Genomic DNA, 288358 nt, shown 5'->3' with positions numbered 1-288358 from the left:
TACGTGTACCGATAGAAAACCCTCATACGAATTATGAAACTCGAGATTGTATCTAATAATTTCAAATATTTTCTAGCGTATATGATGAAGATTGTAACTCAAATTTGCTTTTGTTATTTAATATTCCGCATAAGCGATATATTGGTTGAGGTATTCCCGCGGTCAAAGTGAACACAAATACTTCCCGTGGGCGAAAACATTAATTTGGTTGTGTACATTAAAAAAAAGTCCCGAAAGGCTCAACCGGTGCAGAAGACCCTTTGGACTCGATTCGCATATTGCCTTTATAAAGGTCGGAAGGGAAAAGCCATTATCATTCGGTCGTGCAGAAAAACAGAACGGTTGGTATTTTTTTTTTTTAATCAAAAAACAACGTACAGTCTGTTTTGGAATCCAAATTAAAATTGTGTATACATGTAAAATACGGTGAAAAAAAGTAACGTTAATATTTATTAATGGAAAAGTTCATTTCGGATGTAACAGTGGCGCGGCGGGAAAACTAAAAAAAATCAAGCGAATCAGGCCTATACAATATATTATAATGATAAATCCATAAAATTAATAGAATTCACCTCCACCTCGAGCCTTTTCACGGTCCGTTGATTGGCGCAGGATATTATCCTTTTGTGACGGAACGTTTCAGGAATTACTTCTTTTTTCTTTTTTCCTTTGCGATCGTAATAAACGATGAAATTAAAATAAACAAAACGTTATTATACGTATAGCCTAATACGATTTTTCGTAATTAAATAAAAAATACACAATTCATTAGGTATATTGTAGGAATGTAAAATTGTGTATAATATTGTTAAAAGATATTACAATTAAATGTATTTATCGTATCGGAAAATTATGATTGTGACTTAACAAGTAAAATGTTACTATACGCGATTTAAACTTTTATTATACATTATATTAATTATTTTAACTCGAACTTAATTTTATTTCATTAAGTGATTTTTCTATTAGTAAAATCTAACGTTTGACATTAGTAGGTATATAAATTTATGCAAATCTTTGCTACACATATTTTCTGAAACTACTCATCCGATTAAATAGGTACTGATTCCTTTTAATGAAATGAATCAGGTTTTAAGCATATCCTTGATTCTATAAATAAATGAAAAATCGAGTTATTAATATTTTAATTATCGGAAAATATGCAAACAATAATTTTTTTTTTCCATTTGCGCTACCAATTATTAATATTATTACTTGAAAATATAGTTAAGTGGATTCTGCCTAATGTAGGCACCAGTTAATATGAGCATCCACTTAATATGGGCTAAATAGTCTGGTCCCAATTCCAATGTATATACCAGAAAGATTAAAATGAATCATAAAATATGGACTTGATTTGGTTTATGTGGGAAATTTTTATTTTATCATAGTGTTAGAATATAAACAAGATATTAAGAAGGGTAGTTCATCTGATAAGCTTGAAGCGTTTGGCACTTTTATAAAACTGTTCCACACTAAACAGCTTAGACAACGAGCAATTACAATTTTTGTATATCTCCTACATCCAAAAAGTAATTTTATTTAGTATGTTATATTTAGTTATATTTATATAGTAATTTAACATTTTTTTTCAATTATATGATTTACGAGTACAAAATAAGAACTTTTTAAATATTATAATTTTTTTTTTTTTTTTATTCTAATTTCGGTTTTTATAAGCAACCGTTTAATGTAGGCAAACAAGGCTGGTCTCAGCGTGCCCACATTGAGCGAAATCTATTGTATTTTAATCAATAGCTGATGTAGTATAACACTGCAAACATTTTTCTTTGTTTTTAGTTTATACTTTATGTGTTGTTTGTTTTTGGTCTAGAATGAAAAATAAATCAAATTTGGGCCATTCACAAGAAAAAAAAAAAAAAATTTAAAAAAAAATGATGCAGTTAATTAATAGTTAAAAATAATAACATCGGACGGAACACTTATGTCGGGAATATCATCTGTACACCAAATCATATATTTATATATAATAATAATCAGAATATTATTTATCCACATTTATTATGGTAAATGTTAGCATTAGACAACCAAATTTAACATGGATGCATTTTAAATAGGTAATAAAATTCATGGGGATAATTAGTATATATATATATATTTGAAAAATGAGTTATCGGCTAATGATCAAACTATTTTATTTCATAATATACAATATTATTTTCTTTAAATAAGTTATAAAATGCATAGTATTCTTTGAAATTTTTGTTGAAATTCTTTCGATTTTCACTTTTAACTGTTACATTCACAATATTTTTCATTATTTAACTTTTAATTCGTAGTTTTCATGCTCAACTTGTTTATACTCTTATCATAAACGTAAACAGAAAACTCAAATGTATAGAGCTTGAGGTTTTTGAGGTAGACGCCAATATCAACTATTTAATTTATCCATAGCCGATAAATACTGCAATGTCACATGACATTAAGTATGTAATATAATTTATGAATGTATTTTTATTTATCTAACAATTAAAAGTATATATTTTTCTTATGTTTGGTAAATAAGTTAATATTTTTAAATTTTTTTTTAAGATAAATTAAAAGATTTATTTCGATTTTATCGTCAATTTTCTATGGCGGTGAAAATATTCAACGTTATCTAAATCAATCATTGATGAAAATTTTTATTTAAAAAATAATTTTACCTAAAATGTTGCAATTTTTTGTCCATACATTGACGTACATACACATGACGTGTAGACTCGAAATATGATGAATGATAATCCTATTGTTGAATATATACAAGGCCACGTACACATTTTAACTAAAGAAAATTTACAAATATATCGGAAAAAATCATAGACTAAAAATATGAAATAAATAGAGATACATAAAGAACTTTTATCTTAAAGAATTATTGAACGTTGATTATATAGTTAATATGAAGTATTGAAATACTACGGTTTAACTAAATCAGCCAATTCGGAACGTTTGTTCAGTCAGTAGTCAGTTCAAAACCATGTTGTGACTAAATCGTCACCTATTAACATTTATTTTATAATTCTCAAAACATAATACGTAGTTTCAAGAATTAGATAATCAATAAATGTATACTTTTATTAATAAGTTATATTTTTATATTTCTTTTTGTGTTTTATGAATCAATCGTTGTATATTTTTATTATTTTTTATATTTCAATAAAAATAAGTATATATATATTTTATTTTTTAAATTACATTAAAATCCGTTTTCTAATTATTATATTGTATATTTATTTGTTCAGATAACTTGTTATTGCTAAACTAGAACTTTTATTAAACCAAGCCCAAAGTTATAATTTTATGTTTTCGTTTATACTCTACGAACTCTATTAAGTTTTCTATGATTGTAATAATAATATAATGATTATTTATAAAAAATATTATTATATAATATGATTATTTAAAGAAACTTTTTGGATTATATGGATAATAATTGGAATAATTTTAAAAGATTTTTTTTCATTATTCATTTGATTACATTTATACATAAATATGTATTATTAAGCGAGTCTATAGGTACTACACATTCCGTTGATTTTGAACTTAAACATTAGGTTGCATAAAAAAGTTACTCTAATATAAATTAGGTATTTATAACATATGTAAAATATTTTTCTAACTATATACGCGTCCAATAGTTTCTTTTTTTTTACCATTAACAACTCTGAACTCGGTAATAAACTAATACAAATTTGTTTAAGTTGCTATCAATAATATGATACAAATTTACAGATTATATGTTTTTTCAGTCCAAACGAAATTACATATTTCCCTTTGCAATGTACCTATCATGAACGCTAAGCTGGTCTATTAATATATCACACTTTTGTAGGCTTTAAATCATAGCGATAAAGGTTTATCAAACGATTCTATATTACACGTATATGTATGTATACATGTAAAGGGTATAGCCCGTTTATAAATTTGATATATTCGGGTGTGGATGGCCTTCACTTTAGCAATCTTAATAAGCAACGAATTATAATATTATAATATCATACATGATATGTATAATATATATATATGCTGTTGTGCTCACAGTAGTGGGTGTAGTCGCTATGCCGTTGAGACAACGGCCAGCCAGTGGCGGCGGTACACAGCGGATAGTTTGATAATTTTGTCTGGACGAATAATAATAATAATGATAATACGGCGGTGTAGTGTACGCAGTAGGTATATATTATTGCAACAATTTAATAATAATAACGACGGCGGCGATGATGATGATGTTATAATTGCAACAAAAGCGGTCATGCCCTCCGGGCCCGTCGGCTCGTTAGAATATAATATACGCGCGGCAACTTTCAATCCGCTAATTTCCCTTGCGATTGCAGCAGCCGTTTTTGCCACCTTCACCGCTGATTGCCGAGCTGCTTCTGCCAAAAGGGTCGCCGACGCCCGGTTGATTACACCACAATGAGATGAACCTTTGAATAATCATAAATCCCTCTGCATCAGCCCATTCGCGTTTCATTATCTGTGTGTGTATGTGTGCTCTCATATACATATATACGTATGTATGAGCTCTGTGCATTATTAACATATGAATATTCTTCCGTCGCGCGCGGCGTTTATTAAACACGCCGACATTATCATAATATTATACGCGCACACAATAATCGCGGACGTGATGTCTGTTTCGATTCCTTCATATGTGTGAGTGTGCGTGTGCGCGTGCGAGTGTGTCTAATTAACGCACGTATAGCGATTAGCGGCCCCGCCGGGGAGGTTAGGTCTCCCTTTTTTTTACGTTATCGGCGAAAGCGCACAGTCAATCTCGCGAGCGTTCCGAGCGCTCTGCACCAGCATCCGGCTCCGTCCAGCATCTACCTATATACACACACATATATATGATATATATATTATTATTATTATTATTAAAATAATATTATGTACCCCGAATTGACAATTTGCGCTACGGTACACATGAGTTGTGCGCACGTCGTTTTAATCTACAGCACGTATTTAAGGTCTACACCCGGAATATTATTGTGGATATCGTTTGGGCGTGCACACACAATGTGTATTGCAGGGTCGTCCAAATTTTGAAATCACGCAGAGATCGCGTGGACGCACAAATGAAATACGGTTTTATTAACTATTACCTATACTAGATATATATGTATCTGAATGATTAACATAATTTACAGAAGCCATAAATAGTAATATTTTACATCAAGAAAACAATTGTTATAATTTATTTATTTCAAGTTTAGATTAAATGTGGATATCTTGTTTGGCGTAAGTACATGCTTACACATGTTTAAATATAATTAAAAAAAATAAATAAATAAATAAAATATAATGTTCAAGTATAATTTTTGTAAACGATTTCTCATATTAATTTTAGTTTATAATATAATATAGGTATTCATGTGCAGAGACTAGTAGATGTTTAAAAAATAATAATATCTAGATACAAAATAGAAATTAAAAAATATGAATTTCAAGATATAATTTTTTTAAATTCTAGAATTTTAAATACTTCATAATATATTTATTTGGCTTCCTTAGCACCAATTTCTCAGTCTCAATTACAGCTCACAATACATATCTATCAAATGCTAGCTGACATTTTCTCTTCCTTGATTCGTAAAAGAAGCTTAAATTCTTCGCTGACTTGGTCGCTCCATTTTTATTGTCTTGGTTTTGCCTAGTTTTAGCTTCCGCATTTTGACCATTGTGAATTATCCTGTAATTTCTCTCCATACATATTCTGCTTAGTTAAGTCTTTAACGATTTAGAACACTCTATTCATTGGATTCATTAAACATTTCCCTTATTTCTACGTTTGTTCTTCGTTAAAATTTATGGACCCTTTTAGGATTGAATATCCTTCTTAATATTTCTCTCTCATATGTTTTATTAGTCTTTTTTAGCTGCTTTTGTTGGTGTCTTCACCCTACATGAATATATTACAATTGGTCTGACCAAGATTTTGTATAGCTTAATTTGGAATTGTGTACACATTTATTACATAAATACACACACACATATATATATATATATATATATAAATTAAAATTGAAATTATATAATATATGATCGAATTCATAGTTTTTTTTTTTTTATCTCAATTTGCTTAATTGTATGAATTTGGTCCATTATTTTTTTAACCTTATGTGAATTGGTAAATTGTTTCAATATCGTGTTGTCTTGTATCAAGTAACATATTACTTAGAACTTGGTATGTATTATACAAAATAATATTTGGAAGTTAAATTCCCCTATATTTTTTTTACCATTCTCTCCAATAATTTATTAATATGTTACTATTTATGTACTATGTTTATACTTATTAGTTATAAAACTAAAACATAGAAAGACCAGTGCTCGATAATATATTATATCCTTATCAGAAATTCAAGTAATAAAAACAATAATTTATACTTAAATGATCTATAGGTAGATAATTATCTATGTTTAATAATAATTTTTTTTTTTTTTTTACTTTAACTTATTTTGCAACGTACACTGTATTTATTTTGTAAAAAAATTTAAAAATATATAAGATACTAATGTATCCAAGGTACTGTTCATACCTGTTATTAATGTATGTGTCCGTTACTCGGACAACGTAAAAGCATTTTAGAGATGCGTAGCAGCTTATATAATTGTAAAAGTTTCAATGACCTGCTATTACAGCGGTGCGAGACTAGGTTTTCATTTATTTTAAATTCTAATTTAAACTCGTGTATCTATTATCTACAATATAATATCATAGGATTGGATATCGTGTGTTTAAACCATGTCAACAAATATTTATACGGTTTCATGATACGTTTAATTTTCGTAGATACCATATTTTTCATTGAAGGTATAAAATATACATAATTATATAGACAAGCAGTGTGTACAAGCGAGGCGAAAAATCTATAAGTATCTTCGATGATGTTTTGTTTTCGTTCCTTGAAACATTTAGTCTAATATTATTTTTCAAATAACTTTCTATAAGTACACATTTCAAGTTGAAATCTTGTTGATCCTATTTTATTATTACTATAATATTGCATATCTCTAATCTATATTCGTGTACACATATGTGCACTATATGCAATAATAAAATCATCGTTTATATAGATGTTATCGTTTTAAATAATAATAACACATTCCATATTACCATAATTATTGAAACAAAAATAATAGTTTGAAATGTTTAAAGAGATAAAAATATACAATTTAAAATCGTATTGATACATTTACTACAGCAGTTATGATCATTATTATTTTTTATTTCAATTTATCTTAAAATTAATTTATATTAGATAAAAAGTATTTCCGTTGATAAATTTTCAATTTGAAAGTATTAAATTAGTTTTATTAAAATATGAATTTAAAATATCTTCAGTGTTAAAAAATAAAAATCGTAAGAAGGATGTATAGGAACTTAGTTGATTTAATAAATGGCGTGAAGGATGGAGTTATAATTTTATATTTTGTGTATATAATAAATTTATTTTGTTACTATCACATTTAAAATATTCCATAAATATAATTTTAGCTGGAAACTTACTGATGTAGCAACTATGGTCTTTTAATCTAGTTTTTGTTATGTAAGTTAAGTTATAACGTCATTTTATAATAACATATTTGTGTAACAGTTGTCGAGGGGAAGTTATACAACATAAAATATTACATTGAGCTTTAATAATAATTTAATCTCTTGTCTAGGAATTAACTATTAAGTCATGTACATTAAAACTTTAAAATTCTGTTTAATTAATATTTGCAGTCTGCAGACATAATAGCCGTTAACCCGTACGCGATCCAAATTTTAATACGAATATATTAAATTGATCGTATCTCATAAATATCTAAATACGTATTATTATATTATTCACTTGTCGGCTGTAGACTTAACCCCATTATGGTATTGCATACATATAATATAGCTGCGGCAGCAATGTTCGAATATAATGGTCATCGTCATCATTATCATCATTCCAGGTGTGAGATGCGAGGTGCTGTGTGGTATAAAACCCTTGTTATAAATAATATAGACGTCGAATTATACACGTGGCGGTAGACGAGGACGATGACGTGACGGACGGCTTTATTATATCCATGACGACCCTTGTATTATATTATCATTATTATTATACGATGAACGTAACCCTTTCGTATATATAATAATAATAATCGCTTGCGTAGTCGTGCCGGTCACTTAAAGCGCGATTAATTGTTGGACCCTATATTCGCATGGTTCGAAAGGGGTCTGCCGCAACAAGTGCGAGACATTGCTGCAGTGGTATAGAACCTACGTCTTTTACGGGTTGATGTGAAAATGCGTATTAATCATATTATTATTATTATATATATATATAATAATAATAATAATTACGGTCATCGAGTTTCGAAATGGTCTAAGAGAGCCATCGTAACGCGGAGCCGACGTCTACAAATGCCAATGAAAGTCGTATAATTATATATGTCTATAAAGTATAATCACTATTAAAATAAGATAATTCTATTTTTTTTTTGTAAGCCCACGGATTGCATAAACTAAAAAAAATAAATATGAATTCAACTTTTTTTTTTTAAATAAAAAGAAATATTTATTGAGTCGAGCTTTATGCTTTGAACCACTATTGTTTAGAAATCGTTTTTCTATTTACAGACTAGTTCGCGTGTCTCCAACCTGTATATTGTATAATAATATTATTAAATATTCATGTTGTCGTAATGTCTAGTGTGTAATGATGGTTTCTTTAAAATTGAGTTAAACATAAATGAAAATACATATTGGTGTTCGTAGTAATCGCATTGCATAGTGTCGATGTATAAAAGTTTATTAATGCATTCCAAAGAATACATTTTAACATCAAGCCGAATGCCAAAACGGTAAACATATAAATATTTAATACATAAACCATTTGCTAAAAAAACCAAGCAAGTATAAATTGCATACAAGTTATCCGGAGAAGTTATGAACGCTTTGGAACGCAAAGTATATGTATATAATATATATATATACATATAAATACATCGTGTGCGTTTATTAGTACTATACACCCTATCACCCCTAATTCTTCGCTTGTCGTTTATTTTTCTGTTTGGAATTTTCCAGGAACGTCGAAAATTACGTTTCGACCGTCGTACGCGACTTACACGGAAAAGATGTAGCGAATAAGATGAAAAAACGCATTAATAACCTACCCTGTGTATGGAGAGGGAGGTGTACGCGTGTGTAATGCGTATGTGTATGTATGTATGTGTGTGTGTGTATGTGTGTAGAGCAGCGATTCTGACGGTGCCGTGTAATGGAATATGCACACACACACAAACATACATTTATGTATATGGAGGTCCTGGGCCATTTGTTAGCGTTGGGCGGTCGGGTGCTGCAGAGGATGCACGTGGGGCTCGTGTGTGACCACGGAGATATATATACATAATATACATTTAAGCAGACGCGCGTTATATATACGACGGGGAGAAGACAGTGGAAATTTATCTTGCCTGCCGGGTCGGGTAAAACCGTGAAGGCGGCTGTGGCGTCGTCGATGGTCGGGTGGTGGGAAGGCGATGCGTATATATGCAAAAGGGCTCCCGGTTTAAGTGAGAATACTAAAGAGGCGCCCCGGGGACCAGATAAGCAAACGATATTGTATGAAATAAAAAAAAATAAATAAATAAAAATAAATAGAAGAAGACGGGGAAAAAAGAAGAGGGAAAACTATCTCGGTTTCTTCACCTCCACACCGTCCGCACCGTCTCCATCACCGTATCCCGGCATCCTGGATTAGTTTTGGTCCGCCATCATCCATCTATATGTATATGCACGCCACTGTCCTAGAGATGAATAGTGGTGTCCTGACGTCATTACAATGCTACACTGTCGTCCCTTTAAAATGTCATTTTGGTGTAAGCCTTTCAGACCCGTTCCCAACCACCACACACGACCACCACTACACACACCCAGATACATATACACTCGCGTGCACGCACACACGACCATTGCCACCACTATCCCGCACCATAGTCTTTTTCTCACAGCGCCATTTTCAAATGTATTTTCCGTCTTTTCTAGTGGGTTTTTTTTACCCTTATATTATATATACGAACGCACACATATATATATATATAGCTGGCCCGAAAAAATAACCCTCATTATTACGTAATATCGTTATTATAAAGATCATAAATCAATCACAAGCTTTACCGCTTAAACGGCGTGGCGGCCAGCACAACAAAGCCATATCTCCTCACCCACCTCTGCACTATACTATATATATATATATATACGACGAAGATATTATATCCACGCTACTCGCGTCTTACCACTGTTTTATTTCAAATTTCACACACACAGTTCAGACGAATGATCGACAACAGTTCTCAGTCTTCAGCATATTTTCAGTCGTCAGTGATCAGTAAATAGTAAATGTATTTGTCTTTAATAATTACATAATATTATACAAAATTGCCAGGAATATAAAATATTTAATGCTGTATATACTACATAGCAGGTATCGGTAATTTATATTCATAGATGGCTACTCGTACATTAGGAATTTAGGAAGTTTTTGGAAGCCATCGACATTGAATGCGCTTAAACGTTTTTAATTAAAAAATTAAAAAATAAAATCAAAAGTAATAAAGCGACCCATGCTATGTATGGTATATTTATTTTAGTCACTCTTATAATTTTGTCGTACAAAATTATCGCTGGCCGTCGTGCAGAAACGTATCTCGCATAGCGCCGATGCAAAATAATTGAAAGTCGAATTAATTACACGGAAGCATTGAGCACGGGGGTCGGAAGTAAAGTGCGCGTGTGCATAATATAAAATGTGTTAATGGGTTCTTTGTCTAAAATAAGTGTGCTCGAGTGTTAACGAAACGAATAAATAAACGAATTATACAATAAAAGTGGTGAAAATGATGTAGCATAAGATAACAAATAAAACGACATAAAACTAGAGGTTTAATGAATATAAAGTGTAAAGAAGGTACGGGGTTCGAAGCATATTAATGAGAGATTTTATGATATAAAAAGGAATTTGGTATGAGAAATGGTCGAAAGGAACAGTTAGGAATATGAAATTAAAAATAAACTTTCGTGTCAGGGTAAAGATATTGAAAGAGATACATTAATGGCAAAAATAAATTAAAACGAATATTATACATTATACGCAATTATTACAGCTCTTAGCAGTAAGAAAATACTGAGAAAATCTTTAAAAATATGCATCATGACAAATATTATTAAAAACAAAAATACATTTTATGATTCGTTTAAAAAAGAATACCTCTGTTCGATAGAATCTCGAGAATTATTATTTTCTATATAGGCGTTTTGGCTTTATATTATTATGTTTTATAGTCGTCGTTTTCGTGTGACATTGATAACCACTCGGTAGGTATTGATTTTTCATCATATTTTCGATAGATGCCAAAGTTCAAGACACTTCGAAACGTAAGATATAGAACGGTGTAATAACAAACAGGTATAAAAAATAATAATTGTCTTTGATAAGCACCGTTTCATCGACGGCCATGACGTCTAATTATACTGATGGTAGTAATAATAGTAGTAGTCGTCGATTGGATCGAAAAAATAAACCACTGGGCGAAAACGGTATTGGACGTAGTCGGACGTCGTACGCACTCTTGTATAATATTATCATCGTCATCGTCGGTGTTTCGTCGTCGTCATCGTCATCGTCGTCACATCGTTGGGACCGTAATAATAATTATTGCGCGATCGCCGGGCGAAACTGTTTATGATAATTTATCATACTCTACTACGCTCTCGTCGGGGATCGTTAAAATTCCCCGCGCTAACGTCGTTTTACACTGCGAATGTGTGTAATAGGATTGAGACGAGACGGTTGGGGACAGAGGGAAGAGTGAGAGAGAAGGAAAAAGAGGTAAATGGGGTGACGGACAATAATATGTGCCGACGGACACGAAATAATTGCACCACCGGGTCCGGCGCGCATGCACACACACACATATCGTATATTGCATGTACTACTCGTATGGTACATAATATTATGCGCGTTCAAAGTCGGGGTGACGATCACGCGAGCGAGGGAGCTTACGCACCGCTCAGCGTTTCATTATAATTACTATTATTATTATTATTATTATTATTATTATTATCATCGTCGTCGTCGTCGTCGTCGTCTCGTATAATATAATAATATAATCGTTAAGAATATTATTATAATACACACACACACGATTGTGCGTGTGCGAGTTATTGGAAATCTCATGTATGTGTGTGTGTGTGTATGTGAGTCTGTGCGGGCGTTTAATGGAACTGTACACATGAGGCTTTTTACGCTTATAGATCCGCATGGTTTTGGGATCGACCGGGGAGACGAGATAATACAGATGAGGACAATGCCGTCGAGCACGAAGTTAAAACGTCGGTGACCGGAGGTTAAACGGTCACGCGGACACGTCACGCATATTAGCCGATTGTTTTGCCGCCCACGGTGCTTACACACACTCACACACACACTCATACATATATATATTTATGAGAGGATGTCCGAGAACTTTATGCACACATACACAGACATATTGTATATACGCTACCGGTGCACTATGCGCACAAATTATTATACGTTTTATATGGTCACCTATACATTAAACATAGGTATTATTATTATTATTTAATCATCAAATGCTTTTGTCTTTTTTTTTACACCCTCTCACCGTTACCATCTGCACATATATGCATACCATCATCCCCGAATGGTGAATTGTGACGAAGGATAATTACAAAACCGTCCTTCATTACAGCACTATATAGTGTAATTATAATATAATATAATACACGAATCACGATATACAACGTCGCAGCATGAGTTAGAACACTCAGATGTAGATACTTCGTTAAAATACTACGGAATGACCCATAAAACGTAAGATACTCATTATTTCAACAACTTATAATTATCTTTGAAGATTTTGTGTTCACGTAATTTTAGATGGCTAATAACTTATTAAAAAAAAAAAAAAAAAAAAAGTTTTACTAATTATTATCATCGTAGTTTTTTGTCAAAAATTTTCTGGAATATTTTAAGTCTCGACGTCTGGAATAATGAATATACAATTACTTTTCAGGTTAAAATCTGTACCACTTCACTTTCTCAACTAAACTTAAATATTTTTAACACATGAACTACTAATCCATAATTAGATATTCATTTATTGAAGTATACCAAAAATAATCTGCTTTGTAGTAATAAATGAAAAATGCATGTTGTCTTTAAAAAAGTTAAGAAATTATATAGATAGTATTAAGAAGTAGCAAAAATATATTTTTATACAACGATTTAATATTATGCAAACAAAAAAAGTTCATAACTTTTGAAATAATGTGTGTCATGCGTTAAATGGATAACTTGGTATGCAATATAGTATAATATTCTAGGGTGAATCAGGCGAAATTTTATTCAACTGTTATGTATATACGATTTTGTGAAACTTTAATTAAAAATATACGAGATATTTCCAACGATATGTTATAACTTGGTAACAATAAAATCAAAAGTTCATGGTAGACATTTTGAATAATTAAAAATATAAATCTAAAAAAAATGCTTTCATTCATTTAAAACTTAACCGATTTCAAATCTTTTTTTTTATCAATAAGTAAATCTACAAAATAACTATTTTAAAATTTTTAAAAAAGTTATTTTTTTGTAGACCGTGGTAAAGGAGAGGACTAATGTATTACATTTGAAACAAAATGCACTACGTTATCTTTATCATATTTTAAATTAGAGCTATTGATTTTTCAATTAATGTTTTACATATACTTACTGTGTAGTATTAATATACTATAAATAATAAATATTACATAATTCAAAACCAAGTAAACCTTCATAGTTTTTGAAAAAGTTTTTTTTCCCGTTGAGAATTTTACTAAACTTTTTATCCATACTAACAACTGCTATTTGTCTACCACATATTTTGAAAAAATATTGGTAACAATCGAAATATCTTGAATATAGTCTTATAATTTGCACTTTAAAAACCAATGCAAAAGCGTAGCATACCGCATACTAGCCTGTTAAACATCCGAATAAATGAATTTTTATATTTTATTTATATTTCAAAATTAATTTTACTTTTTGTTTGATTATTTCACTCATGAAAAATGTAATATTATCTTAATTACTAAAAAATTATACATCATAATAGATAGATAGTAGCGAATAAAATATCACAAAATCGATAACTTTTGAATACATTTTATTTTTATTCTTCGTTATAATAATATTATGTATTAATAAAGACTAATTTATATCCAATTGATTTAGTTATTTTTTTTTTTTTTACTTTCATTTACCGCGATATTTTGTTATTAAACGTGTCGACTTTCAAAAAAATAAAAATTTAAACTAGAATATAAAGATTACTTTATACGAATAGGTATATAATTTAAATATTTGATTTAAGTTGTAACCATTGTTTTCTTTAATGTTTTAAAAAAAAAATAATTTCTTAAAAGGTGAATAAAACATCATAACATTCATAATTATATTACATAAAACCCTGTTTCTCAATAAATACGTTGTAATAATTTTTAATTTCTGAAGTATTAACATTATAATCCTTAATCAGTGATAACATTGTTGAGGACACGAATAATGCTAGAAAAATATATTTAAATCATGATTTCACAGCAAATAATATAATTTGCATACATTTATATAATATGTATACCTATTATATATACATTTTACATTTTATTTTTACGACAATGTCTACAGCTAGACCGTAGCGTTATTTTAAAAAGTTTAAATTATAAACATTGTTATTTATTTATTTTTATTTTTTCGATGAAAGAGGGAAATGTTTTAATATTCAACAAAGAAAAAATACAATTGTAAGTTGAATGCATTTGAAACCGTAAACACAAAGACAAACCATCACCACATTATGGTCAGCCAAAATGTTGCTGCCAACAAAACTACAAATCCCCTGGGCCAGCCCATAAACAGCTGAAGTAATGTTTTTTAAATGTTTGGGTGGTTGTCGTCCGGTCGGGTGCAAAAAATAAGTTTTTTTTGTTTGTTTGCATATTCGGGTTTTTGTGTGGCATAACTTCGATTCCATTGTTATTTATATTTTACCAAGTTAACTAAAGAATTCACGAGACCGAAGTTTTTGTTCAGATTTATAGTGAATTTTTTTTGCGAAATAAATACATTTAACTCGTTTTTATCCACTCTTGTATGACTTTAAAAGCGGATGTTAAGTATAAACATATATTCATTTAGTATGTGTGAGTGAGTATTTGTATATTATGTATGTGTACGTGTATGCCATATTGTATAGCTTCCCCATTGACGTTAAACAGTTTTTGCAATCGTCTAAATGGAAAAATAATTTCAATCAACTGATTTATTATTCTTGGTTTTTAAAAATGGGTGAAATTACATTGTTTTTGTTAAATATAATATATATTATAAATTATTTTAGTAAAATATATGACTACTATCCAAGTAATTAATTATTCAAAATGACTACAACAAGCGAGCAACTTTATCAATAAATATAAATTTGCATTGTAATACGAATCCATAAAATATATACACTTATAGATATTCATTTTTTACCGGAGTTTTGATAACTTTGCATGGTAAAATTTGAAAATGTGTATACAAATTGGACAAATAAAGTTAATACGATTGTAAGGTTTTAATTAAATTATTATAATTTTATAGGTATAATTATTACTATATAAATTACAGTCTGTATATACGTATATTTACACACTCAATTATCTAATACAATATTTAATTTGGATTTGGCAAGTTTGATTTTTTATCATTTACCCCAAAATGGTCAAGACATTTGATGTATGGTTGAATTTTCACAGGTTTTTTTCAGACAACGATCTGGGGAGTTTGACAAATTTCGATTGTCTAGCTGTGTATAATTTTTCTAGTCTGACAATGGTGAGCAACATTTTTTAAAAACATCCATATAAAATTATACCGTTTGAGCATTTATATGATATTACTGTTGAATACTCACTGTTTAACAGATAGATATCTATTATTAATACGCTATCTATTTTATATCTAATGGATATTACTTAAGTAGGTATCGATACTATGTGTGTCATATAGTGATATAGCGATTATTCAACCCTAATATATATATATATATATATTGTGTATAATACTATCGTATCGAAATATTCGAGTCTAATGCAGTTTTATTATATTATACCTAAAGGTGCCTACGAAGATTCGTGATCTTTTAACGACGTTATATCCGTCGTATAGGTATCGTAGACGGTTCGAGTTTCCGGCCCAGTCAACACCCCGCGGTGCAATACACCCAGTCAGACCACCGTTCATACAATATATAATAATATAATATTCACAGCATATTATAACGATTACACGACGTGCATGTATATGGTAGTTACTAGTCACTATATGTAGTCGGTATGCGTTTATCACACATATTATATTATATTGTGCGCATATAGGTACATATATATGTACCTACGTATTACGCGCGTACTAAACTTATATCGTATACTTGTATATGTTATATTACAGTGAGTGGGCGGATGAATATAATTTGTATTTTACCACCGTGTGACGACAGCGGCGGCGCATATAATAATGCCCAGCGAACGAGCCGGCGACGATGTTTATCTCTCGTTCCGTCCGTGGTCTCTCTCGCCACGAGTGAGTTCTTTTTTTTCCACACTCGCAACTCGCGTGTTTGTACACGGCCCAATGCAGTGCAATGCAGTGTAAGCGTTAGTGTGTGTTTGTGTGTGTGTGTGTGTGTGTCACTTGTCACCACATGGTCGACATTAGAACCGGAACCCAAGCCCCTTGTTTAATTGGCGGCTGTTCCTTTGTTTGTAATTCTAGGTTTTTTTTTTTTTTATCATTATTATTATTATTTAACTTTTTTTTAATTTTTTTTTCCTACCGTGTTGTAATTTATATGACACACCCCAGACCCAGCCCGTCACTCTTGGATAAACATTAAAACGTTTAAACGCTCATTGTTAAACACTATTTTGTTTTGTTTTTTTTTTTTTTTTGCTCTGTAGTTAGTTATAGGTACGCACGGTTACGAAAAAAAAAGCATTTTATTATAATAGGTAAATATTCATAATATGCGTGTGCGCGCATCGTGTACATATAGTGTATATAATATACATTACTAATATAATGTTTAGGTAATAAACTCGCGTGTGAATGTCGAAAAACGCATCTCGGGTCATATTTAGAACGATATAATAGTATACATACTAAATACGCGCGCGCATCATTTATATATATTTTATTGTATGTTAAATAAAAAGCCTCTTACGGAAACGTCCATGGTCCTTTGGACCGAAATTCTATTGGAAAAACGACGTTTCATTAAAACATTCCCTTCCGTGTCGTTGAACTCGTGAAGGCGAATTACATACCGTAATCCGTATTTTGGAGAGCGCATTTTTAAGCTCCGAATTTCGAGCGCCTTTGCTGGTCCTTATGATAATAATAGTTACCTATACCATACTATTATTATTAAATTTTACGAGTTGTTAGAGTTACAATCTCGCGTCCGTACATGCGCATTTAGTAAGTCGTCTAACGTCCTCAAGGTACCCCACATAACGATCGATTATATAAATCGTTATCTACTTATGACGTGCAGCGTCTACGTAAATATTAAAATTGTCGTTTTAACTCGATAGTTAATCGGTAATTATGTATTATAGACGACGCCACAATGGTGTGTCGTATAGGCGCACGAGTTAAGATACACCTATAAGTATGTCGTTATATTCGCGCCATAAAGCATCACACTATAAGAACGCATCATCAGTATGTTAAACTTTCTTATATTTTAATATACATATCCGTTTATGACATGCAAATTTATACGGTTTGTAGAATAACAGTTTTTGGCACCTAAATAATTCGTGTGCGATACGAAATCGTAAAAGAATTTTTGAAAAGATAATAAATACTTGTAGTTTTAAGTTGGTCATAAAATCCAAAGAAATATAAAAACGTAATGTTATGATAAACGAATCAAAAAATAACGTTAACAAAATTTAAATATTTTTAAATAATATTTTATCGATAATAACTAAATATTTTGTATATAGGTACGATTGACGTGCATAAAACACAAAGGTTAACCACTAAATAAAACGTAGGTATTCTGATTAGAGTTTCACAACAAAAGTGAAAATTTTTTTTGTTAATGTAATACGCATAATTATTTTTTGAGAGTAAGAAATAATTTAAAAATCGGTCCTAAAAATAATATTATTTAGTGTGTAAACATGGTCAAAACTGGTCACTTATACATTTTATTTAAAATGTACGTAATAGTTGAACAAAAACATTTTTCTTCGTTCAAATCGAAATTTTCAACATTTTAATATATTTTTTAATATTTTAAAATCACACGTAAATATGAAATAGTAAAAAAGTCTTTTGTATAACCTAACTCATTTTCACCACCAAAAAATAATTACAACATATTTATTTATAGCTCAAAGTTAGGTTAGGGCCCAGCATTTCTTTTAACATTACATAATATTTATCAATAAAACATGATCACGCAATTTGTGAGTTTTATAATAAAAAATATCACATTTGTTCATGATAAAAAAAAAAAATGTCCGGAATTAAGCTATTAACGTTCATGGGACCATGGTATAATTGTCTTCTGATGTAGACTGCAGCACGTGGACCATAAACCAATGTGTATAATATGTACAATAAAAATTATACGAGCTTAAAGTAAAAAAAAAAGTATATAAGAGTGTATCGTAATAATTCGTAATGACAAAAGCCTTGCCGCAACAACGTCTAATTTCGTTTTTTAAACAGATTAAAATCGCACCGAAATTTAACGAACCGCTGCGGTCGGAATACTTGAAAGAAGCACGAGACAAGCACGAAAAACGAATGTCGTGGGAATATTGTATTTTTTTTTTTTTTTTTTTTTAATACGTGATAAGCTTGTTAACGTTTTAATTTGTGAACCTGTGTTGTTGTTTGTTGTTGTTTTCTTTATTATCTATTATAATTTTTTTTTAATTCTCGTAAATGAAATTATTATACAACGCGAACATTACTAAAAAATACAAAACAACCGATAGGCGGACACGTCTCTAAGGAATTATACTATGGTCGAAATTCCTGGAAAGTTTTTCCAACTCAGATTAGTCATAATTCTTTGATTCTTCGTTTCTTTTCGCCCGTAGTTGTATAATGCACGTGTGTTTGTATCTGATACTTTAAAAGTTTGCCTGAGAACCCGAACAATAGACGAGACAAATAAGAACTGAATTTCTCGATCAGAAGAATGATAAGTCACGGGAATACGTTCAAATTGACACCGATTGGCGATTTCTATTGGCTATTGTTGGGTTTTTTCGAATTGTTATACGGATGCAAACTGTAACACAAAAAAGTAAATTGATTGCTTAAAAATTATTCAATACAAAGACGCAAAGTTTCAAAACAAAAGTATTAAGTTTGTTCAAACTTGTACAAAATAAAAAAAAAACATTGTATATTGTTGTAAAATGTAACATAATATAAAATTATTATGTAGTAAATATTTACCTACCATTTTACCAAAAACTTCTAAATTATTCAAATAAAGTTTATTCAATGATTTTTGGCAACGAAAAATGGGCTCAATTATTATTTTTGTCAAATTTAATGGTTAGTTCAGGAAAATATACCAATATATGTACCTACTTGATATTATTCGCTGAAATTAAATAAGTATCAAAAAAAAAAAAACTAAGTAATTACATAAAATAGCTGACGTACCTATACGGAATAATAAAATGTATTATGTTACACTATAAATTATTATTACTATTATTATTCATTACAGTGAATATTTTGTCTGCATACAGAGATTAGATTTTTACGCAACTCAGATTATATTTTATTTCAATAATAAAATAACACAATATTAATTTTACTACTAGATTATCATTATTATTTGTGTAAAATGTTACACGTTGGACCATGTTTTTACTTTAGAAAGGTCTAACTTAAGATTCCTAGCACTTAATTTTATAACTTGAATAAACAAACAAAAATTAAGAGGTAAAATAAGAACTTTTACATAAATTGAATTTCCGACAAAATCAATTATGTTTTTTTTTATGTAACCCAAAAACAATTAACCGCAATAAAAATAAATGCGATATTTTCAAAAAAAAAAAAAAATTATATCATCTTACTATAATACTAAAAGTAAAAATAAATTATTTTAATAGCTATACATATCAAATAAATATATCACTTCGTACTATAGGCTGAATTTTTCTACTCAAAATCTTTTTTCGTATACAATGATATACGATTTTAATTGAATTCAATTTAAACTCACCTATAATAATAATCCGCTCGACACCTAATGTACAGCAGAACAGTACTTACTTATCTACCTTTTTTTATTTTTATTTTTTAAATGTTAGGTAGGCTTAAGATACTTTAAAATTATATAAAACATTAAAAAAAAGCTATTAGTTTTTAAATTCAGTTAAGATATTGAAATTCCAGAGCCCAGAGGTTACAAAAATCTAATAAATGGAAAAGTTAATTTTAAAGTAAAACGATATGTTCAAATATACTATATTAAGTTAGCCTTTTAAATAACTAACAAAATTATCTTTTTCATGCATTTTTGAAAATGCATTAAAATACATTTGTAATATATCTAGTGAAACGTCTGTTTAAAAATATAACCACAAACTGGAGGCGAGCAAAAGATTTATCATCAAATGTCTAATATTTTTTTTCCAAAAATACGTGTTTTAGGTTAGATATAATATGAAACAAGTTACCTTTTACATTTTTTTTTGGAATCTGGCATGATTAATTTTACTCTTAAAATTAGCTTATAATTATATTCACATTAAATGATTCATATATTTACTTATATAATAAATTCAATACAAGCTATTTTTATAAATTTAATACAGTTATATGAGTATTATTGTCTTGTTTAGTTTATTATTATTTATAAGCTAAAATTACAATATGTTATTAAATAATAATTACCATTTAGGAAACGGATTAATAAGCATTTTTGTAACATGCTAAAAAAATTATAAGGAAAAACATTATTCAAATTATAATTATAATTGTAATTATAATGTATTCTGTGATTTTTAAATTGTATTATTTTATATATTTTTTTTTTTACCTAGCACATATTTTAAAAGTTGATGCTGTTTTTGTATTATGTAAATATATAATTTAATTTTTACATTTATCAGTTATTACTCATCAAATCATTCATGTAATAACTTTTTAAACAAATTATATGGGTTAGTTTTATTCTGTCAACTTCTAATTTTTATTTTTTTATGCAATTGTTTTTGTACTTATTAATTAAAATAAATATAAATATTTTATAAAATATATCATTTAAATAATTCATTAAATGGTCTACATTCATTTTTAGTATATTTTGATAGTCATACTCTCAAGTCTCAGTTAATATTTTTTAACTATTACGCATTGGTATTGGTATAACTATTTAGAGAAATATACAATATTATACTTGCAGATTTATACTTGTATGCTGCATATAATCTTGTTATTCATAATAAGTAATGAGTAATGACTTATGTAACAAATCTTCAATGGAGAATTATTTAAAAACTACTTAATAAATAATGTAAGAATTCATATTACTATTATGATTATCCAAACGTTATAATTTTAGCCGATAACTAAAATTATTTAATTAATGTTTTTGTAATCGATTATATTTGTGATTTGATTATGTGATCATGTTTAATCATATATTTTAGTTATCTATTTGATAACTCATTACTTATTATCTTATTAAAAAGTGGCAATTGACCACAGTAAAATTATTTACCAATATTTAAAATTCCGGAAATCGGCTTACTGTGACCGTTTTTCCATTCTGTCCATAAATTGTGATGCAGAGTACTTAGGTATACAATTCTCTTGACGCGTAAAACGATTTATTTTTTCAGAATCATCATCATGTCATTATATTTGCTGCTAATACTTAAGTTGGTTATATCTATCTATCTATATATATATTACGCAGTATAAAATGGTATGTTTTATCGACGGCATCAAGTCGTTAGGGACGCTCTGCTACTGCGATGTCAATTATTTTGTTAATCATACTAAAATCAAGAAATTTCTAGACAGTGTAAGCTCCCCATGTCGGTCCGCAGTAGATACCTACCCGATGTGGGGGAGTGTACCCGGCCGAAGAGTTCTTAGAAACTGAGGGCGAGGACTGCTCTGATTGTAGACCGTCGTTTGGTTTTATTTCGATTCCAATATACGTAAGCAGACGAGAAGAAGAAATCTGGCCGACGGCGGTGATTAACATTTGCAGGCGAAACGGCCAATTTCGCTGAGTCTTTCGCCCCGCACAAACAATGACTGTGAGGATAAACGTCTGTGCGGGCACCACAGTAGACAATAGCGTTTTGGGGTTTTTTTTTTTTTAATTTACCCTACGGAAGTTTTTTTCTTCTCTTTTTCCATGCACCACCCCACGACGAATGCTTAACGTTTTTTAAACGGTTGTTTTTCAGCTGTATATTGGTAGTTGTAGTAGTAGTTGTTGTTGTTGTTGTAGTAATAATGATATAGTAATATTGGTAGGTAGTGGTAATCTCGCCAAGACCGACCAGGCGATTTTCCCCTTCGTGTCCGCCCTTATTCAAGCTATTATATATATACAGATAATTCTCTCTGAACAAAACAACGTGACATCTGAAATCCTTTAATTACTCCGCTGACTTCCTCAGACCGATATGAGTGGGTGGACGGGTGGTTTAACACCGAAACGACGGCTCATTGTTTAATTTTTATCTTGGCCGATAGCGAAAAAAGGGAGAAAAACATGTTTATACGTAAGTTTTAAACTCAGCTCATCAATATTCATTTTGCACGAATAAGACTTGTCGTCTTATTAAATCGACTCGTTGCGTTTTTTTCCGTCCGCGATGATAATATGTATTTATATAAGCCATTTGCCAGAAAAAAATAAAAACCTATATCGACGTTAATTAATCTTCATTCGTGCCGAATAAATTTCGATTAGTAGCTCGAAAAACGTATAACACCGGAAGTGGACGGATGGAATTAAAACGATAAAATATTATAATACTTTTTTTTACACCGTCATTATATTACACTCGTCATTTATAACATTATAATTAATAGCCCATATACATTTATATCATATATTATACATAGATATATTAGTGGACCACTGTTCGACGTCATACGGAGGAAAATATTTTGTATTTCATCTGATCGTGTAGTTTCGACAACTGTTCCGTCTAATGTAATAAGTAATAACATTTTAAAATACGTTACAACTAAAGTGTACATGTGTTTTGGTCACTATATCATTACTGTATATTTGTGTTTGTTTTATTTTTATATTTTAGTTTATTATGGTGTCTATTGTCTACAAGATATATACCACAACTTGAGTCTGGATAAATTATAATAAACAAACAATTCAGATTAAATTTAATCTATTTGTGATTATTATTTTTTTTAAATATTAGCTTACCGACGAATAATTTTTATAACTATAGATCTATAATTTATTTATATATTATAATCAAAAACATACATTGAAACTAATACCAGTTTAATATCAGTGTACTGTATACCTTATAACTTAGATATACTTGATAGTTATAACTTATAAAGGAAATCGATTACGGTTAGCGTTCAATAAAAACATTTAGCTATCCTTGATAAATCCTTAATTATAATAATATTACATAATTCATGAATAAATATGATCATTCGTTTTTATGTTATACAACAACTGTCTCATCTCGTAATCTAGTGTTAGACCAATCATTTTATTTTTACTTATATTTTTTCGAAGCCATTTTGCAAGTATCTGCTAAATATTTTATTTCAGAATCAATTATAAAAATTAACATTTTCATCAACTTTTTACTGAATTTTAGCAGAAAATAAGACAGACCATTAGACCATCTTGAACTGTAATTATAATATATTCTATAGTGTAATATTATGTACATGAACATATATACAATGGTCACGCGAAAAGTTCATTGTTACACTGGTAGGTATATAAAACGACCCACGCCGTAAAAAGTTTTAATTGTGGTTTTAAAAGAAACCAAGCGTGACTTAAATACAAAATAAATATATATATAGAGTTTCTATAAAAAATGAACATTTCAAGCGATATATCAATATAATATATCTTGAGCAGACGTTAGTCTAATGTTCAATAAAATTGCGAGACAAGTGCTCGTAATACGTAGTTCGGCGCTGATCGTCGATTTCAAACGATGCTGTATCGTTACAAAAAGAGGCCGTCAATACGTATTCAGTATTTACACTATACATGCAGCCTTTATACCTATATTATAGTATCATCTTGCTTTATATTGTATCTAAAGATGTAAATTTTATTGTTAACGAATCTTCGGTAAATTATTTTCAGATCTATTCATATGATATTATTATGATATATAAATTAAATATCATCAATTTTATCATTAAAAATAACTACTGAATATAATTGATATAATATCTAGTTATCCCCCAAGTCAAAGGGAAAGACTAAAAATTTAATTTAAATTAACATACCGCTTAAAACGTATACTATTTGTATTTACCACATACATGTGAATTTGTTCTAACAGTTTAAAAAAATAATATTTTAAATTCAATAGAATTTATAATATTATATTAACAATTTAAGTTTGACATTAATTCAAATGGAGTAAAAAAAAAAAAAATAACAACCATAAATGTTGGATGTTATGAAATAAAGAGAAAAACAAACTACAAATGTTTAAGAGAAATTTTAGATTTATGAACTTAAATACAATCACACTTAAATATGGAGGAAAATACACAACTAAAAACTAATGAATATTTTCAATAGACCAATTATTGTGAATGAGATCAAATGAAGCAAATTAGAGTGGGCAAGCCACGCGTGTAGGAAACAAAATTCTTTGATATAAAGAGTGCTTTAAGAAAACCCAAGGAACAAAAGGCCGCTGAATAGGCCAAGGTAACATTAAGAGTATGGAATAAGAAAAGATTTCCTAAATGCCAAAGGAAGAAATGACGAAAACCGGGACTGGAAGGAAACAGCGAAGAATGAAGAAGAATGGAAAAAGATTTGTGATATGGTAAGATGGTTTTAAAGACCAATAAAAAAAAACAAAAACAGTTATAAATAACTTCTATATTATACAATGTTCGTACATTTAAAGTTTAATTTATTAATGAAAGACCCACATTTTCGGATAAAATAAGTTAAAATTAAAAAAAAAAGTTAGCAGCATTATAATACTTACGAAAATTTACTATAAGTTTACCTACCTAATAATGCTTGTATTGTTTGTATAAATATATATAATATGCACCGATATATCGTATGAAGCCTCAACTGCGATGTCCCGGTAGAGTGACGCTCGTCCTTGATGCCCGACTCCGGTTCGATGATGGAAATAATAATAATTAATAACAATAATAATAATAATAATAATAATAATGATATAGGTGTACGCGTAAATCGTGTACGCGGTGGGATTGATTAATTTGTGCGGTGACGTCCCGCGGGGCGTAGTCTGATTTCGGTCGCAATTAAATTAATTCCGAACAATTATTATCGTACACGTATAATATACACGTATTAACATAATACTGTTTTCATATTTTATTATTAAACAGTGCGTAGACGACGCGTTTGGCCGTTTTTTATACGCGACGACGGCGTGGGGCGTACATACACACACACACACAGAGCTCGTATCGCGTGTATACATCTCTACACACACACACACACACACACACACATATACTCACAAATACACGCATACTCATTGATTAAACATGAGTGTGTTTGGCCACCGGTGATTATATTAAAAGGATACATCCGGTTACAAGACATTATTATATGCCACCGCCGCCGCTCTGGTCTCCACGTATTTTTTTGTTTTTTTTTTTTTTTTTATCATTATGATATTGTGTACCATAATATTATTATTATATATATATAATATATTATGTATATCATACCGTGGTTACGTAGCGCGGCTTACGCAAGTCTATCGTAGGTTTCTATTTTAATTCGAATTAACGTATATTAATCGCACTTACACATAGTCCGTTTCATTAATCGTTATAACTTGTATTTGAATAATATAATATAATATCGTACATAACGAATTCAATACGATATCGGATATTGCATTTTAGATAGTATATCATGTACTTAATATTGAAGTGCGCCTTTAATTTATTAGTTGGCTGGCGTAGCGTCTCGCTTAAATTGTGGAAGTCTGTTTAATAGTAATCTCCCATATTTATAACGACTATAACCTAGCAGAGTTGGGAAAAATAATTATGGTTAACTCATGAATAATGTTTATAAGTCAATAATATTTAATTCATATATTTAAATAAGTATATTCATCGAATTGGTTTGAAATATACCCACATAATATTTTATGAGTCCATAATTCGTATAATATAATATTATAAAATATATATTACTAGTTGATAAAAATAAAGCTAAACCAAATCAACCATTGAAAGTAATTGGCTTTTTAGTTACGACTCCACTTTAATATTATTATAATATTATTAGGTTCTTCATAAGTTGTAGTTGAATTGTATTGATTTCAACATCAATAATACATCGTTTTTATCTTTTAGTAATCAAGTACGAGTATAAACTAATTCAGCGAATATATTATAATTAATTAAATAAATAGTTAAAAATTTCAAAATATAATAATATGATATTTATAAACTTGAATTACATTGTTCGCTTGATCAACACTCTGCAGATATCTTGTAAGTTGGATAATACCATACTCTGCTATAATTCTCGTTTTATCATTTACAACAACCCTGGATTTTATGACACCGTTTTGATCCTAACCAGACCGTACGTACGATATTTTATGTTACATATTTCTGTATATTTTTACATATTTGAGGTTTTAAGCATGTCATACAAGTACATTTTTCTCATCACAACAGTTTTCATATCGATAAGCTCACGGATAACCATAAAAAATTATTGCTAACAACTGTTGTACCTAGTAGGTACACGGCGTCAATAACGTATAATGTTATTAATGTCTTATTATGATATAAAATGTTGAAGCATTCATTAAACAAATTACGATTATTCTATTTTTGCGGTGTTATGGTAGATCAATTAATGTAAAGTATTATTCATATATTTTGGAGATGCATGTATGACATAAGCATAACCCCTTTATCGTATGTATTTATAGGTATACCTATATAATATAGGTACACTAGTTTAATATATTTACACTCTGACCACCGCTCTTACGGGAAACGATGTTGCATAATATAATTTCAGTACTTTGGTAGTTAATTTATTATAATATTAAATGATAATAAATTGACAACGTATATGGTTATCTTGTAGTCGTTTAAAAAACATAATAATCAAAGAGTTTTAAATACATATTATTTTGTCAGTTCTTTGTTTAAAGATTAATATTATGTATAATGTATATTGTATATACCTGCAAAATATTACGGTAAAATATACTATCTCTTGAACACATAACGTAAATAATGTAGATAAATATTATAATTAATAATTTATTAGCGGTGTAACAGCAGCGTGTGTACAATATAAATACAGCGTTTATGTATAATGATCACGAATAACAAACGTCACCTTTTTTGGCCAAAATTTACAGTTCCTGTTTCATCCAGTACAGTTTTTTTTTTATTATATGTTCTGTCATAAAACTGAATTTGGACATTTTTATATTTAACTAAATATTATTATATCCATAAAATAATTTTTAATTACCAAAATTATTTATCAAATTCCGTAAGTACAACTCCATGGAAAAAATGTACCTTTGTGAATATATATCAAAAATTAAAATTTCCAATTAGTTAAACGAACATGAATATAATCATAATACAACATTTTTATGAAAATTTTATGTGTGAAAATATAATATAATAAATATAATACAAATTTTAATATTTTTATAGTCTTTAATGTATGCTTAATCTGTTTATAAATAGTTTTTTTGAAAATAAAGATAAACCAGACTGTTACTTATTCAATAACACATTAATTTAAAAATTGTCAAATTCAGATGCCATAGTTGTAAATTTCAAAGAAAACTCTATTGGCTAGAAAGGAGACTGCCCTGAATAACGGTGTACACGCGATTTACCTCTTCGGTATTATATTGACGACGATTGTGATGTGTTATAGAGACGAAGACTCGGTAAATAATATTGCGTATAGGTACGCATTATTCGTTTTTATGAGTTTAAGTTTATAAGTATAATGTATAATTATTATTACAGCGGATGACTAATAACACGTAAAAAAAGAGTCTATTCTACTCGGTGCGCGCCCACGCTCGTTTTTCCGCTTTGTGTCGCGCGTATCTAATTACCGCTTGTACAATGTATATGTCTTTTAGTTTTATTGTTTTTTTTTCGGGGGTGGGGCCCTTTTTCGGTTTATAGTGTACCCGATAACAATCGTAATTTCTCATCCAATATCGATGTATATAATATGACTATTGTTATCGCGTATATACAGGCACACAGTAGTATTTATGTACGTATCTACATGACGGTATAGGTAATTAATTACAAGCGTGTGTAGTAGCTATTGTCGTAATAAATTAAAATAAATCGTCGTGATGATATGCTATACGCACTCACGAGCACCTCTCTATATTAATTTACCGACGTTTTTTTGAACCGTTACTGTGTGTTTGATTGACGAAGCTGGCGCGGAACTTACGGCAACGCTAAGATGACAGATTTCAATAATAGTAAACGCAGTGTTTTTGACGTTGAAAAAAAATCATCGGGCAAGTTCGCAGTGGGACTAGCCACTAACGATTACTTGAAAATATAATAAAACAAAAATATAAACGATGAAACACTTAAACGATAACTTTGCAGATATATACAATAAATTTAATTTTTAACAGATGATAAGAGTTTAAGCAAATTTAACCGCTACTATATTGAAAGCTAATTAAAGGTATATAATCGACATATATATAAGTAAGTTATGGGATCCTACGATATAAGTAGTTCAAAAATCGTTATCAACATGCATGATGAATTGTGTGATAATATCCATTCCAAAATAACTTTCAATTTTTAGCTTCACTCAAAAACTCAAGTAGTATAGAACACTATTACTAAGCTAGTTTATTATATATTATATCCATGGATAACCATTACCCTTAAGCTTGGAAGAATGTGATGCCGTCACTTTTTTTTTAAATACTATACTTGGATGGTTACTGGATTGTCCTGACACGTTGAACACTTAATCAGCTTACATGTGCGGACCTAGACAAAGAACACATCGAATTTCGTCGGGTCATAGATATTCTCTTACTAAATGCTGCAGAGTATAATACGTATATTCTAAAAATTCTATAGTAGTGTAACAAAAAAATAAAATATTTAAGTAAAATAAAACCAAATTTTTTTGTCTGTATTCTAAGTGGATGGACGTTATATATTATTTTTGTCTCCTATGACGATCCACGTCTGAGTAAACGAAACTATACAATCGAACTGCTGCATCGTGTTTAATCGACGAAGCGATTCCGTTAATCTCCGCACGACGGTGAATCGAAAGACCAAGAATTTTTGTATACCATCGTCGATGCAAAATGTCGTATGAGAAGCCAAGCTCATAATGTCCAACAGAAGCAAATCGTTTAAATATATTTAATTTACCAGAATTTAATTTCAGTTATAATAAGATTTATTTGCCTACTAAATACTTTCAAAATATGTTAATTAAGTTTTACAATAGTAGACGGATGTATTATAGCATTACAGAGTTAAATAATATGAATGATGAATATAGAATTAAATTTAAGAAGTTAAATTTTTTTTTACTATCCTTTCAAATTAAAAATAAGACATTAAGAATGAAAATAATATAATGCATTTTCATATCAATTATATTGATGGATTAAAAATGTTTTAATTTTAATATTTTTAGTCAAAGATAAAATACTAAAAATGTAAATTTAATTTATTGTCGGTTATGCAAAGCACCAATTCACAAAAATATACTACGTACAAATAGTATAAACTAAGAGATTAATTTCTTTTATATACACGCGATTTCCATTTATTAAATACTTTATTTTATCAATATATTATTATTGAATTGGGTACATAGGTACCCAATGTATATTTTAAAACGTTTCATAATGAATTACTTTGATTTGTGAAGAATAAAATTAACATATTTTATAAATATTTTAATAGTATGTTATATATTTTACAGGACTGTAGATTTATGTTCAGTTATTCAATCATATACTATTAACGCAATAATAATAATAATAAAAAAAATAAATACATTTTAACGACAAATAATTTGTAGTTAGTACTTTTAGAGTAGCAACTAACAAAAATTCCTTAAATCGTCCTAATTAATGTAATCGAATCGATATTGTTTGACAGCATAGTTTAACCATATTCTATATCATTTTATAGTATCGTTTATTCGCATAACGGTTCAACGAGACGAGGGTTGAAAGTCATAGAAATGTAATGTATTTATTTATTCATCTGAATTCCGTGTATTTTTCGATAGGTAAACATCATATTAATGTAACTTTTTTTTTCAGATAGTACCTGCCGAGAAACTTCTTTCGCATATTACTTGCTCGTTTTTATTACCTGACTCAAACTGTTGTGACGAAAAGCAATACTATTAATAATAAACTGGCACGTTTTTGTACGTACGCATAAGCATATTATATTGTATTATGTATTATAGTAGATCTTAACGCACTCCACTTGTCATCGTCATATTATTATTGTGTATACTCTACACAAGTCGTCTAGAGAAAATAAAATAAAAGGAAAAAAATTGCGAACGCGAACAATATAATATAATGGCGGTGAGTTACTTATAGGTACATCATATACTTATATACGTATATATCGCACACGATATGTGTGCAAAAAAAAACACAAGACAATCGAAACACCCACGTATTGAGCATAATATTTTAATGTTACTCCAGCGCGGCTTATAGACGTATTTTTTATATATTTTTTTTTTTATATTATTTCTTATTTCATTTTGTTTTGTTTTTTTTTTCATTATTATTATTATTATTTGTTTTTGTTTTTTTTTTTATATTTACGTACAGGTAACCTACGTAGTATATATTATATTATATGAGACACGATTCCCCCCGACAAACTCTGACCTTTGTATGCGCGCGTATGAGACTTTTTTTGCGCCAGTTCTTCATTTTACGACGACACAAGAATAAGAGATTATTGTAACACTGAATGTTATAAATATATTACGGCTGCTGTTGCAAGATACATGGGCCACGATTCTCATATACGCACACGGCTCGGAATACAAGCGTGTCTATATAAAACACAAATATATATATTATTATTATATTGTTTACCTGTTGGAGCGGTGGTAATATTACCAGTACGCGTACTGCAGCGGTCGGTCGATATTGCATACGTACCTGAGTTTAAAACGGCTTTGTATAAATTATTGCGTCTGCGACGAAAACGCGACATGAAAATCATCCGGTTAAAGGGGCAAAAAATAATAATAAATAAGTAAACTAAATAGAAAGAAAAAAATATCGATACACGATCGGGTATACACCTATAAAATGTGTATGCCTATGTGTAGGTACTATACACATACGTTGAACGTGCATTGTCGTACTATTGGCATGCAGCGTTATAATAGTATTACATAATGTGTATAGGGAATAATAAGTCTGCGTATCGGCGATGGTCGCCACGATGAAAATTAAATGTCATAATATACACCGTTTTAAGCGAGAATTATATTATGGGAACTGTAGCTATCGACGAGTTCTACACAAATTGGTTATATTTCCTTCAGACTGTTTACATTTTAAAAACGCATGGTATACAATACTCACAATGATTTATATGCTATAAACAGTATAAACATACACATGTTCACATGAGGATGTCTGTCCTCGGCGTTTGTCCCGTTGAAATTCGTAAATTATTATTGAATTTCAGATTACCTAAATTCTAAATAATAAAAAATATTGCAGTTTATACGTTTCTTACGTCAGACGATTTTTACATCATAGTTGTTAATTTATTTATATTATTTAAATTTTTTAAAATGTGTGCAAGCGTATTTAAATGTCTAGCCAAAGAGAGATGGATATAAAGGGATATGAGATAATAAAAAGTGGAAAAATTACCGTTTTGCGTTCACATCACAATAGAAATAACGTTCATACAATAATGTTTTTACTACTAAGTCCTGTTTACGGTGTAATTATTATATTCGTATTTGTAATACAGAGTTACACGTTTATGTAGTAAAGTAGTATTTATAATTTATGTGTATATGTGTGTGAGAGCGCGCGCATTCTTCCGTGCTAACGACGAACGGAATATATTTGAATACGAACGCGCGCGTTTAGACACTGTTATAAGACAGATCCTATCTAGCGCTGCGATGCTTATAAGTTATAAGTTATAATAATAAAATATTATTATGTATGATCGTATATCAAAAAAAGTAAAATAATTGCATAGTTCAACACATTTTGTATACTATTAATACACTTGACTTACTCAAATGTTGGAGAATTACAAGTAAAATATAATATTGTGTTATAACATATGTAGAAAACAACGTTATATACTATTTTTTTTTATTGTGACCCACACAGATAAGTTGTGTGCATATATCAACAGGCTATAGCGCGATCGCACGGTTGTTCGTATTTCGTTTATAACATTATTACTAGAAAAACATATTTTTCTCATTTATTAAAGTCTTTTTTATGTGAAAAATATAAAAATCTGTTAATAGAGATAAAATTAAATGAAAAACGCTACTTATAATTACAATTTTAAATATATGCTCACAATTTATATAATAATTAAATCAATTAGATACTACGTAATTAGTACGTATATTGACTAATTAGCACTCACCTTATGTATAAAATATTAAAATATATTACGTTGGTGTGTCAACTGTTTTTTTAAACATCAAAAATAAATTCGAAAAAAAGTATTAAGTTCTAGGACTGGAACCATATAAAAAAGTATCGGTTTCTTAAACGGAATTTCCTAATCCCCACATACGTAATTACTAATTAGTTAAATATTTTTACATTTTAAGTAGGTACCTTCTAATCATTTGAATAAAATTAAATCAAATAAATAACATATTCATTAATTAACTTTTATTAAATAGAACTCCATTAAAAATTAAAATATTTAATCAAAACAAAAAATAATTTAACAGTTATTGTCTATACACTCACATAATATATACATGAAATGGCACAAAATGTTTCTTTTTTTATACTAGGTAATCTAAATAAAAAAAAAAAAAAAATACGTAACAACTTCTAATACACTGTATTATTATATGATAATTCATTTACTTTTTAAATGGAAACCAATAATCTGTTTATGTACAAATTAGGATAAAAATAAAACGTTTTAAATTTATCTAATGATTTAAATAAAGTTAGATTGATTACATTACTTTATTAATAATTGTCCCTTTAATTTTTATTGAGGTATTATTTTATAAATATATATTTTATAAATTAATTGATTATCAATCTGTTGATAAAAATGTTATGATGAGTGAAGTTATAATATATTTATCATAAATTTATCACTGACCACTATATATTATTATATAGTATGATTATATTTCTGCTTGAATTTTTGTTTATAATAGTAACTTCAGCATTCTCTTATATTTTATAAATACCAACAACATATATTTATTATTTTTATTTTTTATCAGACTCATGAACGAAATATTTAATCTGTAAATTTTCGACTTTCAATGAATAGTATGACTCATTTGGAGATAAATCGATGATATCAACATTTATTCTCTGGTGAGATCTCTATACTTTTTGGAATTATGATATATATTTCTACATTTATTTAAGTATCAATAACCTATAAGGTAGTAATAAAATTTAGAATACAATATATTTAACAATAATGTTAATGATAAAATGTGTTCGGTTTTTATTATTATGAAAACTTCTAATATCCTCGGTAGTGAAATACATGAATTTATATTTTATTAATATTTAGAAATGAAATCATTAATACATAATAGACTAATAGAGATATATTGTTGGTTGGTCGGTATAGGGGTTCGTATCAGAAGTTAATTAAAAAAAAACTTTTCGGAGTTATCACGGTGAATAGGTGTAGTATATATATAAGTAATGTAATATATATCTGCCGAAGAGACTCTCGTGCTGCAAGGGGTCGTAAAAAACTCGTCTTTTTACGGGCGATCGTTTCGCCGCGACGTCGTTGGCTGAAACCAATCTTCAATCAACGAAATTGACTCGGACAATTACACGAGTATATAATATATACATGTATATTTATTGTATTGTATCGCAGCGGCAGCCGTTCACGAGAAACGCATTAAAACTTTGTCCGAACGTCGTTGGGGAGTGCGAAACAAGCAAATCGTCTTTTGGAATTATCTCTATAATGCGTACGTTATAAATAATATATGCATATTATACAGCACCTATCTTTATTATTATTGTTATTTTTTTTTTCGTGCAACAACGTAATGATTGGGTGACGAGGAGGTATTTAAATTCATACACACAGCCGCTACAGTCCAACGTTTCTTCTCGTTTGCAGCAAGGGGATCGGCGGTCTCAGCGGGTCACGTGCAGCGCGTTTACACTCTCTTTCACGCACACACACACACACACACACACATACATACATACAAAGACACTTTATAAAAGTACGTGGCTAGGTAGATATATACTGAATGCAATAATATAACATATAACCCCTTGCACGAGGGCTCGTTTGGAAACTTTCTCAGCAACCGAGTAAAAACACATATAGTTATACATACGTAAATATTATAATATGTTATTTGGGTTTATCTACGTGATATAAAAACGACTGGATGCGAAGACTAGAGTGGATACCGCTGATTTTACTTAAAAATATTGTATTTCGCACGACGCAGTATTGATCATAAATAATCGATTGGCGATCACAGAGAAAAGTTAGATAGTTTTGATGTTTTTATGTATGGTACTATTCTAATGGTCCTTATTAATGTACTATACGCTAAGCTGTACTTTATATACTACTGCATATTAGTATACGACGCTTTACAACTATACATATATATTATATATATATATATATATATATATATATTTATTTATTTAGAACATGTGATCTTAGTCTGGCGGCGTCCCTAGAATTTCACTGAAGAGAAAAAGTGAGATTCCTTTTAAAATAATAATAAAATAGGCACCTTAGGACATACAAAATCATAATATAATTAATTTGATGATTGTCAGTCATAATTTTATATTTCTTGTACGTCAATATGGAACTCACTATGTATAATACACATTTCGTCGAAAAAAATCTTTACATACCATTCATGTGACGTATTACGTCGAGAAGAATATTTTTATTTTTCTTATTATTATCTACGAGTTCATAATACACAGGCACACCGTCATATGTATAATGTATGAAAATATGTACGTATAATATTTACACTAGTTCACAGTTCGTTGTACGTCTTGATTTGTAAGCACACAGTGCATTGCGATTTGCATATCCGAATATACACGTGTTAGTGATGTGTGTGTGTGTGTACTTGGATTTGTCACGGCAAGAAAAATAACGAGAGTAGATTTCGCCTTATCTAACGATTTCCAGTCGTGCAAGAGACTTGTGGTAGTGGAGGGAGACCAAGCACTCGATATATATATATATAATATAGTATAAATAGAATGCGAAACATGTTTTATCGTCTGGACGTGGTCTATTCGCATTGAATTAGCCCAAAAATCAAGGACATATTGGTTTATTTTGTAGGAGAAGCAAAAAATAAAAAATAAAGAGAAAAGGAAAAGGAAAGAGTGGTGAAAAATGACGGCGGCAGTGAATGGCATCGGCAGAGCGGTCGGACGAGGAAATAAATGGGACCAGATACGGACCGGACAGCTCATGAATATGCGTGTACACGTACTTTACTGTACTTTGTCTGGGCATGATGATGCAGTTTTATGACATATTTTTGAGCTTTTTTTTTACTATAGCATGATCGTCTTTTGCAAAACGAAAAAATAAACACCACGGGCGACCACCGACAACGGACAGTGATTTTTTTGTAAAATATAATATTAATATTTAACATAAATACGTAGCGATTACTATGATGTCTTGTCCACCTGAAATCGTTATAATATATTAAATAATAGCGTCAGTTTAATACGGACATAATCGTATCTACGCAGAACTATAATATGTAAATATTTTATTACTCGTTTTCATATAATAGATTACCAATTGCATATTTTATTCATAAAATAAAGAAAACGATAATAGGTTTTTCCTTGTGCTGTAAAAACTATTAGTTTGATTGAAAGAAAAAATACATTCTTTCATTGTTTGTACTCGATGTTATAAACGACTTACTCTTAACACTTAAATACAATTTTGACATAATGGACTTAAACTTGAGACGTTCATCGTAGTTGAATAAAACTAACTCCTAAATTATAATTTTTTCTTCAGTTGAGATGTACACAATTTCATGTTTTTATTTATTATTTCCTCTGTCTATACCAATTTAATATGTTCATGATTTACAATACGATGAACACAATACGTATTTAAATAACCATTTATTATTGTTTTTAACTAGAATGTATTTTAATAAACACAACGAAAACACAACTAACTAAATAATTGTTGGTATAATTTGGATTATCATTTGTATAAAATGCATGTAACATGTTATCCTACGTATTTAACTCAATTACGAATTGTTTTTATACGTATTCTAAATAATATTTTATTAATTAGAACGTACTTTAATATCCAGCTATATAATAATAATATGTTTAAATCTTGAATCTCCGCTTGAGCGTAATGAAACTTAATACTAATGTGCAAATGTGTAATATAATATTGTATAGTGATAGGTGAAAGTACCTATATGTACGTAGGTTATGAGAAACTTACAGTTGATCGAACGTTTTTCTCGTTCGTTGTTCAACTAGACTAAAAATTAAAAATTATTACTATTATTATAAATTGGAGTAATTATTTTTAAAATCGTTTTGACAGAGGGTACTATTGTTAGTGTAAAGCAATTAATGTAATTGATATATATTTTTCAAATTGAATAACGCGTGTACAATTTATAATTGTCTGCATACGCGGTACCGTGGAACAGTTTCAATACACAGCAATATTGTACATATTTTATTATACATCGTTGTAGACTATCCCAGGGGGTCTTGCGTTATTAAGGGGACCTGCGATGACTGTCCGACGTTGCCTGAAATGGCTCTGACGAGGGCTAATTGGAAGACCCGTATATGACTTGAATTAAATCACGTTTACGATAGTCTTTGAATACAAACAAATGTCTCACCGTGGTGACAGTTTCGTTAATCAGTAATAAAAGTGTAATAATCCATACAACAGTAATAATAATAATTGTTTTTATTGTTATATTGTCGCTATTATCCGATTACGTCGCATTATATCATCGCACTAATGTTAGTGACATTTGTGAAGATCGTGGAATTTTAACGCCATCAATTAACGATAGTGCATTATGAGTTATATATTATTATATGTATGTATTTATACATATATGTGTATTTGTTATGACTGCTAAAAATTGACGAACACAAATTTATGTTTAATCTATCTTTTAACTGTACTATGTCTAAATAAAAATACTTGGAATTCTTAAATTAAGACTGAAAATTAAAAAAAAAAGTTTTAAAGAAGTGTTACTTACATATTTTTCTCGTTTTTATTAATTATTCTTATAGTTCTAAATCAATTAAGCTTAACAGCGAAAATATAACATAGACACATTATTATAAGTAAACATCAAAAATGAAAAACAATCAAAAATACAAATAACAGAAGACTTAATTATAACGAATAAGTATCACCATTATTATTATTTTTATTTTTTAATTCGTACAGTCATCGAATTGTATCTACTTTTAAAGAGTGGTGACATTTCTTGAAAAAGAGTAAACCGTTCATTCCTTGACAAGATAATTCATTGTTTGTATCAATCAGTTTTCGTTGAACAATGCCGAATTTGCAATATCTGTTATGTGTCACTTTACCGTTAGGACCTTTTTTGACCACCACCTCGAACACTCCCTTTTAGGTAAGTGAAAACCAGGAAATATTAGATTTGGTTTCTTAACCAATTAGTAGTTACATAATATGGCCATACGAATTTCCTTATTTTTTTTCTATACCATCTATGCAATTTTCCAGTATCATGCATCCGTAATAACTATTATTATATGTCAATAATTAATACCTATAGGTTATAGTTTTAAAATATAAACTATTTTTGTTATATTATATTTTGAACTATATAGTAATTGTTCATTTTTTTTTTTTTTTATTTTTTTTTTTTTTTTTTTTGTAGTTTACAAACTATTTTAATGTTAATTTTATTTTTTAAAGTATTTTATAAGCATATGCAAATATTAGCTTTTAAAAGATATTAAAAATAAATAAAAATATATAAAAGTACTAGAATTTACAAATTTTGTCTTTCAATAAATATTTGACAACCTAGCTAAATTGAGCAATATACTATTTACTTAATTTTTCTTATGGATTTATATCACCTACTTCATAGTTTAAAAATGTAATATTACAAATAAGTGTGATAATCCTAAAATCTATTACTTTAAAGTATTAATTTAATTGATGAATAATAAAACGCCAAATCGGTGTCTTATCATTTAAGTTGTTATGGTTCGTATGGCAGCTCCGATGAGTTTGTGTTATGAATAACGCAGTCTAAATCCTTTAGGTAGGCTAGAAATAAAATGATTATATACTATTTCCATTTATCTTCTATTTAATTATAATACGTACCAATAAATATGTAAAATAATAACTTTTAGTTTACTATTTTACTAAAATATATTTGTCCGTAAGTCCAATTATTTATTTTTCGTGATATTTACGTCGGTTTTTACATACGTATAAATTGAGTAATATTTATAAATAAAAATACAATTTAGTGTTAAAGTGTCGACGTGACTTTTCCTTTCTTTGTTTTGAGATCTATATCAATAATTTGTCAATTTTCCCAATATAAATAAAAAGTTTCCTTAATGCAATAATAATATAGCTATGTTAACCTGGCGCTCTGTATAGGCATTTTAGGTACACTACTGTAGAGAGTTAATTTTTCTGATTTATATCATAATTTTATAATAACTATGATTTATTAACAAAGCATATGTTACTCCATGTTTTTTAAAAACTGGTTGAAATTTTAAATTATCATAAATTTTTATGTAAGATTGACTTTTGTTCAAAAACAAATCTAAATCCAAGTCCACTAGGTTCAATGGATATTAAATCTTAAGTCCTTTTAATATTGTATTATATTATTTATTTTAATATTATCATTATTGATTACATTTAACGTCATAGCGTCATACTTAATATTTTTGTAAAATTTGATACGTCTATGGCGTTTAATATCTGATCACCGATTTATATTGATAACTATTAGTAAATAACATATATTATTTTCATAATAGTCAGCCACGATGTACTTAATGTTTAAAGTGAAAACAAGTAATTATTTAATTCCAATTATTAATTGAAAGTGAAACAAGTATTGTCGAAACTTTCACTTTTTTGTTCGAAATAATCACTTAGTTTACTGTATTATTTTTATTTTTTCTTAAAATGGCTGATGGGGATCACGTGCACTATTTTGTAAGTCTAAATAATCGGATTAGGACGTATAATATATTTCCCGCGCTATTGACGTATTTATATAGCATAAAATGGAAAAAAAATAAATTGAATCTCGTGTCCGTTATTACTACATAATATACGCCGAAGCTTCAAAAAGAACATAGAATTTCATTATCATTATAATATCCTTTTAAATCAAAAACTAATTAATATCACTTAACTTTATGTGTCGAAACCTTCACCTCGTGCACTTATATTCACGAGATGTCCTAGAGACGAGTTTACCTATGTATAATATATTTGAGTATAATAATTTATATAATATTATATAATGTGTGTAAGCTTCTACTTCACTTTTGAAAAGTAATTTTCCAAGATTGACGGGGGTAAACGCGATATCAATAGTATATATTATTGTACACTCATATTTCACACGAAACTGTTTTTTCATACGATTTTTTACAATTATATACAACAGTTTTGTACATTTAATATTTTACATATTTTATTTTTAAATATTTTAAATTTTAGATATTACATTTCGAAAATGTAAAAGGAGGCTGGCGATCCTTGGATGATGGTGAAGGTGAAATCATTGGTGAGTTAGTGAGGAGAGCGAGCAAAAATTAAAGCTTCTTAGTTCATAATATACTCAATATTCATATATATTAAATATTTATACAGATCATAACAGTATAATATATTAATATAGTTATTATTATGCCGTTTTATAACTATATAATACTAATAGACAATACATATCGGGACTTGTTAGAGTGTGTACCGTGATAATAGTATAATCATCACCTGCAGTACACACAATAATATCATGATATGTATATTAGTATATTATTAACTCGCGCACCCACGACAACCAGCTCTGGATTTATTACGCCCGGAATTCCGTTTTTGACATAAACAGAGTGGATGGGAGTGCAAATCCGAGAGAAAATATGTGTGATCGAGAGCAATAGCGGCGGCGGTGAACCGTATTTATAAATGGCGGTCTCAGCCGGGAATTAGCGACGTTTCCTGTACAGGATATTAAAAGCTGACCCATAGTTTTCCTATGTCATTAAAACTGCAGTGATTTAAATTTCGGGGGCCCACGCATAAATCTTGGCCAGGGATAATTTTGAACGCGAAACACGACCCGAGACCCACTACTCCTCCCTTTGTCAACGACTCGTTCCGGTCCGAGGAATGCGCATGCGCAGTGCATGGATGGCATACATTATTATTATTCCGTAGATCGTATTATATTATAAACGTATTGTTATTAAAGACCTGTCGGACCGAACGCCATTATTCACATACATTATAATATTGTGTATATGTATTACACAATATGTGTTTTAACTGAGAGGGTGAATGTGGGTAACTCCCGTGTATAAATTATATATATACCGAGGCATGCGCGTCAATTTTGCAGCATATTATATATTATACGCAGGTTTGACATTCGATTACATTAAAATATTATACTTTATCGTCTACCGAATTTTACAAATATTTAATTTAAAACCTGAAAACTTTTTAAAACACTTCTATTAAATGCACCTGATTGCCAGACAGACTATCCGTACAGATTAGATGCTAATAAAATAAGAAAAATATTCACAGAGGTGATATGTTTGATACATAATCATATTTAAAAGATATCCAACTTTTTTAAATATCAAATAATTAACGAAACTAAACGAAAAATATATTTAATATAATTAACTTAACCGAATGGTCATGGCTATAAAATATAGTAGTTATAGCTAAAATGTATATGGCTTTAAGAGTAAAGAATAAATAATATACATGAAAAACTTCACAGTTCACATCAATAAATTTATAATTAACTATGGAAAAAATTTAACTAAAAATGAATAAGTATTTAAATAACTATAATATCACGTGTGTCCAAATCCATAATTTTTTTGAACATTTAATCAAAATCATAAAATAAACAAATATTAAATCTAAAATATATAAAAACTAAAATTTTATATTTAAAATGTTAGTGTTAATAAAAGTTTATTTAATTTATTTCTTATTTAGATTAAAATTATTATACATAAAAAATCATTAAATTCGCAGCTCTGTAACTTAAATAATTACTATAACTTTTTAACGTTTTTACTTGTATAACAAAAATATAATCTATTATATATGCGTCTACGACGTTTATAAATTCAAAGACTCTTATTTTTTATCGCTTCATAAATAATCACTCAGAATACCTCTTTAAAATAATATATAAAATATATTATTTACCGATTTTAAAAGTCCAGCGATTGATTTATAATATATACAGTGTATTTTGTATTAATTATTAACGAACGTCAAGATATTTTATCGTTTGAGAATTTGCTTAACCCTAGACAAATTATTTCTTATATTAAATTTTACTTTGTAAAGTGTTTTATCATTTTTATATATTTATAGCGTATCAAGTATAGATTAAGCATATCAGTGCTGTTTCCACGGTTACACTAAGAAAATACTCTTAAATTGCAGTTTAAATATAGATTTAAAAATAAATTAATATATTAAATATAATACAAAATGTATAATTTAAGTATATTATTTATAATATATAATATAATATTATCTATTAAAAAATATTGAATGTTTTTTCAAATTTTTCAAATTATATATTTTTTATGACGAAATCTAAAGAATTTATAAACAGAACAAACAAGAGACAAAGCCATCTTGTATATTATGTATGAATAATATATAATTTTAAAATTATAAATATGCATAAAAATCATAAATTTCTAACATTTTAATTGAAAAACATTGCAAAAATACACAACGTATACTATTCTGTCTTATAATCTTATAAAAAAGTCATAACAATACTCTTCACTAAAATGTGTTATTTTTGAATGAACTATGGTATAATAAATTATTTTTGACTTTATTATTTAAATCTAGTAATATTTACTTGAAGGATTTTTATGATTTTGCGTTTTCGCGCTCTTTTATTATACGGCTGTATATTAAAAACTTTATGAAGTTAATTTTTTAGTATAACAACTTCCGAGTTCCGATCTTTTAGTGTTATACTATATAATTTTGTAAAGAGCGATGTATAAAGTTTAGAAAAACTAATAATAATAACTACTGTGAGTGTATTCTTATTACAATAACACTTGGACCTTTCGATTGTTATCCATAGTATAATATTATGATTTTCATCATTCGGTTTCAGTATAGGTATATATACAAATTGTTATGTTCTCCTATTAGTATTTTATTTATTTATTTTTTTTTTTTTTTGATTATTTTGCTTAATCCTGCAGATACAAACTGCCATGAAGCATCCCTAAAAAATCACAGGTCATTCATCCGCAAATCTACATTATGTATATTTACATGTGTGTGTATTCGGTGCGGCTCAATCTGATGTATAGTATAATAATAACAAAGCGCTCGCTGATAAGATATAGTACGTTTATTATATTATATTCACTGCGGCGCAATAATGTCGGTTTTCTTATTTTAGATCTGCAGACATGCAGTTCGCCGGGCACCGATAAATAAAAGCAGGGAAAAGAAAAAAAGAGGGAAAAATACCCGCAGATTTAGACCGGAGAGGAATACATCAAAACTTAATCATCCCTTTTTCCCCAATTGCTTTCGGTGCGTGTGTATCTGCTTAAAAAAAAATAAAAACCGAGCTCAGCGGGCCAGCGAAACCTAACCCGACCCTCTTGCCACACCTCGTCCTACCGCAGAGCCGAGCGCGGTCTGTCCTGCACCGGTCTTATCCCTGGCGCGCACTACGGTTTATATATGTGTGTACACATATATAGAGAAATGAAACGAATTTTTAACGAAACAGGAAAAAAACCACCGAACGTGCGGTGTTCGCAATTCCAAAACCTACATCCATCGTGACAAAACTTTAACTAAGTATGCATAAGACTTAGTATGTAACAATAGGTTAATAATATAAGTTAATAGCAATAAGCGCAGAGTGCATATTTAACCGATTGTCATCGTTTTCATTCGAAATCCTCGTCCTGCTCGAATCATATATTATTAAATCGGCGTGTTATGTGGACGTGGGTATGATGTTTATTTACTTATATTTTGGCATACCCACTACGAAAGATTTCAGTATCTATTAATTGTTAACCATATAACATGTATATATATATATATATATGTGTGTGTGTGTGTGTGTATGAGTATACTTACCAATTGCTGAAGTCATGGTATTACGTATGTCGTGTCGATGCCGCCACCGACTTAATTTAAAACATATAGCTGTTTGAACAAATGCAAAATTTTTATACTCAGAAAGCAATGTAAATTCGGTGCCGGGATCTCGTGTGAGACACATTCGAAAAGATTGCACTTAAGACCGGGCCGTGCTGTGCGCGCGGGCGTGAGGGTGGCTCCGGTTCAATCGGTGGGTTGGTAATGGAGGACGAGGAGGGATACGTGGACGTTTTTCAAATGGGTTATCTTTGTTAGGGGTTTGCTCAGAGATAAGGTATATGTATATAGCTAGTGAGGAGGGTGACGGTGGAGCTAGTGGCTTTGGGGATAACAAATTGGACGTAACTCGAATGCATTTACATAAGGGTTATATGTGTGTAGCTTTTTATTTTTACTTTTCCCTTTTTTTTCCCTCTTGGTCCATGACCGCACGCTAGTCATCTATCGATCAACACCTCGACACACACACACATATATATATATATATATATATATGTGTGTGTGTATGTATAAACATAAACTCCAGCGTCGAATTTATTCTTTATATTATACATACTTATATATATATATATATATATATATATCTTTTCTGACCTCAAACTGCTGACTTATTATCGACTACTCTATATTATACATTATTATATCGAAATTAGATTAAAATTAAATTCCTTAATTATTTATTATTTTTATAATCGAATCTTTTAATAATAATTTTTTTAATTTATTAAAGTTTATTACCTTCAAGATAAAAAAATTAATTTAAAAAACAAAATAGAAATAAGTTTTCTAATCATTATTTGTATTAATTAAAAACTTTATACACTTATATCGAGGAAAAAAATATAAAAACCTTAAACTAATTAGTTTAATAATAAGTTTATTGCATACTTGAAAAGCAAACAAAATGTATAAAAATGTCTTTTTTAATGACAAATGAACATAATTATTATTGTAATAACTAATTCAAGTAGTTATTAAAACTTGAGAAAATATCACAATAAAAATAATTTTATTTAAATCTATAAAGGTTAAACGCTTATTTACAAAAAAATATTGAAATAGAATGATATATTTTGTAAGCTATAAGATAATTTTCGCAAAAATAGCTATGTAATTTTGTAACTCTTTCATCTATGAGTTTATTGAACTATGGATTTAACCTTATAGACTCTTACATAATTTTAATTGTAAATGTAAATATTTCATCGTAGTTTAAGCTAAAATCGAATTTTTATTATTATTTTATAGTAATACGATACCAACTAAATAAACAAAGTTTTGACAAACAATTTTTAAAGATAATAATATTTTATGTAGCACAGTTTCACAGTATTATATTGTATAATATTTACTATGAAATTAAAAATCTAAAATATACTAATCTATTAACTGATTATTAATTCTCAGTATTACATGTTTTGTCAAATATAAGTATAATATTTACAGAATATTTGTAATATTAAGTTTTATGATATTTTTTATACATTTTAACGAATATATTAGATAATTTTCAAACGCCATATCAATTTGATATTTTATTCAAAAGATTAAAAATTTCGCATTTGAAAATATTTTGCTACCTACTTATATTGTGATATAACTACATAAACTAGGGAACGCGCTAATGAGTCTCTAATTTTAATTTAACCACCTTAAGTTTCTTTTAATTATAATTACATCTGTCTATCATGTTTAAAAATATAATTTTATTCCTTATTAAATGCTTTTTACGTAATTTGAATCTTTTTTCATGCATTTGAATTATTTTATATTAACATTGTATTATGATAAGCTGCGTTACCTATTCCTGGGAGTTCAGAAATATGTGAATTTAGTTTTTAAACGATACGAAAATTAAAAAAAAAAAATGGAAAGAAGCAATATAATACAGCAAAGTTTTGCTTACATCAATATCACAAAATAATGATATCAAAAGAAATTTAGCTAATGAAATTTACATAGAAAAATATTAAACACATTACCTTATATAGACGTAAAAAGTTTTGTTCAACAATTTATGTATTTAAATGAAATTATGTTTGAATGAAGCTTAGAAATTTGAAAATTATTGAACCCATTGATACTGAAAATTGCATACATATTTATTGAGACTTGAGAGTATTTATAGCTATGTTTTTCAACCCCTATATATTACTATAAGATGGATAACACATACGTTTTGTTATGGCTATCGAAAATTGAATATTTTTTTATTTTAATTTACATATATTATACAGGGATGTCATTGTTTATTGGTTACTGACTGTATGTTTGTAGCGTAAAGACTCATAATTCACTGATTTCATAAATTTTATTTTTTTTACAAAGTCATTAAGAAAGTTGTAGAGTATAGTGCAAGAATTTACCAAGTACTACAAACAATCCGTCACAAGCGGGTTGACCACCTCGATCGAATCAGTTCACGAAGCGAGACACATTGATTTGTCCTGCCCGTAAAAAGATACCAAATATATTTTTTTCGATGAAATTGGGTTATACAGTCTTGTATAATATTAAATATTTTTAAGCAAAATTTTTAGAATTTTTTTTTTTTTTTAAATTAATAATATGCAAATATCATGATGCTTAAAATTAAAACGTATTTACAACGTATATTTTCGGATGACATAGAGAACGGAGTTCTCTGTAGCTGTTCGAGCGTCGTATAATTTTAGTACCTACAATATTTTAATTCAAGTTAAGCCACCGACATAATATCTATATGTATACAATAAGAGCACGTATGTTCGAACGACGCGCTCAGTGGATCGGAACGTGTAAATTATACACCGGACTCGCGTGCTACAGCGACGGTGCGAGTATATTTAGTTATTATTTATTTCGTTTTCAAATTTATACCGATCGTATTATATTGTACATTATTATTTATTATTCGAGTCGGCGGCGGCGGTGGTGGTCGGACGAACCGCTCGCGAAAATCCAATTTGAATTCCGATCGCAAACGCTCACTGGGGTCCGGCGGCGCGTGATTAATCCGGACCGGGCGTTTAAAATTTAAACGTCCACGAGTTCACGCCGGCTATAAAACGATACCGAAAACTAATTCCATCAGAAACCGGGCGCTCGACGGATACTCGTCCGTGGGCGGTGGTGTCGGCGGAGGGCGGGGGGGGGGGGCGAGCACTTGTCGTGATTATTAGCCCTTTATTAAGTGAACTGTGAATATATATACGCAATACCCGTTTAAAACGGGACGCTGCGTTTCTGTCGCTTTCCATGTCGTCATAGTCCTCTCTACTATATCTGCGCCGTATCACTCGCTCTCTCTTTCTCTCCTTCTCTTCCGGAAATCGTACAGGATATTTAGTCATTTCCTATACGTTATGTGTATATAATATATATATATATATATATATATATACATGAATATATAGTGCGCGTATATACACGATTGTTTCACCACTGTGCTAATATCAAAACACGCGCAAAACTCCTCTCTTGTTGTAGATATTATTATTATTATTATTATATTATTAACAGTAGTATTATGTAATGTAGATGCGGCCGTTGCCTCGCCGAGTCGTGATTAATATGCAACCCGAACTACCGTTTCGCTGTTTTCGGGTCGATTTTTGATTTCCGGACATCCTGACCTAACCCTACGACCCTCTCCTCTGCAAAGCGCGTGCGTGCGACCACTATACCATATTACAGATATATGCAGATAATGAAGGTACCTACTTGGTTGCGCCGATTAATTATACATTTGCAGAAACGCACATAATATTATTAACTTTATTGTGTACATTCACAAAGGGACGACGTTAATATTACTCATAAAAATCGAGCACTAACGATAAACTGTAGTGCAGACGCATAGCATAATGTCATGAAACAGCTATCGTTAAAACTAACGATCATCTCTGGATGTTGCTACTGTACCTCAACCATTTACACAATAAACATTCGAAAGCTATGCGTTGAAATTTATATAATAATTATTGTTAAGATTTCACACGAAATAAAATAATACGAAATCTTTTATAATAGTTTTATGATATTTATTACTTTCATAGATCCTTATTGGATCTGAAAAAAATTTGTCAGGATACCAATTAAAATATCTTGTATATAGTTATTATTGACAACAATTAGAAAATCTTGTTTTAAACTTGATTAATGACAAAATTATATTTTTATTTTTGTTATGTTTATATTTGGTAAAAGGCTTCCAAAGGTTTGTAACCTACATTAAATTAATAAACAAAAAATAAATATGAATGTTAATTTTTAAACATATAGTAACATTATTGAAAAGATTTATAATATAATATGGTTTAGATTTATTGTATGGGAAAATGTACAGATTGTTCCAGTATTCTCTTCGTCAAGGGCTCGGTTTAGTGAAAGAGGGTTGTTAAGGATTTTGAAATTATTATTTTATACGTAGTTTGTACTGCTGCAAATGTCCTGTTACAAAACTATCCACAACCTACAATTCCGTTTGCATACAAATTTATTTCGGATTAACGAGATCTTGAAGCCTATTTCGGTTTATACGGTTATTACAATTAGAAATAATGAATTTGTTATGTACATTGTCCTTATTCTGCTAGGTACAACCGTGAACTCTATTGCAATATGATAATTATAACACGCACACAGATTTACATAAACCAACAAAATCTATGCACAAGACCTACAAAATAGCAGTATGCTGTCAAATATTCGTCACCATCATTGAGCCTGACCTAACTTACCCCCCGGAATTAATTCTAGATATTTGTTACAGTAAAATTTGTAGTAAATTCACGTCATTGCAGTAGACGAGTTGATGGTTTTCGACGTCTGTTCCGTCAGGAACAAAAAAATCTCATCAATTGCACAAGAGTATAAAACATCAGATTTACAATGCACTGCGTGGTTATCATCCCATCGGCTATTGGCTAATAGTTACTATAGTTAACTATTGTATATAAAACGAATAAATCTCAAATATACCTAATTAAGTATATTACTAAAATATCATACAGTGTTTTATAATTATATTATGAAATCGATAGATTTTAACAATTATATATATATATATACATAAATCTATCATAAGACCACAATATTATTATAATAGCTGTATATATATATATATATACATAATAATATTTTTCAACGTAATTATACGCGAGTTTCGGTTGTTTTTTTCTCGTCGCCCGTCGACCACCCTTTCAATATTGGAATTCAGAATAAAAAATGGAACAATAACAATAATTTTATTTCGAACCGTTATTATTATTTTTTTCCTTTTCCCAGTACACCCACACTTGACCCCGGGACAATGACTCGTTAAAATCCATTTCCATTGGAGCTCGCCATCATAGTCGCCAGCGTATAATAACGGCCGTCGTCCATCTTTTCCCTTTTTTCTTTCGTTTTCTTACTGTTTTTTTTTTTTTTTTGTTCATCTCAAATTAAACTTCATAAATCCGTATCGTAAACCCCCGTCTCGTCACTCCCGCCTAAGTATCCGACACTCTTTCCACCACCGCAGTCGTCCTGGTCGACGGATGTGTGTGTGAGCCATTATTATTATTATATACAGAACCAGCGGACGCGGCGGGGCATGATGGGGAAAGTGAAAACAGTTTCTCGAAGCTTTTAAGAGCTTTTTATATAAGGCTAAAACAAGTTTTTTCCTTTCCAGATATATTGGAGGGAAAACGTTCGGTTGCGTAGTGCGGCGGAGCGGAGTGAATTTTTCTTTTCTTCTACCCCTTCGACCGCGCGTTCCCTTTAATAACGCGTCCGCCGAGCCCTGCCGTGCGCGCTCATAACTATGATTGAAACCGTTTTCTTCTTCTCCTCCTCCTCCTCATCTACCTCCTCTTTCGTCTTCTCGCCAACTCAGCGCGAATACTCGCGCGCGTTTTTATTGCCAAAAAAGGTCCGACGGTCATTTATTAAACTTCGGTTCGGGGATGTAGAGCAAAAAAAAAAAAATAAAATAAAATAAAAATGTATAAAATACATACACACGCGCACACAAAACACATATTGTATTATATATATATATATAACGTATAACACGCACATATAAGGAATTGACGAAGAAACACATTATTTGACTAATGCTCGTTTCCAGATGAAATCGATTTTTTTCGATAACACTGAGAAATGTGCGCGGCCATTGATGGCACCGCCACCGCGTAGAGTACACTGGCACTGTCGAAATGCAAATAATTTAAAAAATGTGGTTTTGACAGAAAAATCGAAAAAAAAATAAAACCTTTTGACTAGTCAAACATTAGGTATATATGCTTAAAACCCACTTTATGCAGGAAAAAATCACATTTCCGATTATAGACATATACGTACAATATATTATGTGGCTGCAAAATATAAATATATAATCGAATTCCTTTTCGGTCTCATCGAATTTTACTATTTCTTTTTTGTAAGTATTATTATCAAACTCATGTTTTATTCACATCTACAATAAATCATATTAAAAGACACGGCTTTCTAATTAATATATTTAAATACGTATTTAATAATTTAAAAATAAAGTATACTTTGTATTGCTTTTTAGTGCATTTATGTCATATTTTCTTACTTAAGATATTTTAAGTTATGTTTCAAATAATTATTTCATTGTCCATTAGACTAAAAAAATTAAGAGAACATAACTATATCAAAAATTCAATTTAAGTCAAAAGTGCTATTTTCTCAAAACAATATAGGTATTTATAAATTGTTTTTCATCATACATAACGAACAGTGATATAAATAATTAATAATCGATAATTATTTGTTTTTAATCTAAATTAAAATTAAAATTATTATGTTTAAATGTACTTTTTTATTAGAGAAAAGAAAACAATCTATACACACAATTTTTATATTAAGTTAGTATGATATCAAAAATTACCGTGACCTTTATCACTAAATCACTTGATAGAGGAAATAACCTATTGGTAGTACCCAAATCTCACATATAGTTTTAAATATTATATTATTGTTTATATGCAAATAATGAAAAAATAAAATTATAAAATATAAATTGTTAATAAATTTAAAAAAATTAAAAATTTCCAAGATATAAACATAACTAAACAGATTCACATTCACTTTACATAGCTATTAAGCGTGTATTATTAATTTAGAGTGCTATTTTGTTTTTTAAAATATTTAATGATTTCCATATACCTATTAACTAAAATGTATTTTTGAAATAATATACTATACCTATCTGTCGTCTATATTGTGTATCTACACAACGTATATTTATATCTGATATAATTAAATATAGTTCGACTTGATTTCTACTACTTATATGACAATAAATACACCAGTATATATATAAAATTTTATTAAGTCGTTATTATATACATTTATAATCTATATAAGTGTAATGATTATTTATAATTTATTTAAAATTTACCACATTGAGTGATCTATGAACTATGATAATTAAATAACTATAATACAAATTACAAAGTGGCTTCAAAATAATGATAATACCTACATTTTTATAACATTAATTCTAGATATTTACATTTATACTTTGTGAAAATAGTTATTTATTATCAATACCGATAAAACTGATCGTAAAACTACAGTATACATTTATATATTTATATATAAAAGAAATATTTTATTGATACATTTAACATTCTGCGTGCAATTGTGCGATAAGACGTTTAATTTAAATACAATATAATATATATTATTGATTATGCAATCAAATTGACGTTTGGTCTTGTTTTAATATTTATTTATAGTTTTAGTATTTAACGTTTAAACACTTAAATATTTCATATAACATAATATGATTGTTGATTATAATATACATACATTTAATACGGATAAAAGGTAATATAATTTATTTATTATTATTATTACTGAATAATTATTCGAATTTAAAATTTGGGTGTCAAGTAAGATAAATGACATTGTGAAAAGAAAAAATAGATATTAAGTAGCAGGTATATACTATACAAAGTATTATTGCTTAACTATTATTGACGGTATAAATGTTCATCAAAAGTGTGTTTAATGTATTTAGTAAGTCTGGCCCACTCCTTTATATACTTATCGTACACTTATTCCATAAGTTCCCAGAAATGATCTTTAGTTAATGTACGTGGAAATAGTCATGAATATTATTGAGAAACGCTCTGCATTAGGGACGCATTTTTTATTTTTCAAAGGCTGAATCGCAGGCCTGTACGTTATCGTGAAACGTGTATAATCGAATTTATCGATTTACGTAAAACATTGATCTCGAATCAGAGGTGAAATTTAAGTGAGTCTTGCAGTTAACATCACCAATGCCAAGTAGTTTTATTTCGAACACGGACTCGAGTAAAATAAGTTATAAATAATATAATATTATTATATAGATATAAATACAATTTTTATTGCACCGAGCCAATCGCTCCGAATAGATGAAATAATAATGTAATAACAGTTGACTTGTTCAGATGTTTATTACAATAATATAAATAAGTTATAAGTATATCAGGTATATTATTATGTAATATTATATAATATTTCGATATTCGAATAGTATTACTAATAGTGCTGTCATGTGATTCATACAGTGGTCTCATGTATATGGCTTATGTACTTACATTATGTGCTTATAATATATATATATATATATATATTATATAATATTATATATTGTAGGTAATCACAGGGTGATTTATATTTATTTTGAAGAGCTTGTTAAGATATTTATGAATGATTTTAAACATAAACTCTATAATACATGGACTAGCGTATATGTTTATCGTATAATATTATTCTATTCTAAAATTAATTACAAATTATATTAATAATCAAATTAAAAAAATGTATAATCAATTGTGTTCTATCTACGTATGTTTATAATTTTCTGAAGTATAGGCTAGTGGCTTGCTAATTTATTTTCTGAAAATTAAAAACGAAATTAAAATATGTTGAACATTTTTTTCATTTAAAGACCGTAATAGAATGTATATGACGCGAAATACCTTAACATAAATACAAAAAACATATTAATATAGACTGATGAAAATGCAGATTTCACAGCATTTGTTTTTTTTTTTTTCATGACATTTTTTCAAGAAATACTCAAAACATCTCCAAATTATTTTATTTTAAATTTCCATTTTCGTTTTTTGATTTGTTATATAATATTGTGATATTGCATCTCCATTAAATTTCAGTACACATAATACAATTTGGTACAAGACAAACACTGGCACTGCAACAAACGCACCTGTTAAAATTAAATATTATTGTTATCGTATAAACCTTATTAAGTTTATTTTCAGCTATGAATATGACAATATTGTAACCAAAGATACTAATGCCTTGTTATTACTTTTTAAGGCTTGAGAAGATCTTAGAACAGTATTATAACAAAACATCGATACTTGTATTTAATAACTTTACTATGTATATTATGACATTTTAGTAAAATAAATATTTTAGCGTTGAATACTTATATCAGTTATATCTTGACATCTCTCTCTCTTTCGCTCTCTCACTTTAAATATGTATAAACTATACAGCTGGTATATATTATTGTAAAAACAACTATCCTTTATTTTATACTTCATTCTATAAATCTTTATAACAAAACTATTTCCGGCGATTCAAGTCCACGCTTTAGTTCAACCTAGCCTATTCAAGTCAACCTTTAAACCGTACGGCGTATATGACCTATATATATAATCAGCACTTAACAGACTACTCCAACCTGTGTTAATAAAATTTACTACGGCCCAGTTACGTGGTTTAGCTGTGCTATTCCTTTTCATCCATTACCACATCGTGGGTTTACTATTGTTAATTTATATAATGTATAATAATTATTATAAGTTCTCATGACATATTTACGACTTATCGTTATTATGTATGTAAACTACGACAACAAATTAATGATGATAAGCTAAGCCTCTTAATACTTGGAAGAAAAATCTTAAAAGAAATGTATGGATTCACACTAAACCGAGAGTCAGAAAGATGTTATACAAGGAAAAAAAATTAAAAACATTAAAAACTCTTTGAAAACTAAAAAAAACAAGAGTACTGAGTAAAGGATAAGTTAATACATGAGGTCTTAATCAATAAGCGAGATCAAGAATAGACTCTATCAACGAAAGCTTGATAGAGTGAATAAAAATTTGAAAAATCTAGGAACCATAGGAATTGAAGATATAGAGAATCGAGAAAGATGAAAAAACTTAATGTAAGTGGCAAAAGACCTGCACATGACCTGAAAGCTTAAAAAAATAGTATTTTAATTTACTTATATTATATACATATAATATATTAAAAAGAAAATTTTAAACGAGTAAAAAAAAATAATAACAATCAGTGGTTGAATAATTATATACCTATATACCTGATATTTTAATAATATAATTATATATCTATATATCTAAATATACTTATATTATGTGATAATAACGAATCACAAATTTGAATATTTTAATACAGCAACGCGTATTACCTATTATAACCGTATTGTCCGTATTAACTTCATATTTTAAAATGAAGATCTATTTTTTTCTAGCAAAAATAATGGGCGTATAAAAATGTTACGTAATCAACTATAAAAAAATTTAACGATCGTAAACTTTACCTACATTATGTGTTTTAAAATATAATATAATAAAATGTCAATTATATACATTATACGATGTATTATGTGAATACAAAGACTTAAAAAAAATAATATAAGATATGTATTATGTAATGTGTACTGTTGGTGAATTTTTTTTTCTCACAAAACAAAAAACAATACAGGCCTGTAAGCATACAAATAGGGCGTGGCTTTCGGGTGGCGCTTAATTAATTTCCGGGCGTATCATTAACGCGCGCAAACTCACAGCTAAATATATACGCACCGCGCCCGAGTTAATTAGAAGAAAACGTTTTTCCGTCCTTTTTTTTCTCGGTTACTTGCTCTCTCTCTTTTAATTTATTATGTATCCCCGCGCACCAATGAAAAATTCGTATAATTTCCTCCGCGTAATTTAAGCTCTTTCTTTCTCTCTTTCTCTGACTACCATCCGGGTCTCGAGAAACTTATTAAAGTTTCTCATTATTTATTAAATTCTACTTTCATCCAAATATATATATATATATATATATATATATACATTATTTTTTTTAATACACTTTTTTCTTTTTATTTCCATGCCCCCCGAGCGAAAAAATCGATCTCATTTACCCGCTACTGGCTCCTTGATGGGTGGAGGGTGCGTGGATCAGGATGCGAGATGGGTTTTCGTCCCTCGTATACTGTAATATAGAATATGCATGTGTATATATATATATAATATACATACTGCACGACACAGCATCATCAATAATAACGATGATGCTAAGCAAAACGAGAGAAAGAAAAACCAGCAGAAAAATAATATAATAATTCGCTGAAATAATTTTACGAGTGTCCGATATCATACTAGGTATCTTTTTTTTTATATTTATATTTTGTTGTACACAAAGGAATTCGCGAGACCTGAGATATACAATATAATAATATATATATTCGTATTTCACGTGATACATTTTTATTTCCGTTTCTCCCCTCATCAATCTATACAACATATATTATATACACACTCTGAGTGCACACACACATAACATTATTGTGTATGTCAAGCATACGTGTGTCTATGATGTTTTGGCTGTTTGTTTTATTTATCTTGTTTTATTTTTTTTTAGATTTATCACATTCATCAAAACGAAAAACGAATGACGGAAAGGAGTTTTTTGTACACATGCATACATGTAAATGTTTTTATAAATATACAGAGTGATACAAAATTTATATTTCAGCAATACTATCATAATAGAAAAAAAAAACGTTGATTCGAAAGTATTTTTACTTAAAAATATCTAATATAATAAGTAATTTAAAATTTTTTTACAATATTTTAAGCTATATTTCAGGGGTCAACTTTAGAAATTAAAATGAAAAGAATAGTCTCTTCTGTAACCCTAATATAAAGAATTTTTTCGGAGTATTTTGATACATGAAAACCGAAATTTGAACCTTTAGTTTATGAATTATTTATGATTTAGATGAACGGAGTAGTAGAATAACATTTTGTAGTGTATCCCCGCACCACCCCACTCCACTAATAAAAACTTTAAACTTTAAATACTTATAACTTATACATTACTTATCTTAATTTCGATTTGTATATATTTAAATACTTAAAAAATATTCTTCAAGGTTCCTTTTGAATTTCTAAAGTTGGCCCCAAAAACCCCCGTCTAAGATATTGTAAAAAATTATAAAAATGACTAATCATTTTAGATATTTCTAAATAAAAAAAAAACCTTTACTGTTATACATATTTCTCTATTATGAATATTTATACGATAAAATAGCTGTAACATGAATTTTGAATCACTCTGTATGTATATATTATATGCGCAACATACCTATGTATTTATTAGAATATATATATATATATATGTGTGTGTGTGTATAGTTTCTGCTGTGCGGCATTCGCGTCCCCGCCGCGCCACACGTGAGGGAATTGGACGCGTATAACGTTCAGTTTGATCGACGGATGAAAACCAAGTGTATATCTAATCTACATATTTGTTTTTATATCTTCGTCTCGAGTGTATAAAACATAGCAAGAAAGTGGAAGCGCAAGTTTCCGTCTCGAAGTGTCCAATATTTCGACAACGAGGGTACGGTGGCATATAATAAGATGACGTTTTCCGGTGAACGCCGTTTTGACGGTGGAAAAAAAACACCAGTAACAACGTTTATGTAAGTATATTTTATTTTCTCTTTCGCTCAAAAACGGATATAACTTACGCGTATTGTGTACTTACATGTTATCCATCTGCGCTGTATACAATGTATATAATATAATATGTATTACATATTTATACCTAGGTACATATTTAATAAAATATACTTAATAACATATGTGTCGTGAAGCGTAATGCTTCTCATCTTTTATAGTATGTATAATACATACAGAGTGGGACATAATACTGTTTTCTTGTTTTCTTGCGTTAACTGCATTGGAAAACTACGACCTACTCTGTATAAAATGACGTGTCCGATGTACCTACGCATATTTTATAATAATATGGTAATATCGTGCACCGCAAATGATTTTCGTCCAAAAACCGTAAACTAATATTATAATGTTGATATATAAAAAAATAAATATATGCTAATATTGTGTAGGTATACCTACATAAACTCCGAAGAAATTAAATTATATATAAATATTATTCGACACGAACGAATCGTTATAAAATGCATGATGCCTTTGCTAGATGGAAAACCGTCCAAATCTCGCGCAATGTATATTACCTTACAGTGATATTTGTTGTAAACATTTAGGACTGGTTAGGGAAAACGACGCATAACGACGATATAAAGCCGAATTATTTTTACGACTCGGTCGTCCTTATATAGTTATGGCATAGTGTTTGTCTAGAGAAATCAATTCAATCGGTATAGAAACGCACGCTTTTAGATACACTACATTTTAGTATGTATACATAAGCACTCAAAATATTATTATTATTATTTAATCAATCAATATGGAAAATTAAAAACAAAACATAAAACTTAAAATGTCTGTATGAAGAACAAACCATGCATAATTTATGTTTCAATTTTACTGTAATACAAATAATACGATAATTCTCTTCCAGACCATAAAGATTTGGTTGAAAATAAAACAATTTTCAACGCATTTCAATAAAATGTATATTATTAAATCAAAATCAATATTTTTCGTTTGTAATATATAAAAATTTAACTTACATACTTTAAATATTCTCATTTATCAATAATGATAGTATAATTCGAAAAAATATTTTTGCACGAGTAAGGCTGTAAACGTTTAACTTATAAATCTATAAATTACATATATATATTATAATCAAATTCTATAATTTAAACCAAACTCATAGTCTTATCATTCCTATTAGATATAATACTTAACTATTTAAGTGGACTAATAATATTATATTTCACACTTAGTTGTAGTGTATACAATACATACGCGTGGTATGTACTATGTATAGTATACCAATAATGGTACCGGTACGCGAAAGCTGCAATACGATATTGCCGGTTTTTATTGTAAACAATACATTACTATATAGAGATATTTGATCGTTGAAAGGGGAAAGCATATTATTATACCTATAAAAATTTTTTTTAATAGTAAAATCAAATTTCAGAGAAATATTTTTCCTAGTGTGTACATTATATAGTAGGTGTCATCCTATGTTTGTATCATAGGATTGCGCCACACATTTATTTTATTTTATTTATTATTGTTTAATAACTCATCGGAAGTATTTTTTTATTATTGATTTTTTTTTTTCATATTTTTATCAGCTGCAGCTTATTTTGGTCGACCGTGAATTCAGCACGTTAAAAGTTTTTCACTCTGTCGTTCGACAAAAATAAAAACCGTTTCCGCACTTCCGAGTTTACACTTTAATACCGAAAAATAATAGTAATAAAATAACCGTATATGCTGGCGCGTGCGTATGGGCATACGCGAGCATAATATTTTTTCTTTCCCTTTGGATTTTCTTCTTCTTATTCTTATTATTATTTTTTGTAAATTATAAAAAGAAATCTGCAAAGGGGTATTATTGATTAGGGGACCCGCCGGAGAGTGTGCCGGGTGTTTTTTCGCGCGCATGCTCGCGCCCGCCCATTCCGACAATGGAGATTTGTTCCCGGGCCGCCCCCGCGGCGTAGCACCTGCCGAGTATAGCAGTTTACATCTCAGAATTCTCCTCAAAGAATATTAATACATAACGTAACGTCGTAAACATCACAGACAGTTTACGCGTTTACGAATTGAAAATGAACTGTGGTACAAGAAACAAAAAACTAAAACACGACGAAACGTGATATAAAAATTGTTAAAAAATTGCGATATCGAATAAAATCGATGATAAGCAAAACTAATGATTAAATGCATTTATTTATTACACTATATATTATTGGAAACGACAATCAAGATGATTGAGAAGGGCGTTTTTTTTTTCATTTAATCTTCTTCGTAATAGCGAACCGTTTACGAAACTTGCGTAACGGCGTACGTTACCAGTTGGTTAAGGGCGTTAGACAACGTGCGAAGAACATATAAAACAATGGGCGGGAAGAGGGAAGAGAAATAAAACACGAGTAAGAAAAAGTGATGACTTCCTGCCGGAAGTAGGCGATTTGCGAATCGATCACCGCTACAAGTCTCCGATTCCGAGATGTATACACGCACACACATGCATTCATAGTATTTAACTGATAATATACGAGTCACCTATCAAACATAATTGCCACGAACGTTTGACCTAATTTCTTTCACCCCCGCTACCGAGTGTACACGAGTGCACACATTGAACATTACACGAATTATTATTACAAATAATTATTACTCTCGAACGCATTACCGTGTTATAAAATTATGTTGACCGTCGTCATTTCCTTCATTTCATTGGGGTCGCACACGAGAACCAGAATAATAAATTCTCGGCTGCCAAATGCGATCCGGCACTCGAAATCTAGTAATTTGACTGAATTAGGTTAAGTGTGGCAATTCGGTTTTTTAACTGCATAGTATACTTATAATAATTATACCGCAGATGCATGTGCAGTGAATTTCCACTGAATGCATTGCGCATTGAAGTTATGAGTGGGCCTCAACGGGGTGCAAATAAAAAACCGCGGGGTGACAATAAAACACTATAAAAGTATAATACATATTTTAATATTATTTGAGCCATAGTACCAGTATGTGTCTCTAAACACTCTTAACGACGAGATAATCGAGCATAATTATTATATATCGTTGGGCTACAAAAACTATTGTCGTTAAGATTTTAAAAACGCCTACTTATATTTATTTTGTGCACAGAGCACAGTTTTTTTCTATAGATTTGTTTCAAATTACGATTTTTTTTTTTTTTATATCACAATATAATCACTGACGTTTGCAGTAGTCGATTTATGGATAAAGTTTTTTGGATCTAAGCTCTTTCGACAATTTATAAGCTTCGACTTTGTTTTTATTAGCTATTGATACTGTGATACCAAAATATATATTATAATAAATCATGAGCAATAGACTACTTTATTTGCCACCCAAATGGTATTAGTTTTTTTTTTCTCGCAGTTCAAAAACAACTTATTGAATTGAATATTTACAAAAATAAAATATTGATCATAATAAAACAATAATAATATAATCCAATACGTAGAATATAAAAGTATATTGAGTAAAACGTTCTTCTAAAAATTATTATAGTATAATTTTTTTAGTGTAAAAAATCAATTTTCGTTACTTGGAAAAAGCTAGTTTACCAGCGAATTATTTGTTTTATGGTTACTACTGGCGCTATCTGCTGACGTTTATTAGTTACATATTAGAATAATTATCAGTGCTTTGTTCAACATCAAACGATGAGATCTCTGCTTAATATGACTTATAACATGATAAGCATAATTAAGTTTCGATAACAAAACATTTCTAATTTAAATATGTGTCTCCTCGTCTAGTCCTTGTCATGAAAAATGTATAAAATTTAATGTTACTTCACATTATACTCAACAATGAAAATTATTAATAAAATTACAATCAATTTTTTTTTATTTTAGAGTTAATTTTGATTTTAAGTCAATAACTTTAATAAGAGCAAAAATATGTATTTTTACTATTGATTATCAATCATTGATATTAACGATATTTATTCAATTATTCAGCATAGAAAAAACTAATATACTATAATAATAACTAATATTAAAAGTGTGCGGTGAAAATTTAAACTTTTTTTTATTTAAGCCAATAAAAATAATATAAGATAATATTGTAATTCATTAAAAAAAAAAAAAAAAAAATGTCAATACAAAATATATAAATGTATCTTGAGAAAAGGCAACTATACTAAAACTAATGGCTACAAAAAAAAATCGAAGTTTCAATATTTTAAGTATTATCTATCTAGTTTGTTCGTTTATAGTCTGCGGAATTTGTGTTTTTCTCAGGCGTATTATTGGGAAGTTCAAAAGGTTTATTGAAAGTACATGACACAGCTCTTATAGCTGATAATAATTTTCCGTGAAGAACAAAAGTTTGGAAACCAATGGTGTTGACTACAATAATATACCATATTATTAAACATTATATTATAATGATTATACGTATAAATAATATACTATTGTTCATTCTTTTATTCGCATAGATGTATATTATATGATTTATATGTAACCTAAACCGATTTTGTTCGTAAACATAAAAAAATATCGCATTGACGACTGACATTTACGACGTGAAAATTTATTTTTTATACTCGAACCAGATCGTTTTTTTTTTATACGCGATTCATTACGTTAGAATGAAAATTCATTAAATCTTATTTCACCTGTCGTGGTTTTTTCTATGTGATGTCATCGTTTCATTTGATGGGCCATTTTAAATTTAAAACATTAATCATTGAAACTATTCGATTAAAAACAAAAACTATGTCGCCATACACCAGGTGCGACGATAATGGGTTTTTGTTAAAAAAAAGACATACACACACACATAGATATAATATAATATACGATATATCTTAGCAAGCATGATCTATACAACGAGTTTAAAGTTTTTATCAAATTACTTTTTTTTTTTTAATCGATTTATTTCTATGTTAGGTATTTCAAAAGTATGAGAACTATGGATAGCATAGTCTTAGTGTTCTAAGTTAAATTATTTCGTATGTCAATAAATTACAATTTTATAATAGACAGTAATTTATGACGACGTACGTATCAGTAAAAAGGTGGTCCGATTTATTGAATAATTAATTTATAAAAAAAAACAATACATAAATCCTAGACTTTAGGTTGTCAAAAAAATAAATCACCGATTCTCGTAAATGACGTAATTAAATAGATATGTTTATTGTGGATAGGTACGTCATGATGTATTATTTTCTCATCCGTAGTAAGTATAACATAATTTTTAATTTAAATTGTTAGAATTTAACGTATTTTAAATTCGATAAAAAAAAAAAAATACTCAATAAAAACCATCATAAAACATTATTGTATTACTATCTATATATATATATATACGAGATGAGTTTTACTACAATAATATAGTGTTTGTGCGGTCGAACGTTATTAAATTTATTATCGCTCTTAATATTATATTGTTTTGTCATGTATTTTATATGATTTTATACGCATAATATTATAAGATGTGTAACGTATTCCTATTTAAATCTTCTGGAACGCCCCTCCCCCCGCGGCCGCAACAATCGTTGTATAATACCTAGATATATGTTTACTAAACATAAATTCCAAAACCTCCGACGTTACCGTACTCCGTCATGCAACAAGAGACCTTGTAAAACATTATTATAATAAAAAGTTACAGATTTTCGGAAAATAAATTAATTACGATTATTTCGGACGTCCTTGCGTACATAATATTATATTGTATTTCAAGGTATTTTTATAACGTGCACACGCTTATACTATATGCGGTGAGCCGTCGGTTCGCGCCGAATTTTTCGGACAATCCGGCGGCAATGAGGTCTGCACTAGCATCGGATCGTTTGTTTTTTTTTTTTTCGGTCTTTCTCCTACCACCCGTCCGCCAATTGTTCGTCACGGGCGAAAACCACACGATATTTTATTAGTTATATTATATTATATATATATATATATTATATACTTCTATACAACGTGCTGCTACACTCTTATTGTAAACGTCGTCGCTCAGTGGTTTTTTATTTTTATTTTTTTTTTGCTCGACCGACCGGCCGAATTAAAATAGTCAAATTGTCGTCGACTCTCGCTGCGTTACATCGTCAAATCGTATATATTATTATTATTATTATTGTCTTAAGCGGCGCTGCGCCGGAGTTCTTATAATAATAACAGCGACGCGATCGCACAATCGTAGTCTGGAATTAAAATTTATCGCGTCTACCTCGCGCCGCCAGTCGATTTACATAGCGGTCGGTCCAATATATATTCAATGGTCTGACTTTTTATATTATTTTTTTTCGTAATTTTTTTTTTTACCCGTATTTTTTTGTCCCATACCGGGCTGCAGACGTCAACACGAGTAGTCGTGTCGCGTTGTGGGTCGGGTCCGAGTGCTGTTGCTGCCGCTCCGGCGGTGCGTGTACTCGCTACTATCCCGATGCTGTGCAGCACACGTGTTGTCCTCCATTAGCACACAATGGGCTCGCGGAATTTTTATCATCATTATTATTATTAGACTTTTTTTTTCGGTCTCCGACACTGATACGGATTCGCATTGTCGATAGGTATGTTTTATTCGCGGCATTTCATTACGCATATATTATTATTATAATATACACAGGTATATAATACAATAATAATATTATTATTATTACAAAGTGTAGCGATATCGTATCTTATATGGTCCGGGTATCCAGGTGTCGCGTCGTGCACCGCGTGTCGCATATATACACATACCAATATGATATACTACACGATACGCACTATACAGGCGTATTATAGACAAAAGGGTTATAGATTACCACTCTCGTTATAATATCGTACACCGCTGTTATACGCGCCTATATATGTAAACACACACACATATATATGTATTTTATATATATTTAGAGAGAGAAAAAGGTACCTGATACACCTGATACTATTACGCGCGGCGTATCACGCGTACATCCAGCTAACCCACAACACATACGCGCGCGTACTGCCATCGACGGCGGCCATATTATTATTATGTGGTGTACGATAACGATGATAATAATTACGACGTTCGACTGCATAATACGGGTAGGTACCACTGCAGTGTAAGTTGTACGGATAGGTGTAGTGTGTACACGCCGCACCGGGCTACGATCTAAGATACGGCGGCGCACTGGCGGGCGTACTTATAAATTATATTACGCTCTCGCCGTCATCACTTATCTACGGTGGTCGAATTTCGATCTGAACCGCAGTTATAATAGTACCAAACAAATGAAAAGCGTGGTAATAATAATATATTATAATACTATTGTGCGGCAGCATTACACGTTCGTGTTATGATCATTGCGCGTACCATACAATATGTAATATAATATGCAGGCAGATAGGGAGGACACCGCTGTGAAATAACTACCGCAGTAGAGTCGCATCTGTTTATAGGGTTTTGGTTAACCTAAAGGTGCTAAAGTAACATTTGCACCGGGTGGCAAATTATCTATAGCTGAATCCAGTCTTAATCAAATCATACGTTATAATAATTATTTATAAATAATCGGTTTCTCTGATTTAAAATACTATGACATTTTTACAAATAATTTATTCATCTTTTTATTTTATGTAGTAATTCAAATTTAGAAATCGAATTTTAAGAAATATCAATACAATTTAAAAGTACAATTAAATATTTTCCATCATAAGATAAATTATCATTCACTTCATTTCATACGTATAACACTTATTACATCGTATTTAGAACACATTATTTCTATAAGATCGAAATAGTTTTAAGAATTATTGGTACTCTGTCTTCGTCAAATACAAGTGATGAAAGATCGTTTTCTTCCTAAATGTGTAAAAGTTATTTGAGGTCATAAAAACTTTCGAATTGGTTTTATCAAAGATAAGAAGTAGAAAAAAATTAATACATCAATTTTTCACAATTAAATCCAGAAAAAATAAATACTTAAAGCACAAATAAGTTTGATTTTTTTTTTACTAATTATAACTATAATGTTATAAACTATACCTGATAAAATTATAATTTCGTAATTCGAGATTTATTATTATTATTATTAACTTATTGAATATTACAGTTTACTTGTGTTATATTATCATTTTGATTTAAAATTGTTGTCGAAAAACTGCTCATAATAGATCTATTTATAGACATTGATGTACTTAAAAAAGTAGTTATTTTTTGGTGAGAGGGGTGAGCAGTAAAAATGGGAGCGTAAAAAAATTATTTTCTGTGTTGTGAGTGTTGTGACATAGGTCATAATCCGGCTTATTGCGGTTTAGAGAAATAATTTTATTCTTCTTCGATTGGCGCTCGTTTACGCCGCTCCCAATATCGGTTTCTGCAGAAATTGGCATTCTGCAATAGGTATTATTATTATAATTACCTTCATACAATTATGTTTTGGCGTACTCACATTATTATAATATACACTTGAAAACGAATTCACGATCGATTATTTAGCAGCGTCGAATAATACATTAATATATTCCGCCGCTAATATAAAAAGCGATTCGTATGCGGTCGTTTGTGGTGGTGGATTTTTTTGCTTTTCGAGAAGTGCATAATCGAAAACCGTAAAAAGCGTACACATTATTATATTTGCACAATTTAAAACGAACGACGGCACTCGATAAGAACTTCAGTATATTATTATGCGTACGCGTGTTAAGTCCGTGTGTGTTGTAGTTGCACACACAAACGCGAACACATATATAGGTACTTGTGTTAAAAGAATATTGGAGTTTCCCCACGCAAAAAGAAAAAAAAATACTAATACTATTATTTTGTTTGTTCATCAGCTTTATATGAACTAGGTTTTCATAATATACATTTATTATAATGCGACGCGGTTTATTATTATGTATCGTCCTGCACCGCAATACGCTTAATGAAAGTTTTCGAGACACGTCAAAAAAATAACGTACAATTTAATATACAGGACTTAATAATGATATTCGATCGAGCGAAAAAGAAATAAAATGAGAAAACATTACAAGGACCGTGTTATTATCGCGCGATTTGTCGAAAAGGACTTTGGCGTTGAGTTAAGTACCCCGGGTATTAATGTTTATATTATATAAAATATGTGTGTGTATATACAATGTACATAATAAAAATAATATACACGCGTTGTCTTGGTGACAATGTACTGTGTGTAGTTTGCTATAGGTACCTACATAAAAACCGTGCGTACCTGTATATACATGCGTCTACGGCGATGGAGTGTACAGGACATTAACGTTGTTTTTATTCTTTATACATTCTATCGATGATGAAAACGAACATCAGTGTGCGTGTGTATGTATGAATAAGTTTATCAAATCAGTATAAAATGATCAGTTGACGTCATATACGATTATACATATAGGTATATTAAAATTAATTGTTTAACGTTTGTTTATTGTATATACAATCTATTCAATATTAAATAAAATATTCCAAAAGAGATAAATGGATCTGATAATTTAGATGAAATATCATTTAAACAACCGTTTACAAGCCAAAATTTAGCCTAAATAACAGAAATAACTCCTCGTTGCGTATTATGAAAATGAAAAATTATAATTGGTACTAATCCCTTACGAACCCGTCACTGATCAAAATCAAATGCTCAAAATGTAGCTTAACTTTTCCACTTTTATAATTTTATAATTTTTATTATTGTTATAATTTCAAGCCTATAAATATAAATGTACTGATAACATATATGTTATAATATTTTGAACTTTAAATATAATTTTGTGTTTTTAATTATAGTTTATGCATATCAATCAAATAAAATAAAGATAAAAATAAATATATTAGTTACAAAATGTAAAATAAAATTTTATGTTTTGAAATAATTTGAACTATGAAAAAATAAATAATTATAGTTTTCATTTATTTTATATTATTAAACAAATGTTATAATGAAAATTAATAAATAAAAATATATAATAAAATCAAATATGCAGAAATATTTTGAGTTATTTCTCTTAAAAATGAAATAATTAGTCATTACTCATTAGTTATAATTTTTGACAATTTTCAATAAGTTAGAAATAATCACAAGCCCTTAATAAAAAAACAATACTTTACACCAGTGATACCTAATATGTGCGCCGTGATACTCTGGGGAGTTGTGGTGTCAATAAAGGAATACTATACGTAGAATATAATTTAATCTAAAAATATATCGAGAACTAAAATTTCAACGTAATAGTTATGTATTGAACTCAAAAAAAAAAAAAAAAAATACCATTGAAAAAACTTAGTTAAAAAATTAAACTACAAGTCAAAAAATTTTATTAACAATTGCATTATACTTAAATGTTTAAAACCACAAATTTTATTTTCGGTGTTGAAATATCCTTGCATTTAAATATTAATACGCCAAAAAAGCTACGTTTAAACGGTTTTAAACTATAAGTATTTGTCCGTCAGTTTATAATATATTATAAATTATTGGCTTTAAATAAGTCGATAAATCATAAAAGTAAAATAAACTATAATATTTTATAAATTTTTATTTTTTTGTCAAAACATTTCATAATATTGTTTATAGTATACAAAACATATAAAACAATACATAACTATACGAAATAATTCAACCCATCAATAAGTTTTATTCAACTGGTTATAGAAATAATAAATATATAACAATTTTGAATGTAGTACAAACTTTAATTTCAATACTGTAAGCATAAAATAATTTTTGTTTATAATATAAATATTATTTTATGTTATTAATATACTTCTGTTTTGCTTTTTATTTTTAGGTATCATATTACTTTTCTAAATATCGTTTTTAATTAAAGTTATAATTATTTACATTAATTACGTTAGCTTCTAAATGTAAAATGTTCTTAAGTATTCTATAATAATTGTAAATTTAAGCATAACATATATTTTTTTGTAGTATTATTACGAGATATAATTTCCTGACCCCCAATACAAGCTGTATTATGCTTAAGGATAAGTGGGTAAATGGATAAAAAAAAAATGTAATCTTGTATAAATAATGATATACGTAAATATTAATATTTTATTTCTGATTTAAAATTATATGTGACATTATTAACTTTAGTTCAGAATTTGAGGACCAGTATAATAAAATTTGATAGAATACAGAATAAAATAATATGGAGCACCCATTAATTTTAATAATGATTGTTTTTTTAATAGTTTATCTACATGACTTCTACATCAACACTTTAGTATATTTTTTAACAGATTTCCAAGTTTAAAACATACAACAATTAAACAAAAATCGACATGTAATCATTTCAATAAACTATACTCAGCGATCAGATGATGATACACGAAGAAACGGAATGGGAAATAATTAATTAAAATATATATTCATATATTTATCAAGTTTTTGTCTATTAAATTTTTGTCTCACTCGCTAATTTGATTAAATACGTAGCAGTTATGTCGCAGTTCCGTTCGAAATTAAAATCTGTTATCAGATTTGGCTTGGCCATCTCAATGACAGAAAGGGTGTAACGCCACTCCCGCTTCGTCATTCTTATACTTCCGGTTTTCCGTTCGTTATTGCTGTCCGACAACAACACTTCAACAACTCGGACAATGTCCATTTCGGTTAAATAATTAATAGGACGGTAATGCCAAAAATGTGTAAGACATACAATCGGCAAAAAGCAATACCTACTTTAATTTTAATTCTTTTTTTTTTTTGCCAACTCACATATTACGTTCAAAGTGTATATAAAACATACAATATTATCAATTACAAATATAATCATAAATATGTGCCCGTCTACATGACGTATCGTTTACGGTGATAGTGCCATAATGAAGCTAAAAACACTCGTGCAAAGTTCATCGTTATCGTTTTGAGCGCTATCCGACCAAAATTAATTGCATATAAATCTCACGAGTACATTAATTTTATTACATTTTTTCTCCCCGTTCATATATATTATAATATTGACCATAGAAAGTAATTGTTTTAATCATTGTAATTTGTGCGCGTCTCCGTTTATTTTTGAAATATTTTTGAGGGAGTTCCGTGTATACGAATACGAAGATTTATATGGACGGCTTTACCGTGGAGTACAATAATAATAATGATAAAAATTATTATTATTATTATTATTATTATCGTCCGACGGAAAAGGAAAAAGAAAAGCGAGCGGACCCTTTCGGCGCGCGATGTCGTCTCTCGCGCGATCTTCAAGTCATGTAAGCGTGTGTGATGTATAGGTAAACTTAACGGGCGGCGGACAACAGACAACATGTAATACGGATAGTCAGTCGCATATTCATGGGTCACGGTGAAACCTAATCCAACATGGCCGACCGAAAGCGCGAGCGCGCGCACGTGTGTGTTGCACGTACACACACGCACGCATACTTATATATATATTTATATATGTCTGTTCTGCGACCGACCGACACTACCACTACACGTCTTATTATTATTATTATTATTATTATTATTATTATTACTATTATAACGCTCGAGCGTTCATTTCTCGTACGTTTTCCCCGGGGGACGAGAGCGCGACGGCGGTGGAGGCGGACGACTATATGGCCGTGCGCGATGTGTGCGAGACAAACCCGTTGATATAATTTAATTTCTTCTCCTTTTCCTCGATCTCCCTCTCTTACTCTCTCTCTCTCTCTCACTCTCTCTCTCTCGTCCATCTACTACGCCACCCACTTTCGCCCGCCCCTCGTGTTCCGTATATATGATATTATTATATTTCTCCGCTCGTCCGAAGCGCATACGCGGGATTTGCTGGACGCGGCGGAGGAAAATATTATATACGTGGATCGAATACCGTGCGCGACTGGAGCGCGTGCGCCAACGCGCATATAATAATGCGCACACGCACACAACAATGATAGCAAAAAATATTGAAAAAAATAAATATAAGAAAAACAACGAACAAGCCCCCTCGCCTAGCCAGCATCAAATACCCCTCTGCACGTCCACATTGTGCCGCTAGAGGTTGGTCCGCACGTGAGGCGAGTGAGGAGGCACAATATTTATTATTTTTATTTTTTTTTTACACCTTAACTTTGACCAACCCCCTCCCCCTACCCTTGGCCGTCACTAAGTGTACAACCGAAAAGGCACTATTTTCCTGAAAGACGACTACCGGGCTATAACAATATAGGTTTATATAGGTATTTATAGACATATATATGTATATAGTTTAGTCACCCAAGCGCGACTGTTGTGTTATTTTTTGTTTTGTTTTTGATAACTTCCGGTACTTGTCCGATCATATTTTAGTGCGTCGCGGACGGCTGTGATGATCTGCGAATCAATAGTGTTAATTATTGTTCGCATTTGTATTGTATTCGTGGTTTTTTATATACGAAATTTAATATATATTTTTACACCCATCATTCGTCAAGTCTATCAAGACTGCCAACAATATATTCAATATTATATATTATATTATGGCAATGTACCCTGTAGAGATTGGGAGATAAAATTCCATTAATTTCAATACACGCTATTGTGTACAACTCATCGCCTGCTATTGAACGATACAGTAAGACATTGTGTCCCCAAAAATAGTTATAGAATTTCATAACCTGACTCCAGAAAATTATTCCGTTTACGTCAACGCATCTAACATATTATTTTATAAACAAACGGTTTAGAGATGAAAATTTAATATTTATTTGTATAAAAGTTACGCAATTTTACTCTTGAAAATTCACTTAACACAAAATATATTACATTAAAATCATGTTTGACTAATTACAACTTTGAACATTTATATAGTTTTATCTAAATGTGAGCAATACATTATGTATATTGTATATATTATATTAATATCATTTATCGCAATTATTTGATAACATTCTACTTTGAACATATGGAAAAATTCAAATAACTATTGAAGGGACCAAATGAAATTCCAACGAATTCTATTGTCAATAATTTGTCATCCACCTTCTTGAAAAAAAAATTATCCAATAACATATGACCGGGACTGAGAAGTGCAACTTTAAAAAAAAAACAAACAACTTTCAAACGTTAAATAATTCTACGACACTAATTTTATGTACGCCATATTTATTCTACATACTGTTACTATTTGATAAACTTTATACATATTATATTAACCGTTGTATTAATTAAATATAAATAAATATGTATATATTACAGTACTATATTTTGATTCTCCGTTAAACGATCATAGCAATAGTGTACAGTTGAAGATTTGTAATGTATAGAGTTACATTTCATATTTCTTTAGAGAAAAGAGTATTAATATATTCTTCTGGTGTTGACTTAAATCGGATATCTTCTCTTACTATAATATGTATTCAATTGATGACGGCTTGACAGTTGACAGCCATATATGTGTTTTTTATTTGTAAAAACGACATAGTATATACTCGTCTCGTTCTGAAAAAAATAACCATTTTCTTTTAAAAAATAATAGACAATAATACAATTTATAATAATATTAAAAATTATGTGCTTATATTATTTTTATTGTTTTGGATAGACTTAAAATATATGTCAGACTTAATATGCCATTTATGACTGTAGTCTGTAGTTGAAATTATTAGTTTGTGTGCAACCCATTTTAAAATTGTTATTTATTATAGTTTATCATAAGTACCAATCTAGATAAATCTAATATGCATCAGAGATGTTTCATTACTAATTTTTAACATTTATTTTTTATTTTATTTTTTTTTTAATGCTTAATCTACGATCTATATAACAAGTACAATTAGTAAATTTGATAACATAGTATAATAATGACATGGTTAACTTGAGGGAGGAAAACCGTCCATCAACAGTACCTCCTTTTACCAACATTTATATTTAAATTAAAAATATAACTGTATAATGATTCATAATAAATAATTTTATTTGATTATAATACTATTATTATGAATGCGTATTATTTTTTATCTACACAATATTTTTATTTTTGCCCTAGAACAAACGAACGCTCTGTAAGTATTTCATTCAAGCCTACTTATCGGCCACCTTTTGATCCTTAAAATCGGCTATTGGACCTTTAGATGTTGACATAGACGAGTATTTGGAAACACACCACTTGAAAAGTTCTCCGAAAATATTTCAACCCATTTTTTCCAAACCGTACTCGTTTTTAGATATAATATACACTAAATCTATTATATAATATATATACAATACACATACGCACATATAATATATATTTTTAACTTATTTCCGGTTAATTTTTATTTGCAAAAAATTGAGGATTTTAAACGTATACCGCCAATGCAATACAGCAGCAATAACTTCGTCATAAACAAAAATTTATACATAATAAAAATATATTACAAAATCACATATAGAATATTAAAAGAATCGATAAAATAAAACTACTAATATTCGATTACCGTATGGGTCGATATTTTTAACAATTTTAACTAAACCGCCGTTAGGTGATTGTACATTTAATCTATTTAAATGTATGATGTGTTAATAATATTATAGTTAGGTAACCGACAAAAAAAAAAAAAACTATATAAACAATGCAATATAAATTTGGCACACTAACTCTGAATACTTACTCTAAAAACCATGAATTGATGAAGGGGAAAAAACGGAGTTAATTCGCGGTGTTTTCATACATTTCGCAATTTGCGTAAAAGAAAATACAGTACAATTATTTACCGCCAGCGGACCATGCTATTTTTCGTTTCGCCGAACATCGCCCATCCCCTACTCCACTCGTCCAACGAAAACCACGACCGCATAAGAATATTTAGCTTTTCTTCTTTTCGATAATTCATTCTTTTTATTATTCTTTTTGATTTTTTTCTTCTTTAAAAAATGACTTGCCCGTCCTTATATTATTATAATGGGTCCTCTTCCGGTTTACACAATAGACGGGTTTGGTTTAATTAAACTATATACTATATATTCGTGTATATAAACTGCACTTGATGGGCGGGAAAAGCGTATATAAATATACAATGCGTATATTATATACACTCGGAAGAAAAATCGAAGAAAATCTACAACAACTATTACTATTTCGTCAAAGGGGTGAGAGATCAACGCCAGCATCAGTAGCAATATACTATATTATACTACGTATACTGCGGGGGGGCAAATTGTCGAGTTCTTTTGTCCTTTCCGTTTCTCTTTTCGGACCCATTTCGTTTATTCGCACTGAACGAGCCGATATTTATATACCAGTAACATCCGGTTGGTGGCGCCACTTGCCGGACACTCGCCTCGTTTCATCACTGCCACACTAGAAATTCATAATCGCCTGTAATTTGTATCTGAATAAATATAATATCGATGATGATTTGAACTTGTGCTATTTTTCTGTTTTGGCAAACAATTCGACTGACGTTGATCTGAGATTTTAATTTATTTTATCGTGGAAATACACATAAACCATTCGTATTCAAAAGCAACATATACAAATAATCATTCGTGTATAGACATGTCACTATACATATATATTACATTCTATTGAAATAATAATAAAAATAATGTAGTTTTCTATTATAATCGTGTAATTTATTATAATGTACTTATTTATAATAAAACGCACTTCTTTTTAGCGTGAGTGAGTTATCGTCTTAACGAGTATTAGATACGTTACGACAAGTTAATGGACTTGGCTCATTTAAACGCATTCTACAGAATAGAAACATCGTAATCGTATTACCAGCTGTATATTGTGTACTTATATGTATGCAGTCTTCCTATTCATGCAAAATTAATAAAATTCTGAACATTTATACATTACTATATAGTTGCATAATGGCGTAAGGCTGTAATACCGTATGAATGTTACTAAAATTGTTTAAATTCACTTGCGTGATGCATCAATAACTATATATTCACTTTAAAAGCTTACGTGCTCTATGACTTGATATTATAATAATACACCTATAGCTTACAGACATTAATTTACATTCAGTTGGTTTATACTTAAATTAAATTACTATATTATTATATTTTAATACTATTACTGCAATCATATTATACGTATACAAGTATAGAAACAACTGTTTAGAATTTTCTATTATAATATAATAATATGTACCTATAATATTGTATGCGCATGACTTAGTAAATTAAAACTACATTTACGAGCATGAAATATCGTGTGATGAAATAGTACCTTCCAAACACCGTCCAATTACACAAAATCATATTTTAAAATAGTAAATCTTAACAACTATTAAATTGTTCCAGTCTGCAAACCTGCGTGGATAGACAGATTTTCGGATAGTTAATCTTAAAATGTTTTAATTTGTATGTAAATGTGTAATTCATACTATTGGTCATTGGAAAGGTACCCTATGTGTCTTCGTAAACATACCAACTATATTTAATGATATTTAAAGCTAATTTATCAAGTTTCATTAGCGTTGTTTTAAATACTAATCATACTTGTAAATATTATGAAAAAAAAAATTGAATAATTAACCAGAAATCTCAAAAACTATGCTGGTTACAATTATACCAATACATTTTTTTGGATTTTGACGATGTTGTTTTATAGATAATAGGTAATTATAATGCCATAATATATAATTGAATATTTCTATTATCAAAGTAATAATATTAATAAGCGGCTTTTACACGCGGCGCGGCACTCGGTGGTCTTTATTCGGAAGTCGCGAACGTGGTACCAGTGGCAGTCCTAAACATCGATAAAATAACATTATATAATTGCGTGTCGTGCTAATAATCGATTCGAAATTATTTCTTTGTTTTTGTTATCATCGTTGCAATACTAAATGAAAGAATTATTAACGGAACTAAAATTCACTAATCTCTCTCTCTTACTCTCTCTCTATAAATATATGTATATATATATTTATATAATTATTACTTAGGCCTATGCGGTTTACTATGGAATTTATTGTACGCGTAGATAATGGGCGTGCGCAATAACTCACACAATGTACGCAGACGACGGTCTAATAGGTATATATTTTATAGTGGAAATGTGCAGAGCGGGGAGAGAAAACGCCTATAGTTATAAAATATATTATAATATTATATCGTCGAGAAGTTTTTTTTTTCTACGTAGGTCGCGGTGAAAACGGATATAAAACTTTTTCGTCACGGGCTATCGATGAAATTAAAATTATTCCCAATCATTATGTACACCGGGGGCTGCTTTTTATACTTTATATTATACCGTAATACGCGAGTATAGGCCCCACCCTTGTCGTTTCTTTCGTATAATATATACCTATGGCCCCACTGCACATCTGCGCCCCAAGTCGTCGAAGACAAACCTTTTGTATATCTATGTATATACATGCGCAGGCGCGCTAGCGTTTATAATCATTACACCCCGCGGACTCGGACGAGCAGTTCTTTTTTTTTGGCTCACGGTAGAGGGAGATAGATGAGCGCTGGAAGGGGTGGCGAATCGTAATTATTATTCACGTTGCGCGTGACACGAAACGAAAAAGAAAGAAGACGAGAGAACAATAAAGAATACGAAAGAAAGAAGAAGACGACTAGAGGTTCCGTACGAAAAAAAGGGTAGTGGTGGTGGTGGTTGTTACGCGCAAGTTTCGTAATAATTGTTGTCCGACGCGCGGCAGCGAAGGAGTCGTGTGGGGTAGTTTGGCGGTGGCAGCGGATGTAGGGAGGGGTATACATGAGGGCGAACAGCTATAGAGAGACAATACGACGCGATAACGAAAAAATGGGAAATAATTGACGGCGCAGCCGGGGGCGTGTGCGCCGTCGCACTTGCGCTTTTCGTCTGCCCGGCCTCTTTAGTTCGCCAGTGTCTACCGTAACGCCAGAGCGCCAGCGCGTACACCTGCAACCCCCGAAACTTTACCACTGCGCCTATCACTATTATTATTATTATTATTATTATTATTATTATTATTATTACTATTATTATTATCATTGTTATATTATTATAATTCTAGAGCAACCCATATACGTTCAATGCATATAGGTACTCACTTCGTCCATATCAACTGCAAATCGAATTTATCCCGTTGCCTTCATCTTATATTATACCCCGCGTGATGTATACGAGTATATGTAACCGGTATAGGCTCGTTCTGATCGTCGATAAATTTCCGTGGCGTTTTCTGAAATTCCTCGTCAGTTTTATACGCCGGATCGAGGGTTTACGCGATATCCGGCCCTCCGACCGGAAATAATTTATCGCCTATACACCGGTGCAATTTTGTTCCGCACCAAACTACGTATAAGACCACCCGTTCGTTTATCGTCTTATATATTATATTAAACTGAGGCGTAACTCTCGTTTATGTACACATATATATTAGGATCACGTATATTTACATATTATGGTATTTGTACTTACAGAAATGTCTATATTGCGTCTCATAATCACAAACATACTATAATTAATTAAACACAATGACTGAATAATTACTATTAATTAATCAACTAATTAATTAATTAGTTTTTAAATGTTGACATCTATTTTTTTTCAGTTGACTATGAAAATCTTCTCGAATATTAAAGAGATATTAGAATTCACGTCGTGGAGAGAATACAATTTTTAATTCACGAATTTAGTCGAACTTTAATCGATTATACAAGCACGCTGCAGCGTCTATATCCACTCGAATCATTTTATTTTCGTACTGAATATAATAATCATACAATTCTCAACGAACACGCATCACATGCATAACAATACGACACGGTATGGCAAAAATTGGCGGTGATTTTTTGCCGAACGCATATACTTCTATAATATAATATTATTATATAGTTAAGAATACGTACAGTACACGTACGATAATAATAATATGTAAACATTTTTCGATTAAAATGATCGTAAAAAAATCAAAAATCGCACGAAATGAATTCCAATCGTGCAGAGCCGTAGTATGATAATATACGGAAAAGTAATTGCAAATTTCTGTGGTCTGATGAAAAATAAACATTGGTGGGCGCACGTTTCGCTCGAAGATTCAATATATACACGCGTATGTATAATACAATAATAATATGTACGTCGAGGGTGAAAACTGAGTTGCGCACGTCGTATTGATTTTAATATTCGCTTTGAATATAGTGAAAACCCGAAATCAACAGTCCTATGAACACATTTTATGTATATGATAGTCTGACGATCAGAGTGTATATACTTCATTACATAAATATATAGAATTCCATAAGCCCTCAAATAAATGTCGACATATCTTACGGCGCGCACAGGTATTCGCGAGTATCATATTATCATCATACATGATATAAACTTATTTAAATATATATATGTGATGTATTATAACAACACCTATCGTTATTGTATATTATATTTGTATCATGTCTTTTATAGTACTTATACTATAAAAATATATTCTTTCGCGCACGTTGAACGCGTTCGTTTACGATTCAAAAATTCTAAATTACTCATATTAACAATAGCTAAATAAAGATTTAGGCGGACAATGTAATTTCAGGGACACGAGAGAAAAGTTTCATCTTTTCAACACACACAACACGATCCGCGACATTAAAAATATAAACATACGCAGCTCACCAAAATTATATGATTATGGTTAGTGTAGCGAAGCTTTATCCATAATTCAACATGAAACCTTGCAGAAGTATGTTAGTGTGAGTATAGGAAAAAATAATAATCACTCATCGTCTTCCACGACCGCCTTAGTCAAATTAATAAAACAAAACCGGAAGAAAACGTGAGAGGTATACTCAAGAAAACCACCACCTTCGTGTTATCGATCACAAAAGTTTGAATATGAGTTTATATTATGTGAGTATGTACTATATAGTGATAAATACATATTTAAATATCTCGTTATAGATATATATATATAGGTATATTACATATTGTTATATATATAATAAATATAATGATGCAAACAAGCTGAAGTACGACTCTCCCTCACTGACTCTCGCTCTGCCTCACCTCATCACCATTGTTTTCCACGGCTCTTCTTTAAGCAATACAGATTAAATCTATACATATATAATACACAGACACACGAAGGGTGCGTGCGTACGAGCAGGGACCACAGGTGCACTCACCCGTTTTGCGTATGCATATTTTAATATGCCGGTGAGCTTATAACTTAATTTACAGCTTTACCCTCGTGACAACATACAAGAAAAAACATAAACGTAAGAAATTTCATTTTATATTTTATAATATTCTATAGTTAAGTATACGCGTATATAGTGAGTACCTAATATAATATTACAACGGACGTAGAGTACAACGACATAAATTATTATTATTATTATTATTATATACTAGAATTACGATTAGATAACTTAGGACACGTCTAATCGGTTTTACGCGACTGAAGAGAATTAGATGCTGTCCTTAAGCCTAGTCACACGGACACAAATGGTTGCGTGAGAGTTCGGGGAAAAAAAGATATGTTTCAAGAATGGTATTATTATTATTTTTTTATTATATAATATGTATTTGGCGGAAATCGGAAGGAAAATCAATAGCAAAACGATTTGTAGGATAAAAAACCTATTTGTTACTGCATGGAAGTGTGTGTGTGTGTGTCTTTGTACATTTTCTCATTAAGTTTGTGTACAAAAACAGAGAAAAGTAAAGTATGTATAGGGAGTTGAGGGGAGGTGAGAAGGAGAGAGTAAATGAATGAGCATGTGTATGTGAGAAAGAGAAAGAGATAAAGAAATACAAGTGGTAGAAAACCGCGGTGGCGACCGGGTCAACAACAATAGTCTTTTTTCTCTCCACCGCGCGTCCGCGGGAACAAATGTGTTGTTTTCTTTGTCGCCTTTATTTTTCCGAACCATTAACTATTTACGTGACCAATGGCGAAAATAAACCGGAGGGCCAGTGGTCGCCGGTATAGTAACGGTGTGACGGCGGTGGTGGCGTATAGTTGTAGTCAAGGCAGATCGAAGGGGACGATTTTAGACGTGGACTGTACACACACTCGCTCACATACACACACAACACTTGTACCAAAAACCGTCGTATAGTCTCTTCCACTATTCCGCTAGGCCAGCCAAGGGATTAGATATGGTCCAGGATCGGAGGTGCGGGACAATCAACCGATTCCGACGGCTCCCCGAGGACTTTTTTTTAACAGGATCCCTTCGGTTTTTTCGCTTTTCTCTCGCGCACATTCTCATCTTCGTCTCACTCACACCCTCTCTCTCTCTCTTTTTTTTTCTCTCTTGGTGTGCGCGTGTGTGTATAAGTATCTCTCTTTCTATCTTTCTCTTTCTCTCCCCGACTATACATGTTTATATACTTTATCAGATATACCATGCATAGGACGTGTATTAGGCGTGTGGGATTTATTGGCTATACGAACGAGTAGAATTTAAACCGTTTGCCGACGAATCCACATCGATCGCATACCGCAGAGACGGACGACTGTGGAGGATGGACAAGAAGGAGAAACGAGTGGTGTGCGCTTAACCGCACGCGGTACTTTTTGTGCTCGCTAATCGCGAACAAACCCAATTTAGCCAATCGTTTAAACGTTTGTGGTGTGCGTGTGAACGCCAAAAAAAAAAAAAATAAATAAATAATAAAAAATACGACGAAATTCGTTTTGTTTGCTTTCCCATCAATTCTCAAATGTGCTCTTCTCTCGTGTATATACAGTGGCAAAGACGCCAAGCACTATTTCTTTTTTTACTGAGTAATGGGAAAAACGCTTATTTCCACCAAGGCAACTGACTTATTCTTGAACCTTGAGATATAGGTACACTCAATGAGCGCTTTCGACTTCTTGTTGTGTAGCGACAAACGTAAAACCACTGTAGTTATTTATTTTTTTTTTTTCGTACCTGTTAAAAAGATATTTTTTATTACGAGTACATTTCAAATACATAATTTAATAACTTGACTTCTATCGAGATGAAAAATTTAGCTACACTGCTTTTCTGAGTAGTTTACCTTTCTGACATCTTATCATATTTTCTTCTACGTGGTTTGTTTGTAGTAGGTATAAAAAAAAATATACAATTTGTAAAAACTAAAATAAATGATGTGCGATGATACGTTTGATACAAAAAGCCCGAGAACATGTCGTCGAACTTTTATTGTTTACTCGAAGATTAATAAAACGGTTTGGAAGTTTTGTGCAATAATATTAATTTTATATCGTTTAACTATTATATTGTATACTTTTAATAGTCGCAGTGATTCAGTTATATTGTTTAAGCTTTACTCAATATAACTTGAGTTTGAGTTTTTAATTCTAGTAAGCCACATGTTTAATATATGTAGGTACATAATGTGCATAATATTTCAAGGATACGCGATAAGATTATACAACATATTTAATCGTATTGTAACGGACCATGGATATCTGATAAGCAATAAAATATAATGCTTACGACACATATAATAATATATCCGTATACCTAAACATAAACATATACTTATGCTAACACTATAATAAAGATACAAGATTTAAAATTAAAAAGTTTTAGACCAACAGCTACTCGTACACTAAAGAATTCCAAATGACATCAATGCTCGTAAATCTTTCGTGATGGTATAATAATATAAGTGTTATGTCATAATAAAATATTTCTCAATTGAAACTTATTATTTGAAATATCTTTCCTGAAACTCTCTAGCCCGGGTTGAATTATAACTTTGAAAATCCTCATTGAAGTACCTACCAGTATTTATAACTGGTTCTCCAACCTTATTACAGTATATTTTGTATAAAAAAGTCAAATAGAAAATATGTATAAATCAAATGTCAAAAACGATTCTGGAAATAAGCAATATAGAATTGTTGACAAAAATCTGTCACACCATGCTCACACGTCTTAACACACACCCTCACACACAAATTATATATATATACAATATGGACTTTTTGTCGTAATATACAATTAATCGTTGTTGCGTGTATATAATATATGTTTGTATAAAATATTGTGTAATAGTTTTGTGGTCGTAGTTGTAATATATGTGGTGCAAAAGCCGTACAGTAATAGCCGCAATCTAGTAAATAGTATAGGTATATAACATAAAAATATAACATATGGTATGACTTTGAGCAACCACGTTATGTATATACTGAAAAAACTGAGAGTAAACAAAAAAAACGTATGTAATCCGTTTTAGCCGGTCGGATAGTTATGCTGCGGTGGCGGTGGCGTGCAGTATCTAAACGCATATATATAAATGAACACATATATGAAAACGCACACGCGTACGAGACCGAATGAGTAAAAGAAAGAGAGAGATAGAAAGAGAGAGAGAGATCCAGTAAAAAAGAAAAGACATAATATATAAAGAAAAAAGTATATATGAGAAGGGAAAATGACAAAAGTTAATGGCCGTCGGTCCCGGAGGCATATATGCAATAAACATAACACGCGCACACACGCGCGCACATACTTACACGCTTGGTTGAGGGTGCGGGGGCGAACGTTTTTTTTCCCTCTCCTCATCGTGGAGTAGGGTCTGCGCGCCGGCCGACAAGACTAAGCTGGTTCCATTAAGAAGTCAGCGGTGGCGCGGAGAGCGCCGGCAACCGGACCATTTCTCTCGATTATATGACCGTGTGCCTTCTAGAGCTTGTATCCAGTAAATCCCTTCATTTTTAAAAAGGCTCCCAGTTTTCTTAGCCTCCCCCGCCAAGCACCCTCCATTGCCGTCGCTGCTCAAAATGAGGGTAAATGAGTCCAGCAAAACGGTTAACGCGAAACCCTGGGAACTAAAAGCTTTTTACGTCACCGTGCTGAATATACTATGAGAAGCGCGTTATTCCTCTCTATACACCCTATTCCCTCTCACTCACTCTCGCTCACTTACTCTCCTTCTTGCCACTCCTTCTCCTTTTTGTTCTTCTCTCTCAATCTCTCAACTCTTTGTACAATTTTTTTTCCTACAAGATTTCCTTTACTCTACAGGTCAAAAATGGGGGTAGTTACACAGAAAACAAATGTATAAAATTCAAAATGATTTTACAGGAATTATAGGAGACAACCGAGCACACCAATAAAACCATGAATTCGTACAACTATATATACATATATATGTATGTATATTAAAGTATGCGTTTTTATGTAGTATTTAAATAATCTATACAGATAAAACTGATATATGATGATTGATAGTACCGTTCAAAATTTCTCTTAACGTTAAGGTTGACGTTGTGTTATTATCATAAGTATTCATTAAAATATGTTAACCGCTTAAAGGTGTTTTACAATGTTTCTTAGATTTTCCGTAAAACATGTTAACAACAAATTCAAAAATGTCCACATTCTTGGTTACGAGATCTCGATTAAGACATAATTTACATTATTATTTAAAATTAATTATATATTGTTATGTCTCAATTATAATTTCATCAATACTGTATTTACAGTGTTTTACTTTTAATTTTAACGACAACATTGACATAAAATTCATTCAATTTAATATAAAATATTACCTTTAAATTATGTTAATTTTATAGTAACAATAAAATAATACTATAGTATGTATTAAAATACATAAAAAGCATTGAATAAAACTTTTTATTTTTTATTATAAAATAATTTAATAAGCTGAGTTTAAATTTTTAGATCTCCTAATACCAAATGTAATTTTTTTCAGATGAGATTTTCTTATTTTTTATTTAGGATCACATCGCAATAATACCAATAAATTAATTCAATTTTTCAGATAATGGCAACTTAAAATTGTAATTTATTATCTAAGCTCTCTTTGACTTGAAACTGTCAAATTTCTTTGAATTAATAACTAAAAAAAATCATAAATGTTGAAAAAACAAAAAACATTTTTTCTTAAAAAAATCTATTAACTTGTGAAAATATCCTTGGTCAGAATAAAATATAATAAGATCGTATGGTAGTCAACGTTTTAATAGTGACAAGGGTCAGTTTATTTGTATCAATATTCTATTTGCTTCGATAGAAACGTTTTTCTCAAAATCCTTTACCTAACCTAACCTTGTATATTATATTTTAACGATATAAGTGATTTATTATTATTATAATTTATCAAAGTTTATAGCTTAATACATTTGATTATATTATACGCTTGAATATGTATTTTACTCTTGAATTTAATTAAATATGAATAATACAAAAAAATATATTTTGCTTTTTAATTCATTAAATATTCCATCTAATGGCCTGATAATAAAAATGTATTTCTTTAAATACCTAATACTTTCTTAAAATACGAGTATAAAATAATTCTCATATTTTTTATTTATAATCGGCATCAGACTCTTTCAAGCGTGAAATAAATAAAAATTAATTTACATAATATTTTTTATACTTTTTCAAATCATTTTAAAGATAGCATCAAGAAATTTCGAGTGAAGTACTTACGTTTTTTAAAATATTTAAATATTTCCAACTTATCTAAATTTAATTATTATTTTAATTTATAAAAATATATAAGTCATATTTGACAAACATAAACTGATCTTTTTCATTTTCTATATTAATCCTGATAGTATTACATACCAAGTATTGAGTATTCAGAGATTTCAATCATGTTTTATATGGATTAAAATGGTACTTTAATACGATAAAAATTAAATAATAACTTAACTATGAATAAAAAATTCAATGAAAAACTGTATGAGAATATTTTAATTTAAAATCCGATTAAATTAAAAATGGATCATAGGTGGATATTAGTTACTCAGAACCACGCTAAATGAATAAAAGTCTTTGTGAATTCGGTTAAATGGATTTTCATGAAATGAAAAAAAAATGAATATACTTATTTTTCTTTATGTATCAATAATTGAGACAAAGATTAGTGACGAACAAGTTTAGTGTGAAACCAGTACGCTCTCATAATTAACCATATTATACATAGAACGATATAATATTGTTATATTTATTTTACAGTTCATTCGTCGGGAAAGATTTAATAAAAGAAATTGAAAAATATCAACCATTGCCCGAACGCCACATAAAAGTTTAAAATGTCCTACGCCGGCGTTCTGAATAGGCAATATAGTGACACTTATGTGTCCGATAACGTCAGCGGTAAGTATTATCACCGCGACAGGTAATCAAGGATCACCCGGACAAGCAAACACGCGCATACACAAGTATAATAATGTATACTTATTTAAATTCCAACCATAAACAAAAAAGACTAACTACGATGGACAGAAAAGAAAGTGAAACAAATATATATAATGTCAGTGTTGGAAGGAGGGGGGCTTTATGTGATTTATTAGACGTACCTTTGGCATTGGGACAAACGTCAAGCATACACCCGCCCACCAACTTCTAAAGAGGATCGTTTCTTTTTTTTATTTTGTGGAATTTTTTGTTCTTTATATTTATATATGTTTGCACGCGCAGGCGCGTGTATGTGTGTATGTGTGCACGCACACGCGCGTGTACTAATGTGGATTAATGAACGTTCTTTTTTCGATATTTATTAATCTCCGAGTACTCCAATAAATCAAATCGAAGGGGAAAAAAACGTAAAACAAAAAAACAACGTCATTAATTAATGTTCAGCAGAAATTTGTCGTTTTCGTTTTGCCGGTGGAACGGTGTGGTGAAGAATGAAGAAAATAAAAGAAAAGTAAAAAGAAAATATATATGTACGTATATACGAGTAAGCCGGCAGCGGGCAGGTTTCAGTTACCCCCGCCCTGTACATTCGGTGCCTATGATGGAGAATGCGTGGCGGCACTAACTGCGTTAAATGATTAATAACACTAGGCGAAAAGAACGGAGAAGGAAAACAACCACCGGACCCTTTAGTGGCCCAAAAGCTATCTACCGGAAAATATTACCTCTCTTGTGGAATACCGCCAAGACAACGAATATTATATATATATAAATAGTGAGAGATAGATAGTAAGAGAAAAAGAGCGTCTGAGTGGAGGGGAGCGATACAAAGAAAGAAATAAAGCGAGCGTTAAAAAAAAAAAACGGAAGAGGGAAAAATACAATATTTTTAATTAGATTCGGGAATCACGCGTTCGCTTAAACGAACTAAAACACGTTTTGTTGGTTTTGAGATTCTCAACAATAATAACGCGATAAATTATTAACATAATTAATAATGAGATACATTTTTAAACGAGCAGCCCCCAGCAATGTTTTTTATTCGTTTTATTTTTGTTTTTCATTATTTCGTTATTCGTTAACGAGACGGCGAGGGACGTGTCCCTAATAATATCTTCACCGTAGGTACATCAGAAACTCCATAACATTCGTTTCTTCGACAATCGACTGCAAGTATTGTATATTATTATACTCAGCGGTGATTCTATCAAACTCCGCAAAATACGATTAAAAAAAAAAAATAAAATAAAAAAAAATACTTATTATCTGCGATGTTATGTGGTTTAGCAGAAAACTTTTAGTAAACGTACTATCACATCATTATACTGCACCACTACTTACATATAATATACCTTAAGTCCTGTTTGCACGCGTTTGTAATAATAGTTACTTGCCCTCAACTGCAATGTTATTTTCTTTTTCTGATAGAACATTCTGCGGTTATGAGATCTCAGATAGTCTGTTGTTCTCTATGATACTTTTAAATAATTGAAAAACATTTTATTTAACAGTATCAAGTCGTAGAGAACTTCGGACTATCTGAGATCTCATGACCATAGAATTTTCTACCTAAAAAATAAAATAACGCTGCAGTTGAGGGAAAGTAACTTATTATTACAAACGCGTACAAACAGGACTAAATGTATATTATACGTAAGTATTCGTGCTATACAATGATGTGACATTACGTTTACTAAAGTTTTTTGTTAAACCACATTACACTGCAGATAATAAGTTTTATTTTTTAATCGTGTTTTGCGTGTTTCGACAGAATCACCGCTAAACTCAATAATTTATAATACTTGCAGTCGATTTTTGAACAAACAAAAAATATTATGAAATACTAGTTAAATAAAAGTTACAAATATCGAAAAAAAATCGGAAAGCATTTTTCTCAAAAATATTAATCAACCTGTGAAAACACGTCTGTTAGTCAAAATAAAGTAGTATAAGTACTAAAATTAAATTCTTGATTTTATGAGATGATTTGTATATTAAAAATACTTGGTTTCGGTTTGTTTATTTTTATCTAGACGCTTTTTATTTCGACAGGAAAGTTTTCCTTGAAATTTTTTCGAATTATACATAGCTAGTACATTTTATTAATATGACAAATAACGTTCAGATTTTATAGTTAACATTTTTAGGTTTCGTTTTTAAATTCGTCAAATATTATATTTTCGTTGAACATGGAAATGTATTCTTTTAAATAGCTTGTACATAAAGTATAAAACCGTTTTCATATTTTTATTTATAATCAGCATCAGACTCTTTCAAGCGCGAAATGAATAAAAATTAATCTATGTAATATTTTTATACTTTTTTATAAGTTAATAATTATACTTAAGTACAATAAAAAAATGAACTTTCATAATCGTATTGTCAGATTATTATACTGCATTACATCCTACATATAATTTATTTTCAGTCCTGTTAATGCAAATTTTTGAAACCACCGATTTGATTAGGACAAACGAAAACATATTTATAAGAATATATTATTATGGATCTTTTTTATACATACAATCATAAATCATTTATTTTTAAGAGATTATGCCACACGAACACTAGACAATAAAACGTAACCATTATTACACCTGCGTCTATCTGTTTAACGTTAGTAAAATAATAGTTACATATTAATCCGCATCGCGATTTACCTGTTCCGCGGTGCGACATATTCTTGTAGCATAATTTAAAGTTCTAAAAGTTCAGAGTTTCGGTTTAAAACGAAAGCAAAAATAATAAAATTTCAATTTGCTGCATCTTTATTTCCGTTTTGAAATATTGTAATATTACCTACAAAATATATTATTATACGTCATGTAGTAGTATTAGTTGGTGGTGAACGTATAATATTTATTTGGTTTTGAATTCGAGAACTAAAAACGAACTTGTTTAAACGCATTCGTATCTATTGAATTGCAACACATTGATAGTTATTGACACCCAATACGCCTGCACATCATATTATTATAAAATGATTCCTTTTGTCATAGATTTATATTGTGCACACTCTAATATACACACACATTTTGGTGTGTATGAATTTGATATAAAATACGGTTATAGGAAAACAAACTCGATTCGGGATAAAAGCAATAGAAAATGAAAAACTCAACTTTACTAGGTTTTAACTCCAACGTGACACGTAATAACTACGATTTCTATAGTTGCATCGCATTGTATAATGTACGTACACGTTAATAGTAGTATAGTTTAAAACGAAATTGATCAAACATTTAAAAATAATAACAATAATATCACATAGAACTGTGCAGTGGTATATACATAATGCAGGTAGCGTGGCTTTTTTATATCATTTGTGTGTTTTTTATAAAATATAAAAATACACATACTTGATGTCATATTATAATATATTATTGTTACGTGCATAATGTATATAATGAATATATCATGCGCAAAGTAATAATTCTATTATTTCGTTAACGTCAAATCGCAGAAAAAGCGTATTTATTATGTATATGTAAAATGCAAATATCCATTATAAATACACATTATACAATATGAAGTCTACCTTTATCCAGATACGACGTATAAATAAATAATAGTAATATAATGCGTATATGTTTATTGTTCATTATTCACTTAATACATTACGACTTATCTAGATAAATTTTAGTTCTACTAGTTACCTTAATCTACGTCAGTTTTTATTTATATGAACATGATATTATGAAAATATTTCACTGTTATAATATTAAAAAAAAAAAAAAAAATGTGACTTTAAATGTGAAAATTATAGTACATATTCTAATTTATAGTTCATATTTTTCGTTTTTATTAATAGGTAATTGAAAATATAACACTTATATTCAGTGATTACTTATCACTTATCAGTAACTACTAAAAATATATGCACATTAAATAAATAGTATTTAAAAACTATTTTAATGCTTTTACAATATTACAATTAATTATTAAATTTAAACCCGTTAGTATACGATTTTTTTTTTTTAATATATTAATTTTATAGTTATTTCAAATGTTCTAATTCACCAAATTTTTTTTTTTAGAATACATTTTTACATTTTAGGTTATCTTGTTACAACCAATTGGTTTTCATATTTTTGGAAATCATCAATTACAATCTATTCGTTTTTCGATAACTACAAAAATTACTATTTAAAAAATACATTTTTTTTTTCTTATTATTTTCAGAATAAAATACGATTTTAAAAAATATAAATAAAGATAAATAATAAAAATCATTGTCATCTAGCATTGAATACGGCAGACTTTTATTTTCGTTTTGAAGGCTATCCAACGAACCTTTAGCCCTTGACCCTGAACTTCCGAGGGTTTATGCGTTGTACTCAATAGTCAATTCTCTCGTTTATTTTTGTACTAAAATATATTATATGATACATTCTATGTACCATAGATGATGGTTTGAACGTTTGTATAAAACATAACTTTTTCAATTTTATTATTATTAATTTATTACATTATTAACTCAGCTATAAAATTTATAATAGATGTTTCTCAAATGCTAAATATTGTAGACGTGATATAATAATCTACATACAATAAGTTATTTCTCTTAGTATTGTGAAAACTTTTTATTTCAGATAACTTTATTATATTAAATACTATACGAGACAAATTTAATTTTTATTCAGCTATTAAAATGTTAAATAGACGATTTAATTTTTGATTCTTGTTAAATAATTATAAAACTTGTTAAGAAAAAAAAATGGTAGCCAAACATCTTCTTTTGTAAAAGTGGATTATTCTTGGCGTTACGAACATATAAAATTGTCAACATTAATCATTTGGAGGGATATATGCACATTTTTTAGCGTGTGTTTGATTAACGACTAGGGTATGCATCTGATGATGAATGTTGTAAATATTATACTTCAAACGTCAAGTTTAATTAAATTTCAAGAATATAAAAGACTTTAGAAATGTTTGAATTTGAAATTAATTTTAATAAAAAAATAAACCAGAATGTGTCTTATTTTCTGACAATTACGAACCATTTCTTCATTCAACGACTTTATAGTAATCTTGTTATCAAGATTTTTTTTAACATAATCATAAAAAAAGAGAGATTCCAAGTTATAAAGACAGTCCATTATATAGTTTAATACAACAGAGAATTCGTTTTAGATGAACAGCATAAATATTTTTAATGCATTTTTTTAATAGGAAATAAAACTCCAACCCATAATACCTTTGAATGTAGAATTAAATATTTTTAAAAGTTTGCTAAAGATTAAAGATATTATTGTTTATTAAAAAGTATCCATTTTAAATGAAAAAAAAAATACATTCAAGCACTCGGAGTATAAAATATTTATAATTAAAAACTTAACTTTTTTCGTGAGCGCTTTCTTTATAAATGCGGGGATATTTTTTTTTAAACCGTAATGCAGTCAAATAGTTGTTATACATAATGAAACCATCAATTCAGAAGCGGTGATTATAATTTAATCGTTCTGTTCATAAATCACAACCAGTGAAAATGTTTTTAAAATGACAGCAGACTATAAAAATATAAACTTGAAATGTATAATATACGACAGTAGACGTAGCGGCGATTGAAATTTTTCTTTGGTTTATGCATATTTTTCTAAAGATTACATACAATAACCTACAAACGTTCGATATACCAACCCAATATAGGTAACTGTTATAATACCAATCTATTGTAGTAATTAGCTTATTATATTTTGTATACTCTACTCGTATTCGTTTTGAGGGTTTTTACTTTTTAAGCACTTCTCTCCTCGTCCCACAGTTCGCCCACGATAATCGCACAATACAACGTTTCACTAATTAGTGACGTAAACCTGCAGTGTATAATGTAGAATATAATATCACATTGTTCGGCTGCAATTATAAGACGAAAGTAAGTCGTTGTACACAATATTAGAATAATATATAATACATAATAATATACACCTATACTGGCTAACGTTTTCTGCTCGCTCGCTAACGGCAGGCCTCTCCGTCCGCCTTTCTTTTCTCAATATATACAATACATGTATGCATATATGCCGTACAATATACGTATAGGCAAATGCACGCCACGGTGCGGTGTGATACGGCTGAGAGCGGAGAGGGGTTTGGGAAGACATTTTGTTTTATTTCTCTTTTCGCGTTTTCCTCCTACTCGACCCCGAGGGTCGCCGGGACCGCCGTCACTGCCACCGAGTGTAGAACGTGGCATTAAAAACGTGCGCGCTCATGTGACGCTCTTTCGTCGTCTTCGTCGTCGTGTACATAATATACATAACATATATATATATATATATATTCGTATACGTACGTGTAAGGGTGTGGGATGGGGGTAAAGTTTGCTAGTCGGGGGAAGGGGTGAAGGCGGCGGCGTCGGCGGCGGATATTAATCAATAACGGAATTTGGTTTTGTCTGCAGCAACAGAAAGTGAAAGAAGCAGCAGCAGCAGCAGCGCACACAACACTGTGTGCAGTATATGTATATACGTACACTCAGTCGGAGGTTTTTTTTTTTTTTATTATTTTTTATTTTAACTCCCTTTTGCGCCAATGCGAAATGCGAAGGGATCCCGGGGACCCTTTCACTACCCGCTCGCCACCACCCACCCCTTTGGTCGTCTTCGCCGTCGTCGTAGTCGTCGTCGTAGTCGTGTGGTGTATGTGCGCACGCGCCCGCACAGGAGAGAGTGAACGTCGCTATATACCTACCCTTCCGCGCGTCACCGGTCGCCCTCCTGTTTTCCATATGTAATCTTAACGAGGCTACTTTCTCGCGCCGCGCGCGCAGATGCCATCCCTTCGGGCTGCGTACATGTATATTCTCGCGCACGCACTCACACACACGCTCGTATACATATACGCGACGAGAATATTCTATACCAGACGAGCGCTGTGCACTATATATGCACGGCGGTGGAGGAGTCGGTGTAGTGGCGGTGGTGGAGGTAGTGCTGATGCTATTGTATATATGTATATATGTCTTTGTATGCGTATGTGTGTGTGTGTGGTATGGATGGTGGGATGAGAGGGGAAACGGTAAGAATAAGATGAAATATTCGCTGGGCCAAAAAAAAGTAATACCGGCGGCTGTGTGAAAATGAAATACCAACACAAATTGCCACAATGTTCGTGAAAAATCCTATTTCGTTCATATATTATTATAGCCTGACGCATCTACGTACGTGTGTGTATGTGCGTGCGTACGTGCGTTTTCGTTTTGGCCAACGACCATAATTATCGATGTTGAAACCAATCCCGTATATTGAGGTGTGTTTTATGATAAAATAACATACTCATACCTATTTATAATATAGAATGGGATGCTCACATCAGCGAATGGTGGACAGATAAATTAAAATTAACTTTAGTTTACATCAAGGTTTACTTATCGAAATGGTTATCAATCGTCGTATTTCTATTACAATACGTTTCGAGTACTTTCAACTTTCAAGCCATGTTGAACGTTTATATGTTTATGCACATTAAAAACAGCAAATTTAAATGTCTACTTTACAATTTAATTCCATAGATAATCATTATGAATTTCATTTGGTTTATTTTTTGGAGTATAAGTACAAAATTTTATTCTGTGGTAAAAGCATGTATAATGTTATAATTTAAAACACTAAATATAGAAAACGTCATTTTTTATTCAATAATATAAAACTAAAGTAAAAGTTCTAAAAAAACAGTCGAAATACTTTTTTCGTAATGTTTTTCTAACTATCAACATCTTGATTATACTACTACTTTAAACATGACATGATTCATAGGTTAAGAATGTTAAATCATACCAAGTATAATATTTAGATATTATACTTTAAATAAAATCATAATAATTTTTTTTAAGTATACCTATGTACATTTGCTATAATATCCAATTACCATTTCTGCTCCAGTTATATATTTAATAGATAAATAATAGTATATCTAAATAAATATTTATGTTTGATTATAGATTACATTAAACAAATATTTTAAAACTATTTATTTAGTCTTTTCTAAGTAATTTTATTTGTTGTGGCCTATGAAAATATTTATAATCACTTAAAACTATATGATGTAGGTATTTGAATAAATAATATAATGATATTATTATATGTTATACTTATACTTATTATTACCCGCCTAAACTATTTATAGTTATTGAATTCTCACCAAAAACAAAAAATAAATATTCCGTATACGTTATTGAATATTGATATTGTTATGAAGATATTATATTAGTATTACCAATTCGATTGTAAACAAAAAATAAAAAACTATACATAAACTTTAATTTAATATATTCCTAGCACGAATGTAATTTAAATATGATATTATATTATTTTATGCACGATTTTAATATACCAATGTGTATCATAGACTTTATTATATAAAATATGTACCTATCTACTCGTATATTAGCATTATGACAAAAAACATTTAAAATAATACCTAAATAAAATAATGATATTTTACAATTTTCATTAGTACGCCAATACTCGTATATAATTTGTGACTGTAATATTTTTTTCTATCTGTGATTTTCAAAAGAATACGCTAATTTTAATAATTGTATTAGAAATAAATGAATGTTTCGTATCCAAAAATAATGATAATATTTTAATATATTTCACATATTATATGTATAGATATTCGAAAGTAATATCTAATAATTTATATTTTAAATTTTTCTGAAAACAAGACTTATCTTACATAAAGTAAATATTCGAAATGTAAGTCAGGAACTAATTTTTTCAATATTTTAAAAATACGAGCTATCATTTTTTTTTTTTTTTTTTTTTTTTTTTTATTTAAACATATCTGTGTTTAATAATTTTCAAAATACAAGAAAATTTATTAAATTGAAAAATCTAAATATCGTTAAATATCATCTATATAATATTAGGTTAAATTAGATTCGTACATGGAAAAAAATAATAAAGAAATGACAAATATGCCTACAGCTCAATTATTAAATTACAAATTTCATCAAAAATTAGAGAAATATTTGTTCATATGTTTTTCTATAAGAAATAAGAATAAAAACATTTTATGAAATTTAAGCTTAATAAAATAAACCTGAAATAATGTATAATATTTTAATAAAATGTTTTGTTAAAATATCAACATATTATTCGTGAGTATTGAGTATTATTATTTTCGTTTTAGACTTAGTAAAACCACTGCAAACCACTTCAGTATCTGAATATTTTTCGCCCAAGTAAACTTATAATATAGTAAATACACAGTGTAATAACCTTTTAAACACAAGACGCGTGATTATTACGAGTGTTTCAATATAATAGCCACGTTATACTGTCATTTTCGTAGTTTTTTATTTCGTTTATTACTATTATTTCTTTTTTTACAATTATTTCAAACGTCCCCACAGACTGCGTATGAAAAATCGAGTTTGTTGTTTGCAATTACGCGAACGCGAAATCTCATTAACGTGCCGGTGAGAGGGAGAATAAAAAATGTGTCCACCCACAGCTGTTTAATTGGCAGTAATTTGTCATCGGGTTGTTTTGGAAAACGGTTTTTGCAGAAGTTATCATCTATACGGAAGAGGAAGGGAAAGTGTAAGAAAATTATAAAAGTAGAACGTTGATTGATTACCTGCTCGTTAAAAAGTATATACCAACATTAATTAAGACAAATATCGTTACGCTTCTCGACTTTTGAAAACTACTCCCACCCTCGCCATGTGGGCTGGTGAAAAATTTATGAATTTTTTTCTTTACTCGAAAAACTTTTTTTTTACGATTATTATTCTGAACGAAATTAATGACTCAAAATTAATAACCATCGCAGCGTGCACAGAGTATAGAAGCAGCGATAAGACGATGACGAAGAAAAAATACTTCCAACTTTTATTATTATTCGGATGCGGTTACCGTACTCGACTATAAAACTAAAGTCGCTCGAGAGTTCTTAATTTTTCGTCATCGCGTACAACTTTAATATTCATTAAATCCCCCCCTTGGCGACCCAGTGGAGATGTGGTGACGAGAAATGAGTGGATCTTTCCACTCACCCGAAAAAACTCGTGTAAAATGAATAAGCAGGAGACCGGGGAAGTTAATGAGATTTTTAAATTAGATTTTTTTTTTTTTTAGTTCTTCTTCATCGTCTTTTGCCTGACCGGGAAAATTATGGTGGTAATTTTCTCCACTCTTGACGGAGGAACACGACCGGCAGTGTGGTGTGTATATCTTTTCTTTAGCTTTTTTTTTTTTTTGTTTCCTCCACCGTACCACTTTTGAACAGAGATAATCGAAATTTTATTGTTCGGAAAGATAACGAGGGTGTTTTTCGCGAGAAGATGCGTCGTCGTTATATTATTATTTATATATATTATATAAGATATAGATGTATAAAACGTAATATAGTATTATAATAATTTTTAATGCGGACCTGCGTGGAGGAAGAAAACGAGATACAGTTCATTGGATTAATTGCGCACGGAGTTATAATGGCCATCGGACTGCTACACACCTCGCGTTTAACGACTTCGAAATTATATTATGCAATAATAATATTCACACAGTTTCTGTGGATCGGGTGTTTTAGTATTTATAATCGCTCGCTTGCAGTCCGCACGTTATTTTCGGTTTCCGGCAACTATTTATTTGTCTGTGTACTTTCCTCGGATTGCAATGAGAAATGAAAAACACGCAATCGTTTTTATTTTTAATAATTCGTGGTGTATAATAATACATAATGGTCAAGTAAAATAGTCTAGCACGCACGAATAATAATGAATTGATAAATGTGAATGTTGTTAATTTTTGAACATTACATTATATCATATTTAAATGTATTTGGATGTATTATAATAGATAAATATTAAGTATAAATAAATTTTAAAGCATAAAACAATATTATACAGCTAATAATTATCGATATATTTTACATAAACAAATGAATAAAACCGAAGGAATCTCATAAAAATCGTACTTACAGCCACTCTATGGAAAAATATAAATTGTAAATTTTTTTCAATGTAGTGTGTATAATCAATATACTATAATTATAAAATTAAAAAATTAATTATTAAAAGTTAAACAAATTTAGGTATTTATTAATATGAAAATTTCCGTTATTTCTACAAAAACAAATACCACGTTTAATAATATAAATATCATCTAATTTATAAGAAATTAGAAATATTTCATACAACACTATATTATGACATTTTCCATTTATCATGTTTCTGTAGTATTTATAATTATATAATAATATAGGAATTACAGAAGTGGCCAACTTGCAGTTTGCGAGATTCACAGTTACTGCAATTACCAGTTTTTCCATAAAAAAAAAAAAAAAAAAACGTCCGCTCTGTATTCATATCTTTTATATTTTATGATTATATTATATACCTAAACTGCAAAACTTGTTTCAAATTCTGCTAAATTAATTTTGAATTTCAGCGTATATCATAAGTAGGTAGGTACATAAAATAAAAGATATTAAAATATGTTTCATTATAATTAACTGGAAAAAATTTAGTATAATAATATGCAATGTGTAAACAAGTAAAATTGAATCCAAGAAACGTCAAACTTTATTATGAAAAATGTTTTATTTTTAAAAATATTAATCTACATAAAATGAATATAATAACAAAACGATAAGATACACAAATTATACATACCTATACTTACTATGATACGTATATACACTTAGGTACATTATATTATTATAATATCTATCGTGTCAATAAACTTGAGCTTTCTTGTGTTTTTGTACTATATACTAAGTCGCTATACCCACATACATATATATTAAATTGATAACATACCTGCCCAGCATAAAAATAATATACATACATACAGACGTATAAACACATAAGTTACAAAAACAGTGTATAAATGTATACTACGTACGTTTATCAATAGCTAAAAGGCTAGTATCTATATATGTATAGGTATACACGTTTGAAACTAACTTTTTCTTTTTAAATTATCCCACGGATCGTGGGCAAACCGAAGATATGTTCAAAAATTGTAAAACTTTTATACATAATACCGACATTCTTTGTTCGTATACGCATAACAATCGTTACAATAATTCAGCCGATAAATTTCCCGCATGTACTTATTCTAAAAACATTTATATTATTGTTATAAAAAAAGTGTATACTGATAAAACCATTTATATACATATACATATATAGCGTAGAATATAATATTATAATATGTTATATACTTTCATATAATACAACGCATAATAATATATACATAACTCATATAATTATTATTATAAGATGATTCGAAATAATAAAACGTGTCTAATGAAAATAAAGATTCGTGACTTGTAGTTAAAGAGAATATATCATACGTTTTATAAAATATATGTATTATTTATATCCTAAACTATAACTAAACGCCACACCTAGTAATTATATATTTGTATTTAAAGCATCTATTTTTAAGCCAATATCCTAAAATGAAACGAAATCGTTTATGGTGTAAATTTATAATTAACATAAAAAAAATATAATTTCGGTGCCAATATGCGCTGATCAAACATATAGGTACGCCCAAACTGTAGCTATTGAACACATATAATAATGCCAAAAATATTACCTAACAAGTGGTAAATAACATTTCTACTACTACTGCACCCATGACACTTTATAGTTGTAAACACCTGCTGAGTCATGAATTATTTGCTACCGCGGTACAATAATTTATGTAATTTTTAATTTTAAAATAAAACAACTTTTTTATTCCTTATGAACAGTTTGTGTCCACGTCAATGGCCCAACTGGTCAGACGAAAAGGGCACATTTAAGAACGTACCTATTCGTACGTATTTACCATATCGTTCTGAATGGCTGTAAAGAGTGATTACATCTGAAATTAAAACCTTCAAAAATCCTTAATTAATATTATGATTATCATAATCATCCGCTTATATATATAATATAACTATAATACTATCTCTAGGACTCGTCATTAAAAAGAAGACGACCGCAGCTGCAGCAACCTATATGTGCCATAATATATTATATTTTGGGTGTAATGTGTATATATGGATATAATATATATGATATTATATAGTGTGTGCGGGCGGTCGCGCGTGAGAGAAAGGGTGGAAAATAAAAAAAGGCGAAAGACCTCGCGAAAAAGGGATGTCGAGAGTTGACAGTGAAATGCCGAATGTTAAAGTACGATAAGCAGCGGTGGTCGGGGGCGAGGCGGCGCGGGTGCCCGTCGGCGCTTTAATGCGGAGGAGCGTCATTTGTAGGGCCGTCCCGGTGCGCTTGCATTGGTCCTCCATCAAAAGACGAGACCCGCGCCATGTTGCCCGCAATTATACACACACGCACGCACGCACGCACACAGCACCGCATCTTCACCGCCGCCGCCACAGCCGACGCGATTTTCTTCCGCACACGCACACATTTACGACAGCAGTTGACGACACTTCCGACACGATAATGGTATAACATACTTAATATTACGACGTATGGATACCCGTTTAATTCGTATTAGGCATAACAACTAATAGTGAATGTTGGGATTGATCTGTGATAAGGAAATAGTAAATCGTATTAATTTTTTTAATATACAAAAATAATATATTTTATATTCCATTAAATATTAAATGGTTTTTACATAAAAACTGATCACAAATAATATACTCGAGTATTTCACCATTTCACCATCCGCTGTTTTGATAATTTATATTTATTTGAAAATTATTCAACAAATCGTCGTATTCGACACTTTCACTTTAAACTTTAAATTCTTCAAAATTTTATACTAAATGTATTCGACCAACACACGTCCACAAATTTATCAAGATAAAATCTTATCTTTTACTCGATATAACCGACCATGTCACTTTATAAGCAGTAAACGTAATAATACAACAAATAAATAAATATTATTAAAAATTTTCATTAGATAAATACAATTTTACAATAGTTATATTCAAATAAATATTTACTAAAAAACTCGAAGTATACACTTGCATAAATGTTGATAAAATATGCGAAATAACATAGGTTCAATTAACAATTTCTAATAACTTAAGCATAATAACATTGCTAACTTTATAATACTAATACATAAAAATCCTGGTCCAGCTTAAAACTCATAAGTAATTATTAATTACACAAGTACTATACGATTTTACATTAGATACAGTTGGTTATTCCGTTCTAAGTAGGTACCTTCTTTTATAGTCATAATAAATGTAGGTAGACGATAAAAAAGATCAATCGTTGTTTCAAAAATATGAAATTATTTATCCTCTCGTGTATCATGCTATTATCGTTATTTATTTTAAAGTAATATACATAAACGTAATATGTATGCGCGATGACCGAATCTCTAAGTTATAGCAACGTCATATTATCATTATAGCCTAAAGGTGCATTGAACTGTAATGACAATATATTGAAGGAAAATTAATAACAATAACAATTTATTAGCAAAGTCCAAAGGGGTAAAAAATTTAGTTTCTCAATCTGAATATAAAGACAAATTCGATGTGAGATCAAGCAAACTCCTGCAGCCTTGCTTCTTGTAATATTTATTAACAATTATTTTTTGTTTACAACGTTATACCTATTATGATTATTAATTATATTATCTAAATAGCTGTTCACAAGCCACGTGTAACCATTATTTTGTTAGTAACATATCAATATAATAAACATTTGCAAAAAATTGACTAATGGTTGCAGTTGGTCGTTCGTAAGTAGGATTAAGTCAGGTGTTGGTTAATACATTATTTAAAAATGTCTATTTTATAAATAGAAAATTTATATGTAGTGTGTAAAGGAAAACGTATAAAAAATCGTAATCATGAAAGCAGAAGACCGTTTCACATGATTTATATATTATATATATATAAAATGTTGTTACTGGCAAGTATTGCACTTACACGCGCGTACGTTATCGTATGAGTGTTAACGTGTGATATCTATGTATATAACTATATACATTATATATATATATGTGTGTGTGTGTAAGTGTGTTAATATAATGACAGTCCGAAATCGCATTTGCAGCAAACCAAACCGACAGAGCGAATACCGTCAATTCGACTTTTTTCTCGTGTATAAATATATATACAAATAACAGTTACCTCGGAAGTGGTACGCGTATCACATATACATATTTATATAAGATTTCCGTGACACAAAATATCGTTGTGCTCATATTATACATATTTTATGCAATAGGTATATTGTATATAATACACGGGTAAGTATATATTTATTTAGAGTATGGACATTAATCGTACTTCGGTGCTGGTAGATGTGTCTTCTTTTCATACGATCCGGAACAGTTTGACATGGAATTTTGTTCGGCAAATAACGAATATATAAACAAAACTTCAAAGCTCTACATAATACATTACTTTTATACAAACTTTATACAACCATTATATAAATATTTGTCGATTTCGTGCATTTCTATCGTAATTATTTGTATAATTATTTTATCGAAATTATATGACATTCGAGCGTATGCATAAAATACACATACATATATATATATATATATCTGGCAGGTACGTTCCTTTTCCCCTTTCGCGGCTATACATTGTGTATAAGACAAATTATTCAATATTATCGGTTGTATTATATTATATAAACCTACTTCGAATGCGCCTAAGCGTTTATTGCACAAATACAAAGTGACATTTTTCTTTTCATCTTGAACCGGGCAGCATCTATATATCCCCTAAGCACCATGTATACACGGTTTTATTTCCTATTTCCTCTTCCCCACCCACACCCCCGTCAAACGCGTATATCAATCATTTCACAATTTTTTTTTTTTATATATTTAACTTCAATCATTTTTCTCTTAGCAAAACAAATAAACCTGTTCAATGCCCAGTTCGCGACGAAAATATAAAACCTTCGCACTGTATATCTATACACAACATACACACACACATAATATATTCGTTGATCCATAACATAATTTAAATTCGAATTATAAATAATATACTTGGTCCAGATAGAAAGAAATGTTAATGGCCCCCGCCATAATAGTATCTATTGTGTATTAGGCCATCATCGGCAGTACTTTGTATATAGGTATACATTATTATATATAATATTATACTTATTATACTTTACGTCCGAGTTTTACGGTCATATACTTTATCTAACGTAATTTATTATACAATAGACGGATAGCTCACAGTGAACCAAATAATTGAGGTATTATTTCCTTTCAGACAAACTTTAAGAGTCGTATAGATTTTTTTTATCGTGTCCTATTTGTACTAATGTTGACGTCACCATAAATTAAACTATAATTTAATGAAAAACGTAACAATATAGTTTGATGAACGAGAACAAAATAATAAATTAATGATGACTAATAATACTTAGACACTACGTACCTACCAAAGACAAAATAATTATATTATCGAACAGCAAATAACCAAAGATTTGAGTGCAAATATTTGTTTATTATTTATACCTAATCAAATAGTTCACGAATACCAAAATAATACAAAAATGTATTAAAATGGTATAATTAATAAAGTGATGTACTAAATCTATAGAAGTATAGACGAAAGATGCGATTTGTCCATGATTTACAAATTACAATACCCTACTTGTTAATTACAAAAAAAAAAAAGTGTTAGAATCATTATTATTTTTTAATAACATAAATTTGTGTGTTCAGTGACCTTGCCAATAGTATACATTCCGGTTTAAAGTATCGAAAATAATGGCCATCGATATATGTCTAACGTTCTACTGATGTGAAAATGTATCAGTTAACTTCAATCTTTCGAGTCGTTCGGAAAATGACCAGAAAATTTGATGTCATTGCAATTTATTCACGCGTAAGTTTCACTTTTATTTATCTATAACTTATATTATATGTATATATAAATAGTTTACGCGATACATAATATTATTATGTATAAACATGTCAATATGATACCATAAAAGTGTACGGGAACGTTTTACGCGCTGTACGATGACGCGTTTAATGTAATCGAATCCAGAAACATCGTTTTTATTGTCCACAGATAAAATCACCAATAGGTACATACTACATAATATATATTACATATATACAACTATCGTGAGATTGTACATAAACTTCATACATTTGTTATTATATATATATATATATAAGTATGTGTACTTCGAAAATTGTTTGCCCAAGTAAAATTTGAATATCGAAATCGAATCCATTTTGAATACATTTACACGTAGTGTAGTGGTATGGTCAGGTACACATTATTACATTATAATATTATGTAGAAACAATACCTAACACTATATAGAGCAATACTATATAACCACCGTATAAATGTACAATATTATACTATACATCGCGGTTTGTATCTGTATAATATTATCCGATTATTATTATTATTACTACTATTATTTCCTTTTTAAGAGCAATCGCCCTGGGTCATCGCAGAGTCGTGTACACCAACATCACACGCCGTTCGATATGCGCTTTTAACGTTTTAAAAATAAAAATATTACACACCATATATATACAGTTATTCATTGCCGTGTATCCATGTACTCTGTTCGGAATACACGCGTATATACGATTTCACATGTACTCAGACTCTTCGTGTGCAATAAAAACTGTAAACGTTGTCGTCGTCATTTTTAGCTTACTGTCGCGACTAGGTATACACGATGAAACGACAACAATCCGGGGGATTTACAACTGAACTACACGCGTGGTACATCGAAATTGACAGTTGGCCGAAGAAAAGTTTTTATATATATATGTGTATATCCATTATCTACAAACACGTCTGTTATACTTGTATTTTATCTGAGTCCATCGTCTATATGTATACAATAAGTATCACAGTTACACGACCGCATGGTGTATTTTCAACCCAATGAATATATATATATATATATATAACATAGTATATACCTACATAAACAAAATATTTTCAAACTACAATTTTCGACGGGCGCATTTAAAACGTAAGTCACGTTTTGCATGCTCTGGTAAATCAAAAGAAAATACGAACACATTTCCTTCCTTTCGCTTTTGATTTTCTTTTGAAATTTGACCTGACTGCCCCACACGCCACCTTCCTCATTCCAGCCTGAGTTTGTTATTGTTTCTTCTCTATGGCACATCATAGCCCTTTGGTATTTTTTACGCCATAACTGTTCTCATTAAAATCAAAAGTGTAAAGTATAAAAAAATCTCCGACAGTCACTGATCCAGCTTGTTCTCCTCTTTCTTTTGTTCTCCGCGCGGTGATGGCTCCCTTTCATAAAAAGGCGTCATTCGAAAGCTCTTTTCAGACACGCTTTACGTTTATAAACATATCGATCCACGCGTGCGAAAAAAAAATAACGTAGAAAAATAAAGAAACACCATTCAATTGCCTTCGTTTCCATAAACAGTTTTGAGGGCAAAAGTATATCTACTCTCAAGGTATACATCATTATTATTACGACGGAAACGTCATGACGAGAAGAAGTATAAAAAAAAACTTAGTTTATTCTGCATGTACGTATATGGAAGAGGGAGTGAGTGTCTGTATGTGTATAATATTATATATGTTGATAAATATTCGTCGATTTACCAAGACGTTTCCCAAATCTAATAAGACTCTCGCATCAGGTATATATTCTCGAGTTCGTGTTAACATTTTTATCCAGTTTAAATTCAAACCACTCGAATCAAGCTTTTCGCTCCCATTCACCAAATAACATATAATATCAACGAATGCGTCGTATATAAAAACGTTCTTGTGTGCATTATAATGCATTACGCGTAATATAATTCATAACGTATATTATAATTAAATTTATTTCCAATGGTTCAATGGTTGTTATTTTTTTTTTTAATTTTCTGTTTACAAGTTAATTTCCCGCCCTCCCAATCAAATTATTCCATTAATTACAAAGTCCTTTAAAAAAAAAAAAAAAACCGTCCCTCACCGACACCATAACGACGCTCGTAATTGGACCGTTTTTTTCTTGGCAACAAGCAATTAAAAAAAAAAAAACTTAGTCGAAAGAAAATAAATAAAAGATCTTCATCCCGCGTTTGTGTAACCGGATACCAATTAAAACCGCGGAACGAATTTCAACGAAAACCGCCTTTTTAACTTTGTGAGGTTTAATGTAAGAAAAAAACACCCACTCTAACGGAGATTACAACTACTGTGGATTTTTATTATTATTATTATAATTCCGGGGTACGAAAAGTTTTAACGAGGAAAAATAAATTAAGAAACGGCGACGACGACGACGGGAGCATTAATTTCTTGATTCCTCGAGTGGCGCGAGGGGAAAACTCAAGTATTTTTTTTTTCCTTTTTAATTAATATTACAAGGGTCTTTTTATACTTCTTATTACTGTACATTAATCTGCGTCTCGCAGACATTAAGCGTTTTTAATCCTATACACGACGCCTTCATTTATCACCCTGAAAGAGATAAAGTCAAACCCCGCGCAGGATTCGCGGGGTGACGCATATCCCCCAAGATAAATTAAACACACATATTTATACATGAATATTATATACAGTTATACAATCGCTACCGATACGCGTAAACGATACAATTAATAACTATAATATATTTTATCATCATAATATGCTGTACACGCATATATATATATTACACGTCATATTATTTATAAGAATATACTTTACCCGTACGCGTTACACATGACTTCAAAACTTATGTCGTCGACTTCGTCGTTAGACCGCTTGCACCACGATACGTCACACAAACGCACAACATTTTTCAGGCACACATCGAACCGATCTGGTTCGATTTTTTTAGTAGGTCAGGGTGTCGACAATAGTACACACGGGGGTAAAATATATAGGAGTAGTAGTAGTAGTAGTAGTAGTAGTAATAGTAGTAGTACAAGTAGTAGTTTTTTTTTTTATGCCGTTGTACGCCAGACCCAGAGGGGTCGAAAACTACTATAGTGTGACCCCACCGCGTGCATGTGCGTGTGTGTGCATATGGTGTTCAGGGTCAGGCCAGACAAACGCAAAAAAAAAATACACACACCCAGATAAACAACAGTTTAACAGCGCGCACAAAAAAAAGCTTAAAAAAATGTCTTTTCCGGTTGTAGAGAAAAATAAAACACCGTTTAAACCGTTTTTTCTAAACGATGCTTGGCCATTATACAAAATGTATCTACACGATAGTTGGGCACATCTTAACTAGACGTACCGACTTTATCAATTTGAGGGGTAATCACGACGGTAACTACTTCAGTTAAAATCGTATTATATTATACACGTATACACAGTCGTTCTTAATGCGTCAAATTGAGTATTGATTTTTCCAAGCTAAAAAAAAATTTGAAATATTCAATAATTTTTATTTGAGAGAATAGAAGCGCATAATTCATAGAACGCCGAGCACTGCACTAATAGTTTTAATTTTATTTTATAAATGCAAATGTTACTATACATTTGCGTTTATAAAAACAACAAATTTCCATTAAGAAATAAAAACGACTATACTCCTATGTGTTTATATTAAAATAACCTAACATTTTTTAGAATACATAATAAATTCGAGTTTTAAAAACTTTTAAGGATAGAAAATCAGTGTAGGGTTTATCAATCGTCAAAATCAACCAATACAAATAACTTGTATACAATGATTTGTTAATAATGGTCGTTAATCTCGCAAATTATATAGTATAATATTTTGTAAGTAATCGTTAATAACTGAATACGAGTAAGTTAATGAAAAAAATTAGGTAATTAAATCAATTTGACGTCTAAAAAAGTTTGAGTATTAAAAAATAGCATTTTTCAAATTTACTGAATAAATACTAACTAAGGTCTTATTATAAATACTTCTTTAAGTGTCTTCTTAATGCCACTAGCTGTAGAAGTTGAGACAATTACACATTAATTAGTGACTAATTTATTGTGTCAACTAAATTATGAAATCGAGAAATATTTAATATTGTTTATTTGTTTTATTTAGAATAATAGTACGTATTCAGCGTGATTAAACGTACAATACTCGTAATTCATTTATTTTTAACTACGATTATAAATATTTTCAAACTCTGGACTCTAATTTTAACTTAACGTATTATTTTTTAAATTAACTGTTGATAGGTATACATTATTTAATTAAATTAATTCACTGATTAGATATTAACTTATTAGTAAAGACTAAAATTCAATAGCTTAAGAAAAATTAACTTTTTAAGTTAACTTTAACTTTCCCATGACATTTACGAATAACATACCGTTTTCCGACCATTCTACGTAATATGATAATAATATTATCGTAAATAATATAATATCCCGCGCCTGTAAATTTCTAATTGTATATAATGTTTTGCATTTTTATTATCAGTTCTATAACGGTAAATTCTAATGCTTATACCATGAAAATAAACGCGACCTACGCGCATTTAGCTAACAATATTCATATTACACACGAAGTAGATAAGTATTCTGCTATATGAAAATAAATATATAGGTACCTCGATAATAATTATTATAATATCGTGAAACGTGAGTAGGCGAGTTGAATGAAGTATATTTGAATAGCCATTAAATGTTCATATTAGATAATTTATAAAACGAGATTTAATTATGTGCGTACTATTTTTATCACAGTTTGTGGTTTTTTTTTTTTTTTTTTTTAACAAACGAATAAACGCTCAAAAAAGTATAAACGTTAAAAATAGTAAAATGATGTATTCGATTTATAAAAATAAATTATCTCAGAAAGGTATCGGCTCCTATTATATCAAGAATATTATAGCGAGTCGAAAAACCTTCCCGATTGAACTTATTGAAAAACGAGTTATACAATATTAACATTGGTTGTATTAAATATTAATAATATTTTATAAACTGTGAGTTGTGTCATATGTTTGCTTAAATTATTTTTTTCTAGTACATATTTTTAAAATACGATTATGTAAAAATATTATCAATATTTTTATTGTTATTGTATAATATTAAAAAAAAAAAAAAACTACAATTGTTATTTTAATGAATATTAGTTTATAGTTAATGGTTTACTGTAACTGAAAAAAAAAAATAACTGATTATTTTATCTCATTTGCTTTTAATTTTCTTGAAAATCTGGCAAACTTACACAATCAAAACATATAGAGCTATTTTAAAATTTAAATTCAAAAAAACAGAAGTTGAGAGTACTAATGATATTAATTTTGTTCGGTGGGTGGTTGTGTACGGTGACAAACTACGAAATACGCCCTGTATATACTATATTTAAAACATTAAAATTTACCGCGATCGAAAATACTGCAGCTTAACACATATAGTAGATACTTGAAATGACATTTCAAAACGCATATTTTGTTTATGATATCACTATACCTAAAGCTCGGCCGTTTTGAGCACGACGTATAATGCACAACAATTATAATAATATTATAGTACGTTATATTTGTACGAATGTGTATCGCGGTGTATAACACTGCAGCAATACACAACACAATATTAAACCATGTGTATATACAATATACATATATACATATGACGTAGTTAATATGTGCATCGCGCCGTACCGCCGTCATATATTATATTATTATTATTACTATTATTATTATTATTATTATTATCATTGTATGCCGCTGCCGAAGAGCGGCTTCTCGCCCGAGACCCTCGGGCCCGAGGTATACTACGGTATTAACCCCTTGTGTGCGCACCCGTCGGCGAGGGGGTGCGGGAGGGACTAATGAAAAAAACGGAACTGGCGGAGGAGTCCTTCGCGCCCCCGTCCGTCTGACCGGTGGGGTTAGCCCGACCCGTGGGTTCCGCATGCATATATATACATATACTTGCGCACCGTACACTGAGGGCGATTTAAAAACATAAAAAAATGTATATACGGCGCGCACCCCTTAGCGCGCGTGCCACGTGTTCCGGGCCGCAACCCCACGCAACTGCAGCAGAGTTCCCGGTCGGACGGGGTGTACATTTTTTTTTCTACTCTCTGGCCCCACGCGGGCAGTTTTTTCCTTCTTTTTTAACCGGCAAGGGTTCTCAGAGTTTCGACCCAAGCTAGTTTTTTAAAATAATTTTTTATACACTGGTGTATTTTACACGACGTTTTTTTCTGTTGTTCACCTGCATATAATGTTTATATCGCATAGCATGCGTGTATTGTAAATGATTATAATAATCAAAATACATTGTGTCATAACATGTGCTGTGTTAAAAAACCGCAGTCGACTGTCTTAAGGTAGATACTCGGTCAGTCATTATTTTGAATCAAAATATACCATTGCACCAAACAAATTAATAAAGTAATATAATTTCTAAAAACAGATGAATTGCTTATAAAGTTTACTATAGAATATTTTTCCACTTTTTTAAGCTACACTAAAGGTTAATTTTTTATGTTAATAAATTATATTGTATTATACTGCAATCGATTATCATACTTACTGAAAATAGTATGACGGATAATCGCGCTCGGAATGAACAGAAATAATACGCTATTTTTTTTTCACAATCTATTTCAGTTACATACCAAACAAATTGCTGGTTTAATCCATCCGCAACCTGGATCACAAACTTGTTGAAAATATGAATTATCATCGCTCGATTTCGATTCAAAGTAGTCTGTTAAATAACATGCCCAGAGTTCTCCAAATTTTGGATTACGAAATTGGAAGAGATGGCATTAAACTCTTAACCATACAATTCACAGTAATTTTATCATGAGTTAATTTAGACGCTTTGTTTAAATTTTTCAGTTATTACCATTTGTATAATATATTGTTGATGAAAAAGTATCTACGTTCCATTTTTAAATCATTACCAATGTTATAATGATTATAAGCTTAAATCAGTGTATACTACATATTATTATTATGCACTGTATAATGTTAGGGTATGCAATATGTAAAAATCAACTTTAAATGATATAAATAGCAAGGAATGTATTTTTTAGACTTTCTCTTTCTTTTTTTTTTTGACACGATGATGGTAAATTACCAATGATTGTAATTTATTTTATTAAAATCGATTTAATGTCTAGGAATTTAAGTTCATGTCTCATGATTTGTCATTTGTAAAAACGACAACATTATACAAATTAATACAACTATATTATTATTATTTGCTTTTTATAATATAGTATACCTATTACTATCGTTTATTTTTCTTTGTAGTTAATCAATTGATGGATCGTAGCGAAAATGTAGGTATTTAAAAAGTAAAACAAAATAACATATTATGAAATACTAATTCAGTAATTGAATGCATATATTGATGCAATTGTTTTATTTTTGTGCAGACTAATAAAGCAATAAAGCCGTTCTACAATAAATAGGTGCAAATGCACATCTTGCCACCCTCAATAAATGACGCGCCTGTGTTAACTGGGTGACCCTGAATATTTTATGTTTTTGAACATATTAAGATTCTGTATGTTTTTATTTAACTGAATACTTAAAAACCATTGTTACAATATTCTTGATGATTATAACTATTTACAACCATGTGTTACTAACAGGCGTGGCGTAGTACTTTAGACTATTCGTAAATTTATATACCTAAAAAATAGAAATTAATAATTATATATTATATTTTACAATACAAAATATCTTAAAATTCTCAGTTCATTCAAGAATATTTCCTAACAGTTTTTATTTTCATTAAATAATTGAATTTTTGAAACCATCTTTTCAGATAATAAGTAATTTAAAAGATTCCTTGATCGAATAATAAAAATTATATCTAGGTTTGGCATTTTATTTTTTTCTTGGAGCCAAAAAAAAACCTCCATTAAAGGCCCACGTTTAATGATATAAAAGCTCAACGAACCAGATGTAATCGAATTATACTGTTTTCCGCACAGATCAATAAAAAATTTCACATTAGGGTATAATGTGCACTTAACTAATGTCGGGCGAATAGTAAACTTTAAAAATTAATGAACCTAACTACAACTTCGTTATATACGATCGAGAAAATAACATCATTGAATTCAATCCACTATAGTAGGTAGGTATATAATATATATATAACATAGTATAAAACATTTACTGAGTCATAAACTTATTTCTCATTTTGAAAACATACAATATGTTCTTACTCATATAATATCATGAACATGATGTATATATGATGAATATAAGACATGACGCGTTTTACTAGAGTAGTACAGTTGGTTCCTATAACGATAAATTTAAATTTTCACCAACGCTAGCACAATTATTATTTATAAGTAGAAAACTACGATATTAATATCCATTATACGCAATACGTACATTATATATAAGCTATAAACAAATTTTTATTTTTGTACGCTACTATTCTGTTCACAGTATTTATTTATGGGAGAAAAAAACGAAATTACTTTATATTTTATATAGCATGTTCAAACCGTTTTGAAAAAAAAAAACAAAAAACGAATAACAATGCCACAACAAATTATATATATAAAAAAAAAAAAAAAACATAAATTACATCATGTAGTTGTATTAACGAATTTATAATTAACATGATATGGCTTTATTATACGCGTAAATTTTTATATTAATTAAATCCTTAAAAGTGTACCAAAACAAACTAATTGAAACTTTTATAAGTGGTGCAATATTATTATTTTTTCACCCCAAGCGCAGGGAATGCCTGTAAGAGAAAAAAGTTTTTTTCTCTTTTATTTTTACGGCATTGATATAAGCGCGACCGCGAACGGAAATCATTACGTGACGTCATCTTTAAAACCGAATTAAAAATTTCCAAAAAGGAAATAATATACTTTCTCTCTCACTCTACGTGTCGCCGTTCTAAAGACGCAAAGCCCTCGGGGTGCTCAGTCCTTCTTTTTAGCCCTGTCGCTCTCACGTAGTATATACACGCTATGTGCATATACACACACACATACAAAGAATGAAAGAAATAACATTAAAAAATATCGGCGGCGGCGATACCGCACGGTCGTTTAGGGTGTTTTGTCGTCGTCTTTCACGTGTATATATATATATATATAAATACATTATACATATATAAATGACAGGAGGGTGTACGCTGACGGAAAGAGCTGTTTTTTTTTTTTTGTGGGTTTTAGCCCCCGGGGTAAGGCGGTTGCGGCGGAGGGACCCCTCCGGCTAGCCGGGGGGAGCGGTGGTCCGGGAGTAAAAAAAAAAGAAAAAAACTACTCGCACACACACACAAACACACATATACATATATAAGGGGTGGCCGATCATAAAAACACATACACATTACACACAGCAGTAGAGCACAAAATGAGAAAAAACAGCGGCCGTGTAATCCGTAATAAGTATTGATCAATTCCGCGCCCGTTTTCTTCGAGAGAGATTGGTAGAAAAAAAATGAGAGGCTGAGAGAGAGAGAAAGTGACCGAGCGACGATAGCGGTGTGGTCGTCATCGGTGTGCTTAGGCCATTTCGTTTATATATATATATATATATATATGATTTTTTCTTCTCACCAAGAATTATTGTAAGCCTTTAAACGCACGACGAAACGTTATTCCCATAAACGTTATTGTACGACGTTTCAAAGTGTTTTGATACTCTTTCACGTATGTATGTGTGTGTGTGTTGTGTAACGCAAGTATATAAAATATATTTTATGTGCATGTGTGTTTGTATGTAATCCTGTTGGTTAGATCACGAAAAAATAACGCTCAAGTTTAAATTCCGACGAAATACCAGCACAACTTAGGCGTTAAATGTTTCAGAGAGGTCACTATGAGTGTCTTGGAGCGTCGCACTATTTTCGTTTTCTTCTATCGCCCATCGGTAACAAAGTGTGCGGAGGTGTTATCGTCGGATGAAGAGATCTAAGGTATGGAGACTTTGCGCCGACTAAACCAAACGAATAAATATGATCTTTATTTTATGGATGTGTACGTGTATGTGGATTTTGTTAAAAACACTAAGTCTGAAAACCTAACAAAAAAATACATTTTATTTTATTGCCATAAAAATATTTTTATATAATTTTTTTTTTTATCCTTATTATTTACTGTCTACTGCAACGATAACAACAATATTTATTGTAAAATCATACTGTACGAGTATGACAATCATTACTATCTAGGCATATTATAAACATTCAAATACATAAATTTGTAATTCAATATTTCCAAAAGTGATGATGAAAGAACCCCGATAAACCTCAATAATCGAGTTAGTTTACAGTTTATAGTTGTTTTCACTTTTATCACTATTCGAGATCGGCTTTGATTGACGTTTTAGAGTATAAATAAGATTTCAGCATTTCTGTAGAAATTATAGTAAATATTCTGTTAGATCAATGTCACAATGAAGACTGCACGATCGGAACAACATTAGGAAATAATTAAACATATAATATTATTATTAAATATAACATCCATACGTACTTAAAATATAAAGCAAAATAATAATAACAAACGCCATGAATAAGAGCAAAAAGTGATAAGATACCAAAAATTGTATATAATTCACACAGCTCTTTTCTTTGACATAACTTCGTGGCCATTGACATCACTAAATACAACTAAATATATAACAAGATATATTAAGTGTTTTTCATCATTAACTATAACAATTTTTTAATCAAATAATTATTACCTACTTATCAAAAATTAGTTAAATGAATATATAAATTTATCATTTATTCATTTTATTTACGGTACTACCTACCAAAATCTGTTACCTATTCGTATACTACTATTGCCAAATAATTGTAAAGAAATTTATACATATAACATACATTTTTATTACTTTTAATAATAATAATTTGTTGTTATTTAGATATATCATTCTATTTTTTTTCTTAGGTTTATATTGTTTTTATGACTTTACAATAAACTGATATTTTCTTTCAATACATTAACTGACCGCCACCAATATTCTGCAATTAGAAATTTCAAATTGATACTTGATATTTATTATGTCTTGCATCTGATATTTTTATTTTTTATTTTACTTTACTTTAATTTAATTTAATATCCAAAAGCATACGATTCCTATGCATTCAATCGTATGGTTATGTGTAGGTATCTATTGCAGTGAACCCAGCACATATACTGTAGGTATTTACTACATAATTTCATATAACCATATTTCATATACCTTTTATGTAAAATGTAAAAAATACATCCTTTTCAAAGGTATCGCCAAATTAGTGGTAATAATAACATCCTTGTCCATGTCCTGATTTCACCAATTACATTAATTAAGTAATGGACATGTTTAATTAAAATAATCGCTTATATTTGAGCCAATTCAAACCATACAAAAAAAACTATAGTTAGACTTTTTATAGTAAAACTAGTTTCCTCTAAGAGAAACTCCCTAACAAGTACGCCGTAGTAGTATTGTGTTTTGGATACAACTATTCAGAGATCGGTCGTAAAACCACTCACTGCAGGTCTTATCCATAATTAAGTATAAGTGTTTTTTTTAACACGACTATTTAGAGACAAGTCGTAACACCCCCATCCCCCATTTATCGTGTCCATTATTAATTGTATTAGCATTGTAACAATAAAACAACAGATTGATTAACAACTTCTGTTTAATTTATCTACGCGAACTTTTACGATAAACAATATATGATACATTACTACATCGATGTCAGAGTCGTGTCGACCTTGGTGCGGCATCGTTAGAATATTTAAGCTTACATACTTTTCTTGCATACAGCCAACGTTAATTTTGTTCAGCTATTACTTATCAGTTTTACATAAATATTAAATAGGTAGTATACAAAAATATCGATATTATATTCATAGTGTATTAATCTCAACGAGTTTTTATGGCCATAATCCTATACTGTTTATTATAAGTATAGATGTTAGTTAATAATATAAATAGATACCTACAGACCTTTGTTAGAATTATTATAATTTGCAGTAGCATGCATATACAACACTAACTGCGTTGCGGTAGGTAGGTAGCACGAGTATATAAAACAAATATCCGAATACTCAAATACTCTGAATATACCCACAGCGTTGTTTGTATTATATGTAACTAACTTTTAAATATTATATTATGTGAGCAGAAAACACTACCAAAATACCATTATGAGTTATAATAATGATAGTAATATTTATATAATATGTTCGTAATAAAAAAGAACGAATCAAATAATTTTTATATTATTGCATTTGCTGCGAAAAAGAGGCCACATAATATACCGTACATAACAATAAGTGTTATAGTAAGAAATATTCGACAAGGAAAATTTAAGGATATTATTATACAATTATTACGTCGTCTGCACCCGTCATCGCCATTTTGTGTACAACTCTGGCCACTGGACATAAACTATTACATTGTAATATCTTATTTATAGACATAAATAATCGGATTTATGGCATATGCAAATAAGGAAAACATTTTGGCTATTTTCATCAAAACAATTTCATCCTATAATAGAATAATGTCATAAATATTGAATCAAAAATATTACATAACAATATTAAACAAACGCACCATTGCACCTAGGTATATTATTAAATACTCCATTAAAAGCCACAAATAATGTATACGAAAGATAGAAATTGTAATCTATGATACATAATCAAATAAACAATAATTCCAATGTAAATTCAATTCCTGAGGGTGGTGTTCTTACTCTAAATCAAAATATAACTATTATAAGCTGTGCAAGTTTTCTTTGTGAATTTAATGGCTGAAAATCACGCTGAGTTAGCAAGAACAATTAATACTATCTGTAAAGTAAAATACCGAGTATCGATTTTTTAACTCTATACAGCAGAATTAAATTTTTCTGGACAAAAATATTTATATAGGCAACATAAACATCGAAAAATATGTGTTTTGTGTTAGTAACTCTATGTAAAAATTTATCGCGTGATATTTTGATTTTTCTTAGCAATAACTTTGGTTCGATCAAACGTAATTACCGAACAGAATAAAATCGGAATGGGAGCGTAATTGATCGTGCAAGTTTCTGGTGTAAATATTAAGATTGGAAACCCAGAACGGAAGAAAACCATAATAAATAAAATACAATATTACCTTACCTACTTATAAAAACCATACAAAAAAAAAACTTAATCATGCCGTAAACGAATTTGTGTGCATATTGAGTGACAGTCTGGCGTGATGATTAACAGCGACCCTGGTTTGTTTTCATAATCACACGATTCACGTGTATTATTGTAATCTGTCAAGTTCCAATTATTAGGAAAATGAACGTTTTTTGTCTCAGCGGAGTCAAAGTTTAAAGCAATAAAAGCGCGTGTTCGGAAAAGACACCGAAACAGCGAATATCAAACAAGACAACGTCCTAGGTCTACGTATATGGAGATGATATTTTTTTAGATTGTGCGATTGTGCAGTAAAAAGTTGAAGTTTTAGATAAACACGTTTTTGCATGATACCACATGATTTGTAATAAATTTAATAAAATAATTTATAATGCAATATATTATATATTTGTATAGTTGTGTGTTAATAATATACTACATGAATACGTAATAACTCCAGTATGTTGTAGATGTTTTAGTGGATTTGCATCTAAATCGCGTGTCAAAACTTGAATTTGGACCGAATTAAATACGAGTTTTTTATTGATGCAACCGAAATGAATGCTTGATTTTTATATTATACAATAAAATATAACTTTGTAAAATATTCCAACCTAATTTCAAAATAACAAAGTAAAACTTGTATAGTTTCAAATTGCACATAATATGTGATAATTACAATATGTAAGCGCATAAATATACTATATTAATATATACATTTTTTAAGCGTTGTATTTTCGGTAATTTATCAAAAAATTTAAGTCATATTTTTGAAAATACGTTCTATGACTTTTTTCCATATTTATTTTGTATACTATATTTTTCTCAATGGATATAGTTAATAGCCCATCCAAATATTATTGTCCCACCATACTCCGTAAATTGTTTTTGTCCAGACTTAGTTCAGAAAAAAACGTACACATTAACAACAAATTACCATTTGTAAAATGTGTTTAAATACAAACTTTTTATCCTTCTTTTTTTTTTATTTCTCACAAGTTACTAGTAATATTAAAAATAATTTTTTTAAATTATTGTCCAAAATTTATAATTTTTGTTCAATTTTCTAATACTATAAACAGTAAGTGTGCGTTCGTGTATAACTTCGGTATGATTGTACATATTATAGAATAATATATTTATAAATTAAAGTATAATTCATATTTTATACTTTTACCATTTTTTGGAAATAACATTTTTAGTGATTACAGGATTTTACAGAAATACTATTAAATCGTGCATAAATAATTTATATTTTCCTCCATATTCAAGTAACGTAATAACATTATATTATAGAATCTTTTATGGCGTTTAACTTTGATTGTAAACATAAATATTGCGGAAATGGAAGTTTGAGACTAATAGTACCCACCTCTCCCATTTTTATTTATGAGCTTAAGCCATCTGATTTACCTGTTTTATTTTAGATTTTATTAAGCGTCAAAGTGAATTTAATAGCATTTTTTAATATAAGTCTAGTTTATGAAAGTCCCCATAATAATTCCAACCGAATTTCATATAAAATATAATATTATTATACACAATTTCATGGGACATATCAATAAATTCATTTCAGTGTAGTACCATCTGGTAATATATTCTTACAAAAAGACCTACGAACCACCTTTTGCATATCATATAACACTTTTATTGTATCATTATCATTATGTGATTTCTTCGTTTGTCGCTATTTTTTAAGTTATGTTTTTCTTTGTTGATTTAGGTGCCCATCCAAAAATTTATTTTTATTGTTTATGTCTAATTTTCAAAACTAATTTTTATAGGAAATAAAAAAATAATAGTTAATACGACTATTAATTATAGCGATGATTTTTTGTAATATGTATTACCATAGTTAGGTATTTAATAATTCGATGCTTTTTAAGAACATGCACTAAATAAAATACATTTACCAAAAATCCTATTTCAAGAATTTGGCATAAATTCTAAAACGCCCATAAGGATCAATATTAAAAGATCAATTCGTTTATTTTACAAAATTCCAAATGAAAATCCTTTCATGAAATTTTTCCAGGTTTCCACAGTTTATTTACAGAAAATACAAGTATAATAATTTAAAAACCCCGTATTACGTTAGTGACTCCATTCACCTCCACAATAAATCACATGAATACAACACAAATCATAGTGCAAAAAAAATTGACGCAATGAGAACACACCATTTTGACGTATTAAAAATAAAGAATAAAATATATATTGTAAAACAATATAAATTTTTGATTTTTAAAACCAGACAATAAGTTACAAGCTATATGGATTCTATACACATATGACCCTAAATTGCCTATCCCGTTCGCCGCTCAAAATGTCTTCGTAAATCTAAAGTACAACGAAATCTGGTAGTTTATTTTGACAAAAGACTGCAATAATGTGTATAGTGTATCTCAGATTTCTAATTATTGATTTAATTTAATATAAGAAATTAAGTATAGCTTATAATAATAAATTCAATTGTATTAAACAGAATACAATATTTACTTACTAAGTATTGTTGCACTCTTAAATTCATGGTCATTGATCAAGCATTTATTTTTTACTAACTAATATTTTGGCCAGAGATCGATAGATCAAAAAAAAATTACAATATTTTTTTTTTTTATTATTAAAAGTATAAGTAAAAAAAAACCACTAACTCACTTCTGCAACTGTTATTAGTGCTGTACAGTACGTATTCCTATATGATAGTAAAACTGGTCATAAACGACTTACAAATTTAAGATTAAGTTAAAATGTTAAGTAAGTTAGTTCTACAATAAGCTATTATCATTTAAGTTATAGTATGAGAATTTTTTTATTTTTTTTTTGTTTAGTGGTATCACTAGGTTTGAAGAAGGTTGCTTTCTCATTTCTGACTGCGAAACAATATTGAATATAACTATAGAAATTCCAAAGACTGTAAGGAAATTCCTAAAATAGTAAAATGTACATCATTATTAACTTATCATAATACGCATTATACGTGCCATTGAACATCGTCTATTTCTTTATAGATAGTTGATATTAATTATTATTTGATTAAATATAATATTTGGTAGCTGAGTTCGAAGAACTAACTTCGTAGTTGCAGATCATTACGATTTAGGCAGCCTATACGATGAAAATATTAACATATCCATTATCATCCCTGTGTAAACAGATCAAATTGAATTATGTGGACTTCAATTTTTTAATTTGTTTTAAACAACACCACAAAAACTTTTATAATCAGATATACTCGAACATTGTCTAATTATAGTGTATACACGTTAATTACAACTTCTGAAAATAAATTTTATTTAAATTACAATCGAATTCGATGTTTAAGCTCCAATCACAAATGAAAAATAATATAGTTATTCTACGCAATTGCGATTCATGGTCATTTTGCTTTATGAGGCAAGTGTTTGCATTAAAAATGCGTCGGCTTGGACACAGTTAACGATTATATTATAAACTTACAATTTTATTAAATATTTTCAGAATTAACAAATTAATATTTACTTAACACAGTTGTTTATAAATTGACAGAATTTAATAAAATACTTAATGATGAAAAGAAGACCTTAAATAATACCTAAAAAACGTGCCGGGAAATTGAATATACGCCATCACTGTTTAACCACATAATTAGATTTAACTTATGTTATACTTAACTATTTTGCTTGTAACCATAAAATAAATATGAGTAAGTTTTGAGATAATACTTATCGAACATTTTATACATCAATATCTCGACCACGATGTCATTATATGATAAAATTTTAGGCGTGTTTCCAAGTATTATAGGAAAGAAATTAATGCATTTTTAAATTAATTTTTTTAAAACTATCCATAAAACTACCTATTCAAAAATAATATTTATTTGACTATATTATATTATAATTCACAATGAAATAGATACCTATACTTATGCTTATATAATTGTTAGGTAAATTCAATATAATATTATTCAAGTAGGTAATCAAATTCACTAAATACAGTCATTAAATAGTGAAGTATAATATACTAGACACAGTGGCGTATTTATGGGGGGCCGAGGGGGGGCCAGGCCCCTCCCGAAATGAAAAACGCAATTATTAAAAATTGTTATTTTTGACGTGGAATATGTCTTATGATTGGGGAATGGGGATAATTCCAAAAATTTGACACGACACCGATATCATGACGTCATGAATGAAACTGTCGCTTATGCGATAATTTAGAATAAAAGTATAGCGTGTTGAATGCGTTAGTATTTTGACGATTATTAATGATTATGTAACACAATTTATTATTTAAGTTATATAAATAAAACAAATATTGGTTGTTAGTTGTTAACGATTTCGGCAGACGGAAACTATTAGTATATGTAATTTTAGCTCATGACTTCTAGAATTAAATTAATAACTGTAGTGGTGAGATAATAATAATATAGGTAGTCAGTGGCGTAGGTTAGGTATTAACTATTAATTATACGCATTATATTAGTATTGATTGTATTCTAGTTTAATTTTGAGTGTCTCTAATAAAAAATTGTTTATAAAAATGTAATTATTACTTTTTTTTATGTTACAATTCATTAAAAAAATGATTTTCTTATTACTCTGATGGTCTAAAGAGAGTTTAAAGATCTTGTAGTATTCAAGCAATTTTTGTCCAAATAGTGAGTCTCCTCCCTCCTTTCCCTAAAGAAATCCAAATATATAATTGGCCCCCTCCGAAATAAAAACCTATATACGCCACTGACTGACTAATAAATAAATTATACTTAACTGAATATCTAACATATTTTTTTCAATATTTAACTTACAATAAAATAAAATAATAATTGTTGCATTAGTAGGATTAAAATTATAACCTAATCAATGTTTATTATGAATTAATTTTTTATTCAGCTAAAAAAAAACATTAAAAAAAGAGTAGATATAATGAATAAAGCAACTACCCATTTTTTATTTTTAACTTTTTATAATTATAATTAATTATTAATAATATTATAAAACCTATTCAAAATTATAAGTATGTGTCAAAAGTCAGATCAATAGACCATAAATAATTAACATTTATAAATTAGTTAAAACTGTTTATTTGATATAGCTATCAACTGAATGTGACCTAACCTATGTATTATGTAAAATATTAATTTTATAGGAGATATACAATATATTGAAATAAAACATTCAACCATTACCTAGTCATTACCTACTTTTATTATAATTTTCTGAATACGATGAAGTGCACAAAACATTTTGATTCATTTTTAACTATTTAAAGGCATTTAAAATTATTTAATATTTTGGCGTTTTTTCTATAAATGTTGATATAATATTGTGTGTTTGATCAAAAAGCTTGAAAAAGTGATGAAAAGTTCCTTATATAGTAAATTTATAGTAATTTATAAATTCCAAAAATAAATTTATACAATAATTATTTTAAACAACATTTTAAAATTATTTTGTAGTTAAAATTAAAAATTTAAAGATTTCAATTTTAAATAAATTCTATAAATATCAAAAATATATAAGTGCAATTTTTTATAAGTATTTGAAAGTTCTTATTACGACAAAACAGGATATATAAACTAAATGTTCCAATTTCAGTAAGTGTCTTGATTCAAAAATGTTAAACGTTAAAATTAAAAACTTTTCATCATTGTGTTTATGTTCTTTTTATAGGTACACTTTAAACACAAAGAAATTTGCAAAATATTTAAACTAATAATTGTACACTATTATATCATGAAACTATAACGTTCTACTATACGGAAATATTGACAATTTACTTATAAGTTATTACTTATTAACAACAATAAATTATATTAAAACATATTAAAACTTATAGTATTTGTTACATAATACATGCGACAATTTTAGAAAAAAATATTTTAATTTGCTTTTTTACTAAGAGTCATAAAAATAATAGAAAAAAATAGATATGAATATAGTTTTTTTTTTTTTGTAAACAATGGTTAATTATTCAATTAAAATTTAAAACATCCACTACAGTTACCTCGGTACTCAATACGATGAGGTACATTTAAAGCTTACTATATTAAAACAGAGCGAATTGTCCGGTTTGTTTTCGTTGTTATTCCATACAATAAATCACAGAAAAATTATCATGATTTTAAATAGCTAAATTCCATAGCTATATATAGTTAATTCGTAGTGTACTTTATTAAAACATATGGTACATATTATTGCAGATGTATACTACTTGTATTAGAGTGATTAAACAGTGATGACGGTGGTTGACCAGTATAAATTTGGCACAGATTTTGACAAAAATATAATTTGATTTTTGTTTTATCTATTGTACTATTTGTACTATTCATAAATTACATCAATGTTCAACACATTGTTCGTGTGGAGTATAAACAAATAAAGTAAAGCAATATACAATAAAAATGTTAAAAATACATAATAATTTAAAAAAAAAATAACACTTTTTAATTATTCAAACCGACTAGGTAAACACGATTATATATTGAACAATGTATCTTATTTGAGGGATATTTGAATGTCAAATTCTGTTCAATTTTATCTGATTTTAAAACACTTTTATTTTTTTTTGTAAATTGGTTGGCGCTAACACAATGAACAAAAAAATTTTTAAAATTATTATTATAATTTTATCACGTTTTTACAACGCGTGAGCACAATAGTAATATACATTTTGAGTACAAACAATAATAGTAATTAAATAATTATCGAAGATTATCAAAATTATATAATTTAAAATAATATGATTTAAACTTTGTGAAAATTTTTCATAACAAGCAACTTCAAAACATTGAAAAAAGTAATGCATGAATAAAAATATGCCTGCTTTAACTAGTATTAAATTACATTAAAAAAAAAAAATGTATAATAGTTAATTTTTTTTATTTTTAAATACCGAACAAATTATCTCTTTCTTTTATCATACGTGTTATATTTAATGTGTGAATGACTAGTTACGCACGTAGTAGTTATGTAACAATATAAATTGATTAATTTCCTCACAATATTTATTATTGTATACAAATCAAACAAATATCTATTAATTATAACAATTAAAAATGACAAAAGAATATAATAAAATAATAATGTATATTATAAGTAAATAACAACAATGATTATTTCAAGTCGTATAATCCATTTTGAGCTCAACAAACAGTAAATAATAATAATAACACAAGACAAAAATATAATAAAATTTGTCAAAAAAAAATGAAAAACTTTAATCGTTTTAATACAATTGACTAAATCATTTTTTTTTTAATTTCCAGTGCGACAACGCGGCTTTCAAACCATTTAAAAATAAAAAAAAACAATAAATAAATAATAATACAAGATAATGCTTACGTATTACAATATAATATGCGGTGCGTAATTAATGACGTGACTGGATGTTTCACTGATTAATTTATCTGAGAGAGATCAATGGTGTTGTTCATAACAATGACAAAAATAAATAAATATAAATATATACGACAATGAAATGAAAATCGTTTCCAAATTGACGAGATTATATAGGGAGTCTTCTTAATCGTCCCGTAGTAAAGTCCATTGGGCGAAAACGATTGAAATACTTGCGGCGTACAATGAATGTACAAAATATAGTTCGGATATAATGATATATTTCACTAAAATGATATTAAAATAAATATACTCGATAATAGATGTCAACGCTAATGCCATTGCGCACGTCTATAACTTTTATAGGAACATTATTTTGTGACTTAATCGTTTGTTACACGATGGACTGTCGAATACTCGAATACATTACAGTTAAACATAACACGATGACACGTGGGCAGATACAAAATATAAGAGTTCTTGATAACAAGCTTCACAAGGCTCGACATAATCCAGACACCAAAATATATTATTAACAGTGTTATGGTTACGCAGATCGTTAATGTACGTCACATGAGGAGAACAGCACTTAACAATGTACATTATACAATATATAAATTAATATATATTAAAATTGTAAAATAATTTAATTGTTATATGATTTTGATGTGTATATAATAAATATATAAAACTATCGGTCGGACCAATAGATACCAACGTCTACGGTGGCATTTTACAACAGTAGATCTGTAATAGTATGACTACTAGAGGCAATGCATGTGCCGTGCGACAAATGGAAAGCAGCACCACAACCGAACCGTATAGTGTTCAGTCAAAGTAAGCTTTTTCATAAAACAAAAAAAGCGTTAAGCTCGTGAATACTCTGTGAAAATAAAACATAATTTGTATTACAAATGTATATTATTTTCACGTTATTTATTCTCTTTGACTCACTAAATATTATATAATCGTAGATTTACACGCTCAAGGCGTTATCTATTGTCTTCCATCACCACCTGTTTAAATAGACTGTTAGACATGTGACACTTGACGTCCTGACTGCCGAGCGTAGTCGTACCGTCTTTAGCTATGAACAACTGTAGCCCCGATCCTATGAAACAAAAAAAATAAACATATAAATTCGATGTAAATCAGCAACAGCTAGTAATAATGTTATAATTTAATATGTACGACTTAGATTTTCCTAAAGCTTGATAAAACATATTAATTAATAAATATATTTAAAATTAAGCTAACAAAAATTAACAGTAACTATTTTAAAAACATTTTATTACTGTTTGTAATAATATACATTACAATTTTAAACTTAATATTTGCATTTTGTGTTACGCAATATATATATATATATATATTATCAATTTATTAAAGTAACATATTTTATACCTATAAATAAATGTATATTTCAACATAATATAATATAAATTCATTTATTTATAATTTTATTTCATTAGTTGTTGATTTATTCATATTTTTCGAATTGAATTAATTATGATGAATAATTTAATAAACTTGAATACTACAAAATACAATTAAAAATAATGATAAAGTGTATAAAATAAATATTATCCAAAAGCAATTTATTTCGTTAAGTATTTATAAAAATATAATATCTTTAGCATCAAAATATTATTTTAAAATATTGAATAAAATAGTAATATTTTAAAACCCTATCCATTTTTTAATTTTCAATTTATATCAAAATGAAGTATGTGCAAAGGTACTAAATCTGAAATCGCAAAAAAAATTATGATTTTTTCATTGGAAATTATAAAAAAAAAAAAATTTATTTTTTAAAATTTGTAGTACCCTTAATATAATTTTTAAAACTAATTTTTTTTTTTTAGTGTTTTTTTTTATAAATGTATTGTATGATATGTGTAATCAAAAATTATTTTCGGCCTAAGCTCATTTTTTGTAATCCTGTTTATGAATAATAATAACACATATGATAACACGAAAACAATAACGGTATATAATTAATATAAGTACATTAAACTTACTGTGCTTGTTTTCCTCGTCAGCCGAATGATCATCCAAGTTAGTTGCCCTGAGCAGCTGGTCAATTAGACTGTCCGGATTAACCCTGGTCACCTCCACTCGTCCGGTGGCTTTTGCGCAACTATCGTCGTTGACGCTGCCACCCGTCGCGGCCGACTTCTTATTGCGACGCTCCAGAGCAGCTTTGCCGCGATCCAACGAACCGGTCTCTACACCGCTAAGCACAGGCGACGCCTGAGACGCGGATATAGCCGTGCCACTAGAGGTCAGACTGAAAAAATACACGAAGACAAATAAATAAGAAACACACGAAGAACTAACACAGTGTTTATAAGCGCATAATATATGTATAATGTATAATTATATGTGTGTGTGTGTGTGTGTGTGTGTGTGTGTGTGTGTGTGTGTGTGTGTGAGGCGTGCAAGCATATTTTATCTTTTAAAATATATACAGAGGGTATCAAATGTTTTGTGCGTTGTAAGTTACAATTACAGTTTTGATTGAGAATTTTTTTATAAAGAATTATGCGTTTTTCTAAAATACATAAATAAATGTCAAAATGTATACGATTAGATAAACAGATCACGTATATACCGTATACGCTATTCAACTAGATATAAATTTTTACATGTCTGTGTTAGTAATTTACAAGTTTAAATCTTATTTGAAATTATCGAATTTAAAAAAATTTCTTAAAATAAAATAATTTAAATTCAACACCACTGTAACTCGTACAAATATAGGACAAAAAAGCGAGAACTTGACCACCAATTGAGCATAAAATCTACTAATATTTGTCACGCAATTTGAAACACTCTGTATATAATGCTATGAATATATTTAGCCTAATACATGTGCTGAAAGTGCTGCATAATACAATTTACCTTAAGTAGGTATACACAATATAGTATGAAGTGATATGAGTGTAATGAATTTAATTGCGAGTGCTAAAAAGCGAAACGCGCATGCATAAAGATTGCTAAATGTAATTATATTTTTATAATGTTGGATGTAGAAACTTGATATAGAAATATACTTATAATATTAAGCTGAAATTTAATTATTGCATCTAGAACCAAGAGAAACAATATATTATTATTATTAGTAGTGACGTACAATAGCGAAAGACGCCGTCATAAATTATAAATGTTACTACTTTATGAGTTTTATTTAATTTTTGGTAGATTTAAGACTGCGTAAAATGATTAAAATCAATAATTTTCAAAAAACTTTGCCCCATAAATTTTTAGCAGTGCAAGAGACGAAAGGGATACATAACACTATTATAGCATCATTAATAGTGTTAAAAAAACACTACATTGTATAAGTATACAAGTATAAAACGTAAAAGCAAAATATTAATAATAATTCATGCAATAAAAAACAATAAGCGCTTTTAAGATGATTAATTCAAAACAGCATAAATATTGTACACTACCGCATTTTTAAATCTATTATAGTAGAGTTATAAATTTACAATTTTTCTAAGACCTTTGTAGTAATTCCACCTCGTAACGATTATGTTAAAAATAATTATAAAAAATAAAAACTTTTTTTTTACTTTTTTTTTACAATCTGTATATACAGGATAAAACAATGAGTATATAAGTTATTCTTAAGTAATCTATGTGGCAACGTAATGAAAGGGAACATCCATCAACACTACTTCCAATTTAGATCTTAGGAGACAAATTATTAGTATTATTTAATAGATCATTTACGTTTAAAACGATAAAGGGTTGTCGGGTAACATGCGAACAGAGTTTAGATATGAGGGCATCTGGTTGAGAGAATTTGAATGACTGAATAAGTTTTTATGAAATTTTTTGTAGTGGTAGGAAGCAAGTGTAAATATTTTTAGTATGTTGAAATCATGGTGTAAGGTGTGATTGCTGACGTACCAGAAAATATTAGAAAGAACACAAAGAGTTATTGATTAAAACGTTTAAAGTTTGGTTAGATTCGAATTTTTTGAAGTTTTCCAAAATTTGATTCCATATGTCGTTACTGGACGTAGTATTTGTTTATAAATTAGTGTCTTGTTATTCTGAGATTTTGGACCGCAGAAATAGCCTTAGTTTAAGAAACCTGGTGTTGAGTGATTTCTTTTTGATTATTATAGTTAGCTAAAGTTAATTTTTTGTTGAAGAGGAATCTTAGGTACCTATTTAACAAAATTTTCTATACAAATTATTTAACCATCAAAATGAACAGGAGAAATATTTTTAGGACAGAGAGTAAAAAAATTAAATTAAATTAACTATTTTAAGTTACGATAAGTTTATCTTTTACTCAGTCAATCGATTTATTATATAATATAAACGATTTTTTTTTTTTTTAGTGATAACGATAAGACAATAACATATCATCATAGGTGTTACACGATGTCATTATAATATTTTATAACAAACATCGTATTATATTCATTAAAACAACTCGCATTACATAGAAAAAATAAAACAATAACAGCGATTAAGGTTGTAACATACCATAATATACACATAAACATATAATATATATATATATATATTAAACATAATATTATATGTTATAATAATATAATACTATAATATTATTATGTACACGATGAATAATGATCTAATTACACAGCTATAATAACTTTCAAGTCAATTGTAGTAACTTTGAAATAAAATATTTTCAAATAGTTTTAATAACAACCTACATTTTTTATTTCATAATCAAAATAATTTTTTAAAAACTATCATATATGAATACAAAATAAATTATTTTATTTAAATTTTTTTTTTAAATTATTATGTATTGAAAATTTAGATGAACGCAGTAAAATACAAAACAGAGGAGTATCCCACTTTCTAACTAATTAATAAAATAAAAAAACTATTCTTTCAGTATTTAATATACAAAAAGAGTTTTTGAGAAATATTTTGCATTTGATTACAAAATAACAAAATAAGTTGCTATTAAAAGCATTAAATAGCCTAAAAACCAAATCAAAATAGAAAAAATCATTTACTTAAATGTATTATAAATATTTCAATCTATATGAAATCAATTTCAGTCATAATAATTTACTTAAAAAATATGAATATAATACGAATATAATACTGAAACCACGGTATAAACATGATATAAATATATATATATATATATATATATATATATGTATATGTGTGTAACCGTTATTTTCAATCATCTGACAGATAGAAATTAGAATAAAACAAATATAAAAAAATCCATGCAATATATATATATTCAAAATGAGGAAAATTTGAAAAGCCTAACTCAGCAGCGATACAAGCTGTAAAAATGACGCAGACTTCGCATGCACACACAGTACACACATGTCAACGGACTAACATTTGGCTCGGCCGCCTAAACGGAGACGACACTAAGGTGTCGGAAGTGCTGAGCAATTTGTCCAGTTCTGGAAGCTTCTGAAGCGAGTTCATGTTGAGCATTCCTGGCAACGCCACGCCGCAACCACTCGCAGCCGTGCTATCCAATAGCAGTTTGCGATGGTGCATACTACTGCCCCTGAACACGCACAACACACACACAGACAGGACGATAAAGATAGGTTAAGTGCATATATATTATATAAATAAGTAAGTACGTAACCAAAACCTCTTATAAAACTAAAAAAACCTCTACTCCATTAGTCTTATAACCGTCTGTAAGCATAAATTACACATAATGTGTACATTATACAATATAAAATTAATGTCAAGTCGGTCTATCACAATATAAATCTAGTCTAAATTAATAATTTTACATTAATAAGTTTTGAGTATATGCAACTTGCAGGTATAGATCTTGTTTTTCTACAATATTCATATTCAAAAATATGAATTTTAATTAAATTTATGACATTTACATCACAATAGATCTACTCAATACATAAATTCCATACTGTATTCGATATTATTATATATAAAAATAAAAGCGTCAATTTTTCTATATGCTTCGTGTCATCGCCAGTATATATTTCATATAGGTACATATGCTTTACACAGAGTGATTTTTTTAACAAACAATACTCATTATTTTAAAATCTATTGGCTTATTTTAATTAATATTTTGAAATAACAAGTATTGTTCAATAACAAAATCATACAGTATATAGCGTGCAAAAAACCTACATGAATATACTATTAGTATATATATTTAAACTGTTATGTTGCAATCAAAACTCGTTGATGTATATTTTTATTTGATAAAATAAACACATACGCAGCCAAAATAAAATAATATATAAATTAATATTACACCAAACAAGGTATTCAAAACTATGACTAACCACATCTTCTATAGTATATTTTATAGAAATCAACAACAACCATGATGCACATGAAGGGATTGAGTGATTAAATTAAAATTCGACATAAGATACGTACTTTCGACGAATTTTATTGCTAAACATAATTAGGGATCATAAGTGAAAAAATTAAGAAATCTCCTAATTTATTGAAATAATTTTTAACACATTCTTTTCATACCTAAATAAAGTTCTTATAAAAAATATTCAAATCAGCAATATATGTTTTGCCTTATAGTCTATATAGATACTTTTTTGAAACAACAATTATATAATTTGTAATTTCATATTCTGAAATAATTTTTATTATTTTATGTAAACATTGATTATTGAAACAATTACTTATAATTTGCGAATAGTTAAAATTGAGTTAAGACGGAGTAATATAAGCGGCTGCTTACCGTAAACTACCAACCCCAATCGTCTAAATACACGAATAATAAACAATTGATTTAATATTCGATAGTTGTGCACATCTATACTAATAAAGTTAATGTAAAATGTAATTTGAGTAATCATAACATTTCCAGAGCGTTTTTACAAAATAATTTAAATATAGTTAAATTAATTTAATATAGTGTAATTAAAATTGTAAATAAACACTTTTCCAAAAACAAATCCGTCAGAGCAAACAAGAATACTTAAGACGCCAGAAACACTCATCCCGTGTTAAATAGGTGTGGTGTACAAAAAACATAATAAAAATTATTGCAGCAATAGAATATATTAACGTAAGTCCACGTGAAAATATATATATACTAAATAATGTATAGGTAGATCCATATCGACAATGATGAGGTAGTTAAAATGAAGGCTGAAGCGTATTATTTCAATAGGAAGACAGCGGTAGCGTAGCTCGCAGGTGCGGGGTCGGCAGGAGGGTCGTTACCTATTAGGGGAATCTGGGGTCAGGGGCAACAGGCCAGGCGACGAATTGGTCCGGGGCGACGGTCCGGACCACGGCGGGAACCGGAACCCTCCGCCGTGTTTATTTTCCGGTGTCCGAAACGCGTCTTGGTGAGTGCACACTTGAGGCGACGGTTGCTGGTGTTTGGCCTGACGCAGCGACCAGAATCTGGACCGAGGGCTGCTCCATAATGGCGTTGTGGGGAGTTGCTGTGGGTGATGTTGATGCGGCGGCGGCGACGGTGGCGGGGTGGCCGGCGGTGGCAACAGACTAGGCGACCACACGGGCCAGGACGGCGACCTGATGTAGGTATATCACAATAGTAGATAGATACATTGCGATTTCAACATTCGCATAGGAACATAGTAGCAATTATTAGATACTATGGTAATAATATACTTCGTTCGCATTCGAATATAATTTATAATACAAGACTATCATATCCACAATAAACTTGTGATAATATAATAACGTATGAAAAAAATAATTAACTCAATGGTGGTTGGCGGATGGAAGAAAACGATAAAGTTCTACACTGTTTCTATTCGCCTGCATTGATACCAGCACAATTTAAATATTGTCCAAGTAGAACAAAAACCACTCAATTTTATTCAAGACCAGTATAGTAAGCGTTGGTTGTATGCATCATTTGACTGCGAGAAAAATTTTTAAATACATTCATTCATATAACTAACGCCACACCATAATACAATATAAACAAGTAAAATATACATCATATACTGCAACGTGGTATCTATAACTTATAGTAATACCATTTTATATCGCACAACGCGATACACACCCGACAGCTCTACAAGGGTATAGAATTATTTTATACAACATAATAATTATTATATTACCGTACGTGCCCGCTGTCACCGGAACTACTGTGTCTCGAATGAGAGTTGTGAGAACTCGAGCCTTTACTTGTGTTCGAAGAATTACGGGAATGTCCACTCGAACCGGTCACGTGATTAGTGGCAGTGGGCGCAGCAGGATTATCATGTACCACCACCATCGCATCGTCTTCTAATTGTTCCGAATGATTTTGATTCGACTCAGACACGGATTCGTGTTTTTCTAAACCAGTCATGGATGGAATGTCTGTAAACATGCAATATATCCAGATCATTAAGTGTACATTATAATATTACAGATCAGCTAGTGTACACGGTCCGTACACAGGTTACAAATAATATGCGCACCACGTAACGTTTTATTTACTAAGAACACTAGTGTATTGTTTATTATAATTTATAACTAAACAATGATAAAATGTACTTAATATATTTTATTTAAAAGAAAAAAAACTATTTTATTCGACGTCCTGAGTGGTTTTTGATACGCAGAAAACTGAATGTTATGCAAATTCGATTAAAACAATTTGTATGGTTTTAAGCATTTTATTTTTTTTCTGTAATTGTAAAATACGTATTATGACATTGAAATAAATTGCTTTTTTTAAGTTCGAAAAAATAATTAGCATTAACTAATTTAAAATGTAAGCTCTTAAAATGATGTACTAATAAATTTGACTCATATTATATTGTGTTTTCCATAAAAACTAAGAAAATATTTATTTATTTCTAATTTTTATTCTTTACAAATATGGTTAGGTCTTGATTTAGAGTCTAAGAACATTTCAGATGTAGGTTGGCGAATTGTATTTAACTATATATATTACATGTACATATAATATACAGGTTTGAATCGTATTATTTACATACACAGATTAAACATTCAAAAGTATAAAAAATACAAAATTGATTTAATTATACCCACGTTACTCAATTGTTATACAAGAATTACGCATAGTTATTTTAAAACAAGAAAAATATGTCGAAAAAAACAACTGTATTACAAAATCAGTTTCCTCCCACTAAGAAATGTCAGATGTATAAATGTCTCCATTATCACAAATTGTATATTGTAACAAGCTTTTCGTAGTTAAAAAAAATAATTTAAATTAAACAATAAATATAATATTACAACGTGAGACTTAACTCGGCGGTAACTCATTTCAATTATGAATACCTAAACCAACTTTATAGAATTACATATTGTAATTTATAGTACGTATAAATCAAATCCTCGAAGTGTATGCATACCTGATGGAAACAACGATCGAGCATTCGGCAGACTGCCGAATCCACTACTAGGGTATTCGGTATCTTCACGTTGAGGAATATCACCATTAGTAGTAGGTTTTTGATTTAAGGCGGACGTTGGCCTGCGGAAAATCAAAAACATAATTTTAATAATTTAAGATAACATAAATACCCTGACGACCAAATTTTAAATCTGTACTCGTATATTAAATACCCAAAAACAATGTAAATTTATAAATGGTAAATTGACTGAGTACTTACAAAATATAAAATAAAATTTGCTGTGTTAACATGTAGATTTAAAATAATAAAAGTATTATATAATTACACTTTGAACAATATGTCTCCGGATAACATGTTCATAGACACAGATATCCGGAGCATCGAGTTATCCTGTCGGTGATGCCGGGTATCATACCCTTCCAGAAGGCAACGCCTAAAACTCAACCCAGCTCCAGCCAGTTCAGCCAAATTAACGTCGGTGAAACCGAGTTTTTGAAAGCTGCGGCCGCCTTTCAGTTCCTATACGAAACAAACGATTAAAATAATTTTTATATTGCCAAGACATTATTTTCGCATCTACAAGTATGTTATACTTTGCGAACAGATATCCGAAGGTTACACGGATCCAATATTCCGGTGGACGCATTGGCGCTCATCTTGCAAACGAACTCAAATTTAGCACCCCACCGAACAGTGTGATCTCGAACCTCCTCTCTGTAACACAACACATTCACAGAGATTAATATAGAAAATAATTTTGGTACATATTATGCAATAATATGCATATATTATAAATATAGTACTATAAATAAGTAGAGTATAAACATCATAGATAAATATAATGTACACACAAAAAATTAAAAACATTACTATTATATTGTTTTTTTTTTATAACTTTAAGACATCATAAACTTTAGACGCTTGGCAATTAGACTATACTATACGCTTTGTATAATGATAGTGCGAAAACTTTAAAACAGACATTTGGCAAGCAAATTGGATCATTGACTTTGCAGTCATCACTATAAATGTTTATGCTTTTTACAACTTCAATTTTACCTAAATAATTACCCAACACATAAATGCGTATCTCTAAATTTTTTTAAATATGAAGTATATACCTATATATATATATTTAATAATGTAATTACATTGAAAACCAAAAATTCTCCCAAAAAATACTATATAATATAAGCACAGATGCATACGTCTCAATACGATTAATACATAAATATATTATGAGACGTGGATGGATATGTTTAACAAATAAAATCAGTTATAATTCTATCGTTGTAAACATTGAATGAATATGAGAAAAAAAACTAAATAACTAAAAAGGTATGTATACTTATCGTACCTTTAAATTATAAAAAATTAATGCATCTATGTTACATTATATACTTTATATTTACTATTTTTCTTTTTAGTTGCAGGTCCATCAATATATTACGCATGCCTTGTATTATATTCTACAGCATCTACTATAAATACACACTTCTTTCCTCCAAATCAGTCACTTGAACCGTGTTTGACAGAACACTACCATATACTTTCCCGTAGACATTCCGCAAAACTACACGAATACTGCGTAGACACATGTTTCTCGTTTGTTGGCTCCTCAGCAGCACATGCATATATTTACGTGCTATACACTTTAGTTAAAGAGACGATGAAAGGAATTTAGCGCCAACAAAATTGGCTACTGTTCGCCGAAAAAAAAACTATTTACTATGGAAAAATTTGGACAGTTTGGACGGTTTCCAGTTTTTTTTCAATGCATCAAATTCAAACGACAGTTTATTCAAGCACTATGGACTGTTATGAAAACTCAATATAATAACAGATTCAATTATTATAAAAAAATCTATGAAAAATATTAAGTATATTCGTCGTGTTTGAAAACACTATGAAATAGCGTACTTAGAAATTCAACAGGAAAATATTTACAATAAATTTAATCGACACAATAATATGCACTATTACTGACTATCAAGTTTTGTTTTGTGGCGGCATTGATTCCGGTTTTCTGCAAATATACTTAACGCAATAAATATTTTAAGTAATTTGCAAGACAAAATAATAAAGGTACCTAAAAATCAAACCAATAACAAAGTGTACAAATTTTTATTTGAAAGATAATTATAATTACTAATTAGATTAACTGTTTAAGTGAATCTATATTATAATATAAGGATTCACTTGTTCAGTGTTCGTTGGGGCAAACAATTCTCAAACGTAAACCGAACTCGCGACGCAGTAATAATGAGCATATTTCAAATTTTACACTCAAAAAAACTCATCTAAAAAATTTCATTTTTAGAAAATAAAACTGTTTTTAGAGATAAATAAATTATTGGTCATTCTAACAAATGTTACAAAAAAAATTATAATAATAAAACACGAATAAATCTCGTTCCAACGTTCTGTACATAAAAATAGTTAGTTTGATTAAACAGAACACATTGATTTTGTCTTTATACCAACAAAAGTGCAGTAAAACAATAAAGCATCGATAATAATCTTCAAACTTTTTGGTGTGCTTTTTTCAAGCGACACAAACTGATTAATTTGATTGATTAATATATGATTAATTAATAATCAATAATGATCCATCAATCAATATTTCATAAATAATATTAATTATTTTTTATTATACTGCCAGCATATAATATAGTACAAACGCAATGTTCGTGTTATCACCCCTCCCCCCACTATTATAATAAAACACACATAACTTGTCATAATAATAAATGATTTTACTATTTTGGTTACAAGCAAAAGCGTCGGCAGCAAGGAGAATAATATATATATATATATATATACTATGGTCAAATTAAATGACGTCCACCGAATAAATCTTAATTGCCACGATATATTTACATTAAATTAATAATACCTACATTATTATCTCGTTATAAATGGTTAAACCTATATTATAAACATTATTGAACCCACCCAAATATAAATAGAATTACGAATCCTTACAATGAAAGAGAATAAACAATAATACAGCATTATGATCGTGTTACTGGAAAAAATCACTTCGGTGGTTATGTCCGCTATTAGAGATATCCATTATCCACGACAATAATAATATAGTTTTGTATCGCGGCACTCCAAAATAGGTACTAAACACTGGGTATAAATTGCAAGAGATTTTTTTGTTTATATGAGTTTATTTTCCCCCAAAGCGTTACAAATTTATTCGTTCTAGTTAGGTTACAAGCGTGTAGGTTACGCTTTATATATTTGCAAAATATAAGTAAATGCCACAATAAAAGTAGTAATATTAATATATTTTAGTACAAGTAAATCGTAAACATAAAACTAGACATTAGTATTCTACATCTAATTATACGCGTTGTGGTCAATGTCGTTTTTACAAATTATATTATTATATATTAATATTTTTTTTCGTCTAATACCTAGTATATAAAAACAAAATCAACCTACCGCGCCATCATCAAGGACAATTGAAATGATTACTGCGTTAAGCATAGTATTGTTTAGAACAAAAGTGCTAAACTATAAGTCTATAACATATTATACTATATACCACTACATATATATTATCTGAATAAAACATTAAATAAAAGAATTAGGTTATCCGATGCTATACGTAAAAGCAGCACATCCATCCAAGGTTCAAATTTAAAATTAAATATCAAAAATAATGATATATTATGTTTATAAAATTATAAGCTATAAAAATTATATGCATGAGTATCATTGTAACAAAGCTCGTATCATACATAGGTATAAAATGTAATATCTTGTTTGTTTTATAACTGATAGTTGATAAGTATTTATGGCAAATAAAATCATTGTTCTACAAAAAATCTTAGTATCCTAATACGTCTACACACAACGTGAAAACGTAAAATATTTATAATATAATTCTATATTATAAATTTATAAATAAAAAAAAAATTTAACGCTAAAACGATTAAAAATATCTGCCATACACTAAGCAATATAATCGTTTGACTAGTATTGATTAAAATTAAACTTAAAAGGCGGAAATTAATATATACCTATTATGTATAACAGTAACTTGTATTATAAACATTATAACTTATAAGTCGGCAGTATTTAAAAATCAATTATAACCATTAAAAACAATACATTTAAATGTTGTTTGAACAATAAAATTGACGATCTCATAATAATCTTAAAGCCATTCATTTTCTGTAATATTTAACTATTTAAGTCCATCCACGATTCAATCGACAAATACATTTCTGATAATAATTAGTGATAGTAAAAAATATCATGTTTAGGTTACAACTCGCAAATTTCACTTAAAACAACAATGAAAAGAATTATGTATACACGTCACAGACTATAGATAAAAATAAAAATTGTCAAATAATTAAGAATCCAATAATACTATTAATAGTATATTATACCCAATTAATAATTTAACGACCGACGGTATTTTAACATGTTTAGGTACACAATATTACCCACTATTATAACTTTGTTATTGCAACAAGAGACAATAGTTGTTTGTACATTTTATATAGATGCAGGTAAGGTAATAACTAATAACTAATAATATGCAACTTTTATTAAATTTACATAGAACATAAACACTTAGGCATTAAATTTGGTACGCCAATTTTTTCGTAATATAACGGAAATCACTAGCTATTTTTACACAAACAAGAATAATAGTTATAATAATTTATTATCGATGTTTATAGTAATGTTGCTCTAAATTTCGATTCGTGTCATAAAAGTAGAATCATAGAATTATGATATATGTATATAATACATACATTCATGAGTGATTACTTAAAAATGCAAAAAAAAAAGAAAATCTCAAGAAATATTCCGTACGTGAATAGACAATTAATATTTAACACTTGCCATAAAAAGCATAATTTGTTAAAAAAACAGTCTTCGATATTTTCTTCGAATTAAGGAAACTGTTATGTTATCTTACAAAAATAATTATAGCTTATAATAAAATAAATTATCTTATTTGTAAATATTTAGATTATTGCTTTCTGTATGTACCTATGACGCGCGCGAGTATCTATACGTACAATTCAAAAGTTTAGATACATTTAACATTATTATAAACTATAATCATTATGTGTAAATTCCAAGTATCATAATTTCTATCAATTAAACTATCTTCATTCTAAATATTAAATATTAAGTACATTATACAACCAAATCAAAGAGTTTATTATAGTAAATCCGTGGTTTCGTACTTTTATATTACTTATTTTTTAATTGTTCTAAATAAAATAACTTTCGTACTATTCATTGTTATCTATTTTAAATATCAATATGATAAAATGGCAATAACATACATTTTGAATTAAACCGTAAATTAAATTTTACTAAACTATAATTAGTCTTGTAAAGTTATTATCGGTTTATTATTATTTATATGAGACATATAGGTAGTTAAAATAATTGGTGTTGTGGGGAAGCATTTATTATGCGTGAATTATTCATCAATATTTTTAAAAACCAGATAAACTAATTTATTATTAATCAACAAATTAATAAAAAAAATATTTAAATTTAAAAACCTGAGGAAAATGAAAATAAATTTCATAATGTGTACCTACAGATAAATATTTTTTGTGAGCGAGTGATAAAACCGCATCTATGACACGAATACACGATTCATTTGCATTACGTTTATATAATACCACTACTATACAGAGTGATTCTTTTATCAAACAACACTTATTATTTCAAAATAATATATTAACGTTTTTAAAAAATATATTTTTCACACAATTTTTAGTCGAAATAAATTACATTTTTTTTTTTTAATTATATTTCTTATCATTAAAATGTTTTTATTTTTTATTTTTTTTAAATGACTACATAAAATTTAAATTACATCTTCTAAAATAAAATGTTTTAAGAAGTATTTCGATACATAAAAATCAAAATTCGGGTAAGTAGACTATGAGTTATAAATATTTAAATTTTATGCAAACAGAGTAGTAAAATAACATTTTGTGGGGTTTCCTCGTACCAAACCCTAAGTACTAATAAAGTTATAACTCATTAACTACTAGCCTGTATCTCGATTTTTATACATTACAATACTCCGAAAAAATATTATTAAATATAATGTACTAAGAATACATATTCTCATTCAAAAAAGTAAGAAACTTAAAAAATACTTAAAAAATGTTTAAATGTTTTATTTCAAGTGGAAATCATGTAAAAAAATAAATTCCAAAACATTAATAATTTTTGAAATAATAAGTGTTATTCGATAAAAGAATCGCCCAGTATAATATATTAATTAATAACCATATATATGCAGGGCTTACATAATATGAAGCAAATGTTAATTTTTTTCTTGAAAGCCAATTGACAGCAATTAGTCGATAATTAATATGAAAGGGAACTATTATTACATTAACTACCTACGAAAAAAATATTTTAATAAAGAAAGGATATTAATTATAACTTAAAGCTCATCAGTCGAGAATAAAGAAAGAATTTAATAGTATTTAAAAACCTATGAAAATAATATTATGTAATAATATTTCTTTAACTATGAACTAAAATAAGCTATTCAATTGTTAAAATGGTATGCATAGAGAACGAACAACTAATGATTGTAACTATACACAAGTCTGAATATACACAAATATTAAAATTAGACTAATACATAAATTAAAATTATAGGTTGTGACTAATAATAGCAACAAAAAATGGTGATATAAAAAAATAAGATAATTGAAAAATATTTGTTAAAGAATATCCGGAAATGGATACTACCCTCAAATGCAAAAAAAAAAAAATTGATAACTATACAAATTGTAACTGATATGTTACAAATATAATATAATACGAACAATTTATGAAGAACCTTTCAATGCATTTCAAAATTTACAAAAAATAAATATAATTTATAAAATAAACTATAAAGTTTCATTATTTATATAATTAACAAGACACAGTGCTTAGAAAATTGTAGTTTAAATAATTTGTAAAATTAAAGTTTTTTAAATTGTTTAATAGACCCCACAATTAGCTCTCGCGATCGATATTATCCATAACTATCTTATCATACAGGAAGACAGCTTAAAACGTAACGACGTTTGTTTAAGAATTCATCCGTATTCTAAGGCATTGGTGGTTTGAACATATAACTTTAAAAAAAAAGTCAAATGAAGTAATATCAAGTGATTTGGGAAATCATTAATTAAGTGAAATATTGTTAGATGTAAAAATCTTCTACAGGCGCCACATAATGGAACTGAACGTCTGAAATTATAGTTCAACAATTCGGACGAGTAGATAAGACATAACGGTTAAAATTTACATTTCGAAGCTTTAGAGACCAATAAACATTACTTTCCATTACAGTGTCCAAGAATTATCGTTAGTACCAAAACAACATTTAACTTGAATGGGAAATCCAAATAGTCAGTTTGCATAACGTAAGAATAGGTGGTTAGAAAGCAAAAATATTCATTGCATTTCAAACTATCAGTCAATCCTTGTATATTAGAAAAGATTTGAGATTAACTGGAATATCGATTGGATATTCTAAAGGTTATTTTTGCAGGAACTAATTCAAACAAATTAAAGCAATATAAAAATCAAGTAAAATTATTACAAATTGTTTTAACAATGGAGCTTATTAACACTTCTACACTAATTTTGTTACACCCTGTAAACTATACACTAAATTGTTTTATTAGATTTATAGAATGAAATAAAAAGGTATTTCATATTTTTTTTTAAAACAATAGGAAATAGATCTAAGTGAAATCATATACAGCACCAGGCTGTAATAGATTATTTATGTATACTAACGCTACGTCACTGCCTATATACTATTTAAATAATATGCATACCTTTATAACACTGTATTATTCTACTTTATAATATTATAATATATTAATAAATAACCACTAAAAGAATATAATATATTCGTATACTATATATTTGTATAGGTACTAAATATTATATTATAAATATAATTATTATATTATATTATAATATTATAAATACAAAGTAATTATTTTAAAGTAAATACTTTTATAAAAGAGTACAAGTTTAAATATAATTTAAAATAAGTACTTTAGTATAACATCATAATTTTGGAAACCAAATGTTAAAAATAAAAAAGTAAATCAATATTCTAAAAAAAGACAAAAATTAATTAAAAAATTATGTTTTGAATTTAAAAAAAACTACTTTAAACATCAAGTTTATATAGCAACTATAGTAACAACATAACTGTTTGATGGTAACAACAAAAATTAAAAATCATCTCATTGAACACGTGTGCGTAGCGCATATATACTATATTACTATAATATATCTATTGTATATATGCCTAAGAATATTATTGCCTATCAATAAATACGGTTTAAAATTAACGCTTCCATTGAATTTTACAATACATAAATTGTTTTTAAAAGTAAAGCATATTAGTCTGCTTCTAATCATAATATACTTACACACAATAAGTATAAATATTAATGTACTTATTATATAAAATATTGACAGGACTAGCGCTCTTATGATGACATGAGGTATAAAATGAGACACGTCGGCATCCACCTACTGAACATCGCCACGTCCTATCCCGGCGCACTTAGGGAAGACTATTATAGTTTTCACGACTACGGTTGTAAAACAATTTACTAACGCAAGCAATAACCACAAAACCATTTTTGGGATAATAAAGGAAAGATATTTGTTATTATTGAGATTAATTGTAGTTAAATTCCTCCCAGATATAAAATTGTGTATTAATCGTGTAACCCGTAAATAGTTTCTTGAATCATATAATTGTATAGAGGGCCGAAATGTCGGTCGGTAAGGTACAATTGAATTGAGTATATGAGGTACCTAGTGATGCCAATGGTTAATTTTTTCTGACTCTATAGTAATTCATTTGTAATAATTATGATCCATGACTAGCGCATGGCCTATATTTTAGACGTTCTGTGCGAATATCATACGGCTGTATTGCGCGGGTATATTTAAATTGCGCGTTTCCTCCGTGAGTAAATTTCAATCGGATCGGCAGTACGGCACGAAGACTATTACTCGCGTAAAAATGAAACGCTATTAATCCCCATTTACTTACGTGTTTTAATTTAAACACAGCTGTCATGCGAAAAAAATACTGCTGGTTTGCATGCGAATACAAAATTTAAATGTACCTATGAAACACTAGTCCACTACTACATAAATAATTTATATCAAAAAAAAATCCAAAATACATTATAGTAGATTGCTCCATTGGATCTCGAAATATATAAATTATATCTAATAGATCGTATACCAACCTATATAATATTATATCGAGGTTAACACAGTTATAGATAAAACTGTTATCTATGTAAGTACATCAATAGTATGTATATTTATATATATAGTGTTAGTAGATAACAACTTTACACCAAAATAGCCATATATAGCAGTAGTCCATAGATAGCTTTTAATAAAAAAACAAAAAACTACACTTTCGTTATTACTCTATTATTTATATTATATATTTGGCTTTACGTCTTGTAACATGCGGTAGGAAGTCATGAGTTACATAGTTAATTAATTAAATAATGTTTTTCACGAGAAAGTCAACTTTTTCACAGAAAATCAATACAATGAAAAATATACACCTGATATATTTATTGTTTTCAGTCTGACAGACAAACCCAATATATTACTTCTATACGTACATATTATATTCACCTTCAACCGAGGTATCAGTTCAATAGAAACATTACAGAAATTTGATTATACGTATTCAATATTTCAATACAATTATTGATGATGGTTGAAAAATTACAGTAAATAAAAAAATAAATATTTTTATTTATAATATTCTCAATGGAGTTTAATATTTATATTAATTTTAAATACAATTTTAAATTCGATACTCCCGCTAATTAAAATTCGTTAATATTAAATCTATATCATAATATTATTATGTATACTTTATACTATTTGTTTATGTCAAAAACACAATATAAAAATTTGAAGAGAAAAAAAAGTACTAAACGATTGTTTAGTAATGTTATAAAAAAAATAATAACCATAAAAAAACCTCATTTAAACAGACTATTAATTGTCTCATACTCTCATAGTACTTGTTAGTTTATGTATAACTTTATCTATATGTAACTCGTACGTAATATACATTATTGTTTGCTGCTTAACGACTTAATTAAACGCACTTTTGAAATTATTTCCATACCCACAGACACAAACAGAGCTCAATGAAGTTCAAAAACATTTGCCACACATTCTTTGTTAAGATAATTTACGAAGCAACTAATTTCCCGTCACTAATGGTTTTTGTGTGTGTTCATACAAATTAAAAACGTATGGAATTATTATTATCACTTTAGTAGTAAAATATATATATAATAAAAGTATATAATTTAATATTTGTTACACATAGAAGACGATTTTAATCAGAGAAAGTTTCGAAAATATGATTATAATATAATACTAAAACTAGTAAAACTAAAGATGGAATATAATTTAAAAAATTAGAATTCTATAATCTAAGAAATCTAATAATCAAGTATTTCTTGGCTTAAGATTTCTATTCTAAATATGATTACTAAAAAATTTACCTTAAAATATAAACTAAAATTAGTTATTACTTATTCCCATTACTTAATAAAAAATCATTAATTAATTATCAATAATATGAAACTATATAGAATGGTAAATAACTTACATCAAATTCATACTGGTTAAAAACAGTTGTGCTAAAATTTATATGATTCATATTCTACCTAAAGTTAAATATTTATGAACCTCTTTATAATACATATATAGATTGATACAAATTAATAAATATATTAGTCATTACTAGAGATATAATGACAAAAAAAGGTGAAGCATAGGGAAAGTAGTATCAACACAATTTCCCCTTCCCGTTTTAGTGGTTCAATATAAAAAAAAAAAGATAAGCCTAATTATGAATACAAAACTTTTAAATAGCTACATAAATAATGATACAAGATAATATAAATGATAAAATAATGTGTAACTCACCATAATGTAATGATGTCATTTTAAGTGAGTTAAACATAATATCATTTATTACAATTTAGAAACCCTAAGCACCAAAAAAACATCTTTACATTTTTTTAAATAAATAATATATCTATAATAAAAAGTAAAATTAGAAATTGATAAAGGCATACCAATAGTATAAGAATAACAAAAAAAAATGTAAAAGCCGAATATATTATATTATTTTTGTCAGAATATAACATAATATTATGATATAATAAAAATATATTCTATACAATGAACCATATACATACAGAGTACATTCTAATACATAGACATTAGATTTTTTAAAGAAATTTAATAGAATTCTTATTATCTCAGAAGCAACAAAAAAGTCAAGCATACCTTATGAATCATTCTAGTACACATAATGTGTAGATAAGTATTAATTATCAACTTGGTGAAAAATTAAAAAATAAAATGTACTTAAAAAAAACTACTAATAGGTATATGAATTAATTTAAAGTTACTTCGATATTAATATTATAAGATATTATTTATTTAAATTAGAGTTTTGGATTCTTAGCACAACATAGATTTAGGTTGACAATGACTACTGAATTCCTATTATTATTATTATTATTATTATCACTTTTTGGGCCCTCAAAAATGCATTACTTATATCTTTTTCCAATGTTAAATAGACATATTTTTATTTTATAAATAAACTTCCTAAATATGATGAAAACTATAAAAGAATTTCAAGCTAACATAATTTTAACTAATTTCAAATCAGAATTATAAACTTGGTGCTTGAAATATTGGCAAAAATTATTTTAACTTATCAACCACCAATAATATTACATTTTACAACTTATTTTAAAAATGTACAATTTAAATCAATTTTCTTTTCCTTTTATAATAATAAAAATAATTTATAATTTATAATAGATTTAAAACATAAACGTAAATATGAATAAAATCAATTTTGCAAATGTCATTGATTGAGATGAGCTAACATATTTTTTTTTTTTAATTAAATTATTTATTAATACAAAATATTTTGTTTGCATAACCTTGAACAACTTGAACATTAATTTATTCAATGTAATAATATAAAATATCCAATAATTTTAATGCCAACATATGTTTTTTCGTCTTACTAAAATAAAACATAGTAAATTTGCATTATTTTTTATTAATATTATGCTGATAGCTTTAATATTACCCTATTAATTAATTTACCTATTATATAATCTAGAGCATCTTATAGGTTTTTATTAAATTTTTTATCTTAAAGTGAGTTATAATCATTTAAAAGTTTTAATATTTTACATAGCTATAACTACTTAAAAATTAAAATATCAATAAAAACTTAAGTAATGCCCTATACAATATTCTTACCAATAAGTTTGATAATAGATAAATTTACTTTAATATAAAAACTAACAGCATAAAACGAATTCTATGGCAGATTGTAATGCAAATTTGTTATGATGTATGTTAATAAAATGTAGACATCACATGTGAGTACTATGTCCTCCTTAATACTCATGCAATTTAAATTAAAGATAATAATAATATAATAAGTCTTAAATATGTTATATAATATAAATAATATTTATCTAAAATATAAATAATATAAGAATACAAACTAACTTTAGTCATAAATCTGAAATGAAATATTGTTTATACTATAGATATTATAATAATGAATTTTATTAATTTTTAATAGGTTTTTTTTCTAAAAACACTTAAATAAGACATTAAAAATCTTATAATAGATCTTTATATTATGAATTATCTAATATATAGCATTTCAAGCTAATATAGGTATCTTTTTTATAAGTTTGGTCATTATCATCTGTTGATGTAGTATTATTATTATTAACCTATTATTTATAAACATTTTAATGCATATTATATTATAATTACCTGTTTAAAACTATAAATTCATTATTGACTATTTAATCAATAATTTAATTCAAGTTTCTTTTATTTTCAAAATTTTAAATTTTGTTTCTTTAACAATATTTTATCATTTACAGTTTTTTCAAAACATTTATTTTCAGTATTATTAATATCAGCATGCATAACAAAAATAAATAAGTATCTACACAGTTATAAACTATGATAATTTAAATGACAGTTTTAATAAACTTGTAGAACAAATTTTTCCTCTAATTTTTCTAATTCTTAAATAAAAATAACTTATTGAACTTTTAAGTTTATAGCACAACATTAAATTGACATTTATTTACTGACTTTAAATTAATAATATAGAAATTATAATTAACAAAAAAAATAAGCAATACTGTAACCATTACTTACTAACAACACCTTAATAGTTGTTAACAGTGAACTAAACTTTATCACAAATATTAGAAAAAGAAAAAATCATCCTTATTGTTAAATACTTGGTAAACGTTGTAGTTAATGAAAGTTAAAAATTAAACTGTGAATAAAATCAATACATAAACAGCTACAATAATAACTGAAACTTTAAAAAATGTACGGAAATCTGGAAATAAATAATAAAAAAGAAACCTATCAAAAAAAATGTTTAAAACAACAGAATTTATAAATGATTAGATGTTGATATTTTTTTAATACTGAACACTACAGTATTTTTTTTAGTTACATATTATATGCATAACTATGAAAAAACATTATTGATAAGAATAATACTAGTATTCACGTTTAAACTTAACTTCTATTCTAACAACTATTTGGAGGTACTAAGTGGGTGAAAATTTTTTTAATTTGGTATTTAACACATATTAACCATATAAGATCATCAGTAATCGCAGAAATTTATCTCAAAAAAAAAAAAATTTACAACTATAAATTATAATAATTCATGCTATTATTAAAGTATTTATCATAATTTATAATATTATACTTCAAAACTGGAAGTCATCAGTGACTTATTTATGGAGGGGGATTCTGGGTTCAACCCCCCAGAACAAAAAAAAAAACATGCATCTATGCACTAACACGTCAACAAGTCGTAAAAGTTTTTAATTAAAATATTATTTATAAATTATAAGAAAATACCTAACCAGTATGTGTATACAGAGTTTTTGATAAACAAACTATAAAAATATTGACCACAATCTACAAAAACCATAATAGTAGAGAGTCGGTAACTTATGTCGACACGTAGTTGACTGAGCAAAAATTTGTTTCAGTAACACGGTAACGACATGGCAAAAAGGCAACGGTATTGAACGTGTTAAATAAATATTTTACTATGGGTTTTCTGATAATTGAACGATATAGATAAACTGTTTATATATCAGTCTAAGATAGTCGAGTAATTTTGATATGGAGTATCTATAATATTTTTAATTTAGGGACAACTAAACAGGTTAGCTATGTTATCCATAAATTTGAAAAATAAAATTACACCAATAGATATAATTGAAGAACTGGTTAAAAAGAAAACGTGTTTACCTTTTTTAATTTAAAATTTAAAATGAAGAAAAATGTAAACTAAAAAATGACATTGTATTTAATTATTTTATTTGACAAATTTTTGTACTGATAAGTGATAATTAAATAGATGTAATTAAACTAAAAATTATGACATTTTTATTTAATTATAAAATAATATTGTTTGTATTAATTTTATCTCTTTATTCCTTGTTTAAAATAACTAGGGCTGGAACTTAAAAAAAAATTTAAAAATAATACAACAGAAGTGTATTTTTTATTTTTAATAGTATTGTACATTGTTACTTGTTTAATTGAATGATCTTCTGTTTTTTCTTAACCATTAGCAGAAAGGCCTACCTATGATAAAATATTTGCTATCGACGATAACTTGTCGTGTTATATAATTTATTGTTTGTAGCGTTGGCAGTTTGTTGAAAGTCTCTTGTTAATTACAACAATTTTTATTCATTTATTTCACATAAATTGTGCAAAATGTTTTAAAAACTAATAAAATGCAATAAAATCACCCACCCCAAGAAATTATTGAAAATACATCACTAGAAGTCACAGTTTGAATTTTTTTTCTAAAAGTATAAAGGATGTTATAAATTATAACTACATAATATATATTTTTTCAAATCAAACATTAGTGATTAATTTAATATAACATATGTAAAACTGTAAAACACTTTATTATCATATGTATTCATTATCCATACCATAATTATGTACCTACACAACTATGAATACCATATTACTAATCAAAAAATAAATGTTTAAAAAAAATTACACTTACCTAGATGAAGTATCACTGAAATTCCCTCCATCCAGTAAACGAACTTTGGCAAACAACACAGCATTAACAAAAGGGACGGCTGTTAAATCTTCTAGGCAAAGATTAACAGTAAACTTATATCGTTTTTTCTTCACCATGAATGACATTTTGACCCTGTACATGCGTAATATTGTTAATAAAACCAAAATAATACATACAATCAAAAATTTCATTTATAATATATCTCAACTTGTTTTAAGTACAGATTGATCAAACCAAACGTCTATCACCTATCATTAATATGATAATGTATAATAAAATTTGGTAATAATGAGAAGTAAAATCAATATGAATACAACCATTAATAGCACTATTGACAAATGTGCGTATGCGTCTGTATAAATATCACAATTGTGTGTACTCAAAACTGTGTGAAATGCATTATGAACAAACATCTAAGTGTAAAAAAATAAACCTAACAATATTGACCACAGATAACAAGTTGATGAGACTATTGATGTAAATAAATGTAATACCTGCAGAAGCGTCAGTAGATGATCTACACGTTAAGCAGTATAGAATACATCTTTTGATAATTTCTTGACGCAAGAAGATTAAACACTCTGCAACACTCTATGTATTTTTTTAGAATATGATAAATTAATGAAAAAAAATGACTTGATGGTTCCCTCTAGATGATTTAAAACAGAAGGAAAACAAAAGTGAAAATTAAAAAATGAGAAATTTTTACTTAACAACCGACGACGAACAATTTTGTGACTAAAGCATAAATATATACACACATTCACATTTCACAGTTAAACATTATATACTACGAGCATATATATATATACGTATAAAATTATACATAAGTATAATATCTATATTAAATATTTTATTGCTATTTAGATCCTTACGGAAAGTCGACGTCGCCGTCGGGGCAAAACAATAACACTTGACAACAAATAACAATATCGGACGGATGGCAACGACTGAGACAGAGACACCGCCACCGTCGATCATATGTTTTTCATAGCTCACACCGACGCCATCTATCCGCGGAGTTTTGTCCACATTGTTAACGTAATAACATTGATTATTCTATAATCAATGGTAATTATATTATTTTAGCGCGTAGCAGAAAGGATCTGGTATAGGACGCGATATTAATAAAATTACTCAATGGAGTCAATCGCGAATCGTATCAATAGAATCAATTCATATTAAATCTAAATTAAATCTACATTGGGCAATAGACATAAATATGAAATACATTCCATGATAACAAAATAATTCGTATTTAGTTATCAATTGATGAACAATATACTTATGTACCTACACCTACACACAAAAAAATCGCTTTATATTATAGACTATACAGGGAGAACAGGCTGAATAGGGGCCAACGTCATTAGAGAAAGATGTTCTACAACTCGGTTCATTTATATACCTATTTTATACTATACAATATACATACGTCATTGATAGCGAGATAGAAAAAGAAGTTTGACAACAATTTTAGGAAAAAAATCGCATACCTACTTTAGATTCCATAATAATATGCGCAGTTATTAAATATCTGTTTCTTATAATGTTGGCACTTGGCAACCTACTATACTTAGCTATAGTTGAGTATGGAAGAAGCGTAGTGTAGGTACTATAAACTCCTCTTCTGATTCTTATTAATAAGAACAATTGATCTAAAAAAAAATTAATGTGGGGGAAGATGAAATCCTTAAAAATTACCACTAGATTTAGAAATACCGAATTTTCCAATGTCAAAAAAGTTACCAAATCACACCAACTGAAAGTCTAATATTTCTACCAAGTATGGGGTGTTACACCACCCAATGACCCCTAGGTCTGATATTGTCTACCGACTCCACTATACCTCACGTTTAAATTCTTTCTTACTTTTCGAACCATTTTAGTACCTACGATAAGAAAATTAATACTCAATAAAAAGAGTAACGTTTTTCTATATTATATAAAACAATATACCTATGAAAAAGTATACAACAATAAACAGACAATCAAATTGCATCTCCACAAAAAACCAAAGGTGAAAGGACAATAATAAAATTGTCTTAACCTATAATTAGCCCACGTCAGAGTTAAATTCTAGAACAAATTCAATTGATGTCAATTTTTTTTCACGTGACCCACAATCGAAAAATACCTAATCAAAATAATATTTACAAATAATTTATGCCATGAATAGAAAAAAATATTTTTAAAAATAAAAATATTAATACTGTAGAATTGGAATTTTTTACCTACTTATATGCTAGAACACACGAAATATCTTAAATAAATTTCCTTTTTTTTTTCTAAATGTTGAACCACATTCAATAATAACATTATTTTTTTCTCATCACTTCTGAAATCTAACATTGTCTTAGGTACTCTGAACCACATCTAAAAACCATGAAAATTTTAATTTCATGTCTGTTATACAATAATAGAATTACTGTTTGTCCATAAAACAAATTATTGTTTCATTTTTTTCATATTAACGATAGTCTCTAAATTTTTATTTTTTTCAACAGAACAATAGACATTGCTTATTAAGTAGTGCTCTTTAATTCGCAATTATTCTATGGTGGTAGATGAATCCTGTTAACTAGCATTTACAACACTAAAATATCTATAGAGTATAAATTATATATAATAAAAATTATGGTCTGAGTTATAAATTACTAAACATATTGACTAAGTTTACTAATGTTTGTGAAACTATTATTATTTGAATGATAACAGGTGCCGATGGACGGTGGTGGATGATCAAAACTCAAAATGATCTATTGCACAGGTGAACGCGGTTATTAGGAAATATATGGGCACCACTGAGTTAACAATTTCAGTTATGTACCAGATAAAAATTAATCTCAATAAAATGTATTGAAGTTCTTGACAGTGTGGAAGTGCCTATAAGTTTGCCATTGTGATGACTGTTTTTATAGTAGGTAGGTACCTAAAATATAAATACAATAATATAATTATTAAAATATGCATTAGGTATAATGTCTATATTTAATAATAAAGATAAATCCAACATTCCAATTAGATAAAATATGTTAGACTTATCATCTATTAATGAATTACTTGAGTATGCTTAATAAAAAACAATTTTTTTGTTTTACATTATTGATTATTGAACAATCATATTAGGTATATAGGTACTTAAAGAAGAATAAATAATTTAATGCTTTACAGTTTACATAGTATATGTTTGTTGCAAACCAAATATAAATAATGAATAATTGAACACGCATAACTTACAAAACTATTATTGATTTAAAAAATGTGTGTAGGTAGGTACCTACCACTTTAAAATATACAGTAGGTAGGTATACAAAAATAAAAAATAATGTTTGTTTATTTGAGTTTTAACTTACTTATGAAAAGAACTACTAACTTTTTTTTTAGATTTTTAGATTTATAACTTATAAGAAAAATTCTAATTTTATTGAAAAAAATAAATATACAATATTTAGTACAAATATAGATATTAACATTATTAACGTTGCTGTTACGAATAAAAAAAAAAAAAAAAACTGAGAGCTGAATACCTACTACATTATATTGAAAAAATAGTTTTCGGACAACTCATATTTTTTTTTTCTAAATCGTAACGGTCTACTTCATCATAGCTAGTGTATAGAGTAATAATGTAATTAATATTATGTGTTACTTGTTTTATTAGGTACTCAGTATATTACTCTCTCAATCACTCTCAATTTGAGCTAAACCTACAGAAATTGTATTTTTATTTTTATGAAGAATTTATTTTCAAACTTGTCAATATCATACTAAAAAAATTAAAATTAATTTGTAGTAAAATATTTATGAAATTACACTTTAATTTACCCAAAACTTGAAAAATATATAATATTCATCTTAAGTTTTTCTTCAAATAGTAATTATTGAGAGATTGGTTAAAAACAATTGTTCCGACTAATTATTATTATCAATTATTATTTATAATTTATGTTCATTATTATGACTGTGTTAGTTGCAAAACACAAATTTATGCTAGGTAAACAAGTATTGAACGTTTACCACACAACACGTTATGGTATTATAACAGGTAATACACGTATACATTTTGTCCGTAAAAACGATGGAGTGCATCGAAATATATTAACTGTTTATAAATGTTTCTAAAAAATTAAGAATTTAAATAAAATTAAATTAAAATGCAATTATATGGTAAAAACATTTGATAAACGTTTAAGCAATACATTTATAAAACTAAGTAATATTTCCAATTCCGACAATGTATAGAATATCTATACGTCGGCCAAGGCAAATAAATACTTTGAAAACAATTTAAAATTGTTTTTACAACTTATATAGAAGTGAATACAGAATTAGTAACTCGTAATTAAATTTTATAAATTTAAATGTATAAGGTTATTCTATTTTTTTGAAGACTGCTGCGATTTAAATAAAGTGGATATAATATATACTTCCTACTTACTAGTCGCTATAGTACAGTAGCGTAGCCAGAATTTTTGTTCAGAGGAGGGGGGGACTGATCAATTTTTTACTTAGCTGTAGTTTACTTAGGTTCTTCCATAATTTGAACATGCAGATGCTGAAGTTTTATTTTAGATTTTTGTTCCTATAACCCTTAGCATATATTGATTTAATATACTTGTATACCTACTTTAAATACTTTGGATATTTTATTTTAATAGTAATATACAATAATTTTTAAATTGTCTTAAAATTTTGGAGGGGGGTGGGGCTACAGCCCCTCAGCCCTCCCCCTGGCTACGCCACTGCTATAGTATAATTGTGTTAGTGCATGTCGGCATGTCACTATGTCGGTCATGTCACCGTGTTAAGATTAAAAATCGTTTAAGAAATTCTCATCAGAGTACTCGCGCACTCATTAACATTACAATATTGAAATTAAAACAATTATTTTTTCTCTTTAATAGTAGGTACCATCAATATTAAAATCTAAAAATACATGAAATTATTATTATTTATTAATTTTTAAATTTTAAATAGGTACGAGTATAAGAAAAAATAACCTGGAAGAAAATGAGAACGAACAACCAAAAAAAAAAATTTTTCGCTCTAATTCATAGTTGAAATATGATCATACAACTTGCACTGTAAACCTACTAAGGGTGAACAAATGTTGTTTAATTATTATGCTCAATAAAAATGATGCTCCTTTACGCTTAAAAATTGTATTGGTCATTTTAAGAAACTGCCTGCTCAGAAAACTTAAACGGTCTCGAAAGTCATAAAAGCTCTGACAACTGTCACTATACCTAAATGTAAGATATGTATATCATCATAATTTTAATCGCTATTGCTCATTTAAAAATTTTAAGTTATGTGTTGTTTTCTCATATTTTTTGTTTACTTGAATCTTAATATTTGTGAATTCTGCAATCTGTAATTTTTGTTCAAGACGTAAAGTTACTTTGAATCGACACATTAAAGACAAACATATAAAAACCTAGTTTGGTCATTTTGTAAATCTGACATTGCCATATGATAGGAATCTAACGAGGAAGACAATCCTTGAATGAAGGCAAAATTTAAAAAGAAGATAAAAAATAAATTTTTCATTTTAATGATTAATGATGATAAGGTAAATGTATCTTTATTTTTTCAATTTTTTATGAATTAAAATTCATTGTATAAATCATGATATTTAAAAAAAATTATCGCCACAAATTTTGATCAAAATTATTAATTACAATTACTAAAATTACGTTGAAGCATAAATGTACATACATTTTCAATAACTTGTCTTAAAAGTAGCAGTAGGCAAAAAATAAGAATAATACAATGCAGTGACAGCACCAGGATTTTTTTCTAGGTAGGGCCACAAAAATGAAATTTAAGCAAAAAATGATATATTTATAAAAAAATATGTAATTTGAAAAATGATATTTTATAATTTTTAAAAACTATATAATATTATAATATAGAAATATATTAATCTAAATTACAAACAGACTGTACAGTGAACTAAAAAATACAAATACCATTATTTTTTACTTATGAAAAATGAGAATATTGGTATGTCTAATGTTAGGCCAATGGTAGGGCCAGACATTTTCAAATAGGGCCGTGACCCTACCTGGCCCATCCCTAGCGCCGCCACTGATACAATGACAATTTTTAAATGCATTAATTAGGTACAGTATGAAAAATCGCGGAGAGTATTTAAACGACATATCCATATAAATGGTGACTATCAATTTAAAATTATGAACGATAAATTCATTTCTTATAAAAATGTAATATATTTTTAATGAATTGTTCAATTTACCGTTTATAGTTTTAATAAATATATTTATTTATTTATATGATATAAATTATGATTTATGGTTATGATAATTTATGAGTTATAACTTGTATTTACTTTCATATTTTTAGTAGTTATATCATTTTTATTAGTGTATAAATTATGATACTATTTTAGTTCCTGTATAGTATATACATAATATACATTAAATAAATAAATATCTCTATTTGTCTAGTAATCAGTATACATGCTTTAAGCATATAAATAAAGTAAAATCCTTGCAGTATTCATAATAGTAACTAGTAAGCATAGACTAATTAGACTATTATATATATATTATACACACGCACCGAACACAAAAAATTTTGAATTTATGAACTACAAGTATGTAAATAGCACAAATAATACACACCTAGATGCTGTGGCTACTGACTTGGATATTAAATATTAGGGGACCTAAACTGGTGGTTTGCATTTGAACTGAGAACACATTTTTTATAGTTTCTGATATTCATTCATATAATTATAAAATATATAATATAGTTTTTACATTTTTATAAATAAAATGTTTATTGGTTATTCATTTTTTACATGAAAAAAAATTTATCAAAGTTGTTTCAGACTATTGAGGTTTAGTAAGTTTCAATGCGAACGCTTGTAGAAATTAGTTGGTAACTCGTAATTTATATGATAACAAATCATAATAAATATATAGATATAAAAGTATAAATGTAATGATAGTCATTTTATTACTCAATAAAAATAAAGAGTAGAACAAAGCTTTAAAGTAATTAAAACCACATAAGAGAAAGACAACATTAAATAAATAATACAAATTGTTTATGTTTTCTTCAATCCAGTGTATTCCATCCCCACAAGAGGATTAGCTTTTTTCGCATGATATTTTTTATATCCAACTTGTTTTTTCTTATAATACGCTTTATCTTTCTTTTTAGTACCTTTGTCTTCTTCTTCTTGGTCTTTTATATATTCTTTTAAGGAAGTAGGTACCATATAATCAGGGACATCTGCCATATGATCTTGTAGTTTCACTGTATGTAAAGCTTTGTCATGTCTCAAAGACAGTAAATCACGAGGATTTTCTTGAAAATATCGCTGTATAAACAATGTAAATTTATAAATTAGATAAACTTGATAATATTAAGTTATATAAAAAATAATCATTATTTTACTTTTAATTTTTTTGAATTTAACATTTCAAATTTTATTTCTTTTAGTCGAGCTTCTCGGACAGCAATTTTAGTAACAGCTCGCCAAGCATCTTTAGCTCGGTATCTAAATCCTTCAACTTCTTCTAGTTTAAAGTTAAATTCTTGAAATATGTCATTTTGTTCTGAAATACCTTGTTTTATGTAATCTTCCACATCTTTTAATAAATGTTGTTCTTTTATATTTAAAAAGGATATGGCTGTGCCCTAAATAAATAACACAAGAAATTAATTATTTAGAAAATTATATCTAAAAAAAAAACTTTCATACTTTATTTTTTCCTCTTGCTGTACGGCCAACTCTGTGTATGTAAGAATAAATATCTTGAGGAAAATCAAAGTTAATAACAATTGACACAAATTGAAAATCTATTCCTCTTGCTATACTAAATTCTTTATCATGTTTCCGTTTACTAGAATAAGAAATAAAAATAAATATTTGTTAGTATTATTCAATTAAATTTTTAAAAGCTAGATTTTGTTTTTACCTAGTCTTAGTTGAAGTTATTTCATGTTCTTCATCTAAAAATTTTTCATCTGATGCTATTATTATGTCATATATATTATCATTAAATTGATTAATTGTATGACATCGACAACTAGCCGGAAGTTCAGAATTTAATACACAAGTATGAATACCAAATTGTTCCAAAAATAATTTTAACCTTACAAAAAAAAAAAAAATGTATATATAATTATAATCAAACTTCAATAAAATTGAAAAGTATACTAACTTGTAGCATTTATCTACAGAATTAACAAATACTATAGTTTTTCCTTTTACAAGTTTTAACTTAAAACAACAGTATAAAATTACTGCTTTATCTTCTTCTTCAGCATTTAACTTGTAATGAGTTAATTGTGATAATGGAGCCAAATCAGGTTCTTGCAGTTTTAATATGACAGCATTTCGTAGAAGCAACTTTTTTAATTCTAAAACATCTTCTGACAATGTTGCACTAGCCAAAACAGCTTGATAAGTTTTTGGTAAAAATCTATTGCACACCAAGGGTATATTTTATCATTTTAAATAGAATCAAAATTTGACTTTTTGTTTTTACTCACTTTATAACTTCTTTAATTTCCTCTTCAAAGCCAAATGAAAATACCAAATCGGCTTCATCAACCACCAGTGTTTGAAGTTTTTTAAGAGTGAAGTTTTTTGCTTGTAAATGAAGCAATGCTCTGGCTGGTGTAGCAACAATAATATCAGGTGCTATATTTAATAAAGGCTGTTGTTCTTTCATATCAATCTAAGTAAATTAATAAAGTAAGTTTATATTTTAGATTCTCAATGGAATGATAAATTTATTGGTTTATCAATATTGTTTTTATATTATTAATGAGTCACCAGGTTATGGAAAAGTAAAAATACTTCAGAAAAAAAATATCCTTAGAATTATTAGCTGACATTTCTAATTTGAGGAGAAACATTTTATCTCTATTCAGAACTGTTTTTTGCATACAATAATTTATCATTGAATTTAAATTTAATATATTAATGATTGTGGGGACCTACTCAATGGAGAGATACATTTGGTGCTTACTTTATCAGCAGAGCAACTGCTATGATTTATTTTAATACAGAAAGCATCGATTATCCACACTACAAAATGTGTAAGATTTATTAATTTTATAATTGGAAATTTATTTTAAATAAATAAATATATTTCCTATTTTTAACATAATACATATTTTACTTTATATCATACTATACTTATATATAATGCATAAGTATATCAGTTTTATTTCTTATTATGTAAAACATTTGAATTTATGGTTATTGTATAATTTTAACCATTGATTGATTATCCACATCTCTTTCAATTATAATTAGTGTAAATAATAGATGCTCTACTATTTATTAATAACTTGGACCTTAAAGTTATTTAGTTATAAAAAAAAAAAAATTGTATCATATAATAATATAACTATAAATTTAAATTTAATTATCAATTGAGTTAATACTAACTTGATCAGATATATCAACACATTTAACAACTCTTGAACATTTTATGGTTAACTGAAGTATATTCTTAAAAATCTGGTTACATAGTTCTTTACTTGGAGCTAATATTAATGCTTGTGTACAATAGTCATCAGGATTTATCTAAAACATTAGTTAAGTTATGGAATGATAATAATTATTGGTAATAAACTTAAGAAATTTTAAAAATCATTGATATGTATTGGCAATGGATCATTTTCTTACATCTTTGTACTCTAATATTTTTTGTATTACAGGTATAACAAATGCTGCTGTTTTTCCAGATCCAGTTCTTGCCCTCACCAACATATCTTTGCCTTCCAACAGGAGCGGAATACCACGTTCTTGAACTAATGTGGGTTCTGTCCAACCCTGATTCGCAATTGCCTATAGGAAAATAAATTGTAAAAGAAACCAGTCTTGTAAATTTGGATTAGATTTCAAAAAAAAAATCTATTTGATAAAAATTAACAATGTAAATAAAACCCACTTTAAGTATACGATCGTCTATACTCATTTGATGAAAGTTAATATGAGATTCCATGATCAATGGAATAGGACAAAAAACAAAGCTTAAAATTAAATTATGAAAACAACAATTACATCGACAAAAAAAGAGCACGTGCTAGAATGAGAGTTGATACTAAGCAGTAAGCGGGTCTGACGTCTGAAAGTGAAACGTGATTCATAAACTGTGATAAGCATTATCAATTATTATCTATTATCAAGCCATGGGAACACGGTCTTAGAACACGGATAATAGATATACGGTCGAAGCCAAACACCGCTAGCCAATTAAAAACGATTATTGTTATATGACGTCACAATAGACCTAAATTCTCGCGGCTGCACGGCAATACTACGGACGACAAGCGTATTTAATATATATTTTCATCTTTGAACTTAAATTGATTTTTAATTTAATGTTTCTTTAATACCAACTTGGTTTTTATTTTTTTAATGAAAAGTATACCTATACTATGAGTAATATTTGTAATTAATTAAATAAATAATGAGTTAATTACACTAATTAACATTCAAAAAAATAATTGTTCAATCATTTTTATGTAGTAATAACTTAAGGAGTAATATTGTAGTTCTGGAGATTTTTTTTCTAAGATCGCGAATTATTTCCTGGGGTTCTTAAGATTGTTATTCTGTTTACCATATTTTAATTACGTATTTTAACATATAAAATATTATGGATATCAATGAATAGTATTGAGTGATTTAAGAGACTGATATATTTAAAATTAACTGAATTTATTTAGCTTTGTGAATTTTATTTTACATAAATACATTAACATAAATTTATAATACAAACATTTAATAATAATAATGTATTTGAAACAAATTATGCAAAAAATAAGATAAGAATTTACAAGTTCAAACTTTAATCTTACAAATACAATATATAACCAATTAATAATTTTTACACAAATAAAAGTATAATAAATACCTATTTACATCATATTTAAATTATATATATATTATCATATTTACACATTTACATTAATTAATTAAGAATCAGGAACAATTAATATAAGTAAAAAAATATTATAATAAGGTTTAAATACTATTTTTTTTAATATTACAATCCCATACAATATTTAAGTTATTATTTTTTTCATTTTTTTTAGTTGATTTTCTATCTGTGCTTGATGTTTTTTTACCTTCAGATCTTTCAGCTATAAGATTATCATTCAGCAGTTTAATTCTAATGTAAGTCCTTTGGAGAATAAACGCTTTAATTAAATCTTCAGGCACATCACATTTTTTTTTTATTAATTTAGTTAATCTTTTAACAATATTTGATTCGGTATCAATTTTTTCTTTGTGAAACTTTTTAAAGAGGGTTTCAAAAACTTTAGCTTGCTTAACCCAATCCGTAGACGGTTCAGTTAAACCACCAAATGACAGATGTTGAACCCAACTTGGTGCGCTATATGAATGATCTGGTTTTTTGTCTTTGGTATAACAACCCAAGTGGGGATATTTGTTTTTGAATTTACGGGCAAGCCAACCACACAAATAAATAAAACCATCTTCTTCATTAGTTGTTGGAAGATTATTTTGTGTTGATGATGATTCAGATGATGACAAACTGCTATCAGATAAATCATTTTCTTCGTTATTGAAAGGGATGTTAACATCTGCAGTTGCCATTACATTTGCTACCAAATATTCTTCCAAATTTAATTTTTCCTGTGGTGTTTCAATATTAAGTTTGTCCTGTACTACCCCCGGGTTTTTACCGAGCACAATTATTCTAATTCTGTACATTGCATTTAGGGGAGTAGGGTGGTCATTAAGTCCTCCCCGACTTCTAATTAAAGAAAAAAAACTTTCAAGACTATCTTGATTAAGTCTGTGAGTGACTATATAAGATATATTATATTTATCTTTCAAATCTTCAAAAAGTAATTGAGTAGATTTTATGGAAATCAAAATTCCTTTTTGAAATGTTTGTAAAGTATTTTTGCCTGCACATCTCATTGAATATATTACCTTATACATTTTATCCAAACAATTATTCTGGTCTTCTAAATTTAAGCCATAAGGCTTTTTGGTGCACAAAGTTTCAGATGGTGTATACGAATTCATTATGTCAAACCAGTTACTTACAACTTCAATAAAGTGACCAGTATTTTCCGATAATACCTGATTTAAACCTGGTTTATAATGGATCAAAGCTGTAGCAACACTATGGGAGAGTAATTGTGCGGCTAATCCGACATTTTGTCTCTCGGCCTTTACACATTCCAAATGTTTCTGTGATAATCTATGACAAACTGAAATTTCTGTATTAGTTACTTTAAGTAACTCTTTTAATGGTGTTGCATTTATCATACAACCGTCTGAAAGAATAAATCCTGTGTCTAAAAGCCAATTTCGAATTAGTTTAAGAAGATGTGGGGCATCTGCCAAAAAATAAATTTTTTCTTTTGTGTTAGGATGTAGAAAATATGTTTTGTCAATAGTTATACCCAACTTCTTCCATAACCCAACATTACCACCACCACAATCAGATACACAGGCAACCACATTATATGAATTTTCATATAAAATAGATATAGCTTCAGACAGAATTTCCGGTGTAATTAATTGATCAAAATTGACATATATTGGTTGTTTCCAATTCTTAAAGATGCCTCTCACCATGATTACTTGCATTTGACTGTGGGGCCCTATGACTTGATCGTTTTTTTTATCATACTCATAAGCTGATAATATCTTCATTTCATCAAATTGAATAATACACAATAATTCAATACTATTTAAATTTAGCGCTGCTATTTTCATTATTCTAATAACGTCAACCAAAATACCCTGACGGAAATTTAATCTGGAAGCCCATTTAACTAAAGTTGATACATGTGGCAATGGATAGTTCAATTTGTTTCTTAGATAAATGTAACACCTTTTACTAAGATATCGTAATGTAAAAGCTTTTGAAATATCTTCTGTGCTCCAAATCACTTTTTTTTTCTTTTTAGTTATTAATTGTAATTGTGTTTGACTGAACACTATTTTTAAAGATTCATTTAAGATATGAGTTTGCGAAGCTTGTTCCCCAAATTTTTGAGAAAGAATATTACATTTTTTGTTCAAAGTATTAATACGATTTTTTTGAAATCTATTGAATTGAGATAAATGTTTATACTTTGTTTTCAATTTGTCATGGTCGTTAAGTAATTGTTGGTACTTATGTTCAATTGATTCATTAATTAAAGTAGGCAACTCTTCGTGTACTTTATCTTCATCTTCTTTTGCTATATCTTTATTCTCTTGAGTTGGTAACATTAAACTTTGAACAATAGTTGCATTTTCACGCATATTTGCACGTACTTGTCTAGATGATAATGTATTAGTTAACACATTTGGTAAATATTTCTCTTTTAAATGTTGTGTTGGAATAGCTAAACAAAAAAAAAAAAATTAAATTAAGGTTAATAATTGTAAAGAAATAAAATATTATAATAAATAATTGATACCATTTTGTTTTAATTTTCTTTTTATTTTGATGTTCATTAATTGGCTTCTCAAATCAACTTCAAAATCGTTTTCCAAAAAATGTACACTACAAATTGTACTGGTCTTATGATTCCACTTATCTTTTCTACGGCAGGCATTAATCCAAACATGGCATAGTTTTTGATCTTTTGGAAATGTATGATAAGATATGTTAGAATTTTTTTTTTTTGTTTCCTGTAAACTATTTGAGCAAACAGCAACAGCACATCTAGTTCCTGGCATCTAATTAACAATATAATTATCAGTAATTTATTAATTGTTAACATTTTATTTTTTAATAATTTATATAGGTATCAATTCAGGAACCTTATTACTTAATGTGCAAGTATAATAATTAACACATATTTAAAAACAAGATTGATCCATAAATTACTATAATATAATTCTTTACAGTTTACATAGATATGTAAAGTAATTATAAATGTAAGTAATAACTTCAAAGATAGATTATAGATTTATTATTTAAACTTCTACAGTACATTGTAATTTGTAACAACTAATATTCTAATATTGTACAATTACTTACTTTAACGTTCAATTAATTGTTTTATTCTTCTTTGCAATAAGTCGACAAGTAGACGGAAACAATGTTAAAAAAAAAAAAATAGTTGGTAAACACTAAACAATGATAGAGTTTTGGCGCATTACTGCATTAGCGGGCTAGCGGCTGGATTGCGGAGGTCTATTCTGACGTCACGCTCTTTGAAACCACGCCCCCCAAACAACACAATGCTTCGACCGTATATCTATTATCCGTGGTCTTAGAAGACCGTGAATGCAATTCTATATAGTCATGGTATCAAATGATTGGTTACGGGTTTGGTTGATTGGTTGGTAATTCAGTGATTATTGACTAAAAACTCGGTTATAGGTATATTTTCAACTGTGACCAAAAGTAAAAAGGTACAAGACAATTGACGTGAATAGACAATACTACAATAGTGATAAACTTAAAACTGATCACTATGATAATATGATAATAAGATTAAGATATATTAACATTTAAATTAAGATAATTAATTAACTAATAACTATTAAGTTAGATGTTAGATTTATAATTATTTTTATTTTAACTAGTACATCATTTTCTATGTGTACATAATTCTAAATTTTTTCCTACGTAGTTTATTAGTGTTTTAAATAACTGAACATAAAGACACATTTGAAAAATATCATGGTAAGAAGTGTTTTGATATTTAAATGACATTTTTTTATCACAATAAATTCCAGTGTGAAGATGAATGGTCAGATATTGAAATACGATTTGAAAAAGAAGGCATTGACTATAGCCGTTTGAAGACTGAGGAGAAATTGATTCATGTTTGGAGATGGTTAGTTGATGCTGATATTAATTTACAGAATGCAAGGAAAATGATTGAAAAACTTCGTTTAAAGCAGAATGAAGAATTGGAGGTAAGTTTTGTTATATTTTATGTTTTAAATTTCATAAACAATAACTAATGATTACTAGGATATGGAAAATTATATGGTTCATGTACGAGTACTTGCTGATAAACGAATTGATGATATGGAAAAAACAATGTCCATTTTTGCAGAGCAAGTTGCAAGGCTTGAATGTGAATTAAATAGTTTAGAGTCGATAGATGGTGATAATGTCTGTGAAAAGGTAAGATGCAAATAAATGTTGTTATATGATAAATAACTTATTGTTAGAACTTTTAACTTTGCATGGCATTTTAAAAATAAAATAAGTATAGGTTCAAAGTAAATATTATCAATACATTTTTCTCACCATTCATATATTTGATTTTCAATGCAAATAACTAGGGAATGAACATGGTTAATAAATAAGATTTTTTTAATTTTCAAGTTTTAATGTAAAAAATTAAAACTGAAATGTCATTGGAAAGTAAGTTTTAAAATAAAATGTTTATTATCAATACTTCTTGTCTTTTTAGGTTTCAAATTTGATTCTTAGTTACACATCTCTTGTAAACGAAGTAAATGTGTTAAAAAAATTTAGAAGTTTTGATGCCAATGGAATATGTAAAGAATCTGATGATGTTTTAATAATTGAAATGATTAAAGTAAACATCTAACATTATACACCAATTATAACATAAAAAATAAGTTTATATTTTTAATAAGTTATTACTTTTAGATTTCTGCTGAAAAAGAGTCTTTAAAACGACAAGTTAAAGAATTGGAAGAACGGATAAGTGTCTATGAACTGGCTAAAACAGAATATAACACTCAACTGATATCTATGGAGGTATTATTTTTGTATATTAATTTTAACTTATTAATACCTAATCTTATTCCTATTAGATACAGAAGAATTTATTTAAAAATAATTTACAACTATTTTTTTTTAATACTTAAAACACAATTTAAAACTAAAACATAGCTTATTAATTATTATACTAAATGTATAAACAATTAATTATAAAAAAAAATGTTTTGTATACAAATTTAACTTTTTCATTAATTATTTTTTATTGAATATGCACTCTTAGCTATCAGAAAGTTCAAACAAAATTGATGGGAAAGATTCTCTATTAGGTAATTGATATTTTCTCTAGATATGCCTTTGCAATTACTATCCTGTGATGACGATGAGTTATAATAACTATTGACAGTTTTATATTTTAATAGTTGCTAATTTTGACTTCTAAGTAAATTGAATATAAACATTTTTGTTTATGTAATAAGAGATTAATTAAATTAGGTATTCATTAAAGTTTGGAAGTTGACAAGTTCTTTTCATCATTTAATTTTGTGAACTAAAATAATGTTATTAAAAACCAAATATCTTTTCATCAAATAAAAATGTAAACATTGATGTGTTGAAAGAATAATAAAAATGTTTAATTATATATTTTAGATAAATTTTATTAAAAATGAAAAAATAATCAACTTCTGAACAATAAATTTTAATTTTAATCTAATTTTGTTGTGCATGACAAGTGATAATTTTCAAGTTTATTATGTTTGAAATATGAGCATGAATATTTTTGTATAACTATTAAGTATTGAAAATATTTTTAACTGTTTATAAATAATGAACTGAAATACATGATACAAGCTTATTGGAAGTAATGTCTTTCAATTTGTGCTTGGTATTTAAATTATGTAACTACATAATATGTGAATGCTTTTTCTTAAGTAACGTATGATAAATGATCAAATTAGCAAGAGTTTTAAATAAGTAACTAATCCTTTTTTTATGTTCTACAATTCCTTATTTATACTTAATAAGCTTCTTTGAACAATATAATATCCAGTACATGGATATTATTGAACCCTGAATGAAGCATTATTGAATAATGAAATGCACGAACTAAAAAAAACACCCCTAGAGAATATATTATTATTATGTGTGATAAAATATTTAATTAATACTGAATGTTAGTATTTATATTAAATAACATTTATTAAGCATGTAATTTTTAAATTTTAAGTAGTTTATAAAAATAATTATTATTTTTAACATGATTTAAGTTTAAAAGTATTACTTATTTGACTAAATTATGTGCTACTGATATTTATATTTGAATTTAGTTTTTAAAGAAAATTAATGAAAAATCTTTAATTTTATATTTTTAATTAATTTTATTTAGATAATTCATTATCTTGGAACAGAAATATAACAAACGATGATACATCAAGTATAAGTATTCAGTTATTTAGGTAATTAATTATTATATAAGTTTTTTTTTCAGTTTTATTTAATAATTTTGTATTTTTAGTGATAGAACCAAATCAGCTAATCATTTTTGTAATGATTTCACACAAGAAGAAAAGAATGATAATCAAAAACAAAATGTTAATGAAATAACAAGAACTTTTGGGTATATAGTTTAATTTTTTTAGATTGCTTTATTTTTAATAATTATTATTTAAAAAATTATGAAAATTATCCAAAAATATGTTCAGTTTAGATTAGAAGTATCCTTAAATTAACCTTCCTTAAAAATAAGGATTATAAATATTTATTAATTGTTTATGAAAATTATAGTCCAGATTCAACACCACCAAGTCTTTTATTTAGTGAATCAGCAACTCCACGACAAATTTCAACTATTTTAACAGATGGAATGATAAATAACCAATCAGATGAACTAAAAAAAATTAAAGTATTATAAGTTTTTAATAATTAATAGGATACAGCATATAACAATTTATAAAATAATAACAAAATTAAAATAGTTAAAATATTTCTTTTTTTCAATAATTTAGAGTTAAATTAGTTCTTATTATATTAATTATGTAAATAACTATTTAAGGCGGAGTTAGATGTGCATAAGACCTTGGTGTCATCTCTTGGTGAAAAATATAATGCACTGGCACTTAAACATTTACAGTACAAATCAAAAAGAAAAATGCAAATTGAAGCTTTAAAGTAAGTAATAAACAGTCCAGAATTATCTAATTTTCTTGTAAATATATTTATATTTTATGTTTAATAATTAACTTTTATTTGTCAGAGGTAATTTAGAAGCTAGTCAGTGTCAAATGGAGTCGCTTAAGACACAATTAAGCATACAAAAACGCAGATTAAAGACAGAAGAAGAATTTCGCAAACAAGTAGAAACAGATTATAGATTATTGCAAGATGAAAAACAAAATATTGATTTTCGGTAGAAATAAACTCCAATTTTATTTTTTATTATATCTAAAGTTATATATTTTGGTTTTTTAGAATTGCAATGTCAGAAAATGAGCTACGAAATATGACAAGACACCTTAGTGTATTGCACAAAAAAGTGGCTATGTTAGAGAGTGCTAATGCTGATTTATTGTCAAAATATTTACAACTTGTCTATAAAAATTCACATATACCAAAAAGCACTACATGTGATTGCATTTTAACAGCTACGTCCGATGATAAATAAAATTTACTGCTGGTCACATTTTCATTTTAATGTAATTCTTTAAATTTTCAAATTTTTTGTAAGAATTACAGAGGAGAAAATTCTTTTGACTATTTAAAACAATTTGACTTTCATTATAAATTTATTCAAATGTTATTTTATTACACACTTTAAAAAATATAATATTTAATTATAAATATATTATACACTTTAAATAATAATATGTTTGTTTTACTACACTTAAAATTTAAAAGCTTACATTACTTATTAATTGAGTGTTATTCATGTAATTAAGTCCTTCCATTAATATTGTGCCAAATAATAAAAATATTTTCAAAAATAAAATATTGATTTTTTTCAAACGTTAAGTTTGTTGTTATCTGTTGTTGCTTCTGCTACACTATACACCCCTTTGAGAAGTTTTCCTTGATTCTGTGATGGTTCTTTTGGTGGAAGATAAGGACCACGATCACCAGCATACACATAACTAAACGTGATAAAGTTAAGGTATTCTTTTTAATATATGTATAAATATTGTAATAATTTAAAAAAAAATCTTTAAATAACAAAATAGTACTTCTTTTACAATATTACTATGTTATAAATGTTGTAATATAAATAACAAATATTATAAAAACTTGGGTATTTAAAGGATACGGCAGTCGAAGTACCCAATAAGTACTCTGTGTAAGTTCAATAGGTGTATCAAATCCCGTTACAAATATTGGACCACCATTTTCATCAGGTTGCACCATGGGATTTAAAGTTATATGAACAGGTGCTTTAGGAGTTACAACGTGGATTCTCATTAACTGAGCCATTAAAGGAGCTGAGCTGTAAAATAAATAACATTTTATCTTCAAATCAAATTTTCATACAAGTTGAACAAAATATTTAATACAATATAAGTTGGAGTTAATATATGTATTACCTGCAAGGGCACGGGAAGTACAATGGCATATCTGAATTAGAGACCTTATTTCCATTTTCTTTTACGATACCACTACCTGCAGTAGTTAATATCTTGTCAGGTGCTGAACACATAAATCGATGTCCTCTTGGGCATTCATATTCAACTCCAATGAAAATTTTAACAGAAAATTCTATATCAACAATTGTGTTATTTAATTTTTTGATTTGTAATACTAAAATGATTTAACACAATTGCTTTATAATATCACCTCGAGAACCTTTAGTTTTCCGCCCTCGCTGAATAGGAGATGAATTAATTTTGTTTCTATCAGAATTCCAGTATCGATCTCTAGGATGATGTTCTAATCGAACAGTAACATCCCAAGGTAGAAGATAAGCTGTAGAATTTAAAAATCCAGGATGTTGTGTTTCTTGAAGTCCTATATTATGTGAATACAAACAAGACGAGCCTAGACATACTAAAGACCAAGATGGAAACTGAGGCAATAAACTATTAGGCGATTCGGTATGCAACATGCCTGGCAAGTATTCTGTCGTGCTTGGTTGTCGAACTAATGATTTTTCTGAAAAGATAAATGTATGATAAATATTAGTAGTCAATAAATCAATTAATAATTTATCAATATTACCTTTTGTGTCACCATCTGTATCAGTTACTCTAATAACAATCTGATTTCCTGAGATAGTGTCTTCATTCTTTTGCATATTTATCAACTCAACAGAAGTAAGACCCTGTCTATCAGGAAGTTCCCTATTTCGAGATGTTTCGCCCAAAATTTCATTTATTGGATCTACAGAATGACAACTGGCAAAAACTCCTATTCATAAAATGTATATTTCAGCACGTTAGGTATTATAATATTTTATATAAAATAATAAAACAGTTTAGGAATACTTTAAAAATAAAAAAAATAAAACGTTTATTTACCTCCTAAACTTAATACTTGAGTATGGCCCATTTGAGTTGGAGTGTGTAATAAACCGGCACTGTTTTTTCTACCAGCAATCACAGGAGGCTTTGCAAATAATTGTGCCGCTCTACACAAAATTTAATCAACATAGATAATGGTTAATGCACAAGTTTACTCAAAAATCTCACCTATAGTCTTGTGTACTAGGTTGGAATACTGGAAAATTAATTCTGTCTAAACAACCACAGACACAATCATTGGCCATAATTTGATAAAAATCATAGTTTGCTGTCCTAATTGTAAATGGGTCTTCACGAGTACCTTGCTTATGACCACAGTTGCATGCTGACAAGTACATGACACTACTTGAATGTTCCATAGTAGGTAGTTCATCCTTATTAATATAACTGTAAAACCAATAAAAATTTATTTTCAACTGATGAACAACTAAAATTATTCCCAATGAAATTTATAAACATGAAAAATTATAATTAGAAAACGTTTAACATCAAGTTTTTGCTATAAATTATTTAACTCTTAACATTTAGATGTATTAATATCATTGTTATGTGTTATGTTAATCGAGTGAAAATGTCTTTGTGCATTTTTTCATGTTATATTTTTAGCAAATATTATAATAGTAGATATCTTAATATAGTCTTTACGTTAATATCCTGAAATATTAAATGTTTACCAAAAACTATTAATAAGTATAAACAATACAAAGAAATTATCATGAATACAAAAAAAACATAACTATTTACTTCTTACAAGTTTAAAATAACATGTTATTCCACACCATGCAAATAATGTATATCTTTTTACTAATTAAAAAATATTAAGCCTAATTAATAAAAAAGCAGAATAAATAAAAATAATATTTTTGGATTACTGAAGTTTTAGGTTTATTATAACAATGAATTAAAATAGTTTTATCAAACAAATAATAAATTCAATAATTAACAAATATAACAATACATCGCTATGATATGAATGACACAGTTCTGAAATCTTTTATTTCTATAAATATTAAGTTTAGTACATTCAAATTATAGACTACTTTTATTGGTCATAAATTCATACATATTTGATTTTAATATTACTTCAAATTTATAGTTTATGAACAATATTTTATTTTTTTAAAAATCCATAATTATTTAAAAGTAATGTATAAATAATATAATCAAAAAAGAGAACAAAAAGTATAATGACATTTTGTATGGAGAACCTGAGTTATCAACATCAGTATATTATTATATAATATTGTATCTCACAAATGAAACCTTTTAAGATTGCAACCCTTTATACATTTAAAAAAAAATGTTGAATCAATAATAAAAATAATATTATGCAGCGTCTACAGTGCCGAGTTTTTTCTTTAAATAAAAAAAATTTTGATACATCAAAAAATTAAAATAATACATTTTTTTTTTCTAAGTATTACAAGGGCTTAGCATCTGATTTTTGTGTCCAAAAACATATTTTTATATGAGTAACACATAATAATTTTAAAAAAAGTTAATAATTGTATTATGATGAATAGTTAATGAAATAATATATTATGGTAATAAATAAAATACACTCAAGCATTATTTGTGTAACTTATCATTCTGTGTAAGATATAGATACATTCTTCATAAGAGATAAAATAAATGGAAACTGGGAATAATTGATAATTATATTATCAGCATAGAGGAAATAAACATTTACAATAGTCCTGTTCCAAATAAACATATACATTTTGTAGCATTTCAAACATTATGTATAAAGAAATTTAAGGAGTGTACAATGTTCTAGATATGAAAATATCAATAGTTATAGTGGGAACATTTTTGAACGTTAAAATATTAAGTCTTTTATCTACAAGAATAATGTAGTTTTGAATTTTCTAAATACTTCTCATGCAAATATAAATACTAAGTAATATTAAAGAATTAATTATATTATAGCAAGCATTGTTAACCATCTTGGTTTAAATAATAAAAACTACTTGTCATCTTGCTCTGGTTCCTTGATAGGTCCATCAACAGTACCCCCTTTGTGCAAAGGCTGTGTACATGGATTTCCAGTCAATGATAGAGTTTCACACATTTGACGACCTGATTGCCAAAATTTATCACAGTCTTGAACTAAAATTTGAATATAATCATCGAGTAAAGGCCCACGGGCATGTTGAGCAAACACTGAAAGTGCTTGAGCTACCTTTAATACAGAAAATAATACACATTTTACTTAAACCCCTTAATTGTCTCTTATAAAATCATACTTTAGTGTCGTGATAGTTTCTGTTATAATGTGATGGCAAGTTTTCCTGATAGGCTGCCATGGCAATAGGCTGAACTTTACGGCAGCGTCTCTCACTAAAATTGGTATCTATATCTAAAAATGATCTTAATGTTTCCATTGCAATTTTAGCTTCTTCATCAAGGTCATTTGCCAAGACAAATAAATTGTACATTTCATTTGCTACTAGGCACCAAGTACTAAAAGCTGGAGCCTAAAGCAACAAATTTTATATACAATAATAATTATTGAAAATTCAAATATTAAATAATATACAATCACTAACAATATAATAAGGTTAAATAATATTAGTAATTATTAATAGAAAAAAAAATTAAAATAGGCATTGAGAGTAGAACAAATAAATTATAATATTTTTAATGTTACTTATACAATATTTCTTTAGATTTTATAAAGTAATAAAAGTTATCAAGTAACAACATACAGATACCTTGGTATTATCCATAGTAATCTGACATATTTTTACTACACTCAACTATAATTTTATTTTTAGATTATCACTTTAAGAATTTAGTGTAATCGAATTTTCAATAACAAAAGTTAAAAACTTTTCGGAAATATCAATTACATCTACACACATAATTCAATAAAAATATAATGAAAATTTTAATCTGTACTTAATTTCTGTTTTAATATCTAGTCTTTTTGATAAACTGGCAGTATTATGATCTTGGATTACAAGACTACTGTATATGAATACAACTAATATAGTAATATGTCTTTTGTAATAAAAATAATTAATTAGTATATCAAATTGATGTAATTTACATAAAAATTAAATATTTTTTAATAGTGAGTATAGTTTAATTCAATAGAAAGATGTGAAGAATATAAAATAAGTATAATATTACATTGACTTCAAAAACTCAAAGAAAAATAATACACAAACATAACAGATAGAAAAATAAATGGATGATCAATATAGGTTTAGAATAAGGGAGCTATTCTTTGCCATAGCCTAATTGTGGAAAAAAATTTCAGAGTAAATAAATCCATTTATAAATATTTTATAGACCTGGGTAAAAAAAGCATTTTAAAATGTGAGCTAGAAAAAGCTTTTCTAGATAATGGAAAAGATAATCAAACTTTAAAGAAGGAAGAAGTCAATACAGACAACTATTATGGAAAGAAGTGAATAGAACATATCACAAGGAATAACATCTGGATAATATTTATTAATGAAGGAAGTTGAAGACCAAAGCAGTCATATATGAAGCAAATTATGCAAGATATATATATAGAATTAAAGAAAGTTGTTATAGATGGAAAATAATGGAAAAAATTACAACATTAAATCAACTAAAAATAAATAGTTCAGTTCTACAGATAATTTTAATAAGCATTTATTTAGTTTAATTAACTTATATGTTGATAAAAAAATAAATATTTTACTACCTCAAAATAATTTGGAATTGTAATAGCATTTCTACCGATATTATCATCAAATCCTTTTTTGAATGCTACATCAATGTGGTCAAATATAAATTTTTTTATATTATGACCTGAAACAAATTTTTAATATATAAATTTAATTTAATTGCATATTATATGTTAAAGATAGTTTAATTTTATTTTTACTAACTTTTATTTAAAAAGTCTTTCTCCACATTATCTTCTTCAAGTCCACAGTCAATGAAACGATCTTTAATTTCTATAAATAATTAATTTAATATTATCTACCTGTACAATAAAATATTTCATTTATGTAGTGAATACAAACCAACAGATGAACTATTGCACAAACTTATCAGTGAGTTAGTTAAAAATTCATCCCAGTCTAAAACTTGATCAGGTGAATCATCCATAAATACATATTCTTGATTAGCTGGGATAGCAAATAAAGAATGAGTGCTGCATTTTTAAAAAGAAATACATAAATGTACAACATATATATTTTATAAAATAAATTAACTATTTTAAATACCTTATATTTGAAATAATTCGTCTTTTTCTAAGTATACAATAAATTTGGTCTTCTAAAGAATATTCAGCTTTTTTTAAACCAGGATGGCATGGCCCATTTGATTGCCTTCAAAAAAATTTTAAAATTTATTATTTCTATACATTATTATAATAACTTAAAATACTTTTTTTTTTTAAATTCATCTGGACATGTTTCATAATAAAATAATAATCTTGGTGAACACAGTCTGGTATTCTCTATCCAAGTTGTAGATATATTAGGTATTTTTGACAATGTGGATTTTATTGCGTTAAGGAATTTCGATCTAAAATTTAAAAAAATATAAGGTATAGAATATTTAAAATAAATACAATGAAATGAAATAGAAAATAAAATTTAAAAAATAATTAACCGTGAACAATCAAGAGCTTTGAAATAACTCAAGTAGCTAGTGTCAAATACAGGAACAGGATTTGTTAGTACAAGAATGTGTGAAACATTTAACAAAAACAATAATGAACATGCATAGTTGTACTTCAGTGATGACCATACTCTCAAAAAACCCTAAAAATATAAAATAAATACTTAAAAAGTTATTATTTTTATAATAAAAATTAAATTTAAAAATTTTCTTACTTTTTCTTCAATTTCTGTCGATAATTCATCAATGTTTTGTGTGATTGAATGACTATCAAAAGAACCAATTAAGTGAAGATAAACAATCCCACCTGGCTCATCATAAAAACACTCAATTGATGACTAAAAATAAACCATATAATTATTATTATATATTATTGAAATAATAAACGAGTATGTTTTTGAATTTGAAGTATTTCTTACCAATATATAAAAGTATTAATAAGTTACCTGAAGTCTTGAATTTGAAGAGGCTTGTACTAAAGGTGAATTAAATATTGGACGATCATAAAACTCATTCACAAAGCGAGCTTTGCATGATTTAGAGGCTAATGAAGATTTCCCAAATATAGAAACAATAATAGTTGGTTTGGTATTGTCTTGGATAGAACTAAAATAAAAATAATCTATATTAATAAACAAGATATAAATTATAAATTAAACATAGAAATGTACCAATAACTGAATAGTTGTTTAACTATTTCAGACTAAATTTTTAATTTTATTACCATCTTTATGAATACATTTAATTATCAAAATTTAGTTAGAATAATAACAAAAATTATTAAAATTATTTAAAACATATAGTTAAAAATTCTTAAATCATATTTTTTAATACTATTAAAACCTCAGAATTAGTGTTTGTTAAAATTTCATACAAAAACACTATGTCAAAATTCAAATAATAATAAAATATTACAAAATTATATTGATTTAATACAAAATAATAAATATGTTAAAAATATAAAAAGGTAAGTATGATTCTGCATCATTATTAATTTTGTTTTGTTTAATTACAAATTATACTTATAATAATGTATGAATTGAAATTTAGTAATGGAAACAATATTTCAATAGACTAATAATTAATAGTTATAACTTATAAGTAATAATAAATTTAAAAGAATTATCTAGTGAAGCTGTTATAAATTTGTTTTAATATATTATATACATTATAAAATTTTTACCTGATAAAATTTTCATCAAAAGGCAAAGATATTTTCTTATATTTCATATTTTGTAATATTATTTTTTTAATTTTAATATTTTCACTAAAAAAAGTACCTACGGGCTACAGTCTACTTATTACTAACTGTTAAACTTCAATAACATATAATTACAAAACCAAAAATATATTTATAGTATACAGTTTGTAATCAATGATTTAAGACGGTTTCAAAATGTGTATTGAAATGAGAATTGTGATATCCGATACGTAAAAAGTACCTATATTAACTAAACTAAAAAGGCTTACTAAGTATTAAATATACTATAAAAATATACAGTTTTGTTATTATTGTCGCGTAGGTGAAGTAGTTTTTAGATTTTGAAATTTATTGAAAATTGAAATAGATTATATTATCTGTTTTGTATACAAACATGATAAGAATATAGATAACAACTATAGAGTAGATTAAATTAAATCTTTCATGATATGACTATAGGGCATAGAGCTTATGAAAATGACGAGTTATAGAGCAAGTTGTAGACACACTAATATTGGGGTGAATGTTTTCTTGATAAAAGTGATATTTTATGCTGATTTTTCAGTAATAATTTTGATTTTCCGTTGTTGTAACTCAGGTATCAATATTCATTGCTGGTAAAATAGACGGTGAAAATCACTGAAAACTATAGGCGTAACTAGGGGTGACTTGGGGGGGCTTAGTCCCCCCAACATAAATTTTAGCCCCCCCTGTCATAATTCCTAGTCCCACACTCCCACCAATAATAGTAACATTTTTAAACTTAAATTTAAAATATCGTTTTATTTTTTTTATTAATATCTTAGAAAAATATTAATTTAAACTATATTATTGTATATAGGTCCGGTGTAAGACGTATCATGTAACATGTGTAATTTTTACTACACAAATACTCCCTACTAAGAAGTTGTCAATAAACTAAAAAATCGTTAAATTCTTTATACCTAAAATAATACTTAATAATATGTTAATACATATATAAATATTTAACCTCAATACCACTTGGTTTATTATTTGTTTTATAATTAAATATTAATTTACATTCATATTACGTGTATAATCAATGAATGTAAGGTGTTTGGGGGGTATGGGGGGGCAGAGCCTCCCACTTAATTTACTTATAATAAAAATTCTAGGGCTGAAGCCCCCCCCCTAACTTTAAGGTCTAGTTACGCCTATGTTGAAAACGTTTCGAGTTTCGGTGCCATAATCCATTATATCTTAAGTTCAGGTTCACACAGCTTACCGACGAATTAATTGTAGTTTGTTGGTCCGCTAACAATACGTAAATCGTGGAATAGATTAAATAAATAGCCAATAGGTATCTATTTTGATTTCTGAGATATTACAATTTTAATTTTTAGATGTAAATTAGGTTTATCAGGTACACGGATAATATATTATCTGTGTATCAGGTAGATATCTATAAATCTAAAATCGTGAACGCAAATCATCTATCTATTTACACGATCAAATCGTTATCAATCGTGATATTAAATATATTTTATTTTATTTATTTAAATTGCAGCGCGCCCTTCAAACTTTCCGGCGTTTACTTAGTACTCAGTCACAACATATGAGATATATCAATGATTAAACAATAAAATATGACATACCTAATGGGTGTTTAATAAATTAAAATGTTGCTCGGCTATACACAAACTTGGATATTTAATTAAAATTAATACGATAATTTTATAACATTAGCAATAAGTCAAGGTATCTATGTTTAAATCGCATTTCAGTGTCTTGAAGCAAAAAAATTGTCTTATAATATATACATGAATAATGAATAGCGAATCTGAAGCTCATTTAAGGAGGGGGCGAATTGATATTACCAGAGGATTAGAGAAAATTAAAATTTAGCAAGCCAGAAAATAAGAAGCAAAAAAAAGTCATTCAAAATATGCATTTTAATTAGCATTTATTTTGTTCATAATGTAAATTATGTAGTACAGGCCAGATAAAAAAGGCTCACGGGCCACCAATTGCCCACCCCAGTACTATACAAAAAAAGCCCAAGAGTGATCGCCAACCCCCCTTAAATCCGCCACTGATGGAATATGAATCAGGCGAGTTGAGTAAATTTTATTACAGATTATAGTAGGTATGTTACTTGTATATTATTACAGTGAAACGTAGATTGTCCGCAGTTCCCCACTAATACTGTGGCTGAAACTTGAAAGGAGTTCGGATGAGCAATTTGGACAATCAATAAACAATGAATATACCTAATATATGAATTCAAGTGTTTGAACTCAACCTACCATGGTTTTAATAATTGCATAACCTGACATTAAGCATTTTTCTCCCAAAATGAAATTAAAACTACCTATTTGAACTTCATAGTTCATACTTTACATCAAAATATTTAAAATACGTTCGTAAATCATAATTTTTATTCTCATCGATAATTATTTTCCTTGCATATAAGTATAGGTATAACAAAAATTTTAATTTTGGAAAACTGTTCTGATTTACGTATATTTGTAACTAGATTAAAAAATGATATGGAAATCCAAAAACATAACCGTTTTATAAATCATACTGTAATATATAATAATAACAAAATGTAATAATGATAATATATTAATTACAATATTAATGTATTAAGGAAAAAAGGAAAAAAAATTATTGCACAACTTTGTCAGGTGTGGGGTTCGAACCCACGCTCCCGTTTGGGAACCAGAGCTTAAATCTGGCGCCTTAGACCGCTCGGCCAACCTGACTGTTGGATGGAAGTGAGAAATTTTCAATATCTAAGTACTATTATTTATTAAACCATATTTATTTTTTTATTCTTATTTATAATTATGTATACAGGTTTAATAGAATAACTAAAAAATAATTGTTATAATTATAAACATAATTAAATAAAAAAGAAAAAAAATAACTTATGTTTTAAAATTTAATAAAAAATCTTAAGAAATCTGATAGTAGATAAACATTATCAAAATATCAACTACCTATCATGTGAATTTATGATTATTATACCATTTTTTTTACATTATTGCTATCATCAGAGGAATAACTTTTCTGAAATTATTTAGCATTAAACTTTATTAATTAGTTTTGTGGTTTTATACTTAGTGAATGACTTATAATATTTTGTGAATAGTACCTAAACAAGACAAAGGTAAGTCGAATGTTTTTATTTTTATACTCGTTTACTTACATTTAATTAATGCCATGTAATAATCTAGCAAAAATAAAATGCTTGTTCTATTCATTATATTTTTGTATTATAATATTTAGAGGTTAATGATACTGAATAATCGATAGGCTGGAAATTTCTTGATTCACAGTTAAAAGTAATATCTGATATCAATAACATATAATATCTAATTCAGTAATTGGTAATAAATTCTACTTATTTCTTTTCATATATCAATGCATAAATATATCAACTCCAATTACTTAAAAACAAAATATTGTTTACATTTTAGTAATTTTACTGTTAAAGTATGTAGATATATTATTAGTTTCACTAGATATGTATAATAGTTATATATATTGTAATTAGAGAAGCAAAATATTTGGTAATAAGCTTCAATATAAAATACATTTTACTAAGTAATTTTATTTTTTTAACAAATTAATTTTAAATATAACTAAAAAATTTTAACATTAAGCTTTTATATTTTCAATAGGTACTCAAATAAAAATTTTGAAATTAAAAATATATGTAGTATAATATATACTAATATAGAAAATTAAATCGTAATTTTATTAAACTAAGAAATAAGAATATGATACATATATTTAGCTATGGTTCATGCTAACAAAATTGTCATTATACTAAAAAACAGTCATTTAAATATGTGCATTGTTTTCTTAAATACAATTTTTAACAGAAAAATAAACAATGGTCTGAATAACCAACTTGTTATCATGAATGTATATTATTAACACATATATAATTTTTTTAGATATCATAAAATGGAATCTAAATTAGCTCAAGGCTTAAAATTATTATACATACCAAAAAAAACAAAAATTAGTTCTGGTCTTGGTGATCGGCTTCCAGAGGCATATAAGAAGTTTTATAAAGAATGGCGTCATAAGGTTCCTCAACCAGTTTACTATAAAGCTAAACCAGGAAAATGGACAAAGGACGAGAAAACTGGAGCAATTATTCCTGTTCAGAATATACCAATTCCTTTAAAGTACCCAAAAACAATGCATTCTGGTATTTGGGGAGGAGAAGCTATAGTTCAAGGCTTCAAACAAAGTGGTAAATACAAGAGTCGTGTACCACATTTTTGGACACCAACATTAAAGAAATCAGTGGTATACAGTGAGATTTTAAATTCTTACATGTCAACAATAGTGACTGAAAAAGCCCTAGATCTTATAAATAAGAATTATGGCTTAGATCATTATCTACTGAAAACAGCTGCATGTGATTTAAGAACTACTTTAAGTTTAAAAATCAAACGTCATATCTTAATGGCTCTAAGAGACAAAACATTATATAAAGATGATAGTGTCAAACAACAAGAGGTGTATGACAAATATAAACATTATTTGAATGATTATACCCATGAAGAAATTGAATGGTATGGTTTAACATTCGATGAGGCTTTACTCAAAATGCAGGATATAGACGAGTTAAATGAAAAGAAAGCTCCATTGAAAACAAAATACAGACTGGAATTAATAGAGGAGTTGAAAAATAGTGATGAAACAGTAGAAGAGAATAAGAGTTGGATAAATAAACTTAATCCTTTTAGTTAGAAATGTTATATTACAATATAGTGGTTTATTAATGATTAAAAATAATATATAATACTAAAATAAAAATAAAATTTTGTTTATGAATTTTTTTTTATATACCTATTATAATTATATATTTAGAACAGATAAAAATTATAGTTAATACTCAAAATAAAGTTTAAAAAATAATTACAATACAATTAATGTAAAATATATGATTAACATAAAATTATTTGGTGCGGCCATAATTTACAGACAAAATAAACACATTAAATTAAGCTCCACACATAGTACATGCATCCTTGTTCTCTAATGAACATACTAATTGTTGCATATTTAGTGCATCATTCTTTTCAGTTTGAATTGCTACATTATTAGATAGTGCACTTTTATTAACTGTAAACTGAATAGGATCAGCAGCTGGTCTGGTACGCAAATAGTACATACCAGTTTTTAAGCCCTATTACAAAAAATAAATAAATTAAAATTAAAAATTACTAGAGTTGTTTAGTTGACTTACCTTTTTCCATCCATAGAAATGTACAGATGATATTTTACCAATAGATGGCTGTTCAATGTGAATATTTAAGGATTGAGATTGATCAATGTATGCTGCCCGATCTGCAGCCATATCTAATATGATTTTTTGAGATAGTTCCCAATTTGTTTTATATAACTCTTTAATGTGGTCTGGAATACTGTCTATTTTCTATATAAACATTTATTTCAAAATTATAATATAAACATCAATCACTGAATTGTTCTTAAAATAATTTTTTACCTGTACAGAACCTTTGTAGTAAATCAATTCATTTCTCATATCCTCATTCCATAGATTAAGCTTAATTAAATCGTTTAATAAATGACGATTAATCACCTAGAGTATTAAAATAAGTTAAAAGATATAATAATAATACATTAATATAATTTACTGACACTAAATTCTCCACTAAGAGTACGTCTATAGTATAAATTTGTTGTGTACGGTTCTATAGATTCATTATTGCCAAGAATTTGTGCTGTTGAAGCAGTAGGCATTGGCGCTAATAATAATGAATTTCTAACTCCATGTTTAGCAATTTTTTCTTTTAAAATATCCCAATCCCATAAATCAGTAGGTTTTACATTCCACATATCATATTGTAAAATCTAAAAACGTGAAAATTGATTAGCAACATGATACATTTAGTTTGTTTTTTTTTCAGTACTCCTTGACTAATTGGTGATCCTTGATAAGATGAATAAGTTCCATATTCTTCAGCTAATTCACAACTAGCTTCTAACGCACCATAATACAAAGTCTCAAATATCTGTAAATTTAGCTTTCGTGACTCAGGAGAGCCAAAGGGATAACGCATCAATAAAAATAAATCTGCTAAACCTTGTATACCAATACCAATAGGACGATGTTTTTTATTTGAATTTTCAGCCTATAATAAAAATATATATTAATACGCAGAATGATATAAAAATATATTTTCATCGGATAAATTCAATTACTTCTTTGACAGGATAAAAGTTGACATCTATTACTCTATTCAAATTTTTAGTGACAATTTTTGTAATTTTTAAGAGCTTTTTAAAATCATATTCTCCATCAGGTTTTACAAACATATTTACTGCAATAGAAGCTAAATTACATACTGCCACCTATAAATTATTATTTATAAAATATATCATAAAATAATTTATCCCAAGTATAATACTATTTAAAATATGATAAATGATTACCTCTTCTGGTGAAGTGTACTGAATGATTTCAGTGCAAAGATTACTACACTTAATTGTACCAAGATTTTTTTGATTGCTTTTGGCATTGCAAGCGTCTTTATACAGTACATATGGCATACCAGTTTCAATTTGGGAAGTTATTATTCGGAACCATAATTCCCTTGCTGATACTTGTCTGTTGTAACGTTTTTCATCCTCATACCTATGACAGCAGGAGATAATTGTTTTATTACATGTATTTAGTAGTTATAACTATAATTTTGTTATAAAAATGTGTATAAGTAAATTTATATAGTATAATAATAATAATAATAAACTATCAGTTTTATTTTTTGGTAATTTTAACTACAAACTATATAGTATTTACTAATGTATACTTGATTTTTTGCATATTGTAATAAATAATCACTAGCAGTAAATTTTATTAATAACACATACTAAAAACATACTTTTTGTAAAGTTTCACAAAATCATCACCCCAGACATCTGAGAGACCTGGACATTTACGTGGGCACATTAAGCTCCAAGATTGATCAGCTTCAACGCGTCTCATAAATTCATCAGGTATCCAAAGAGCCAAAAATAAATCTCTAGTTTTTTCTTCTTTATTACCAGTATTTTTACGTAACTCAGTATAAGTATATATATCAGCATGCCAAGGTTCAATGTAAACAGCAACTGCCCCAGGTCTCTGATAAAACCAAATACAATACAGTAACAGATTTAAATGTAGAATAAAATAAACTAACCTTTCCACCTTGGTCAACATATTGAGCCAAATCATTAAGGACTTTTAATGGTTCTACAAGACCATGTGATTCATGTTTTGGATATTTGGTCCATGTTGTACCAGCTGCACTAATATTATGTAAGTGTATACCTATACCTCCAGAAGATTGAGAAATTTTGGCACATGTCTTAACTGTCTTACCAAAGTCTTCTAATGAATCAGATTTATTAGCAACCAAAAAACAACTAAACCAACATTAAGAACATTTTTAATTTAAATAAAAGATTACCTATAATATTAATTAAATATAATCAATATTATTTATTATCTTACCTTGAAAGTTGAGGTCTAGGTGTAGCAGCATTAAACATTGTTGGTGAAGCATGAGTGAAATACTTTGATGACAATAAGTCATATGTTTCAATAGCTGCATCAATATCTTCACCATGAATTCCAATTGAAACTCTCATCAATAAATGTTGAGGACGTTCAACAACTTTACCATTTATTTTTAATAAATATGACTTTTCAAGTGTCTAAAATGTAGTATAAAAATAAAAATGTTACATTTACACAAAACAATTTTTATCTAATATAAGATCAACTTAGTAGTTCATAACATACCTTAAATCCAAAATAACTGTAAGTATAATCTCTATCATGTTTAATAGCATTATTTAAACGGTCCGCATGTTTCATGACAACACCATAATGAAAATCAGAAATAATTTTCATGCGTCTTTGATTTAGTTCATTTGACATGTTATACAAATCATAAATTACATCTGTAATAGTATAATAATTTATCATACATGTAATATTGTAATCTACTTTATTATTTAATAGAATCAATAATTTACCGCTGAAATTGTTTTTAGTTTCTTTATAAAGATTAGATATTGCAATACGAGCAGCAAGTACAGCAAAATCAGGATGTTTTGTAGTTAAGTAAGCAGCTGTTTCGGCAGCTAAATTATCAATTTGTACAGTACTTATACCTGGGCATATATCGCCGATGACATGTAATGTAATTTCAGGCTAAAAGTGAGAAAAATGTATTTAATCAAACATTAACTTTTTAGTTATATAATTATAAGCAACTATAAAAAGTTATAAAAGTAAAAATTTGAATATAAAGATAAAAGAAAAAAATTGAAAAATAGTAAATAGTAGTACTTATTATCTAATATTGGATAATTTTTTAATTGAACTAAAAACTTTTTTTGATTAGAATATTGAATCAATTATCAAACAATTGTCATGCTTTGTTAATCTAAGAGCAGGATAGTATAAAAAAATTTAAAAAAATAATAATAATAATAATTTAAAAATGTATAAATATTTATATTTTTATTCTATTTATTTAATTGCAATAAATTTACCATTTTAATAAATTACAATAATGATAAATAATATAAGTAACATATTTTAATAAAATTACAAAAAATATTAATTCAACTCGGGAACAATACATTTATAATTTGATATTACTTTCCTTAGTTTTTTACACTGTTTTCATTAAATTTGTTTTGTTTTAATAGGAGGTTAGATTATACTTTTATCACATGTACTTTTTGTGAATATTTAAAAAAAAAACAATGAATTCCTCTATACTCTCATTCTTTTATTGACCCTTAATAAACATTCAATAACTTCAATTATAGGTTTGAAAGAACCTCAAAAATGTTTAATCTAATTAAATATGATTCTTAAAGAAACTTTAAAAATAATAATATAAAATATCATATAACCGGATCAATAAAGTCCATATTGAGTCCATCGCATAACTGTTCAATTCGCATTGTGATCTTGTCCATCATTACTTCTTCCAATCGGCCATCTAAACAAATTTAAAAAAATATATATTTAACATTTTATTATTAGGTATTTCATGTTAGAAAGGACTTAAGTCATATAAAATGTACCATGTACAAAAAATAATAATTTACTGTTGGTATATTGTTCAACAGATATTTAAGAGAGCCTAATTCATATATTCAAGGGACATTATTATGTTATAGTTATGCCCATATCAACCTGCTTTTAACACATGACATAATTCAGGTATATTACTTACCACGCTTTTTCACAAACAGTTTATCACTAGATTTTCCAACGTCGTTCGACATAATTATGGAGGTTTGTAAACACAGGTATGGACTTGATTAAAAATCGTCAACGGCTGGTCAGGGAATTGTGCTGTAACCAAACAAGAAAAGACGTAAATAATAATAAATAAATTAGCAGTATGTGTATTTATCAACACAAAATCAATTATAATAACGAAGAATTATAAAAGTACGCGGCTCTGGTGGAGTTTGTTTTCGGTTTGCGCTTTTTAAAAACGTTTCCATCAGCCACAATTAAAGTATGTAGGTATTATATGTAGTTAATTAATAAAGCTGTATACCTGTAATTATTATACGATCCAATGAAGACAAGATGTCAAACCACTGGCAACAAGAATAGTCATCAACGACGCACACCGAAGAAGTAAGAATACAGAATGGTACCGCCAAGAAAATAATGTATTGATATTAAATGCATTGTAAACACGCAAGGTTTCCCGCGCTTTTTCCCACCATATAGAATAATCTCCCAAAAAATAGGAAATGATATCGGTCTAGAAAAGCTGCAAGTCTACCAACCTTATAAAACAATCCCATTTTAATTTTATTTCCCAACTTAAATAATATATTGCATAATTAGTAATTACATTATTTTTTGTAAGCTATTAGTATTACTTAATGTTTTAAATTTAAATAGTAGATTGTAAATATATTTTAATAAAAAGAAAAAGAAAAATAATTACATTTATTAGCTAATAGTTTTAATTCTTATTAGAGGATCGAACTGACTCCAGGCTAATCCCATCCTATGGTCTCTTTTTTAAATATCAACATTTTTAACAAATTTCAAATGTCCAGTAATCATATTTTACATTACACTTTTTTAATAATTTCACTTTAAAAATATTATAAGATTGATTATAAATTATTAGTTTTCATAATCAATAGAAGTAAGTAGTTAGGCAAACGGTATTTCCGCACCCCACCATTCATATTTAAAAATATTTTTTTATTTATATTCAGTTATTTATTGTTAATTACACATATCAATTATAGTTTTACAAACATAAACAATGTATGTACTGATAAAAAAATGGAAACAATTTTATTTTCATTATTATAAAATTAAAAATATATCAAACTACCTAGTTAAAAAAAAAATTCGAAATTTTTAGTTTGGAATAACCGATTTTAATATACTCCTCAGTTACTAATATCCTGATTACATGGTTTTATATCCACAATTTAGGTACTGAGAACATTTGGTTAAAAAAAGCAACAAGTTCGTTAAAAATTGTTACATTTTTTTTAGTTCAACAATCTATCAACTTTTAGATCTAAATAAAACACACAGATATAGATAACTTTACAAAGGTACCTAGTAATTAGTAGATTTTTGTTCTTAAATATAAAAGACCAACTTACAAAACGTATGGCAAAAATTACACAAACATGTAAAAGTCAGTGTGAAAAGTGTATTAAATAAATAATTAAACTTAAATCACACATCTCAATGTAAACAATTTGAACTCAGTTGAGACCATTACAGCATTACCATTGGCCATAACTATGAGTCTCTATGACCACCCACCATTTTTCATGAGAAGACTATATAATATAAGGTCTGTCATAAGAGCACATTAGATGGTTTGTAAATTGGTTTAGTAACAATAAGGTTTGGAATATCAAAGTTACTTAGAGATATGTCAACAAGTCTTAACACCACTCGTTGCTTAAAATATTACTATTATTTAAAAAATGTTATCAAAGAATACATATTTGAGGGTTGGACAGTAACTAAAATATAAAAATTAAAAACGTATTAACTATTGAACATAAAGTTATGATATTGAACTTTGGTCCTCAAATACAGTTAGGTATAAGAATTTTAATTTGTGAAAAAAACTAAGTTGAACTCTCATGATACCTTATACAGTAATGCTTATATGGATAACTAAAGTAAGAAATTATATGATTTGTCTTTAAGTAGAAATATTTAATTTTAACACAAAATAATGTAACGAGTTCAAAAATGTCACATAAGTATATTAATATAAATATAATATATTTTAATTAATAACTATTTAGTTATTTTTGTTTTCTCAACTTAATTGTAAGTAATTTTCAAAAATAAAAAACATACAAAATTTTTAAATATTTATTTTAATTTATTTTTTTTTGTAGAAAATCATCAATATATTTTTATAATCATTTTAAATAGTTAATCATCACCATCTTGTTTGATCATTCGTTCAGTTATATGAAATTTTTTGACATAATACTGGAAAATTAAAATTTAACATTTATTGGAAGTATTAAAACAAAAGTATTATTTTTGATATTTGTATAGGTAAAAAACAATAAGTTAAAAATAAAACAGTTATTACCTGCCATAGTTCATAGTTCATTGTGAATAAAGAAGATATATTATCATCAGTTTTGGGTTTATCATTTGTATTTCTTTTTTTGGCTAATGTTATAGTTGAAAATTCATAATTTTCACCATCTGTATGAAAAAAATATCAATATATATTATATATTATACAAACATTAAAAATATTAGAAGAAAAATAGACTTAAAAGTGAACTGACATTGTCCTATATAATAAGTTATTTTTAAATAATCATAGTAACCTGAAATTCTTTTTATTTCGACAAAATGATCTTTTACTAATGTAGCCAAATGAAATAAATTTTCTATTGTAAATGTCAAGCTAAATGGATCAATAGCAAATGCATAGAATGATATTGGATTCCCTTGATTATTTATTAAAGCTTTTTTCAAACAGTGTTTAACTTTTGATAAAGTTATTTGTAATTCGTTGTCACCAGTATCACTACCTACCTAAATAACAATAAAACAAATAAATGTAATTAATAGAGTAAAACCAATATTATTTTTTAATAACATTCTTAATACTTCAACGGGAACCACTTGATCTTCTAAAGGTCTTTTTTGAGATTTTCTGTATTCTTTCCTTGATTGTGTTATTACTTGGGTTTCAGCAGATTCTTCCGATTTAATATTCCCGTAGAAATTTAAATTAAAACAATTTATATTTTTAAAAGCACCGTTGAATATAGTGTCTATGTGGCTTAAAGGATCTTCTTTATCATCACATGCTTCAATCTAAAATTTAAAATAGTAGAAAAATATTAGTGTTCATTTTTAAATGATTGGTCAATTACATAATGTAATAAAATTAACATACTATTTTAATAACATATGTATCTATATCAAACATATTATCCATTTCACTGCATTGCTTTTCTATTAGCCAGCTACATATACGATAAGATTCTTGTACCATTTTCAAAGATAAGGTTTTGTACAACACATAACTGGACTCTGAAAATTATTTTAAAACCAATAAAAATATTATGAATTAAATACTTTAAACACTTACTCATTTTTTCTGAAGTCACTTGCTGCTCAAGTTCTGTCAAGTATTTCATTTCTATCTTCATGAGAGATAAATCATTTGCACATAATGTCTTGTTGACAACTAAAAATTTATAATTATTTTATATGATACAAATGAACCCAGATAACCATAAGATATAAGCACAGAATACATACTTTTGTTGTTGCATTCTTCGATAAAATCTTGAACCTTTTTCAGTTGGGTTTTAAATAATTGAAATTCCTCCTCAGAACTCGATTCGTTCACAGATGAAGAAAAACTCGACATACTGGCTGTTTTGTTGTGTAAGCGGTGATCAATGTAGACAAAATTACTAAACAATTCAATAAAATTGTATTGTAGAATAATTTTCAAATGTTTATTATAATTGTGATAGACCAACAAATACTGGTGAATAAAAAATAAGTGAAGGGTGACATTTAATAGTGTTTTATTAATAATTAAATTTTAAATAATATTAAATTAGTACCTAGTATGTAATATAAAATTACATAAATTGATCAGTTATTGTGACGGAATTATGATTAATGGAAGTTTGAGATACGAAAGTCAACGGATAAATTAGTTTAAGAGACAATATTAAACATAGTGGACAGTGGCCATAACTATGCCACTCCAGTTTTTAAAATCATAGACAAAGAGTTAAGAGATGATATTCACATTTCAAAATTTAGTTTTCTTCAATAATTCTTCAATAATTGTCTTGTCGTGAGATATCATAATCAAAAATAAACTTCCATGTAATCCGTGAACCTCGCGATTAGGTTACACAATACACGGTCATTATGCACGCTGGTACGCTACACTACACAGAAACTTGAGCGGGAAACGATTTCACTATAGAGGCTGGTAAAGTTTTCCCGGTTTTAATAACAGCGAGATATCAACAAATCAAATTTCGGAAAATCAGTAATACCAATCTTGAAGCAATAATTTTCCCGCACTATAATAATAATAAAAAAGTTTTTTATGCATCCGTCTCAACACTATATTATCAACTTAAAATCATTTGAATTATTTGAAATATAATTCAATAATTTACTTCACTAGCGCTATTTATCGGTCGTTTACTCGTATATTTATTGTTTCTTAGTGCCCGACCCCCATATCACGATCACAACATAAATTTTTATCCATAGAGATAGACCTTAGTCTAATTAGTCTATAATTCTATACGATTAAATATATAGGAGGTAAAATTTGTGAGGTTGTAGGAGATAATCTCTAGATCTACTGAACTGATGTTGAAAATTATTTTACCGATAGAAAACCACATTATTTGTGGTTGTCATAGGCATCAATGTAGTCTGATCAAGTTAGTAAATAATTAGTTATTAATAATTATAATCAACGTGTAAATTGTATACCTACATGCAGTGCGACGGCCCGCGGGTTTCCAGGCTTTTAGCTACTAACAATCTAACTTATTTGTCCATCAAATTATGTGTTTGATATCTACATGTAGATATCAGTTGTTTTGAGAAATTTATCCATAAAAATAAATAATCTCATGCATCACACGTATCTCAACGTCATGCACATGATAGGGCACTGAAGCGTTCGATTTTAAATAGATTTTCCCTGTCATAATTAAGATAAAAATTCTTATAAAGTATTCTTAGTTCAAACTGTTAAAAGACAACATGTCATTTGGAATTTATTATTTAGTATTTAGTAAGCGCCAAACATGAAACAGTGGAGTGGTGAACAATGTACTTTTGCAATAAAACCGTTTTACAAAAATAATGACAGATCTAAGTAGCTGCAAAGCGTTAATTTCGTCTTCATTTTAATCTTAAACGCCATGATTCGGTATCATTGGCTAAGGTTATTAATATATGGATAACTAACTTTGAAGAAACGGATTCAGCATTAAAAAAGAAGCCTACACAAAAAAAAGCCATTCGCACACCTGTAAACATCGCTGCGTCAGGGCCGCTATCACAAAGAGTCCAAGAGCCGGACATTCTGCACTAAAACATGCGTTATCGTTAAATTGTTAAATTTATTCAGTAGAAGTCTATGTCAGATTTTACACAGTGAACTAAACTTTCACTCATATAAGGTGCAGGTGGTTCAAGAATTGAAACCTGCAAATCTCTATAGCCGCACAACTTTATGTCGAGAAATAGGTACTAACCTGGGTGGACGAGAACAATAACTTTAATCTTAATATTTTGATGTCTGATGAAGCACATTTCCATTTTTATGGTCTTGTGAATAAGTAAAATTGTCGTTATTGGTCTGAATAAAATCCTCGCCGACTTCATTAACGATCCTTACACAGATCGAGTAACTATATGGTGTGCAATTTCACACTATGGCATCATTGGCCCTATTATTTTCACAAGGATGAAAATGAACGGCAAAAACTATAATTCAAATTGTTATGTCAATATAATCAATAATTTTTTGATCAGTGAACTAATAGTTTCCTCAAAATGATAACTTTTGGTTCCAAAAAGATGATACATCTCATACGGCTCGAATATCAATAAATGCTGTTATTCAACAAATTTTTGGAAATCGCATTATTTCCAAAAATGGCGATGTACATAAACCACATTGATCACCTGATTTATCAGTATATTGTGATTTCTTTTTTGGGGGGTATTAAAAAGTTAAGTCTATGCAAAAAAACTTTAAAATATTGGTTAACTAAAAAACTAATCAAAGAATAAATCACCAGTAAGCCTTTATAAGTAATACACCGTGTAATGGAAAATATACGAAGAAGGCTAAAAAATATGATCATTGTCTTGAGAACATAATAAAAAAAAAAAAAAAATAGCAAGTTATAGGTACACTTCATTATAAGAAACAATAATTAATTTTTATTCGGTTTTTTTACTTTATAATTTATCTTTGAAAATCGGCCGTTTTACTTACCCCATGGTATTAATATACGTATTATATTATTAGAAAAAAAAAATAATCTTAAAAGTTGACTCAATGAGACAAGTAGACTTAGATAAAATAACACTACGTAATAATAAGTGACTTTGTGACTTATTAAATACTTCTAATTATTATGAACTCAATGAAAGTAATGGTAATGAAACAAATATTTGCCTACACTTCAATGAACACACAATGTGTATAGGTAAATATCAACAACCTTTAACACTTCAGTGAAGTACACATTTTGCCTAAACAATTAATTTATACTTACACGCGCCTCAAAATGGAAATATGTACATTAATTTATTGTAAAATAATATATTACTCGTATTTTAAATATTTATATTTTATGTACACAATGTTTTTATCAATATTTTTATCGATGTATATAGCCTACATAATTGGTATTAAATATTTTACAGTTACATAATTATAATTATTTAATGTTAACTTCATCATAAATTTGGTCGACATCAAGATTCAAGACTAAATGTTAAATTCATTAAAACATATGAACTTAAGAGTCGTAATATAGTAATTATATACAAACTCCATTTTTGAAAAAACTACTCTTTTCTAGATGTTTACAGAAAAAAGGATTAATAATTCAACAATACCGTATCTGTTGCAATTACAATACGTATACCATATTATAAATTAAATAGAAATTATTCATATATTTGAGATTTTTTATATTTTCAAATATTTATTATACATAATTCATAAATATCTCAATACTGAAATTGTGTAAATTATTAAATTAAACTATTCATTATCACTGTAACAATACCATGTAAAGATACCTTTCAAAATTTTAAAAATAAAACAATTTAAGTATAATATATACTACAAAAATTAGTAAGAAAATACGATAATTAATGTTATGAAAGTATTAAGATTTACAAACAAATAAATTCAAATGACGGATGTCTCAATAGTTTTTAATAATTAACATTTACTGTAAATTTCTTTTATTCTTATTTTGGTAAAATGTGTGGTAAGATATTTATTTTCATTAAGAAACATTAGCAATTTAATATAAAGTTCTTCATAATTTGTTCTTATATTGTAATCTGAAAATATTAAAATCGATTAGCACAATTTTTATTACACGTACAATATATATTGGCAAAACTGGATATTTTAACAAAAACTACCGATTATAATTATCTACTTTGTTGTAAGTTATTCCAATAATATTAATTGAAAACACCATTTCGTGTATTATTATTTATCATCAACAGAGAAATATTTAAAATGTTATGTAGATTATTTTTATGCTATTTATGCCACAAACGTATTAACGCAGATCGGTGACATCAACTTACAAGTCTATAACAGTTAGTAAAAATACACGAATTAATATTTAAATAAAACTGCTTATAAATATATGCGATTTTGTTTTGTTTTGGAATGATATATTTTTTACTTATTAGTTATTAGTTATTGTTTAAAATCAACTTATTTACTTTCAAAAATTGAAAACGTCTTTAAATAGCTTAAAAGTAGACAAAATATTTTGAAAATATCTTATGTATAGAAAATGCTGATATTAATTATGTCTTACATTGCAAATATACAATCCTCGTTCCGATCAAAATATGAAATGTAATTGTTAAAAAAATGTCTAAATTTGACTTTAAATCAAAATTGCATACTTCAATAATAAAATGCTCATTATTACAATATAAATTTGAAGAACTTGATATTGAAATGAAGTAGAAAAGAAGTGAAACAATAAGTACACATCATAGATAGTTATATTTATCATTAAACAAAAAATAATATTACATTTTAATTTTACTATACATTTACAACTGTAATAAAGTAAACAAATGAACCTAAAATCTATTGATATAAATACTATGTAGTATATACACATAAATTATATATATATATGCTTATTAAATTACAATCATATTGATTTATATTGCATCAAAAAATACATCAAATCAGTTCTTTTCCATTTCTCTACTTTTAGGTAAAAAAAAAAAATATATATATAATATAATATAATAATAGTATATATATATTATATATTATTATAACATATTTAAATAACATTATGGTTTTTAATTAACATACATACGATAATGTATTCAATCATAATATTTACAGTTACAATTTAATGAAAACAAATTATATTCAAACCGACTATAATAATCATGTGTGTCTACAATATTTTTGTTCTAAGTATAAAACTACTTAAATGAGGAATTTAATAAAAACTGTTAAAACATAAAACAAATAAAAAAAGTTATGTAATTTTTTTGTGATTTTTTTGCGAAGAAATCGATAAAAACGTTCCACCTAAGAAGATCACTTCGGCCTGCATATTGATGTGGGTACACAATGCTTAAGTACGTAAAATATTATTATTGTCTGTCCTTTGCGTTGCTGTCTGACTCATCGACGAGGCTTTCCAGATCTACGTAGCTGCCCTCGAATTCTGGATTTTCCAGTAGCGCACCTAGCTCTTGTTTCAGCTCAGCGAACGTGGGTCGCTTTGATGGGTCGGCCGCCCAACACTTGGTAATCACCCTGAATAATTCGGATCGACAATGTGCCGGTTTGTCAAGTCTGTAGCCTTCGCGCACGCGTCTCATTACTTCACGTGCACCCATCGTGCAGTAAGGAGTTGAACCTAAAGGGCGTAAAAGATGTAAAAATATGTAGGTATATTTTATTGATGATATTATATTATGTAAATAAAATGGCTAAGGGTATGACAATATATGAAACATATTATTGTATACGACATAAAATATGATATCAATGATATCAATATTAATAAAAGTTTTACGTCGCAAATACTTTCCAAAAGCGATGGTGGTGTTGAGAAACACGAAGTAGGAAAATAGACATTTTCCGAAAAAAAAAAAAAACAGGAAAACAGAATACTGTATGAGCAAACATTATTTTTATATTGAGTATTTTTGTAAAAATCAAAAGCAGAAAGTCTAGTGTCTTGTCCGTTAGGTATGAATATAACTCGGCTCATCAAATTAATTAGAAAAAGTTACAAACATATTTTATATTGATTTTTAAGAGTACCTAGGTCAAATTAAAAAAAAATAAAATAATTTTCTCAAAGTCAATTAAACATACCAATTTTTATTAGATCTAATCACGCTTCCTTGAAATCAATATAAAAAGATTGTTTTGCAAATATAAATGTTATATAACCGATTTATATAATTATTATCTTACCCAAAAATCATTATGTAAAATCAATGTTATATTTAATAAATTTAAACATTTAACTAGTATCAGAAATTTTATCTATAATTATTAATAACAATAAAACCCAAGACATTCACACGGCAACGGTATTGATGGTAGTATGTATTAATGTATTATTGATATCGACATTGGTAGTACTATACTGCTATTAATTCTTACTGAAACTAATTTTAATTTATTGAAATCTTTTCTTTTTTTTAAAAAAAAAATAATTATCATGGATTAATTAAAAAATATCATTGTCAGTAAATTCAAAAATTTTACTTTTACTCACCTAGAGTGACGATTTCCCACATCAGTACACCAAAACTCCATACATCAGTCTTGTATGTGAATATACTATAGTGCAACGATTCCGGAGCCATCCAACGGATAGGCAAAGCACCCTGCAAATGAAAATATTAATATAAACAATAGTTTTGTACAAAATAGTTATAACACTTATAACATTATTCCTAGTAGATTTTGGGGTCGTACCTTTGTATGCCTTTGCTCGTAAATTTGGTTAGTATCGCGGACATTGCGAGACATTCCGAAATCAGCTATTTTGCATAATTTATTATGGTCAACCAAGACATTTCTTGCGGCCAAGTCCCTGTGTACTATCTATTATAACAATAATCATTGATTAATAATCTTATTTAATATAATTAAGTAAGATTATTAATAGAAGTATTAACAAAATTAAATTTATTTAATAAAATGTATGTTTTATGATTAAGCACACCAAGAAATAAGATAATTAATTTGCTTTAAATAATTTGTCACTAGAATTACTTTGAAATATTTTAAATCGTCAAAGTTAATCTTTAGCCATAAATTAAATATTTAAATGTCATAGTTTTTTTTTTTTTAAAAGAAAGTGTAAATTCTACATTATACGCGTTTCTTATTACAACAAATAACAAATTGATTAAGGTTCACACTGATTAATTACGTGCTTTGTTTTGATAGGTGTAAACTTTCGTTTGTAAATTGTAAAATAACATATTTCGTACTTTTTTTGAGACCAGAAAATCCATTCCTCGTGCTACACAATAGGCGAACATTGTTAAATCTCTAGACGTGAGCGAAGCAGTAGAGTCACTAAAATTAAAATAATGGGATCGTGTCCGTCGATCTCTGAGGAACGCCAACAGTTTACCGTACATAACGTACTCCATGATCAGTAAATACGGTTCTGCAACAAACACGATACGATAATGGTATATCATGGTTTTCACTTGTAATAACACGCAATAGAGAAAAATGCGTAACGTATTCATAAGATTATACTTTATATATTATTTACCTTTCTCCGTACAGCATCCCAGCAACGTGACGACGTTCGGATGCGACCCGAGATGTTGCATAATACTCAGCTCTCTGATCAGATCTTCTCTCTCCCGGGACGCTGCGTCCTCCTTGACCATTTTCACGGCGACAAGCCTGGTTAGACCCTCGTGTCCGCTAATGTCGTCCGCCTCAGCCTTCCACACTTGACCAAAATTACCTTGACCCAATATAGTCTGGAGCCGCAACTTTTCCCGGGGAAACTCCCAACGGCTGTTGCTCATGGGTGCCGGGACGGTGGGCGTCTTCTCCGTGTCCCACACAATGTGCTGCGGCACCCTGGGAAGTTTTGTAGTGATCGGTGACGAAGTAATTGTGTTGAAGTCTAGCGGGCTGCGGTTGTACTCAGACGAATATTCCGAACTGTCAAACACTTTCTTCTTTTTTCGCCGCATAGCCAACTTAAACGCGAAAAAAATTACCAGAACCAATGGCACGATGGCTAAAAACGTTAAAAAGTACACGGAAGTGGCTAATCCATCTGGATATACCACGCCAACGTCATGTTCAGCTGACGGTCTGGTAACGTTACTGCGTTGTAGCAGCGGCCTTCTCTGACGAGCTTCGACGGCTGTGTCCACTATGTTGGAAGTGGTGGAGGCGATTGTGGCAGCAACGTCTGTAGCGATATCGTAGACAGGCGCTTCCGACGTGCCGTTGTTCAAGTAGATGAAGTCTTGTAAGTCGGTGGGCGGTGGCTGAGAGGTATCAGTGGAAGACCGGTCGCCGGTAGTGGATGCGTCCAACGTTTCAGTGGTACCAACAACCGGACGATCTGAAGACGACGGACCAGAAGCCGTCGTAAACGTAGAAGTGATCGTTGTTGAGGCGGTGGTGGTGGAGGCAGTGGAAGACGCTACAGACGCGATTCCGGCCAAAGTCGTGGCGTTCAATCGTCTCTGGTTGATTTTGGTGATCTCCAAATATTCAGGCAACGATATGTTTCGGTACCGGTTCCGAAGATATTTCGGGTACGCCGACACCGCGACCGCGGGTTCCGATCTCACCGTAGATGTCAGCGGTCCGGGATTATACGCATCGGTGGCGTCGCCGTCACTGTTGGCGCCTGGGCGATGATTCTCAATGGGATGTTGACCAAGCTCGGCGGTAGACTCGTTTCTCTTCTGTGGGCTCTCTCTGACTGACACAGACGTGACAACAGTTGACAATATCCTCGTGGTCCTTCCATCCGATTCTGGCAAGCATCGCACGTCCCTCCGAGCTCGCGATTTGTTGTTCCGTCTGGTAAACCTAGGGTACAGGCACTCCACTGGCATCGCCGCCGCAGATGAATTCTCTGCGGGTCGTCTGGTCGTTACCACAGTACTGTGGTTGCGGTTATACGATGGTGGTAACGCTCTGGTTCGAGGCGTGGCGTCTTGCACTTGCTGAACGACCACTGGCAACCTAAGTGATGTCCTAGTTTCCGAGTCTGACGGTGCATCGAGCTCGTCTACCGTGGATTGTGGGGACGGTGACTGCGGCGGGTGTCTGATCTTTTTTCCGAAATCATAGTACGGGTCTTCTAGCAAGGTCGACACTGCCGCCGTCCGAAGTGTCCTGGCTGTACTCGATGACGGTACCAACAAACGCCTACGAGTCTTGATCCGGTCCGGTCTCTTGGACGTGGCATTTCGCACTTCCGATCCTTGAGCCTCAGGTTCATCCCACGTCTGTTTATGTTTGATCTTCTTTTTAACCCGGGGCATCGACGTCTCGTCAACATCTTGCAGCGTGTCCAGCGAAACCGATCCGGATCCTCCTCGGTGAAGTGACGGCATCGACGTTCTCCTGAGATGGCCGATTACCGGCCTGGTGGTTGCGTTGCGCTGCCGTCGGTAGTCGGTCGTGGATCGCGCGTCGTCAGCCGGCATACTGGTAGGAATCACCACCATCAAATCATCTGAAAAACCAATCAAATATTTGAGAAAACAGTTTTTTACTTGCTAGAAAAATACATTAAATCATAATAATTAATATATTCATCTATAGAATGCGATCGTTTAAAGATTATCGATTGGTTAAGATATTCGTCGTAAATCATAATATTATAACTGTTATGATCTATTGATAAACATAATAATATAGATATTATAAAGTGTTTTTTATTTTCGTTAATTCAATTATAAAAATTAATGAAAATTACAGTTTTGTTGGAAAATCGGAAATATTAAGTGACTCAATAATATAAAAGAGACATTAGAACACATTTTAAAACTAATAGCTGTTTTAAATGAATTTTTTCAATAAATGACAATACTAAAACGTATACATTACAATATGTACATGTGCCCTATTCTTTGGTTTTCTATGAACTTATAACTTATATATTTTGTAATAGTGTGTTTAATAAAAATAACTCTGATGTTTAAATGTAAAAATAATTAAACACCGATACGCGTGAGAAAAAAACTAATGAATTATAAATAGTTAAATTAGTTATAGACTATAACTAGCGATATGCAGATAGCTAGACGGCCGGAGCGCTGTATTTTATATAATTGTATGGGCTGTATGGCCCTGAACAACATTTTATAGTTTTGGTAATTTTCGATTTCATTGTTTCAATCAATCATCAATATAATTTTATTTTTAATTGTTTGGTCTGTAGAAATAAATATAAAACACATAAACGCGGGAGCCATTAAGCCTAGAACAAACCACGTCACGAGTCCTATTTAAATGTATCATCATTTATACGTGCTTTAGTAGCCGTCGGCGTCATTACTAACAGGTAATCATGTTGAAAAGCAATTAACCGAGGAACTTAAACAATTTGAACAATTTTATTTTAATGCACATAAGGCGAATGCCTAACGTATGGGTCAAATGAAACCGTATTAGTTGGTCAACTGTGATAACAGGTCTGCGACGCTCGACGTAAAATCTTGACTGGGTGCGACCGGTTTATGCTTCATAATATAACACTTTCTCCTGCGATATGTTTTATTATTATCATTATTAATATACTATTATTATATACATTATACACGGATATAGAAAGTATACAAAACTTTACACCCATCGGTTCGAAGAAAAAACATAAATACATGACTGGTTGTAATCTTCTTTTCAGGTCAAAATAGTGAATACACGAACAGAAATAAAAAACCGGAATTTTACGACAAAGAAACTTATACGTATGATATGTATAAATATTTATACTTAAATTAGAGTAACGCCACGAAGACGCCAAATGGCCAAATGCTGTCAAGAATCGAATGTTTTAACGATCTGCCATGTGTGAGTACATTTCAATTTTAACGACTTCCTTGTCACTTTTTTCTAATTGCATGGTCTGTGAGTTGTGAGTACACTGAACAAAAACTACCATTTATATACCTATACCATGTATATACAATCAGTTTCACGATATCGTGCGTCGTGTTGCATGTAGTATTAAACTACCAATATAAATTATTGGAATTGGATAAATATTGCGACAAAAAGTAATTGTCGTCTGGATTTAGATGTCAATGGTTTCACACAATTGTTGTTATTGCACGTTTTAATGCACTCAAATCATATTACATAATTTCAAATTGTATTTGTTTTTTGTTTTTTTATACAATTGACAGATTACCGGATATCGATAATAGTTCACGAGTTGGGTGCACACGAGTAACAATAGGACTAACTTCATTTCTTCAGTTTTATTTTCTTTCCATAAAAATCAGGCAAGATAGACACGCGTTTAATGATTCGCACATTTATACTATAGACGGTATGGAGGTCCGAGGTACCTATATTTATAAATAATGACATGCGAAATAAACGTTACACAAAGTTGTAAATTGTTCATCATGTATACTATAATTTTAAAACACATAATATTAAGTTTTCTACAATACATCAAAATATATTCAAAAATAATTGTGCAACAATGATTTGTAACTTTTTTGTTACAATTTGAAAGTAAACGTTATAGTTGTGTAAATATCAACTCCAAAAAGGGATGTAGGAAGCTGTAATAATTTAAAATAGAAATGGAATACTAAGAAAGTTTGTTTTTGGTAGTGATAAATTATTAGTGAACGCTATCATCGCTATCATAATAACTATTAGTGCACATAGGATCTTTATTATATTATAATAAAGACGCAGCGCGCACAATTAATGAACATACAAAATATAAATATTTACTATACGTATATAATTATTGAGTAAGACAAAAACAAGACGAGTGACGACGTCAATAGATCTATATAACTTTTTATCTGCACTTAATTATGTAATAAAATAATAAATATAATATAATATAAATTATTTACTTATAAAAGAACCGTAAGATTAATTTAAGTTGTATTATAATACATAAATAATATACATCTAACTTAATCGAAGAAGTTGTGTCGAATAAAATTTTTCATAAAAGAAGATTCATTAAAACTGAAAAACTATTTTTATTGTTATTATTTTATTTTTTAAACAACATTTACCAAATTGCATGTTAAAATGTTAAATTACTTTTTCTTTTTGATATTTAAGCTCGTAATAAAATTTGATTTAAAGTGGAATAACACATTGTAATCAGACTATTTACTGAAATAAATTCAAAATAAGTATTTAATTGATTTTGAAGTGTATGACTAAACATAAATTAGTTTATACTTTCATCATAATCTATTTACTTTGCTTAAATTATTTTTTAATATGACATTTTTGTAAGTATAGATTGATTGATTTGAAACGCTCTAGATTAAAGTCCTTGAATACACCGTATCGAAAAATATATAACATTATAATATAGGTAGCCATAAATAAATAATAAATAATTAATATATTAATTTACATTAAAACATATTATATTTGATGATAAAAAAAAGAAGTTTAAGAGTCGTGACTGCCAATTACATTAATATAAATAAATCTCATTAGACTAAGTTCTAACAAAAAATCAGCACATCATTGTGGTTCTCACGCTGCTTTAATTCTATATAAAACTGAATACGAACAGGTTACAGAACTGATCATTGGGTATTCGTCTCGCTTCGCTCAACTCGGTGAAGGTTAAAATTTTGTTATTTCAAATTTAAAAACCACTAAAATTAATTATCATTTGCATATAAAATAAATTCAATCAGGTTTCGATTAATTCTAAATTGTTTATGATTTAATTTTTAATGTTGTTTACACTTTTATTTTCAGATAATATCGAAAATCACTCAATATTATATAAACTACAATTACTGTTATTAACTACTATTAAATTTCAAAACTATACATAGAATTTTTTTGATCGAGTTGCCAAAAAAAAGCGTTTTTATAGACGATTACAAAACAAAATATCTGTTACTCCCAGATCAGAATAAAAAAATTATATCTAACGGTTTTATTTGTGAGTAAAAAGTACAATAAGTACTATAAGTAGCAGTCAGTAATATAATAATAATTTCCAAATATTTCGTATTTTTACTAATTTCTAAAGAATCATAATTCACAGTTGATATATTTTTAATGTTTTAGTTGTTTAATGTTCATTTTATGGAATACATTGTTTAAATTCCAATATTTTTGTTTAGTATAATAAAAATATACCATTTGTATAGTACAAACAACACATTTTTTAGTTGTCACATGCGACTGTCATTTTTAGACTATTTTGCAATTCATTTTCTTTTATCGGTTTTTATGATAGTAATCGCCATTGAATAATAATTCGTCAGGTGAATTTGAGGTCCACCGTCACTGTATTATAAAGTCTCCGTTAACAATCAATTTGTCCAATCGATACGACTGTTGTGTTAAGTGTATACATGTAGTCTGTTATGGAGCCATGCCGACCTTGTTTTACGAATAATTTAATTCGATCGATCGAAAAACCAACGTATTGTGAACATTGACGATTCGATACATAATTCTATTGACATTTCTCAATCACGAGATTACTGATACAATTTTTTTTCTCTTATTTGTTTTTTTTTAAATCTAGGGTGTATGTACACACGCAATTCAGTAATTGATGGTACATTCTAGAAATTATCATATAACTATAAAGTTAATATTTTCTATGCATATATAAAAAGGTATAATGTAGGCACTATAATATTTGTAAAATAGTAACTAATAATAATTATTATTATACAAATAAACACATTCTATTGCCAATTATTTACCATAAGTATATGCTATGAGCGAATGAGAGATTATTACTTATTGTGGAAATACGTTATTCAATACAATCGCCGTTTTGGTAATTAGTTCAACCAAAGTACATAGTTTATATAAATTAAACGATCTGCATAAATATTAATATAAGTACAAACCATCAGCGTACTCAATTGTATTTTATCACGAACAGAATCAAATAATTATTGTCGGTACTAAGGTAGAACGGTATTATGATAACATACAGAGAATACGTATGTTGTATGTACCTAATGCTTATGTATTATTCTAAAACACTGACGAGCACGATAGAATTGACGAAAAATATTGACATGTTGAACATTTTTGTTTTTTTTCTTCTTTTAAATCATTTAAGTTATCATTTGCTGACATAGTTGTATTATGATAATATTTACAATTATTTTTTCGCTTAAGACGTTAAAAGCTAATCATAAATATTTTTATAACAATAAAGGTGGTATTTTAAATCCAAAAATAGTTTTATTTTTATTTTACAAATATATAGGTACTATTAATGTTTAAAAATGAGTAGAAGTAACACATTAACACGGTCTATAGTTTATACAATTATATCCAACAACTCAAAATATGAAAATAATATATGATATAAACAATGTAACATGGGTGGTATTCAGTTAAGACGTGTAACTGTAAAAACGCACAGAAAACAAACAAATACTTTATAGTGATAATAATAATATTTCATTGTATTATATACACAATGGCACAAAATTTTGTACACTACCGTTGAACATAAAATATTTACACTAACATTGCCGACTGTTTATAAATAATGTATACAAGTAACAACCATAATAACGACTGCCGCTAATTTTAAAACACACTCATGTAAGCACCATAATCAACAAATTTACAAGTTTATACCGTGATACACATTTAGTGTATAGTATAGCTCTCAATTATGAGTTTACGACAATTATTAATAAAAAAACTCATCTGATAAAAGTTTTATTGGTAGATTTTTTCTACCAAAGAAGAAACCTCAGAAAAAAAATAATAAAAAACACCAATAAAACAAAACAGAATAAATTCGTTTCACGTCCGAATCTGCCGCACGTGTTTGTTTTTAAACGAGTCATAGGAATAACATAGGTACAGGGTGTAACAAAAAATTGTTATGTATGAAAAGCATTTTTAGATGGCATAGTGCTCGTTGATAATTAGAAAAATGGTAAACTTCTACAAAAGATAGTATTAATTCCTATAAAAGATAAAAAAAAAGATATCACTTGTACCATTGTAAAAATATATCAGTCTTGCAATATATTAATACATAATATTATACAAAAGTATAAACTTAAAAGTTAAAACAAAAGTTTTTAAAAAATATAAAAATTTAATAAAACAATAGTCATAACTTAAAGTCATTTACGTTTATTCTTATGGAATACTTAGGAGATAAACTCTAAACGTGAAATTTCTCCTTGTACCTATATATTTATTTTTTTGCATAAGTATAAATTCATATTTTTAAATTGTTTTTGTTTGTCTGCGTTGTGTCGACTGTCGATACCATACTAATTACTATCGCTGATCTATTAACATTTTGTACTGCAAATGTCGATATAAATCTATAATACAGTAGGTATGTAAGATGGATATAACCAGCCTTCATGAATCATCATACATCGTTTAAAACACTCTATTATAGTTTTAATATTTTATATACTATATTACTTTCAAGTTATAATCATTTTTAACTTTTTGAGTTTTTTAACTTCAAAATCGTAAATTCAAATCATATTACCCTATTTTTTTCGTTAAAATGTCCATGTAGAAGATTACAGTATCTTTGATTTTCAGGTAAAAATGTAAAAAGGTTATTCGTGTAGGAGTTTATATTTGGCCAATAGTTAAACCGTAGCGCGTGTTTGCAACGATCAGTTCAAGCGCTCTCCGACTACGGTTGGATTTTACGTCTTGAAATCGTTATAAATTTCTGTTCGATGGATTAACATAAGGTTTTACGTAACGTAGTAACATTTCACGTGAGTCAACGATCGTAATTTAAACATTTAGCGGTTAGAGAAAGATGATCGCCGCTGCATCTAAAACTGTCGTCTCCGAATCTGGGCGTACTTACCTCTTACCCAAGTTAGAGAGGGCTTGAGGTAAACTAATCGGTATAGGTTGGACGTCGCGAGGGTTATTCGCGCAGTGGGTACATCGAACAACGCTCGAAGGGATAGTGGAGGACAAAACAAGTAGGCGCATAGACAATTTTGGAAAAACACTGTAATCGGATCTAAAGTCTCCGGGCGAATACTTAACTCTTTTAAAAACTCCGACAGCACTCGCGTAATTTGTTACATCCTGTATATGCAATACGTAGAAAAAAAATCCGCTCTTGCGGCCGCGTCCGAAAACACGCCACATCACTCTCTCTCTCGTTCGCTGCTGGTACGCGCACACGCATAACGACGCGTATTATATCAGCTACACCTGTACTGCAACCGGCGTATGAATAATGTGGCAGTAGGTAGAGAGGTAGTCGTCCTCGCCGCCGCCGTCGCGCTTATCCATAATAATATAAATATATAATATAATACCCACTACGGCGCAGTATATATCTGAACGGCCCCGTCCAGGCTAAGGATTACGACACGCGGCCCGGTGAAATAGCCGGTTAATCGATTTAGTGATATAGTCGCTGCCGCCGCTCGCCGAAGTGCGTATTATTATTATTATTATGATATCGGCAGCGGCGCACAGGTGAACGACCATCGTCGTCGTCGTCGTCGTCGTCGTCGTCGTCATCGTCGTCGTGATGACCGAAGACTGTTGGCAGGAGAAAGGTCTCTGGTTTGTCAACTAATATAATATCACGTCTATACGTGTGCACGCGTGCGTGTGGGGGAACGGGGTAAATGCGGAGAAAATCTTTATTTTCGTCGATTCTCACGCGGGACTTTTTTTTTTCTCTTCGTCCGCGCGCAAAAATTTGTAAGTAATTCAATTATTATTTTCGGTGAAATTAAATTCGTAGGTACGCGTATAAGGTCTCGTTATTGTTTTCTAATTGCGAGAACTCGGTTTCTGAGCAAAACGTGCAGAAACCGTTGGCTTACGATCGACTGCGTGTGTTATTACTTATTACCATCAGCGTATATTGTTATTAATTATTTTATGTAATAAGTATAACGCACTCAAATCATCGACATGATAATGATATTATGATATTTACGTCTTGTACAGGTTTTATTTTTCTAGGTAAATAAATACGTTTTATTACTAAACATTCTAGGAACGCATCCACTTTGAATACTATATTATGCGTCGCAATGCCCAAAAACCTTGAATTTTAATTCCAGACTAATGATGTTGTTCGTTTAATGCATCTGCAGCATATTACAATATCACTCACGACTATTTAAAATAAATTGATTCTACACTCTACAATGCTACTAACCGCTAGGCATTTATGCAGTTCGTCTGAAAAATATATTATTGTGGAACATGGGTAAACTGTGTTAGATGCCGAAAAGCGATATTACTTCGTTAGATATTAAATTCGAGTATAATTATAGTTACACAGACGTTATAACAATATTAACACGGCAATTTCAGTAACGATGCTCTCACACAACCTCAAACTGTACGCGCCGTCATTCAGCGAAAGTCTCAACTCCGAAATAATATATTGTATTTGATGATGACTACCGGAAATATAATCAGTAGAAGAGAATGACTACATGGAATTAATTGTCGGTATAAACTCGCACATTAGCGTCGTAATAACGGTGAGACATTACGTAAACTCAAAATATAACGGACGACTGCGTGAAATTAGTTATTACTATAGAGGACAGGTATGAAAAAAAAATTAAAATTATTAAGTCTTGTGTACCTGCTAGAGCTACAGTAGATCATGCGCAACACCGCGATTTATTAGATTAGCGTCGGATTGTTGTCTCAGTTATAGTGACTATACGTGGCATCAATATACGAGTGATTGTCGTCCGATTCTATAGTGTGCATGTACGATACAATAATAACAATAAACCGACACATAAGTATAATACGAACAACGTAAGCATTATTTATGCACAGAAGGCATACAGATGCATATTATGTATATTGTACACAACCATCATATATATTATATACCTGCATCACATTATTGTCTACCCGACAATAGATCGATTGATTAATATTTGGTTTCACGCGCTTTGATAGCATACTGCTGGTGTGATGTAAGCATTGTTAGTTGTTACCGTATTATCCAGTAATGGGTAATGGTTCCTTATACCCCGTCACCGTATCATAATTTATGTTTCCAATCAATGAACAATGCATCACATCCACATGAATATAAATAATAATACAAACACAATCTACACCTATACGGTTATGCGGTATGATGACTATAACCAGCCAATGATATTATAATATTATATCTACCTAATTTTTAATTTGAATGATAATTAACAACGACCAAAACAAAGATATGTTAGCACAGAATGTGATGTATACGATTTACCTACCGTGTTATAATATTATATGACTGAGTCTGTGGATAAACAAATTTCTCCCGGCCCATTGTAATTAGAATTTAGTAAAATCGAATAAAATATATTTTTCTACATTACGATTAGTCGTTAAAACGGTATAATATATAAAAATACTAATATTATACAGATTACAGAGTACACTTGGTTAGTTGTTTCTGTGCTCTATACAGCCTTTGCCTATGATAAATTTACCACCAACGAGTACGTCGACTAGGTATATGTTACGAGTTGCAACTGCACCTTTATACTACGGGAAACACTATCATGGAGTAAGCTGCAAATTGGTCAATTATAAAACATAAGAAAATTTTTTTTTAGATTTTGCGTTTATGTAACTACTTACTAAAATAGGATATAACAATGTATCTGCATAAATAGTATAAACATATTATATACCACATGTACGCACCAACTATTACATATACTCATACACATTTATGTATAATATAGGTACCTATACAAAGTACATGTATAGTTTTACGTTAGATTCGGCAAATTATCGAGCCAACAATTTTTTTTCCCGAACGTGACTTACAACGATAAAAGAAAAACCCCAACTAATGATTGAAACACTAAATTAAAACCGCAAAAATTGTTGAAACTCCTTCATAATACCATTACCCAATTATCAGTATAGTCACGCACAAGGGTAATCAATAATAATTTTAGCATTAATATTGCCAACAAGTAAACACCAACAGGCAACAATAACATGTACTATCATAATATTATATATTCATTTGTATACTTCCTTGGTTAAACCTGACTGTTTTATAATATAACTAGTCGTGTAATAATAAATGAATATTTAATCGTTTTATGTCATTACTGTGATTCGAAATTTCAATATTTTAGTATTGAATGAATACGTTATTTTATAACCGGTTAAAATGTATATTATTACTAGTGTATATATTATGTAACAAGTAGTCTAAATATATCATAAACTAAGCTAATTAAAGTAAAAGTAATAGTATGATGCGTAGCACTCGCAATATGTATTCATATAACGAAACATTGACATGAAAAAAATGAAATTAAAATAAATACCACTTATATTAAAATCAAATTATTATACGAGTACAATTAATAAAATACCAATTGAAAAATATATAGCGTGCATGATATACGGCATACCAATGAATTTGCCAGACTCGACGATAGACAAGTGTCTATACATTGACGCAATACTACTAATAATAAAAGTAAGAAATGCAATAAAACTTGTAATATCGACGAGGAGATTACGGCACTCCGTGGTATAATCGGTTGAATAATAATGTTCTATGAAAGAGAGGGTAGTATAATAAGTAATAACCGAAACCGTGTCGATCGACTGACGTAGAAAACAACAAAATCGTCCTTTACAATACTACAATGCCGATATATAGGTATGGTACTCGTATAGCCATGGACAATAAAGCATTAACCTGTATGTGATAATTGGGCCCGTTTAGAAGGGAAGGAGAGGGGAAGTCACTGAATTAAAATTGACCCAGACTTGCAATAAAGACATAATCAAGGGGTCTTATGCTCAAAGGCGATTAAAGCCAAAAAAAAGTATCTTCTAATAATAAAACCTTTTTAAAATTTAGAGCACATATTTCAAGTTCATTTTTTTTTTTTTTTTACTTCATTCAGCAAGAGAAAGCCACCTCAAGTAAGGGTAACAATTATAAGAGCTACTAAGTACCAGAAGTACGTTTTTGTAAAAAGTGTGTACATAGATTTTAAATTCTGAAATAGAATATTTATAAAAAAGGGTCCGAATGATACATGATTCTGCAGCTTCGGGTCACAAAATCTCTGAACAGGCCTGCGTAAACCTATTATTATGAACTCGACCAATTATCATTTTTTACGTGCGTGATATAAGCAAAATATGTACCTTTAGTAAATAATTTAATATGTAGGTATACTCATCATTGTCATTATCCAACACATGCGGACGCGGAAACCTTTGACATACTATGGTCGCGTGTATACGCTTGTATCTATGCCTGGCATATATTATAGGTATGTTCGTTTGAGGTTAGAAAGCAAAACTACAATAATATATTATATTATATCATATACTTTCCGTACAATACTATGTGTATGCCTATAGTACACATAATTGTGCAGCTCACGTCTATTGTGTACCAATACATATTATTATTATATACTTGATAGAGGTGATGTGGTAGCGGAGGGGAAGTTTGTGCAATCGGTACATCCTGTACACAGATGACGCAATGAGTAACCGTGACAGGTCGCGAATTCGACGGATTGATAAACATCAAAAACGCCAGTCGCGCACCGGCAGCGAATAATCCGCCGTGAAGATGTTACCTGCGACTGACCGCGGGGGCAGGCAGTAAGCCCGTGGGTGTCGTTTGGAAATCGTTCCGTTTCGACATGTGACCGGTTTTTCGGGCATCATCGGCTGGTGGTTATTATAATATTATATGCCTATATACTAAATATTATTCTAATAACTTGCATTTATACCATACCATACGTTGAAATATTATAATTTATTTTTTATTGTAATATTGTACTATTGCACACTACAGCTAATACGCCTAGAGTGTTATAAAAATATATTCATTTTCATAAGTTCGTTTCTTAGAACCACAAACTATTGTTTTTCGTCTTCTGTCATCACTCATTAGTAATTTTCTGTTTACAAAAATAATGTACTAATAATTATAATAATCACTATAATAATAACATGTCAACAGGATAACGAAAATGTTCATGGTTAACGAATAACTCATACGATAAACATGCTATCAGCTCATATTATATATATTATTATATAATTTATAACTATGTAACTTACTTATACTTGAGATATAAAATATTTTGTTATATATAATGTATTATTAATTGTAATTTTCTATTATTAAAGTTATTTCATTTGACGAAAGGAGACATCCTCAGACTTTGGTTCTCTCTTCCATATACATATACAAGAATAATAAAATGTGTGCTTACGTATAATATAATTTTTATGCGACAATATTTAAAATTAATCAATATAACACTAGTCACTATTCCATTTCTAATTTCTATTGTTGACAAATAATAGATATAAGATTACTTTGTATGTATAAACTATAAAGTATTGATGGGTGACTATATACTTCCGTTAAACCATTCATAAACATAAATTATTACTCTTAATAAAATTCGTGTATGACAGTTTTGACATTTAGATTATAAATATGTTTTAGAAATAAAAAAAACCTTATATTATGTATTACATACATATAATATTTTCTAATTTGCAATATTAAATCTGAGGACGTCCAAAAAAAAATATAGTTGGATGTGGTCCAAAAAGACTTGGAGCTATTAGATATATATAATTCATAATCCGGAAATGCCATGAAGTTGTGATGGCGGTAAGAACTCTCGCAGAGTAAACAAAACCCAGAAGAAGAAGAATAAAAATATGAAATCTTAATTGGTATACAGTAAGTTTACGTAATTGAAAGTAAATTACTGTTGATATATTTAAACATTGAAATATAGATAAATAAATAATTTGTTACGTGGATGAATAATAGGAGACTTCAACGCTCGCTCCTCATTTTAATTTGTGGCTGTTAATCCTAATTCCCTGCGTTTTCAAAAAACAACGTAGAACATTTAATCGACGAAGAATATTCGAGAGACAATAACCTGTCGTAAAATGATATTTAATTGTATTTTTTATTATTGACACCTTCAAACCTAGTGGCTCCTAGTGCGGCGTTGGATTTTATGCAAATTGCATAAATATATAATAACTAATAACCAATATAATATAATACATATATTTGATATATTTATATATACTTTACTTATTTATCGAGTCTATTCGTTGTAAATATATTGTTATATAGGTAATAATATAATTTATATATTCCTTCATAAGTACTAAGTAGGTGTATAAATATAATAATATAATGCGTAATATATAGAGTTAGACACAGGATAATATAATAATAATATATGCCTATAATATTGATACATATCTACTTATACACGACGTAGGTGCAACAAAGTGTTTTCAGATCGACAAAGAATATAATGATATGGTGTATATAATACTATAGGTATGCATATATATACGAACGGGCAACTCTACGTCGGATAGACGACTGCGCTCGGCTGCAGCAGTCATTAAGGAATCTCATCACGGCGTCACGCCGGAGCACAGGTGAAACAATGGCGATTTCCCACTTCATGCGTGATACGGCGGTAGACGACAACGACGTAACGTTACGCGATTAGAATGCGTAATAGGTATCCCATGTTGTAGCTGCCACCGCGAAAGGGTCGTGTACTTACAATGTAGTGTGTTTAAAGTATAGTAATAATAATAATAATTTTATAATGTACGGCGTATATATGAGTATAAACACGTACAGGGTGTTCGTCACTATATTTGCATTACCCGCTACCCACCGCGATCTCTATTTTTTGCTTGTATAGGCGTAGAAAGCAAAAGCCCATCAAAAAACTCACTGGACGCGTATACACCGAAATAGAAACGTCTAAGATTTTTCCAAAATAACCTGCCCCCGACAAAGATGAAGCCTATAATATTATTAAGTGCCTAAATCGTATTTAAGAACTCACACAACTCTGCACGTAGTGAAAGTCAAAACTGATCAAATATTTATAGCAATTTACTGTTGTAACCTAATCTATATAGTACCAGGAATCGGTCATCTCTGTTGATGTTTGAGAAACGTAAAAATTGAGCGTTTAACATCGTTTTTTCGTTACCGGTTTAGGTAAACAAAAATATATATCTACGTATATAGGTGTAGGCGCTCTATTATTATAGTGACTACGATAATTGAAACTATGATAACTTTCCAAAATTATTATTTACAAAAAAGTTATGCCGACGAGGTCGAGCACTGCAGCACGAGACACCCGGTATGAGTTACATATATGTACACTGCACAACAGGCAAAGTCCATTAGTTATAACCTCCTCGTCCTCTTATTCCACGTTTGTCGCGCGGACGGTCCGTCTTTGGATGTACATTGTATATACACTTTACACATACACCATACACGTATATAAAATATAATATACAATATCTATAGTAATATAATACTCACTAGTTACTAGGCACCTATATATATATTTATTTATTTTTATATTATGTGATTTTGTACGCGTCCGCCGCCACGCGTGTATAGCTTCGGTCTCGTTACCAGTGTCGAGTAGGCGGCCGACGTGAATGAAAATAATTTACGCGTTATAAAATATAACATATATTATAATATTATACCCATACCTGTATTTATTATGTATATTTCGTATATCCGTTCGGTTTTTTTCACGTTAGACGCACCTATTGTCGACATCACCGTACGATACATTATTATTATTATTATTATTACTATTATTGTTTAATCCTCTTCCGTTTAGCAGCGGGCCCGGCGATCCTCGCTATATAGCGGTCATTGAAAACGCCTATCGCGTATTTATTATAATATTATACTAGGCATATGCAGCAAAGTTACTTATATAACTACTGATGGATAAACGGTGTCGGTCGATCACGACCACTTGTTGGTTTGTAATGATGATAGTTATAGAGTTTTTCGATTGTTTCGGCTAAGATATTTTGTATTTTTTATGAATATAAACGTGAACGCGAACATAACCGTTTCAAAACAATTTCAAAGCACAAAAACTGATGTATTATGGGTACTTTGCACGTATTATAATCGAAATATTATAATATTTGAACCAATTTCGATTTTCCGGTTTCGACCGATTATCACTCAGTAGTAGTTGTCACTTAAATGGACTGCAGTCGAAAGAACATTGTATAGCACGTATCTGTCATGCCCAATCCTATATTTCCGATTAATATAATATTATATAATTAAAAACATAAATGATTGTCATATTTCATATTATTATTATTATTATTATAGTGTTACTAATGATTTGATATTTAATGTATATAATACTTAATATATAACTATAAATAATAAATAAATTATAATATTCAAACACAAAAGTCCTCATTTAATATTTCAAACACATCATGTATGATTTAATATCAAATATCTAATACAATAATATTAATGAAATAAAATTATGCAATTTAAAAAAAATGTAGAAATATTATATTTAGACATATTATTATAGCTTTATATATATTTGATTTTCAATATGATAATCTATCTATATTTTTTTAAATCCAAGTAAAACTCGTTAGAAAAATGATTTTTATTGGTTTTAAAAAAACAATTAATGGACAATAGCAAAATAAATGCAGTAACGTGGCATAAGAAAAATGTACGTCACTTCTTTCATTAGAATATAAAAATAAAATATAGAGTTCGATAAACGAATTTTTTCAAGCAAGGAATTGCATCATTCTCTCGTAGAGTTGAGCTGCAACGGTTGAGAAGATTTATAGTATTATGCATCAAACATTTGGTTTTCAATTTTCTACCTAAGTAGTCTAGGTATGTCAATTAGATCTTTTGTTTAACCCATGGTATTGAACGTTACATAATGAAACGTTAAATTACGTTTATATTCACGAAACGATTCCTAGACTATAATTTTCGTTTAGTGTAATTTGAATAACCAGTTTATCATTTTTAAATGTGAAACTAATTTAAAAACTAATTTTTTATCGTTTTATTTTTCAAGACAAGACTGGTATGTATATTTGTTATCCTGATAACAATATACCTAACAGCTGACAATCGAACTATATAAACCACAAAAAAAATAATAGATTAAGTACTATAAAAGTTGTTTGATTCTACTTGCCGCATGTGTTTATTATTGATTTGATGACTTAAAATTAATTAAATAGAAGTAATTATTACCTACTTTCCATGTGTTTATATGTTATTAATTATTTTATACACGAATAGTATGAACTCAAATTCATATTAGACCTCGCCCTCGCGTGTATTAGAAATAACTCGTTACAAGTTCTTTAGCTAAAACTATAACCCATCCAAAGTTAATAGGTAGATACGTATATATAAAACGTAACAATTATTGTAATATGATGAAAAATTCATCATCTCTTTATTAATATTTTATCAAAAAACAAATAATAAATGTTAACTACAACTTAAAAACAAATATTGTTTTAAACCGTGTCACTACTCACTATTATAATATAGCGCAAATATTTCACTAATATTATTGTAATATTATCTTTATCGCAAAATAATTTGGTGTTACAAATTAAAAATATATATAATGTGTCACAGCCTACAGATGCGGATCTAGAAATCTGAAACAGGGGCTAAATATTTTTGAGAAAAAATACAATTCTAATTTCAGTACAAAATAAATGATAACATTATAAATACAATTTAATAACAATACTATCAATTGTACCTATTTATATTTTTAATTTATTGATTTTAAGACGTACCTACGAATTATTTATTAAATAAATAAATTTATAATAAATAAAATTTCCAAGAGAAGGTGCTAAATTCTCTTAGCTTCTTAAATTCATACCTGATATGATATGTATATATATATATATTGATAAACTAAGGGTCATTTGAGGGACATTAGCCTAGCTATCTACAAATCTGATCTATCGATACGGATGGTTATTATTATATTATCATGTACAGTTCGACAAATGACCGATAAATTGGTTTTTATTTATTTATTTAAAAAAAAAAATGTATTATTTGAATGCGAGTGGGTTTGCATCGTCATTTATATACATCTGAGATTCAGCCAAGCAGATTACATTATACGGATGAGTTGATACAAATCTGAAATCATGGACCGAAGAAACGGAATGTAAATTGTAATCGATAAACAATATTATATATTATTTTACTGTTTGTATAATATGTGTGGTTTTTGGGATTACGAGAATGGTAAAAACAGTACTTATGTCTAATATTATATTCATATTTAATAAATAACACATTTTTTGATACAGGCAAATTGTATAAATTAAACATGTTACGGATTGCATTTACAATCCGAAATTAGATATTATTTGAGCATTTATATTAATGTGTATATATACATAAATATTTGACATCAATGAAACGTACTCGATGATATTTTGTTTTCCTTGATATAGGTACTACAATACGATACGATTTAGTGGATGCGCTAAAAAACATACCGGTTACCGATGACAATAATGTTTCAAGGCCAAAAACGTTTCTATTTGTCATCAATTTAATACATATTACGAAAATACTTAGGAACCTGGCCAAAATTATACGCTAAATCTTCATTTTTTTACACATTTATGTACAACATTACACACGGTTATATTATATTCATTTATTTTATAATTTTATATCATTATGTAGTTGTATAAAATTACTTTAGATTTTTATTTTAAACTATATTCAATTTTATTCACATACCTACATATTTTATTACATTTGATGGATAATCATCACACGATTCAATAACTAACAGAGTTTTTGTTTGTGCGACATCAGAAATCTACATAAAATTACGTCCAAATAATTTGTGTGTATCATAATAATATTATAAACAGCATTTAATGCGTATTATAAAATCATATCATAAATAACGATTATTTGTTAAATTTTGTTATGTTGTTTAATTTATTTTTATTTTTGATATGCCGTCCTTCATGTTGAGAATATATTTTAAAAAGTAATTAATAGCTTAACTCATTTTTATTTCAATATAATAAATAATTAGAAATCGATACATCTTTTAGAAATAGAATAGTTTCTACATTCAAACTTCTTATTAATCCTATACAATTCGCGTGCCTAATACAAAACAGCCCTGCGAGCAAAATCCCAATAAACAATGAAACTATAACGTCCAAATTATTTAGATCAAATCATCCACTGTCATTTTTAATAACAAAAAAATTAAAAATTAATCATCAAACATCAAACTTTCGATTTTTAATTAATATTATTTTAATTTATTGTTTAGAAGATCGTACGGACGTATAGGTACGTTTGTCTTTCGTACTATTATTGTCGTTGGCCATGACCAATAATCAAACCAAACTATAATAAATTCTCGTTCAATATTTAACGCCAAAACTAATTCAGAAGAACTGTGTCATGCGATTTCCCCATTGTTTAATTAATTTTGACCATAAATAATAAATACAAGTCATCACAATGTAAATATATTTTAACTACCTATTTAAAAATAAAGGCTTAGTGAAATCTGTTCGTGAGACATAATGCAAATTTGATGGTACACTAAAATATTTTACAGTATTTTTAACGCTTGAAAATCTCATTTTTTAATTTATCAATTTCTAATACTAATAGTTAATACATCTATTTGTATTGAATTATTTCTTGATTAATGGTATATACTTATCGCATAATTATTGTACGTGTATATTTCATTTTATATTTATATACCTAAATATAATAAAAATACATGGTGTAAAATGTAAGTTATTTTAAACCTATAGTAATATAATTGTTTAATATTGTTGTATTGATACTCTAATACACGTAAGTAATGTAAGCGAATAAGGAAAATAAGTATGCAGCTGTATAACTCTTTATTAGTCTTAAATAATATGTAATGATATTTGAAATTAAATTCAATAAAAAATTATACAAGCGCATGTTTAATTAAACTGTACACACCGAAATATATACGTTCAAATGTTTATTATTTATTAAAACGATTTACACATAATCAGTCGATAGTGAAAATTATTAGGTGTTTATCGTATGAAATAAATATCGTTGATGGTATAACTACATCAACGAAAGTTGAGACGGACAAGCATACTCGACTACTAGCTTACAATGTATATTTAGTACTATCAGTTTATAAACCTTGAGCCATTCGGAAAATATTTAAATTTAACAAACAGGAGAAATTATCTTATGTAATAATTATTGATTTGAGTAGTAGTCTTTAAGTTTAATTTATATGTGTGTACGTATATATATATTAACACGTGATTAATCTATTACATATGTATGACGTATTTAACTGTTTATTTAAATACTGTTAAGCGCTCTACTAGAAAGTCGTGTACCGGTGATCACTCATATCTAGTTATATACTATAAAGTATATTATATCAATATTTTAATTAAAATGATATGTCTCTTTAAGTGAAATGTGCCGGAAACTTGGAATATTCCCTGCAGCGCACACGAGGTAAACGTTATAATATTATTATAATAGTATGTAAACAAATAACAATAACCACTATGTTTTTGTAATGTCTTATATACGTGCAAACGTCAACGTCCCGAAATATATATACCTATAGGTATATTTATAATGTTACGGTGTATATAAATGTAAACAATCCAGTAAGTTGAATACGAATTGCATTTCGTCGGTTCGACCGTATAAATAATATTTTACAGTTATAATCGTTGAGTGATCGACATTGTTATTAAATCGGATGATTTCTATGATGTGATCCTCCGTGACTGTGGTCTGTGGTCTTGCATAGTTTCTTGACCAAAATATGTACTAACTGTATAATCAGTGGGGTGCCATTTAAGTTAAACTGCTACCATCATCTCCACCCCCAAATAGCGACCCCGTGTATAATAGTAGTCTCAAATAATTGATTTCGATAAACTGGAATTAAAATATTTTATTTCTCCTAAATGCAACTTCTTTTCTCTGTCAGCTTGGTCGTGAATGAATATGTGACGTAAGTTTCGAAACACAGTTAATATTAGTGATGGCTACTTTCTTCCACGCGCGTTAACATTTTACGTTGTATTACAGAAAATTTAATACATTATTATTGGTTATTACCAACAATGAGTATTTTCATGCGAGTGATATAAAAATTAAATTAAGAAATATACACAACATTGCTTTGCTTGAAACATCGGAAGACGTGCTTCGTATATGCGCATTACACAAGCACACAATTGAGTTTGTATATTATATTTATATGTGTTTTATTATCAACAAGATTATGATGTATATAAAAATAAAAGTTTACGCTTACTCAATAGCATTATTTTCATTATGATTATAGCGTGTCACAAAACAAAAGTCCTGTATCAAGTGTATGGTAAGTCAATATACCAATAAAGCCAATAAAGGTAAGCAGATTCTATTTAACACAAAAATTGAAGAATTCATTTGGTTTAATTTGGAAAATTATTATTAAATTTTAATTAAAAAAATTGAATTGTTTGAAATATGCTGTAACGATAATATATATTATTGTTACATGACACCTGTGTATGTGACAATTCCGTAGTAGGCAATAGTGGGATATTTATGCTGAGATAAACATTGTTAATGATTGTGAGGCCTGTGACCAATACGTACTATTTATCGAAAGGGCAGTTCGAGACTGACCAGCAATAAACACGAACTCACCAATAAACATGAACTCACCAACACCGGGATTGTTTACCACCATCTACATTTGTTAAGTACAAACCAAAAATATATTTTGAACAGAGATTTATAAACCAAACGTGTTTTATTTATTGATAAGATCCCACATACCGTGTTCTAACCCCCTACCTACGGGAAATTTATCCATAAGGACCAGAAAACCTTCCCTGGATAACTAATATAGTAACTAGGTTCCCCAGCCACGTTACAATGCGTATGGTCAAAAAATAACAAATTTCCAAAATTTAAATTATATAAAAATTTCTTTTTTGAATTTTAATTTTATGTCATAATAATAAGTTTATTATCTACTATTGATAAAATCATTAATCTATAATGTTAATTTACCACTAATATACATAGAACAATCTTGGACTTTTGGGACACACCGCATATTGTGAACAAATAACCACGAAATATAATTTGTGTTATTGATGGAAGTTATAATCAATAAATAATGTCTGTTTCGATAAAATGCTTTATGTAAAAATTCCCGAAACGGAGGTGGTAGATAATACTAGACTTATACGTTCCATTATGATAATGGATCCTCACAGCCGACTGTTTGAACACGTTAAGCAACCGCAATGATTTCTGCATTTGTTCACTTATACCTATACGTAGTTTCATCTCGTGTTGGAACTCTGTATGCGGAAACACAATAATCACACGATCGTGGCATAGCGGTGTTCTGCGGTGTTGTACGAGATATAATATAATAATAATATAGTCGTAAGAGGTTTTCTCCCGAATTAAGAATCCTGTCACCGCGCAAGCCCATAACGGATCCACGCACGAGCCGTCTAATGCGATTAATCTAATTCGAAATTATTTACTATTGGACTATATAATAATATGTACTATTATTATTATTATTACTGTAGCCCGCGTTTGGCAGGCGGTGTTGTATACAATAAAAAAAAATTTAATTTAAAAAAAACTGTTCGATACGGTCAGCAGCGATTTTGCAGCCAGTGACATGTGACCGACAACGAATCAAAAACGTAGATATAATACGTTTACGCAAGGAATATGTAGGTAGGCTACAATTCTACTCTATTTAGAATAAACTACAATTCACGATAATATGCAACGGTGGTCATTAATCAGTTAAAAATTTAGAACTAAGTAAAAAACTTATTTTTTTAAATTTTCTTATTGACTTAACTAGTTCAGGAATCCATTGAATTAACTTAGCTTTTACTAGTTAAATTAAAAACGTTTATGTATATACAGTACGTAACCTACCTTTCAATAATCATTATTTTATTTATCTGAGTACCTATTCATAGCTAAAATCATGGTACGCAAGTACACGTGCCATGAGCACGACGTATTTACATTACCCCTTTCCTAAAAACTATTTCGAAAGTTAGTTAACCTCCTATAGAGATGCTGATGATAAGTCAAGAAAAGTAAATATCAGCACGATAATTAAAGGCCTAAAATACAAGTAATGGAAAATATTATAATTTACAAAGTATGTAAATTTTTTTAGTAATACAAATGTTAATAAATTTGTGTTAAATTATATAGTTTTTGGGGGTTTTTTTAGTAAAATATGTTTTTAATATTATTCATGGATTATGAGTTTTAATATAGATAATTATTTATTGCATAAGTAATATCGTATACTTACGTAGAAAAATAAACGGAATAATGTCGATAGTAGAAGGAGGACAGAGTCGCTCACATAATTATCTATCAATGATTTAGACGTGTACTCATACATTTTTTAGAACTACACCACTATATATATATATCTATAACTGTTGTTAAAACTAATTTATTAATATTTTTTTCTTTAATAACTCAGTATATTACATTGATTTTAAAAACAAACAATTAATTAGAAAAATTTAATACTAGGATGCATTTTAAAAAAAATGTACACACATAAAATAATTGAAAGTTGCTAAATCATTAAAAAATAATTTTTAACATATTTAAGTTAACATTTTTCTCTGTATTTCCCTTAAAATTTTTAGAGTTAAATAGGTCTATTATTTGATAACTATTAACTTATAACTTATCGTTAAACTCAATTAACTATTTTTTGACAGTTAAATAAAAAAAAGACATATAAATATAGTAAAATACGTTGAGATGGTTATTGGTTTTTATTGTTTATAAAAGCAAAAATAAAAATATATATAATATTATGTTGTAGTTTAATTGTATATCAATCCTAACTTTACTTCACATTATTCCTTTCGTTTACATTATATTCATCGACGCTAAAGTACGTATTATAAGTATATATGGCCGCCATATACAAAAATGTTTATATGGATGACAATATTTCTTAATCGCGACGCCGATGGCGATCGTCCTTTCATTCTCTAATTTTAGTTTAATATCTGACATGTTTGTTTACTAAATTATAATACACCTCTAACAGACATTAGCAGCTCGGCCATGACTATAAAATAATATTATATACCGTGGTAAGTTGTAAATACCTGGACATAACGAAATAATACCATTATTTATATAATTATTATTAATAATATTAGGTAAGGTATACCTAAATATTCGTTGCTTTATTACCAGGTAAGCAATTTAGTGTATAATATATTAATTTTTATCGTATGATGCGTTTGTATATAATTACGCAAATATATTATTGTTCATCATCCTGTCATTATATCAGAAACAATATATACACCACTGTACAATCATTGAGATCGGCAAATCATCTCTCACCGTGTATTTTTATATATATATTAATACCCATTATGTTGATGGCATGTATTTCTTCCTTAATTTACTCTTACCCGTGATCAACGTTCTTCAAGGACAATCCAGACCCGTGCAAACAGTTGGCAAAATTACTTTACATACCCATTACACGCATTAAATTACACTATAATATATTATACTGTACAGCACAGTATGATATAGCTGTAGGTGTTCAGCTGTAAACACAATGTGTACGATCAACACGCGTCTCTTCATCAATGTATATTATATTTACGATATATTGGTACGTCATACTATGAATACGTCGTGCCCAATCAGTTTACAGCCGCCTATGCTTTATAATAACGTCTACATCAATGGTTTAAACTCATATGATGTAAGTACATACTGGGAAACTAGTGGTTCTTGGGTTTGACAGTTAATGGACAGACGAGTAACTCTAATATATACATAGGTATTACTTACTGGAGACTGAAGGCACTGAGTGAAACGAACCGGAAATGTTTTGAAACTGCAGAGCTTAAACCTCGCTAAAATCTTAGTTTTCTAAGAACTTACACTTTAATAGGATACAAAATTTCGGCGTACCCACAAGATTTTCATTTCTCAAATATTCGGCCGTTTTTCATTGTAAAATTATGACCGAAACAGAAACTATAATTTTTCATTTTGGCCAAAACTTGAAACTCTGCAACACTTTATTAAATTTCCCACAGTCGCTAGTATAATATGAATATATGAATCGAGCTACTTTTCATTCAATGTAGAATTCTACTACAATATTCTATCATGGACGATGGTAATTTTATTCTATACATGTCAACGTGTGTACATCATATATATATTTATTACGATTAAACATGCGTGGCCCACGGACGACTATAATAATTGTATTATTATATGTATTAACTATTAATTATATATTATGATGGGCATACTACGCGTTAAACACTTTTAATCAGTTAATATTATATTTTATATATTAATACCGAAGCAGTTTTCGTTTAAGTGCATGAGTTCATCTATATATTAATATATTAAAAATCCATCATCCATTTTTTAGATGATAAATTTGATGTGTGAAGTCTACGTATAGTCATATTTAAGCCCTCGCCCCATTAATAATATTCTTTTCACAGCACCAGCCCTAAAATCTGAATATACTTTGTTTATAATAATAATGTTTTAAACGAGACGTTGTTTTGACCGTGAAACAACCGCAGTTGTCAACTATAGCTATACTATACTCTCGACGATGGTCTCGAGTATTACAAAGTTTACGACCTCATCCACTTACGGAATCGATACAACGAAGAAGATTATACTGTTGCAGTAAAATACGCATACAGCATAGCTGCGCCATTGAATTCGATTTATTTTGCCATTTCATCCGATATGATTTTAATACACACGCTAACATTAATTGTATTATTATTTGCTGATAGCGTAGTTAAACGAGCTCGCACTTGTTAGTTATCGGTTAACAAAACAAACAGAATCAGTCGCTTTTTAAGATTTACATAAGACTGAAATCCAATTATACAGGTATATCTATTAAACAGCGCTAAGACTTCGCAGTCCAGCGCACGTAAATCCACCACTGAATGAGATAGTAAGGAAAATAATATATCTCCGCGACATTAACGCGCACTGCCGATATTGAAATGTTACAAAAAAATAAAAATAAAATATAAAATCTACAGGAATGTGAAAGAATTACTGCGGAATTTCTCTTACAGATTCCTTAGTATAATCCGAAATCTATGAAAAAAAAAAAGAAATGTTTATTTATGTTTTACTTAAACGCGGAACACGTTTTATCATTATTATTTTTTTTTTTTTTTTGAATATTGTTATAATATTATGAATGGTTTGTCTACAAGAAAAACGTGATTTTATTATAGTTTATCTTTATCTGAGTTAATCATGAATATATATTATTAATTTATTAGTTATTATATACCCATAGGCCATAAACTAACATTTAAAGCAACCATATAGGGTTGATATTTTATTTGGCTATTTTTTATTAAGCCATATACTCCTAGTACTAAAAAAAAATAATAATACGTATGTATATAACCATTGAAATGAAATTATTTATTTTATTATAAACTAACGATAAAGATAATTGTATGAAAGAAAATTCTAAAAACACTAAAAATTTATAAGCTTAACTCTTTTAATAACACCTATTTCTTTCTCCCAAGATTTTAATTGATAACAGTGGGCGATTTATGTATGGGCACAAGCTGTGTATGAAATTTTTAGATTTAGGAGTTGAAGTCTGAAGTCTGGGATACTTTATAAAGTATTTATAGAAATAATAAAGACTTAAAAATATTTTCTTTGCTAAGCTCAATTTTTATCCAATTACAGTAAATAAAACTTATTATCTGTGTTACATTTTTACTAATTTATCATTTTAATTATATAATCGATACAAATACAACCAAAACAATTTATCGTAGGTATATACATTATTTTTAAACACCGAGGTATTTATTTTAACCAATAAACAATAGTAAATGGTAATAATTTTTTTATCGCTAAATAATTTTTTTACCCTGCATAACTTATGATAAATAATATTATTAAAATAATCAATAAGAATAAAAAAAATTATCAGAACATGCTTTAGAAGAAAGGGGTTATTGAAATTTCGCAGGGAAGACTTAGCACTTAAAGCTATCCCTATTTTGCACCTGACACAATAATAATATATATATAGTTATGTAGATACTAGAAATATCAAACATCCAAAGCTAACTACTTGGTAGTCCATCTGTGATCCAATTCATAATAAATAAGTACGTAAATAAGTAATCGATTCTATTGGACAACATAATTAGTCATGCACTACTCTATAATTTATTATAAACACTGACGGCTATTCGAAATTTACGGTTTTTTCGCTCCATAAACCCAGTCAATTTACATGTTATTTAATTAATTTTTCCATCAGTACAGATACCTAAGTACTATAAAATTGTATAATGTTGGTTCATGGTTGAGAACTTATCATTCGGTCATGACGATACCAAGACAAAAAAGTCTGCCAACATGTATAATAATGTATTTATGTCTATAGTTATCAGAGACTGTTTAATAATATATTACACATCTGACGTCAATAAAATGAATATATTTATGCACCTAAATTAATATTAATAATAATAATAATAATAATAATAATAATAATATATTGCCTATAGATATTAAAAGAATAGGTATAACTGTTAACCAATAATACAATATACAGATATTTTAGATTAAAATCGTAATTTTAATGATGTACACTTGCACATCGCATTTACAATTCCTACGCGTATTTTATACTGTCGTGTATGCGAGAGAAAGTTGATCTTGAACAATGGATCTACCATACCCACACACATTCAACACACACACAAATGTATATTATAATTGCTGTTGTTAGTAATAGAATCATCTTTTTCCGTATATTTTTTAATGTAATATTTTTACCGCGATTGTCAACTAAGTTTTTATATATTATAGAAATTATATTAAGTGTGAAATTTAATCGATGCAATCTACCACAGAAACACCAATGCTCACATTGTAATATGTGTAGGGTGTATAAGGTGTGTTTTTTTCACATTTACATAATATTGTCATTTGTTCCTCTTTTATGTTAATGTCATTGCAACTGGTGAGTTTATAGAAATAGTAACAATTATTAATACTTTCACTTCCTAAAAAAAACATCATCTAAGTAAAATTATTATAATTGAATGTGTACGTGATGTTTCACATAAGTAAATTATTATTATCAATTTTTTTTTTTTACCTGTTCAGCGTAAAACTAATTTTAAATTAAATTTCTGATGTAAATAATGCAATATTTACTGCACTATTGTGCCGGCTTCATATTTTATTTTATGAATACTAAAATTTGAATTTATAAAATACATATTTTATTTTTAGATACACCTATTTAAAAAAAAGATATTTTCATCTACCACAAGTCCACAACGTCAATAAATAATAAATATAATGGATTGTTTAATTTAAATATATATAAGAAATCAAATAAATATAGGCAAATCTCTCAATACAAATAAATATTATGTATATATTATATTAGTTTAATTCCAAATAATCTAACCGAATATTAAATATTTATAAAAATATTAACACTAATTTGAAGATAAGCGAATTAGATTTATTTGAAAAAGTAACTCATTCAAACACAACAATATTTACATTTTTTTTAAAAATATTTTACACGTTCATATACCTAATAATATGTTATACGGACTTTCTTTTACGGAATACAAAACTAATGAACGAAATTATTTATTACATATTCAATTTAAAATGAATAAATATAAATAATTATTATGCAACTCGAAATTACAAACATATAATGAATACGTATACGTGTTTATCCATTTATGGGATAGTAAATTAACTTAAAATTTCTGTTACAATCATTCGGTTTAATTCGAATATATACGATTTGCATTCTATAAAACATCATATTATAATAGGCACCTAACTGTGTTTTAAAACTGTTTTACTAATATGCGTCAACCGTTATCGTTAGATAATACAATTATGTATTTACATGAAGAATATTGACGATTAATTCATTTAAAATACTTATAAGCTGCGATATATTTATCGTATTTGTCCACCGTTAATCGGTGGATAAATTAGTATATCGACAAACGGTAGAATTGTTTATAGGAATATTTTAATGTAGGTATTTATATAAAAATCACTTTTATTATTTAACAGTAGACTACTATACTGACTACGCGACATGCAACTAATTAGCATTCGAATCACATTGTGTGCAGTCGCGTCCAACCTGTATGCACAGAAGTGTCCTTGTGTTAAATACACACACGTATGTAAGGTTGAGAAAGGGGAAAAAAGTCGTAAATTACAAAAATATTGTTATATGGTCTTTCAGCGCGATATTCGTAGATACATGTACATTGCGAGAGGTAGCTGACCGAGACCGAGAAGCCGCGGACCGTGACAAGATATATTTTCGTTGCTTTAGGTTCTTTATTATAGTCATCATTATTCGTCTCTTCTTTTTCTGCACTCACTAAAAATTTGTCTGTATTGCAATATAAGACATTGGCCGAATTCTTGTTGGGAACAACAACCGAAAAAAATAATAATAAAGCGCATTATAATGCGTTTAGATGTCGTGGAGACATTGACAGATGTGTGAAAAAAACGCTATATGCTACATGTACGCGTGTACGATATAATATATCATATATAATATAATAACATATCATTACAATATTTTCAAAATATGTACAATGGCACAACCTTGGACGATGGGAACATATATAGGGCAGTAGTCGTAGTTGGTTTAAGACGCTCACTAAATGATTGTAAAAGTTGCGCGAATATTTGCCATAAGTTGTTTGGAACTAAAGGCCGTGACAATATTATAAATTTTAAATAATATCACACAGTTAAATTTGTTTCGCTAAAATGCAAGATACTTATATTTTCATAAAATATTTTTACTTAATAATAAATAACAAAAATTTAGTTTTTTATTGAGGCACCTAATACCTATGTATAATTACATGTCAACAAGACGTCGCTATAACGTGTAATAATATTTCATACCTACACAGGTATATTATATGAACTATAAAACATATTAAATATATCATAACTATATTATTATTTATTTATGTATTGTACTTGTTTTAAGTAAAGCACGATTAATTTTTAATAATTAGTAATGTAGTTATAACTTTGAATGCACAAATATTTATTTTAATCGTAAGCATTTTTATTAGTTTGAACAATTTTTTCTTAAATGCACATAACACAATATACATACGGATATTTTAAACATTAATAAATTATAAAAATGCCATTACTGAATAAAATGTCAAAAATATGTTTCAGTAATTTCAATGACTAAATTAACAATTGTGTTTGTATATCAACATCTAATGCCACCAAAAATTGTATAATAATATATAAATATAATATATGCTTATACTTTATGTTTGAGTATGGATATTTTCGAAAATTTTTTTAAATTTAAAATATTAAAAGTAATTTATTACAAATTACAAGTTTGTCACAACAATACATGATCAAAAATAATGTAACAAAACACGTAAAAAATAATATATTCCAGTATTTAAATTAAATCCTAAAAACATAAAATACGGAGAATTCCTGTCGTATTTCGAAGATTAACTAAAGATATTATATCATTCAACATTTCTACATATTATTATGAATTTATAGTATGATTAATCAGAAAATTATTTATAGAAAGGAACCAAAACAATTGTACAGTCTATAATATTATACAATTATTACTAATCACATAAAATTCAAATAAAAATTTATAACTCAAATTTCGTATGTGTTTAAAAAAATATTTCTGATTTTTACAGTTTCAAATTGTATACAACAAATATTAATGAGGATCTTTCAAAGGTCCCATTTTCTAAATAACTACAGGAAATTACATAACATTTTTAGCGACCCAAAAATTTATAAAAAAAAAATAAACATATAATTGTACAACCTATAGCTCGCTTGATCCACTCAGAACCTATAACCTAGAAAGCCGGAAGGCATCACATTCGACAGATGACAATACGGCAACGTAACAATAAAATTAACATTACTTACAAATTTATATAATGTTAAACCTGCCCATTTTTATAATCCACAATCCTTTTATGAAATGTTAATGTTTATTGACAGTACAATATAATATTTATAAGAACACAATTTAAAATTCTAATACTTATGTAATTAAAATAGAAAATCACAACATTATTTGAATGATGATCAAAATATTATTTCAAAGGCAAAATTACGATGTAAGTAATATTAAATTATTGTTAAAATAATTTATACAATAACCAATAAGTTGTAAGCAATTGATTATTTCAGTCTTTAAATTACTGAATTTAACGATACCACGGAATGGTCACCAAAACAATAATAAAGCATTTAACAGTAACAAAAAGTCGAAATATTTGTTTTAATTTTTATTCTAAAATCAATGGTAATATGCGTACAAGACAAGATGACACGTGAATAAGCTTATTAATCTATTAAAAGGTTAACAGTAGCATCGCGAATTAGTATAATAAATTATGCAGACACATGTGCTTGATGCTGAAATTAAGATGATACGTAAATGTCATAGCCAGCGATTGTTAGGTCTAGGTAATTAATTATTAATGTATAAATACAATTTTATAAATTTTTATACCTACCATTATAAAAACAAATATTTACATAACATAGATCGAGGTTATATCTCATCAAAAAACATCAATGTTGCATAAATTCTAAGTACTGGAGTATCATAATAATAATACACGTATATGAAACAATAAACCGAGTAATAAACATAAATAAATTATTAATACATTATTATTTACCTGCCTAGTACATTCAAGATAATTTAGTGAAATAGTAACTAAAAAGTAGTATAATGATTCGCTAATCTTAATATAAGATTTTTAATGAAGCCTTCTATTTTAATTGTCAAGAATAAATTTTTATAAATTTGTAAAACCAATATTTTTCGTAAATTAATTTTATTACTATTTCTATATTGAAGGTTTGTGGTATATGGCGTTCGAAAAGAGTTTTTGCTGGATATCGCTCTAATGTTTAAAATATATTTATTATACAATTTAACTCGTGAGATGTATTGATCAGTTAATGATACATTTTAAACATTTTGGTCGTAGTATTAGTCGTATAAAACAGCCTATTTTATGGACACACTGTAGAATCGGCATAATATTATTAGTATTCTACATATTATATCATTAAACATTCGTAACGATTATTATTATTAATATCAATATTACGACATGGTAGCTTTGCTTAAGAGAGAGAGAGATAGAGAAAAAAGGGGCAATAAAACTTTTATGCGAAGGCCATTGTCCGTCTGCTGGGCGATTGGTAAATGTAAGACGCGCCCGTTTATTATCGTTATTAATTTGAATGTGTGTCACGAAAACGATAGCGAAGGTTATGTGCATGCTAACTTCTGATCCTGCGCTGGTTGCAAAACATTTACATTAGCAACACACGCACGCGCACTGCACACACGCGAATATAATATGAATCACATTAATCATCACAACGTATAATACTATAAAAAGAGGCCTGGCGAAAGTTTTCACCCCCACCGCTTAGTGACAGTTTGTGAGCGAAATATTCTTCCGTCCCATCAACATAATATTTAAACGAAATTTGACAGTGAAAATAATAATACGTTTTTACACGACATATACTTATAGCTTACGTGGGTATAGTTTAGGTATAATATATATATATTATATATATAGAATAGGTAGAGATGTAAAATGTTTATTCTTTACAACCGCCCGTTTATTATACGGTCGTGCACCGTTTATTTAAATACACTACACCAACATGTATAGTTTACGCATGTCATGCATTGATGGACCACATCGGATTTACTGACACGGATAATAAACAAAATGACGGAAGTAGGTGGATCGTCATTATGAAAATCGATTGACCGATGTCAAAAAAATAAAAATATAAACTATATGGCGTCAAGGATAATCGGTGACAAGGTGAGGTCCGAAACGAAATCAAAGTTACGTCCTGTTTAGACCAGTTGTAAAGCAGATTATCATATAATATTATGTATAATGTTAAATGCACATTCATTTCAACTATAATAATATATAGACATCATAATAGTATGTATTCGTAATTATGTGAGTGTTATTTTGACTTCAGAAAGTAAGAGTGCAGTTCGCACATCTTTATTCAGCTACTTTCTACAAATATAGTTAGTAGGTAGTAAAAATACGTTTCCGTATGTATGAGAGTGTGAATGTCCAATGAGTCGGACGGTTTGTTGAATAATTATAAACAAGAAATATTAATCTAATGCTATAATTACTTAATAAGAATTTTTTTTTTTAAACAAAAATGAACTATTTCACTTTTTAGTACTTATCTTATAACTATTTTTATATATAACTTGAGTTGATATTTTTTAGTAAATTGAGTTCAACAACAAACTCGTAAACTACATATATTTAAATCTAAATTAAATTTATGTGTGAAAAAAATTATTATTATTAGAATAAATAATTTTATACGTGCATTATACAGACATATTGAGGGAATCGGATCGATTCATGCGAAACAATTGTTTGACGGTATGTTGCAAACGCTAGGAAATTGACAATCGAACTATACAGACCTTGAAATAGGAAGGCACGTATACATAGCAAAATATTCAATAACTAACTTGGTGTTTATGAATAAAATTTGAATTTCCGCTCATTTGACTGATCTAAGAAAAACCAAGCCGAGAAAACAATATAAGCGTACGCAACAGTACATTGCTAAACATGCGCACTATCCGGATGGTTTTGCACGAGCACCAAATCAACTAATGACCTTCAAGTATTTTCCTTTATAGAGTATAACATATATAGTATAGTTATAGTTACTCACTTACCCTATTGAACAGCCCCACGAGCTGCACTACTCTTACGAGGAAAATATTTGGTACCAAGACTAAACATCTCCGTAAATTAAAGTACCTCCTAATAAATTTGCATTTGGAAAACATTACCTATAGAAGTAAACATAGATTCGATTGTACGGTAAATATTTTTAAACAAAACTAAATGATGCATTTGACGTAACCGGAAAGAAATACACACGATTACTCTGGGAATATGAAAGATTTTTCTGAATTTTAATTTAATATCGTGAGAATTCCGTATACATTGATAATAATAATTATATAAAACTTGTGAACTCCTCTACATATTGGGTTTATATTTCGTTTAATGCATAAATGTTCGCATAAGTTAATTTTAATTGTATTAAATTAAGTATTAGACCTGAACTTGCATCATCTTTGCAATGAAAGCTATAATGTATAATTGTCGTAACAATTTATACATTGATATCAATATACTAGTAATGGCTAGGTACTAGTATTAAAAAAAAAAAATAAATAAGAAATTAAAAAACCAATTTACCTACATATATTTATAAATGTGTAATTCTAAACAAACTATAAATATTAAATGCAATAAGTTAAAAATATATATTTAATTCAATAAAAAATGTATTCATATTATTTACTTGGTAGTATTTATATTTATTTATTATACTCTTTTTTAATTATCTATAAAACTAAAAACTTTTAATTAAATTATCTTTTGTATAATAATTTTCACATCATATTATTAATAAAAATACACAGAACATTTAAATTTATTAAATCAAAAATAATATTATTGATTTTATAGCTAAACTGGCAGGCAAGTATAATAAAATAGTTTTATTTTTGAAGATGTTAATTACTTGAAATTATATAGTAGTTAAAATCTAAAGGCTTTAGAAGTAAAAAAAAAAAAATTAAAATATTACAGGTGCATCTATCCACCAATGGTTTATTATTATTCGCATAATAAACGGTCGATTCGTAATAATAATCGTAATTTCAACCTTCACACTTCGGCTCACACACTGAAATTTTCTTATGATTTTTTAGCAGTTTACTTCACGCACGGGTTCATCTGTGAATTTATTGTTGTTTTTTTCTGTTTTTTACTTTTCTTAACACTGTAAAGTTTTTCCTGTTTTTACCATCGACCGTTATGATCCGTGTCGGGTTTGGTTAAACTGCAGCTACTACTCACTTCTCCTTCGACACGAATATCCAGAAAACCGCGTACGGAACTCAATAGATCGGTTTAAAAACCTAGACGCATATGTACAAGTGTATACCATTCACGATCACATCCACGCGAGAATTCTGTAGTAAATATTCTTTTATGCATATGCTTACCTATGCATACATAAATAATAAAGAACCGTTCAAACGTCGTGCAGTTGTGTAACGAGGCGATTCTATCCAACGTGCAACCTCTGAGGTCATCTTGAGGGGGAGTACTAACCTAGCGATGAAAAATATAATAATTATCGCTTAATTGCTGCTAATGCTCTCTGTCTATTCGTATTGTATTCGGCAATACATATTATATTATTATATCTGCAGCAGCCACTGTATATGAATATGGTTACGAAAACTTATCATATACTTGCGAAGCGTCACGATAACTGAGAAGAAAAGTGAGCGGCTTTAAGAAGCTATTGGATGAGAGAGGACATTGAAATGTCACAAACCTATTGCATATTTATATTTTATTTCATGCATATAGATAAACACTAAAATGTTTCTAAAATAAATCCAGTTAATATTATTATTATAACTGTTACTAATGTGTTTCTCTTTTTCTCTTTCTTTCTCACTCTGTCTCTTATCTCTTATAGATTTATGTAACTTTAAATAATTAAAAAAGTAAATATAACCAGATTCTGTATAAATAAAATATTCCCCTGTCAGATTTAAAATTACATATTTATGTATATTTATAACATAAGCGTAATTTGTAAATAATTTCTTCAACCACATATTCGTGCCATGTATCTATTAACTAATCAAATTTACTTATTGGTATATTTTCAAATACATTGTTACCTTTCTTATCTTGAATAAAATATAATTTTGTAAAACTCAAAATAAATGTTTTTAGGTACTTGATATACTACACTAAGCAACTCAAACAACAATTATATTATACTAATTCATGTTCAACGCAATTAAGTCCTAAAGTTCAATTTCTATTTGCTGTATTACTAAACTTAAACAGTTAAGCTTAAAATTCTCGAACTTTAGTTGGAGTCAAAATTTAAAAACTATATTTTATAGCCACTTAAATTTTTAACTGATAATTTTAAGATAAAAATTTATATTTACATATTGTATAAGCTACAATAATGTATACATCTACTAATTTTATTATTTGTATATTATTTTATTTATAAATTATAATTATTGTATACGTTTTGGTTATATAATACATTTACCTAAAAATTTAAATAATGTTTAAAAAAATATTTATTAGATCCTTTAAAACAATATAATATAATATGTATTATATTATAATTTATCACAAAAAATAAACACCCTGAATTAAAAATAAAAATATATTAAGACCTCTTCATTACTGAATACTTTTTTAATGTTATACTTACCAGTTAAAAACAAGAGAACATATATCTTAATTTCTTTCATTATGTAACCATTTTAAAAGTTATCAATAGCAAAATCAATATTTTATCAAAGCCATTCGTCATCTTTATATTGAAATAGCAAATAAATAACCAAGTCCAAACCATTGGCAGTTTATAAAATGTTACCTTTATAACCACAGAACCAATGTTATTGTATATAATATACACACACACACACACACACACACCCAATACAATCAGATAATTCTATACATAACATCCATATGCGTATACACACATCGTGATTGAACTCTTTCTTTCGTTCGCTCAACTTGTAAATATACAATATTTCATCCTGTATAATATAACTAAGCCCACGACATCCGTTCGATCATGCAGAGCCAATGCGGCGGCGGCGGCGGCGATGGTGTGCCTTTTTATAAATACACGCGCTAGTCCCACTGTCCATAATAATATAGTCTCCACATATTTTATTATACACTCGATATATATAACCGATGTCTGTGTGACACGCGGTGTTGCAACAGTTAAGTAGCGTGACATATTTATGTGCGTATAGCGACCGTACAAAGTTATCCAAGCTAAAAAGCATCATCCATAAATACAAATCTACCGAAACAGGTTTTGTGTACATGGTTTACGACATTTGGAGATGCAGTGACTTATTAATTTGCGAGGGTATGCTCGTAACACGATTTTCCAGTTCTCCAGCAAAATGACTGAAACTGCATTGAACTTGATCCGGTGTATACGACTCCCGCATGCTAGATACACGTGCACGCTCATATAGCACAGACTTCACGAAAGTTTGAGATATCGAGCAGCTATATAATATGTGGCTTTTTTTCTCGCTATGTTATACGATAATAGTATTATATGATGTATAGCCGTATTATAGGTACCTACGAGGTATCTAATACACGTGCGTCATAAGATATATATAGAGAGAGAGATAATTATAACTGACTATACATGAGCATTCCTTTTACGTAAAAAGTATCTATCCGACAAAGTTGTCCATATTTACTTAACGGATTTTATGAGTGTGTGTGAGTGTGCGAGCATGCTAAACCATATACTTGTCGATTGTCGAGACACACTGCATGTGCATGACACAGCCGCTCGACCTAGATCTCAAGTCTTCCGTTAGATGAATGGCCGAGTTATGTTTTGACATGAACATATTAACACATGTCTACCGGTTCAATTGATTAAAGTGAGTGGGTAAACTAATATGATGCCGTCGGTGCGTCATTTTAGTATAGTTGATGGTGGACTACATTATTTACTCGTTTTTAAATTTGAAAAATCTATTCACTTTCGCTTGCATAACTAAACATCATGCATTAAGACTTTTTTTATAACTTTTATAATTGAATTATGATTTTTTCCTGATAAAAAAATATTTATTGACTTTATATAGTTGACTATAATTTCGAAAAATTCAATAAATTTATAATTTAATAAAGTATTTTTAATAAATAATTATTGGCTTTTAAAATATTTTTTTTATAAATGTATAAGCCTATAACCCTACTATGACAAGTATGACAATTTGATACACGCAAGGTAGAGTTACAAAACTAATGTATAGCAGTCAGTAGGTGGCCATGAGATGTCTCTTAATCACATATTGACATGGCTGGAAAAATTAACGTACCTATTATAGATTGTCGATAACGTTCAACTAGTACAAAAACATTATTTTAATACACTTTTCTACTGCCTATCATGTATATGTTTTTAATAAATAGATAATAATAAGGTTATTAACTAAAATTTCAATACACTAGATAATTTTGAAATTTGTCACTTACTATGCTTAGTCGTATTACTCCCATATTATATTAATCATTATGAATTTATATATTTAATTTTAAGTAGAATTAATGACTCCATAAAAATGTATGAAACTAATTTTATTAAATGTACTCGTATTAATACAATTTTTTTTTTTTTTTTAATGATTCCAAATCATACTTGACAAAGAACTAATGATTTATAAATTATAATAATTTAGGTTTTAGATTGAAAGAATACATATAGAATGGTATAACTTCTTATTATTCAGTAAATTTCATGATTAAAAAATAGTTTGTCCAAAGTTTTCTTTATGAAAAATAATCTATTTTATTACCATTTAAAAATAAGAAAGATGAAAATTATAATTTTAAACAGATATAAAATAATACATTTAAAAATATTAAAGAAAAAAAATAAAACAATAAAGCCTAATAATTCTTGAGATGAAGCTTAGTTGTAAAACAGTACTAAACTATAGGTACTTTAAAATAGTAAGAGTACCATAAAAAATCCTTAAATTTATCATATTTTACTTAATTTATTTATTATATTATATATCTATTTAACTATAAATAATTAACTTTTTTAAATTAAATTCCTAATTAATATATTTAACTAAATATACTTAATTACGTCATACACATTTATATTATATCTAAGTACTACTATATCGATGATAAAACCTATTTTAAAAATACTTATCCAATATTTGATTTCATATTTATTTCACTTATTTTTTAATATTTTTAAGTATCGATACAGTTATTATTAAATAATTAATTATTGAATAATCTAATTTTAAGAATACCAAAACAAAATTTTATTTTTTTTTCAATACAGTTACGTACTTCATCGTATCAGTTGAACAGCAGACATAGTGTTATATATACCTACAACCAGTTATACATTTATCACAATCTAGATAGTTTGCGCTTAGTCAGAGCATTATCATTTTGTTCGTTGTTTTCCACCATTTGTAATGTTTTTTAACATAGCAAAACAGCATAAATCAACAGAAAAGAAACCCATAAATAACAACGTAGAACTTCTCTATGAAATCAAATGATGCTTCTTAAACCAGAATCGTATATAGATATAGACTTGCAATATATAATACAACTGCTCCAGTCTCGCATATAAAATACTTATATACTTATATCTACGCATGCATATACAGAAAATAAGTTAGTTTTATGTTCCAATTACATTGTCCATATATAATTTTCATATATTTATAACTTCATATCGAATACGATTTGTTTGCGGAGAAGTAAGCTAAAGAAAATATGTTTTTTTCTATACATACATTAATTATGACATTATATCAGTAAGTAATATACATGCATTATACATAGTAAGTTTTTATTTTACGAGTTCATGCAAGTCCGTGTTGTCATTTTTTCTTATGTAATGTTCTGCTTATGTCTTAAAACTAACGATAACCACTATCTGTATTGCATACTGTCTGAACTAACTGTACCTAATGAATTGTGATCACAAACTAATAAACGTTAACTATCGTACAGTTAAATGATTAAATACGCAATCAAAATGTGCTTTACATAAAATATTTGATAAGAATATAATGTGATATTCGTTCAGTTCACACAATGGGACAGTAAACATAGTTTTTATACAGCTTACCGTAAAATACATAATTATCTAAAAGGTACTAGTAAAAAAAAAAATTTAAATAACTCTCTAAAAAGTAAATATGAAACATATTAAACTCATTACATTTTAAATAATATACTTACTCTTCATGAAGAAGTCAATTTCAATATAAAAATTAATAATAGAACCTTATTATATTATTACCTATGTTAACGCGGATCAAACAACAATGTATATATTATAATACGGATGTCCGACCTTTTACTTAGTAATATCTTTATATTAAAATACAACAACCATAATCAACATCTTAACCATTTATAACCATTGAAGCAGGTTACAAAATCCTAGTCACGTATATTGAGGCTATAAATTTGACATGTTCATTGAATGTTTATAAGTTATAATTCATATGTAAACAATGTGTAGATCTTTGGAGTATATTTATAAACAGTTACCTTGAAAAACTAAAAATGTCCATATAAAATAATATCATTGCACGGACTCTCGGTGAAAAATCAATTTAATTTCTCTGGTTTTCACCTCGAGGTCTATTGTTCTATATCAAAATTCCTGACGTGCAAAACATAATTTGATTATCTTCGATAATAATATACCTATAATATGGTCAAAACTTAACCATGATAATACTACCGAGGTAAATTATACATATATACATTTTTTTACATATTACATATTATAGTTATACCTATATATATATATATTTATATACTGCCATACATGCTCAATAGACCCATAGGTGATGTAATTATCAACACCAAATAAGGACAATATATTGCACAAAGAAAAGTAATCATGGATGAGCCAGGCAGATTCAACGGCTCGGAGCTACGTAAAAGTATCTTCCATTAAGTATTGTTATTATAACTATAAGGGAACTATAAACATATATATGCACCGCTCTATTACGACAATTGAATGAGGAGACCATTAGCCTCAAGTCATTGTGCTTGTGTTTCGCAAGTAGGTACTGTGCGATTGGTTTTTCATTGATATTTGATTATGGAAATATCGTTCACGCGTAACACAACAACTAGATAGTAAGCAGGGCTTCTAACGTTGACTAAAGCACAAGAAAATATTATATAGTTTTTAAATTAAACAAGATGTGATGTTACATACAAATCATATAGCTATCGATTATCAAATAATATTTATCACTTAATCAATTTTACAATAAATAAAACGTAATAATACCATTTTCTACAGTAAATGTATAGTCATATTTTATTTTTTGTAATTATAACATTACTAATTGTTATTAAAACTTATAAATCAGTACCAACGTACTGTAGAACGGTATGTACAGGTTCTTGGTATATAGATAACTAAAATTAATTATCTAAATATGCGTAGTACATTTAATTATATATAGTAAATAATAATATACGTAGAAAAAATTAAGTTCCTATAAAATATTTTTAAATAACAAAATAACTAAAATCGTAATTTAAAAAAAAAAAATTTAATTCTGAGTGGAGCGATGAATGACGTATTGATTTAACAATAATGTGTATTTTTTTTTGCATGCCTAAATGATAAACTATCGATAAAGTACTCCGATTTTCAAAAAAGAAGGTAGTATTAGATATCATATTGGATTTATTCTATACTTTGGAGAGGTGGAACTTAAAAATTCCCAGTACTTTTATGATTAGGAAAAACAAACAAACAAATAAGTTTAGAAATTCATAAAAATTGCAAAAATTGATAAATTATTTTGTAGTTGGAAATTCGTGAAAATTTTTGATTTCATATATGAAAACATATTCTACCTGAAAGTCTCATTAATATTTTAAGAGCATAAGCATTTCAAATCAAATTTCTACGACATTCAACCGTAAAATAATTATTTCTCCTCAAACAGTTTTTGATATGTTATTGTATTTTGAAACCAAGTAAGAAAAGATATTTGAAATATTCACCAAATTTTGTAATAGCATTTTTATTATATGATACAATTTTCAATATATTTGAGTATTAACTTTTTTTAAAGTTATTTATAGACATAAAAAATTTTCAAGTTTTATTTATTTTTATATTTTTATAAATTTCAATAAAAAATTATTCGCTAAGTAAAATTTCTTGAAAATTGAATACAAGATCCCACAAAAATCATTGTTATACCTGAATAAAATTACTAAAAGTACATTGGTACAATTTTTTTTATATTCATTTGAAATTAGAATTTCAAAAAAATTCGTCAAAACGCAAAACTACGTTAATTATTTTGTAATTAAAAATGTATAAAAACTTTTTTTTTCAAATCTAAGTATTATATAACACAAGATTCTTCATAAGTATAGTTTATACCAAAATCATAAAATCTAATCAATTATTTTTTATAATATGAAATCACTTATTTTAACAATAAATAGCGATGTTTATTATTTTGTTATAATTTAATAACATATGCGCGGGAACTCAAAGTTTAATGTATTTTATATCATTATAAATTTCACTATACGCAATAACATTTTTATTCATTTTAAAATAATATATTTTTATAAGTACTATAAATGTATTTTTACTATTTTACGGTATTTACAGAAGGATAAATTAAATGTTGAGTTGATATAATATGGTATAAAACTATAAAATTAATATATATATTATTATGATAATCATTAAAATATATTAATAATACAATTTATGAAATATATTCGGAAAAAAATTCTATTCGGAAATAATAATACTATTAATTTTTGATTTTAATAACTTAATCAAAAAAACATATCACCTGGCAACATGGGCTAATAGACCGTTTTAACTCAGAATAGTTTTTCGTATTCAATGATACATCATTTATTCCAAATTTAAATAATTTAATACAGACTTTGTATATTTTTCCAGAAAAAATTTAAAAAAAAATTATACAAATAAACTGATTGGTGATTGTCATTAATGTACTATCTATAGGCAATATCTTAAATATAATATCCGGTCATTAATAGTTTGTTTACTATGTCATTAAATGGTTTCAAGTACAATATTAGACTTCTATGACCACTGTCACTAATCTTTTTAATTACAAAGGAATTTTACTTCTTTATAAAAAAAAAAAAAGTATGCCATCACATTTAAAACGTTTAAATGAGCGTTTAGTCATTATAATTAAGTTAGTACAAAACAAATTTTAATGTCAGTGATAGATGTACATGTTTACAATTATTGTAGAGTAACGTATAAGTGTAGTTATAAATGTTATAACTTATAACACATATAAGTACATGTAAATAAATTGTTGTATATTATGTGCTAGTCTATTTTAAACATATAATTAATAAATAAATAAACAAAATAAACATGCTTAGTATTTTAGTGCACTGGTTGTTTAAAAAAAACCTATGAGGGCATACACCCTTTCTCCGTTCACTTCTACTTCAGACATAAAAAAACATTATTGTAAAGCTAATGTATACATCTCGATCGCTCTGCTCAAAATCTACAAGGAATGCTATTAAAGTGTGTGGTATATTATTAATTTTTGACCTATTGTATTTCCAACACAAATTTTCTAAACTTTATTAAATATAAAGATGTTTATAAATATAATATTATGTCAAATTTGAGTATTAACACAAAGAATAAAATCATCTATCTAATTTCTATCAACGGTTATTATTCATTACATTATACATAATATTCGATAATAGCCATCGGTTTAATAAATATAAATTCCCAGGTATACAATTTAAAAATTTTAAATCGCATATTTTACTAAAAAATATTATGGTAGATTATTAAGAATTCAAAAAAACCTTAAACATTAAATTTAAATTGATTTTTCCTACCAAATACCAACTAGGTGATCAGCAAACAATCACTATCTACGCATATTGTACAAAAACTATGTAATTAAACTAATGGAATAAAAATATGTGTTACGCAAAATAATTCACACCACATTATAGGAACGTATAAATTCAATTAATAAACGAAATGTTAAATAACTAATATTATTTTGTTTTAATATCAAGCATAGAATCAGTTCAGCCTCTGGATACGGGTCATGGAAGAGCGGTTTCTACCTACTACAATAATATAAAATACATATTATATTATAGGTACAAGTATCATGCAATTAACCTCAATGTACTGTATATATACAACCATCAGGTCGTCCTATATTTTAATTACATTGCTGGTATTACAACATAAACAATGTGTTCATAACAGCCAACAAGATCGTAAAAACGAACGATACAAATAATATCTATAAAAAAAAAAAAGATAATAAAAATCTTCTTCTGGTGACAAGTAGATTTCTAATTATATGCTTAAAATGTATCGCTTCAATAATTGTCGCTAAAACAAGGATTTTCTATGATTATACAATGAGGAACATCATGGCCGTATCATAGTCTGCTCTTACACTGTGATGATTGCATTTGAAGGTAATCGATAAATAATTGTATAGTAAAGAGTAGTTTTCCTCAATGTGAAGAATAAATATTATTCCAATTCCCGTTAATAACGATAAAAAATAAATAATTCCGCAAAACGTGTCTTTTTACCTTTTACCAATAAGTAATATATACATGTCCTTATGCTATTTTTATGTATATATAAAAATACTAAGAATATAATAATATTTAATTTTGAATTATTTATACTAGAGGAATAAGATCTGTATAGACTATATTTTATTAAATCTTAAATTTTTAATTTAAAAAGTACACGTTTAAAAAAATATGATTACTTAAAATTATATTAGGTAAATAAAAAACCTTTACACTCATATAATATCAGAAAGATTGAAATTTGGAAATAAATTATTTTAAAAACAGTCAAACTAACTTTATGAACTTTAGTAGAATAAATATATTTAAATAAATGCAATTAAAGGTTAAATACATTTCATAGGTAAAAATAATGTTTTTTTTAATCTTAAAAAAAAGTATGAAAAAATTGAAAAGACCTCGAACTTAAAATTATGGAAACTCACCTGATTTTTCAAGATAGCTCCAAATGCAATTCATGTTGGTCAAGGGTGCAAACAACAAAATGTGGGAGGAATAGTTAAAAATTATAACTTTGAAAAAGACAATAGGACCCGTATAAGTGACTAAGATATCCAACTATGCGTATGGAATATTTTAACAATAGCCATTACAGGTATAATTAAGTCGACGGTAAAAAAATTAATTTTCACTTGTCATAAACAGCCTCAAAGACCATGTATGTATGTATTCCCGCTGATAGATTTGCATAAAAGCCATTATTGATATAATATTATAAATTTAACAGTTTTATATTGAACATAAATCGCAGATCAAACTAGCGGATTTATGTTTGTATTTAAAAGCCTTATTGTATACACACATGGTATAATTATATACAAGAACGTGCCTATCACTGGCTAGAGAAATGCTCTTTTGAACACAGCCGACAAACTTAATGCGGTCGAGATGTATGACAAGAGATATGTCCCGATAGGTATTGTAACTTCATTTGGAAGTATATGTGTATAATCTGTACATTCAATGGAAAAATGATACGTAGTTTATTACCACGGTGTATGTAGGTAGGTAGGCAGGTACGTACCAAATCGATTCAATAATGAAGTCGAATAGTTGTTGCGATAAAGAAGAGATTTATTAGAACTACAGCGAATATACTATGGATATATGCACGAGGAACGTCTTGTCCAGTAGATATTATTTTCTTTTGCTTCGTATTTACTGTATATTATAGTTTAAGCGACAAAGAAGAATGTTTCCATCTTTGTACGAGTTTAGTTCGACGAAGCACAAATACGCATTGCTAGTTTTAAATAGTTCGATAATAAAATCAGACGACACTGCGGGCTGAATTAATGTATTGTTCTAGTGACAAAACAATCAGTTTTGTCAAGGTAACATTAAATTATTGTACTAAAGAATACAATTCGTGTGAGAGTGCGTATTGCATATGTAGACTGTATTGTAATATATTTTATGCCTTCCATAAATTCTCGTCTTTTCCATTATCAATCGAGGCTGTATTTGACTTTCATCGAAATCATTTTTTTCTAGTTCTTAATATATATTATGTCTATCTAGTATATATCTGTTTTTGCCACGCATTAATTTGACAAGTCTTTTTCTTTGCAAAAATTGTACTCTAGTTTTGACGTGACATCTTCTACGGTGCATCTACGGACAAACTCAAATGTTTGGTTTCTAGTTCGAAAACCTTATTACATTACACAGTAGCAAATCTATTCTTGTATAGAAACCTCTCTATGTGCGTTTTATATAAAATCCAATGAACCGTTATGCTCGTAGTGAATGTACAAAATAATGTAAACATACAACATGTTATTATTATATTATGTAGCTGTCATCTATACTAGTACATATTTTTTGAACAGTCTTATTTCGTGACGAACTTATCTAAAAATCGTGGTATAAAAACACTCTTAGATTTTTAGTTAAAATAGTGACAGTTAAATTTGGACATAGAAAATTGCCTAAAGATAATATTGTATTATATAACAATTCAAACGTAGATAAATGCATAATAATTAATAAAAACAAATGTGTGGGTAGTAGGTATAAAAATTACGTTTTACTGTTTGTAAATGATTTATAAAATACATTTTTCACTAAAATGCATTTTAGTTTTAAGTTTAATATCCTTATCAATTAATATAAAATTGTTATATACGTTATATAAGTCTCTACTAACGAAGTTATTTATTTTTTATACTACTATACTGTATCACTGTGATATTCATAATCCAAATAAGTATACTCGTATATTATCCAATTAAAGCTAAGTCAAATGAGAAAAAAATACTAATAGGTACCTACTCGTCATTTATTAATACAAATAAATATATATTAACTATTAACTACATGTAATTAAAAATGTCCACGATGATTCGGAGTCTTCATATAGGTAATAGACACTTTCTGAATTAAGTAAGAGTAATAAATCACTATTAATTACCAAATACATTTTAAATATTAAGACTATCCTAACCTAGCTTTAAAGTTTAAACAACCACATCTATTTAAATTAATATTGACCCTTTAAAGTACATATTATTGAATAAATTATTTATGAAATGAGTGAAGTCAATAAACTAAATATTCCGAAAAATTAAAAAAAACTGTAATACACATACTAAACATTTAATAGCTATAAAGTTTTATATAATTGCTCATAAAGAACTATATCGACTGAATTTGTCTCCTTTTTACTTTAAAAGTAAAAATTCGATGTGCATAGCCATAGATCATATTTTAATAAAAAGTTATATTTTCTGAAAAACTGTGACTACCTATATTATTACCTTTCATAAATAAAATACTCATATAAAATCATCATTCTGTAGTTGGTAGGCTAGTATGCTTACAATTATATTACAGAATATATTGACTTTATTATTTTAATTTCAGAATTTAAATTTCAAATTGTTGATAGATTTATGCCAATAAATTTGTAAAAATAATGCCAATGTGATATTCTATGTAAACATTAACTTTGTCTAGAAATGTATTTTTTGGTGTGGGATCTTAAAGTCATAACAACAAAAATAATATCTTATGTTTGTTTTATTATAAGTACTTATGTTTGATTGTAATAAAGATTATACGCCTATATAAATAACTAATAAGTACCAATTTTTAATGCAACTTAATACAGGTGCTCGGTGGGAGTCATGGCGCTGGACGGTTTCCCACCCCCCTAGACTTCGAGACTTCCCGCGTAATAGTTGTAAAAAAAGTTTGTCTAATACATAAATATTCATACCTCGCGGTTAAATGTAATTAAAAAATATATAATATATACTACATAATATAAATTATTAGTATTAATATATTGTATAATGTTTTATAATTATATAGTAAAAAACCTCGTAAAAAACCTAATGACTATTATAGTAGATATATTGTTCCTATTTCTAGTATATTTACTGTCTATCAAATACCACATTGATTTTGAAATTAATACTAATATTCGAGTCTAGAACTAGTAACAATTATTACCTAATACTATCAATGTCTAATGCTCAGAAAAGAATTTAACTACGCTCTTTCTCATATATGAATATATATATATATATATATAAAACCACTATAGTAATCTGCATTGCTAATTATAAATACCGTTTAATGATAACACTATAATAAGAAGCTTTGAATAACATCTAACCAGCAAGTAGGTACAACTTTTCAGCCTTACAATCTTAGCTTCGAAAAAACACTAGGTAACAAGTATCTATAGAGGATCTATCTATACAAATCAAAAATGAATCATACACTACGGTATAAAAACAACCGAATGGATTTAGATTAAATGTATTGTCTAAAATACCTTTGATTAGTTGAGCAGCAGAAACGGCAGACACAGCCAAAAATACGAGGATTGTGCACCAAAGACCGCACTTGCACTGCATCTTATCGGTCGACATTACTCGTATCCATTATGGTTTTTACGCGGCTCCGGCTCAAAGTTATCGGAAAAATCACACTAGAATCGCACAAATATCACCATCATTTCACGTTCGCACAGTAAACTAGTATGATTATATGATTATTATTGTAACACGCGCACATTCCAATATTTAACCCATTGTGTTATTATAAATTAACGACAGCATCTAGTAGCCCACAAATTATCACAACAATTTTATGTAATTTATAATATGATATGTGTACATGAGTATTTATCAATATGATTGATGACGCACGACTAGACCATTTAAAAAAAGGAAATATCAAAAAAAAAAAAAACGACAAGCATAAAATAGAAAATCACACAACCGGCGTGCAAGACAGACTAACTAACTAGTCGCGTTTGGTTTTGGCGACACGCGGTCGCTGTGCAACGAGCTTACCACAGCGCCACCTACAAGATCAGTTCGCGTTATTAAAGAACTACGTTATTTTGCTTGCGCGTATCGTTTTTTGATTTCGTTTTAAATTTGAACGCTAAAAGTACACTTAAAACGCAACTCTGTCGAACAAGAGTCAAGTATAATGTGCTGTTTTTAGATAAGAAATTTACACATTTAATTATAAGGGCCCGGAACTTGATGACCTAAAAACCTTTTAAAATGCACTTATAAAAGTATTAAAATGATTTATAAATATCAAAAAATTAGCCTAAATATACAAAAAAAATATCATAACATATACAAAAATTACGTTTTTTTTTAATAATAAATCATCAAAAAATCATCGTTTTTAAATTATTATTTTTTAATCATTCATTTATTATTTTATTCATCTGAATAAACAATGCTAATATTTTTATACATTAAATATGTTTTTTTTACAGACACAGGGCCTAAATAAAATTTAAAATAGAAATAAGAAATAATATCAGTAATACAAAATAATTACAAAAATAAATAGGTATTATTAGAAAAATAATTGAAAGATTGGGCTGTACGCAATACATTAGTTTTTCAAATATTTAGTTTTTTCAAAATAGCATGAAAGAAAAATGTAAAAAATGCAAATATATCTACAAAAATGCAAAAAATGCAGAATAAAAATGGTTTTATTGAATTTTATATAATACAAGCCACATTTTTGTAAATACAAACCTCATATAAACGCATTAGAAAAAAAATGCAATTACATCAAATTCCAGTCCCTATTAATTAAACTAGTAGTCATTAGTATAAGAATCTTTAATTCAGACCTTTTTAAGAAGCCTTTTATAGGGCCCCCTGCGGACAAAATCTACGCACGCTTATGGTTATAGTAGTTCAACAACATGAACAACATGAGATGGGTGAGAGGTATAATGAAGAGAAAAAATTAAACCAACCACAAATATTTGTTTTATAATCAATAATTATTACGTTCAACTACCTACGTACGTACATATAACTTTAATAATATACGAGTACACTATGTCCTAAACTATGGAGAAATCTTTCAATGACTGTTATTTCTTCATTACCATTCTATTACAGAGATTTTGAAGACGTTCATTTGTTTTTCCCATCGTGTTTATAATATTTCATAATAATAAATCAATATTTTTTTTTCATTATACATCTGATAGTTATTTATAGGTATATAATAAATAAATTTCATTAAAATTTTGTCATTTTATCAGTCTAAAATTGTTAATAAATATAAAATAAAAATGTGTTTGGCCACTTACAATTTTATTTATTTATTATTTTGAAGATTATTAATCTTATATAAAATCAATAAAAGTATGCTAGATTTCCAAATCCAATTTAAAATTATGTTTCTAAAAACAGTTAAAATTAATTAAATTGAAAGTTTAAATTCTAATAAACTTTTTTTTAATTTTAATTTTTTTTTTCAAAGATATTTGGACACTCCATTTATTATAATTTTTAACTATCTTAAAAGAAAAAAATCAAAAATTTCAATATATTTTTATTAATGTTTAACAGTAAATAAAAGGGAAATATTAAAAACTGAGGTAGATTAGGAAATATAGTAACACTAATATTAAATCATCTATCTATACCTACAAAACAATATAATATTATAAAATATGAAATTTAAACTGTTATCAAAAATTTAAAACAATGTTAAATGAACAAAAATTAATAAAGTAGGTAAAATTTAACAAATTTTAATACTACCTATGTATCGTGACTTTCACTATAATATGTTTATATACCATGAAACTACAAATTATATATATATTATACGGAAAAGACAAAAAAACTAATGATAAATATTTAACTAATCGTCATTCTTCGGTTAAATAAAAGTAATTTAATTTAGTTTGAAAATAACTATGTTATTATATTCATAATACTATTATAAGTATTTAAATAAAAATATTATAGATATTATTATTCGAAATACTGCAATAATAAGATACAAGTGCTGTTTAAATAAAAATTTTTAGAAACCTACGTATAATTTTTATTTACCTTTTTTAAATTAATAATAAATTATTAAAATTGTACTATTTAGATGCCGATATATATATGACTAAAACTAAAGTAAGTTTATCTAGTAATAATACAATATTTGTTATAAGAAAATATACATTTATATTAATTTATATGATCAAGCATTTATTACAGTGTTTCTCAACCTGGGGGTCACGATCTCCTTAGGAGTCGCCAACTTATTAATTAGAGTCGCTAACGTATGATTTAAAATTCAAATACAAAAATACAAAAATTTAAAAGCTCAAATAATAAAATAAGGTAATGAAAAAATAAAATCAATAAATATTAAACACTGTATCGTGTACAGACTGTAGAGTACTATTATAGTAATTAATAATAATATATGCGAGTATACAAAAAAAAATATGTGTAGGGGTCGCTAAAAAATTGAAATTCAAAAAGGGGGTCTCCACAGTAAAAAGGTTGAGAAACGCTGATTTATTATATTGCATCATTTCTTAAAAGCATATATTATATAATATATAGGTATACAAGAAACATTTACTAATACATAATATTATAATATAAATATCGAACACAATATGTTAAATTATAATTTAGTTGTCTACTTCAACATTTTGAAGAAAAATTAGTTATTATTAAAGTTAGCAGCTATTTATAGTCATCCTTTCTAACATCATAAATTTGTAGTGCATTAAAATGCGACACCTTTGTACATAATCATATCCAACATAGACAATTCCTAATTATGATCATGGCTTTTGTATATCATATTATATAATGTAATTGTTTAAGAAAATAGATATAAACAATTAATAATTGTAATTAGTGTTGAGCACATTTTCTATTCTAGATATAATTAATGTAATTATTTAAAGTAAATGTCTAATAATAATTGCAATTTTGCAATTTTATATTCATATTAAATTATAAAATAATTCAATAAATAATGATATTGAAAATATACAGTGATAATTATTATACTGACAGGCCTATCTATTTTTTAAATGAAGGACAAGTTTTTGTATTTTTGTAGTGTTAATATGTATATTATAAGGAATTATGATATACCTGATTCATACTGAAATTGTAAAGATACAATTTTTTTTTCGTATTGGTGATGCGGTGTAGGCGTTAAGTTAAATAATTCTTTTCATTTTAATTATTTTTACATATATTTGTTTAGCAAGAAATTAGTATAAATTAAGTAATACGCTATATTAAACTGTAGTGTATACATTTAGTAATCTTAGTTCACCTTCAACATATTTATAGTTGTAGACCGTAGTTTCATCAGTGCTCATACGTTACCTATAGTGATTTAACACTAAAACCTTCTGTGTAACATGTAAGGATATTTTGTTGTATTTTTTTTTTTAGCATCACAACTCTTCAAGAGTTTTTACCGCCACCGACAACTCCCTCCACTCTTACCGATTTTGTACCTTTTCTTCCCAATTTGATATCTCTAATTTCTCTAAGTCCTGATTTATACCATCTATCCATCGCTTCTTTGGAAGTCCTCTCGGTCTCTTCCCTGTGGGTTTCCATTCGGCCGCCGCTTTAAGGTAATCAGAGTTTGACCTTCTCATCACGTGCCCAAACCATTTTATTCTTTGTGATTTTACAAAGTTGATTATCTTTGGTACTCCTGTCAGGTCTCGGATCTCTTTGTTTATTCTTCTGCGCCAGCACCCCTGGTCATTGTCATATACTGGGCCGCAAATGATTCTAAGTATTTTATTTTCGAAAGACATAAGTTTTTGTTCCATTTTGTTTGTTTAAGGCCATACCTCACATCCATATGTTAGCGTTGATCTAATTATTTTGTTGTGTTAATGATAATAAATTAATGTTGATAATTACATTTTTAATTTTTAATGCATTAATAAATCTATTATCACTTTATCAGAATACAACAATGCTGGTTGTTTATAAAGTTTCCATCAAAACATATTCCATGATTTAATTTTGAAAATTTTGAAACAATATCAGAATAATATTATAATCTTTGGATTACAATAATCTATTTTCGATACATTATATATTTATACAGACCTATCGATTAGGTTAATATTGCTCATACAATGTATACTTATCAGCTATTACATGTCTATGCGTTTAATATATATCTGATTAATGATTAGTCATTATGACAATATATATGCTCATTAAGAGAAATCAATCCGCGAATCGACTTCCTTAAACGACCGTGTTAATCCACAGTGCATATTTTATATAACACTATATAATATCAAACAATTAAACTGACATAACCATTGTCTATATGAGTAGAACTATACCCGGATTTGTGAATACTGTGGTCACGGTGTAAACACTTATTATACTACTACACGTATATAGTAATCGCACAAACAATGACGTACTATACATAGGTAACACGTAAATAATGAAATTAAAAACAACTAAAAAAACACGGCAATTACAACATCGCTAATTTAGCCGCCAGCCTCCAAGTGTCCTTACACCTTGTAGTAGAAATATTATTAGGATATCCGAACAAATTATATACATATATCACTACACGTATTGTGGAGGTGTCACTGTTATAATAATGCTCACCAAGCCCGCACGGGCCGTACGCGGGCAGACAATAAAATAGTAATACATAATCGTTTAACAACCATCTGCCATACGATATTATGTTAATGTCTATGCACTCTATACTTATCCGCCATGACAAAGATTCCGATGTGTATAAATTATGATTATATTCTGTGTATTTTTAGTGCATCTACACATTATCTCGCTGAAAAGTATCGTCTCCAAATTATAATTAAAACTATAATTACACATGTTGATGAATAAATAAATTACATAGCTAAAATATAAACGATTTTAGGCTGTAAATATTTCTATTATACAAAACAATTTTAATAAAGGTAAACATCCATTTTCTCAAAAAGTTAAGGTTAGGTAACATTTTTGAAAATATTTTTATTTTTTTTATCTTAGATTTAAATAATTATGAAGAAAGCATATTTTTAGAAAAACTATATTTTATGTTTACTCATTAAAATTTATAATTAGAGCTAGGCTGATACCGATACCCAATATTAATATAGTACTATCGAAGTATCGGGTATAGGTTTTTTTTTGAACCGATAGTAAAACCGATATAATTTAGTCACATATCAATTTATATATTGTAATAGACAATAGTGGTGTATAACGACTAAACTATTTTTAGATATTAAACATATTATATAAATAATAAGGTAATACAAGATGAAAGAATATTTAAAATTATTAGTTATTAATTATTTATTTATTCATTTATGTTAATAATTATTAATTATCCTCGTGGAAATCTAATTTGTTTTGATAAAATTATATTATGTCACATAATTTGTATTTTACATCGGTTTATATATCGGTTATTGGTTTCATATCGGTAATATAAATCGAAATATCGATTATAAGAAAAAAATGTTATCAGCTCAGCTCTACTTCAAATATGTATTTTTTAATTATGAAATAAAAATCGTTTTATAACCACGTATCTAAGGTAGTGAGGGGAGCTCGAATATGGAGCTAGATGACGCACCAGTTCTTGTCTGTTGAGATGAATTGGTTGGGATTCAATTTAAATTTTCCTTGTAAGTGACTAGGATAAATTGAAGTAACTTAATTGATTGAACGGATTTTAAGATCAGATAAAAGGATTTCGTTTGATTCATTCTAGAATATATAAGATGTCTTAATAATAGATGGTTGATAGGTACTGTAAAGCTGAAACAGTTCTCTGTGTTCTATGTACTCAAGTACATAAAAGGATACCAGATAACAATTCCATTTGGCCAAAATAGCACAAAATCAAAAATTAATAACTAAATATAACTGCTCGAAATTCGATTTTACACTTTGAAATTTCCAATAAATATTCTTTAACCATAAAAAACAAAATAAAATATTTTGAAATAAATATTCATTAATCATTATCAATAACAAAAATATATTTCAGTAACGTGTTTATAACTTTCAAGATAATAAGTATTTGAGTTAAAAATCTTAAATCACCTAGTGTAATATAATATATTAAATATCTAATTAAATTATTCATTAGTCATTATTATTAATTTTATGAAATGAATAAGATTTTTTTCGCATCATTTATATAATATATATAACTGCAGATCTGAATGTTTTTTATGAAAAAATAAAAAGTATATAGGTACTATGGTCTGTTTAAAACTTTTCTCATAATTTGAACATTCACGTATATAAACTATTTACTAATATTTCTAAGAAAATGTATAGAAGACAATATTTTAATTATTCAATGAAATTTTTTTTTAAATTGTATCTATTTAATCACAAGTTGGGTTTTAATAATCATATTTTGAATTTCTTTATTAAATATCCGAGATAATTATTATTACCATATATTTAAACAATTCAAATATTTATGATATTCATATTATCTGCTACTTCTTTTTTATTTTTTATTACTCACAATCTTTTAATATTTTTATATTGAGAACTAAATAAAACACGATGTTTATATAAGTACAGTAAAATTCCTTGAAAATAACTCAAACATGCAAATTGTATTAAGATTGCATATACAAAGCGCCGTTTTAAATAAACATATTTATTGTATTAATACATATAACATAATATAATCTATCATAAATAATAAATAATGTATTATAATGAGACAATAAAATTTGAATTGAATTATTAAATCATAGTATGATGCATTTTACAAAAACATTTCAACAGGTGCAGTTAATTCTAAAAGAAAAGGTTTGACTGTGCTTCACACTGACTCAGATAAAGGTTTCTTTTCTGGTGGCTTACTGTATTTTGAATCCAGTAAAAACACAAAGAAATATCATGTAACGAACAGTGACAACTTCAACAATTGGTTTAAACGCATTTTACCAAAACATGAAAGAAACTCAGTCATTGTAATGGACACTGTGCCTTACAATTCTAATAAGTTAGAAGAACCTCCTTCATCCACACAGAAGAAGCAAGACATTGTTGACTGGTTTCAATCAAATGGGGAAACATTTGATAGGTCAATACCGAAACTCATGCTGTTAGAACATGTAAGGCAAATTAAATCAAAATTTAGCACATTTTTCATTGATTCCATTGCTCAGAATGCAGGTCATAACATATGACGTTTACCTCTGTTCCACTATGAATTTAATCCCATTGAATTGGTCTGACCAACAGTTAAGCAGTTAGTTACACAGAACAATACAACATACAAAATACCTGATGTCAGAAATCTTCTAAATGAGTTAAGTACACATATAACACCATAACATTGATCTAATTTCATTCAATGTTAATTTTTTATCAAAGAAGAGGATTACTTTTGGGAGGTCGATGAAATAATGGATAAAATTATTAATAACATGAAACCATACTTAGAGACCTATATAATTATGATTGATTGAAATAGAGACTGATGCCTAAAATTAAATATTTTAACTTATCAAAATATATTTATTTATTTTTAAATTAAATGACAAGAAGACAATAAACAGTTTGAAATTAGTTAAATACAGTATCAATAAAGTGTAATTCATTAATATATCACGCAAATATCATAACAACAAGACTACAAAAAAAATCATGAATATGATCAAATGAAAGATTACTTCAATTTCACTACAATTGAAAACATATGAATAATAAAATGAAATAATAAAATATTTTTAAAAATATTTTCAATTTAGTGAAATATGTAAAATTATGTAATTTTTCTAGGGTGACTATACGTCCCGTATAAAACGGGATCGTCTCTTTTTTGATCATCATTTCCCGTTGTCCCAACAAACTCCGAACGGGACACTTTTTATCCCGTTTTTAAAAGATAGTTCGTTTTAATCCCATTATTTCCATAGTACTAAATAATGTCTGTAAAAAAAATATCAATGTATTAAGAAAACATAAAAAAAATTTAAAAAGAGCAATTTATCATAGTTATTATTTTGTTATTTTAATAAATTGTAACTTAAATGTAATTGGAAAAAATAAAAAAATTATCATATTAATAAAAAATTGTTTGTCCCATTTTTTATTTTTATAAAAATGTTTACCCAAAATTATACCAAAATATGTTAAATAAAAGTAGCATAATTTTAATAAGAATGATTTTAATTGTAAATATTTCTTATCGATTCTTAAATATCTTGTTTTGATAAAAATATAAATTTACATATGAATCTGTTCCCTAGTGATGACTAACAAAAAAGTCAGGGGAATTATAGATCCTTGAATCTTTAATAAAAAAAACAAGAGTACGTAACTAGACTTATGAAAGAAAATAAAAATGTTTTAATCCTGGATATAAAATCATTACCCCCATTCAAATTATTTTAAACTTGTATAATTGGTATGAACCAATTCAAAGATTTATTATTTTATTGTTTTATATTTGAAAAACTAAAGATTTTGCTCAGTTAAAAAACTTAAAAATGTAATACAAGATTCTTCATAAGTTGTTATTAGTGAAATCAAAATATATATATATACATTCTCCAAAACAATTTTTACTAGTAATTAAAGTTAGAATTTTAACAAAATTCTCATCAGAGTTTAAGTTCTCATCTGATAAACTAAAACTCGTAGTTATTTTATTTTCTCCTTAACCTTATATTAGATTACATTTACCATTACTAAAATTAATTACATTAAAACAATTAACAATTATTTTTATCATTAAACAGTCAACAGAGCAAACTACAGAACTGCAATTCACCACATCAGGATCTAGAGGCCACATACTCCTCTGAGTAAATAGGTAAATATTTAAAACAAAGTATAAAATGAAATAGATAATATAATAATGAAAAACCAATAGGTATCATACAAAACAATGTTAACTAAAATATTATTGCAATCTTTTCATAAATTAATAATTTAAAAGTAAAAAATAAAAATAAATTTATCAACATTTTTTAATACAATTTAACATACGAATATATAAATATATCACATATAAAATTTAATATTAGTGAATAATTTATAAACATAGTTTTAATAAAGGTTCAGTAGTTGATTTTTTAAAATAAAATGCATACATTACAATTGTATTATATAAAGAGAATAACAAGAATAATTGGAACAAAACTGTAATAAAAGAGGTGCATCACTAAAAGAATACAAAAAATATTAATAAAAAGTACTTACTATTCAGTAAAGAACTAATATATATAGGTATTAATATATTGTAGATAAATTAGAGTATAAAAATACAAGTAATAGTTTTTAATTTAATTTTTTTTTTAAGCCATAAAAATAGCTTTGATGAATTTATCTAAATTAGACTCTAATCCGTGAGTTAAAGGATATTCATGAAACAATTTTTTAATAACTTGAGTACATTGAAGAATTATAACTATTACTAATTGAAATGTCGATAAAATTAAGTGATATAATATGGTAAAATACTAAAATATACCACTTATCATTTTAAAAATGTAATTTAATAATATTCTAAAATATACAAGAAAACAATTTCAGAAATAATTGTTTGACTAAACTTTAAAATTAATAAACAAATTACATCGTACATATAAGTTTAATTGAATAATTTAAGCAATGCTAATTTTTCATATGTTATACTTTTTTTTATCTAATAATCAAAAATATAGTTTTAATACATCAACACTAGAAATTGTATAAAACACCATGTAAAAATATATTCCTTTTATAAAGAATATATTTCAGCTAAAAAATTGGAATATATAAGTAAAACAATTGGAAAATATCAAATTATAATAACTGACAAACAAATTATAAAACTTTAATGATTTTGTTATTAATATAATTTTGCAAAATAGAATGTTCTCGTAAATTCACATGCTTAATTTACACAGAATCAGTCATCACTTAGCAATAATTTCAATTATTTTTTCATCAAAATATATTATTAGTTGTCACCTTGGCAACACAATTAGTGATACTATACCAAAATACAAAACTCATTGTACCGACTTGAGAGGAAGGCCATCTAACTAACCAAGATAATGGTAAAAACCAATTAGTTGGAAGTTCTCTTAAGACAGTTTTATGATAGTTGTAATACACAAATAGAAGATTTAAAATTACCTGAAATAAAATTATAATAATTAATTGATAAATATATAAATAATAAATATAAATATTATACATTATTATATTGATAAAAAAAAATTAAATACTTGATAAGGGAACTATAAAATGTATTTAAGTATGAAATCTAAGTAAGGGTGATCAAAATAATTATACTAAGATGTAAAAAAAGCTTATATTATTCAACACGTAGCAAATGAATCAAAATTATATTCTTTATTTTATAATTATTTGTGAATTATATCACAATAATTAATTCAAAATTTATTTAATACATTTTTGATACTAAATAATATGTTGAATCTAGGAAAAACAACTTATTTATATATAAAAATAATTATATTGTTTTGTCAATAAAGTATATTATTAATTTTATAGAGGTCTATATCTAGTAATAATATAATATACTAAAATTTATAATTCTAGATAATTTTTTTTTTTTTTTAGGATAGAGGAACTCAAAAGTTATAATTAATGAAAAATACTATAGGTAGTGAATGACTAAAATAAATTAAACATATTATAATAGAATTTAGCAGTTTTGAAAATAATCAAAAAAGTAAAATACAGAAATTTTAACTAAGTACCTATTGACTTTATTATTTAAATAAATTATAATAGTTTTTGAAATAATGACTAAGTATTTGTATTTTACATTTGAAAAAAAAATCACCCACTACAATCCAAGTGTAAGACATAAATTCAATTGATTAGAAAACAATTGTGTTTATAGATAAAATATAATGTTATTTTTATTAAATTTATGACATATTTATTGATTTTATACAAAAAAAATTTAATTTTACGATGAAAACAATTAACTCAAATAAAAATAAGTGCAAAACTATATTATGAGAGATATATGTATCTGTTAAAATTAATTTGTATTTTTTTACAAAAGATTTCTTGTCTTTTTTTTCAACTAACAAATAATATGTTAATTATTTATATATTTTTTTTTAGTTTAAAATTGTTTAAGCAAATTAAAATAGTACCTATGTACTATTAATTATTAACTAATAACTTATTTATAATTAAAAACAACTAACACAATATAAATGTTTAAAAAGAATAATTTCAAATATTTAATATAATTTTAGTTTTAGCAAAATAAACTAATGATATACTTACAGAGAAAGCATACAAAGACACTTTACAAATTAATTTGATTTTTAAATTTTTAGATGAATTTTCTTTTACTGAAAATTAAATATTTACAATGTTAAATAATTTTTAAAATTACTAATAATAAAAAGTTATTAGAACATACTATGAATTTTTAATTCTTCTTTCAACTTGTTGATTCTTCGTTGTAATTTTGTATGTTTAGCAAACTCCTTAACAATTGAAATTGTAGATTGTTCCTTTTTTAAAACTGATATTTCATCCACTAATTTTTTATGTTCTTTATTGATATTCATTATCCATAAAATAAACTATGTAAAAATAATAAAATAAAATAAAGTATGAAACTAAGAATGAAACACAAATACAATATATATTATGTTTGATTGTTTTATAAATGGAACCTAATTAATTAATTCTTATAATAATTTATAATTTACCTTTGGTATGAATTTGATTGAAAACATATTATAAAAGCTAACAATAATTGACCAAACCAACAAATTCATAACAATTTTATATTAAATACTATAAATAAATTGTATTAGATTCAAAAATGAATAGTTCATATATTATTTAATTGACTTTAAGCTGTAAATTTAAATTAAACAAAATATTATTTAGAACATTCCAACAATGCTTATCATATAAATAAATAAATAAATAAATAAATAATATTTATAATACAGTAAATGATTAACAAAATAAATCTGCACTGACTCGTACTTGTACACTTCTATAATTCCAATTTCCATATAGAAATTTGTACAAATTTTATTAATTGTGATAATATATTTTGATAACAATATTTACCACAAGTATTACACTACTAGATAGCGTTCAATTATAACTGTTTGTCAAACTTCAAACACGGACCTTCAAAAATTTAAGCTATAATGCTATATAATAGCTAATACTTAACAGTTAATAGTGTTAATACTGTTAATAGCCAATTGGTAAAATTGGTTAGTATTGTAAATAAATAGTAATGTTAGTAGTTACTAGTTAGTATGCCGTATGGTTCAACATTTCAACATCATGATTCGAGCGTAAATAAGTTTGAAATAATAAAGTATGACAACTTATTAATAATTCGAATTATATTTTACCCACACAAAAAAAAAAAAGGTATTATAGCACTACCCCTACTAATTGTCTATTTATAATATTTATGTTTATTTAACTAAAACTATATTTAAAAATACATTTTTAAAGTTTCTCAAAATTTGAGATCGTGCATAAATTTAATTTGACTCATATCCAACTATAATAGAAAATCCTAATAATGGACAAATGCAAAATTAGAAAATAAAGACGTTTAAAAATAATTATGATAATAGCCATATTTGTGACATTATTATATTTATATTGTTTTTCAATAATTTTTAGTTTCCAAATGAACAGTGCCAAATTATAAACATTGAAATGGATTATGGAAAAATACATACATTTTAGTATTATAGGTACACAGTACACGTAATTATTCAATACCAAATCACCATTCACGCACTGTATCTACATACATAGGAATAAACAAAATTGTAATCTGTAAATGATAAATGGAAACTTTCTATTGGAAAATAATACTATCGTGGTTCATCCAACAGAAAAAAAAAAGGTAAATGATTTAATATTGACCCTAGAAATGTTAAATATTATCGGTGTTTCTTCGACTATTTTACAAAATTGAACAAACCACGAAAAAAATAAATATCGATCGATATTTATTTGGGAAGACCTAAATTAAAATGCATTAAAAAACCTATAAGTATTATAATATACCTATCCTCCTTTATTGATATATTCGTAATGGGACACCACTTCAGCAAAAATCTTTACTTATATGAGTACTGAGTAGTATGTTATAACTACTGTCTACTGATGCTATATTAATATGTTAGAATCATGGAACAATGTCAATATGCAATCAAAGTGGTAGATACTTACAAAAAAAAATTGACCGTCGATTTTTGCGATAGGTACCTAACTAATAAGCCTACACCTACTATCTATATTACATACGCTTATTACACAAGTATAGCACTCTAAATAAGGTAAAAAATAATTAAAGTGTAGGTACTTATTACCAATTAAATTAATAGGTAGCAATAGTATTAGCTACAAAACATTTTCAAAATACTTGTTAAACAAAACTGATACACATACGTTGAGTGCCAGATTTAGGATTTAGAAATAAGATGACTATGACTATATGCCAAATTAGTAAATATTAAAAAAAATGTTATGGAAAATATCTTAAAAAATTCATAACATGAGTACATAACTAAATAAAAAACTGATTTTGATTTCTTCTTTCCCTTTAAAATATTGTATGATTTTTATACATAGTCAATAGTCATGTATTGTTTAACTATAATGTAGTTACTATTGATGATGTAGGTATGTCTAGAGTTATTTAAAAAAAAAAAATCTGTAATTGGATCTTTTTCCATAATAAATAATTATTAGATATAGAAAAGTTTCATTAAGATATTGAAGTTTTGGGTGAAGATTTGAGAAGTAGCACTTGCTATATTTTAATTATTTTAGGTAAACAGATATCTCAAAAAAATTATGGTAATCGATATTTTATTAAATTATATTTATTAAATGCACACTTTTATTTAAAAAAATAATTAAAAATTTTTTGAACACAATAATGTAAAATAAAATTAGGTATACATAAAACAATAAAATATTAAAATATTCATCCCTTGAATTTAAAGAAAAAATAATAATATTAAAATAAAAATCTTGTAATGGTTAAAATATAAAATAGATAATCATTAAACATAAATTTAATTAATGTTAAAAATTCAAAAAAAAAAAAAAAATTAACCATAATTGGTTTAAGATATAATAAAATAACAAAAAATAAATTAGTCTTTTAGTTGCATAATAAAGAATTAAAAAATCAAAAATTAAAATACATACCAATTATGAAACAATGGTGATGCATACAATATACAAAATATTTGTTTAAAGTACTAAACTAATAAGTCAAAAGATCATAAATATTAAAAATTAATAAAATGTATAAACATATAAAATATAAAAAGTTAAACAATTTTAAAATCAAATAACACTTTAGGTAAAAAAAAAAAATAATAATAACAATCCAACTAAAAAAATAATATGAAAATTGTATTGAATAACACTGAAAGTGTTAGTTAAAGTTTTTAGGAATTCTATGCACTTTATATTTTAAGGTTTCAGCAAACATCAATGTTGTGTCAATTTGTTGTTTTGTGAATATTTGATTACCAGTAATTAACAATGCGCTTTCTAAATATTTGTTGATGGACATTCCAACTAGACTCTGGGCAACCAGATAATTGGTCATGCTTAGTTTTTCCAACAGTTGACTTAAAAATTTTCCCATGATAAGAACTATGTCTTGTTGTAATTGATCATCAACAACACAATTCTTGTTTGGTATGGGATAATGTAATATGTCTCGCATGTATGACATGAATTCACACAATTCACTTGGAGTAACTTCTAAATCCAATGCCTGTAATTAAAAGTAATTTATAAGTCGTTTAATTCATAAATAAAACATATTCAAAATTACCAATAATAAGTAATTAAACTTTTGTGGCCGATCTCGCAACATTTTTGTTGATATACAAATTTTTTTTTGTGCACCTTTTGTAATAAAATTTTTGTTTACTTTAGCTATAAAATCATCAATATTGTCTTCATCGATTGATATGATTTCAAGATAACTGAGGCTATTGAAGAACCATTGGTATTTATGTAGTTTCAAGTAGTAAAGCCACTTGGCCACTATTCCATCCATTTCTTGGTTAATAATTGTCAAGTTGATAAATGTTGGTGAATTATTCATGGCAATAGCACTGTTGACATTTGCAATCATTTCTAGGTGATCATATCCATAACATTCCACTAAAAACAAAATGTTAATAGTTAAATATTATTTACTTATAAATTTTACTTATTCAATGTTTGTTTCTCACTACTAAAATGTGGTTGAACATAATCAGATTTAAGATTTGTTGGTTGCATCACATTTTTCCAAACACGGCTATGTTGTTGTTGAGCTGATTGAAAACTGAATCGTTGAAAAGGGTCTGTTTGAGAAGTTTTGAAGTTGTTTTTCCAAATTTTTTCTTTCAAAAATTCTTTTTTCATATGGCGTTGTGTATTATTCAATTGATTTACTTGGCTTATAAGATGTTTCAAATCACTAAAAAAGTTTAAATGTTATTAGATAAAAATAATATGAAAAAGAATAAAATTTAGACTTACTCTTGAAATATTTTCAAGTTTGTTGATTTTTCAATTAAATGACATATTTTCAATGCTGCCTTTAAGTTGGCACCATTTTCAATTGTTTGGTTTAGCATACTACTTAAATTATATATAAGCTCCTCTTTGGCCATAATATTGTTTTTTTTTACCATCATCAATGACTCATGAAGCTTGATGTACGATTTTTGTGTTGGATTACTTAACCATTTAGTAATTTTATTTGGATCATTAGATTCTAGTTCTCTTCTTTTTATCTCTCTATACAATATTATGTATATATCAGGATACTCAAATGATAGATGATCGAGTGATTCACTCAGACGTCCTTGTCGCTCTTTAAATGATTTACACTGCATTAATTTCGTAGCTAATTGTTTCATTTCGGCCACTAAAAATAAAACTTAGAATTAAAATCCTATTTATTGGATATAATTATATTATTACTTATGTATGTCTAATCTATAATTGTCTTTTAAAAATTAATGATAAATGTTTATATTAATAATTAATATTTAATTTTAATGTGAGTAGGTAGTTATTATTATAAAATCAGGGTCGATTGAAAGGCCGATACCACCATGGATTTTTATTTATAAGTGTTTTTTCTTTGATAGGTAGGTAACTTAAATTTTGTAACTCTTCAAAGTTTATGTTTTGGAGAAAATACCTACTCCTTTTGCAATTAAATTTATACGACCCTAATTAAAATTTATCAGGTTATATAGATATTCAAAGAAAATTAAATGTTAAAAAAACCATAACATTTAAAAACTACTTCTTAAATAATAAATTAATTAATGTTAAATTGCTTCATTTCTTTTAAATTTAATTTACTTTAAATTGAATCATTCCAATCAAACTTATAATATTACTAATTGATTTAAATACATTTTTAACATTATAATTAGACAAAAGTTTACCTAATCTGATTGAATCGAAGTATATTAATACATGCAAGTTTTTAGAATAACAGATTATAATATAATTTATAATAAACATATTTTTTTTATTATTATTAGTTATACATTATAACTTTAAAAGGATCAGAAAATTATAAGAATAATGAATTATTTAGTCTTTGATGTAGGTAAAATAATTAAATTATTCAAAAAAATGTTTTAATTAATTATACTCGATTATTTATTACTAGTTGTAAGCATGTTCAATAAATAATAATGAATTATAAATAAACCGTAACTCGTTTTAAATGTAAAAAAGTATCTATTAAAAAAATATTAAATTAGAAGTTTTTGATGGTTGTACATAATTAGGTAATTTTTGATAAATACATAAGTATAATTGTAAAATATTAACACTTACTTGTTGAATAATTACCTTCTGTGTATAGATTTTTATTCAAAGTCATGGTGGTAAAGTGCCGGTTAATTAAAAGTAAAAGACCTGAGATTTATACAATTTTTAAAAAAATACAACCGCAACGGATGAGTTGCTATAACAACAATGCAGAATTTGTTGGTCTAATCCGACTGGTCGGTGGTAGGTTGTTCTTCTTAAATACTCCCTCTCAAAAAACCCCACTACTGAATACGTAATAGGTAGACAGACTATATAGTACTATATGACTATATCCTTGGTTAAAGTAGAATTTTATAAAAGAATAGATAAATACTATAACTATGAGTTTGTTATTTTTTTTGTGAGTTGAAGATATCGGTAATTTTCTTTTTTTGGTATAAATGAATTTATATTTACGTAAAATATATTAATATATTATCATGCATAATTTGAATTTTGAACAAAAGGTACTTTTCTCTAATGTTTAATAATATTAATAAGTTTTGAAATATAAATGATTATTGTCACATCATTTTTTACTTGTATAGATTATTCTAAATATTGTATTTGCTGTATTCTATATTGAAATAAAATATATTATTTAATACAATTAAAATATTAATCATGTCAAAGTAAATTTTAGTCCAAAAATTAAAATCAAAGTTTGTAAACCGATGAAATTTACATGTTTACCATATATTTGCCATACATTATTTTAAATTATGATACGTATTTATGTTAACTAATATTTTTTATTAATTACATATTATTTTGTTGTTTTAAATTCTAACATTATAATTAAAATAAATTATAGTTAATACATTATAACTTATTAGATATGCGGTGGGCTAGGTAGTGGCTAATGAAACGTACTGTTTTGTTTTTAAAATAATGTTACTTAAAAAATTATTAAAATATTTAATACTTCGCGTAATTCACTAATAGTAAGTTATTCTATGTACACGGTTTAATTATTAATGTATGTATCGTATTTTACTTCCAATTTTCGTGATAATTTATCTATGTATAAATGTATAATGTATATACAAATCAATCTATTTTTCCTTTTTAATTTTCTATAAATATAAAAACTACTGGACCGACTTCAATAAAAATTTATTTCAATAAATTTCAATAAATTTCTTGAGCTCAATGAGAGTTTGTGGCTACATTTTTCATCTCATATAGGTTGTTATATAGAGTAGCTCGTGAATAATTACACTACTCTTGAATGAAAATAGAATACTTTATGATTTTTATTGGTTTCAAACAATATAATAGTATTAAAATATAATTTTCTACGTACATATATTATTTTGTAATTTAGGGTAATTAAGCTTTTTATATAAATGTAAAATTGTGTAATAGCTATTATACAAATATATTATTAAAGGCGAAGTATATAGACATACAGTTAGTTAAGATAATATTAAAATAATACTCAACCGATTATGATGATGCAAGGAAGGTTTTAGTAATAAATTGAATCAGTTATTTTAGGGTGGCTTCCTCGTAATTAATAGTTTTAAAATCATAACCACATATTAGTTTATTTTTAATTGTAAAAAAAAAGTTTCTTAATAGTAAGTAATACTTATCATCTTTATCTAAACGGAAAACGCTGGGTAATACAGCTCGTGAATAGCAATATTTATATTTATACACATTTAACCATTTTGGTATTGAATGAAAGATTTTATACATTTTAAATAAATAGTACCAATGTTCCATGTCTGAAATATTATACAGTATTTATAAGTAATTAAAATGTATTTTAAGAAATAATTTAATTTCCCAAAATAGTAAGTAACATATCAATGTGATAATATTGTTATATTTAATGTAGGTAATAGTAGTATAAGATCAAAAGATGCCGTCTTACATTGTTATACAGGTACTCTTATATTTTCTGTAGTTCTGTATAATATGTCATTCTATTAGAGCAGCGGTTCCCAAACTGTGCACCGCGGTGCCCTAGGGGCACCGCCAGCACTTTCTAGGGGCACCGTGGTCTACGTTTCATTGGTTCTCAATGAGTACTTTTTTTGTTCCATCTTTCATGTTATATACAGCAGGGCACCGTGGTAAACATGGTGCCCCTAAAAGGGCACCGCGTTCAAAAAAGTTTGGGAACCGCTGTATTAGAGAGTTGGTCATCGTATGGCAATTTTAAGTATTGTTGTTTAGACATTATTGTGATTAACTATTTTCAAAAAGAAATCTTACGTATTCTGTTTGGGAGTTTTTAATTTGTAATTGTATTTAGTTATGTGTAGAATTATTAATTATTAATAATGGCAGTAAGACAGATAGTACATTTGATTTATATTATAGATAAATGAGTTAAAAAATAATTTATTTTGTGTTTAACAATTTATACATTTATAATAATATATGTATCCAATAACTATTACCCATCTATTATTAGAAAAGCCTAAGTTAATATTTTCTTTAACTATAAACAATTTAGCATAATAGTGTAAGCGAATAAACTCAAATTTTTAATATCAATTATATTTTTATTTTTATTTTTTTTTATAGAAGTTTTAATATACATTTTACAGTCTTCTTTAATGTTTATTTATTATTATACTTGTATAATAATAAATTGTATATTTAACCGTTTTTATCGGATTAAAAAAAAAAATTAACTGTAGTTCATGACGTAATTATAGATACTTATATAGGTCCTATCTTTATGGCTATTTTAAAATCGTTTTAAACTTATTGTAAATTTTTTAACTAATATAGCCGAAAAAGGTATCTTTCCAAATTTAGAATTTTCAAAAAAATCCCCTAAGTCGTTCTCCTCGATTGATCGTAATAAGGTTATTAAATTTATTTTATTTATTTCTGAATTGAAATTTTCGTTTAAAAATAATATATTTTTGTTTGTTACTTTAGCAGTCTGATTATTCGTATTTCGTTTTATATAAAATTTATCGTCCATTAAAAATGATTAGTCATTAAGAGAAATTTGAAAAGACAATGACTTTACATAAGATTCACCTGACCTAATACACTAATATTACAACACAAGGGGTGTACCTCAGGATCGAAATTTTTTCAGAAAAATTTTATTTCTTAAAAATCGGGACTCCAGGGACGGGCGCCTCCACCAATTGTAACGTCCCCTCTTCACATGGGTCTTTGCGACGCTCTCGCGTCTTGCCTATAAAGTTATGTTTTGATTAACGAGGTCTCGGGGACTCGACCTCGGTGTGTAATATTAATATACTAGATCAGGGTTACCTTATTTAAGTAAAGCACAATTGTATAAAATGTAACGTATATTTAACAGATAATTTAAGATTTATATAATAGAATGAAGGTTACCGATCCGGGTAGATTGACAAGCCGTGAGTGTGGATGGTGGATGGCTGCACGGATCGTTGAGGAGTCTTCTGGTCGTCTGTCTGCTCCTGGTGTCGCACACACACTCCTCGCACACACTCTCCTACTCTACACGTATTCGTCCTTGTTATATACTTTTAACTGCTGCCTAAAAGCCTTAGGTCAGCAGTCGGCCCCGCTTGCCATTCCTCACACTCAGCATTTTAATAACGTGTGCCCTACTTAAGGAATAATGTACGATGTCGATAGACGACAATCGTTACACTTGTATAATAATAAATTGTATATTTAACCGTTTTTATCGGATTAAAAAAAAAAATTAACTGTAGTTCATGACGTAATTATAGATACTTATATAGGTCCTATCTTTATGGCTATTTTAAAATCGTTTTAAACTTATTGTTTTTAACATTCATATTTGCAATTATTACTTCTTTTAAAGGAGTATAGTGATATAAAAAAGATTTTAAGTCAATTTTTATCCTTCGTATTCAAAAAATATCCCAGCATATCTTGCAACGTTCGTAATGTGTTAACGTTAACTTAGTAAAATAAAAAAATAAAATAAATATTCCATCGTCGTTCAAAATATTTATAACACAACCTATAATCTGAGGTATTGAGGTCTAGAAATCGAAAGTTTGAAAAAGAGAGAACAGAAAACTTAAAAATAGGCAAAAACAGTGAGCCAAAAATAAAAACTACCAATATCCATAAACTATTTTACATTATACATTTTGTCATTATTAGGAAGTGTAATGAATAATTTGGATATTTTGACAAAAGTAAACAATAAAAAAGTCCGAGAAAACCGATACAAATTAACAAAAACAAAAAAAAATCCAAGAAAAATATAGATATTTTTACTATAAAATTATTTGTATATTAAAATTAGTTAGTACAAAGTTTTATAAATCCATTATAGTAACTCATTCGATACCTAATGTTTAACAAAAAAGTTCACTTTCTCACTTTTTTAGTATTAAATAACCGTGTTAGAGAAAAAGGTGATTAAGGCATCTATATATTTTACTATACATATATTTTATATAGTCTATACTCTATAACATGTAACTATGTAGGTATTATTTTATGTATTCAATGTTAGTTCTATTATTTAAAATATCAAAATTTGGTTTTCAAAGATGAGAAATTTATGAATTATCTCTTAAAACTATTATGAAATATAAATTAAAAACTTATATACAATTTAACATCTACCTTTCAGATACCATGTTGTCGTTTATAGTCTATTATTTACTTCTATACATGATAAATTACCCAACAATAAGATAAGGTAAAATATTTTATTACTAATTTAAAAAGGAATTATTTTTTTCCAAGTAATCGTTACATTTGATAAAAAAGGTTCTTTATAAACCATATATATACATAAATACAGGTTTCGCCGATTTCAGACTGCTGTCGAGGCGGTCATCTTTTATCACTAGATATATCTTCATTGTCCACCTGATACCTAAATGCATAGGTATTGCAGATTATTGAGAGTATAGACTGTCACTGTAGATGTTAATAGTTAATCATTATCTAATAATTTTAAATAGAAAAACTGTAAAAAAAAAATAAATACCTAAATAGTAATATTTCATTTTCAATTTCATAAAATTATTCAGATTAAAAATTGAAAATATTCAAGTGGCAAATACCTATGTAATAATAATGTATTATAGTGCTTAGACTGTTTTAAATGTTTTAACATGTGGCAATATTGAAATATTATAAAGTATTTTATTATTATACTGTAAAACAAAACAAAAAATTAAATCCACTATTCCTACTTGAGACTTGAGTACATTTTCTACAAAAACATAAAGTCTTCGTTTTGCTTTACATAAATTTAAAAAAATTTTGTTTTAGCAGAGCGTGGTTTCGATCCACGGACCTCTGGGTTATGGGCCCAGCACGCTTCCACTGCGCCACTCTGCTAATGATGAAAGTATAACTTGGTAAATTATAACAATTGAATAAATAAGATAAAAATTAAAATCTTATAAATACTTTTGTCACAAATATGAAAGTCCAATAAAATCACATTAAAAATGTTAGTTAAAGTTTCTATGAACTCTATGAGCTTTATATTTTTAAGTTTTAACAAACATTTACATTTTGTTAATTTGCTATTTCAAGAATGTTTGATAGTGATTATTAACTACAAAAATTAAAATTTTAATAACTAAAATTATTAATTAAAATAATATATTCAAAAAACTAGGGAAGTCATCGTTCTATTGTATATAGTTTTCAATCTTTTTTATACATGGCACTATGGCAGTATGCCCACACTATCTTAATACAATTTTTATAGCACACGTTGTTCTTAGTCATGAACGACATTATCTTCAGCGAAGATCATTTTTTTTCCAATTTAATTATTTACATAAAATTGTCCCTAATTTATTATGGTTGAATAATAATAATTAATTTATATTTCATTTTTTTTAAGTTAAATAAAATTTGTGACAAACTTAGATGATGGTTTAGGCACTTTGGCACATCGATTGAAAACCACTTTTAAAATAATGTAGTTGTTTAGTATAGGTACCTCGACACCTCGTCAATCTTCATCAACGACCGTTCAGGAGGTTGTTGTAAGATAGACGTATTAAAATTTAAATATGTATTCACTGACACTATTACAAACGATAAAAAAAAGGATTCTGATCAAGGCACATATTTTGAAATTAATACGAACAATATAGGATCCGTACACAAAAATGACCATTGTTACTTGATTTTTTATATGATTTCAAAAAATCTGTATTCTTAAAACTTATTGATATATGAATATATTTTCTAGACACAAAACAAAACATAAAAATAAAAATTATTGTGAAATTAATAGATTCTGAGCAGAGCTTTTAATAATTAAATTGTAGGAAAAACGTTTGACAATAATATTAACAGTGGTCAAAAACAAATAATTAATAACACATTCCACTGTGTATTGTATATTATAATTATTTTCTATAAAAATGTACAATCTTAATAATATTTTACTTATTTTTATAAAAATGATGTTTAGCAGAGTATGGTTTCGATCCACTGACCTCTGGAGGGTTATGGACTCGGCATGCTTCCACTGTGCCACTCTGCTAACCATAAACGTGGGGATGTACGATTAAATAAATATGTAATAAACTAATAAATTAACACATTTCAATATTCTGCAGATTAAATTATAATATGCCATTAAACTATTGTCTCTTGTATGTATATTTATGTATTTTATCTAAAAGTGGTACCGACATAATGACATATAATAGGTAGGTACTATGTAAATGTTATGTAACATTTGAGTAAATTATCTCATAGGTTATCTGTAGGGCACACAACAATTTTTCTTTATGTATATAAATACACAATATATATAAACATGATAGTAATGATGTGATATATACTTCTTTATTTTTACATAAAAATATAAAACATAATATTATTTTTTCAATTTTTTTGTGAAATACGATTTTAATTTAGGTATGTCTGATAAATCTTATGTTTCTAATTTTTTATTTTTGAAAACTAAAATCAATTTAATTTATTGATTTATGATAATGTTAAGTTTTTTTGTGTTATCACTCATCATATTTTTAAAGGTTGAATTTTTACTACAAATTGGATCTAGTTGGATAGTTGGTATTTTTAGGAATTAAAAGTAATTTATTTTGTATTATATACTTAAATATAATATTATTATGCATTTACGATTTACATAAGTACAATGTTCAGGAGTAATTATTATCACGTACCTGCATACGGCACTAAGTACAACAACATAAATTCGTGGGTGGTATTTTTTTCGTAATTAATATATACTATGTATTAATGTATTATGTGAATGTATATGGTATATAGGTAACATAAATGAACTACAGACTTGTGATAACTGAGATAGTAAAATGCGAAACAGATATAAAATATATGATAATAATTAATAACATATTATAAAATATCCTAATCAAATGAGTTGTGCAACTATGCATGTACAATTAATATTTTAAAATTGTTCTATTTTTATTTAATTAATAAATAAACATAATATTACTTAATTAAATACTAATTCTGATATCAATAAGAACATACAATAAAATTATAAATTATGTTGTATTAGTGAAAAATATTAAGATACTTTTATGTATAAAATTTTTAGTTTTATATAAATTTTTTAATTTTGTTTGAATTTAGTACATTATATATATTTCTTTTTAATAAACCATATTTTTAAATTTTTATAAATACAATTTTATAATAATTAATAATGGAAAATAATTAGAAAGTTATATAAGTATATAATTATAAAATAATTGGGTAATACTATTGTAGATGAGTTGTATAGTTAGCATAATAATTTGGAACATTACTTTTTAATAAGAATTATATTTTTATAAATATTTTAGTTTTCTTTTTCCATTTGTAATTTGATTGGTAAAATTATACAACCAAGTTAAATTATTATTTGATCATTTTTTTTTTTGTTTTGTGTAAAGACTGACCTTACTGGACAAAATTATATTATCGTTTAGTAAGGCCGGGTTGTGCCCAAGTGGATGGCACTTAGCGGATGATACGTGTATTTGGTGTAGGTACGAGTGTAGAAAAATAAATCGCTGAGTTATATTTTATCACTTTATTCGCTTAAAAGACGGACGACAACTGACACTCCGTCGTATCGACGAAATTAACATTATACAGATAATCTTTGTATTAATCCGATTACGATCATCATATGGAAAAACTTTTCAATCGTAATCAGAATATACTATAATAATGTATAATAATAAGATAAACATATATATATAATTCAATTTTCAATATTGCTACAGTTCGGCCTTCCTGACCACATTGTCGTCTCGACAATATAATTATAATTTTACAATTTTTTTTTTTTTTTTTTATAACAAAAAAATTTATATTTTGCATGAAAACTTAAGGGGAATAATGTACAAATAATTGGAAAGTAGTTAAATTATAAAAGTGTATAACTATAGGTTCAATTTATTTTAACCTAATAGAAATTATTATGAGTTATTTCAGTTAATAACTAATAACACTGTTTTAATTGTCAAACACTATTTTATACTTAAAAATATATATTAGAAAATAAAGAAATAAGTACAATATAAATCATTTAATTATTCTTGCTCTTCATAAAATTATCGAGTTGTGCATCTAGTTCATCTTTATTTGGCATCTTTTTTTCATTATTCCTACCACCTCTGCCACTACCTCCACCACGTCCTCTAGTGTTGCCACGACTATTACCACGACCACCTCTGGAGTTACCTCGGTTACCTCTAACTCCACCACGAGTACCTCGGACTGGCAATTGGGCGGGTCTACTCAGACGTGTAGCAAGATTGGCAACTGTAGATAAGTCAGTGGCGAGTTCAATCTTCATAGGACGTCCATCCAAAGGAACGTTGTTATATTGACGAACTGCTTTTAATGCAGCATTCTTACTATCAAAAACAATATCTGCTGTTCCTAATGATCTACCAGATCTATCATAGTGAACTGTAGCAGTTTTTAAAGGTCCAAATTCATCAAAAACTTCCTGTATATCTATTGATGTGACACCAAAATCCAAATTTGATATGGCTATCTTATGCATATTGGTAGTAGATAAACCACCCCTCATTTTTTGTCTTTTAGGTTCTTCATACATATCGTAAGTCCAAGAACCATTAACATCACCTTTAGAATAAGGACTGAATCCATTTGAACGCCTGGCCATTGGTCTGCCTCTACGCATTGGACCTCCGCCACCACCGGTAGCACCATTTGATCGGAAATTCGATCCTCCACCACCGCGTCTGATACCACCACTTTTAGAGCCGCCTTGTCTTCCGCTGCCACGACGTCCACCACGAGATGTTGACCGTTTGCTTTTGATTAGTTCGTCCAAACTTAAATCCATCTTGAGTAGATGTCGGTGTATTATTGATTCACAAACAAAATGCAGGAAGTTTAGATTCGTGTGAAGAAAACTTAGTAAATGGGAACCACGCTATAAACAACAAAAACTTTAACAAAAATGGCCGCAACGCAAACAACCGCTGATCACACGAAATATCACAATGTTTAATGTTACGTTGTTAGTCGGACGGTTCCATGGTTGCCAATACTCACTATGGCGACTAGCTTGTGTACTCGCATCGGTATGTACCTCAGTGTATCCCCCTGGATTGTACATAGCTAAAATAGGTTTATTAGTTAATGTTTTTTTTAATATTTCGAAAGATTTCTCCTGTTCTTTTCCCCATATGAATGGTAAATTTTTAGATAATAAATCCGTAATTGGTCGTGCAATAACGGCAAATCCTTTAATAAATTGACGAAAAAACTAACTAGACCTATGAACCCTCGTACCGCTCTAACATTTTTCGGTGAAGGGTAGTTTTCTACTGCCAAAATTTTTCTTTTTCGGGTTCTATGTCACCACTACTTATTTCAAATCCCAAGTATTCTAACCTACGCATAAAAAATTTGCATTTTTCTAGTTTAATAGTGAGCCCTGCGTCCTTGAGTGTTTCTAATACAAGTTTTAGTTTTTTAATGCCTTCTTCCACATCCTTGCTAGGTATAATTATGTCGTCTAGATATGCTAGGGCTACCGAAAATAAAAGATTACCTAATGCTAAATTAACCATTCGCGAAAAAATTGCCGGGCAGTTTGTCGGTCCGAAGGGCATTCGCTTAAATTGATAGTGCCTATCCGGGATAATAAACGAAGTTTTTTCCCGCGTAGTAGGATCTTTTATAGGTACCTGATAATAACCATTAAACAAATCTAAACTAGTAAAAAAATAGTTACCATATAACCGATCCAGTTGGTCATCAATACGAGGTAATGGATATTTGTCCGGAACAGTCTTCTTGTTGAACTCTCTGTAATCGACGCACATTCGAATATCGCCGGTCTTCTTTTTCACCAACACGATTGGACTGGCGTATGGAGAGCTGCTATCCTCGATAATATCGGCGTCCTTTAGTTCTTCGATTAGTTCTCGTACTTTTTGTCGTTCGTGAAATGATAACTGGTATGGACGATAAACAACTGGTTGTTCATCCTTCAGGTTAAGTTTCATCTCTGCTAAATTTGTGCACCCTACTTGACGGAGATTTCGGGCGACTAATTCTTTATACTCATTTAACACAGTACATACGTCTTCGACTTGATCAGACGACAAATCACTTTTGATTTCGTCTATACGTATTGGTTCAGTATTTACTTCACGGTTAATAGCCTGTAGTTTATCTTCCGTAAATAATACACCTCTGGTAACGGTTTTACCTTTTTTTTATTGTGTAATCCACATCCGATAAATTCATTATTGGTACTGTCGCTAATCCTTGATCGTCCGTTGACACCAAACATCGCGGAACCATTTGTTGCGTCGGTCGTATACCACCTTCTATATATAAATCGGTACTACAAAAATTAGTACTAACCGAAATATGTCCTATATGGTTTTTGGGGATCACTACCGCGTCATTTGCCCACATCGGTGTTTTAGTAATTTGATTTTCAGCACTAATCGGTATAATTTCCTCAACCTTTAATTTTCCCGCTGTGCTGGTGATCATTATATGTGGTTGTTCTGTAAACGGGTGTCCCACAAGTAACGCAATTTCTTGAACGTCGTCGGGTGCGACGTTAATCAACACACACGCACTAACGCCATCGATACTGATATTTGTTTCAAAACGGCCTAGCGCCTTTACTCGTCCAAAACCATAGCCTATAAATTCATCGTGAATATTTTCATCATATTTAACTTTTAAACGGTCGACTTCACTTTTTTTCATGGCTATACACGATGCATCCATATCGACATAGGCACGTACGCAAACACCATTTATAATCGCGTCTTTGAAATATTTGTTTTGCACTACCGAAGTCCCAAGTTATAATACTGCTTGACTCTGTGGATTTTCTTTATCACTAGCCGTTCCACTTCCGTGTCCGTTCAATTTACTGTGACATTCATTTGCCTTGTGTCCCGGTTTTTAACAACAATAACACACTATAGTTAATTTTTTTGTACAATTTTTTGATAAATTTCCAGTATCTCGACATCGAAAACAAATAACCGTCGATTTCGTCGTAATATGATTATTTGACAAATGACTGTTATTTTTACTATTCACGTGTTTAATTAAATTCTTATCCGATTTTGTATTAGGATATTCGTTTTTGTCTCGTATATATTCGCTTGCGGCAATTAAATGTGGTAATAACTCAGTCGGTCGTTGGTATTTAATAAGAGGACCAAGATAGTCCCGATATCGATCATTTCCCAATCCGCGAACTAGTTACCCACTGTATAATTTCGGCGTCACTCATATTTGCACGGTTACATTTTGCGATTTTTTCATAAAAATATTCGATTATGTTCTGCCCATTTTTCCGAGAAAAGTTTTGTGCATCTAATTTTAGTTGTATCACGTCTTCTACCGTAGTTGACGGAAAATTATCTTTTAACAGTTTTACCCAATCGAACCAAGTTCGATCGGCTCGGGGTAAACTGTACCGCCAAATCTTGGCCATACCAGTAAGTTTTGCTAACGCAAAGTGTTGTACAGCCACATTGTCCCAATTATAAAGTATAGCAAATTCTTCAATTTTATCGATCCACTTATCAATCGCCATAGTCGAGTTTATCGAGTTAAATTCCGGCAAAGCGCCCGACATATCGCCTAACCAGCGACGGTGTTGTGTTACTATCTCGGTACCGCCATCAACAACATTTTCACCACCTTCAGCCATTGCCACGCAATACTCCAGCCCTGTTGTGGTTATATAATATATAAAAATTGACTGGTACACTGTAACTTCACTCCAACGAGCCACATGTCACGTATATTTGCGATTTTTCGTCGATCTAAGACGATTATAATATCGACCAGCCCCAGTTATAAATAACCTAGCCCGAAACAGCTAAGTGTTCTACGGAAATACCAACACGAGCGTTTCGTTTGCAAAAAAAAAAATTCGCGTACGGCAACAACACAATGCCACGTTACTGTCTCACCAAAATAAAACGCACTTTTTTTTTACGTTGCGTACAACAACAAAACGTAAAAAAAAAAAGTCGCGTTAACAAACCAGTCACCAACCTCGTACGACATCCAATACTCATACACACATACACACACGGAACCCCACACCTGAACTGTAAAGACTGACCTTACTGGACAAAATTATATTATCGTTTAGTAAGGCCGGGTTGTGCCCAAGTGGATGGCACTTAGCGGATGATACGTGTATTTGGTGTAGGTACGAGTGTAGAAAAATAAATCGCTGAGTTATATATTTTTATCACTTTATTCGCTAAAAAGACGGACGACAACTGACACTCCGTCGTATCGATGAAATTAACATTATACAGATAATCTTTGTATTAATCCGATTACGATCATCATATGGAAAAACCTTTTAATCGTAATCAGAGTATACTATAATAATGTATTTAGTTAATAAGATAAACATATATATATATATGTAATTCAATTTTCAATATTGCTACAATTGTTTTTTTAATTGACAATATTTATTTTTATATTATAATGATTCAATAACTGTTATTTTTTACTTATATTTCATTATTAAAACTGAATTTTTCATTCCATTAAATAAAGGTTATAATAGATAGTTATTTTAAATTTAAATAAAGTTTTTACTAAGATGTTTTATACATATAAATGTTATTTCTCTAAAAATACATTAGTATGATACGTTGTTGGCGTAGGTAATGAACATTTTTTGACGGAACATTGTCATAATCTGTTGACTATTATTACCTATTATCTCACTCGCAGTTGATTTTAATGTTAAGTAAATTATTAATATAAAGAAAATAATACCGTGTTATATTTAATTTTACGTTATGGATGACAAATGGGGTAAATGTACCGAGCCTTAAACGTATAGGTATAGTATTAAACGTCATTCATTTGATTAGACATGAAAAAAAAATATGCGTGCAACAGTGACGTAATAAAATGTTATTTTCCGTCACTAAAATACCATTCACAACGCCCAAACTACATAACTATTGCCAAAATGTACTGAAACTAAAATGAAAGACGAATATAAAATAACACTTCATATTCGAACAGTATATTTTACCTAAATTTGTACATATTTTTAATCTTTCAAAGTAATTTTGTTAGTGAATTTCGTTCTGATTGATTATGTTAATAATATATAGTGGAAAAAAACCTTGCGTAATAATTTTTTTATCCGTTCTATATAGTAGGTACTAGCCAAAAAGAAAACGGTGGCGTTCAACTTCAAACTAACTATCCAAAATGTAAACATTTATTTAAATTTAAAGTTTAGCCATGGTATATACTTATTATTTTGTTATTTGCTTTACGAATCTCAATATTGCACACAATTAATTTACTTACTTACAACTAAATGTAATATTTTCGTACCTACGATTAATATCAATTGTTCTTTAATTAAAAATTAATTAGAAAAATACTGTACCGATTTACGGCATGCTGAAAGTATAATTGTTTTTAAATGATGCATTATATGATGTTACTATATTATATTAATGAGGCGGTATTATTTAGCTTATAATCAAGAAGAAAACATTTATTACTCAAAAATTAAAAATAATAATAATAATGACAAAATGTTTTATTAATTTATGCACTTAGCAGGTTAAATTTTTGTATTCTATTAAACATATTATTTTGATTACTTTAACACCACTACATAATTTTTAATTTATTCTTTAGTTAATTTAACCATTTATTAGTAGGTGTATCTGAGTATTTCTAATTTTCCAACACTAAGCTGTGCCTATCACTAGTATATATTATGATGTATACCTACATAATCTACACATATTTATAGAAAGCTTAAAGGAGTTAACATGTTTTTCAATTATCATTCAAAACATAGTTAAGTAATGTAGACATTTGTTTCATAGTGCTAGAAGTTTAAATCAATCATTTTTATTTTGTATATTCAGCTTTTTTTTCCTTTTAAGTGCATATATTGTTGTATTTGCATTTTAAGTACATATTTTACTTATTTCATCAAAAACAAAATTTAAAAAAATATGTGACACAGAAAATAATATTTTATACGTACCACTGTACAATATTTAATATTAATTTTCTAGGGATTGAAAAAAGTTGATTAAAATAATTAAATAATCTATTTATTGTGTGTTTTCCCAATTTGTGTTGTGAAAAGCATGAAATCCGTTGATAAAAAATACGCCGAATACGGTCAGTTGATGTCAATTCGTCTGTTGATATCGTATGTATTTTCGTCAGTTGGTAAAATATTCTTAATTAGGTACACTTTTTACTGTGAAAATTAAATTAAAAATGCTTTATTTAATATTAAATAAATTCGTAATTTTTAGTTTTTAATGAAAAATAAAATATTTTTTAGAACATATAATAGCAGCTTTGCATTTTTTTAGAGCATATGTGATAATTTTTAAGGGCATAAATGTATGAATATTTTAAGGTTTATTAGAGAATTAAGTGTTTAGCCATACTCATATTAAGAGTAGATGTTAGACGATCTAATGAAGCACTGCAGAGAAAATATTTCCACTATTCGTTATCGCAGTTAGTCCTAAATGGAAAGAGAACTTGATGGGTAATGGGTATAGAAGAAACTAAAAAGGTATTTAATGTTAATGTTAAATGCCTGAATATTTTAATTCACATCACACTTATTGCACGCATTATATTCATTTTATATAGATTGATTGTAAATTAACAAATTTAAAATAATAAAACTAGGTTCTGAGCATAGCAAGGTTCATATTTCATATTATATTGTTTGATTATGTAAAAAAATGAGTTTTCATGTCATTTGGGCAATGCAATAGAATAATATTCTAAAAGGAAAATTAAGTTCTTACAAATGTTACATGTAGAGTAAAATATGTTGAAAAATTGTGTAAGTGTTGAACACTCCTGTCACTCCTTCAGATTTGTTATTTTGAATGCTATGATTTATTAATTATTATAATTTATAAATAATATTTGTATATTTATACATATAGTAACTTCTGAGGTATGATTATATAAAGGAAACGATTATATTTGATATTCGATTTAGGGTTTGATAAACCAATCAAACGAATAGTATTTATTTTAAAATATATAGAAATTAACTACTAGTGTTTTAGTGTTAGGTACGTAAATGTGTTATTTATGTGCAGCATACAACTAAGTATGAAAGTAATACAAGTCATAGGTATAGGTAGTTACACATGAAAATTGTATTTGTATCCTAGATTATTTTAATTTTATATATTTATATTATTATTTATTACAAATAACATTTTAAGGATAAAATATATTATACAAATTATACAATCATAGAATCATAACATTTGCAATTTAAAAATCTTAAACGAAAATTATCATTCTATAGGAATTAAAACATTTAAAAAGCTTACAATATTAGTTATATACAATACAATAATTATTTTTTTGGAATGATTTTTGTGTATTATAAACGTTATTTTATACACTGTTATTCCTCTCTATATTTTCTTTCAAATTCTATTAGTTGGTTAATAAATCCTGTATTTGGATTTATACAAGGTCTGCATTTAGATACGTGACGATATGCATTATTCATGGTCATACCACGATATTTGATCAAGTATGCAATGCAAAAAGCAGCTGATCTACTCACTCCAGCTGCACAATGTATTATTGTTGTACCTCCAGAAATATATTCCTACAACAAATTAAAACACATAGGATGTATTGTTAATAAATTATTAATATAGGTAATATTATTCATGTTTTTCATAATTTTGGCATTAAAAATATTTTTTTAATATTGTACATTATAACTGTTGGAATTAAAGAGTATAATATTTTAAAATAGTTTTGTATTTTAGACATCTCGTGGTCTGTCAAATAAGTAAAAACGGAAATAGAATCTTTTGATTCTCACGATTACAGCTTTAAAATCATATTATTATACATTTATCTGTAATATGTTGTTTACTTTTAAATTAAGCCGACATACGAGTATTACCTGTCCATTATTTCAAGGAAATTTATAAATACACCCAATGTTTGTTTTTTACAAATCACAGTCCTATAAATATCTATCTCTTAACTTTCATTTTTTTACAGTTTCTGGCAGAAACTTTTCAAAATACCGTTGACAGCCATTTTTGTTTTTATCTGACAACAACTTATTTTCCGGTTTTCAGTGCGTTTTCTTTCATGCTCGTTTGACGGACCAAAGGAATTGCATACCGGGATGGGCGCCAAGCGATTAATCCTACGTATTTCCTGGCCTATATTCAATACTCGCAAATGTATCACATATGTGTACATATTTTTGTTTATGTATAATGTATATAACGGTTTGGGTAATTTTGATAATTTACATAACATTTTAATTAAACACCTGTTTCAGTGTTTGAATAAATATTTGTATAAATATGATAACTCATAGTTAGATAACATTTTGCCTTATGATAATTGATATAACGTTTCTAAAATACTAACTTATAAAATTAATTATAGTTTTAGTTTGTTATTTTGTCCAATATCTTTTTACATAAAAATAATTTAAGTATTTATTGACAGTTTATTATTTAGATAGAAACAATAAATAGTATTAAATTTTATGTACCCGTGTTATTTTATATTAATAAATTATACTAGGTATAATCAAGTGTCAAATAAAAATAATGTTTATTCCTTTTTGAAAATTAGATGAACTTCATTTTTGAAATAAATACATTTTCTTGATCATATAAATCGTATAAAGACATAAAGTATTATAATGCTTATAAAATTTACGTTGTTGAAATATTGTCAACTTATTTTAATAATATAGTAGAATGTTATTATCAAAACAATAAATTTTTTTCCATTAAATTGAAAGTTAACAAATTCACAATCTTATTTTATGTCAAGATTTTTGACACATGACTTAGTCGCTTGGATAATTGGATGTCGTAGTATAGCACTAAAAAATGTTTATTCATCAGTACATTAATATACTCTTATTAATATGACGTCGGGCTGGAACCCCATTCGGCATTCATATTTCCAAATGTTTATATTCTATTTTTAGATTTGTACATAATCAAATATTTTTTTATAAGAAATTTTTCGTTCCCATAAACTTGAAAAATATATGTATGTACCTAGCTAATAAAAATGTGTATAAAACAATCCTATAATAATTTTAAGCTTTTTTGATATAATAAATATTATTCATTATCTATAACGTATTAACTATTGTATAGGTATTTGTATGTATTATAACGTGCGATAAATAATTTTATTTTACATTTATTAATACTGTACATATATAAATATAAGTTATAACCTAGGTACTTCCCTATAAAAATTAAAACTATTGACTTAACGTAGGTTTATAGAAAACGAATATTGATTGGTTTCAGGTGGTGTTTCGGTCTGAACAGTTGAAAATAGCATCATCGATATGAATATCTGTTAAGTAACAACTTGTATCAAAGTGCCTCGTAATATAATAGGTATATACCTGGTGTATGAGATCCGTAACCGTGTCCATGTGTGGTCCGAGGTCGGTAACTGCGGTGTCCGTCACTGGTACCTTATGGTACCTGTGCACGGTATCCGGTAGCGGCGTGTCGGGAAGCTCGCCGGCACAATTGATCAGACACGTTGGCCGAAGCGCGGCTACCGTTTCTTTATCCGTGTAAATGGACAGAGCGCCACAGAGAGCCAGTCCGGGACAAATAGGCGACACGCTAAATCTGTGTAGGTAAAAACATATAATTAATTTATAATATCATTCGATTTGATAATCTAAAAATCTAAAAAATATTTGGGTAAATAAATTAGGTTTTTTTTTTAATTTTTTAAATAAATATTTATATTTTTTGGCGGGAAACATTTCTCGGTATAATTTGTCATCATAATATTATTAAGTACTCACAAGTCTGATCTATCAAGAACGATGGTGGACCCACCATTGACAGCGACCCTGTTATTGCGTCGGTCGTGCGGCAAATCCGCGGATCGCGAAGAATACCTGCTCGGTAGTATTGCGGTGCTAGCCATGATATATCAGCAGTCGGCTGTTTCGAGAATGCGGATGGACACGAGCTTTTATAACACACTCCTTCGGTACGTCGCGCGCGACGCCGTGCAGTGGTCGACGACCGCCGCGCGCTCGAGCGGACCAATGCGCCGCCCAGGTTGTTGATGTTCTTCTTGTAATAATAATAATAATTATTATTGTTATTTTAGATCTTTGTTTTTGTTATTCGACCGACTGGCGACTTGTAAGTTGTAACCAACAGTCACCACTGTTACGTTCACTTAATGTACATGTTATATCGTAATTCATTATCATATTATTATTACTACTATTATTACATGGACCTGCGTCCTGCACCGATAACTTTGACCCTGTCATGTGGTGTTCGTAGAGGAACTAGGAAGTAAAATAGGTATTGCAACATTTCCGTTGCGTGTTATTGTTATGCATATTGTGGAGGGTTAAATATTTTTATTTTAAATTTTGAGTACAGTTTCTGTGTATTCTGGCTTCCAAGTATATTATGATACAGCACAAAAATGTAATACATTTTATTTCATTTTAATTCATTATTTTTACAGTATACAATTTTACGATTTATTTTGTATAATTAATTCCAAATTTCAACATTAACTACTGTATTTAAGTAATGAAGGCATCTAATGATGAACGATAAAAGCGACATTATATTTGTCTTATAGTTATATCGTTATAATATTTTTACTATTCTTTGAATTTTTTTAAATGATAAGAGGCACCAATATTGGTACCTATTTATTTGCATTCAACAAAATTTAGGATTTGAATTTTTAAAGTCGAGAACAAGTTGAATTGCGCCTGTAAAGTATACATGTGAGACGTAATAACTAATAAACCCATGAGAAACAGCAATAAAGTAATTGTATGTAAATTTTCAAGGTTTCAACAATAACTTATATTACAAGCAGTTTCGTTGTTTTAAAATTAATTTTAGTTTGAATATACAAATATATTAAATAACAGTACGATCGAATATACTATTAAATTTATTTTTAATTTTGGTATTGGAACTCAGTCCAACCGTCTATCATATTTTCAAATATGTCTGTTTCAAAATAACTTATAATAATACAACAATATGTAAATTCGTAACGCCCAGAGTTGTTATTTTTACTATATTGTTTTTCATTGTTTTTTTTGGGTTGACGTTTCATAATTCCGAGAAATAAATTTTAAAATCTATCTAAAAAATAAACGAAATTATCTTTGGCTAAGACAATACAATGTTTGAATATGATCATTATTATGACATCTGTGATCCACATAGTCGGAATAAGCTCTGTAAGTCCTGTGTTTATTAAATATGATTATAATTATTATAAAATATTGCTTGGCGCAAGCGTCATTAGTGCAGTTTTTTTTTATATAGGTGTAGTCGCGTTAAATTCCAAACGTCTCAACATCACGGAGATCATAACGCGGTTAAAATGTCTTGTATATTTATATAAAGATTGTATAACTATTTAGGTTACTGGATTTTGGAAAGGAATGTTTCGTGACGATCGCCGTGAATGGAATTCGTCGCGCGGGGGAGAGCCGCGACGTGAGCAGATGAGGTCTCGGGAGCTTTAATATTGCGCGGCGGCGTTCAACACTATATAATACGAATGCAATGTGTATGGTATATCTGTATATACGCGGAATCCACAGACGGTGCGGTGGCGGTGCAATAGGTGTTTCGTATTTTTGGCGCGATTCACACGGCCGCTACCTCTATTGCCGCCGACGCCGCGAGGCCGCAAAGAATGTGTCGACAAAAATAGAGCGCCGCGTTCTCCCCCGTTTGTCCGTGCGGCCTCGTCCGACCCCGAATTGTTTGCATATTTTCCGCATGACATGTTCTTGTTTACCAAAGTTGACCCCGTAAGCTCCATTCCCACCGTTATTCGCATGCTCCGTTCATCGAGTATGTATAAGCAAAACTCGCGGTTTCCTTCCGAATAATATAAAAAACAAAATGCACATGATCATCCAATCTGACTGACTCATGTTTTTGTATTTATGTAACGCTACTAGGTTTATCTGTTATACGTTCTGTTTGAATCCATAACTCTATCGGATAATCGCAGCTTACAAGTCACAGCGTACACCCACGTAGCTCTGTATTTTGTATCTATTTGTGTATTAAATAAATAGGTAGGCAAGTATACTGTATACATTATAAATTAATTTATTGGATTAAAAAATAGTATTCGATGCGACGAGAATTATAAGACAATAAAAGTAATCTATTATCCAAATATATTTTTAATAATATAATACATTTTAATGAATCAAAAATTTTGTTTTAAAACTAAACTCAAAAAAACCAATATGCACGTTTTGTCTTATGTGTATTTAATATTACACGAATGAGTAATGACAGAATCTTTATACGTTGTCATTTATCTATTAGAATATTTGTTGTTTCAATTTAGATTTCAGTTGCAGAAGCAAACTTTACTAGCTAACGGCTACCGCCAATATTAAAAGCGTCTCAAATATGGCAACTGATATAAGACATTAATGCATAACAATATTAAAAATATATAAAGTTGTAGCATCACAAAACAATGGTATAGTGAATTAATATATATTATTTTAATTTTTTATTAAATTTTAAATATGCATGTTTAATGTACAGTATATTTTATGACTTTATAAGTCCATATATTTACGGTTCAATAAAATATAAAAAGGAAACTAAAATATTTTGTTTATAATATCTGTTCGAATTGAGGTTATTATTTTTAATAGGATTTGAACCTTTTAGTGTACTGCATTTTTGTACTTAATTGTATTTATGTTATATATTGGATAATAATTTTCTACTTGTAAATCTAGAATAGAAATCATCAGAAATTTAGAATATTTGTGTAGATTATCAATCTATTATAATTATGTATAGGGCTAAAAATGTAAATAGGGATTGTAATCGATAAGATTTTTATACGTAACGAGTTTCGGTTATAAGTAAGGATATTATTATTTGGATATAGGTTTTTATTTTATTTTTGTTTTAAATATAATTATTGTTACAAATTTCATGTATATTTAAGATTTTGGTTATCAACAGCGTAGTAACACCTCATTTATATAGAGATTTTATTAAACAATAGTTCGGTTTTGGTATATATGAATACTTTAGCTAACAGATACTGTACTTCTCTCCAATAAGTGCAAATATAAATATGATGCCTCGGGGTGCTTAGCTTCTTTAGTAGTATCTCCAGTGTTGTTAAAATGTGTTTTATTTAGTTTAGGATATACATTTTCAGGATCATTGAATAATAATTCATAAGTATTAAGTACCTACTTACAATCTATGAAGTATAAATTAAATATAAATACTACCTTTATGATAAATGTTCAACTATATAATAAATAGATTTTATTTGTTTCAGATTTATTTCAATTATTATTATAATGTGATAATTAAATAAAAATATTGAATATGCAATTTATAAATTCTTTATACATACTAAAAAATAATAATGCTATGTAATGTATATCTATTATTATGGGGGTGCAACAGTAAATACCTTTTGGATATGCGTAGCTTATCTTAGAATTTTATTATTCTAAGTAAATATGAGATCAAAAAACAAACAATCGTTTCAATCAGTAGTAAAAACAAGCGAAATTTCCAAAGAGTTAATCAATTTTATAAATTTAGTTTTAATTTGGTTGGAAAAAGTCATAAGAAATAAAGTATCAAAAAAATATTATGTATCTCTTGTGTATTATTTGAGAAGGCTTGTTAAAATATTTGGAAGACTTATAAATTGTAATTATAATTACTTTATTTTTGCCACTGATTACAAATTACAACATAATATTTCAAATGTACATTTATGTTTATTTTTGTTAACCTTGTATATACAGTATATTTTTAATGAAAATTGATGGGAAAATTTTAGATATTTATGTATTTCTAAAAAAACATTGTAGCTATACACTTTTTTTGTAGATAGATGACTTTGGTAATACCCTTATAATAATAGTAAAAAAAAAAAATGTTATTGCTTCAATTGAAAAAACTATTTTCTCTTGGTTATTGAGTAGCTCATTGTAGCGATTGAATTACGAGTAAATATCAGTTCAATGATATGTCACGATAAAAAAACAATTCTTAGAGAAGACGATTTGTTAGCCTATACCTTGTTATAGTTAACAATAAAATTCAAAATTTTGATTAATTTCGTCAATATTTAAAATTTAAACCTTCATAAAAATAAATAAGTCAAGCTATATTGACCATTTATTTTAAATTTTCATGAGAAAAATTTATGAGAAATCCTGTACTAAATTTTCATATTTATAAGTATAAACTATAATAATTTAAAGTTAAACGAATTTTCAATTCTTAAACAAAAATGTTATCACAAATAAGTTAACCATAAAAAGTCGAAAATCAAGCTTTTTAGCTCTCATTTCTAAAATTATATCTTGTGTTGAAAATGCATATGTATGAATATTTGTTGAAAATATTGAAAATTTCAAGTTTTTAAGATTAATCTTTTTTGAATTATTGCTAACAATAAAATTAATTTTGTTAAAAACTAATTTTGCGTGAAAATGCCTGTTTTTCCCGAATAGTTTGAAAAGTATTGAAAAATGTCTTCTTTTAAATAATCAAACTACAAAGTTAATGTAATTTACTATTAGAATACTCTTTAAAAATTGAAAATTGAAGCATTTTATAGCTATAAAAATGTTTTTAAACACAAACAATTTTCATCATTTAATAACGTTTAAAACCAATATACGAGATTTATCTTTCCGTTCAGAATCTAAAATTAGTATAAAAAAAAGTATACAGTTCATTTTGAATATATACAATATACATTATACATACACATAGGAAGTAGCTAAAAAATTCAGATTCAGAGCAGCTTTTAAATTACACACATGGTACACATTTAAATTTAGTTAAAAACAAATAATATTCTTCAATTATTTTGTTTCTTAAACAAACACAAGATCTTTGAATTAATTTGTTAAAATAATACACTTTTATTTAATTATATTTTTGTAACTAAAACCATCTTTATCATATTTTATTTATTTAGATTTAATTCATTAAAAAAACAATATATTATTCCTATGACAACTTGGTTTATTAAAAATTATTTATTTTTTTGACATTTTATATAATAAAGCGAGTATGATGAAATATTGGCATTTTAAAATATATTTTATTATTAAATTTATACATTTTATATAAATATAAAGTTTAGATACATAGTATAAAATATTAATGATACATTACAAATATGAATTTTCGTTCTAAAACATTTTATTTCAATTAACTAGATGAGGTCTGTGATTGTTTGATAATAATGATAATTAATGACAATATTTCTTATTGGAATATAGTGTGTATATAAATCTGAGATTATTACGCGTGCTCCAAAGTTTTCGATGTACTACCAATGTTTTTTATTTTTTATTTTTTATTATTTTATCAATTCTTAAATTAAAGTTATATTATATTTATTAATGTTACTAATTTGTAAGTCAACGCCGTCATACCGTAAAACAATGTATGAGTAACTAGGTTTATGGTAAAACCAATACCTCCTACATTCTTATACCGCTCAGAACCTAAAAAATTGTATGAAAATACTTATATTAAATAATAACTTTATATAGTTATATTTATTATTTAAGTATAATTGTATAAATAGTTACACCTTCCGGCAATACCTCTATGGTGTTATTTTGATTTTAAATTTCTTAATTTTAAATCTTTCATACAATTGTATGTTTCTGTTTATTCATCATAGTCAACACTTATTATATGTGACTGGGATATTCACTACTCATGTGGCGCCTTTATTCTGTGATATTCTTGCCAACAATTTTATTAATGTGATTCAAGTTTTCAAAAAATGGGCGGTATTACATATTAATCACTCAGTTGCAACTTATATTTATTACATATACTTCAAAATTTGTTGTAATCATAATTCAAAATTTTATTCTAATAATAATTAAACAAAATAAAGGTAGTGTGCAAACATTTACAATTTTATATTTTAAACAATGCTGTATATAGTAGTATATAGTAATATAATATTGTACTTTTATGAATAAAACTAATTTTGCTCAATTAAACTGTATTAATATTATGTATTGTGAGAATCTGACATACATATTGATCTTAGTAAAAATACTAATTAATAGTTTTTTGTACATCATATTTATTTATAGTTAATATTTTTATATATATTCATATATTATAATTATCAATTATACTTTTTTTCGAGATTCGTTATAATTTATAAATATTTTTTTATTTTTTTTTTTATTTTTAAACAAGAAATATACAATCTGTACCCTTGGGCACAATAAGAATATGTGATATAATATTTTATTTGACATGAAAACGTGAGGGAAGAAGCCATCCAGTGAAGGCACTTCCAATTTGTTTATTAATAATTTTTTATTTTATTTTTTTTTATTTTTATATTTTTTATTTATTCATTTAGTAAATCTTGACATCATTTTTTATAAATATAGAATTTTAATTGTAATTAAAGTATAGATTAGAAACAGAATATTAATTTATGTTCAATAAGAATTAAGAGTGTCTTAATAAATTTTGCTTATAAAATACCATACACACAGTTTATGATCTAAATTAGTAATTTCTATAATGTTTTGTCGTAACAATCTATAAAATAAAAAACCAAGTAACTACCTATGAAAATACTTACTTCATTGCACATACATGTTTATTTTTGTTTTTATTTTTCTAAGATACAATATGCATACCAATTTTACGTTTGTTTAAATTTCAGCCATTATATATTAAGCAATAAAATTAGATACAAATTGTACTGATTCCGGATCAACAAGAACCTAAAAAATGGTATAGTTTATTGAGTCCATCATACTATTAATACTCATGGAAAGTTTCATAATGTTAAAATTAAATATATTTTTTAATTTTTTTATTTTTTTGTAAAAAGTTTTTTACATTACCTACCTAATATGTATATAATAACTAAAAAATAATAGTGTAGCTGGTCTACTATATAGGCTTTATTATTAAGAAATGTAATGTATGACATAAATGTCTCCATCCACTAACCAATGAAAATGTTTTAATCCAATTAACACATAATTTGCACAACAATTCATAATATTTAAATAAAACAAAATATGTTGAAAATATTAATGTATATTTTAATATAATAAATAATATTTTTTAAGTTTCTATGATAATTTTAAGATATTATCTTATGATCTCTCTATAATAAAATAACAAAAATTGTTTGAGGATAAAAAAAAAATATTAAAAATTAGTCGCGTACCTACGCTAACCTTTTTCTTATTAATTCTATAATAAGAAAAATTTATTAAGAATCTTGTATTAAATTTTCAAGCTTAAGGTATTAAAATTATAAATTTAACTACTTAACACAACAAATTATTATTTTAATTTTGTATTTTAACCACAAAATTTTAAATGTTGAATTATTAAGTGCTCCAGTTTTTGACATTATAATTATTACTTTTAAATTCACAAACGTTTTTAATGTTTTTTAAATCAGTATAAATTACATGAAACTGACAGAGTTAATTAGTTTTATTTAGTGTTTTATGGTTTTTGAGTGAAGTAATAAAATATTAGAATAAAGTATTTATTAATAAACTTTTAAACTAGTAAATAATTGTATATAGCTGCGTTGGTCTACTTAGTACTTTTCAAAAATTGACAAAATTTAATTGAAATTTATTTTTATAGATTTTATCTACAACAAACGTAAAACCTGAAAAAAGTATAGTTTTAGTACTATCTACTAGATGTTTAAAAATAATTTAAAATGTGTAGGTGTTTTAATGCGCATCTGAAGTACTTTAGCAATGATAAAAGTGCATTACGCTTTTTTTCATTGTGCGCTTATATTTTACTACATTTATTTTTGTATGGTGACCAAAAAGATTAAGAGTAGGTCATTATAAAATAAAATTTTAAATATATACTCCCTTAAACACGGATATTAACTCATAAGAAGTCGTAAAAAAAGTGTCAAACGTTTTACTTTTTGAAAAACAAAATATTTTATTTATTTTTCATTATCAAAAGATTATTGCTAAAATTATTTTTATAATAATGACATTTTCACAGATTACAAAAACTAAAAATTAATTTTTGTTATTTCATTAATTTAAATAGGTACTTTATTAAAACAAAGTAAAATATAATATTTTCCTAAATAATATTGTTAATAATATAATTCTTATATAGGTACCTATATAAAAGAACAGACTTTTTTTATGTTCCTATTTTGTGACTACACTATTTAACATTTTTCAAATTTTTTTTTTTTACAGAGTTGTTTAAAATATCTTCCTGAGTATTACCACGTCGCTCGATTTTTTATTTTTTTTCCTGAGAGGAGCGGAAAAGGTAATTGTATTTTTATCCATTTTTTTTATATAAAACTAATTGGACTTTTTTATGTCCCCGTTTTGTGACAACATTATTTAACATTTTTCCAATTTTTTTTCACATGATTATACCAAATACTCATACGAGTAATCTATTATTCACAATTTAATTTTATTCGTTATTACCGTCATTTTAAGAAAACACAAACAACACATAGGCGAAGCCGGGTAATTCAGCTAGTGTTAATATAATATTATTTATAGTAATAAGTAAATCGTCGTATTAATATCGATAACTATCTGTTTTAGTCAAATTAAGTGACTATAGAAGCGCTACAGAAACAAATATTATTCCAGTCAACTCTTAATTTCTTAAACTATTTATCAACGATTTCGGCCTTGAACATTGAAAATTTTTGGTCATACTTTTTTTCTTTAAATGGTATAAGAGCGTTTACGGGCATTGCATTGAAAGATAATGGCTGCTGTTAGCGTTGGTGTAAGCACGTGTCGACTAAAAAAACAAAAAAAAGGTATAAAATTGTATCATGCTTTTGGATCAAATCCAAAGCGGTGTGATTGTCGGTGACAACGATAATAGCATACACTCAGACAGAAATGTATTCCCGTGAAATAATAAATCTACATCGGTTGGCGGCCAACAAGGGGATGGTTTATTTGGCTCTAGTCAACCGTGACAGTAATTTTACGCTAAAGGTGCAGTGCAGTATTTGTATGTAAGAAAGTACATAATAATAAAATGTAGCCAATGTAGGTATATAAGTAGGTATGTCTAATGTATTTATTTATATTATTTGTTTAATATCTTTTAATACTATAATAATGATATTTAATTAACAGTTTTAACTATATTACTTCACTATCCACACAGAAATTTGAAAATATTAATATTTTCATAATATTTAAATTAGGCTATACTGCAAATATTTATTTTAAAATATTATACAGTTATTTTGAAAATATTTAAACCCAAATATAAACAAAACATTTTAAAATTGTTATATACCAAATATTATACACCAATATCCCATCCTATGTTTTGGAAATATTTGATTTCAAATTATTTCAACCTATATATATATATATATATATATACATATATATATAATGTATAATAATATAGTCAAAACTGAAAACATAATACCTATATATAATAATACATTATTCCATAGGTGTGAGTACGGGTTAGTGCAAGGTATGCAACGATTGCTTAGTCTGCATCTCTGCGGCTTCATTTGAAGGGTCCATAAATGTTGGCTGTAGCCCATAAGCGCAAAATATGACCCAAACGCAACCCAAAAGCGCAAAAATAAATATCCCATAAGCGCAAAAAAAAATAATACCTTTTTAATAACCCATAAGCGCAAATCAATTTTTTAAAAAAAGTGTATTTAATTAAAATCGTAGTTATTATTAATATTTATATAAGCATTAACTGTGATATTAAAATCAGTAAAATATAAAAAATACAATTTTGAATATTTTTTAAATTGGTTAAACAAATATACGCACACGTAACACGATGGTAGCATAGGCACCTACTGATATAGGTGAATATCTGGTATATACGATTTAAAACACTCGAATTACAATTAAAAATAAAACGTCTCAATAAGTCATATAGAACATAATATCTATATAGGTACCTATGTAGTTGCAAAGCTATATAGTTATCAAAAATCCTATTTAATGTAACTTATACTGTATACACCATTATATTATATTGTATATTATAGTTATCTTAAATGATTATCAACTGTCATCGTAATGTGTTACGATAAGATACTGCCAAATGTAATAATTGTCGCGATGCGTTGCTTCAATCTGTCGTGGAACGGGTATAAGCCATAAGGCCACGCGTAAATATATGGAAAGCGTCGAGCGTCGCGCGTCGCGCGTTAGGTTAGTAAAATATTGTATCTAGTAATACAATTTATTTTTGCGCTTTTATCCCACTACCAAGGTACAAAAGCGCAAATTAATTTTGCGCTTTTGGGTTATCGAAAAAAAAGGTCGATTTGCGCTTTCGGGTTTCACCGATAAATGTTATATCATATTTTCAATAATATTAAAAAAATACATAATAAAAATATTTATTTTTTTTAGTTTTCTTGCTACCTATGGGATAATTTAAAATATTAAAAAATAATCTATCAAAATAATTTAAAAAATATATAACTAATATAAGGAAATAATTGTTTTTTTCTGATTAAAAGAAATCCAAGTTGAAGTTTTGCCTATAGGGAAATTAAAAATTTAATCAAATATTATTTTAAATGTATACTAAATTTATTAAAAATAAAAACAATTTTACTGCATTTTTTGTGCATTACTTAGAATTTTTAGGGTATTAAAGCATTTTTAAGAGCTTTATAGGGCATTACATTCCCAGCCCTATTTATAAATATTATTTGATACAGTGGGAAAACCTCAATTAATGTTTTATCGAAATATTAACCTCCAGCGCTAATCGTTCACATCCTGCGATAGTTAAAAATAGTCACCGTCTTGTGTCCATCAGACGTCAGCCGTCTACACTCTATATAGTTCTATACACTATATCCTATACGCGCGTGTGCGCGTCAATCCTTTTTTCCTACAAAAATATAAATTTTAATATTTTATTATTTATGTTATCTCGCCTCGGTTGAAACTCCAGATATATATTATGTACATAATGCGTTCTTTTGGTTTTTTTTATCATTGAATATACCGTTTTAATTTTTATTACGAGTGAATTAATTTTGCGTCCAGCGTACCATCGGTCAACACGTTATTCTGAAAGACCCAACAAAAATCACTTTTTCAAATTCTGAAGCCCCTATAAAAAATTCAGGATCACCCCAAAAAAAAAAAAAAATGAAAAATAGAATTTTACACTTTGAAATTTCCAATAATTTCCAATAAATATTCTTTAACGATAAAAAATAGCAAAAAAATAAAAACAAAATATTTTGAAATAAGTATTCATTATCAATAACAAAAATATATTTCAGTAACGCGTTTATAACTTTCAAGATAATAATTAGTATTTGAGTTAAAAATCTTAAATCACCTAGTGTAGTATAATGCATTAAAAATCTAATTCAATTTTTCTAAAACTCAATTTCTTTACTTTTATACTCAAAGTTTAGAACAAAAATGTGGAGTTAATAATCTTAAAAAGTAACGTTTTATTTTCGTTGGAAAACACATAAATTAAAATTCTAAAAGAAAACAATTTTAAAGATTCGTAAAATTGTTCATACAATGGTATTTTTATCTCAATAGGATGCATATACATTACATAATATATACCTTAATAGTCATTATTATCAATTTTATGAAATTAATAAGATTTTTTTCGCATCATTTATATAATATGTATAACTGCAGATCTGAATGTATTTTATGAAAAAATAAAAAGTATATAGGTACTATGGTCTGTTTAAAACTTTTCTCATAATTTGAACATTCACGTATATAAACTATTTACTAATATTTCTAAGAAAATGTATAGAAGACAATATTTTAATTATTCAATGAAATTTTTTTTAAATTGTATCTATTTAATCACAAGTTGGGTTTTAATAATCATATTTTGAATTTCTTTATTAAATATCCGAGATAATTATTATTACCATATATTTAAACAATTCAAATATTTATGATATTCATATTATCTGCTACTTCTTTTTTATTTTTTATTACTCACAATCTTTTAATATTTTTATATTGAGAACTAAATAAAACACGATGTTTATATAAGTACAGTAAAATTCCTTGAAAATAACTCAAACATGCAAATTGTATTAAGATTGCATATACAAAGCGCCGTTTTAAA

General features: G+C 27.9%; 13 protein-coding genes and 2 non-coding genes across 19 annotated transcripts in view; 3 read left to right on the top strand and 12 right to left on the bottom strand.

Annotated features, from left to right (window-relative positions):
* Positions 1–120823: 120823 nt before the first annotated feature.
* LOC112604121 (protein FAM102B) lies at positions 120824–146586 on the bottom strand. Of its 4 annotated transcripts, none has more exons than XM_025353006.1 (10): positions 146501–146586; positions 145605–145757; positions 130984–131104; positions 130716–130909; positions 130388–130509; positions 129140–129383; positions 128262–128579; positions 123077–123345; positions 122010–122166; positions 120824–121938 (listed from the first exon to the last, which is right to left on the bottom strand). In XM_025353006.1, exons 2-9 carry the CDS (start codon positions 145748–145750, stop codon positions 122048–122050), a joined length of 1533 nt encoding a protein of 510 aa, XP_025208791.1. In that variant the 5' UTR covers positions 145751–145757; positions 146501–146586; the 3' UTR covers positions 120824–121938; positions 122010–122047. The 4 variants fall into 4 exon arrangements, with proteins under 4 accessions (XP_025208791.1, XP_025208788.1, XP_025208789.1 ...); XM_025353003.1 differs by lacking the exon at positions 146501–146586 and adding an exon at positions 146120–146443; XM_025353004.1 differs by lacking the exons at positions 128262–128579; positions 146501–146586 and adding exons at positions 126415–126591; positions 146120–146443.
* Positions 146587–152635: 6049 nt separating this feature from the next.
* LOC112604187 (probable ATP-dependent RNA helicase DDX56) lies at positions 152636–155747 on the bottom strand. The gene is made up of 9 exons (XM_025353109.1): positions 155570–155747; positions 155305–155466; positions 155065–155202; positions 154158–154345; positions 153827–154087; positions 153581–153757; positions 153364–153505; positions 153057–153299; positions 152636–152979 (listed from the first exon to the last, which is right to left on the bottom strand). The coding sequence occupies exons 1-9, from the start codon at positions 155621–155623 to the stop codon at positions 152704–152706; spliced, it is 1641 nt and encodes a 546-aa protein (XP_025208894.1). The 5' UTR covers positions 155624–155747; the 3' UTR covers positions 152636–152703.
* Positions 155748–160107: 4360 nt separating this feature from the next.
* LOC112604224 (interaptin-like) lies at positions 160108–164112 on the top strand. Its single transcript, XM_025353161.1, has 12 exons — positions 160108–160291; positions 160345–160527; positions 160586–160741; positions 161034–161162; positions 161237–161347; positions 161592–161637; positions 162696–162765; positions 162825–162926; positions 163094–163211; positions 163362–163477; positions 163563–163715; positions 163778–164112. Exons 1-12 carry the CDS (start codon positions 160289–160291, stop codon positions 163968–163970), a joined length of 1380 nt encoding a protein of 459 aa, XP_025208946.1. The 5' UTR covers positions 160108–160288; the 3' UTR covers positions 163971–164112.
* A 52-nt stretch (positions 164113–164164) lies between these two features.
* On the bottom strand, positions 164165–171735 carry LOC112604141 (protein SMG8). Its single transcript, XM_025353038.1, has 18 exons — positions 171605–171735; positions 170868–171027; positions 170637–170759; positions 170413–170564; positions 170185–170325; positions 170022–170126; positions 169818–169948; positions 169680–169748; positions 169493–169599; positions 168060–168290; positions 167784–167995; positions 165982–166200; positions 165811–165920; positions 165512–165700; positions 165131–165445; positions 164881–165052; positions 164607–164783; positions 164165–164436 (listed from the first exon to the last, which is right to left on the bottom strand). The coding sequence occupies exons 1-18, from the start codon at positions 171649–171651 to the stop codon at positions 164307–164309; spliced, it is 2790 nt and encodes a 929-aa protein (XP_025208823.1). The 5' UTR covers positions 171652–171735; the 3' UTR covers positions 164165–164306.
* Positions 171736–174267: 2532 nt separating this feature from the next.
* On the bottom strand, positions 174268–174351 carry Trnal-uaa. Its single transcript has one exon. It is a non-coding gene; the product is annotated as a tRNA-Leu (tRNA).
* A 281-nt stretch (positions 174352–174632) lies between these two features.
* Positions 174633–176406, top strand: LOC112604169 (39S ribosomal protein L28, mitochondrial). Its single transcript, XM_025353073.1, has 2 exons — positions 174633–174758; positions 175552–176406. Exon 2 carries the CDS (start codon positions 175562–175564, stop codon positions 176357–176359), a length of 798 nt encoding a protein of 265 aa, XP_025208858.1. The 5' UTR covers positions 174633–174758; positions 175552–175561; the 3' UTR covers positions 176360–176406.
* Positions 176407–176501: 95 nt separating this feature from the next.
* LOC112604168 (ribonucleoside-diphosphate reductase large subunit-like) lies at positions 176502–181347 on the bottom strand. The gene is made up of 15 exons (XM_025353072.1): positions 181210–181347; positions 180877–180998; positions 180551–180639; positions 179660–179837; positions 179424–179584; positions 179133–179335; positions 178819–179044; positions 178519–178760; positions 178070–178271; positions 177839–177988; positions 177547–177768; positions 177275–177487; positions 177120–177215; positions 176859–177047; positions 176502–176798 (listed from the first exon to the last, which is right to left on the bottom strand). Exons 2-15 carry the CDS (start codon positions 180926–180928, stop codon positions 176613–176615), a joined length of 2409 nt encoding a protein of 802 aa, XP_025208857.1. The 5' UTR covers positions 180929–180998; positions 181210–181347; the 3' UTR covers positions 176502–176612.
* A 1697-nt stretch (positions 181348–183044) lies between these two features.
* Positions 183045–185158, bottom strand: LOC112604259 (EP300-interacting inhibitor of differentiation 3-like). 2 transcript variants are annotated; one of them, XM_025353216.1, is made up of 8 exons: positions 184763–185158; positions 184449–184606; positions 184276–184374; positions 184081–184217; positions 183789–183998; positions 183503–183713; positions 183256–183374; positions 183045–183149 (listed from the first exon to the last, which is right to left on the bottom strand). In XM_025353216.1, the coding sequence occupies exons 2-8, from the start codon at positions 184558–184560 to the stop codon at positions 183090–183092; spliced, it is 948 nt and encodes a 315-aa protein (XP_025209001.1). In that variant the 5' UTR covers positions 184561–184606; positions 184763–185158; the 3' UTR covers positions 183045–183089. The 2 variants fall into 2 exon arrangements, with proteins under 2 accessions (XP_025209001.1, XP_025209002.1); XM_025353217.1 differs by having other exon boundaries at positions 184954–185158.
* A 4245-nt stretch (positions 185159–189403) lies between these two features.
* Positions 189404–240788, bottom strand: LOC112604242 (proline-rich receptor-like protein kinase PERK8). The gene is made up of 6 exons (XM_025353191.1): positions 240332–240788; positions 191729–193672; positions 191436–191617; positions 190915–191043; positions 190712–190823; positions 189404–189838 (listed from the first exon to the last, which is right to left on the bottom strand). Exons 1-6 carry the CDS (start codon positions 240426–240428, stop codon positions 189570–189572), a joined length of 2733 nt encoding a protein of 910 aa, XP_025208976.1. The 5' UTR covers positions 240429–240788; the 3' UTR covers positions 189404–189569.
* A 9839-nt stretch (positions 240789–250627) lies between these two features.
* Positions 250628–252619, bottom strand: LOC112604357 (tail-anchored protein insertion receptor WRB-like). The gene is made up of 4 exons (XM_025353343.1): positions 252539–252619; positions 252244–252409; positions 252105–252172; positions 250628–250970 (listed from the first exon to the last, which is right to left on the bottom strand). Exons 1-4 carry the CDS (start codon positions 252605–252607, stop codon positions 250779–250781), a joined length of 495 nt encoding a protein of 164 aa, XP_025209128.1. The 5' UTR covers positions 252608–252619; the 3' UTR covers positions 250628–250778.
* Positions 252620–255264: 2645 nt separating this feature from the next.
* LOC112604349 lies at positions 255265–257808 on the bottom strand. Its single transcript, XM_025353330.1, has 5 exons — positions 257694–257808; positions 256371–256761; positions 256079–256308; positions 255673–256007; positions 255265–255612 (listed from the first exon to the last, which is right to left on the bottom strand). The coding sequence occupies exons 1-5, from the start codon at positions 257737–257739 to the stop codon at positions 255265–255267; spliced, it is 1350 nt and encodes a 449-aa protein (XP_025209115.1). The 5' UTR covers positions 257740–257808.
* Positions 257809–262898: 5090 nt separating this feature from the next.
* On the bottom strand, positions 262899–262970 carry Trnam-cau. The gene has a single exon. It is a non-coding gene; the product is annotated as a tRNA-Met (tRNA).
* Positions 262971–266169: 3199 nt separating this feature from the next.
* LOC112604371 (THO complex subunit 4-like) lies at positions 266170–266973 on the bottom strand. The gene has a single exon (XM_025353370.1). The coding sequence runs from the start codon at positions 266956–266958 to the stop codon at positions 266170–266172; it is 789 nt and encodes a 262-aa protein (XP_025209155.1). The 5' UTR covers positions 266959–266973.
* Positions 266974–273517: 6544 nt separating this feature from the next.
* Positions 273518–276152, bottom strand: LOC112604316 (dual specificity protein phosphatase 14). The gene is made up of 3 exons (XM_025353287.1): positions 275989–276152; positions 275572–275806; positions 273518–273774 (listed from the first exon to the last, which is right to left on the bottom strand). The coding sequence occupies exons 1-3, from the start codon at positions 276111–276113 to the stop codon at positions 273565–273567; spliced, it is 570 nt and encodes a 189-aa protein (XP_025209072.1). The 5' UTR covers positions 276114–276152; the 3' UTR covers positions 273518–273564.
* Positions 276153–284992: 8840 nt separating this feature from the next.
* The window catches only part of LOC112604301, a 3913-nt gene continuing 547 nt past the window's right edge, over positions 284993–288358 (top strand). The window contains exon 1 of the mRNA XM_025353266.1: positions 284993–285013. Within this exon, the coding sequence (XP_025209051.1) occupies positions 284993–285013 (21 nt within the window). The remainder of the gene's footprint in view (positions 285014–288358) is intronic.

Source organism: Melanaphis sacchari, unplaced genomic scaffold (genome assembly GCF_002803265.2).
Source record: "Melanaphis sacchari strain LSU unplaced genomic scaffold, SCAv2.0 Contig11_pilon_pilon, whole genome shotgun sequence".
Taxonomy (NCBI): Eukaryota; Metazoa; Arthropoda; class Insecta; order Hemiptera; family Aphididae; genus Melanaphis; species Melanaphis sacchari.
The sequence above is the reverse complement of the archived record's forward strand: the minus strand, read 5'-3'. Positions and strand labels throughout refer to the sequence as shown.

What these genes read in the sequence shown, in the direction of transcription:
- LOC112604121 (XM_025353006.1), bottom strand. Translation starts at nt 145,750, where the DNA reads ATGTCATTCATGGTGAAGAAAAAACGATATAAGTTTACTGTTAATCTT. An exon ending in TTCAGTGATACTTCATCTAG is followed by an intron (nt 131,105 to 145,604) that starts GTAAGTGTAATT and finishes GTTGTGTTACAG; the next exon opens with AGAGGAGGTTCGAGATCACA. An exon ending in TGACGAGGAAAACAAGCACA is followed by an intron (nt 122,167 to 123,076) that starts GTAAGTTTAATG and finishes TTTGTTTCATAG; the next exon opens with GATCGGGGCTACAGTTGTTC.
- LOC112604187 (XM_025353109.1), bottom strand. Translation starts at nt 155,623, where the DNA reads ATGGAATCTCATATTAACTTTCATCAAATGAGTATAGACGATCGTATA. An exon ending in CAGCAAGAGGAAAAAATAAA is followed by an intron (nt 153,300 to 153,363) that starts GTATGAAAGTTT and finishes TTATTTATTTAG; the next exon opens with GGCACAGCCATATCCTTTTT. An exon ending in TAAATTCAAAAAAATTAAAA is followed by an intron (nt 152,980 to 153,056) that starts GTAAAATAATGA and finishes TTGTTTATACAG; the next exon opens with CGATATTTTCAAGAAAATCC.
- LOC112604224 (XM_025353161.1), top strand. An exon ending in AGCAGAATGAAGAATTGGAG is followed by an intron (nt 160,528 to 160,585) that starts GTAAGTTTTGTT and finishes AATGATTACTAG; the next exon opens with GATATGGAAAATTATATGGT. An exon ending in AAACAAAATATTGATTTTCG is followed by an intron (nt 163,716 to 163,777) that starts GTAGAAATAAAC and finishes TTGGTTTTTTAG; the next exon opens with AATTGCAATGTCAGAAAATG.
- LOC112604141 (XM_025353038.1), bottom strand. Translation starts at nt 171,651, where the DNA reads ATGAAATATAAGAAAATATCTTTGCCTTTTGATGAAAATTTTATCAG. An exon ending in TCAAGTATTAAGTTTAGGAG is followed by an intron (nt 165,701 to 165,810) that starts GTAAATAAACGT and finishes TTTTATGAATAG; the next exon opens with GAGTTTTTGCCAGTTGTCAT. An exon ending in TATTGGGTACTTCGACTGCC is followed by an intron (nt 164,437 to 164,606) that starts GTATCCTTTAAA and finishes TATCACGTTTAG; the next exon opens with TTATGTGTATGCTGGTGATC.
- LOC112604169 (XM_025353073.1), top strand. Translation starts at nt 175,562, where the DNA reads ATGGAATCTAAATTAGCTCAAGGCTTAAAATTATTATACATACCAAAA.
- LOC112604168 (XM_025353072.1), bottom strand. Translation starts at nt 180,928, where the DNA reads ATGTCGAACGACGTTGGAAAATCTAGTGATAAACTGTTTGTGAAAAAG. An exon ending in ACAGTTATTTTGGATTTAAG is followed by an intron (nt 179,336 to 179,423) that starts GTATGTTATGAA and finishes ACTACATTTTAG; the next exon opens with ACACTTGAAAAGTCATATTT. An exon ending in GATCACCAATTAGTCAAGGA is followed by an intron (nt 177,488 to 177,546) that starts GTACTGAAAAAA and finishes TCACGTTTTTAG; the next exon opens with ATTTTACAATATGATATGTG.
- LOC112604259 (XM_025353216.1), bottom strand. Translation starts at nt 184,560, where the DNA reads ATGTCGAGTTTTTCTTCATCTGTGAACGAATCGAGTTCTGAGGAGGAA. An exon ending in CGAAGAATGCAACAACAAAA is followed by an intron (nt 184,375 to 184,448) that starts GTATGTATTCTG and finishes ATAAATTTTTAG; the next exon opens with TTGTCAACAAGACATTATGT. An exon ending in AGTGACTTCAGAAAAAATGA is followed by an intron (nt 184,218 to 184,275) that starts GTAAGTGTTTAA and finishes AATAATTTTCAG; the next exon opens with AGTCCAGTTATGTGTTGTAC.
- LOC112604242 (XM_025353191.1), bottom strand. Translation starts at nt 240,428, where the DNA reads ATGTCGACCGATAAGATGCAGTGCAAGTGCGGTCTTTGGTGCACAATC. An exon ending in TGCTGCTCAACTAATCAAAG is followed by an intron (nt 193,673 to 240,331) that starts GTATTTTAGACA and finishes TTGGTTTTTCAG; the next exon opens with ATGATTTGATGGTGGTGATT. An exon ending in ACGAGCAAAGGCATACAAAG is followed by an intron (nt 190,824 to 190,914) that starts GTACGACCCCAA and finishes TTTCATTTGCAG; the next exon opens with GGTGCTTTGCCTATCCGTTG.
- LOC112604357 (XM_025353343.1), bottom strand. Translation starts at nt 252,607, where the DNA reads ATGAATTTGTTGGTTTGGTCAATTATTGTTAGCTTTTATAATATGTTT. An exon ending in CAATCAAATTCATACCAAAG is followed by an intron (nt 252,410 to 252,538) that starts GTAAATTATAAA and finishes ATTTTTACATAG; the next exon opens with TTTATTTTATGGATAATGAA. An exon ending in TGTCTTTGTATGCTTTCTCT is followed by an intron (nt 250,971 to 252,104) that starts GTAAGTATATCA and finishes ATTTTATTTCAG; the next exon opens with GTAATTTTAAATCTTCTATT.
- LOC112604349 (XM_025353330.1), bottom strand. Translation starts at nt 257,739, where the DNA reads ATGACTTTGAATAAAAATCTATACACAGAAGGTAATTATTCAACAA. An exon ending in TGTTCAACCACATTTTAGTA is followed by an intron (nt 256,008 to 256,078) that starts GTGAGAAACAAA and finishes TTTTGTTTTTAG; the next exon opens with TGGAATGTTATGGATATGAT. An exon ending in AGTTTAATTACTTATTATTG is followed by an intron (nt 255,613 to 255,672) that starts GTAATTTTGAAT and finishes TTTTAATTACAG; the next exon opens with GCATTGGATTTAGAAGTTAC.
- LOC112604371 (XM_025353370.1), bottom strand. Translation starts at nt 266,958, where the DNA reads ATGGATTTAAGTTTGGACGAACTAATCAAAAGCAAACGGTCAACATCT.
- LOC112604316 (XM_025353287.1), bottom strand. Translation starts at nt 276,113, where the DNA reads ATGGCTAGCACCGCAATACTACCGAGCAGGTATTCTTCGCGATCCGCG. An exon ending in GTTCTTGATAGATCAGACTT is followed by an intron (nt 275,807 to 275,988) that starts GTGAGTACTTAA and finishes TTACCTACACAG; the next exon opens with ATTTAGCGTGTCGCCTATTT. An exon ending in TTACGGATCTCATACACCAG is followed by an intron (nt 273,775 to 275,571) that starts GTATATACCTAT and finishes AATTTGTTGTAG; the next exon opens with GAATATATTTCTGGAGGTAC.